Source organism: Dermacentor albipictus, chromosome 10 (assembly GCF_038994185.2).
Source record: "Dermacentor albipictus isolate Rhodes 1998 colony chromosome 10, USDA_Dalb.pri_finalv2, whole genome shotgun sequence".
Lineage (NCBI taxonomy): Eukaryota > Metazoa > Arthropoda > Arachnida > Ixodida > Ixodidae > Dermacentor > Dermacentor albipictus.
In genome coordinates this window covers 49946719-50165339 of record NC_091830.1, presented here as the reverse complement: position 1 = coordinate 50165339, position 218621 = coordinate 49946719, and the positions used below count along the sequence as shown (strand labels likewise).

At 47.7% G+C, this 218621-nt stretch overlaps 3 protein-coding genes, 2 long non-coding RNA genes and 13 other non-coding genes across 19 annotated transcripts; 15 read left to right on the top strand and 3 right to left on the bottom strand.

Moving 5' to 3' along the window:
- Positions 1 to 6684: 6684 nt before the first annotated feature.
- On the bottom strand, positions 6685 to 183753 carry LOC139050995 (uncharacterized). 2 transcript variants are annotated; one of them, XR_011509183.1, is made up of 5 exons: positions 183669 to 183753; positions 147215 to 147390; positions 145818 to 145958; positions 81047 to 81165; positions 6685 to 6952 (listed from the first exon to the last, which is right to left on the bottom strand). It is a non-coding gene; the product is annotated as an uncharacterized lncRNA (long non-coding RNA). The 2 variants fall into 2 exon arrangements; XR_011509184.1 differs by lacking the exons at positions 145818 to 145958; positions 147215 to 147390; positions 183669 to 183753 and adding an exon at positions 83997 to 84167.
- TRNAL-CAG (transfer RNA leucine (anticodon CAG)) lies at positions 104635 to 104718 on the top strand. Its single transcript has one exon. It is a non-coding gene; the product is annotated as a tRNA-Leu (tRNA).
- TRNAL-CAG (transfer RNA leucine (anticodon CAG)) lies at positions 104858 to 104941 on the top strand. Its single transcript has one exon. It is a non-coding gene; the product is annotated as a tRNA-Leu (tRNA).
- Positions 105081 to 105164, top strand: TRNAL-CAG (transfer RNA leucine (anticodon CAG)). The gene has a single exon. It is a non-coding gene; the product is annotated as a tRNA-Leu (tRNA).
- TRNAL-CAG (transfer RNA leucine (anticodon CAG)) lies at positions 105304 to 105387 on the top strand. The gene has a single exon. It is a non-coding gene; the product is annotated as a tRNA-Leu (tRNA).
- TRNAL-CAG (transfer RNA leucine (anticodon CAG)) lies at positions 105527 to 105610 on the top strand. Its single transcript has one exon. It is a non-coding gene; the product is annotated as a tRNA-Leu (tRNA).
- TRNAL-CAG (transfer RNA leucine (anticodon CAG)) lies at positions 105750 to 105833 on the top strand. Its single transcript has one exon. It is a non-coding gene; the product is annotated as a tRNA-Leu (tRNA).
- Positions 110814 to 110897, top strand: TRNAL-CAG (transfer RNA leucine (anticodon CAG)). Its single transcript has one exon. It is a non-coding gene; the product is annotated as a tRNA-Leu (tRNA).
- TRNAL-CAG (transfer RNA leucine (anticodon CAG)) lies at positions 111037 to 111120 on the top strand. Its single transcript has one exon. It is a non-coding gene; the product is annotated as a tRNA-Leu (tRNA).
- Positions 111260 to 111343, top strand: TRNAL-CAG (transfer RNA leucine (anticodon CAG)). Its single transcript has one exon. It is a non-coding gene; the product is annotated as a tRNA-Leu (tRNA).
- TRNAL-CAG (transfer RNA leucine (anticodon CAG)) lies at positions 111483 to 111566 on the top strand. Its single transcript has one exon. It is a non-coding gene; the product is annotated as a tRNA-Leu (tRNA).
- On the top strand, positions 111706 to 111789 carry TRNAL-CAG (transfer RNA leucine (anticodon CAG)). The gene has a single exon. It is a non-coding gene; the product is annotated as a tRNA-Leu (tRNA).
- LOC139050986 (uncharacterized) lies at positions 148308 to 150686 on the top strand. Its single transcript, XM_070527922.1, has 2 exons — positions 148308 to 148736; positions 149227 to 150686. Exons 1-2 carry the CDS (start codon positions 148398 to 148400, stop codon positions 150673 to 150675), a joined length of 1788 nt encoding a protein of 595 aa, XP_070384023.1. The 5' UTR covers positions 148308 to 148397; the 3' UTR covers positions 150676 to 150686.
- Positions 150884 to 152954, bottom strand: LOC139050988 (uncharacterized). Its single transcript, XM_070527923.1, has 3 exons — positions 152617 to 152954; positions 152253 to 152546; positions 150884 to 152089 (listed from the first exon to the last, which is right to left on the bottom strand). Exons 1-3 carry the CDS (start codon positions 152843 to 152845, stop codon positions 151572 to 151574), a joined length of 1041 nt encoding a protein of 346 aa, XP_070384024.1. The 5' UTR covers positions 152846 to 152954; the 3' UTR covers positions 150884 to 151571.
- LOC139050985 (bestrophin-4-like) lies at positions 170350 to 196928 on the top strand. Its single transcript, XM_070527921.1, has 10 exons — positions 170350 to 170747; positions 174729 to 175315; positions 176062 to 176196; positions 179834 to 180000; positions 183721 to 183875; positions 185517 to 185735; positions 187380 to 187460; positions 188699 to 188850; positions 190164 to 190400; positions 192169 to 196928. Exons 2-10 carry the CDS (start codon positions 175137 to 175139, stop codon positions 192659 to 192661), a joined length of 1818 nt encoding a protein of 605 aa, XP_070384022.1. The 5' UTR covers positions 170350 to 170747; positions 174729 to 175136; the 3' UTR covers positions 192662 to 196928.
- Positions 196929 to 200286: 3358 nt separating this feature from the next.
- Positions 200287 to 200358, top strand: TRNAP-AGG (transfer RNA proline (anticodon AGG)). Its single transcript has one exon. It is a non-coding gene; the product is annotated as a tRNA-Pro (tRNA).
- Positions 200359 to 200523: 165 nt separating this feature from the next.
- TRNAP-CGG (transfer RNA proline (anticodon CGG)) lies at positions 200524 to 200595 on the top strand. The gene has a single exon. It is a non-coding gene; the product is annotated as a tRNA-Pro (tRNA).
- Positions 200596 to 201697: 1102 nt separating this feature from the next.
- LOC139050993 (uncharacterized) lies at positions 201698 to 203208 on the bottom strand. The gene is made up of 2 exons (XR_011509180.1): positions 203069 to 203208; positions 201698 to 203004 (listed from the first exon to the last, which is right to left on the bottom strand). It is a non-coding gene; the product is annotated as an uncharacterized lncRNA (long non-coding RNA).
- Between the last annotated feature and the right edge of the window lie 15413 nt (positions 203209 to 218621).

Sequence of the window (218621 nt, the reverse complement as noted above, 5' to 3'; positions counted from 1 at the left end):
AACTTCGGACTAATTATGGCCAGCAAATGGTATGCCACTGGCTGCCCAGTTTACTTAATGATCTTACCAGATGCAATATCGATGTGTTGACTTGTTCCGCAAAAAATCTGCGTGATATGTTCCTGCAATCTTGACTGTGTACTGTTGTACTTAGTGATTTTTTGCCCTTAGTGCTTTTGCTCTTCTCCCTTTTCTTTCCTTTTTTTTCTTCTCTTTTTTTTCCCTTACCGTTTCCCACCTGCCCTGCTGCTGCCATTGTAAGCGGAACCTGGGGCCAGTCAAGCTGCTTCTCCGCAGCTTTTCTCCCCCTGTTTTTCCGCCACAACCATGTACCTCCTTGCTTGTGGAAACAAATAAAAAAAATATGAATAAATGCTAAGTCACTTGCCATGTAGCCGCCATGCACACATGCTATTTCTCTTTTCATTTGATGTATGTCTAACTCACCGCGTAATAACTCTCGCAGCTCCGAAGTGTGCGGTGCTGGGAGGGCTAGATAACCAGCACTAATTGCCTTCACGTCGCTCCCTCGCACGCTCCCACACGCAACAGATCACGTGAAACTGTGCGGGCTAGTCGTGCGGGCTAGTCACTCTCCTTGCTCTTCGACTTGGCACTATGACGACTGCGACGGCGGGCGCCGCCATGTTTGGTCACGTGGTGACGCGTCCATTGCTTGTGTCCGCCGGCCTTTGCTGCCTGTTTAAAAATTGGAGGACGCTTAAGCTTCGCCTTCAAGAGTGGAACGCGACAGCGTTCCCGTCGACCCGCCAAGGGATGTGAGACAATGGGCTTCGGCGCAACGACTACGCGCCCCGCATCGGACGCGGTGAGCGTCGAGCAACGCAGCGTTCGGCGCGGCAACGAAATGTGCGCCTGAGCAAGCGACGCACGCCTGAGCCTTAGAAGAGCTCGTTTCTAAGGCAACACCGCATTCACTAGAGGCGCGTTTGTACCGCTTCGAAGCATGGAAATCGTGGCTCAGTGGTAGCGCCTCCGTCTCACACTCCGGAGACCCTGGTTCGATTCCCACCCAGCCCATCTTGCAAGTTGTTTTTCATTCATAAAGGGCCTGCTGGGATTTATCGCTCACGGCCAACGCCACCGACGCCGACGACACCGGCTTTTCTGCGACACGAGCTCCTTAACGCTGTCGCGTTAAAACGGCGGCGCACGATGCCGGTGCGGCGCAAGAAGCCCTTATTTCGGCGTTCGCAGCCGACAATGGCTGCATGAACGGTACGAAACCTTGGCCAAGGCTTCAGAAGACATGTAAATGACACGAATCAGTCTTTCCGAGCTCATTACGCCTTGTCCACGTGCCACGAGCACTGCCGTGCTGTGCACGTAGCATAGGGCAGGGCTAGAAATCGTTTTCAAGGACACCGTAGCACGTCCTTTGGAGCCGCCGTATCAATTAGTTTCACACACATTCGCTCATAGCTCCTTTATTTATTGGCAATGGCTTATTAGCCGCAAGTGGTCATTTCATTCCTTACGGAACGGTGCGAAGTCATTGCATTATTTATCTTGTGCGTGGTCACTCGCGAATACGGCGATTGCGCTAAATTTGTTTATGCCGCGCACCCACCTTCACGCACCTTTTTTTTCGTAATAGCTTACACAACAGACGCCATATCTTTCGTTTGTCCTTTACATTGCGACTGAGGACAAAAGGTTCAGCTTCAAACATTCTTACATATCTTATGTAAAACCCTCACCGGTCGCCATACTCGCTACTAAGTGCACTCGTATCTAATAAGTGATTGTTTGTCTTGGCGAGTTTCCGTGAATGGGGCTGGATGTTAGCGAAGACCAGCAGCATGTTTACAAGCGTGAGCGCATAGTCTATTTGCGCTGTTACCCGAAATACCACTTCCGAGAACTTCGTATTCGATAAAAATTATGGTTGCATCCCTCTTTTATAGGAATCGGTAGAACACGTAAATGAGGCGTGTATTCATAGAAGCTGTTCATTGCGCGTGCCGGAGAACTGCGCAAACCCGCAATAAACGACAGGCGTTCGCAAACCGCACACTCGAAACAGAGCGGAATGTATCGCTTCCTGAACTCGCGGGCGGCTGCAGCGAAAGGGCGCGCGACTTGCGGGTCGGCGGCCATGTTGTAGGTCTGCTTAGGACCGATTTACGTTTGAGCCACCCATCGCCGCAAGCCGCACCGCACGCCTGCGGTCGCGCGAAAAATTGCACGTGTCCAGCACTTGTGCACAAATTACCATTTACACTGTGTGCACAGTGTATACCTTACACATTGTAAACCGAAACTTGTGCACAAGTGTTTGATACGTGCAATCTTTTGCGCGACCGCACGCGTGCGGTGCGGCTTGCGGCGATGGGCGGCTCGAGCGTAAATCGGCATTTAGCGCGGGGTCCTGCTGCCGAGCCGCATCGGCGAACGTACGGTCGACCACAAACGTTTACGGACCACGAGATCTCGGAAAACGTTCAATTTTCGAGCAGCTTGTAACAGTATCCAGCAAAACAGAAAATCACAATGTCGTTCCCATATACTGGTAGAAGCTGTAAATGCGAATGACAAGGCTGCGCTGTGAGGCTGCGCAGATATTCGGGTTTTGTGTTTCGTAAAATTTTGTGGTTGACTGTACGAGCATTTTGGTCCGGCTCCGTAGTGTCTTGGGCAGCCTGTTGGGCTGCGACGCGCTCAGCGGCAATGCGAGTTGCAGAGTTCGCTGTGGGCGCCGCGAACCCGTTCTGATTCATGCTGGTGTGTCTCTCGCCGGAGTAAAGCGAGATTCGCACGTCGGTGTCGTTACCTTAGTGCGCCGCTTAGCCCAGCGGCTTTCTGAGTTGGTGCCGTCGCAAGCGAAGCAGTCGGCGGCGTGCAATCACTGCCGATGCATGTTGAATCTGCACTCCGTAGGCGACGAATCGTCACAGCCTAACCCGACGCGAAAGACAGACCATGTGCGGAAACTGCGTCGTCACCTCAGCAGAAGGCCTACGCCGCCTACGCCAGACTACACCGCGCTAGAGTCTCTGCTATCGGTGCTCGTAGGCATCGCAATTTTACAACGATTCGCGCAGAGCGTATCCGTTCCCGAGAACGATTCTCTCCCGGGAGCAGGCCATGACTCAACGGCGGGTACAGACTTGATCCGTGCTAAACCCCAAAAGGTTGGCTGACATTTCTAAGCAGAAAGAGTTTGAACCTAACTGCAGGCACTGCGAAGCACAGACCGCAGACCAAGGTCACATAATTAGGGCGTGCCGATCCAACCCTCCACCAAGAACAATTCTTCGGCAATAATAATAATAATATTTGGGGTTTTACGTGCCAAAACCACTTTCTGATTATGAGGCACGCCTTAGTGGAGGACTCCGGAAATTTTGACCACCTGGGGTTCTTTAACGTGCACCTAAATCTAAGCACACGGGTGTTTTCGCATATCGCCCCCATCGAAATGCGGCCGCCGTGGCCGGGATTCGATCCCGCGACCTCGTGCTCAGCAGCCCAACACCATAGCCACTGAGCAACCACCGCGGGTCTTCGGCAAGCTCCCACGCTCCGGGCCTGTGAGTGTACGATCAAGACTGATGACCCATAATGCCAAGTCATGCTGGCAGAGTGGGCTAACTGCGTCGCGGTCACATGGCCTCCGCGCTAGCCCCTCTGCCAGGGCCTCAAATAACTAGTACGCCTGCAATGCATTACTTCACCGCTCCTAGATGGCGGCGCCATTCCTGTCAAGAGAGGTACATTTTACGTATTCACGTCAACGTCACATTCGTTACGGAAAGCTTTCGTTTTATAAAATAATCGCAGTGTTATTCCACTATTTGAATTCGACGGCGGTTCGACATTTTGAACCTCAAATGAACAGACGAAAAAAAAAACCTGCGAGGACGGCAGCTACAGTAAGGCGGAGTTATCAGGACGCCATTAACGAGCGGTACACCTTTTATTCGATTCGCTTCTATCATCGTGAACACAAATCACTGCTATCTGAGCAGCCGGTGTAGGCTCGTGGCTTGATTTACGTCGGCGCAGGCCCAGTGTTGAAGGTCCCGCAATAGAAACCTACGCCGGACTAGAGAAGAGAACCCCTCTGCCCCTCTATAGCCTGACTGTGGCTGCACACGGCTCGATCGCATGCACTACCCGCGCATCGTAAGTTGTACATCTGCTGCAGCTGTCAGGATGAAGAGAGAGCATGCAAGGGCGAACCCAGAAGCCTTGTCGCTTCATGGCCGCTGTCTACCAGCGCTATAGTTCGTAAATTTTTAAGCCCGAAATGCTTTTGGCTCTCTTTGTCGGCGACCTTCGAGTGACCTTGAGGCAAAATCCAAAGTCGTTATTCGGGCATTCAAACGAGAACATCTGGGCAAGTTGTGAGAGCAAAACGAGATCATCCGGGCAACCAATCAAAACTTAATACCCGGTTTCTGGCCTCCAACCCTCTTAGCAGCACCGCAGTACGTACGCCATTTACTGCCCAAACAACTTACAGAAATTATTGCTCCCGAGTTCTTCCTAATGTTTGTTCACAATATCGCTCAAGCTGTAGCTTCCAGTACGCTGAAGTTTTATTTGTCATCTCCAATAACGAGGTTCAAAAGGCAGATACAGGGCGCCATGCACTTCATTGTCATCTTTTGGCGCTGAGCGCTCTTTTAAACGTTTCTCTCGCAGCTGTAGCGCGGAAAGCGAAAGCGCGTAGACAGCTCCGTGGATTAGGTGTGGAGGTGTTAGCAGGGGAAGCACTTGCGTAGTGGTTGCTGGTTTATACGTCCCAAATGGCGTCCTGCGCGAGCCCGAAGGACATTTACCAACGCATCCAGTGCCAAGTGCTACTGTTCATGTCTTTGCGAGGATGTGTATGCTCGCTCAAACATGAAGCCTTTCATTTCTTGCTTATCAGTGGACCTTGACGCCGCGTATACGTTGGTTATCCTTTTTTCAGAGACCTCTTCCTCGCCGGCTAACCACTGTTACAAAGCTATCACTTGGTGCGTCTTGCGCCGAGCGGTAACTTTTGATACATCCACCATATATGATTCTGTGTGCAATGCGATACCATGCAGCGTCTGGGCATGCAGCGTCTGGGCTCTTTTAAACGGCAACGGTCCGTGCGTTCCGCGGCTCGGGTTTTGCATCGCCTCGAGAGATGGCGCCATGCTGCGTGGCGCCTCCTTCAGGCGCTTGTACCAGCCGCATTGGCTTAGCGGTTATGGTGTTGCGCTCCTAAGAACGATGTTGCGGGATGAAATCCCGGCCGTGGCGACCGCATTTCGATGGGGGCGAAATGCGTCACAGCAAAAATGCAAAATGCAAAAATACCCTTGTCCTCTGCACTGGGGACACGTTAAAGATTCCATGGTGATGAAAATTAATCTGCATTCCCCCACTACGGCTCCCTCATAAAACTAACACGCCCTGCGGTGCTGTACGCTGTAGATGCGCGGAAAAGCGTGAGGGGGTCAGTCGGGAAGGCTTATCACTTGAGTGGCGCATTCTTGCTGCTCGGTCAGTGTTGTGCGCAAAAGGCAGGAGGGAGAGGTTGGGGGAGGGGAGGCAGGTGAGTGCGCGGCTGTTGCGCGGCCGCGCACGCTTATCCTGGAACTATTCTGCAGCTTACACAGATATCACGCGAGCCAAGATTTCTGGTGACTTCGCGTGCCCTGCGTTCTCGCGCGCCTAGTATTGATGGTCGCACAATTGCAAGCTTCGGAGGCGTGTTTTGACTAGAGGCAACACGACGCGTGCGGTCGCCGGTGCTGCCGCTTTTAATCGTGCCAAAATTCGGACAGCGACTGTCCGCAGTCATCAAGTGAGACCAGGGTCGGTATTTTGTAGCGATGCCTTTTCCGATTCTATGCTTTTTCAGGCTTTTCGCGCTTGGCCACTGGTCAGAGCGACGGTCTGCCCACGTTATCAACGGGATCAGGCGGCCGAGTGTGGTGGATGATAAGAATAGCATAGAATAAGGCATAAGGCATCGCTACAAAATAGCGGCCCTGTTCGTGCTTGCCTGTGTACGCGTGACATCATGCTTGTTAATCCACTTAGTAAGCGAATGCTTATGCAATTTCTACGGTCGACAAAACCACAAAACTTGCTTCGTATTGCTGTCTAATAATTTTCTATCGCAATCAATGCTTCGCCTTTCGGTTGAAATGGCGACCTTTTCATGGGTGCTCCTATATATATATAGTACGAAATCTGGAGATATTATATTCGCCGCTAATGCCAGATATTCACTTCAGTTCACTTCAGCTGGTCGGCCTCATCTAGCATTTTTCTTCGAAATCGATAACTTTGACATTGAATTTTCAGGCTTCGTACTTACTGTCTACATGAACGTGCGGCGGGCACCACTGAATTATCGCGAACAGCCTTGCCGGTATTCGCAAGACCACTTAATTGAATCTTAATTGATTCCGGGGTCATTGGTGGGACTAGAAAGGACGCCGTAGCGTGGCTACATATTGCTTTTGAACGCCTGGCGTGCTCTTTAACGGGCACTTAAGTAGAAGTGCACGAACCTCTTTGCATTTCGCCTCTATCAGAATGTCGGGAATCGCACCCACGGCCTCCTGCTCGGCAGCAGTACAACGCAGCTGCAGAGCCAGTTGTCTGCAGCTGCAACCGCGAGTTGTCTTTAGTCCAACGTAACGGTTTTATTGCATTCAATGGTGGCCACGCGTAAGCGCGGGACCCAACCCGTCGACCATCTGCGACGTCGTCAGGCGTTGACGGGGCACCCCGACTCGGTGAACATGCGGTCCTGCCGCCGGCAGCGGAACAGCTTGTTCCAATGCACGGATGCACGGAGTTCCTCGTGGCGGCATTCGCCAGGGCCGGGCCCTCGGGCTCACCGCAGTGTAGTTGTGCCCAGAGAACAAAGAAAAGCGCCTCGTTGGTGTACCCGACATGCAGTGGTGTCCCACTGCGTGTCTTCCCTAGCTTGTTCCTGCACGCGAAGAAAGGGAATCTCGGACTGCTTAGCCAGACAGACAGACAGACAGACAGACAGACAGACAGACAGACAGACAGACAGACAGACAGACAGACAGACAGACAGACGGACAGACAGACGGACGGACGGACGGACAAACGGACAGACGGACGGACGGACGGACGGACGGACGGACGGACGGACAGACAGACAGACAGACAGACAGACAGACAGACAGACAGACAGACAGACAGACAGACGGACGGACGGACGGACGGACGGACGGACGGACGGACGGACGGACGGACGGACGGACGGACGGACGGACGGACGGACGGACGGACGGACGGACGGACGGACGGACGGACGGACGGACGGACGGACGGACGGACGGACGGACGGACGGACGGACGGACGGACGGACGGACGGACGGACAGACAGACAGACAGACAGACAGACAGACAGACAGACAGACAGACAGACAGACAGACAGACAGACAGACAGACAGACAGACAGACAGACAGACAGACAGACAGACAGACAGACAGACAGACAGACAGACAGACAGACAGACAGACAGACAGACAGACAGACAGACAGACAGACAGACAGACAGACAGACAGACAGACAGACAGACAGACAGACAGACAGACAGACAGACAGACAGACAGACAGACAGACAGACAGACAGACAGACAGACAGACAGACAGACAGACAGACAGACAGACAGACAGACAGACAGACAGACAGACAGACAGACAGACAGACAGACAGACAGACAGACAGACAGACAGACAGACAGACAGACAGACAGACAGACAGACAGACAGACAGACAGACAGACAGACAGACAGACAGACAGACAGACAGACAGACAGACAGACAGACAGACAGACAGACAGACAGACAGACAGACAGACAGACAGACAGACAGACAGACAGACAGACAGACAGACAGACAGACAGACAGACAGACAGACAGACAGACAGACAGACAGACAGACAGACAGACAGACAGACAGACAGACAGACAGACAGACAGACAGACAGACAGACAGACAGACAGACAGACAGACAGACAGACAGACAGACAGACAGACAGACAGACAGACAGACAGACAGACAGACAGACAGACAGACAGACAGACAGACAGACAGACAGACAGACAGACAGACAGACAGACAGACAGACAGACAGACAGACAGACAGACAGACAGACAGACAGACAGACAGACAGACAGACAGACAGACAGACAGACAGACAGACAGACAGACAGACAGACAGACAGACAGACAGACAGACAGACAGACAGACAGACAGACAGACAGACAGACAGACAGACAGACAGACAGACAGACAGACAGACAGACAGACAGACAGACAGACAGACAGACAGACAGACAGACAGACAGACAGACGGACGTCCGTCCGTCCGCCGTGCGCTGTACAGAAACTGAAAATAACAGATACACTATTGCCAACTCGTCCACGACACGACTTTTCAGTTGGCAAAAAAAGAAATCAGTCAGCCATCCACAGGCAGGAAACAACACTCGCCGGCTGAACAGCTGAAGGCGGTGTGGGCTGGTTTTTCTCGGAGAGTTTCTCTCGCAGCTGTAGCGCGGAAAGCGAAAGCGCGTAGAGTAGAGTAGCTCCGTGGATTAGGTGTGGAGGTGTTAGCAGGGGAAGCACTTGCGTAGTGGTTGCTGGTTTATACGTCCCAAATGGCGTTCTGCGCGAGCCCGATGGACATTTACCAACGTATCCAGTGCCAAGTGCTATTGCTCATGTCTTTGCGAGGATGTGTATGCTCGCTCAAACATGAAGTGTTTCATTTCTTGCTTATCAGTGGACCTTGACGCCGCGTATACGTTGGTTATCTTTTTTTCAGAGACCTCTTCCTCGCCGGCTAACCACTGCTACAAAGCTATCACTTGGTGCGTCTTGCGCCGAGCGGTAACTTTTGATACATCCACCATATATGATTCTGTGTGCAATGCGATACCATGCAGCGTCTCGGCATGGAGCGTGTTATGAATGCCAAAGAAAGTTTCGAGCCGACCGATACCCAAAATGCGTGAAATATGCATTTTTTGTTGCTAAGGAATAAAAGTAGCAGGGGGGTTATCAAGCTCTGTTTAGACTTTCCTTTATGACATAGTAAAGCTCTAAAGTTTCAACACACGTGTTCGCCCTAGGTGGTTTGCGATGGCCTCCTAACGGCGCCAAAAAGGATGGGGTGGCAGCTGCAATGGATGTACCGACCGAGTAGATATCTTTCCCAGGAAAAGTGGTTCCTTATATCACTCGCCTGCTTAGAGTCCGTATTTGTACTCATAGCAGCGAGGTACTCTTGTGATTGTCAAATACAGGAAATGCAAATCACAAATAGAAGCAGTGGTAGCTTTGTTTGTTCGTACTTTGTCACTGGAAAATACCCACTATGGTGAATAGGCCAATGTGCGGATGGTATTAGAAGACGATTAGTGATTACGAGAAAACAACTGAGATAATTGGGAAATAATCAGAGTAGAAAATAACTAATAATGCTAAATATAACTAAACATTTTTTCGAACCAACTATAAACCCGTTAACGGCTGCGCAAGCATCCTTGTGACATTGCCCAAGAGAGGACGCTGCGAGAGAGAGAACTTCTTAGCCGAAGGCTTCTAGATCTTTATCGTTTAAACGACTTACCAACAAGCAGCGGCGCTTAACCTTTGCGCGAGACTGGCCAAGAAGGAGGTGGTTTTAAATGTTTATGAGGGACTATAACCCTAAGCAAATCAATATTTGGAATATTACTGTATTGGTCCAAATAACTGCTATTGAGACGTTTAAAAATGAGGGCGACAGTAAAACATATTTCATTAATGAATTCTGAGGAATTTTGAGACAGCGCCTGACCTATAATTTGATAATGGTCAATGTGCGAGACGCCGGAGTGGCAAATAATCTCTAAATTGTCTTTTCAGCATTTTCTATTTCAAGGAAATGTCTCTAGATGCATTCAAATTCGATTAGCATTCTTAAGATAAGTACTTCTGTATTTTCTCGCTAATTACGTCTCTACCCGTTTTTACAGCAACAAGGGTAGTCCATGGTCTGATGGTTAGAGCAGCGGTCGGGTTTCTGGGCTGAATTAACCGGATTCGAAACCAACCGTTGGCTCAACGTGGGTCAGTGTGTGTGTGAAACTGCGTATGTGTCGCTGTTCAATGACCATGATTGGACTCGATACCGCGTTCTGAGTAAAAAAAAAAAAAACTTGCACCGTGGCCACATTCGTTACTGGCACAAAAAGCGATTCGCGTACTGCTACAGTACGTGAAGTGTACTGGTTTGAGAGACCGCTTATAGTGTCCCTGCGCGTTTTGACACGTGAACTCAGTGCTCCAATCTCTTCCTCCTTTCCTCGTTCTACTGCCATATTCCCTTACTCCCAGTATAAGGTAGCAAAGCGGACGCTGATCTGGGTGATCTCTCTGCCCTTTCTTTCCTTCCTCTAGCTCTCCCTCTCTCTCAATGAGTCTCTTTCACGTCAACTTGTGCCTCTGAGAGTGGGTCACTGGGTGCATGCCACCCTTCAATGAAAAAATCAAAATATTTCCAGTGCTGAGCAGAATCGAGCCGACGTCACGTACACTCATACAATCGTATGTTCCCAGACGCGCCACGCACGGAGTTCACATTTACCCCGTTAGATGGCGTAGCGTCTCCAGTCAAAGCGTCAGACAGGAATCCAATTGCATGCACACCTCACACACACATGACGCGCTTCAGCGTTAGCTACGGTGTGTCGCTGCATTGCTTGAATGCTATTGATTAATGTTGACATTCATTGTGAGATAGGTGTAGCCGCAAATTTTAATATTGTAAAACTGAAGCCGAGCGAACGCTTTTATTCGGCACCTTGTAGATAGAGCCACCTGAAAACGAGACCCACAATAATGATAATTATAGAACATAAAACGGATGACGACCAGAAAGAGCGCTAACGCTAATTTTTCGCCTGATGGAAGCTGTAAGTCTGGCCACAATACGAAAGGTATTTCAATAACACGGCTAGGGCTTCAGGAGCAAGCTATGAACAATCAGTAGCACTGTGACGCTCATAAACCATCGGTGGAATGGAGCGATGCGATAATTGACAAGCGATATATGCTTTCAACCACGACACAATGGCCGAGGTATCGCCGAATTCTTTTTGTTTCACAATGAAGCTTTTGCAGTACGTAATTCCACAACTGCTTATTAATTTGCCACCTATGCCAACCAAGTGAACTGGAAGGAGAATATAAAAATATTTTGCACCAGCACGACCTCTCAGAATAAGCACTTCAAAAATTGCTAAGCTGAGAGCTTCTAAAATTTCCGTAATCATTTGCCACAACATTCTTTAACTGATGCTGGCGTCTTGTTGCAAATCAATGAAGTCGGCGTAAGTTTGTACGAAGACCGGCAGAAACGAAACAAACAACCTGCTGCAGCAGCGTTTTAGAAGCACAAGAAACGGAGGGCTCGTTAGCCCAAGCATGTACAGAAGTGGCAAGTTTCGGTCAGCCTGCCAGAGAAACAACAACAAACGGAAAGCCTGTTAGGCCAAGTGTGAGGAGGCAGCGAATTCGACCAGCCTGCCAGAAAAAGCACATGAAACGGAAGGCTCATAAGGCCAAGTATGTAGCGAACTGGCTAGTTCGGCCAGCCTGCCAGAAAAGGCACGAGAAACAGAGGGCCTGTTAGGCCAAGTGTGTACAGAGCTGACAAATTAGGCCAGCCTGCCAGAAAACGCAGAAGAAATGGAGGGGCGCGTTAGGTCAGATGTGTACAAAGGTAGGAAGTTCAGCCAGCCGGCCATGAAAAGCAAAAGAAACAGTGGGCCCGTTAGGCCAAGTGTGTTCAGAGGTTGCAAGCCCAGCTAGCCCACCCGAAAAAGCACCACAGAGGGCCCATTGAGCCAAGTGGGTATAGATTTGGCAAATTCGGTCAGCCTGCCTTAAACCCACAGGAAACGGAGGGCCCGTTAAGCCATGTGTGTATGAAGCCCGCCGGGTCGGCCAGCCTGCCAGAAAAAGAAGGCCATAGGGCCAAGTATGTACAGAGGTGGCAAGTTCGGCGAGGCTGCCAGAAAACAAGATACGGAGGGCCCGTTAGTCCAAGTGTGTCTGGAGTATGCAAGTTCGGTAAGCCTGCCAGGAAAAGTTCAATAAACGGGGCCCGTTAGGCCAAGTCTGTATGGAGGTGACAAGTTCTGCCAGCCTGCCAGAAGAAGCACAAGAAACGGAGGGCCAGTTAGGCCAAGCTTGTACTGAGGTGTCAAGTTCGGACAGCCTGCTAGAAAAAGCACAGAAATGGAGGGCCCGTAAGCGATGTGTGCACGGAGGCGGGTAGTTAAAAAGGCAGAACAAACGAAGGACCCGTTAAAGGAAGTGTGTATGGAAGTGATAACTTCGGCCAGCCTGCGAGAAAAAGCAGAAAAAATGAAGGGCCCGTTAGACCAAGTGTGTGCAGAGGTGGCAAGGCAGTCCAGCCTACTAGAAAAAGTACAGAAATGCAGAGCCCGTAAGGAGACATGTGCACGGAGGTGGCAAGTTGAAAAGCAGAAGAAACTGAGGGCCCGTTAAACGAAGTGTGTACGGAAGTGGTAAGTTCGGCCAGCCTGCCTGAAAACGTACAAGAAGGGAAGGTCCATTAGGCCATCGTGTGCGGAGTCGGCAAGTTCGGCCAGCCGGCCAGAAAAAGCACAAGAACTTAGGCGACGTGTGATGCGGTCTCAATTCGGCTAGCCTACCAGAAAAAAGCAGAAAGAACAGAGGGCCCATTAGGCGAAGTGTCTATAGAGATAGTAAGTTGGGCCAGCTTGTCAGAAAAACACGAAAAAACGGAGGGTTCCTTAGGCCATGGGTGTATTGAGGTGGCAAGTTCTGCCAGCCTGCCGAAAAAAGCACATGACACGGACGGCCCGTTAGTCGAAGTGTGTACGTAGGTGTCAAGTACGTCCAGCCATCAGAAAAAGAAGAAGAAACGGAGGGGCAGTTAGGCCAAGTGTGTCCGGAGGCAGCAAGTTCGGCCTGCCTGGCAGAAAATGCACAAGAATTGGAGCGCCTGTTAGGCCAAATGTGTATGAACTTGGAAAGTTCGGCCAGCCTGCCAGAAAAAGCATAAGAGACCGAGGGCCCGTTAGGCCAAGTGTGTTTTGAGGCGGCAAGTTAAAGAAAGCAGAGGAAACCGAGGGCCCAATAAACGAAGTGTGTACGGAAGTGATAAGTTCGGCCAGCCTGCGAGAAAAAGCAGAAAAGACGCAGGGCCCGTTAGGCCATTGTGTCCAGAGGTGACGAGTTCGGTCAGCCTGCCAGAAAAAGCACAAGAACCGGAGGGCCCGCTGGCCTGTGTGTATGGAGGTGGCAAGTTCTGCCAGCCTGCCAGAAAAAGCACGGGAGACGGAGGGCCAGTTAGGCGAAGTGTGTACGTCCAGCCATCAGGAAAAGCACAAGACACGAAGGCTCGTTCTGCCAAGTATGTCTGGAGGCAGCAAGTTCGGCCAGCCTGGCAGATAAACCAAACGAAATGGACTGCCCGTTAGGCCAAGTGTTTGTGGAGGTCACAAGTTCAGCCAGCCTGCCACAAAAAGCACAAGAAACACACGGCCCGTGAGGCTAAGTGTATATGGAGGTGGAAAATTCGGCCACCCTGCCAGGAATGGCAGAAGAAATGGAGGACTCGTTATGCCAAATGTGTATGGACTTGGAAATTTGCAGAGTCTGTCAGAAAAAGCACAAAAACCGAGGGCCCCTTGTGCCAGGTGTGTACGTAGGCGGCAAGTTCCACGAGCCCCCAAGAAAAAGTGCCAAGAAATACAAGGCCCGTTAGTCCAAGTGTGAGTGGAATGGAAAAGTTTGGCAAGCCTGCCAGAAAAAGCACAATAAACGGAGGGCCCGCTAGGCCAAGTGTGCACGGAGCTGACAAGTTGGGCGAGCCTGCCAGAAAAAGCACAAGGAGGGCCACTAAGGCCAAGTTTGTATTCATGTCTCAAGTTCGGCCAGCCTGCTAGAAGCAGCACAGAAATGGAGAGCCCGTTAGGCAATATGTGCACGCAGGCCGCAAGTTTGGTCAGCCTGTCAAAAAAGAAGAAATGGAGGGCCGGTTAAACGAAACGTGTACGGAAGTGGTAAGTTCGGCCAGCCTGCGAGAGAAAGCAGAATAAACGGAAGGCCCTTTAGGCCAAGTGTGTACAGAGGTGGCAAGATAGGCCAGCCTGCCAGCAGAAGCACAAGAAACGGAAGGCCCGTTAGGCTAAGCTAGACAAAACACAAAACGGAGCGCCCATTAGGTGAAGTGTGTGTAGGTGTCAAGTACGCCCATCCTTCAGAAAAAGCACAAGAAATTGAGGGCCCGTTAGACCAAATGTTTATGGAGGTCACAAGTTCGGCCAACCTGCCAGGAAAAGTACAAGAAACCGAGGGCCAATTAGGCCGCGTATGTACGCAACTGGCAAGTTCGACAAGTCCCCAAGAAAACGCGCAAGAAATACAAGGCCCGTCAGTCCATTTGTGCCTGGAATAGAAAACTTCGGCAAGCCTGCCACAAAAAGTACAAGAACCGGAGGGCCCATTAGGCCAAGCGTGTACAGAGGTGGCAAGTTCAGCGAGCTTTCCAGAAGCACAAGAAAAGGAGGGCCGGTGAGGTCAAGCTTGTACTGAGGTCCCAAGTTTGGTCAGCCTGCTAGAAAAAGCACAGAAATGGAGGTCCCTTTAGACGATGTTGCAAGGATGTGGCAAGTTCAGCTAGCCTGTGAAAAAAAAACAGAAGAAATGGTAGGCCTGTTGAACGACTTGTGTACTGTAGTGGTAAGTTCAGCCAGCCTGCGAGAAAAAGCAGAAAGAATGGACGGCCCGTTAGGCCAAGTGCATAAAGATGCGGCACGACAGGCCAACCTACTAGCAAAAGCACAAGAAACGCAGGGCCCGTTAGGCCAAGCCAGAAAAAGCACAAGGAACGGAAGGCCCAAAAGGACAAGCATGTAAGCAAGTGGCAAGTTCGTGCAGCCTCCCAGAAAAAGCACAACAAATGGGGGCCTTCTAGGCCAAGTGCGTGCGGAGTCGGGAAGTTCGGCCCGCCTGCCAAGAAAACACAAGAACCGGAGCGACTGTTAGGCCAAGTGTGTACAGACATTAACTAATTTTATGAAGCACGATCCGCACCGTTTTTGGCGCCATTTGTCGCATAATAACGAAGGTCCAAGTGTCATTGTCGCTAATGACGAACTTGTGTCGGACAACTCGCGTATGGCCGTATGTTCTAATGATTTTTTTCAATCTGTCTTTACTGACCCTTCTGCAGATGGTCTTTCTCCCCTCTCTCTAGAATCCCCGTACACATCACCAATGCCTAATGTTCAAGTTTCGCATGAAGGCATTGTAGCTCTTCTGCTTAAAATTAACGATAAGAAATCTGTAGGTCCAGACGGCATACCAAATGCCTTTCTGCGCAGATATGCGGAATGGGTAGCTCACTATCTAGAGATCATTTTTAGTTCTTCGCTAAAACAAAAACGGGTCCCAGATGACTGGCTGGTCGCAAAAGTGGTTCCGGTTCAGTCTGGTGAAAGGCAACATATTGGAAACTATCGGCCAATTTCACTCACGTGTGTATGCTGCAAGCTACTTGAACACATAGTTTCAAAGTCAATCTACACCTACCTTGAAGACAAGAAAGCTTTCTTTCCCAACCAGCACGGGTTTAGACAGCACCTTTACACTGTCGCACAGTTGATAGAAACGATCAACGATTTTTCAGCTTCCTTGAGCAATAAAAAGCAGGTCGACGCTATATTTTTAGATTACTCGAAAGCTTTCGATCTGGTTGTACATAATGAATTAAAAAACTGATGGAAATGAATATAAATTATGATGTTGTTATGTGGATCCGCTCATATCTTACAGATCGGACACAATACGTTGAAATGAATGGTAACAAATCTAAACAATTAAAAATAACCTCAGGCGTTCCACAGGGATCCGTTTTAGGACCACTTCTTTTTCTAGTTTACATAAATGATATTGCTCATAACATAAGTAACGACATAACCATCCGGTTATTTGCAGACGATTGTTTATTATATCGTGAAATCAATAACCAAAGCGATCAGGCGTCACTTAGTCAAGCCCTTAAAGCTGTAGAAGTCTGGGCCGCAGGAAGTAAAATGAAAATTAACGAATCTAAATCAGTCATGCTCATAATTACAAACAAAACAAAGCATGTTATTGAGTGTAATTATGAGATGAACTCAACAATTCTTACCGAAGCTGAAACGATAAAATACCTAGGTTTAACAATTTCGAAAGACTTAAGTTGGAAATCACACATAGACAGAATTTGTGAAGCTGCAGAAAAAAGTTATGGCTCCTTCGCCGAAAATTAAAGCTAGCAACGACACCCGTCAAACTACTTGCATATTTAACTTACATTAGACCAACGTTAGAGTATGCCAGTGTCAGTTGGGATCCGTTTCAATCCGGAATTATAAACCGCATTGAGAAGATACAGAGAAAATCTGCAAGGTTCATTCTTTCCCGGTATTATCGTACTGACTCTATTCCCGAAATGCTTCGGTTGCTTGATTTGCCTCCACTGGCTCAACGACGGAAGTTAGCTAGACCTAAATTTATTTTTTGTTGTCGAAAGGCCACTTCAATATTGAAACCACGTCCTATCTTGCTCCCAGGCAAGCTAGAAACATCAGATCAAGCAATCATTGCATGTTCTCAATTCCAAAAGCATATCTGGACATGTACGCTTATTCATTTTTTCCGCGAACGATTAAGGAATGGAACAGTTTGCCGGCGTCTGTTTTGCAGTCGAGTAGCATTGAAATCTTTGAGGAACACGTTAAAAACCTTTTATGAAATTTATTCTTAGTGGTGCCGTGCAAACACTGTCACACTATTATAGAAATACATACAATAGTCTTTCTTTCATGCTGCTTCCAATATCGCTGTCACAATGTTAGAAACATGTATTTCTTAGCCAAACTATCGTTTTTGTATTTCATTATTTGTTTCGCATTGTATTTTCAACATTCATTGCTTCATGTCCAATTTACGTTTGTAAAGTGTTTACATTTTTTACGCTATGTGCCTACCAGCTGTACCCACCCTGTTACGGCCAAGACGTCCAACAGTATTTGAAAATAAAAAAATAAAATGAATAAAAAGGTGTGTACAGAGGTGCCAATTTCAGCGAGCCTGCCAGAACAGCCACAATGAAGGGCTCATTAGGCCAAGTGTGTGCGGAGTCGGCAGTTAGGCCAGCTTGCCAGAAAAAACAAAGAAAGCGGAGGGCCCATCAGACCATGTGTGTATGGAGGTGTCATGTTCGGCCAGCTTGGCAGAAGAAGCAGAAGAAATTGAGGGCCCGTTAGGCCAAGTGTGTATGGAAGTGGCAAGTTCGACTAGCCTGCAAGAGAAAACACGAGGAATGGAAGGTCCATTAGGCCAAGCGTGTATGGAGGTGGCAAATTCGGACAGCCGCCATGGAAAAACGACAGAACCGCAGGGCGCGTTAGGCCAAGTGTGTAAACAAGTGGCAAGTTCAACCAGCTTGCCAGTAAAAGCCCCAGAAGCGGAGGCCCCGGTAAACCAAGTCTGTATGGAGGCGAAGAGTTCGGTCAGCCTGCCAGAACAAGTACAAGAAATGGAGGGCCCGTTAGGCCGAGTGTGTACAGAGGTGGTAAGTTAGACTAGCCTTCCTTAAAAAAGCACATGAAACGGAGGGCCCGTTAGGCCAAGTGTGTACGGAGCTGGCAAGTTAGACTAGCCTGCCAGAAAAACCACAAGAAACGGAGGGCCCATTAGGCGCAGTGTGTACGTAAGTGTCAAGTACGTCCAACCTTCAGAAAAAGCACGAGAAACGGACGGCCCTTTAGGCTAATTGTATGTGGAGTTGGCAGGTTCGGCCAACCTGCCAGAATAAGCACAAGGAGGGCTGGTTAGGCCAAGTTTGTAAAGAGGTCTCAAGTTCTGCTAGCCTCCTAGAAGAAGCACAGAAATGGAGGGCTCGTTAGGCGATGTGTGCACGGAGGTGGCAAGTTCGGCCACCCTGTCAAAAAAGCAGAAGAAATGGACGGCGCGTTAAACAAAGTTTGTACGGAAGAGGTAAGTTCGGCCAGCTTGCGAGAAAAAGCAGACAGAACAGAGGTCCCATTTGGCCAAGCGTGTACAGACGTGGCAAGATAGGCCAGCCTGCCAGAAAAAGCACAATAAACGGAGGGTCCGCTAGGACAAGCCAGATAAAGCACAAGAAAGAGAGGAGCCATAAAGCCAAGTATGTATGGAAGTGGCAAGTTCGTGCAGCCTCCCACAATAAGCACGATAAATGGAGGGCCCGTTAGGCCAGCTGTGTACAGAGGTGGCAAGCTAGTCCAGCCTGCCAGAAGAAGCACAGGGAATGGAGGGCCCGTTAGGCCAAGTGTGTGCGAAGGTTGCAAATTAGGAGAGCCGGCCAGGAAAAGCAACAGAACCGCAGGGCCCGTTAGGCGATGTGTGTAAAGAGGTGGCTAGTTTGACTAACCTCCCAGAAAAAAGACCAGAAACGGAGGCCCCGTTAGGTCAAGTGTGTATGGAGATGGGAAGTTTGACCAGCCTGCCAGAAAAATCGCAAGAAACAGAGTGCCCGTTAATGCAACTCTGTATGAAGGCGGCAAGTTTGGTCAGCCTGCCAAACAAAGTATAAGAAATGGAGGGGCCCGTTAGGCCGAGTGTGTACAGAGGCGGTAAGTTAGGCCAGCCTGCCTGAAAAAGGCACATGAAACGGAGGGCCCGTTAGGCCAAGTGTGCACGGAGCTGGCAAGTTCGGCCAGCTTGTCAAAAGTGCAGAACAAACGGAGGGCCCGTTAAACGAAGTGTGCACGGAAGTGGTAAGTTCGGCCAGCCTACGAGAAAAAGCAGAAAAATGGAGGGCCAGCTAGGCGAAGTCTGTACAGTGGTAGCAAGTTAGGTCATCCTGCCAGAAAAAGCACAAGAAACGGAGGGTTCCTTGGAGAAATGTGTACGGAGGTGGAAAATTCGACCAGCCAGCCAGAAAAAGCACAAGAAAGCGAGAGCGCGTTAGGCCAAGTGCGTATGGAGGCGGGAAGGTCGGCCAGCCTGCCATGACAAGCACAAGTGGAGAGACCATTCGGCCAAGTGTGCACGCAGGCGGCAAGTTCGGGAAGCCTGCTAGAAGAGGTCGCTTATGGCTGTTCGGATAGGTAAGAACAGATGAAAAAAGGCCCAAGCCGAAGATTTAAACAATTAGACTAAAAATTTAAATTATGTATTTACGCTACAACAGTCATTGTCCCCGACATTGCAAGCGAGGAATTTTTGTCGGACAAGCGAAACTAATACAAAGAATCTACAGCGAGAACAACTACGATATCCACCACCTAAATTACCTTAAAGTAATGCAAGCAGAAAGAAACCATCCACAAGTTGCTCTCGACGCAAACTAGATGGATGTGGGCGAAAGCGGCAGTGGTTTCCGCTGCAGTGGCGAAACAGATGTGAACATCTAGTACATGAGCGGAGAAGATTTCCCGGCCGCTCTGGCTTTTCCGCCCGCTTGTCGTTTCGTAAGTGTGAACGTAGTGCAGTTTACATAACTCTGACAATAGCTTTGGTGGCACAGCTTTTTGAATTTCAAACGTCAAAACTGAAATATGTAGTGTGCTTTCGGCGATTTTTGAGAGAATTTTCAGACTTTAAGTCACAATGCTGACGTCGTCAGAAAGCAACTTCATTCGTTTACATTACATAAGCTACCCTATAATAGATACCGCAATTGTCCAAGCAGAACGCTTCCGCGTGTTTACATAAATTCGAATTCTCATAACCTACCCTCCACGGTGGCTTATCAGCTATGGTGTTGCACTGCTAAGCACGAGGTCGTGGGATCAAACCCTGGCCGCGGCGGCCACATCTCAATGGGGGCGAAATGCAAAAGCGCCCGTGTCCCGCGAATTGGGGACACATCAAATATCCCTTGGTGGTCACAATTATTCCGGAGTACCCCCACTACGGCGTGCCTCATAATCAAATTGTCGTTTTGGCACGTAAAACCCCCGAATTCACACATTCACAATTCTCAAATCTACAGATGGGCCTGAGGCAGAGATGTCTTCAAAAAAAAAATATGGCTGTTCGATATAAAAACAGCAACGCGTATGTGAGTATCAAAGCTCCGCGCTTGAAAAGCAAGCTTCTGGCTTTACTGTCTCCCTTGCACTGCAAATTACATTTCGCGCTGTTTCTCGCCTCTCGCAGGTTATCCTTACAGTCGGCCGATGGCGCCACCAATCAACTCGCGTGTAGGGTGCCTCGATGCCGTCGATGCCAGCACCGCCGTTCAAACGGCGGCGGTGGCACTACTTTCTTTTATTTTCAGCATATAGTGTCCTTATTTCTGCGCTGAAAATATAACGTGCCCTAAATTTTGGGAAATGTTTCAATCACGAAGTGTGCTCAAATTAAGGGCGCGCGAAAATAAAGTGTTTCGTACTTTATCTATTAGAAAAGCAACAACGCGTCCGACGGAACAGCATTCTTATTTGTGTGCTGGCTGCCATTTGGAAGTGCAGGAAGAAACGGTTACACAATGTGACAAGAATGCAGACTTGCTCCTTCAATACAGTAAGAATAAAACCACAATAAAAAGATTAAACATTTCCGAGTACACATGTCACAAACAGTAGTGAAACAATGATGTGGTTATATTTCCGGTCAAAAAGAAAAAAGGCAAAGGAAGGCTGAGAACACTAAAGCATCAGTTTCCAAAGGAAAACCTAGGCATGCTATTACAAGTACTAGAGCGGTTAACTTATTTTACAGTTTATGTGTTCTCATTTATCATCTTAGGCCATCCGATTCTTGACCACTACCCTTGTCAGGATTGGGGGCTCAATCCCATCGTCCGTGGTCCTTTGCCAAGATTGGAGTACGGCATGAATTCGAAGGTAGCTGGCCCATGCCGTCGTCCAACTTATTTACGCTGAGATCGTTGATGAAGCGAAGAACTGTTTCTCATCGAGAACGAGGAAAAGGGGTTTATTTACAGAAATTAAATCAGTCTAACATGACTGCTTGAGAAAAAGAGTATCAGTCCAACATGACTGCATGAGAGAAGTGACTCAGTCTAACGTGACTGCTCAAGAGAAGTCCTCAGCATTCGCACAACCACAGTTTTTATACACTCGATCCGCCGGTCATACGACGCGGCGACTGTTCGTTTACTCATCACCAACTCGCCGCTGCTCTGCAGATCAGTTTACGTACACAAAGGCAACCGCGCTCTGATGCCCGACGACGGCGTTGGCGGGGTGCCGTTCCGGGAACTATCGGTGCCGATCGAGAGTCGCTCGTTGTTCCGTGCCCCGCCGAAGCGTGAGACGCACCAAAATACGTCGTCCCCACGGCAGCTTGTCCATGGGTGTCAAATCAGTTCCGCGTTGGGGAACTCCGGAATCATTGTTCACACACGTCGAACTAGTTCCGTCACAATGTCGATGGGGCGGGTGGAAGGCGGCGGATTCCAGCGCAAAGGCCGCTTCTTTGAACGCCTCCCAGCTGCAGCGACGGAGAGGGAGAGGTGCGCGTCGTGTCGCCCTGTCGTAACTGTGTGGCAATCTTGTTTCGCAGCTCGCCATTCTTGACACCCTATAGAGTAACTATGAGGTATATTGCCAAGTAAGGCTCCACATCACGTCATTGCACTATAGATAAAATGATTTCGGGAGTGGTTGAGTTGACCACGTTATGCTGACGAGTATTGCGGCTAATAAAAAAAAAATTCGTGCTAATTTCTTGACTAGTTCTCGCTAGTACCAGAAAAGGTAGTTTAAAGAAAAAGTATATCTAATAGAACTGCAAATGTTTTTTTTTTCTTGTTTTCTTTCTTTTGGGGGAGGGGCGGGGGGAGGAGAATACTGCCGTTCTACGTACGGTAGGTTTCACAGAAGGCTGTTAAAATTATTGCATGTAGATGTTATAACTCACTGGACACTGGCACGCCAAGTTTCGAAGAGAGCAACAAGCAGTTACTCGAGGTATTCGGCGCCACTTACACTGTGTTCTATGTGTTCTACACTCGGAAACAGCGCTCCAACGAGCCAGGAGAGCATTAGTGCAAAACACGTTTTTTTTTCTTTCAGCACCCATGTGAAGCGAAATACGAGGGAATAAAAGCTTGAAAGCCACATGAGCGCATGTTGCGTGGAAAGTTGGCCGTTACACGGACGCGTACTTGCTGGGCCTGCGAAGCTAATTGTAAAGAATGGGTTCATAAGCTTCAGGGATGAAGTAATGATTCAGAATGTACATAATACTGCCGCACTGCATATGAAACGTTTCACACAACGCGATGAAGAAAAACGAAAAAAAACTCCTAATAAAACACGGCATGCGGGGAGGGTTTATTCAGCTGTTCGTCCCCGACGCGCTGTCAGTGTGCTTCTAGCGGTTGCCACGTGCGTTCCACCTGCATTCTCATGTGTTGATCAAGTTGCCGCAGCAGTGCCATGTCATCGTCAGGGTTGACGTTCCTTCTATATGTGGTCATTGGCTGAGTAGATTCCGCTTGTCTTTTTTAACTGTTGACACGCCCGAGGTATAGTTTACTTACTTATTTATTTATTTATTTATTTATTCATTTATTTATTTTACAATACTCCAGACTCTCTTGAGTCCAAGCAGGAGAGAGCAGATACAATGCAAAAAAAGAAAAAAAGCATTGAATAGACATTCACTACAGATATATGCAAAAACGATGCATCATTCATACATAGCTCTCGATTTTTCGAGAGACACTTCAACATTGTGGCTGTCAACAAGGTCCCTGGGTAACAGATTCCAGGCATGCTATGGTGCTGGGAAAAAAATGAAGATTTTAATGTATCAATATTTGTGCGATACTGCTCGATACTGTTTGCCATTATTGAAACGAGTGTTGGCGCGAGACACAGCGGTTATGTAGGGAGAAAAATCAATTGGTAAAAAATCATCACACATGACATACAAGAGCCTCAACTTTGATTCGGCCCGCCTAGACTGCAGGGACTCGAGACCAAGAAAACTAATCATTTCTGTAACACTGTCAGTTCTCCTGTACCTATTCCAAATAAATCTTGTAGCCATCCTCTGTGTTTTCTCTAGCTTGGTAATATTTTGTTTCGTTTACGGGTACCACAAGGTTGATGCATACTCTAAACTATGCCTAACAAGGGTTTTATAAGCCGTCAGCTTAAATTGGAGCGGCGCGTTGCAAAGCTTGCGTCTGATGGCTCGTAGGGCTCGGAGTGCGATACTACATAGGTTACCTACGTAGTCGTTCCAACTTAGCGTTCGCGTGATTGTTGCTCCCAAGTACTTGATTCCTGGTACTTCCCTTATTGGTGTGTTTTCTATATAATATGGGTGCGTCATGGAAGTAGTCTTGTTACATATACGCAGTACGGCACCTTTATTTATATTTGGAACCATCACCCAGTCTTTACACCAATTAGTAACACTAGTTAAATTGTCATTAAGTAAAGTTTGGTTGGCCGGTGATCGAGCCAATATGTACAAGACACAGCCATCTGCGAAGAGTTTGATTTTTATATGCTGGTCGACAACGTTTGAAATATCATTAAGATAAATAAGAAATGGGATAGGTCCCAGAACGGAGCCCTGGGGCACGCCCGATGTGACTGGGAGAAGTTCTGAAATGCCGTTATCAACTTGGACATACTGAAAACGACTGTCAAGATAAGCCTTAGTGAAACTAAAAAGTTGGCTATTGATTGCAATGTTATTAAGTTTTTGAAGAAGTTTACTGTGCGGTACTTTATCGAACGCCTTGGCGAAATAAGACTGCCGTCAGAGAAGCGACGTTAGAGTACCTATGTGACTGGAGTTTACGTTTCATTGTTTTTCTGCAGATAATGTCTTTCCTGTAAGTTACCGACACTTTCCCGTTTTGGTTATGTGTTTATAGCCCCTAGCCTCTCTCGTGGGCCGACATAGAGCAGTCAAAACATGTGACGAGACTGATGACGATGATCAATTACTCTATTTCTTCTGAGTCATGCTAATGGTGGCTATTATGATGATGATAACTGATGACATTAAAGTAGGTTGAGGATTCAGCCTCTAATTGACGTACATCAAACCTTGTCGCTCCAGCACCACCCCAATAAATGATACGTTTCACATACTCCATTCTCACCCCCAACTCGCACTCTCCCCGCCCCCCGAGAAGACGTTGTCTTTCACCACTTTCAACTAGCGGTTCAGTCGCCTTCCAGCTTTTCATGTGACATTATTTTGCTAGCTTTCTGCAGTGTATACAGTGACTTGACTTTAACAGCGAGTGTGCTTCGTTTACTTATATTATTTGGTTTTAAGGTTGCGTGTGTTTGACTTATTCATACGAGTTTTCTAAATTTCAGGAAGTTTTGTGTGTTCTGGTAATTCTTCTGCCTGCATTAGACGTATTCCAAAGTGAAAAAAGTGTAGCCGGCGCCGCCAAAGGAGTGTGCATTTTGCAAACGTTATGTATTTCAATATAAGTGGGGGTTGCGGAAATAGACAAGATCTAAAAACACGGTCCGCAAGCCTCTCTCTGCCTCTGGTTCTCGTCTTTTTTTTTTCCAGTGATGGATTCCCAGATGGCATCACTTGAATAACATATAGACCCCTGAATGCAAAGTGCACTGGGGTCTTGACGAAGGAAACTAGACAAAGAGGCTAAATTTTCGTCATCGGCAAACCTGAAAGCCTTTGCAGCATGCCATCTCCATCAGATCACACTGGCTACCTCACAAATGCCTACACATAAAGTGCATCGACTCTGCTTTCAACGGTATCTCTAGCTGGAGCGTCACTAAAATACAGCCCGAATGTGGTGCACTCCCTCTTACAGTGGACCATACTGCGCACGAACTGCTCTGTGCCAGATTTTTACCGCTAAATTACTGTAAAAGACATTCAACTTTATCCTGCTTCCTCCGCAGAACTGTTAACTTGAAGCCTTCCAGAAGAGGAAAAGAAATGCATTTCAAGAGTACGGACCTCAGTTCTGAGTGCCATCTTTCAAAAATTTCATTTTAGTCAATCATTCAGTGCTTGTAGAAAAGTCCCAACACTAGTCCGAAACTTTTTTTTTCACGCTACACGGATGAAAATTTCATTGCCTACTTTGTGCAGTGCTCTCAGAACGCCTGCCGTAACTTTTCTAAGACCGCATTTTTTTGCTGCTGCCTTGAGAACCCTGAACGGGCTGTCGCTGGGCGATAACTGTATCCCTAATGGTCGCAAGGCAAGCAGAATCTTAATTCTTTATACCCTGTTGCACTGCCACTGACAGCTGCGAAATACCCAAGTGAAAACGAACCGCACAACGCGTAGCGGACATTCGTCAGCCTGTGACATCCGCGACAGGCAAGTGAGAGGTGCGGCCGCTGATAACAGGTATAGATAACGCGTTGTAATACTGTCTTCGAGAAATGTGTCACCCCAGATTCACGCAAGATATCGTCAAAGCGCAGAGATGCAATCGGTGCGTGGGAGAAGAAAAAAAATGTGAGAAAAGGAACAGGTGTGTGTGAGTGCCTCACTCGATGTCCTCTATTGTAGCCGCGTAGCCGTGGTGCTCTCCACCAACGATGACGTCAGACACGAGATTGAGCGACATTACTTTCGAGTGTCGACACACAGTTTGAGTGTCTTCAGGCGATAACTGCTACTTAAGGTATTTCTTGTTCTTTTTTTCCCGCTTGATCGCTAGTTTCTCGCAAAGTGTGGCCACAACGTTTGAGCGAGAGCTTCCGCTTGCTTTAGAAGCCGACAGCGTCATTCACCGCAGCCACGTGTCGGTCCTTGGCCATTTGAGTAAAGCACTTTGATTCCGCCAATAAGGTTACGCAGATATTTCATTGAATCACAGGCTTTCCACATAAAAAGCCGCGCGCTCTGGAGGGAGGTACTTGAATTTATTTGATTTTATTTTTCAGGGGTTTCACGTGGAAAATCCGCGATATGATTACGAGGCAAGCCGTAGTGGGGGACTACGGATTAATTTTGACAATATGATGTTCGTTAACTTAAGCCCAATGGATGATACGAGGGCGTTTTCGCATTTCCACCCCCCCCCCCCCCCCATAAAGGTATACGCCGCGGCCGCGGCCAGGATTTGATCCTCGGGTTTGAATTTATTGCGGCATGCGTATGCATGTACTAATGAAAAAAAATAGAGCAGCACTCTTATCCAGTGGCAAGTTATAGGTCCAAGACAACACGCAGAACTTGAAAGCAGTATTTCAAGACGGCGCAGTCGGCCTTCATGAAGTCAGAAATACCATCGGGCTAATTTAGCACTACCCCGAGACGCTTTGCGAAAATTCTGCACAGTACAGCTGTTATTTTAGAGGGCCCCGGTATAGCCCTGCAAATGGACAGCAGCTACGAGCTTTACAACAAAGCAAAAGCGGTTTCTGCAGTAATAACAATAATCAAGCCTCATTATCGTTTTACAACCAGTGCTTTGTCGCAATCGAGGACCTTAACCAACAATGCCGACTGGTAGATTCGATTGTCAATGTGCGAAAATACTAATATGCTTCGATATCTCAGCAAGCGTGGAAGAAAAATGAGGTAGTACCTCTTTGTGACGCAGAACACGCGAAGCAGTCTGAAGCAAAAGTGACAGGACAGAGGAGAGCGCTCTTCTCTGTTCTTTCGCTTTTCTTTCACACTGTTTCTTGTCTTTTCCACCATAACGAGGAGAGCCAGAGCTGATGATCAGCACTCAGCCTCTTATAATTGTGCAAGAGCATGGAGGTTTATCATGTCCCGTAGGTCAAAGGCGGGGAGAGCGAGTGGGAGCGAGGGAATAGGATCACGAGAAGGAAATCTCCAGACGAAAAACTATGGTTAGGACCGCGTACAGCAAACTTACTTTTACATTTCGGAAATGGTTTTCTTTTCCCTAGTCTACCTTCTCTCCCTGTTCCTTTCTTCCACCCCACAGCTCTCAATCCCACCTCTACTGCTGACCGCCGTTTAGGCGTCAGCAGACGTAGTTTGACAGTTACACGGCGGCAAGCAGTAATTTTCTGTACTTCCCTGCTATTCATTTGTTATACAGACAAGCAATTACTACTCTACTATTGCTAGCCCCCCCTCCCCCCCTCCCCAGCACCACCACTACCACCACTACTACTACCCGCCGTGATAGCTCAGTGGCTATGGTGTTGGGCTGCTGAGCACAAAGTTGCGGGATCGAATCCCGGCTACGGCGGCCGCATTTCGATGGGGGCGAAATGCGGCCGCCGTGGCCGGGATTCGATGGGGGCGAGAGAAGAAGACGAAGTGCCTTTCAGGCAGAACGCCGAGTCTTCCAGCTCTACTTATTTTGTGGATTTTTTGGACTTTGCCAGTGAACTGCTATTTCCTCCTTACCTGCGATGGAGATGGAGTCTCACGCGCGTCCGCCGGAGTCGGCAGTGCCCGCGGCGGCTGCCTCCAGGAAGCGCAACGGCACCGAGAGCGACACTGACAGCGACGACACCATGCAATACTATGTCAGCGGTGAAGATTCTAGTGACGAAGCCTTCGAGCTGGTGCGGAGCCGTAAAGCAAAACGAAGGTTTCTCAGCGCATCCTCGAATTCGAGTGAGTCCACTGTGAGATCTTCGCGGAATACCGAGGAGCTCACCATCCTGTTCACGCCAGTTCTCGCTACAGACAACCTGAGACGCCTCAACAGGCAAGCCGTGTCTTCACATCTAGAGGCACTGGTTCCGAATGAAATCAAAGATATCAGAGTGAATACCCGTAAGAACGTCCTAGCGATTGACGTAGAGCACGCGGCTGGGTTGGATTCCTTGCGCAATGTCACGGAACTTGACGGGATGAAAGTCCGCCCTCATATTCCGCTGGGCAAGCAAATCAGTAGTGGCGTAATTTACGATGTTGATGAGACCATCGTCGACTCCGATCTGTCAATATTAATCAAGCCAGCTACGGAAAACACCATCATCACAAACGCGTTTCGTCTAGGCACGTCGCGGTGTGTCAAAATCATATTTAAAGGCGAATCCCTACCTTCGCATGTAAAAGTGGGTCATTTCCGGCACGCAGTTCGCCCCTTCGTACCAAAACCACTGCAGTGCTGGAAGTGCATGAAGTTTGGGCATGTGAGTAGTGTGTGCAAGAACACTACCGTCTGTTCTCGCTGCACTGGGCCCCACACCACCAACACGTGCGAAGCCAGTGTGCTGAAGTGCACAAACTGCAGCGGCCCTCACGATGCCTCCTCGAAGGAATGCCCTTTTATTCGCAAGGAAATGGCAATATTGAAGAAAATGGTTAGAGACCACTCGTCTCACCGAGAAGCAGCTATATCTATTAGGCGGCAACGATCGCGTCGCCGACGTCGATCACGAACCTCCAAAGCCTCTGCAGAGCGCCAGCCACGTGCACTGCCACCCACTCTTCCACCCAGGCCCAACGCAGTCGGATCAAAGGACAAAGATGCAACCACCAGCCCTGCTGCTGACGCGTGGCCTGCACTCCCGAGGCTACATGCTGCTACTGAGCGAAATCAAACTTCTACGGCAAGGGACACTTCGACTGTTCCTGATAAACTGACGGACCAAGATCAACAAATTGTTGGCATGATCAGCTCTCTGGTGAGTGCCATTCGTGTTCTTCTGGACAAGATACAGACACCAACAGCTCGAAGTGCGCTGCAAGTGCTGGATGCCATCAATCCGGTGCTAGCGAGCCTTCAGAAGTCCAGTGCTTGAGAACTTCTACAGCAGAACCATGGCTCATCGACAGCAACAGCGATCGTTCCGGGATGATGTCAGAAGTGCCTCCATATTCCAATGGAATGCTAGAGGCCTAAGGTCACGTATTTCGGATTTTCGACAGTTCGTGTTTGACTACCACTTTCCTATACTGGTGATCTGTGAACCGAACTTATCAGCTTCCATAAGACTATCAGGGTATGAACCTTTTGTTTCAACAACGTGTGTTCGTAGTAGTAAGGTTGTGGTTTACATTCGCAAGGACCTAACGTATTTTTCGCAACCCGTAGCGCCACACGACGGTAACCAATACGTCTGTGTTAGTGTGAAAAAGAAGAGACTGTCTTTTACTATTATTGGCGTCTACCTATCCCCAACAAGTCAGTTTGACAGCAAAAGACTAGAAGATATTATGGCTACTACTCCCGGTCCTTGGATAATAACTGGGGACTTCAACGCTCACCACCATATATGGGGAAGCTCCAGGATAAATTCGAGGGGCAGGTCACTAATATCCTTTGCATCAGGCCACAACCTGTGTCTTCTAAATGACGGAAGTCCGACATTTCTGCGAGGAACAACGTATAGTAGCTGCCTTGACTTGACTTTGGTGTCACGTTGCCTGACTTCGAGCGTGCAGTGGTTCACTGATATTGAAACCCATGGAAGTGATCACATTCCGACCTATGTGAGAATCAATGGTCTAGACGCCGCATTACCGGATGTATCTCGCCAAATCGATTGGTCAATCTTTCAAGATCGAGTAGAAGACATCTGCAAGAAACATATCGCACGCAGATTAGAAGATATAATTGCAGACGCAATGCAAGATTGCACGCGTTGCTTCACACATTCGAAAAAGCGTACAGAGAATGACATTGAATTGGAAAGGCTTCGTACAATACGCCGCCATGCTGAAAGGAGGTACAGGCGCACAAAGTCAATTCTTGACCTGAGAGAAGCTCGGCGAATGCAAAAGAAGATAAGACGCCGAATGGATACGCTAGCGGATCAAAGATGGAAATGCTTTTGCGAGTCACTAGACCCCCGCAAGCCATTGTCCCGTGTGTGGCGTACCTTACGGGGTCTTTGCTCAAGACCCCAGCAACGACACCCTTTTAACGCCCTTGCTCTCTATCAAAACCGCCGTGAGATAGACGTCGCAGAGGAATTTTGCGCGCAAATCACCGGCGGCACAGTTTTAGTCCCTGCGATGGCTTTAAGCGACATCCCCGGTCCACGAGATACCAGTATGGAGGCTCCCTTCTCAATGGAAGAGTTAGAAGCTGCTATGGCGCTCTGTAGGTGTTCGTCTTCACCAGGGCCCGATGGCATAACATATACTGCTTTGCGCCACCTAGGCCGAGAAGCACGAAGAGAACTCCTCAGCCTTTTTAATAGTTCATGGCAAGATGGTGTCGTCCCACAGGAGTGGAAACGCAGCCGCCTGGTACCGCTACTAAAAGCAGGAAAGTCGCCGCTCGAACTGGCATCGTATCGGCCTATAGCACTTGCTAGCTGCGTCGGGAAACTCATGGAACGCATGATCCTCATGCGTCTCGAATGGTACCTAGAACATCACAAGATTTACCCTGATTCTATGGCGGGATTTCGACGAGGCCGTTCATCGATTGACAGTGTCATCGATTTAGTGTCATCTGTAGAACAGCAAAAATCCTGGAAACGATTATCAGTAGCGCTTTTTCTGGACGTGAAAGGCGCTTACGACAACGTTTCCCATCAACCCATTCTAGACGCACTTTTGACAATTGAACTAGGAGGGCGAGTATATCGATGGATCAGAAACTACTTGACACAAAGGTCCTTGTTCGTACGTACGGAAGATGGTCCGACTACCGACCACTACATATGCCGAGGAGTTCCCCAAGGTGGGGTTCTAAGCCCTATTCTTTTCAACCTCGCGCTTCTTGGGCTGGCCGAATCCCTACCGGAAACAGTGAGTGTCTCAATCTACGCCGACGACATCTGCATCTGGTCATCAGCGGTCACTCGTCTGCAGGTTCGCGCAAGGCTGCAGAAAGCAGCAACACAGGCATCTCACTATCTTCACACACAAGGCCTTACCATCTCAACAGAAAAATGTGCGTTAGTCGCTTTTACACGAAAACCAATGTCTCGTTATCCAGTATGCATTAATGGCCAGCCTATCTCCTACAAGAGAAATCATCGGTTTTTGGGTGTCATTGTGGACCGGGACCTCTCTTGGAGCCCTCACGTTGCCCATTTGAAGAAGAAGCTCACATCTATTGTTCATGTCTTCAAGTTTATCGCCGGGAAAACATGGGGATCGTCAGTGGGCTCCATGCTACAGTTATATCGAGCACTTTTTATCGGATTGCTACGTTACAGTTCTCCCGTGCTTGCTAAAACATGCAAGTCAAATCTTCGAGAACTACAGAGCGTGCAAGCCCAGGCACTACGTGTTTGCCTAGGACTTCCGCGGAGCGCCTCAACAGCAGGAACCATTATATTGGCTCGAGACCATCCGATCACGACTTACATTAGCATCGACACGCTTAGGGCCCATGTTCGTCACGTTTCACGCATACAATCAAGCTCTCTTGCCTGCCTGCCAGAACGACGACCGCAGACGTCCTTCTCCAACGAGGTCAGCATCCATCGTGCCTGTCTACCATCGGGCTTCACACCCTCAGCACGTTCAACCTCAGCTTTGTGGTGTTTAGAACAACCTCAAGTGCGTCTCACGGTACCAGGAATAAGAAAGAAGACCGACCTGCCTACCTTGGCTCTGAAGCAAGCAGCTCTGGATTGTTTGAACACTTTCTATTTTGACCGAGTCCACATATATACGGATGGCTCTTCCACTCAGACCAGCTCCACCGGCGCAGTGGTTATACCATTACGATCAATTAGCATCCAATACAAGATTTCTCACATGACAACATCGACCGGATCGGAGCTTGTTGCCCTCCGAGGTGCCGTTGATTACATTAACAACCAACCCGCTAATCGGTGGGCAATATTCTGCGATTCGAAGGCGGCCTTACAATGTCTTCTGTCATCTCTTCGTCGCGGGTCATGTGAACAACTAGTGTCGGAGATACGAGAAATGCACCATTGTATGATAGCGAAAGGACACGACGTCGTGTTTCAGTGGCTGCCCGGCCATTGCGGTATCTCCGGCAACGACCTCGCTGACGAAGCTGCTAGGAAAGCCCACGAAGGAGCAACCCTTGTTTCTGTACCTTTATCGCGGACCGACGCAGCCCAACACCTAAGCAAGGTAGCACACCGTATGACATTAGAGAAGTGGCATACACCTGAATTCACCCAAGAACGATTGCATTCCCTCGACCCCTCTATGCAACTGCGGCTGTTACCAGGACTTCAGCGAAATGAAGCAACAATGCTGTGCCGCTTACGCTTGGGCGTCGCATTCACCAATGCGTATACGTTTTTGATTGGAATGACTGATAGCGCCGACTGTAATGCCTGCGGTGCCGAGGAAACTATAGAACATCTACTGTGCTACTGCCCATCTTTTCAAAACGAAAGACATGACCTCTGCACAGCTCTCAATAAGCTAGACAGCACACCGTTCACCTTGAAGAAGATCTTGGGACCATGGCCTCGCATATCGCAGCTACGAAAGGCCACAAAAGCTCTGCTGCGATATTTGAAGGCTACTGGACTGAGTCAGCGTCTGTGACCCGGACTGAGTGACCGAACGATATCCCCAGTGGACTTTCTCTTCTTCTTTTAATCTTTCAGTCCCCTTTTCCCTTTCCCCAGTGTAGGGTAGCCAACCGGGCTCAGTCCTGGTTAACCTCCCTACCTTTCCTTTATCATTTGCTCTCTCTCTCTCTCTCTCTCTCTCGATGGGGGCGACATGCGAAAACACCCGTGTACTTAGATTTAGGTGCACGTTAAAGAACCCCAGGTGGTCGAAATTTCCGGAGTCCTCCACTAAGGTGGGCCTCATAGTCAGAAAGTGGTTTTGGCGCGTAAAACCTCATAATTAAATTATTATTACTACTACTACTACTAACCAACTAACAACGACAAAAATGACAGCGTTCTCAAGTGATGAATGACAGCCCTTGAATTGAAAATTACGCAATCACTTTATTCTACCAGTATGGGTCTGAGACTTGGAGGGCAACGACGAAACTACGTAGAGGAAGCTACGAACCATACAAGGTGCTATGGAGCAAAAAATGATAGGTGTAACGTTATCAAACGCGACGATTATACTGCACAAATTATAGAGCGAACAGGCGTAGCTTATGTCCTTGCAGAGGTTAAAAGGAAGTGGGCGGGGCAGGTTATGTAAAGCATACAGGAGATAAGCGGTCGGTTAAGAGACTAAAGGGATAAGTGCCACGGTAAAGAAAAACACAGTCCAAGATTACCGAGCATTGGGTGGCGGGATGGACATGGGGAAATCTGCAAGCACATGACTAAGCCGAATCACGAAAGTCAGGGGTAACTGCAGGGACCGCCGGTAATAGCAGTATTCGTCCTGCAGCTCTCGTAAGATACGCTGATGGTGTTCAAAAATACTGCTTGAATACCGTGAACGAACTACGCACCATGACGGGTCACTGCGCAATGTTTTTTCCAGATTTATTCATGGTTTTTACATGCCGAACCCACGATCTGGTTACGATCGACGCCGAAGTGGGATGCACTCGGTATTAATTTGCACCCCCTAGGGTTCTTTAAAACGTGCACCCTAATCTAAATACAAGAGCGCTTTTTCGCATTCCACCCCCATCAAAATGCGGCCGCCTCGGCCGGCGTTCGAACCAGTGACCTCGTGGTCAACAGCAGAACGCCAGCCTTTGAGCGACCGCGACAGATGTCGCTGAGAAAGGAGCAGTCACAGTTGTCATATAGCATTCTTCCGCGAGCTTCAGAGTACTGGACCAGTTGGACAATCGTCCACTTTCAGAACAAAAAGCTTTAGGCCAATGCTCCGAAAGAACATCCGCGTTGAAGGCCTTACTCGCGCTATTAAGGTTCTTGCGGTCTACGGGGCTTCACGACAGACTTTAAGAATGCCGCCCCCTACCGCTCTGTAGTGTACGCGCTTTGTTCGTGCTTGTCTCCCTTTCTTTCTATCTCCCCCTTCCACTCTGTTTCTCTTTTTATCCCCCTTAACCCTTCCCCCTGCGCAGGGTAGCCAACCGGAACTACCTCTGGTTAAACCTCCCTGCCTTTCTCTGCATTATTTTCTCTCTCTCTTTAATTTCGCGCTTGAAAATATGTCTCGTGGAACGGCGGGAAAGTGGGAAACCCCTTTTTTCAATATGCCTGCCTTTGCGAGGAGACGCTGGAACACATTCTGCGCGACTGTCCTGAATATAATGTTCAGAGACAGTCCATGGCGTCCGTTCTAGCGCACCTGGACAATAGACCATTGTCAGTTGCAACCATTTTCACATATCGCCGACAGAAGACATCGCAGCTGAAGGCGACGAAGGGACTACTTCGGTTTATGAAGGATACGGGCTTGGACAACCGGCTGTGACAGTGATGTCCCGTACCGCGCAAGAGTGACAGACTCTAACTGACGATGTGTTCGCTGCGTTATGTGCTCTCTCTCTTTCTCCCCTCCCATCTTTCATCCCCCCCCATCCCGCCCCCATGTGTAGGGTAGCAAACCGGTTAGGCTAAACTGGTTAACCTCCCTGCCTTCCTTCTCCACTTTTTCCTTCCTTCCTTTTTTCAATGAACGCTATTTGTCCGACTATGAAACCTCTTCTATATCTATACACCCGCGTGAGGCGACTGTTCCTGTAGCGACGTGGCGAATTCGCATGATGATGATGATGATGATGATGATGATGATGATGATGATGGGGTCAGGTTTATCCGCGCCGCGAAGACCGCATTCCACCGTGAGACAGCCAAGCAGCATATACCATGCACTCATCCGCCATCTCGACGCGGGCACGCGTTCTAACAAACAGGACGTGCGCGTGTGTGCCATCGTGCACTCCTCGGTCATCTTGCACTGCGTCCTTTCGGAGAGCAACAAGAATACGTGATTGCCATCACCCCTACCCTCCTCAGCGTCGTTGCAGACCCACATCGCACGCATGCAGTGACTGAAGCGGTTTGGCTCTTCCCTTCACTGAAGCACACACTGCCGTGTCCCGGTCCGACTTGTGTACACAGTAAATGCAGGCGCTACTGTAAACAGGCCCGACGCTTGCTATAGGGAGGTCACTATTGTGAGTATATACAGTTACTTCGCGATCTAGCTTTCAGGAACTTTGTGTAATTTCAGTATCTTGGCTGGCCGCCTGCGGTAATAATATATCCAGCACCAGAATTGGCTGGAATCAACCCGCCGTGGTTGCTTAGAAGCTATGGTGTTGGGCTGCTAAGCATGAGGTCGCGGGATCGAATCCTGGCCGCATTTCGATGGAGGCGAATTAAGAAAACACCCGTGTACTTAGATTTAGGCACACGTTAAAGAACCACCAGGTTGTCGAAATTTCCGCAGTCCCCCACTACGGCCTGCGTCATAGTCAGATAGTGATTTTGACACGTAAAACCCCACAATTGGCTGGAATTAGCTCTTGTGAACAATTCTAGCGTATAGGCTCTTTGAGAATACGGACCCCGGTAAGTTAATAACCGCTATGTCCGCCAGCGTAAACGCTGTGAGACTGCTGCTGCTTAATAAACTACAGCTGATTTGCTGCGTTTAAAATCATCACTTGATCGAGTTATTCATTGCCGTGCAAAGAATGCAACTTCATTCGGTACTGAACTGAAGCACTTGCAAAGGAGGACTTGGTTACATCGTGATTTTGGCTCTTTAGGCAGATCCATAGTTTAGACAGTTAGGCAGATCCATAAAAACATTCCATCATTTCCCTGATTTCTGAACTTGCAGCGCCCATCCATAGTTCAGTGCGTGCGGCGTTTTGCGCTGCTGGGCTAGAGGTCCCGGGTTCGATTCCGGCCGCGGCGGCCGCATACCGATAGCGGCGGAATCCAAAAAACGCCGGCGCACTGTGCATTGCGGGCAAGTTAACCCTAGATGGGTTGAAGAACGTTAAAGAACTCCAGCGTGCCTCAGTAAAAGTTCGTGGTTTTTCGGGCCCCTGAAGCCTTCCAATTCCATATTACGTTCACGTCTACAGACAATAGCGCTTGTGGCTGCCAGTAATTTTTTTGTGTGAGAAGCTCCGTGGCGCGGACGAGCCTATAGCTAACGATGCGATGTGCCCGGTTTACTGTGCGCGGAGTTACAATGCGTGGATTTACTATTTCGGCCTCTCCAATGCAGCTGTCAACGCGTCACCGTGCGGGAAGCGACCGGCGGCGGCATGCGGGAGAAGGAAAAAACGTGCATGAGTGTACGCGTTTTCGTTTCTTTTCTTTTTTATTTTGAGCGATCGCTTAGTCTGTACGCCCGGCCTGCGTGCAGGGGAGGACGAGACGTGATGTCAACGCACTGGCCCCGGCCGAACAGCTCTTGGAGGGTGCTGCGCTGCGACCGGCGTCAACTGGATCCAAGCGGTTCTTGCTGCCAGGGCGTCGAGCTCGGCTCGGCTCGGCTCGGCTCGCCTTGCAGAGGTGAGGTGCATGTGTGGTGTACAGCGCGACGCTGGAAGGTCAGTAGGTACGTTGCTATGCCGGCTTACCTGGTAACAGCGCGAAACGACGAGAACGAAAACGCGTGGGCGCCGAGTAGCGACATGTTTCATTTGAAAGGGCATTTATGAAAGGAAAAAACTTCAGTAAAACACGTTGTGGGGCTAGTTGGTGCATATCTTTCAATAGAATAAGCGCCAAAAAAATGACAGCACACAAGAAGAAAACCAGACAGGACAAGGCGCTTGTCATCAACCTGTCATCAACTTGTCATCAACCTGTCATCAACTTGTCATCAACCCGAATGTATATAGCGCAGTGGTGGCGTTTACCCGGAAGCCAATGTCTGCATGCGCAATATCGATCAACGGACAAGTGATATCGTCCAGGAGAAATCGCACGTTCTCGGGTATATTTGTGATTGACAGAGATTTGTCCTGGACTCTTCACGTGAACCACGTGAAAAAGCGATCGGTTGCTATATGTAATCTGTTCAGGTTCCTTGCAGGAAAGAACTGGGGGGCTGTCCACACAATCCATGTTGCAGCTGTACAGGATGTTGTTTGTTATGTTCCTCCGGTACAGCCTGCCTGTCGTACCCAACACCTGCAAAACCAATTTGCGTACACTTCAGGGCATTTAAGCCCGAGCTCTGAAGATATGCCCTTGGATTGCACTGCAGTGCGTCAGCAGCTCATACTATTGCCTTTGCTCAAGATTGTTCAAGCACGACACATATCGACGTCGATACAATGCGTGCACATGCCAGGCACGTTACCCGGACCTCTTGCCACCACCTCGCCGCACTCACCGTGGAAAGACCGCGTACGTCATTTAGCACAACTGTCAGTGCATATCGTGCCTCGCTTACATCGGGGTACACACCTGCGGCCAGGTCGGTGTCTCCGCCATGGTGTTTGCGCCGTCCTGAAGTGCACCTCAGAATTCCAGCGCTTCAAGAACGGTGAGATCTACCGCCGCTTGCACTAAAACAATTGAGCTTATCATGTTATACGAGAAATGCAGTAGCCACGTACACGTCTGTACTGACAAATCGACCAGTTCTGGGGGTGCTGTGTTTATACCGACAAGAGGAGTAACACCGCGATTCAAAACGTCACATGCCACGAAGTGCACGGCTGTAGAACTCACGACTTTTCGCAGTGCGCTTCAATTTATTGACACAGAGAGTCCTGGTCATGGGCCGTGTTTTCCGACTCGAGACCGGCTTTACAAAGCGTGCAGTCAATTCTCAGACGTGAAACTCACGAACAGCTATCATACGAAATCGTCATACTACATCACAACGTCAAACAAAAAGGCCAAGAAATTATTTTCCAGTAGCTACCTGGCCATTGCGGTATCAATGGAAATGATCAAGCAGACAACGCTGCCAGAGAGTCACATCAAGAACAACACAGCGTTCTCATTCCTCTTTCCAGGTCAGACGCTGCAAGGCAGCTTCGTCACCTGGCATGCAAGCTCTCTTAAACAAAGTGGAACACCCCAGTTATAAAACGAACCAGGTTGTACGAACTGAACCCTTCGCTCCAACTCCGACCTCTGCTCGTGCTTCACCGACGTGAGGCATCGCTTCTATAGGCTGTGGTTGGGAGTGGCTTTCACGAAGGCATACACTACTTTGATTGGAATGACCGACACTGCTGCATGCGACGTCTGCGGGGTGGAAAAGAACAGCGAACATTTATTGTACCATTGTCATCGATTTCAGTTGGAAAGACAAACATCAGCTATCTCATTGCGACGACTGGACGACGGGCCGTTATCGGTGCAGGTTCTATTTGAAGACCGTCTCCATCGCTCGTCGGCCCACAAAGTTATGAAGGCCTTTTGTCTTTCTTGAGGGCGGCTGCCTATGTGAACGCCTTTGACTCGCTCAGGCCCTGCGCATGCGGGCGCGAGCTCACCGCAGATTTCCTCCCCCTTCCCTAGACAGCCATCCAGACGCATTTCTGGTTAACATCCCTGCGTCCTTTCTTTATTTCCTCCTCCTCCCGTACGGGTCAGGGACGAATCCAGGACCAGGTCTACTCTGGGCCATCCAAGACCAGGACGAAGTTTACCTCAACTTTGAGACTTTCATTCCGAGAATATCCCCTATGATTTTCCTTTGTTACAGCTTCGTGCTACTTTAGAGTGGCTGACGGTTCGGCCTTTCGTGACCCTTCTGGGAATGCTGGGATATATATATACCGGGTGAAGAAGCGCACACAGTTAAAAATCCGTATAGTGCGACACCAAATGGCCAACGCAACAGCCATAGCGCACAGCTAGGTCACCTGGTCAGACAAACGAACTACCTCGATAACTCAATTCTTTATAAGCTATACTAAGCGATGACGTGATGACGCACGTGGAGACCCTCTTATGAATCAATCGCGATTTCAACTATTTCGCGGATTCTTTCGTCCCCGTGTCGCCTTAGGATGTCGCACCTGTCGAGAACCGCAGTAACCGCAGTGGCTATTTGGTTAGAAAGAAAGGTAGGGCCATTGGCCCGAGACCGAAATAGGCTACAAGCACGAACCTATGTTAGCTACTTTTAGGAAAGTACGAAGGGCGCGATGCGCCTGCTCGCGTCTGAGGAGCACAAATCACTGGGGGTACAAACATTCTTCAAATGTCGTACACCGCAGGCCAAGGAGGGGACAGCACCTTCACTAGCGACATCCGCGGCGCAGTGCGAGCGGGACCCTCCAATATCAGGTGCTGAAGTGTCTCGCAGAAACCGCAAGACGTGTACGATGGACTGGTCAGACGTCCTTGCTGGTATAAACGTTCGCACATATTTACACAGCCATCCCTTAGCTCGAGTAATGAATGAATGTTTGATGCTTGATGGCGCAAAGGCCAGGTATGGCCAAAGAGCTTGAGTAGTTGCGCTCTAGCGCGACGAGGCAAGCCTGGACCGCGAACACGGGGCGACAACCTCCCGTTTGCCACGCGTTGGCCTGGATGCTCCTTGAGCAGGTGTCGACGAATCAGCAGACGAGAGCCATGAAGCTTGCGCTAAATTTCGGGACACACACAGTTATGAGCGCAAGTTGAAGCCCGCCGATCAGCCTCTTCGTTTCCGGCTAGCCCTATACGTGGGAAGGTGTCTACTGAGCAACGAGAGATACCCCGTGTGATGGAATTTTGTTGGCAGAGTCGGTAATGCTGCGCAGAGCTGGACAGTCATCCTGTCTGCGTTGTAATCTGCTAAGGGCACCGTGGGAGTCCGTAAGGATGGCAGTCGTCCATGTGGTCAACTCATCTTGCACGTATTTCAGTGCAACATTAATCGCCGCTAGCTCCGCAGTTGTCGGCGAGGCTGGATGGGGTATATGAAGTATACGTCGTGCCTGCGTCGAAGGGCAGAAAGCTGCAGAAGCGCCTTGACCATCGCGCTGTGTACAGTTACATCTGTACTTGGAGGTAACCTGGAAATCTTTCGAACCTGTGCGACTGAACCAATTTCAATACTACCGAAACACGCATATCAGACTTTTTGTGTATATCAGGTATTGCGAGAGAAATGGGGAATACGCGTCGGCTTCTCTCCGACTGAAGTTCCCGGCGTCCTCCACTCGGGGCCCACGGTGTATGCGAATTTAGGCTCCGCGGATATCATTTGGTCACGCGACATTGACGTCGATAAAGATGCGTGAGATTATCCGGTACGAAGCGGCAATGCCAGGATAACGACCCCACCCCCCACCCCCTCCTTGTCCCCCAGAGCGATAGCTCACACCTTTATTCATTAACCAGTGTGTAGCACGTGCAGTCACAGTCCTCTTATCAACTATGCCATCTCTAGCAAAAAACCAATAAGCATAGGACATCTCGGATGACATTCTAGGATATAGGTGAGAGTTGCCTTTTACTGTCCCTCTGAACAAACGCTCAACACAGGATCGATTCGCGCTCAGAAAAGACTGCGATATATTCAACCGTGCTCGTTGAAGTTTGCGACGTAAGGCTATAGATTTAGATCCAAGTCACGCAGCTAATATCAACCCGTTGAAATAAACCTTACAGCGAATCATAAAACGAGTGCGCGGGCAAGAAACAAGAGACCCTCTTTACTTGTCTATGCGTCGGCGTATTATAGTTAAACTTTTCTTTCTACAGCGCCACACTGCACGGCAAAAGAATGTCTGAAACGACTGCACAAAACGAAAGCCTCGCGTGAAGATCTGCGCTGGATACGCTATAGTTTTGTTACTGTACAACTTTGGGGCAACAAGGGGATAACTAACGCGCAACTAGCCGCACCGTAGCTTTCAATTATACGTTGAGAGGAAGAAAAACACATTTGCTTAATACCCGTACTGAAGCGTATACCCTGCCTGGTTCAACCAAAAATGAGTACTATACGCAATGATCGTCTGCTCGCTTGACTTTAGAGCTTCTTGCGTCATTCGCACATAATGACGCTACAGGCTTCATCATTTTGTGACATATTAAGCTGTCTTGCATTCGTGCCATAGTGAAGAAAGGTACTGAAAAAACACGCTCGAGGAGCTCTTCTTTTTTTCTTCGACGCACGGGACAGCAGCGTGCATCACTTCGTACCTTCCGCGCATGGTGGGTGACACGACTCGCACAAAATCTAGTGTCAAAGGCAGAACATCAGGGCCGTAGTGCTTTGTAGTAAGCACAAGATGAACTTGGAAATATTAACGTCTTTCGTATTTATCTACGGCACGATTTATTGGTGCGATAGGGAAGGGCAGTTTTCGGTAATTTCGCCTTCGCTGTTCATCGCCATGCTTTAGTGGCAATTGCATGTGGAGCGTGGGATAAATTAGCATTAAAACTTTCTTGCTCCTTCGTCAGCAGCATTCAATCGAGAGCGAATCTACGCACCTTTTTATTTACCCTTCTAGGATTCACTGCCTGCCTGCTTGCCTTCCGGTATATCAGGCGCCGTGCTGTAAATTCAAGTGTGAATGTCTGCCAACACAACACGGCGCCCTTAGTCATTCTTCCCAAAAGAGGAACCACCTGTGGGGAGGGGGGGGGGGGTAAAGCCTCTTGTGCGGCTTTTCGCCATGCGTCATCACAAATGACATCCGAGTAACCCATGTCATTCGCGGAGGACGACATTCAGGCATAACGTAGCGTTTCAGCGCATCACGTTTCTTTGTTCCTGTTGCAACACACTTGCTCTCGCCTTAAGTGTTCGCTGATCACTGGCGAGAGACCAATCGACCAGCACATGCGTCGCGCTTCTTCGTGCATTCCTGTCCAACGCATGACCCAAGCACGCCGTGAAATAAAAAACAAACAAACAGAGAGATAAAGAAACGGTAAGAGAGTCGCGTGACAACATGGTGCCGACAATGTCCACAGATGTACAGTGATTCGAAATAGAAGAGCGGCTATGCGCGCCGGAAACGCGTCGTACAATGGTGGGAAGGAGACGCGCGGTGCTCGTCTCATTGTTTGGGGCCAGCTGCGCGCAGTCACGTGACCCGCGCTAGACGAACGCGTGTTCCCGACGACACACTGCCTGCAGCCACCCGGCACTGCAACACGCACGCCACGAAAATGGTGTCGCGGCGTCGTGCGACCGCGCGGGCGCTCTTGTTTCCACCCAAACATGGGCATACGCCGCTGCGGCGCCGACACCTGCGGCGCCCTTCGAACGAACACTGACTGCGCAGCTGGGCGAAGCCCGCGAGAACTCCAGCAGCGTGAGACGGACGCGCGGGAAGGGTATCCATGGCAGATGCGACATCTGACGTGGCGTGTGATCATGAATGTGTGGGCGCGTTTGTGCGTGCGTGCGTGTGTCTAATACCGTACCGTACTGCGAATTTGATGAGTCACGAAGGCCCTTCTAGCTGTGTCTTACCAGTAGTCGCCTACGGGGCAGAAACCTGGAGGCTTACGAAAAGGGTTCTACTTCAATTGAGGACGACGGAACGAGCTATGGAAAGAAGAATGATAGGTGTAACGTTAAGGAATAAGAAAAGAGCAGATTGGGTGAGGGAACAAACGCAAGTTAATGACATGTTAGTTGAAATCAAGAAAAAGAAATGGGCATGGGCAAGACATGTAATGAGGAGGGAAGATAACCGATGGTCATTAAGGGTTACGGACTGGATCCCAAGGGAAGGGAAGCGTATATAGCAGGGGGCGGCAGAAAGTTAGGTGGGCGGATGAGATTAAGAAGTTTGCAGGGAAGGCATGGCCGCAATTAGTACATGACCGGGGTTGTTGGAGAAGTATGGGAGAGGCCTTTGCCCTGCAGTGGCAGAACCAGGCTGATGATGATGATGATGATGCTGATGATGAAGGCCCTTCTGACGCGACGCTGTATATACTAGGCCTATTTGTGCGACGGCTACAAAAACGGATGGTAAATGGACGCTTGCCTGCTGAGCCCACAGATGTTACAATCCTTCGCTTGCGGACTGCCAGAACAGCCCGAATGCAGATTGAAATGGTGCGTGGCTGGTGGCCGGTTGTGCAAATACTAATGTTTACGGTGTCTAAGGTGCTTACACTACGCCTACCTGAAGCGCCGCTTCTGTGATCGGCTGTGGCGAAGAGTTGCCTTGACGAAGGCGTGCGCAACGCTAATTATGCAATGACCGACAGTTCCTCGCGCGTGTCTGCGGCTTAGTATACTAACGACAACCACTTGTTCTTCCACTGCCGTCGATTAAAAAAAAAAAACAGACAGTCACTCTCCAACACATTTGCGAGAATTTCGACGATTGTCATCTCTCCGTCCAGACAATACTGGAACACCGCCCATCGCTCCTCAACCGCTCGTCGCCGCACATGGTTTAAGCGCTGATGCGTGATAGCAATCGCCCGACCCTCGCGTAAAACCCCCTCGGGCGTCTTTGATCTACTGCAAAGACATAAAATAAATAAATAAATAAATAAATAAATAAATAAATAAGTAAATAAATAAAATTATCGTCAGCTGCGTGCTTGCCATTGTAGGTTTAGATGTAAGGAACTCGGGCTATAGTTTCGTCAGCGGTCCTTTTCCTTTTGTTGTAAGCCCGTAATAAAGGCAATTTTAGAATTTTCGAGCACCGAGTAATCCACGAACATATGAAGGAGAGCACACTCCTTGAGGAACGGTTGCAGCACGTGAAACAGGATGCGGCGACGATCCTCTTCCGCCAGACGACGGACGAAAGGAAACAAGAGGGATGTCCGATATGCCGCAGGCGCCATAACAGTTTGCGGAAGCCCTACGAAAAAAGTCACACGACGACATCCGACGCGGATGTCTACGTCATCGTATCGTCTAGCGGTTGCGTGACGTTGTGCGTCTCACGTGACGGAAGCTCGCGAGAGTAAACGACCGGCTTTACTCTGCCGTGTCAATACTACAGCGCGCCGTCTCCACAGCTCCTCACTGCGCGGTACTACTCGCGCGCTCGTGGTGAAACCGTTGTGAAACCGATGCGGTCGTCACCATTGTTGTCACGGGTCGATTTGAGTTCAATGCAGATCGAGGGCCCGTACCCAAACGGCACTCCCAGTTATACCAAGGGACAGTGATAAACTTCTCAATATTGTAGAATTTCGCCATCTTGTCAGTTCTGATTGGTTGGCAGGTCAGCTATAGGCCCTCCCTGGTTGGCTTAAGACGCCAAGAAGGTGGAATTTGTCAACGGTGAGGAATTAGAGAGCATATAATATCTAGCCCCCTTGAAGACTGCGCGGCGCTCTTTGGCCATATGTGGCCCATTTCGCCAATAAAATCCGTAAATCATCATCATAGAAGACAGCTCAGAGACGCGACTGATTTTCATGTCGGGTCTCATTACCTGATGGAATGCTACGGACGAATGAACAAAGCAATGTATTAGACAAAAATAATGCCGGCAGCAGCTTGGTATAAAGACCACGTCCCCGCACACCGGCCTTTATCGTCGGCTTTGCCATCTTTCTCTGTAAAACACATAACAGGCCTCCAAGACAAGCAATAACTCATTAATTCCCCTGCCCCTGTGCAGTGCGACTGAGGTGTCCTCTATTGAGAGAGTCATTGCATTGCATTTACCCCCACTTCGACTTCCGAACCTTCCAGAATCTCTATCATTAAAAGCAACATTATCGTTCCCATCGATGGCTTTCACCGGGCAAATCGTTACGGAACTGCTCTCTAACAGCTTCGCCGTAAAAGTGCCGCGTGATTACGCGCACGAGCGCCGCGATACTAGCGGCTCCAAACGGAAATTGAAGGAACTAACTCAACTCATTCATTGTGTCCGAGATCCACCATGCGGGGTGATCTCGGAGGCCATGGCTCATTTGCCTGACTTGGGCGCCACCTGGCACTGGCAAGCTGTCGGCTTCCGCTGATCACGACCTGCGTGTCCCGACTGACGATCCCAGCCAACGCAATGACTACGCAATCGCCGACGCAGACAATAAGTGTAGTTAGTTCCTTCAAATCCCTTTTGGGGCCGCTGGCGTCGCGGCTTGTGGTCACGTGTAATCAGCCGGCGCTCTTCGTATTCCGTGCGCTGCAAGTAAAGCGACGGAAGAGGAACTACGCAGGATATAGCCTACACAAAATCAATTAAGTAGGACGTTTTCCGGACACAGTAACAATTTCCCCGTGGGAAGTCACTCGACCCCTTAGATAAGAAATTAAAACCTTGCTTAATAACTATTATTCTCTAATTAGCTAGATGAAAAATAAAAAAATTACTGCGGTGGCGGAAGATATGGCTTAAGAGCGAAGACTATTGATTCCATAACCACATATCGCCACTTCCATTTAACGGTTTCGCTGACGATACTAGGAGCACCTTGTATATAAAATAATATCCGTTTTAAAGAAACCTGATGGCGAGAATAAGTTTATAACTTCCGCGGGTTCCCGCATACATTCGGCGTTATATTCCGTATGAATGTGTTACGTAATAGCTTCCGAGATAACTTGTGCAAAGGACTGAAGGCAATATGCATTATAGGGTTGCACGTGCGTATACATTTGCGCAAGTGTCTTAAGCACATACCGAATCCCATTCTTACACCTGCATATTTCCTACTGTCTTTACTGGACCTTATTCTTTGCAACCACCGACGGTCATTTCTTTCCCGTGGCGCTCATTCTATTACTTGAACAGACATCGCTTATATTTACTATATTTCTTAATATCGTCGCGGCTAGCTGCACGTTTCTGCTCGAAACGATGCTACTGATTTTTCTAAATCTTAAAGCCCACAATATATAAATATATATATATATATATATATATATATATATATATATTACTGAGGGATCGACTTGGTCTATCTTGGATATAGATATGGTATATATAGCTAGTAGTATTCACTAGGGGTGTGCGAATATTGAAATTTTCGAATACGAATCGAATACGAATAAGGCGAAAAACTGTCTTCGAATATCGAATCGAATATCGAATATATGTGTAGTATTAAAAAATTGCAAAACGAGGTAACAATAGCTTTATTACCCTTTTAAAAATAATATTGCATTTTACGAGGCTGCTTCAGGGTAAAGAGGCACTCATTCTAGGTAATGCACTCAGGTAATGTCAGGTAATGCTCTGTCAGGTAAACGCTTGTTACAGATTATCGCGAAGGAAAATTGACTGCTCGACATGTTCAGAAAGTAAAGGCTCTCTATGCATTGTGACAACATTGGTCCAGGTAACATTTTCTAGGTGCATATTTTATTGCGCATACTTACAAAGCCCGAAAGTACATCATGTATTGTTATGAAAGAGCCCTGGAATAAAGCTTGGTAAGAAAAAAATCGAAACTGATCATGTCTCACGGGCCTGATGCAGATAGACTGGAATAGAGCGTACACATTCATGGTAAGGTTCGTTACAGCACTTAAGATCACAGTGCTGTAACGCTGTGTCGCCGTTTTGTACCCTCTTTTGTCCTTGTTTTGTGTTGCGCTGTAATGAACCCTACTATGAATCCCAACCAACTGGCCCAACTTGCCATCTTGATGCAGAGCATACAGATAATGAGCTGATCATGTGAAGCTCTCAGTGAATAAACATGTTCTAAGGAGAATGTGGAGCAAGCATACAATTCGTTAATTGCTAAATTATTCACAGTCTGTCCGAATATTCGCCGTTTCGACCATTATTCGGCCGTCCTCGAATATTCAGGAATTTACGAATATGCATTTCTCGAATCGAATACGTTTCGAATAAGGAAAATATTCGATTCGTATTCGAAACTTCGAATATTCGCACACCCCTAGTATTCACATTAATGGCTAGTGCGCTTTATTGTAGTTCACAGCTTCCACTGTGCTGTCATAAGCGGATCTGGATAACGCGCAGTTTTTCACCGTGCCGCCCGTAGAAATATGGCGACCTTGGTGCCGTCAGTGAAGCCACCGCGATAGTGTCTTATGCAAGTTTAGGCTCAATGAGCCAAGCAATTTCCTCGTAATCAAAACGTCTTCGCCTTCAGTCCTGGCGACGGACCATGGCTGATCTCTCTTTCAATGAAGGCCTTTCCGCTATAATTAAATTAAATTAAGTTAAATTAAATTAAATTATGGGGTTTTACGTGCCAACACGACTTTCTGATTATGAGGCACACCGTAGTGGAGGACTCCGGAAATTTTGACCACCTGGGGTTCTTTAACGTGCACCTAAATCCAAGTACACGGGCGTTTTCGCATTTCGCCCCCATCAAAATGCGGCCGCTGTGGCCGGGATTCGATCCCGTGACCTCGTGCTCAGCAGCCTAACACCATAGCCACTGAGCAACCACGGCGGGTTTTCCGCTATAATTATAAGGCCCCAGATGTGTAGCCGCCAGAGCTAGGAGTTCCTAAAGAGACCGCCTCCCAAGTATTGAGGTCGCCCAGTCCTTATCTGAGCTTCGGTGATCTCACAAGAGCGGGAGCATTCAGCATGACATGGACGATGCCCAAATCCGGACTGGGCGCGGTTACCTTTTAAGCCGGAATTTGCTGAATATGGGTAAATTTTGAAAAAGTTCAAGTGTGAGCGCTGGTAACTCCGAAACTTCGCACCAAGAAACAGGCATCACAACTCTGTAATCAGTACCTGTTAGAACGCCTGAAGTGAACAACTATGGTTTGTTAGTTCACAGCTTACGTGAAGTCGTTACATTGTTTATGAAAGTTTTGCAACATGCCATCTTCACTTATTTATATGTTTCTTAGTGATGATCAATATGTTAATTTTGTTCACGTTTGATGTCGCAATATATACAGTCTACAAAATCGTGATGTAATTTTTTATTCCCGGGTTAAAGAGTTGTAAAGTCCACGCTTAAGTTTTTTTTTTAATTTTCCTATTTTCAGTGATTTCTCCAAGGCAAGTTGTAGTCTGAATCAAAGAAATACAATCTTACAATCGGCATACGTAAATTTGATTGCTGTTCTTGCTTTTAACAAGGAACTCCACAGGTGCTAATGGTCGACATGTTTTGTATACTAAATAACATAGTTAACGACATTCATAATTGATGGTCTAATGGTGTAAGTTCTAATTGAAAATTGCGCTTCACTTTAGAAAACCACTCATATAAATGTTTCTAGCGCGCTACAATTATGTTAATTAATACTTTCCCAGTGTCAAAGTTGTGCGAAATACCAAAAAAGAAAGAATGCGAAGTGAGGATAGCATCAATGATATCCTAAAAAGATACATCACATGGCGGAATATGACTGCTGACGGAACGCCATTGGTACCATCTTTGATTGTAGCATGTTGCTACGATAGTTTGGCCAATACGTTAGCTGGGACATGTTGAAACAATCATGGGATTTTACGTGCCAAAAACCACGATTCGATGATGAAGCACGCCGTGGTGAGGGTTTCCGGATTAATTTTGACCACTTTAACGCAGTGGCGTAGCCAGAAATTTTGTTCGGGCGGGGCTACGCCACTGGCCCCATTTATATATATATATATATATATATATATATATATATATATATATATATATATATATATATATATATATATATATATATATATATATATGGGGCCAGTGGTGTAGCCATAAATTTTGTTCGAGGAAGCTTTGGCTCGGGTGCTCCTATTTAAATACATGTAGAAGGGGAATCCGTTTTCCCCTGCAACCACTTCACCAAATTTGAGGAGGTTTGTTGCATTTAAAAGAAAAAGTTTAATTCTAGTGACTACTGGTTTCGAATTTTTCATTTAGGTGGTCAATTATTTATTAAAAATTGGCCAAATCGAAAATTTTCAGAAAACGAAACTATCAAGTTTAAAACTCCGTGACTGAACAATGAAAAATGATATCACAATTCTGTGAATTGCATCTAATAGTACATCTACAGCGGACAAAATGGATATGTTACACATGAATCTCAAAAAAATTTAGTATTGTGGAAATACGGCTTGTGCAGAACCCTTGTACACAACGTAACCAATTCACGTAAGATACAAATTGACATAGCAAACTTGTCCGCTTTGACCGTTATAATAGATGCCGTTTACAGAACCACAATGTCTGTTCTTCATGCATAGCTATTAGTTTGTAAACGTCGTGCTTCTATTTTTTCAAACTTTCGAATTTTTCAAAATATCTTAAACAAAATTCAGGGCCTAAATCGAAGTTGTGTTTCCAACAGAACTAGGATTTAACTTTCTCTCTCAAATGCAACGAATTTCAACAAAAGTGATTAGCACGATTATCTAAGAAAAGTGTTTCTGCGTTTTACAAGTATTTGAATAGGCCGCGTCGGATTGGGCCCGAGCTAAAGCTTCCTCTTAAACAATTTGTCAAGGGGTCAAATCCATGAATAATAACTGCATTGTCATTGCCAAAGATGCTGCAAACGAATTCTTGAACGCTACGCACAGTCAAAACAATAAAATATGTATTTTTTCATAAAAGAATATGCTCGTATGCGCCAAAAATTTTGCCCATAATAACTGATATCAATGCTTCCACATTTTTGTCTATTTAAGCAAAGAAAATATCACACGAACTTTAGAACTGTATCAGTTCGAAACCAGGAAAGCAGTACATGCCACTGATATGAAAAATCACAAGGCAATGAACTGAACAAGTTGAGGACAAATATGTTAACGAAACTTTGTCATTTAAGAACCGTGCTTACATTCTTGTATATATGCAATGGCCAGTGAAAAATCTCAATGATGCTGTAATTTGTTTTAATGTATTACGCAGGAGCAGCTGTCACCTGTCGTGCATCGTGAGTAATTGCACCGAAATCATAGTCGCAACAGAGGGCACGTATAAAAAGCAGGAATTCTGCAAGATATACGAGGGCAAGTCAAATGAATGTGAGCCAACAACGGGGTACTTTATTTAAATGTAGTCTTCATGAGAATTTAGACATTTGTCCCATTGACTAACGAGTCGCGTGATTCCCGTCTTATTAAACTCCTTGGGTTGCTGCTTCAAAAAGACTGTATCTGGTTCCCTTGAGCTCTTTTTTCGGTTGCCCCAAAATGTAGAAGTCGCAAGGTGACAGGTCTGAGCTGTATGGCGGATGCTGCAGCGTTTCCCACTTGAACTTTGCCAGCTTTGTATTAACCACATAAGCGACGTGGGGACAGGCATTGTCGTGGAACAAGATGACCCCATTCGTCAATTTTCCACGTTGTTCGTTCTTGATTGCGACAGACTGCCGTTCTGGCATTTCACAATATCGGAAACAATTGATAGCCTCTCAAGATTTAGCAAATTCTATCAGTAATGGACCCTGACGACCGAAAAAAAAGTCAACAACACCTTTCCAGCGGAAATGATGGCCTTTGCGTTTTAGAATGTTTAGAATGTTTCCACTGTAAGCTTTGCTGTCGTGTTTCAGGCTCGTAGTAGTGGCACCAAGGTTTGTCCCCGATCACAAATGCAAACAAGAAGTCGTCATCCTCATTGTGATACCCGATCAGATAAGTCAAGGCAGCGCGAAACTTCTCCGTCTTCTCGCGATGGATCAAAATCATGGGGATCCATTGCGCACCAAAGCGCCGATAACCGAGAAGCTCATGAATTATGGCGTGAACCGAACCGTGACTGATGTTCAGACGGTCTGCCAGTTCATCAATGCTTATCCTCCGTTCTTGTTTCAGCAGCTCATGAACCTTTGAAATTGTGTGGCGGGTGATTGCATGATGGTTTTAACCCGGTCTTGGAATGTCTTTGCAACGTCCTTTAAACCGTTTGCTCCAACGCTTCACAGTGGTCAATGAAATGCCGTGTTCAACGTAAACGGCAGCCATACGGCGATTAATTTCTGCTTTGGAAACACCTTTAGCTGTCAAAAACTTCGCGACACCGAGCTGTTCAACTTTTGAAGTGTCCGTTATGTGACGCAACCATATTCAACCCAGTGTATGAGAGCAATAAAGAACAGTTATCTTCATACCTGCGTGTCACTTTTGTAAATGAGACATGCCGTTCTCCTACGCGCATGCCTCACAGATAATGAACCGAACCATTCTTGCGCGGTTAGGGTAGGCGCACTTTCATTTGACTCGCCCTCGTACATTAGAAATGCAGATACAATGGGATATACAAATGCGAAAATACGGCTTGATAAAGGACAAAAAAGTGCCACTGGAAACAAAGTTCACTGCATGTATACACAAAACCTCGCAACAAGATATTTAAGTACGTATAAGTCTCCAATGAGTCTATGTATGTAAGAAAAAGTAACTGTATGTAATGCGTCAAACAAGGCAAATAAACATGTTGCACAATCATAGATTCACAGAATCCTAGATTCCGCCCCCATTCCATCCACTCCCCCCGATGTATTGCGCGCGACGGAAGGTGGCGCGCTTGCTCCCCGCTTTTCTCCTTTGCGCACACAAGACTGAGCCACCATCGTCGGCTCACCCATTCTACCTCCCCTCCTACGCTTTCACTCGCACATACTGCATGCAGCGCGTGGTCACGATTTTATCACCCTTGGACTTTATACGAAACATGAGGGCGATGGCGACGGCAGGAATGCGCCTGGAGTATCCATATAATTGCTTTCGCAATAATATAATAAACGTATCCGGAAACTGAAGCGTCCCGTCGCCCATTACTTTCCGCAAAAGAAGTATCAAAATCGAACTTTCACCATGCGACAATTCGCTGAGCCGCAACAATGAATTTTTTTTTTCTGTGGGGTGGAGGCACCGAAATGAAAAAAAGAACGCATAGGAAACTATGTTGGGCAGAATCGAATGCCTACATCGGGCACCTAATGGGGCTACGGAATTATTACCGAAGAAAACATGAGACGATTGGCCCACTGAGAACCATACGCATACTGCTCAGTATCCTACACCGGCGAAACAAGACTTTCCGGAAAGGTTCCGCTCAAGGAACGCGGTGCAATCCTTCGAGTCCCCACAGTGATGGCGGCGAGCGACCATTGTTTTTTTTTCTCGTCTGCTAGCCAGAAAGCTTCCAAAACTCTGTCAGGTGAAAATCCACTCGGCCAGAGCAAACCGAACGCCCACCGAAGTGCACCGCGCGGTGGTCGGGGCCATACGAGAAAAACATATGCGCTCTGGCTCGCTGTGGCAGCCCACGGGTAGGGTAGCGAGAACAAAATAAAATTGAAGGGGCTCAATGTGTCCTCGGCGAATAAAAGTCAAAGTAGAAAAAATAAATAAGAACGTAGTTACTTTGGCTGGCTTTAGTGTCTTGACATGGATGTTCTGGCGTAGGTTAAAAAAAATGTTATTTTTTATGTGACATTACGGCACAAATGAACCACCCCAACGCATCGTCTCATTGGACCTCGCTGCGTGCTTTGTCAACTCGTATGCTAGTGTGTTGATTTGGCTTGTCTCGTTGTATGTTCCGATGTAAGACTTTAGAAAAGTCAATGGACCTTTGGCGTCAAATGTTTAAAACAACATTCAACCCACAAAGTTCCGCAATTGAAAATTTAAAGCACAACTTTGGAAATGTCAATGCACGTTTCACATCAAGAGCTTATTAGATTTATACCCATAAAGTTTCGCAATTGATATCCATGCGCTCCATAGATTCCGTGGCCTCAGTGAGATGCCGCGGCGAGCCCGCTCACAGTCAAAGCGCCCTTGAAACTTTGTGCTCGGATGGGACTGCTTGGCGTTATGTTACTGCCGGTGTATAGGCGTTGCCACGAAATCCAGCCCGAGTTCGCAATATTTACGGTTAAATGTCTTTTCGAGCGTCAAAAAGACATTCTAATGTCGGATACAACTTTAGAAAAGGGGGAGGCCCCGCCCAGATGACCGAAGCGGCGAAGTCACCGGCCGTCCGGCGCATGACGTCGGTCCAGAGTGCACGCCCATTGGTGGATGTCGTGTGCATCCGCCTCGGAGAAGTAAACGCCCCCTTTTTTCTAAAGTTGTATCCGACTATAGACAAAATCCAGAGTGATTTCCGGCGCCGGGGGTCGCTTTGGTCGGCGGTGCATGGACAGCACGAAAAATTTTCGGGGGGGGGGGCTGAAGCCCCATAAGCCCCCCCCCCCCTGGCTACGCCCCTGCTTTAACGAGCACCCAACGCTCGGTACGCTGCAGTTTTTGCATTTCACCCCCACCGATATTAAGAAGTTTGCAGGGACAACATGGCCACGATTAGCACATGACCGGGGTAGTTGGAGAAGTACGGAAGAAGCCTTTGCCCTGCAGTGGGCATAGCCAGGCGGATGATGATAATGATGATGATGATGATGATGATGATGATGATATGCGGCCGCCGCGGCCAGGATTCGAATTCGCGTCCTTGGGCTCAGTAGCGCAACGCCACAACCACTTCGCCACCACGGCGGGTGAGCCGAGACATGCTGTGGTCTCACGTGAGTGCCACTTCGATCGATATTACATCTCCGGCTCTCTCTTATGACCTCCTGGTGTTAACAGCGCCAAACGTAGACGCGACACGAGACGAGAAGATGAAACCACACGCGCTGACTTTCAACAACGTTTATTTGAAAGAAACGCGGCTTCTTATACCATTGCTCACACGCGTCGCAGTCACGTGATTGCACATTATGTGAAACACGCACTTTTTTGCACTCAAGATGGTGGTCTTGAGTGCAAAAACCACGCTAACAAAGTAAAACGCATAATGTGCCGCTCGTCGCTCTACGCAAAATCATTTATTCCTCGCACAATAATAGAATGGAATAACCTACCATCACGCATAGGCACTGAAGTCAACTTACCATCTTTCCAAACTTTGTTGCAAGAAAACGGTTAGTGGTAGCAGATTAGATATTACTTATGCTTATATGCACATATTAACATATTATGTAAAATGTTCTTGTGTTTTCATGACTAAGTGCATATACCCCTTGTTCATATCTATTTATTTTATGTTCCTTGTGTGTATGTTTACTTGATGTAGTTTTATATCTTGTGTATATTTCATGTTCGTGCCCCCCCCCCTATGTAATACCCTCGTGTGAGGGCCCTTAGGGGTAATATAAATAAAAATAAATAAATAAGCTCCAGTTCTTTTTTTGTTGGTAACAAGGACGGCGTGCTAACGCATTGGTCGCGAAGTCTGGCAATCTCGGCTGCCTCAATTATCTCCCGAACCAGCTGGTCATAGTGTGTTTTTTTTTTCACCACTTCACAGCGTCTCAATTCTGGAGCACAAGCTTTACAGAGGCAATCCCTGACGTGGATACCTAGAATCCCGTTAGCCTGCCCGACGCTAAGTTACGTCGCCCTCGAAAGATGTTCGCCTTTGTTGCGCGGTCCTCAATGCACTGCCGGGCTACGGCAGGGCTTCCTCGTAACGACCTTTGGGGCGGTTCCCAGCCCCAAAGTGTGAGAGCTCGGCACACACAGGCGCGTTGCACTGACGTATACCCACGATTCTTCCGAGCCTGGAGTCAGCGGCGGCTCTATTACGAAACGGAGCTCTTTTCTTTTTTCGCTTACGAAACAGTCCACAATATTGCGATCGACGAGAGTCTCACCCAAACGCTGTCGTCATTCGTTCAAAAAGACGGCCGTAAAAGATAAGCAACGGAAACCACCTGCGCCGTACACTTTGTGACGCAGAAAAACGCCATTCTTTGTAAACGACATTCACGTCACATTTGTGTTGCGCAACCCACCATGCATGTCTTCGCGCTGAGCGCTTATAACTTCGATATCCAGAAACTCGAACGTTTAAAGACATTTTGCTGCTAAGAAACGCTGTTGCGCCTGTCCGGTAATCATGCGTCTTATTTCGAAAGCGTAACAACATTTCCGTTACTATGCACACTTCCTTCGAAGATTGTAAGACATCGATTGAATTATGCGTGGAAAGCTCAGGTGCACCAGGCGTTTTTTCCAGAGTTAAATTTTTCAACAATACCTTGATTTGGGCGAGTTAGTTCATCTTGAAAGTTTTCATAAAAAAGCGCTAAAGACGATGACGAAGTCGAAGGAACTCATACGACAAGATTGTCAAGAACTTTTTCGTTTTTTTAGAACGCTAGTGGTAGCTAGATAGCACAGTTCTAATCTTTAATCTTCATTGCTCGAATAGGCGGACATTTCTTGCAGTATAAATGAAAATGCGTAATTTATTAATAGCGAAATATTGTTTAATCAGCGCTTCAACTGAATACTTTAGGATACATACTGCAATTTGCAATTTGAAGGCCGAGAGTTATCAATTAAGGCACATTCACTTTGAGCGAATGTTGAAATTGGCACCAGCTTCGATATAATTTATGCGCCGTAAACGTGCGGTAATATGCACGCACGCTGTTGTTCAGCTCAGTTTTTATACAAAACGCTCCTTACGTATTGCAGGACAAAAGCGACCGGAACAATAATGTGTTTTGACGCACACTTTTGGAGCGCATACCTCAAAACATGCGTCGTCCTCATAAGCGAACTCATGGCTACAATTTGTAACTTGCAATGTGTCATAAAATGAGTAGATGAGAAGATTATATGTGAAGTTTCCGCAATTATTCCATTATGACTCTCGATTCCCCGTGCAAATATTGCTAGCTTATACGAGTAATCCAACTCAGGAAATTTAATTTTGGCTTCTAGCGTGAAGTGAAACACGGACACAGAAAGGAGCAGACAGGACAAGCTAGAAGCCCTTCTGTGTCCGTGCTTCACTTCGCGCTAGAAGCCAAAATCATGTTACCGTACCAACTCGCCCAACTGTCTATCCTTATGCATTACATTTCCGGAAATTTAGTTGAGCTATATCCATGAGATCTTTTTTTAATCCGTTCAATCTAAAGAACAGGCAACCTACTCCATCCCTCAAGTCTCTTGCAGCCTTGTGGAAGCTGCAGGACTCCTTAGCCAAAAGAAAGGTCAAATTCCCCACGAGATGTGTTCATCCGCGCGGCGTCGTCTGCTTAGTGGCTGCCGAATTCTCGATGTGCGAGGTGCAAGTGCAAAGGTCCTAGAATGTCACGCATCGCTGTAACGTATCATGTACCACAAAGCAAAACCGAAACTCGCTCATACTGACATTAACCAGACAGTTACGCCTGGAACTATATTCCTCTGCGCAAGGATATGTCCTTTGTACTCCGGAACGGCGGCGCCAGAGTCTAGGGGAACTGCAGTCAGTCTGGCGGTTCACTATGCAACGGAATAATGAGCAGTACACGGACTAGCCTAAACTTCATGCTTCTGGCTCCGACTGGCTTTGTGATATTGCAAATTTATAATCTTTAACAAAACGTTAGAATGTTACAACAGCAAACATGCACGCTTGGAAATTTGTGTCATTTAGAAAGCTAAAACGTAATACTTAAGGTCACAAGAACATCTGAGTCCACAAGCACGATTATTAGACAAAGACATGTAATAGCCATCATACTCCGATGATAGCTGAACGATGGCAGCGCCAGAGCTCCATCGGGTAATTTTCGTACGAAACTGTGCTCTGGAGTCTGGCATTATGGGGACGTATGCTGAGGCAAGATGCACGAAGGTTTGCTAATATCCAGCGATGTTCTGCGTTAACGGAGTTTAGCAGAGCGCTTTTGCCAACGACAACGTCAGCCATCGACGTCGCACCATCACCCACCGTCTTCTCTCACCCTTACCACCACCTCAACAGCCACTAAAACCGGAAAGTGAGGGCGGCAGCCAATAAATGTTTCTCTCTTTCTCTTTTCTCAAAGTGCGGCCCTGATATTGGAAGTAATGTAATGTAAACCAAGCGCTGCTCAAATAGAACCTTCCAGCACAGCTTTAATATTCAACCGTCACCGTTTCCCTCAGCTGCGCCTGCCCAGATTGTGGCAGATGTTTTCGATAACGAAGAACGATTCGCTAAAATTCTCTACATTTGGAAACAGCTTTCTTTAAAGCTAGTTGCCTACGACCGGGAATGTCGTGTCAGTGCGAAAGGTTCTGATATCACATGTGCACTGTCATGTGTACCAGTTTATTCAAATACTATAATTGCAACTCGACGTCTTCTATTCTACTCTAAATATTTCCTGTGTAGAAACTGAGGCAGACAGTACACTTCTGCTCTCCCACCTTTTTTACTCTGGACTAAATATATGTACGTAATTATTAATAAAAATAAAAATATAATGAATAATTTGACGTGCTGTCTTATCCTCTCTCGCGCTATAGTTTGCGAAAACTTCGTGGTAAGCTGTACATATTCAGCTACTTCATCACAATAACATTACCACCTCCTTTTTTTTATTTCGATGAAGGCTTGCTATAAGGCATAATGTTTTACATCTGTACTGTTCCACCTGTGTTTCGTGTGAATACAAGAAGTGTTTTGCGATCCCTGTTTTCATGCGCCTACCATCATAGCTGCATATGGCACCGCGGCTATTTTGGTTGGCCTCCCCGCGTTTCCTATCCATGTTTTTTTTTCTCTCTCTCTCTCTTTCTATGGCACCGTGGCAAAATCGGGCTTCGGGAAGAATGCGGGTATTCGCGACAGTTCCAGCTGTAAGACCTGAACACTGGATATATCTGAAATGCCTAGGTAACTTCCAAGCACGAGTTGCTGCCTGACGAAGTCAGCAGTCTGTTTTTGTTTTGAGGCTGCACAAATCCATATTATGCAGAGAAGTTTGACAAGGTTAATTAGCAGCGTCAGCTATTGTTAAGAGCAGTTCCAGCGAAAACCCGTGCTGTCCTGTTCCGTTCTGATTTGTTCAAATTCGCCACTTGCATGGGCCATGTGTGTACGTGGCGGCGGCAGCTCAGTCGGCGTCAAACCGTTCACGATCGTGGAACAGGACCCTACCAGTAGTTTTGAAACAAACGCCGCAGGCAGATGAGATGACGCAATAAGGTCAGACTTTGTAGGAACCCGAGAGAAAGAGTTAAAAAATAAGGCAGGGATGTTAACTAACCAAGAATCTGCTTAGCTACTTTACGCTGGGGGAAGGGAAAAAGTAAATAGAAAAACGGAGAGAGAGAGAGAGAGTGATGCAGGAGGGAGGGAGGGAGGGAGGAAGGGAGAGTGGGAGGCGTGCACGGACAGCACTACAGAGTCACAGGCACTCGCACAAACCAGACGCTCCTAGACAGCACGAAAGTGCCTTCACTGCCTGCTGAGCCGATGAGTGGTGCAGACGGTATTCTAGTACTTTCTGTTCACTCAGAAGGCAATCATCTAATTTCCTGAATACATCGTACATCGATTGTCATTGTGCTTCAAATTGAGGACAGTGACACAATAGGTGGCCAATGTTCTACACGCAGCCGCAGACATCACACGCAGGACTGTCACCGACCCAGAAAAGACACTTCGCATCGGCGCAGTCTGGCCGGAGGTCCCAGTTGCAGCGAAGGGTTTAATCTCTGCAATGTGATGCACCTTGTATGTTCGATATTCCATTCACCTGACGAGAGTGTGCCTGGTAGAATGCAAAGCAGTCTCGCAGCATCTGTCCCTGAGAGAGGAATGGAGACGCAGCAGTCTTCTTCGTTTGAAGGAACCAAGTGAAGCATGTCGACACGATAGTAAACGCTCTGATGACTGCGCGGTAAAATGGTAAGCCATTAATTCATTACGAAATTTGTAATGAACTTAGGTACAGCGGGCGGGCTCAGGGGTCGATGGTGGACATTCTTCTCGAAGAGAGCGAAACAGAAAAGGAGAAGGAGGAAGGAAAGGTAACCTAGCTCAAGCTCTGTTGTCTATACTATGCTCTTCGGGAAAATAACAAGGTAAAAGAGAAAGAAGAAATAAAAAAGAGGGAGTCAGCGTGCGCACACTCGCCTATAGAAACGTTCACTGGCACAGTTGTATGCGGGTTCTAGAGCCTAGTCGCCTTGAAGCTCATCAGCGCATTAGTGGCCTTGCGCGTTCACGAGTACTACGTTCAAGGTCCCAGGAACTTTTTGTGTCGAGAGTGGTTTCTCGTCGAAGCGGCTGACACTAGCATACAGAGAATATTGCTGGCTGTCGAAGGATGGACAGTGGGGCACAGAAGGTGCTCCCTCATCACACATTCTCAAGAAATGCACGCGGCACTGTTTTTAATGAGACACTAGTAAGCCCCTGTAAAAATGGCTGCAAATTGCGTGCGACGCAGTAACGCTGTTTCGCGACGGAAGAGTGCTGATGGCCAGCGAAATCGCCATGGTAATAAGGGTTCGATGTATACAAGCTGGAGTTGATGAAAGCCGGCAAATTTCACATTTTTCGAAGTGACTTCATGGAAGTTATCTTAGATTTGAAGGATCTCCCAGAAAAATTCAATGTCAGCCGAGATTGCATTCGGAGATCCTCAGGGGCCTTTGAGTGGTTTCTGCCAAGGCTCCAAGGTCAGCCAAGACTGCATTTGCAAATCCTTGAGGGCCTTTTGGGGTTGGATCTCCGCTGTGTATGCTGTTCTTGATTATGTAGTCGGAATATATACGTTAAAGTGTTTTCTTTTTTTGTTTTCATTTCTCAGCCGCAAGAGACAGGCACAAATTCTCTTTCTATCCACATGGCCCGCGCCCATGTCGACGGTGATTCCTTATTTCACCCGTGCAAAGGTCACAAACTGCACCCCAACCTTCTGAGAGCACTGGCAGTAAACGAATCACTGGAAGCTGAGGCTTTCGGCCTCGAAGCCAGCACAACCGTTGTGCGCGCCTTTTTTCATTTTATTTTGTCTCCGAGGCCAATGAGTAACTGTGGCAGGTACCGCCTGCTGCGAGTATCACATTTCCTCGACCACCTACGGCAGCCGTCAGGAGCGCGAGAGCTCCTCTAGAACCGGTATCTCTGTGCCCTTGACGAGGAGCCGGACGGTGGATACGGCGGATGTACAGGCCGGCTCAAATGTTCACGGGATGAGGGCTCCACAGAAGATTCGAGTGTCAGCCCCATGTTAGCTTTGCGGTCGTGAAAACAGTACAACCCAATATTGGTCGCCTGCAACACAGCGCTTGCCGAACATTTGAAACAAAAGCTGCGAACCCAGGCTCAGGAAATATTGTAGTTTTCGGTCAAGTCGATCCCGCATCCCGCAATAATTTTACTCTGCTCGTACGCACGCTCTCTGGAAAGAGCAGCAGCCGTGACCATCAACCACAGTTTACGCGATAAGTGAACAGGCTACGTGTCTACGCTTCGCTGACAGAAAGGCTGCATCGTCACACGATTGATGTGTGCCGACGTTAGCTCTACATACATATTCGGGGCCAAGTTATGCATTCCAAATTATGAAAGCAGCCCCGTACCGTGAGGCGTGTAGTGCAGACGTTTCTTTTTTTTTTCCTACGGGCTATATTTCTTACTGCGTCAAGCCAATCGTAACATTCGTTTTGCGAATTACCGCCCAAAGTCGCACAGTGGACTACAGAATGGGGCGAAACGCCGAATTCCGTTTTTCCGTTAAACGCCGTTTTTTTAGCGTGCACTCGAATCGGAACATTTGTGTGTTTTTGATTCTGCTCCCATCCATTATAGCAGGAAGCTGGGATAGTCGGCAATTTATCATAGAATATCTTCAACGCTTTTAAGTATGAAAAGGAACGGAACACGTAACGAGGAACGCTGGACAGGAAGAACCAGCATTCCTTCGGCAGCGTAATAGCGATGTTTGATATGGCGTTATGGAATTTTTACTCGTTTCATGGCATCTCGTGGCTTAATTCTTTGTTCAATGTATAATCTTCTATTTTCTTTGATAACTGCCGTAACTGTTCCCTTCTATTTCTCTAGGTAGGACTAGATGTCTTCTTCACATTTCGTCCGATTCCTGGCCAATTATTTCCGATCGTTATCATGCGTTATTTTCCTAGGGCAACCAAATGAGCATTCCTGCTTTGCTGCTCCCCCATTTTCCTTTTCTCGTGTTTCAGTTGTCCAGGCCACGGTCTACCTAATTGCCCATGGTTGAGTATTCTTCACGAAGGGGCATAAGTTGCAAATAATCTAGAGAGATGCACTGGGACTATTACCCAGCACTTCTATCAAAGCGCAAGACAAGCGAATAACTGGTCACAAAAGCGGCAGCTGCGTTTTCACAAAACCGGTCGAGGCTTCAGAGGCGCCAGCTCTGCTCCCAGCAGAGGGATGGCGATGCGGCTGCAGCACGTGGCATTCATCTTCACTGAAGTTTTAACAATAGATCTCGAGGATTATTCGGGGAAGGGGGTAAAAACATGGTACACTCTAAGAAAAAATTAAGCCTGTTTGAAGCTTACACATCTTCTCCCGAAACAGTCTATAATCTGCATAATCTATCAATCTATAAGCGGGCCTTTTCTTAATGTACCTCAGCGCGTTCGCTACTTCCAGGTCACGAACGGCGTGCGCGTTATCAACCTAACATTCTAGGCAGAAAAGCAGCAAGCGCAGAGTTTTCAAAAAAAAAAGGAAACGCAAGCAAGACAGATGACGATTATTGTTTCGGGTCGAGATCCGCCTCATGCAAAGGTTGTGAACGATTGTTCGAGCATATAGGGCTAAGTATGGCTCACATTTAAATAATGAAATGAAACTATGAAATCTCCACGTGCGAAGCTCCGAAGTGAGCCAAGGGTGCGAGGTCGGCCCGTGACGTCGCCGGACCTTGCCAACCATTGACAACGCGATGAGTAAACCAATGATAGTATATGGCACCATGCGCACTTGCACCCTTCTATTCGATGCATATACTTGTTTTCGTTCATCGTTCCGGCCTAATCCCGAAAAAGGCTCAAAAGCGATGTCCGCGAGCATGGACAAGGTGTCTGACGAGGATATCGCGAGAAGCCCTTGCAATTAGAGCTGCGCCGATGTCGTTGTCGCCGCGCAAGAGTGCTTCCGGCGCAAACAAGACGTTCGCTGATTTACGCTCGAGCCGCCCATCGCCGCAAGCCGCACCGCACGCGTGCGGTCGCGCGAAAGATTGCACGTATCAAACACTTGTGCACAAATTTCGGTTTACGACGTGTAAGGTATACACTTTGCACGCAGTGTAAATGGTAATTTGCGCACAAGTGCTGGATACGTGCAATTTTTCGCGCGACCGCAAGCGTGCGGTGCGGCTTGCGGCGATGGGCGGCTCGAGCGTAAATCGGCCCTTAAAGGGACACTAAAGTGAAAAATGATTTCTTCTGCATCAGTAAATTACCTTTCTACAACACCAAAAACACCACTCTTACAACGGTAAGACGTTTGGTAAGCCAGAAAAAGCGCAAGAACGAAATACGGGTGGCGACGCCTACTTCAGTTCCCGCACCTGGAGGCTGTGACGTCTTGGATTTTGATGGCATCTTCTAGGGCCTACTAATTATATATAGCGGTACAGATTGACGACATTGTGTTCTAAAGGAACCAGACATTAAACATGGCAAGTTTCCGGAACCTTTACTCCGCCAACGCGGCCCAAATGCGAAAACATACTTTGGAATTCCTGACGTCACGCTGACGCACCGGCGCTGGGGTTTCGGCGCGAAATTCAAATACTGATACTTGGACCTTCATTTTCTCATCTAATAGTCAAACTACCTTTTTGAAATGACTGCCAGCACAGTTCTGAAACAATGCTTCATTAATCTAAACTGATTTATTGTTTCCCTTTAGTGTCCCTTTAAGGAGACGCCGGCGGCCGCATGCGGCCGGAGTTAAGAGACCGCGAACGTTCTCTCGCGTATAAACCACCACGCGTGCGGCGGCGGTCACCAGATTAGCAGCTGCTCCGCGCGCAGCCAAGCCAGCCAGCCGGGCAGGCAAGCTATGTTTGGAATCGCGGCAGCTTCGACGGTGCGGCGGCACGCCCGCTCAGAGCGCGGCGCATCTCTACGACTGCGTTCTTCCTTATCGTGCGGCCGTATCGAGCGTGTCGCCAAGGCTGAACGCTCCCTGAGGTCGCTTCCTCCTTTCTTTCTTTCACTTGCGATAGTCAGGGCAACATATATCAAGGACCCTGGAAGCAGTGAAACCTCAGGCCGATATGTTGTATAGCGAGGCCTTTCGCTAGATTTTAAGCCGGCCTTTTATCACCCACCACTCGCCGTAATATGGTAACAGCCGGCTGATAACGTGGGCGGAGCTTCGCTCTTACCATTGACAATGCGCGAAAAGGTGTGCATCGGAAAAGACATCGCTACGCTATCTAGCGGTCCACTGTGCTTCCACACTGCCAGGGCGCTTACATAAACCCAACAAAAACACAACAAAAACAACAAAAGGAACGAGCCGACTCGCCGGGCTGAGCTTTGCCTATCGTGCTCATGAGGCCTGTCCGCCGGGCTCAGTGAGCGTCGAGTGCAGGCTTGAGTGAGGCCGATGGCACGCGATAGGTTGATCGAGCCTGATAAACCTGAAGCGCGTATGTTAATACGAACGGGTCGGTTCGGCGGTTCGCAGACGGCGGCGATTGAGCGGGCGCCTTGCGTTAGCTGTCGCCCCCGGCGCAGGCTTCCACAAACATCTCAAACCGTCAGGTGTAAGCGCAGCTGAGCGGGGCTGCCGAAACTGGACTTCCGATATGACCAGCTTTTGTCGGGTTCGTGTAAACGTAGCCAGTTATAGGAGGGAAAATACGACTTTAAATTCGCTACATGGACGACGCCACCCTGCATGCGCTGTTGTACAAACGATTTCTCAGTGTTGTGTGCAGTGACGTCGAACAGAACTTTGAAGCACCGAACTTATTTGCATAATCGTTTTCATGCATTTTCGCGCATTCGATTAGAGTATTGTGCAGCGTACTTTGTTCGATGCAGTTGAGAGAACGACCATATTAAGAGCACAAGATGGCGGCATCAATACACTTCCATAATATAGCCTATATGAATCTATACTGAAGTTAATGAGATTATTTTCTATATAAGGTCGCAAAGTTCACAGGAACGCTTGGCGCTTCAGGCGAGATCCGTTAAACTTACTCGTTCGCCGCACGTAAAGATGGCCGCGATAATGTAGTATCAGCTACACCGCCCCAGTATTCGTCTCGCGAATCTACATCCATCTTTAACGCCACAAATACACTTCGTCGTTTTCCTTACTAATCCAACCTCCTCTCCCACTTCTTGGGACATGCTTTCCAATTTATTAGGGGGCACTCTTCCAGGAGTCGGGACAACATTAATGCCCAACCTACTGGCAACGTTCTTTAATTCCCGTAGCGAACGATGATAAGCATGAGGTACTGTTGTATATATTGCCATCTAGTGAAAGTGGGGAGACATAGTTCCCCGTGACTGCGCGTGGTCGGCGATCTGGCAGCGCGTGCTTCTTCTGGATATAGAACACGTCTGAGAGACCATTAAACGTGTGCGTATGTGACTCCTCGTCTGGCCGTCTCGTTCTTCCTTCCTGGCTACAACATGGTGTCAGAACAGGTCATACCAGTGGACATCGGCTCGTAGTCCTCCTCCGTTCGAAGGACGATGTCAGCAACGAAACGCTTGTGAGCTGACCCCTATACGCCCATCTCGGTGTAAAAGCAACGTGACCCCTTAACGCTCAAGGCCATGGCGTCATTCATAATTCAACCGCCGGACGCTTTCAGCTTGTCGTCGCCGAACGAGTGGCCGAAGTGGAAACAAAGATTTGGACGTTTCCGAACCTCTTCAGGGTTGTGCGTTAAGCCAGAGAAGCATCAAGTAGACGCGCTCCGAGCCGAGCCGAGGAAATCTACGCCACTTTCGCTCTCGCTGACGAGAACTTGAAGAAATTTGACGCAGTCGTAGAACAGTTCGACAAATACCTTATCCCTCGACGCAACGTAATCTTTGAACGAGCTAGATTCGACACCAGAGTGCAACAAGACGGTGAGTCGGCCGAAGATTTCGTTACTGCGCCTCACACACTTTCGAAAGACTGCGAGTTCGGCGCTCTTCGAGAAGAGTTCGTGCGCGACCGCCTCTTAGTTGGAATAAAAGATAAGCAGCCATCCGACATGCTACAGCTCGACGCAGACCTCACTCTTCAAAAGGCTCTTAAAAAACAGCGCCACGCTTTGAAGAATGCCGCCTCCTTCTCGCGCGCTCTGGCCGAGGGTGACGCCGCGTCGCTAGTTGCCTGATAGCATCACGTGGGCCATCGCGCCGGGTTCGTTTGTTTACAGTCGCGCTTCAGAGACATTTTTGCTTGAGAAGTGTCTACGGAGTGGCGAGGAGCGCACGTTGGTGCCGTTGCCATTGTGTGTTGTTTCGCACGCTACGATCGAGAGGAGAGGAGAAACGAGGAGAAGTGAAGGCGGAGGAGAAGAGTGTCGCTACTTTACGAAGTGTTAGGCGTTTTAGGTTCCCTTCCCCCTTTAAGGTTCACTGGATCACGTGACCTCCAACATTGGGTACGCGGGAAGACGGCACGCGTATCCTTGGCTCGCCCTCGGACTCTTTTCCTCGCACTCACAGCTTACCCGCCATACTAAACCACGATGACGATGCGCGGGCCATGAGGTGATCTTAGCGCTCCCGGGTCCGTATTCGCAAAACGTTCTTGCGAAGGCGATCAGCTCGTGCGAAGGAGATCAACCAATGCAAACAGCGCTTACGAATAAACACCTTTGTGAATTTGGCCCCTGGACTTTATACGGAACATCACGTCGACGGCGAAAATCCGCCTGGAGTTTCTGCATAACTGCTATCACAATAAAGCTCAGACACGTGAGAAACCCCTGCAGTGGCTACGCGACGACCAATAGGTGGGACTGCTGACGTGGCGGCGTGTTTTGATGGCGATCACTGTACCACTACGTCACGGCATGAAAGAAAAATGGATTGCACGTGTTTTACGTGAATGTCGTGAAGTGGCATAATGTTTTGACAGTGCGACTTCCTGTAAGTGAGGTCTGGCACCCTTCTTCCTTGCAATTTTAATAAGGTTTCGTGTCAATCTTGACAGTTCGTTGTTGTAAAAACTTGTTTTCCATGTAGAGCAAAGCGTAAACGGTGCTGATTTTATTCTGCGAATGTAGCTTCAAGCCACGAGGCTGTGTTGTAGCACAACTTACACTGCGACGTCACTTCAACTTTACTGCAACAGCATCATTATTAATATACTTGGACATCAAATTAGCAATAAATAAAAACTGTAAGTTTGCGCTCTATCTACGTAAAAAAAATACCTTTAGAGAGACCATACTGAGAATCTGAACAACCGTATCTCACAAAAATAGTTTCAAGTTTATTTAACAAAATGAATACGATTGTGTGCACACACTGTGTGGCCAAAGGCTAATTGTGGGGCCATTTACTACAATGTAATTGACAGTATACTAATTTACTAACGTATGATTGTACGCATACTAAAATAGCAACGAAAGTAAGCGAAAATTTACCTGATAATTGGTACGCAGTTAATTAGTAAACGAAAACTCCCTCTCAACTCAATCTACGGAATCTGCTTATCAAAGTTCGGGGGAAACTGTCTACGCAGGTTGGTAGCACTGCTACTATTCCACACGTGATACTGGCTAATGAGATCCGTGGTGACACATTTCGCCACGCTCACAACAGTGGGACACGTGTAATGAGCCTAACGTGTCAATATATTATAGTTTTCTTCTCCTATTACGCGCAGTGATTGCCTGCCCATATGCCTTCTTCGTTACTTCTTGTGACTTCCCAGTATCTTGATACTGGGCAGTTACAGCTGGCGTCAATGTTCCTACCTTAGCTGTAAAGAGGCACCTGAAACTATTCTAACAAACAAACACAAAAACAAACAAACAAATAAACAAACAAACGAGAAACAGTATAAAATTAAGTAAACAACTAAGCAGAATGATAAGTTGGCCTGGCTGGTTGGTTCATGCTTGAAATGTGGTTCTGGCGCTGCAAAACTAAGCGGGAAGAAGGAAGAACAGAAAGAGCGCCAATGAATGACGCTCTTTCTGTTTCTTCTTACCGCTTAATGTTGCTGCGCCAGAACCGCATTTGAAATAACTAAGCAATCGCGTCAAGTTCCGGACGTCGTGATGCGCGCCTGCAGAACCGCGTCTTCCAGGAAAGTTGCCAGGCTGGCTGGCGCGGGTCACCTCGTGAGACTGCGTGGTGCCCCGAGAAATGCGCAACGCGGCCGCCGACATCTTTGTGGTGATTTCGTAAGTCCGAATTTGCCAGAACCAAATATAACAGTGCTCCGTCTCTGGGACCTCGTCCCATACAGTTAATAACCTGGCTGCGAATCGCACCCTGAAACCAAAAAACTGGAACAGAAAAAGAAAAGGCAGAAGCCAACGAAAGCTTCACTTAGAAAAACAAGAAGAAAAAGGCTCCACAAGAGCTGGCGCAATTCATCATCATCACCTTACTAATTTTATGCCCACTGCAGGACGAAGGCCTCTCCCAGCTATCTCCGGTTACCTCTGTCTGGCACTAGCTGATTCCAACTTGCGCCGGCAAATTTTCTAATTTCATCACGCCCCCCCCCCCACCCCCCCACCTCCCTAGTTTTATGCCGTCCACGGCTGGGCTTCCATTCCCTTGGCCCCCATTCTGAAACTCGAATGGTCCACCGGTTATGTATCTGCCCTACGCATTACATGGCCAGCCCAGGTCCGCTTTTTTCTCGTAATGGCAACTAGAATATCGGCTATCACCATTTGCTCTCTAATCCACATCGCCCTCTTCCCGTCTCCTAAGGGCCCCTCACCAGGCCATATAGCAAATTTTGGCTATACGCCCGAAGCTGTTACGTGCCCTCTAGGGAGCGTACTACAGGAAGAATTTTTCATGTTGGTTCATTAATATAGCCGAGATAGAAATATTTGAGTGCCACAGTGATGTGTTCCCAGGTTCACAGAAATATCTGTGTCATTTCCTTCATGGGTGCTCCACCCTGCCCTCGCCGATCTACCGCAGCTCTTGTAGAATTGTGCCGGATTGAACTGATCAAGGCATTACTACCTGTCAAAAGTGGGACTACATCCGAGCCGCCCACCTGACTGCCATCTGTGGATCTATGATCCGCACGATGGATCTTTCTTAGGTTTCATTTTATCAGACGTAATTAACTATGCGCGTATACATAACTTGCACGCATCTAACGCTTCGTACCACATGACAAACATTCGCATTAAAAAAAGAGTATACAGTGAACTCTCACTTGAGTCAACTTCAAGAGACCGAAGGAAATAGTTCACTTAACTGAAAGTTCACAAAACTGAATATTCACTAGACCAACATAAGACATGGCATACAGAGTCAAAAGTGCAATTCATGGAGCAAAAGACATGGCATCCATAGTGTTAGAAATGTGTGAAATGCAATTTGCATATATCAACAAGTACAAGGTTCATGACAGTTAGAATGCAGCCTTTCTCACTTAGAAAAAAAAAAATCTGTAATCTCTTTCTGCACTTGTACTTTTTAAGCACAGGAAGTAACAAAGCTGTCCAAAGAGTCAATGTTTTTGTACACTTCTTCTGGCACAGCTCGCTGTTGAGACACAAAGTCTCTCAACTTTCCAATGTACCCTGCAACCTCAGCTAGAGTTATAGGGCTTGAAACTGGCTCGGCAGTTGCCTCTTCTTCGTCGCACGCTTCTTCTTCTTCGGGACGAACCCTTGAAACAATCTCCAGATCCGTCAGTCCAGCACAGGTAACCAGTGCACAGTCACACTGTGCTTAGTCTTCAAACGAAGTATTGCTATCGACCTCCAGCTGATGACAGATCTCTATCCTATCTCTATCCACATAGATCTCTATCCACATCGCGGAGTCTATCCTCTGAGCGAGTTCGTTAAACTGAAATATTGACTGTTCCAAAAATTCGTTTAAGTGAAACATTTTCGCATAGAATCTATAAGAAAACGGCCGGGGATTTTTAAAAAAGTTCGTTATTCTGAAATATTCGATAAACTGACGTTCGTACAACTGAGAGTTTACTGTAGTACATCCCGTGCTAGAGCAGAACAGCATTGCTGGAGCGGCATTTCGCGTTTAAACGACAAACGAGGGCGCAAAGGCGAAGAGGTGCCGCGACAGAGAGCGCGGCAGGACGTCGCGAGTGTGACGTCACCCGCTGCGCTGTCAGGGTAGGGAAAGGGGAGCGCGAGCCCACGTCGCACCGGGGGAGCCACGCAGTCTGTCGCACGCTCCTAAAACAAAAAAACTAAGTTAGAAAAGGTGCGGCCGTGGAAATAGAGAGACAACGGCGGGGGAGACGGCCTTGATCGTCGCGCGGCTTGGGACTCGGCCGGCGTGAAACGGCACAGCAGGCCGGCTGCCAACACATGCGCTCGTAGCAGAACCGCGCGGCGAGGTTCCCGCGCTTTCGGCTTCGTGGAAATCCGAGGGCGGCGTCACGGTAGCGTACTACAGTGCGGCCACCGAGCGAGCGGGTCACGCGACGGCTGCAGTGGCGGGGACGAGCGTTGGCGGCTTCTATTCCGGTCTCGCGCAACGTTCGTCGCTGCCGCGTATGCTCCAGCGCGACAACGCGCGTTCGCAATCTTGTAGGAAGCCAGTTTCTCATTTTAACGCGAGAGGGCCCCGTGTCGACGAAAATCAGGCGTCGGCGTCCTGCGTCCCCCTTCCAGGGTTGACCGTCGTTTCGGCAAAAACACTTCCGAACCACGCATACCCAACCACGCAGGCCATCCATGTAGCGCAACGAAGTTCCTGGACTAATTGAATTTCCGAAAGTAAAATACGTCAGAAAAATCGTAAAGTCGGACTTACACACAACCTACAGACGTGATAGCGTCGGAGTGTAATATGCATATACGAGAAGACATAGTTCTGTTACACGGAAACTGTAACACAAACCCAATTTCCAGCGCTTCTGAAATTCATAAAGCGGTAATGGCCTCCGAGATTTGCACCCGCCGGCGAGCGCAAGTCTCCAAGGCCATAAAGAGGCGCGCCCGGTTCCAATTGCAACACCTCCACATGGCGCTCGCCTCCACCGCATCGCGGCCCGCGCAAGGGCAACGCGCAAGTGGCCGCGTTTCTACCAGGAAGCTCACCTTCGTGCACAGCGTTCGTCGCCAGCGTTTCCCGGTAAACCTTACGGTGGCATAAGCTGCAGTTGTAGGGAAGCGTGAGAAGCAGTCTCGGATTTTTGAGTGCTATCACTTCCCACTCTTAAAGGCGAAGCTTAGGCGTCCTCCAAATTTCTTCGTCGCGAGAGCATCACCGCTGCAAGCGCAAAGAAAATTGAGTAAGTACACCAAATTTGGAACTTTCTTTGGGCCCGTTTTGAACTGACCGTTTTGGACTGCTACAACTACGCAAACAAGGGCCTGCGAATCGCTCTTTTGTCGCTAAGCTGCAAGCGGTGTTCCCGAAGAAAACATTATCCGGTAGTGCTTTTGAAGCTGCACAATCGTTTCATGCTTGCCGCAAAGCAGGCTAGTACGACGGGGCTATGGGGTTTTACTTTCTTCCGAAGAAAGCGCATATCTGCGCGAGGTCGAACGTCACAGAGTAGAAAACGCAAGAAAGACACTCGAAGCAGAAAAGGGAGTCGAGTGTCTTTGTTGCGCTAAGTTTTCTAATATTACATTGCCAACTAGCCCATCTATCCATCCTATTACAGAGCAGGAGCCTTGTGTAGGATGTAGCTCGGAAATTGCACTGCATCAATTCGACGCACCCGAGCAATTGCACCATGTGCCTGCTGCCACAAGGAAGCTATACATGCAGTATAGTAAGGAGTAGAAGTGGGGCATTGGTTAATATACATGTAGTACACAGTCAGGTGACTAGATATGGCGGGAAGAATGCCCTCTCCAAATGTTGACGAAAATTTGTTGAGCGAGTACCTGGGAATAGCGCAATGAAATTCGGGGGGAATGTTGAGCGTATCAGTGGTGACGTGAGGAAAAGTTAGAAGTGTATGGGGTAACGACATATCAGCGTTGCGCGAAAGTGTGGCGTTTGTCACAGTCAATTTCGCTTCGGAGATCTCAACAATGCTTCGTTTCAGTAACTACATCGGGCCTGTCAAAGTGAGACATCGTAGTAATACAAATGTATCCTTGGGTAGCAACGTTTGCTTGCCACTGTACCAACGACGGCACCAACGTACGCAAATCGGAGTGGCAAGGTGTTTGCAATGAGTCGTTTATTGTGACAAAATAGGTCGTGCATTTGAGCTTCCCTAAAACGTGCAAAAAGTGTGCACAGGAAAATTATCGCGAAAAGTAAGGAACTGACACAGGTTTCATGAGCTTGCATGCGCTCATGAAATTACATATAAGTGGGTTTTTTGTCATACTGGAATATTTGGAGAGCAAGCCAGAAGCGAAACGGGCACACAGGCACATAAAAAGAATATACTATCCACCGTTTTACTATTCGAAGGAAAATATTTTTGTTAATAGGGCTTTCGAAATCTTGGGGCGGGTTTGACTCTTCCGGTGGCGTGTTAATTTGACGCTACCAGCCTGGGTTATAGCCACAGGAATGTTTACGATGCCATTTTCAGTTTGCTGCACTAGGCAAGTATTGCAGGCTAACCTCCTTTACTTTTTCGCATTCTCATTTGTCTTTACTCTAACATCTACTTATCATTCACTTCATTTATGCATCCCTTCAGATTTCGTTTCTAAACTTGCAGTCATTCGTTTTAGTTTTGTTACTTGAATGTCTATATATATATATATATATATATATATATATATATATATATATATATATATATATATATATATATATAACCCTCGTATCGCCTGATTCACGAACGATCTCCCAGAGTGTGGATACCTCAACGGTTGTTCACTCCCTTTATTTGGAGCTCAATACACAAACTATGCGCTTGTTCGTTTGCGGTGTGGTTCAATGATGAGGCCAGATAATCCGTCTTGTATGCCGTAGGTCCTGTACTGGAATTTCTTTTTTTTTTTTGAAGCTGTCATGTCGCAACGCAGTGTAGAACCCTTGCTTTCACCAATTTCATCTCGTTGTCGCCTATGCCCGGGAATGAGGAATTCCTATGAGGAATTCGGGAAGGAATTGGGGCGTAGTCTCTTATGAAGAATTCGGGAAGTGTCCATAGGAGGCACTCCTATGGACACTTCCCGAATTCCTCATAATATTCAGGCCGAACGCTCTACTTCGTGTGCGTTTTGTGCGGTGGATGAGGAGGTATTCCACCTGTTGCTGAACTGCCCCCTTTATGCCCAGTAAAGTTGGCAACTAGGCTACGAGCCTAATGACCGCGAGATCGGGCAATAGGTGGCAGCACCATCGTCGCGTTAGTGTAGATAAGCGGTCGGCAGTGCACGTTGGAATTTACCCGGTGGCGCTACGCTGCGAGTGGTTTGAGCTGATTGTTTGGTAAAGAAGCACGCTGACTTTAGTGAACTCCAGTGCCACATTTTTGCACGAAAGGCGCTGAACGTGAAAGGAGCGCAAAAGACAGTTTCTGTTCCTGTACATCCATGGTGTTCTTGTTCTTTTTCGTACTCCGCTTGTCTTCACCCTATAGTGTTGGTGTAGAGCTGGTTATTAAAATGCCTGTTTTAATGTATAATAAAGTAAAAGCTGATAGTCATTGTGACTTACTTAACCGTTTTCCCGCATGCATAACTACCTTTTACTTCTTTTTCAAAAATTGCAGAACCAAGCAATCAAGAAAATGAAGAGGGAGAACGAAGACAGAAGCACAGAAGAATACTGCCAAGAATCGCGGAATGACATGCTCGCGGCACTGGACTTGGAGGACCAGCGAAAGCTGGTGAACCAAGCCTGGGAAGCAGCAAAGGCCAATGGGTACCTGGACTGAGGAGGTCACCCGCCCTAACCCCTGGTGTCATTGACCGCTGGAGGGTCTACATCCCCAAGGAAAGAGGAAGGACCCGCAACGAAGACACACCGATGCTGTTCGACCACCAGTGCCCCGAATGCCGCACACCGTGTCGCCTCACGGCCAAACACCTTTTCTGGTAATGTCGGGCTCACGAAACGGCACGCTACAAATACCTAGACAGAGTGACGATCCCGAACTATGAGGTCTGGCATATGACTAACGGACGAACTTGATAAGCGTACCATGCACAACTCTCTTCTGTCCTTCGCTGACGGTTCTGGTTCGCTGTTCAGACTGCGAGGCCAGCGCAGCCGCAGCTGACTGACAATCATCTACTTCAGCACAATGCGTTGGCGGGCTAGTTGGTGCGAATCCATGAATATTTTGTTTAGCGCAAAACAACAGACACTAGAAAGACGACAGGACAAGGCGCTACCAGAACAGCAGGTTCAAGAGATGACACAGTGCGCTAAAAATATATTCATGGATTCGCACCAACTAGCCCGCCAACGCATTGCGCTGAACTACCTTTCTTCTACTGTGGGCCTTGATATTTGTGTGTCTGTGTCATCTTTTGAACCTGCTGTTCTGGTAGCGCCTTGTCCTGTCGTCTTTCTAGTGTTTGTTGTTTTGCGCTAAACAAAATATTCATGCATCATCTACTTATCCCTCCCTTTCCAACCATTCCCGCGCCTGAATTGCCCGAGCCCCCTAACAGAGGCCCCAAGCGCCAGCCTTTCTAATGAAGATGGCATTCATTCGTTTTATATTGTTATTACTCTTCTTTGCTGAAGCAAAAGTTTTTTTTTCTTTAAGTGAAGCAGAGCAGCCAGAAGCATGCGTTTATAACCCCTGATCAGGTGCCAGCTAGCCCCTTCCTACGGCGAAGAGGTTGCACAAGGGAATGAAAAAAGTTGAACGCGAAACTGTGAACGGATCCTTGCTGGGAAAGCGCTGAAAAAAAAACAAGAAAACAGGAGTAATTATGGGGTTTTACGTGCCAAAACCACTTTCTGATTATGAGGCACGCCGTAGTGGAGGACTCCGGAAATTTCGACCACCTGGGGTTCTATAACGTGCACCTAAATCTAAGTACACGGGTGTTTTAGCATTTCGCAAGAAAACAGGAGTGCCGAATGCGGAGAAACCGAGTGCCGCCGACCTGTGTCTCGAAGACTCTGTGGCTCTGAAAGCTGAGTCGTCATTCTGCAAGGTCACAGGAGTCGGCCAAGTTTTTTCCTGGCGTGAGAGCAGGAAATCGTTCCGAAATGCAGCGATAATTACTGCCGACGTTATTACTGCGCAAAGTAAACAGGGGCAAAGAAGGAAAGCACACAACGCATGCGCAGTGCTTTCATATCCCAGTCGTTCATAATTCCCGTCGTTGCTACGGAAAGTTTTACACCGTCACTTTGAAGCGTGTTAGGCCCTTGTCATTGAAAGAATGACGCGGCAATAGTGAGATTGTTCCTCACCGCTGAAGTACGTCAGTCGTTTGTTGTCGCTTGCTTAAATGAGCAAGTCGTATAAAGTGGGAAACATGGGCGCGTTGAAACCGGCTATCCCGTCCGAAAGTTTAATGCTGAGGAGAACTTTAGGATCGAGTTCGTATCGACTGCATTCCATGCATGGATTACTGTGGAGCGAACAAATGGAATAATTAATGACAGTTTTTTTTCTAACAACTCCCCCTCATTTTTCTTAAGTATAGGAACATTCCCTGCAATCTAATTATCTCCCCTACAAGTAAATGTAAAACACATCTGCGCGCGAACCAATCGATGTGTAGTCCGCCTCGTCCGACTAGTGTTACCAATAATAACATTCGATCGCTGACCTATTTCAACAGGCTGCAACAGCTTGGGCAGCCATTTTTTTTTTTCTGACCCGCGGGATCCGGGCGAACCGTTCTCCGACACTCCGGCTGTTTGGTTCTACTAGATACTCGCTCAAGTGCTCCAGATACTCGAGTTTTCTCGAATTTGGTAATGAACAGTGACCACGTACAACGCAGATGACTGCAGCGGCAGTCATACATATCTGTCTGAAGTGGCCTTTACGCGCATTTCTTTCACGCGTAAGACAAGTGTGTCTCGCGCCAAACTATACCGTATATCCCAACTGCTCCTCCATGTACAAGGCTCTAGCCTAGTACCGTTCCTTGTGCCTTCCAGCTCCGTAGCGTGCGCGCCAGGTGTCCCAGCCATGCACAATGCATGGTCAAACAGCGCCGCGGTATTCGGGAATGACGAGAATCGCGACGACCTCCACTCTGCTCGATTGAAGATGGCCTCGGGTTTCGATGGCGCGTTCGCTCTGCCGACCCTCTGCGGCGGGCGTCTGATTAAATAATCACGCGCTGCGGCTGCCTCGAGAACGTGCAGAGCAGCAGCCGCGCCGGCAACCGTTCGAGCCCGAATCGCTGATTGAACGACGCCGAGAATGGGACACGCGGCCCGTAAATGAGATGCAACTCTGCCTCTATTATAACCAATGTTGCCCTGCGGCTAAGGCCGTCCACCTTGAGTGGAGGGAAGGTGGGGGGGGGAGGGCAAATTACATTCGCATATACTCGTGCAATATACGCGTGCACGCGCGGCCATCACCATCACTCCGTCCAACTAATTGCGTGCCGTGCAGGGAATGCTGCAGGGCTCATGTCTGCCAATGGATGGTTTGAGCTGAGCGTTTACGGTCCGCTCCGCTCCGACCAGCGTATCCTCGCAATGATTCGACAGTTTCGGCTGAGCGTCGCTCACGCTCCGCTCCGCTCACACTTACTGATAAGGCGCGTCTCCCAGAGAGACGCGAGCGATGTGCAGCGTGCACTCAGTTTGGCTGCAATGCGATAAAGAAAAGTTAAGCGGACGCACCGATCCGCTCCGCTCAATCGGCTTTGTATAGCTGAGCGAGAGCCACGGAGCGTTCCACATTCCGCTATACCGCCACGAGTGTGGTGAGCGCGCACACCCATTGGCGTAGCTAGGTCGTCTGGCACCCGGGGCCCATAGGTCTTCTGTTGCCCGCCGCCCCCCCCCCCCCGCGGGTGTAGCCGGCGGAAAAGGTGTCTTCAGGCGTATATGACCCCCCCCCCCCCCCCCACTGGCCTCTTGCACCCGAGGTCCACGGCTCCCCGGCCCCCCCTGTTGCTACGCCACTGCGCACACCGCAGCTTTCCCGCCGAGCGGCTTTATGAAAATTGCTGTAGGATGCGGTGGTCCTATAGCTAAGCGGACTCCGTAACGCCCAGCTAAAACATTTAGCTAAAGCTAAATTTGCACGCGGCCGCTCAGCGGGCGCGCAACGCTGGCAGCTGAAGGGTGACTTGACGCTGGCTTCGCTCCGCTGCAGAGTGGATTGGGCGATCCTTGAGGGTGCATCCACCTTTCTTCTCCGTCGTTCTTGCAGCACGATTGGGCGCGTGTCACTCGTGCCTCCGGAACACATAACTCTGACGCATTAGAAAAAAGCGAAATTGACGCAAGCTCCGTGGATTGCTCAGCACGTGAAATGTGAAAGTACTACGAGAGCCGACGGAGTGCTCCACAGAAACAAAGAACGCTCGCACATTGTGAGGTATACAAATCCCTAATCTACTCAGCTACTACTAAGCTGGTACTAAGCTACTACTAATCTGCCAAGCTGCTACTTAAGGTTACGCTTCAAGCTCTTGAATTCAGTCGGCGCCGTACGGCGTCCTTCGTCTGGTTCTCTTGTCCGATTGCCTGACGTTATCCCTAGCTTTCTAAGCACTGCATGGAGACGTCGTCAGATGGAGCATAATAACTACGAACGCGGTGAGGGATTGCTAGCGGTGCATGGTAATTGATCGCACGCTTCTTGGTCCGGAGGGAGCACGTCGCGCAACGCGAGGCCACTTCCTCGGCGTTCTTACGACCATTTGTATCAATTCTGGATGCACTGCTGCACGTGGCTCAGGTGCCGGATGCCTAGGCCAATGTTTTGGCGCACGGAGTAGCCAGTGCATTATTCCTCGTGGTAGGCGGGGTAAACAAATGCGGGAGCGCTGGCGCAGCTGATGAAGATCGGTTGCTGTGCAGTGTTTACGTCGCTCACAGTATTGCTTTGGTACGAGCAGGTAAAGAAAATGAGACATCGATCGTTCCATATGATATACAGCCTCAGAAAAAATTATGCAGATTCCAAGCACGGTTGGAATGTATGTTGTGCCGATCCATTTGCATATGGCTGGCTATCCAGTGTCATTCAGGCTTCCGCAACGTGCACCAGTGTTTTGTATAAGGCGAGCGATTGTTCTTGTGTCGTGAACGTCACAAACAGAAACCACAAAGATGCTTGATAAGGAGCAACCTGCGAATCACTTCCCGCAACATCAATTCCGACGGCATGTGGTATCCGCAGATATTTGCGATATTATTGAAGAGGCTTGAAATCAAGCGAAACAGGAGCTATACCTACCTACCACAAAGTGTGTGGTATTAGGCAAAAAATGCTTGGCAAGGAAATACCGGTTTGTTTAGTACTTATCGGCTACTAAATGTTCGTCACTGTCTTTTTCTTAGTTAGATAAATGTAAACATAGTTGCTGACATGTTAGCATTTGCATAATAACGGCAGCTTCCTCGTAGTTACTAATTAGAAAATGTAGTAACCGTTAATGACGGGATCTGTTACAGACTGCGAAGCACATTAACCGGCACAAACGCAGATGCTTATATGCTGCAGTCTACCTAGTGGCCTTGTTCGGTTTTTAAGCGCCACTTCTTTGTCACATAATTAGGTTGATTAGGTTCTAGTGTGAGCGTATACAAGTAAAAGAAAGAATGAAATGAAAAAAGAAACGTGAGCCACACCGTAAATACACCCCAAATAAACGATACGTTATGGTCGTATGTATCATATTATAAGCCGGAGGTGACCACCACTACAAGGACTACCACCCTGCGTCAGCTACAAACAAACCCGTACCGTTCACCCGCCCGCCTCCACCTTATATTTCCAGACGTCTACACTAACCCCAACTGCCGGTGCAGTGGCATTCACCCGGCTACGCTTCCGCATACGCTGTGGGAGTGCCCAGCACAGTACGCACAGACTAACACCACGACTCTCTCGTCGAGGTTGCATGAGGCTCTGCGGAGCTCCGCCCTCGACGACCAAACCTGGGCGACCCAGCACGCCCGCGAGGCGGCGGCGAGCCAAGCCCTCGACGTCCCTTCGTGGGAGGCGTAGGCCCGGCCATCATAAAGTGCTGGTTGTACTATAAAAGTTTATTCCTCCTCCTCCTGTTCGCTCCACATTGCTGAGTGCTTGTAGCCTCTGCTTTACGGGGTTATGAGCAACTGTACCTTTTGCTTGCTTACGGAAGTATGAATACTCACGGGGGTACGAACCATTGATGATGATAGTCTTTTGTTCACGGAGACGAAAATGCACGGAACCCTAGCCATATACAGCTTCGCTGTAAAATAGTGGCTGCTTGAATTTGTTGGTGCAGTATTGTTTAGACAAGGAAAGAAAAGAATCATCAAATCATCAATCAACAAATCATTTTTAGTAGGCACTTTTCAGGAAGGAAGCAACAAGGCGACAGGGCAGAGCGCTTTCTTGCTTCTTTCGCTCCGACGAATTGTGCACCAAAAATAAAATTTTCTTCCCTGTCTACACAATAATTATCTAAGTAAGCTTTGTTATCCCACTGAATGGTTCGCGGATCACTGAAATGCAGCGGGTGCGCTAGCAAGAGTCTGAAGAGAGCCTCCTCAAGGCGTTAATGATTTTTCAGTGATGCGTGCATGAATTTGCTGTGTGACGTTTTTGGAGATGTACGGGCACAGGTATTCGCGGAGCAATCAACTGTTTGTCCGACTGGATCGAACCACAGCGGACCACGCACACCACACCACAACGAGTCATTAAGGAAGTGCTTCTTGAAGTTGTTCTTCGCGCAGCTGTCGAAGATGGTTGCTGACGCGCAGCTTCGCGGCGCCAAGCTCAGAACTTTCTTATCTGATCCAGTCGTTGCTGCCATTCTGCATCCCTATCAGCAGTATTACGGTATAACGTTGTCGACTATTTTTGGCCCACAGGTGACTCTGCCCAACTCTTCAGGATCCGTTATGGCATCATTTTCAGCAACGAGTTGAACGCCACCGTGATAATCGAGGAGCCGCCCTAAGCTAAGCAGAAGCTTCAACCACGACTGTGCCAGCTGGTATATCGCACCCAGGTAAACGGGAATCGCGTCACTAGAGCCAATTCCTGCCTTAGTTCGTGGTACTGCAAACTTCCGAGAAGAAAAAAGAAATCAAGCATGCTGCCATGGCAACGGTTTTCTTGATGCGCGAGGGGGAAGCGCCCTCGCGCTTGTCGTCTGCTACGCGCTCGACGAGCACACGACTTTCTCTGGAGGTGCGCCAACGGAAACCAACACCGCTTGCATTTATTTTGCTGAGATCGTTTTCATCTTTCAGCTCTTTCTTTCAACACCCTTCAGCTTCTAATTTGCTCGTCGAACCCACAACATGTGTACAATGCATCTGAGTGAAAGCTTTTTCTCTTCAAGATGCGCGAACGAGCGCGCCATGGCGCGCGGCTATTTGGTTTCGACAAAAAAAAATAAGTGGGCAGAAAGAATGGGAGTTGATGCACTGCTTTCATTAGCAACCTATAGAATTCATACACAACACAATACTGCAGAGCTGAGTACTTCTTTATTCAGTACAAATGGACGCATTCTGTACTACGATCGCGCTTACATAAAACAGCTTCCTATAATTTCTCATAGACAGAAAATTGTTACATATGTCCCATGCTTGCTGCGCACAACGCAACTCTACCGAAGTAATTTTTGGAGCAATGGTTGTTTGTGAATAATGAACAGATTATCAAGAGCATCAGATCAACATCTTTCGCACATCACTAAAAACAACTTCCTTTTTTTGTTTCGTACAACGGGCATACTTGCTAATCGTAAAACCATGTATTACATAGTAACTTTTCTGCATAGCTTTCCTCGTGCTAATGCGCCAATAAATATTTAGCAAGTTATATCGAAAATGTCTATGGTTTTGACATATTTCGTTCGAGCTCTCCTCCCTCCCTCCCCCTCCCTCCCTCCCTCCCCCTCCCTCCCTCCCTCCCTCCCTTCCTCCTGCCACTTTTCCTATATGAATGAAAGGAGTGTCAAACAACATTATTACTTGCACAACTTTATCGAAGTAAGCTCAAGAAGATCCTATATATAGCATCCCAAGATCCGTGTATGGTAGCTATGCAAAAATTTTGAAAGAGGAGGATAGAAGTGTGGGAGCAATGTTTGTCTTTAAAAAGACAATACGCTGCACTATGTTTATGCAAATATCGAAATGTGACAAAATATTTTGTAAGGACAGGCTAATCAGGAGACCGCCCTAAGAAATACCGAAATTGCTAAAAAGAATGAAATATCAATAAAGTAATGTTTCATAATTTTCAAGCTTCTGAATTATTCTTTTTGCAGCGGAATTGTTCTCCCGCTGTTTTTTTTTTTTTTGAGATTCATACTAATGTCATTTGTGCACAGCATAAGCCATGCATAGCAGAACTTCTAAAGCAGGACCATGCGAGACTTCATAGAACCAAAGAATTCTTACAGTAGAATACTGTTTAGCTTATGTTTCAGTACTGTGGTCCCACCGCACAAGGGCCACCCACGCCAACGTGCTCCGGAAAACATTTCTCCAAATCCTTCCCTTCTTGCAATAATGGAATATCATCTGACTCCCCAAGAGTTGATATAACTGTGGGATCACATGATGCATCAACTTCTCCAGTGCTTTCCCCGTGATAATCTTTCGGCAGCTCTTTAACCTCGTTGACTTGAGATACCTGTGTGTGTCATTCTTCAGTCGTTTGATGACGCCTGCGGTCACTGGCATGTACGTATATTTTCCGTTTTGGGACTCGCTGAGGCGGTGTAAAACGCGTAAAAACAGATGCGTCATTAGCGCATCTTGTTGGGCTAACTGGCCAATTTTCGCACTTTTTCACGTTGTGTGAAAGAACACCACACACAGGAACACAGAACAAGCGCAGCGTCCTGTCTATTCTTGAGTGTCATATTCCATTGTAAAGCGAATTGCATTAGCGACAAATGCGTGCCACGTGACATCGCTTCACAGTTATGGAAACAAGACATGAGAAGCCCGTTCATTATCAAATTTCTAGCACACATGACAAAAAACACTCTTCATATGCTGCTCAGGTACCTCTTAGAACTTTACACTTAGATGCAGGCTTCTGTGCTCATCATCAAAGCCAGCGTTGGTATAGAGAGAACTTCATGCTATGTCACCTGTTACCAGAAGTAGCACGAGACGTTCAGTGTTGGCATATCGAATGTTTTCACTCATTGTTAACACGTTAGATCACCACACATATGCAATCTATGACGCTTAGGACATGTGATGTCGTTGGATTACTTTGTCGCGTAAATAACAGCCTAATATTCTTAATTAAAAAAAAGGAGAGACACGCCTCTGTTTTATGCCGCCAGAAAAATATACCTTACAGAATGACCAGATCCATGAAAAACGGTCAGCAACACTGGTGTACTTACACGGTCTTTCCTGGCCGAATGCTTCCAGAGATGCCAACGCACCTACCCACTGCCGTCCGCAGCAAGGTCGGATGGTCCAGGCAACGGGGAAGCACGGAGAACTGGCCTTTGGCAGGCGTCTATAAAAAGACAGAACATAAAGCGTCAGGTATTCATATTTGCTCGCATGACATGCAATAGTTCGGGGCAGCAGCAGTAACATGCATACAAACAAGTGGTGTAAACATCTTTTGCAGTAAGTATGCAGATTACCGGAGTTGAATGCAGGCCGAGTTCTTATGTGAACTGCTGACAAAGTATTCAAAATGTTCATCGTGTCTCGAAATAAAGGCTGGTTACGGCTTCTTCCTGCACTGAACCTCTATATTCGCTACTTTTTCTTTGTCAATAATTACACGGAACTCAAATCTTGCGACTCCTTTAGTTTATTCCGCTGTACCCACACATAAAAGAGAAGAGAGAGAGAAAAAAAAAAGAAAACGTACTCCATGCACGTGCACTGAATGCCTTGGAGTAGTGAAAACCAAGCAATACTAGCAAAATAGTACTTTCGATCAATGGAGGCCATTTCTGATTATATTTGGTTGTAGGATTTCAACTAGAAATATGCCTCTAAAATTCAGTAAGCAAAGTACCAATATTTCATGGCTGCTATATACTAATGTAACGTGTTAAGCATTGCTGGTCTCTCAATAGCTGGCGGAGAGTACTAGGGATCAGTTTTGAGCTAGTTTTCTTGATCGATCAGTTTTTTATTCATATATACTGTTAATAATAATAATATTTGGGGTTTTACGTGCCAAAACCACTTTCTGATTATGAGGCACGCCGTAGTGGAGGACTCCGGAAATTTTGACCACCTGGGGTTCTTTAACGTGCACCTAAATCTAAGCACACGGGTGTTTTCGCATTTCGCCCCCATCGAAATGCGGCCGCCGTGGCCGGGATTCGATCCCGCGACCTCGTGCTCAGCAGCCCAACACCATAGCCACTGAGCAACCACGGCGGGTTATACTGTTAAGGATTACGTAATTGAGCGTTTTATTTACACTGGCTTCATTTTTCCGCAAGATGCCCATAAGAGGAAACCCCTGTCCCACGGCAAGATTTAATGTCATTCAAATCGAATGGCATTCGATGCATCGAATGCCATTCGGTCTTTTGCGGTGCTACACAGTAAAGTATAATGGCATTCGCAAATGATAGCAACGACGATCTCGAACAAAATTTGTGAAATTCAAAAAAAAATTGTGCTTATTAAACGTGTTCAAAAACTCTTGGGAGTACTTTTAAAACGGACGAAAACATTTTTACGCCAATTATTCACAACTAAAAGCACTTCGATCAACACATCCAATATGGCCGACCACCGCAATGTCATCGCGGCAAAAATAATCATTCCTCTTTATAAGTCCAAAGAATATCTTCTGGCATTGCTGAAGTTCGCATTATTTTTTTGCGTTGCGTGTCGCTGTTGTCTATCTGGGGTAAAGGGTACACACTCGGTTCGAAATCGAATGCGAATGAGTTCCCCTAGCTCATTCGATGGCAAATGGCATTGCATTCGAATTACATGAAATTTTCCCGTGTAAATACCGATTAGTGCGATAATATGCGAATGCCATTCGATTCGAATGACATTAAATCTTCCCGTGCGACAGCGGTATAACTTCCAATTGTTTAAAGGTGCTGGGCAACTGAGCATTGCAATTTTCACTGCGGAAGAATTTCTGCTACAAAGCGACAACCAAACTTACGGAGCACACGGCAGCGCGCGGCAAGGACTGGCTTCGCCGTATCGCATGCTGTAGCGCCAAGGGCGGCGCGACGTTTTACGAACCTGAATTCGCTCATCGTCAGCGAAAACTGCCCGGCTTTTCAGTGCAGCCTGTAAGCGGTAACATCGTGCACCGCAGATGAGCACGCGATAAAGAGAAACTGACAAGCTCGCCGTTTCTTGGCGCAGGCGGAACAAGTTTCGCTGCGTAACGTCACATGGTATCGAGCGCATCATCAGACGACGTAGAAAAGACAGCGCTCGCCGTGCTCATTGCACTTGTGTCGTACCCTGTCAATTGGTTTCTGTACGAAAATAATCAACGACAGAAGCACCTATTCGCAAGCACTAATAATTTTTCCTTCATCAATCAGGGGCTGCCCTTACACTGCAACAGACGACGCAGTCGGCCACAACAGTCTTGTTTTGGCCGGGTCAGTGTAGTTCCTTTTTGGGAAGACGGTCCGAGCAGACGTGGCAGTACATACATCAGCCGTTGTACGTACATACATCTCCCATGTCAGCCCCACGAGGGCACACCACTTAGCGCAATTTCGTCATATCTAACATCTGATAAATGAGCAAAATACCGCGCGGTCATGATTTAGGAACATCTGAAAGTCAAACTAAAGTTGAGGGTAGGAAGGAGCGAAGAAAAAATTGTGTCCTTCTAGGCACAGGTTGAAAAGTGAAGCGCGCCTCGTTGTCGTACAGGTAACTCAAACTTCCTGTTGCCATTCAAAACGTAAATGGTGACCCCTACGTAATTTTCTTTTTGCTTCTGTAGTGTTCATTAACATTTAATGGTGGTAATGTCACAACAGATACTTGGTCACCGCAATGTTCTCCAGCGTAACCGTGCCAAAAGCATCCAAACACCTTTGGAAAATATAAATTTTACTTTTTCTTCTCGTGGAAAAAAGGAAGAGCAAGCGCTAACATATGCCGAAGCGAAATTTCCGTCTGCGCGTTAGCTAGCATCAATCGGCTCATGAGCAACTGTCAACAAGTAGATTCAGTTTCTTACAACACCGCAGAAAAATGCGCCCGGCCAAATCAAAAAGATATCACAATATAGCAACCGCGGAAGTTTTTTTTTCGTTTTGTCTTGTAGCTGTTTTGATAAGGATTGCGCTTGTTTCTTCATAACGACTGCAGAAAAAGTGCGCTTACCTCTCGTCCACTAGGAAACGCAAGAATTTCGCCTTGTGTTGCTCCCGATTTGCCACCCCACACAGCCACGCGGCACGCCTTGTGTCCTTTTTTTTTTGTTTTTTCGACATTGCCGGAACATTCGCGGGCACAGAAAGAAAAATTTTCACTGCAGAGCAGACGAAAAAAACGTTCACGTGCTTAGAAAGCGGCAGGAGCAGACGAACACAATGCCGGCCGAAGCGATAAGAGCGAAAGCGCCCCCTCTGGGGCAACGAATGAAGCGCGTAAATAAAGATATAGGACGGCAGAAAAGGAAAATAGCGGAAAACGCATTTCATTTCTACAGATAATTGTATCACCTTTCTTTATTACTATGTAGGTTGAGAAGATAAAGCCACACTAGCAAAAGTTACTGAATTTTCCTTTGGCTACCAGTGTCTTGGCGACGCTTTATTGCCAGCACTGAATCTAGTCAAGCCCATGCTTGACTTGATTTAAATGGCGCCTGTCGTGAACGCGCCAAAAGAAACGCCGTGAGCGTCTTGGGCGCTTTCGCACCAGGCGTCATTTATATCAAGTGAAGCATGAGCCTTAAGATGCATTTCTGAATAAGTGGGTAAGGCGGGCTTATCGTTGCTCGACAACTAAAAATCTCTCCGGGCCAGTGGCATGCACTAGGGAACTTTCTTCTTGTAGTGCGGAGGGACTAATGACAGGCGCATCAAGCTGCACGTCTCTTCTATTGCGTCATTATTCTTGCATAAGGGAAGAAAAAGAAAATTCCACTATACGCTAACGGTTGCTACAGCGAACGACTTTGAACCAGCTGATACATGGAACATCAGCATTGCAATTATAGTACTGTATTCTCTAGTTGACGAGAGCGTCAGAAGATGGCGCCACAAGCGCCACATGGGCACTTCCGTGTTTCCAGTATTTCGGTAAACCGGAAACTGCGTTGTTCATAGACAGAGAGAGAGGCTCAAGCTCTCGGTTAGGCCTCAGCATTGTGTGCACAGTGTCACCATAATAATTGCTACTGGCGGTCCAGGATCTGGACACGCCCGGCACCTAATTAACCTTCTCTACAGAAACATGCCTGCGCTTGATTGTTCCCAATTTTGCGACAGCAAACTCAGGGTAAGCAGCGCTAGCATGCGTCTGACGATTTGCCTGTGGCCGTAAGGAACCCCAGACGCGTTCTAAGTTGGGAAACGTGGCAGTGGAGGAAGCCGACGGAGCAAGAGGGCTCTGTAAAAACAAGCAAGCTACGAGTGAGGCACGCATGTGAACAGCGGAAGTTTTCTCCACGCAGCAGACTGGGTCTTCGACGCACGATACCCCCGCACGCATACGTTTGACCGGACTAGGCAAGTGAAATGAGCGCTTAGCTGCTAAAACAAGGTCGAAAATTTCAACACTGTGTTGCGATCGATGATTTCCTCTATCCGTCGGCGCCTGTGTGCTCTCAAAGAGAAGCACTATTTTTTTTTCACGCCCGTGACAACCGATTCCATTCAGAACGCGTATAACGACGAGAACTCCGACCGTATATATACTCTCACAGAGTTAAACTGGATGAGTTGTTCAGTTTTCTAGTAGACTTGCCATTATGGCGATATGTGTACGGTAAACGGTACCGGCGAAATTCGTTACCGAGCATGTTTCACTTGGTCTAAAGTGCGTTCGTGGACTTGAAACCAAGTTCGTAGTAGAATATCTGCAGGAAATAAACGACAAGAAGTGTGAGACAATAGCGGAACTTCTATAAACTCGGGATAAAAAGCTATAAACGTTTGGGAAGTTAGGGCTCCACTTCAATAAAACTTGTAATATTACCAAGTAACGAAAACAACTTTTCTTGGGATAAGCTCCGACTAGACAGCTGAAACTAATCTCGATAAAACGCAAACGAAAAGCTATTAGCCCTAGGATTACACAATACACTGGACTAAATTATAGAGGCATCACACTATGCACGCCTAACACACACGAAGACAGGACGGATAATACTAAACAAGCTGGCAACACAACACCAGACGCAAATTGAAGAAAAGAGAGATATTCCACCGGACATCAGGAACACCTTCATAATCTCCCCACCCCAGAGAACGTGCACCAAGCCATAACGCAGAGACGGAAAGCAAGAGCTCAAATACTCAACAAAGTGCTCAAAGACGCTAAACATGTGGTTTATGTTGATGCTGCAAAGTATCTGTCACAACCAACCATGACATTGGCAGTTGTTACGGCTACAAAAATGGATATTGCAACAACTAGCTCCATACGTACCAAACATCCAGAAGAAGGGGAAGAGGCTGCAATAGCTTTAACATACTCATCAAGCGCTGCATCATGCATCGTCACCGACTCCAAAGCAGCCGTAATTAATGACACCAAGGGACTTATGTCACCTCAAGCATACCGAATTCTCATTGGAACACATTATACCCTCAGAAGAACTGTTCGACTCTTCTGGACTCCAGGCCTTGCTGGGGTGATTGGGAACAACGCTGAGCACGACGCTGCCCGAGCAAGCATAAACTGGGAGAGTCACTTGCATGGCCCATCTCTCTCTCTGGACAACAAATCCCCGAAGAGACCCAAACAGAACTATGGCCCCCAGAACCAGATCAAGAAATAACAGCTTCCCAATACGAACGGATGAATACTTGCGGAGAAATACTCGAATACTACCGAAATGCTCGCTATAACTACCATCCTCCTGACAAATCATTAAACAAAACAACAAGCAACTAAATGGATGCCCCTACAAACAAGCTCCTTCCCTGCGCCACTACTCATGGACGGAATACACCCAAAAGCATACTCTGCACACTGTAAGACATGCAATACAACACGTGGAGACCTCCATCACACTATATATGGGCATGTACATCAGCTTCAAACAATATCAGACACAGCATAAACCACAATGCTAAAATAAAAACCCCTGAGCAGTGGGAGGCTACACTGCTCAGCGAATGCCCAGAAGACCAGCTCTGGGATACCAGGCTTGCGGAGGATTCCGCTACGGTTCAAGGTCGGGCCTGCGTCTGACGGAAAAAAGAGCTTTGCGGGGCTAGCTTCCCAGCCTCCCCGTTCCCTTTCGAACCATGCAGGAACTTTTCAATAGAGATGCGTTATCTCTCTCGCTCGATAAAAGAAAAGATTTGGTCAGCGGTAAGTAAACTACCGCTAGCCATTAATATTATCAATATATGATTATTCATCCATAATTGTTTTGAATGCGTGCGTCTCCAACCCCTACATGAAAACAATTTCGTGCTTTTTGAAGATTCTATGTATACTGCGCTAACTCATCCGTGCACGCATTGACCAGGACTTCCTTTCTTTTCACTTCATCTTTCCATTCACATTTTTCCTTCACCCAGCGCAGTGTAGGACGCTCTTTATTATTTACCGCAATCTACACAAGCGTGGAGAGCTAGGCTAGTCGGTGAATAGGGTGTTCCAGCTAACATTAGCCAAGCTGTTTAAGAAAAAAAAGTTATTAAGGAAGCACGGTGCAAGATACGATTTTAAGACCTACGGTGTTCAATTGTCGTAACGCTATCGACCGAACACAGTAGGTGTTCGGGCGATACCGTCTCGATACCAACACCATGTTTTCCTTTAAATCCTTTTTTTTTTTGTTCGGCAGCTCGGCTAGTGTTAGCTGGGACACAGGGTATATTCACGGTCTTGAAGCGCAAAGACGCACACAGAAAACTGAGGCACAATATGTGCTTACTAGAACTTTTTTTAACGCTATCTAGTTAACATCAGTGCTTTGCCTTTCTTCTCTTTGTCTAATCTCCAACATGTCCAGGAAACGCTGTGGACGTGTACCGCACGAAGTCCGCACTTCGTCAAACGAATGACGAAGTGTGGCGCTTCCGCAGCTTGTTCAGGAATTCATTCGAACCTTTAACACAGCCCAAGCGAACATTGACATAACACAAAAGGTACAAAAGATTAGACGTTCTAAATAAACTAGACCACCTCTCTATCTTAGTTCAGGAATTGTGATAGAATTAAATGCACTTGACATCTGGCCACTCCTGAGTCACCTTTAGTGAGTGTATCTTGAAAATTTCTTTAGAATTTTCTTCCGTTATTATTTAAACGGTCTTGCTCAACAAAACGACAAGCTGACGATACACTGACCTATCCCGGTTCGAACAGGCGCTCAAGGTCCCTCCCGATATTTACAAATGTTTGCTTTCTTTTTAGGCCATTTAACAAACAACATGTAATCTATCTACAAATACTAGCAACATCGGTCATCTAGGTAAGAAAAGCTTTCTGATACAGAAGGACACAGTGGGCAACACTGAAGAATCCCACCGCATTTGTGAAAGGTTTTTTTCCAGGCCAAGATGTTTATTAGGCACAACCTGCGATAATTAGGGAGTCTCCTCTTCTGGTTTATTTTTTATGTACTTTCTCATTCGAAGCAAGTTGCGAGTCGCCGTCAACACCTCGGCTTTCTCTACGCCTGGTGTCATCAACTAACGCTGTTACTCCCCGGGTAATGATCGAGCGGGTGAAGGTGGCGCCGTGTTGGAAGAATACCAGGCGTGTATAGCAGGCGTCTGCGTTCAAGCTTCCACCCTGACGCCCCGGGGGAGGGCTAGCCGCGACGATTCTTTCCAGCTGTGCAGTTGCCGCACAGTCGTTTTAACGTGTTTCACCGGCCGTTTTCTTTGTTTCGTTATTTTCGTATCGTGGGCGCCGCGCTTTTATTGACGTCGCCTAGCCGCCGCCACGAGGAAAGGACGTTTGTAAACTGGCAGCCACGACTGCGTCGCTGCACGCAGGTTACCGAGTTTATTCGTACAAAATGGCACAGTCCTAAAATACGTGAGTGTTTAAACTTCACGGAAGGGGTGAGAAAAAGACCTAATACCGTGTTATCAATGAACCAGCCGTTCATATCCGGATAAGGGCATAAATATTTGAAACTGAGGCTGCTCATCTTACTGTTTACTATATTAAGGTTTTCAATTTTATCTCATTTTAGTTTTTAACACTTTATCATTTTATTCCCTCTCATATTGCTGTATTATTTCTTATTACCAAGGATTTCCTGTCAGTAGGCCCTATTGTTTGGTTAACTCTTCATGCTTAAAAGCTAATAAAACATAAAATTTTTGTGTCGCCAACGTTAAACACGATTGGCTACATATTTACACGCCACTTGCGGTTTGTCGTTAGCCTGGGATCCTCAACAGCGCTGAAAAGACAAGAGCAGACACGGGAACGACCACACACGGCGCTGTGCTTTCGTTTCTACGTCTGTTCCTGCCATTTTAGCGCTATTCAGGTTCTCAGTATAACTAGCCCAAATCAATCCCTTGGTCATTGTTAGCATTTTAGTTTCTCACTGTCAGCCAGAAGTCACATCTTGTATTTTAAGATACTGTGAGCATTATTTCACCCCTTCATCTTCTCCATCTGTATATATTCATCATCATGGCCAGCGTCATCGTCTTTTAGCGCGCGACCTGAGAAATAAACCATTGAGGCTGAACAGCTGTCTCGCAATATTTATACATGATATTCAGCGTTATTGACTACAATACTGGCAGAAATGAAATTCTTGACCATGACGGCGTTGGGAAAGTGCAAGAAGTGAAAGTATTTTGAGTTCACTGTGTATTATTGTTGTTGTTGTTGTTGTTGTTTTGTTTCTTCTTTTTTTCCCTTTCTATGGAACCAGACCCTTCCTTACCTCAGGAGTAGGAACAGGAGCTGCTCACTCATAGGTAATTAATCCCCGGGGTGTAATAGCTTGATACAAATAAAATAAATTGCAGCCTGTCCATTTACCGAGTGGCGAAAGAATGGTCCTTGCGCGAAACTGGAAGTTGCAAGCTTGTTTTAGATGACGATAGAATTGTGGTGCGTGATAAACAAAAGCGCGGAACGGAATTACCGGTGCCAAAGTTTAGGCACTGTCGGGAGACATCTTAAGGATAGCACGAATGGGTAAGTGTTACTTATTGAGGAGCAACGAAAATGTGAAGGAATAAGATTGGAAGCATTAACATAATTACAGACATAACGAATCGAACCCATTTAGTAACAGTCACTTCAACAGACTCGCAATTTACAATGCTAACGATCACAAACTCAAGAAATCACATATACAGAGCCAATTCTCGCTCGATGGCTTATTTTGATCCAATATAACGTCGTTTCTGCGAGGCTATACTCATGTATAATTTTAGCCAAAGCTAGAATGCTGCGCGCATTCGGCTACTGATGTGAAAGGAAATCAGCGGACACTAGCGATACCTCTAGCTCTGAAGTAACCTGCTGCGACAGCAACAAGCTCCCACCACGGACGCCGCCATCTTCTCGAGCGGTGGTGTCCAAATACGCGCCCCAGTGAGGCCTCTTTGCGGTTAACCGTAACATATCTCCATGGTATTAAAAAAAAACAGCCAAAGAAGACGCACAAAGGAAACATACAAGAAGAATGGAAAGAGGCTCTTTCCTCCCTTCTTGTATGTTTCCTGCGTGCATCTTTTTTGGCTGGTTTTTTCTCAATACAATGCACCAACTAGTCCAACAACGTGTTTTACGAGATCTCGAAGGCCACTCTTTCGCTAATCGTATGCGCCGAAAACGATTGCGGAGCCGGAAATATGTGATGGATGGTTTGTAAACAACCTATTTTTCTCTCTTCTTTTCGTTACGTGTCGCTCAACGTCTTCATCCAATACAGCAATGCAATGATCGGTAAGCCTTCAGAATGCATGAGCGTAGACATCTCTGCGCGGCTATCGACACCCTCACCAACTGACGAACTCTTCTGCGCAATAGCTGAGTAGTTAGCGCATACGGTAATCATCCCCAGATTGCCTCGAGGGCAAACGTTCGATTCCCAGCGTCACTATTGGTAGATATATAGTCTTTTTTTTTAAACAAATGCAGACAGGTCTGCCTCAGATAGCGTGCTCTATAGCCTGCTACTCTGCACAGAAGGAAGTTAAAGAAAGGAAGGTTCGGCGACGGAGAGGGTAGATTATACGGATGCTTAGATGCACATCATCTTGCAGCGCTGTTGTAATGGTCCGGGCCCAAACTGAATGCTGCAGAAATGTTCCCGAACATCCCTCAACAAAGGTTGTTGCACATCTCGTCCAGTCGATGCCAGCAAATCTTCTGTTTGCCATGTGGAGTGGGTGAAGCGTATATGAGGATGTGGCCTAACGATACCGTATAGCAGGAACGACGGGACGAAAGGACACAGCAAAGGCCATTTTTTGTGTGTGTCCAGCTCTCGCTTGGTGTCCCAGTAGAAGAGCCGCGTTATTCGAGGGTACATACGGCATTCGTGGGTGGCGTCGAGACATTCTACGCATCTGCATGCCACGCCACCGGCGCCCAACTTACGTCACGCCGAGGAGACGAGGAAACGTGCTAATGAAGGCCTCCAAGGTGCGCCAGTGCGGGCGTGGGCGGTGGGCCGACAGTAATTTGTGCCAGCCAGGTCGGCGGCCGCCCATTACTGAGCGCTCTATGCGCCATTTTCGCAAAATCCTAGAGTGCCCTAGAACAAACACTCTAACATCCTCAAGCGTAGGCAAAGCATTGAAACATCTTTTCCGTGCTGTCCAAACCAATAGGCTTGCTGCTCCCATAGATACTAGAGCTAGAGCTCCCTCTTGTTGTAATTTTTGGAAGGAACTCTATTATAGTTAGAACCTCTTAGTCATCCCACCCAACCTCGAACACGTTCGCCGATGCTCTAGCGTGAATAGTAGTGCCTGAAGTTATCCGCGTAACTTGCAACTGTATACGTGATGTGCAGGCAAAGTGACCGCGCAGTTAGGCTAACGTGCGTATGCGAGCTCCATGGAAACGCAATGCCCGGTCTTGCTTTGGCGTCCTCTTCCAATGTTGTCAAGACTTCATGCCGTCGCTGCCGAATGCAAGGCCTTTGTATCCCCTTGCGTCGAGCTCTCTCACCTTCCTATTATGTGCAGCTGAGCACTCTTCCTGCGTGGAGTAACGCGTGCTTCCGGCCTACATTTTTTCGGCTGCAGCAGCAACGGTTATGGAGATAGCGTGTGTGAAACTGAAGCGTCCTCTATGCAAATACCAGTTGCCATAAAAGCGGCAGCTGAAGATCCGGCAAAACATTAAGTATGTCAACAAAATAATCATACAATGGAGTTCAAAAATATTTCCTCTGTAAAATGAAAAAAAGAAAGTACCTTTGAACTAACACTTATTTTCGAATATATAAACTTAACAGCTCATGAGAGTGGCTTGTTGGGCTAGTTGGTACATGGTTATACTAGGAGAACGCCAGCAAACTTGAAAGTAGAAAAAATTGAAAAGCAGACAGTGCTTTCCAGCCACCTTCCTGTCGCTTTGTCTATGTCTGCCTCTCGATTTTTCATATTCTCAAGTTTGCTGGCATTCTCCTAATGCAAGCTTGACGGCAAGTCAACATTTCCACGAAGAAGGACAGAGAATGCTGCACCTACAGATGCATGCCGCGGCCTTCATCAGGTCGCAAATCTCGCCCCTCTGTCGGTGCGAGTCACGTGACTCGCATGCAGCCGAGAGTCGCGGGCAACTGCACGGATTTGCCAGCGAGTCAAAGCGACGATTGACGATTAAGACACTCTGGCGCTCGAATCCGTTGGCTTTTTCCGTGACGCGCGCGCGTTTCTTTATTTTTCTAAAGCCTAATTCATCTTAATTCAAGCAATTGACTCGTCCTCGCGAGCGATTCTTATTGCTGCCGTCAGCCTGATGGGAACGATCCATAGGGCACCTCGGAAAGATAGCCGCAACAGAGCCGCGTCGTCGGCTTAAAACGCACCTCGGTGAAGCAGTGATCGAGGTCTGCAAGGCTTACATAAAATAGATAGATAGATAGATAGATAGATAGATAGATAGATAGATAGATAGATAGATAGATAGATAGATAGATAGATAGATAGATAGATAGATAGATAGATAGATAGATAGATAGATAGATAGATAGATAGATAGATAGATAGATAGATAGATAGATAGATAGATAGATAGATAGATAGATAGATAGATAGATAGATAGATAGATAGATAGATAGATAGATAGATAGATAGATAGATAGATAGATAGATAGATAGATAGATAGATAGATAGATAGATAGATAGATAGATAGATAGATAGATAGATAGATAGATAGATAGATAGATAGATAGATAGATAGATAGATAGATAGATAGATAGATAGATAGATAGATAGATAGATAGATAGATAGATAGATAGATAGATAGATAGATAGATAGATAGATAGATAGATAGATAGATAGATAGATAGATAGATAGATAGATAGATAGATAGATAGATAGATAGATAGATAGATAGATAGATAGATAGATAGATAGATAGATAGATAGATAGATTACGTCCTGTCGTATCTCCAAGGTTGCTAACCGAAATTACAGCGAATAGTATGTTTTTTTTTTCTCCTTAAAGGAACACCTAATCAAAAATAAAGCAAGTGTAGCGATAACGTGGCCCTAATTTCATCGAAAGAAGTTGCAAACATAATTGCATTAGAGACATTTATGCGTTAAAACTATATCCTTTAGACTTTCATGCCGTATCTCAGCGATGATTTGTGACAGAACACCTACCGGGTGTTCCATTAACGAGCGCAGTATTTTCCGTTTACTGTGCATTTGCGACGGCGAATCCGCGGCGAAGTTTCACGCGGGCAAAGCGAGCGAATTCTCCGTGATGTACAAGAAGGCTAAATTTCGACTCGTTCTTCCTTCCTTTACAGGGTGATCATTTTTTAAGTTTTATGGAATTTTTAAAAATGCCTTGTTGCACATAACATGATTATAGTCCTTGAGCTGTATCATTCTGAGAGGCGGACATTACTTACACGAGAAATCGAAACCTACATTCAAATAATTAACAAGATATTCACTGATTATCTTATGAATTAGCTAATTTACGGTACGTACATGTTGCAATTTACTAATTGTGGCCGGTGAGTTTGCAAGGCGTATCCGCTTGTAATGAACTTCCAGAATGACGCCAGTTAAGAGAAATGCGCCATTAAACTTGACCTAAAGATGCATATTGTTCTACGTACTTTTTTAACGAAATGCTATGTTATGCATTGAACCAGAAAACAACTGGGACGCTCATTAATCTTGTTCCACATTTCGGGAAATAACGTATCTCGAAACTGGTGTCATACTTGAAATTAATTTCGAGTAGATAGGTCTTGCAAACTCACCGTTTACAGCTAGTAAATTTTAATGTGTCGTAATGTAATTAAATGAGAATTATAAAGTTTTTGTTAATTATTATAATATCTGTTTCGATTTATCGTAGTATAAATGGCCGCCTCTACGAATAGTCCAGATCAATGACAGGAAGTATGCTATCTGCCACAGGCGATTTTTTTTTCTTAAGTTCTGCAAAAGCTTAAATATGATCGCCCTGTACATGTAAGCAGCCATTCAATACACGAAACGCTGCATCAATGTGAAGCAGAAGAACTTATTTGCAGCGAATTGTATTAAATTTCATTTAGTGCACCTTAATGGATCGAGGGAATTACATAAGGTGAGCGTACGAAGTACGAACTAAAGCAGCAACAAAGAAGACTAGCGTGCATATAAAACGCAAAAAAATACAAAACGAAAAAAGTAAGACAATGTGGTACGACCACAACTCGCGGTTCCATATTTCGTTTTTCAAGCGGCGTAGCTTGAAACCTTTTTCGGTGGCAGGGTAAAAGGGGGAGAGCGATTATGCATTGGACAGGGGACAGGGAGGGTGAGGAGGGAGGGGGTAGGGGGCTAGGCAGGCCCCACAACACAGAAATTTCTGGGGGGGGGGAGAGGGGGGCGCGGTGGCGCGTTCTCGGTGTGACGCCTCCTGGCTGCGCCACTGAAATATTCTGACAATAATATACAGCATTAACTGAGGTTGTAGTATGTCGTATATGTACGTTCAAGTTACAGGAAACAGCAAACACAGAATACCTGCAAAAAATCAATAAATAAGGAAATACAGGCAGACACAACGCCAGATGACATCGACCAAAAGCGAAGCATTCTTCATGTCACTAACTCGTGAACCATGCGTGTGTACATACGAAGTGCGGCTTTCTAGGCCTAAATATCAGTATTAAAGAGCAGCACTTCATGCGAAGAACTGATTTTATTTGCAGTGAAATACAGACGCGCTGCATATCATATAAACATTTTTACGTGCACTGCATCATGCATATGTTATTTCGTAAAATTTTCAGGGGTGATCCATAGTGTCATGGCGTACTTGTGGTGTTTCTTCTATAGTTTCGGTTTTCTTCTATAGTGCAAATGCGGCTCGAAGCGCGCCAAGCGTCTAAACGCACTCGGTTGTCCGCGAGAAAAGGTTTCCTATGCCGTTTGTCGAATCATGGTGTCCACGGCGTTGAGCGTTAGAGGACAGATGCGTACGAAAAAGTGCGTCGATCTCAGCGAGAAAGCTTTAGTTCAACATAGAAACAAACACTCTGCGGCCTGCCCCTGAGAATCTGCAGCAGCCTTCTTTGACCTACACGTGCCGCCATTTGCTTGCACATGACACTGACCATGACATTGAGTGTCTAATGAGTATATGAATATATGTATCGGTGTCCCTCCAGCTTGTGGCCATCACTGCATTGTCTAACTTAGGCGCACGTCACTCATGTGCTGCAAAGTATTAGGGACCCTTCAATAATTTTTTGCTTGATGTTCGCACTCCTTAGGCCTAACCTTGAAGCTCCTTCCCCACTGAGTAATGTATACTCTCAAGGCAACGGCACGCTCTACACATAACGCGCCCTCTCGAAGGCATCCATCCATCCATCCATCCATCCATCCATCCATCCATCCATCCATCCATCCATCCATCCATCCATCCATCCATCCATCCGTCCGTCCGTCCGTCCGTCCGTCCGCGGTGGCTGCATTTATTAGGCTGTGAATGGAATGCAAAACTAAAGAAGTAGGAAAGAAAACGCTCGGGTACCGTGTATTGGGTGCACGCTAAAGAACCACAGATGACCAAAATCTAGAGATCCCGCTACGATGTCTCGTAATCAGGTCTTGGTTTTGGTGCGTAAAACAAGAATAAAAGAAAACATGCACTCAAAGCTGTTCCCAAATCATTTAGTAGTCGTGTGCGGCGCCTACATGGAAATTAGAGGAGAAAAAAATGCGCGCATTTATGACCCGAAAAAAATTGGATGATGCAAGGCTAATGCAAATACGCGTTGTTTAAACAGCTAAGTGGCGTACAGGCCTCACTCGGTTGTTTACTAGACACTGCCCAAAAAAGACTGCAGGGAGTGTTACCGTTATATAAAACAAAAAAAGATGATATTTCTGCTCGCCTTAAGCATTTCATCGACTCCGTTGAGGTAGGACATAGAAAGTAAAGATGTCCAACGTGACAGAAGAACGGCGGTTATCGACCCTGCACCCGCACGTTCTGAGTGTACCCTGTCGTTATGGCGCTCCAACAATGTCGCAGATAGCCGTACAAAATATGCTTGTCTAAGGAAACATAAAGCCCACTGAGATATAGAGAACGTGGAGATATGGAGGTAGCGAAGTTAACTGGGGAAGGTGTTCGGTTGGCTGCCCTAGACCTGCAGACCAGCGTCATGCTTTGCTTTGCATACGATAAGCTTATCGTTTTCCTCCGGGTATTCCTCTCCTGAATCCTTACGAGGTTGGACTGCTTTCCGTGCGTCCGTACATGTGCGCGTGCGTGTTACTATGGACACGGTGGCGTTATCTTTAAAACTTCTGTTTAAGCGAGTTGGTGCATACTTGATTCGAAAATTATAACCGCGTTAACACATGCAACCGCAAAGGAACAAGGACGAGACAAAATCGCGTTATCTTTGCAGGCAGCGACCACGCAATGCATGTAATAAGGCGCAGTATTCTCCAAAGGCAAGGAAAGCTTCAAACAAGGAAACTCTCCTCCAAACGCGGAGAGTCAGAAAACGTCGCGTAACTGTGAGACGGGATGGAGAATGAAGCACGGTATACTTTCACGCCGCGCTTGCAGAAATCAGTGGCACACATCTTTCGTATATAATTACACCACTTTCCTTGTACGTTTAACTAGCCCGGGCGGACGTTCCAGCATGGAGTCAATGGGGCACTAATGCCACGTTGCTAGCGCGTAACTCTTGTAGGCAGGGAGGAGGAATAAACATTTATTGATGAGGCAAAAAAAAAAATGGTGGAAGGGAGCGGTGCAGGGTGGGTCCCTATTCCAAGACTCCAGTGGCCATCGCGACCCGCCCAGCTTGGTCCAAGAGGCCTTTCTGGGCCTCAAGGTCAGCAAGAGCGAGGATGGCCTCCCAGGGCTCCCTTAGCAAGGTGAGTACCAAAGGTGAATTAATGGCATGAGGTCTTTTGGCGCACTCCCATGTTACGTGAGGCAATGAAGGCCATGACCCGCACCACGGGCAAGAGTTAGTGTACAAGGTTGGGTTTATTTTATGGTATCTACCCAAATGTGGGTAGGTATCCGTCTGTATTCTTCTATATTTCTGCGCCTCCTCTACATTGAGTAGTTTGTGGGGTGGGGCGTACTGTTGCCGGGTTCTTCGCTGGTGCTCCAGTATATCGCGGACCAGTAGGCGATCGTCTTTTTCATCGTTGTGCGTATCTCCAGCTCGGTTAGTAAAGCCTCGAGCTAGAGTGTGTGCCTGTTCGTTTCCCGAGATACCCTCGTGACCAGGACACCATAATATTGCATGATCTTCTTTCAATGTGTCGCCTATGATCTTAAGGGCGACTTGTGGTATGTTGCCTTGTAGGTACATTCTGCATGCCACTTGTGAATCGGACATTATTAAAGCTGAGCTGCTTTGCTTTTCCTTGTATGCGATAGCGAGAGCAATCGCCGCTGCTTCCGCTGTAGCAGTGCACCTAGTACGTATCGAGGCTGATGTGTGAAGCGTTCCCTGGCGTGTGGGTTGAACTGCCACTATTACATGTCCTTTGCTAAATCTAGCTGCATCAGTATACATTACATCTTGATTACTGCCGAAGGTTTTCTGAAGATGTTTAGCTCTCGCTTGTCTTCTCGCTGTGTGATAAGTTTTGTTCATGTTGCGTGGGATTGGGGAGACCACTATGCGCTCGCGTATTGGATCCGGCATTGCGGTCGTTTGTTCCCTGGAGTACTGCGGTCGCAATGGGTAACCTAAACGCGACAGAACGTTTTTACCTGTGCTTGTGAGGCATAGTCGTTCTCTTTGTGTCATGAGAACGGCTGCTCTTAACTCTTCAAATGTGTTGTATATGCCTAGAGCTTGCACCCTCTCGTTTGCCGCATTCTTAGGAAGCCCAAGCGCTGCCTTATACGCGCCACGTATTAGTAGGTCGATTTCTTTGATTTCCGACGGGGTTAGCTCTTGATATGGTAGTCCGTATGTTATTTTGCTAAGAATAAAAGCCTGGACTAGTGTTATGGTTTCGTTTTCGTGGAGCCCTTTACCTTTCTTTGTAATTCTGCTAATTAGTCTAGCGATGCTCCTCGTGCTTGATTTTAGAGTCGCAATGGTGTGAGTGGCTCTTTTGTTGCTTTGTAACCATAGTCCTAGTATTCTGATCATATTTCTTTCTGGTAACCTCTGGTCACCCATAGTTAGGTGGATGTTCGGTTTGTTTCTGTAGTTACGCCCGTGGATCCGGATAAACTCAGATTTTCCGGAGCGCATTGCATACCGTTTTGTTCTGCGAAGTCCTTCACCGAGTCGATAGCCTCCTGGATAGTTTGTTCTTTTTGCCCTAACGAGCCTTTGCAGGCCCATAACGTGATGTCGTCTGCGTAAAACGCGAAGTTGAGGTCGTTAATTTTCTCTAGTTGTCGTGCCAAGCGGTTCATTGCGACATTAAATAGAAGTGGTGAGAGGATGGCACCCTGTGGTGTGCCTCTGTTAGGCATGGGGAGTTTGGAAGATCGAATATTTTCCATACCTATTGTGGCTTTACGTTCAGTAAGGAAAGAGCGGATGTAATTGTGGATCCTAATTCCACAGCCCATTCTTTCGAGCTCTTCAAGTATGAGGGTATGGGAGATCGTATCAAAAGCGCTTTTTAAGTCAAGCGCTGCTATGATGTTCTCTCCCCCTGTACGTACATTTTGCAGCACGTCATCTCGTAGCCTTACGAATATGTCTTGTGTAGAAAGATGTTGTCTGAAGCCGTACATGTTGTGCGAGAGAAGTTCGTGCCCTTCAATATAGCTGGTAAGCCTGATATGAAGGACCTTTTCGAAAAGTTTGCCTAAGCAGGAGGTTAGCGATACTGGCCTGAGATTCTGCAATGTTCTAGCTTTCCCCGGTTTAGGTATTAATATGATGGTCGCTTCTTTCCATTGATTAGGAAGCTCTCCCGTTTCCCAGATTTTCTCATTGAAGTACCGGGTTAGGCGTTCCAGTTGCTGATCACTCATATTTCTTAACATAGCATTCGTGATGCCGTCCTCGCCTGGGGCTGAGTTACGTTTTAATGCAAGAGCGGCGGCATATACTTCTTGTTTCGTTATGGGTGCATCAAGCTTGGGATTATCCATGCCTTTGTACTCTCTCTTATCGATGTTATCTCCTCCTGTCCCGATGTATCTGTCTGCCAGGGTTTGGATCAAGGATGCGTCATCCCCCTTAAACTCTCCTACCAATGTGCGTAATGCTCTAGTAGTGACTGTTTTTGTATTGTATGGATCAAGCATGCTCCGTAAAATTGCCCATGTTTTGGATGTTGAGAGCGTTCCCCGTAACGAGTCACTGAACTTAAGATGCACCGGACTTGAGCAAGGAAGCCTTGACGCTTCGCGCATCGTAATTGCTGGTCAGCACTGCCTTTAACAGAATGCGCCGCAGAGATCGAAGTCAGAGAACACCAGCGCGTCGGTTTGGTCGCCAACCGAGGTTGCCGTTCTTGAAATCGATAACTTTTGCAAATGGAATACGTCAGCCTGCTCCTTCTGCAGTTCCGCCATCAAAGTGCAAATGGAAAGCAAAAAAAAAAAAAGAAACCTGTTGCCATGTAGAATGAAACACACTTAAGGAATGTTGTTCTGAAGAGGAGCCAAGAGAGAAATGAAGTGCGCTATATTATATGGCGTCCTTTTGGCGTTCCTGACCCTTGCACCGTTAAACACCACACATCTTCATGAACACTGGCTGTGCTAGTATGACAGGTGTGTCTAAAAGGCGGGGAAGGCAGGTATGTTACCATGATGTACATGGTAACATACCTTAGCACAGTATGAAGATTGCCTTCACATCGGCAATCTTCATACTGTGCTTCGCAGCATGGTGGTTTTCGCAGAATTCCCAGTGTGCTCACAAAATGCGTTTTTTTCTTCACGAAACCGATTTTAATGGGTCGAAAAGCTCCGCGTTCAACGCTTTCACTGAATCTGTTCAGTTGGTGGACATTTGCAAGAGTATCAGTAAATAAATTTACCAGAACCTTGCGTGAACGTAGCTTCTCGGGTCTCGGTCGTGGTCCCCAAGAGAGACACCGAGAACACAACATCGAAAGATTAGTCTTCTTCTAGCAAAACTAAGCTAGCGCACAAGAGCTCGGACCGTACCGCTCGCCACGGCCAGTCGTTCTCCCCTTCCCTTTAAAGAGGGACAAATAAAGTTTTTCGTCATCATCATCATCTCAGTAGCCTGTTGCAATCAATTTTAGGGTGCGATTTCAAACGAAGCAAGTGAATCATAAGACAGATGAGGTACCGAAAGGCCTAGGCATCGGAGCGGCTGGGCTCTTCACGCCAATCTGAACACACTGCTTCCTTATCTTATGGGCCTTGGAAAAGCAATACAACGACGAGCTTTAAAGCAGGTGAATGAGCTGGAGCGTAGCATTTGATGTGCGTAAAGGTCACGTAATTGTCATCGCCGTGTAACGTTGGACAAAGTGCGTGTACAAGAATTTAGCTTTCCTCTCAGGAGCGCTAAGAAATTTGAAAATTTGCAGGGGTAATGCGGAGGACCAAGTGCCTTTGCGGGCTAGGAAAGTCAGATTGCTTGTGTTTTTCTGTATCTTGCAGCATGTGTGACCTCACATTCAAGAGGCGAACGCCAGATCCCAGCTATCACATCGTGCGTGGTTGTGCAAGATTAATCGTAAACTAACAGCCCACTACATCTCTGCTGGTAAACTCTCAGTTTATTCCTCACACACATGGACCCTATAGACAAATGTAAAAGGTTTCGGTAGATGATGTAACGCAGTGCTAGTTTACGTTACTTACAAATTAATAAAAGATACTAGCGACAATTTTAGCGACCTTGGAGCAAGATTTAGCGGAAATTTGGCGACATCTTTGTTTCATATTAGCGACAGAGTTTAAAAATCATGCCAACACTAGTACTAAGTATTGTAATTTTGAACAAACCTACTGACAAAGACGTGGGAAGAAGAGAAGAAAGGAGGAAAGAAAGAAGACATCTCACACAGACTGAACTGAACTGAAGCCCAGACCACCGAACTTTTACCTCCACAGGTCTGGTGTGACTATATCGCCTTTGTGTCCTTTATGCAATGAGAGTGGATCTCTGCAACACTTCTTTTTGACATGCCGCCGTTTCGTTATCCAAAGGAAAAGATCTTTAGAGGAACCCCTCCAAAAGCGTGGCTTGAATTTTACTCTTCCCGTAATTCTTTCCTTTGGGTTACAGCCACAGGAACGTTTGTGAAGCCCCCTGCACCTTTCTGTGTGAGACAAAAGGAATCGCAGGCGAGAATTCTTCTTAATACATATTATGCTCACAAATTCATTTTTTTATATTTTACTTAGATGATTGATTATTCATATCCGCAACAGTAGACACTTTAAATCCCATCTACAAAATACTTATTTCATTTAACCCTGATTTATTTTTAAAAAAGCAATTGATAACAGTTCCTTCACCACCCGACTCATGGCCGATCCTCCAGAGTGGGTTGCGCCATTTCACTATGGAACAAGAACAAGGACTAAGGTAAGCAACCTTCGAAAGAACAACAACGCGGCAGTGTAGGAGCAGATAAAGAAAGCATCAAAACACAGCGCACGCTTTGACAGGCGGCGCTTTCTGTAGAGAAGCGCAAGGACATCGGCCCCGCGGGCGCGTTCTAGATTTAGCGCTCTCTTACTCGATCGATGGAAGCGTCGTAAAGCGACCGACAAATGGCCATACGACAGCGCACCGGCGCAACCTTGAAGGAACTGGAATGTGCGGTCACGACGTGAGGTCACCGGAGCATGGAACCCGGCCCAGGGGTGTCACAAGGCGGGGAAGTGTTCGGGGGGCTGTGAATTTCGGTTGCGCCGTGCACTTTCAGCCCGCTGCGCTGGAGGCGTCCTCGCGATGAAACGGCAACAGTGACAAGCCTGATATATAGCGTTCGCTGTGGCAGGATAGCTTCCGTTCATCATTATGTTTTTTCGCTGTGCATATTGCGAAAAATAACCTTGATTGATTGATTGATTGATTGATTGATTGATTGATTGATTGATTGATTGATTGATTGATTGATTGATTGATTGATTGATTGATTGATTGATTGATTGATGTTAGATTTCCTACACTGCATTCCTATGTTACATTTAGACGCTGCTATATGTTTATATGTGTTGCTTGTATTGACCCTCTAGTTACCCACACTCTATGTTACCTCCTTTTAGCGCTCACGCAATTTCTATGGCTACATGTTTATTATGTACTATACATAATGCGTGTATTTATTCAGCATTATATAATGCACTTGTTTTGTAGATTTTTGTGCGCTGCCTCTCTGCTACTAAAGGGGGGTCCGCGCGACTCCGCGGAGCTGTCATCTATGAAAGCATTTTTTTTTCTGTTGGGTCTCTCGCGTCATGTAAAGCTACTTTATGCAAATAAAGTTCGAATTTAAGAGTTAACTGTGTGGCGACAGCTGGTGTTCGTTGTGACGGGACAGGTGGTGTAATAATCACAGAGCGACGTACGTCACTAAAATAACGGTGAACTGACCTCCGCTATATACGTAGAACAATCACACACTCGTCTTAATGAAACAGAGACACTTCTTTGAGTGCAAGTAACTTAATAGAATAACAATACTGTACTTCATGCAGCTTCTTGCCATTGCAGCTGTTGATGTTTCCTAATCGGTTTGGCATCTGCTTTTGGTTAGGTGCTTAGCTACTCCTTCCTAGGCTATCGTGTGAGAGAGGGTGACGCTGTGTATTGAGCACGACCGCGGGGGAAAAAGAAATGTTTTTTATCCAATGGTCTTGCTATGAGGTTTTCTTTGTATGTGCTGCTCGTTTACCCGTCGTTGGTTGAGACCACCTGGTGCTTGCAACAGAGTAAGGAGATCCTGTAAAGACAACATTTTCTTACTCATTCTAACGAATAACATGAAAAGAAATAAAAGGTAAGCACTGGCTCAGTATAGTATATGGCGTTTCACTGCTGAGTACGAGCTCCCGCGTTCAATTCCTGGCTGCGGAAGCCGCATTTTCTGGCGCTGCCGGACTGCGAAACAAGCTCGTGTATACCATGCTTTGGTTTAGGTCAACGGACCCCGAATTGTCAAAGCTATTCCGGAGTCCACCACTCAGGCTACGTACCTTCGTAAGCCGTGCACTTCCGGGATGTTAAACATTTTTTTAAAATATTCAACGTGATGGCGATATCTTCGTATCGCTCACACCGTGTGCTGCAGTATGAGCGAGACCGCGAGTATGCACACTACTGCTCTTCGACTTAGTGCTCAATTGAAACGACCAGCAATGTGATACAATAAGATCAGGCTAACAGCACGGGCAGACGACAGTGAATCGTCTAATAGCAGCAAGTTTTGATAATTCAATACGGTTCGGCATTTTTTTGTTTTCATGTCGCATGGGAAAGCATAGTCTTAGACGCATATTGAAAAACGATGAACAAAAGTCATACGAGAGAGGGAAAACTAACCTAAAAAAATTTTATAGAAGGGCTCAAAACACATCATAGACAACCTTTACGGTTTTCATGAACGTAAGCTGCACCCAGCCTACTGCATCCACAGATAAACGCAACCTACAAGACATTAAACACAAGTTAGCATCACAGCCGTAAATTTATTGCCACACCCAATACAATAACGCGCTAAAACTGATCGATGCACTTTGAAATGACCAATCAGAGCGCGCCACACAGACGAAACCACGCACCGTATACTCGGCTATCAGTTATTGTGAACAAGGCTCCCCCGCAGGGGAACCGAAATGTCATTAAATTTTAGCTCTCATTTTGGTCGGTGCACCACCCCGCGTTATATTAATACGAACATCGCCACCGAGACGGGATGACGTCACACATTGGATCACACATTGGATCACACATTTACAATCACGTATAACATGCGACCGATGTTCTTGACATATTGTTAAGGTGACCCGTTCAGTTCACCGACGACACCGCAGGAAACCTAAAACGTGCTTCGTGGAACGTAATAGAATAAGAACGAGGTTTCCGCAATTATGTGCAAAACTAATAATTAAACAACAAATGTGCAAGCTTAAATACTTTTAAGTACAAGCTTTTAAGTACCGTTCACTCTGTGCCACTTTCCTTTCCTGTCGTGTCCCGTCAGGATGGCCGAGCGGTCCAAGGCGCTGCGTTCAGGTCGCAGTCCGGTCTTCCGGGCGTGGGTTCGAATCCCACTTCTGACAAGGGTTCCTTTTTTGCAGTGCCAACCGACGCAAAACAAAGAAATGTAGGTAGCGCTCCATCTCTCATTTTTCGCTTTTCTGAATACGCAAAGCTAAAGTATCGTTCGCTCTGTACCACTTTCCTTTCCTGTCGTGTCCCGTCAGGATGGCCGAGCGGTCCAAGGCGCTGCGTTCAGGTCGCAGTCCGGTATTCCGGGCGTGGGTTCGAATCCCACTTCTGACAAGGGTTCCTTTTTTGCAGTGCCAACAGACGTAAAACAAAGAAATGTAGGTAGCGCTGCATCTCTCATTTTTCGCTTTTCTGAATACGCAAAGCTAAAGTACCGTTCGCTCTGTACCACTTTCCTTTCCTGTCGTGTCCCGTCAGGATGGCCGAGCGGTCCAAGGCGCTGCGTTCAGGTCGCAGTCCGGTCTTCCGGGCGTGGGTTCGAATCCCACTTCTGACAAGGGTTGCTTTTTTGCAGTGCCAACCCACGTAAAACAAAGAAATGTAGGTAGCGCTGCATCTCTCATTTTTCGCTTTTCTGAATACGCAAAGCTAAAGTATCGTTCACTCTGTACCACTTTCCTTTCCTGCCGTGCCCCGTCAGGATGGCCGAGCGGTCCAAGGCGCTGCGTTCAGGTCGCAGTCCGGTCTTCCGGGCGTGGGTTCGAATCCCACTTCTGACAAGGGTTCCTTTTTTGCAGTGCCAACAGACGTAAAACAAAGAAATGTAGGTAGCGCTGCATCTCTCATTTTTCGCTTTTCTGAATACGCAAAGCTAAAGTACCGTTCGCTCTGTACCACTTTCCTTTCATGTCGTGTCCCGTCAGGATGGCCGAGCGGTCCAAGGCGCTGCGTTCAGGTCGCAGTCCGGTCTTCCGGGCGGGGGTTCGAATCCCACTTCTGACAAGGGTTCATTTTTTGCAGTGCCAACCGACGTAAAAAGAAGAAATGTAGGTAGCGCTGCATCTCTCATTTTTCGCTTTTCCGAATACGCAAAGCTAAAGTACCGTTCACTCTGTGCCACTTTCCTTTCCTGTCGTGTCCCGTCAGGATGGCCGAGCGGTCCAAGGCGCTGCGTTCAGGTCGCAGTCCGGTATTCCGGGCGTGGGTTCGAATCCCACTTCTGACAAGGGTTCCTTTTTTGCAGTGCCAACAGACGTAAAACAAAGAAATGTAGGTAGCGCTCCATCTCTCATTTTTCGCTTTTCTGAATACGCAAAGCTAAAGTATCGTTCGCTCTGTACCACTTTCCTTTCCTGTCGTGTCCCGTCAGGATGGCCGAGTTGACTTCCGGCCACCGTAGTGTACGGACGTGGCTGATATGAGCTCCGTCGGAGCGGATGTAGCGGCCCACCATAGCCGCGGTACCAGGAACGAAATGTCGCAGGACTATGCAATCATTTTGCCCCCACTGCCAACTGGGTACGTTGTTCAAAATACCGTTTTTCTACATGCTGATGTAAAAGGTAGACCATATCGCGCAGAAGATTTTCGTGAGCCACTGTTTCAACGTGTTCCGCCCACCGAGGTTCTTGCGCTCGGCGCATATCAAATGAATCATGTGTGGGCGGTTACCTGCAAGACTGCTGAAGGCGCCAAGAAATTTTTGGCCGAACCGGAATTGATGGTCAAGGGTCGGAGATGCATCGTAATTGATCCAAGTCACCGCGACGTCCGTCTGAAGCTTCACTGGCTGCTCTACCATGTACGCGAAGAAGACGTGCGAAACGCCCTGAGCCCCTACGGAACCGTCTTGGAAATAGGACTGGATAAATGGCGCCTTGACGGCTACAGCCAACAGAGCACCATGACACGTACAGTTGTGGTGCGACTGAAGGCTGACGTTACGTTGGATGATATACCACATCAGCTGCGCGTCGGAGGTGAGCTAGCCCTTGTCGTAGCGCCCGGAAGAGCGCCGAGGTGCTTGCGCTGCCAACAGATTGGCCACATAAGAAAGGACTGCCGCGTTCCGCGGTGCAATGTCTGCAAACGCTTTGGACACGCCGTAGAAAACTGCTCGAGGACGTATGCGGCAGCTGCCATGGCCACGTTGAGCACGGAGAAATCCGAGCTCACCATGGACGAAACGGAAGCCGAAGAATGTCTGCATTCTGCAACAACATCAGGAGTGCAAGGCACCAGCACCAAAGGAAGTAAGCAATCGGAAAACACTACTGCGGAAAATTTGACAGCCACTGTACCGGCAGAAATTACAGCAGACGCAAAAGCCAAGATACAGGGCTCCGAATTCATCGAAAGTGGTGCCAACAACACAAGTGCAAATAAAGAGACAGCGGGAGTTCACCACAAGAGTGACGAAGTGGCCGCCATGGATTACCGTGAAGCAGAAGACAGCAGTGCGCTGGGAAAGAGACCACGAGACGACGCCGGTGCAGAGACAAAGGACGCCAACAGCAGTGAACCGCCGACGAAAGCGTTCACCAGTCGCCGGCTGCGGCCCACCCCAAAGCCAAACGTTACGGAGGGGGAGAAGAGGGCGGCTAAGCCGCCCACTTGACAGCACGGCTAACGCACCGGGGTTGTACCCCAATATCGGGGCACAGACTGTTTGGTGAGCGCATCCTTTTTTTAAAGATAAAGATGGCTGTTAGACTTGAGAGAGCAGTTCGTTTCGCCACTCTAAATGTGCGCGGGCTTTCGTCTAGAAGACGCCAATACCAATTAAGTAGGCTATTTGCGGAACATGATTTAGACGTGATCGCCGTGCAAGAAACAAAAGTACACAGGGAGGACGAAACTGATCGAATGGTTGCGCCTTTCAGCGCAACGTATAATGTTTGTGTGTCACATGCTGATGGCTTATCGGGAGGGTGTGCAATTTTTATAAAAAGATCGATGGGTGCAGTTGAGACAAGTATAAGAAGCAGTGAGAGCGGGCGCTTCGTGGTTTGTGATTTGTCGTTAATGAATTTTGAATGGCGCGTGATTTGCTTGTACGCCCCAAATCGTGACAACGAAAGGAAAGCATTCTTTGAAGAGATTGGTGGTTTCCTTGATTGTAGTAAATATGTGATATTAATTGGTGACTTCAACTGTGTGTGCGCGATTGAGGACCGCTCTAAACGTGTAAATTTGCGCGATCAAAGCGCACTGTTATTGACGGAATTGATTGCAGAGAATGGACTAGAAGATGTGGCCCTCTGCATGTCTAATGGCGGGGTTGAGTTCACACATTTTCAGGGACAAAGTCACGCGCGTTTGGATAGAGCCTACATCCCACTTGACCTTGTGATGTGTTGTGACGAATATGTTGTTATACCAGTGTCTTTCAGCGACCACTGTTTGGTAAAATTCACGCTTGGGACAAAGGAAAAAGTGCCTAAGTTCAACTGGCACCTTTGGAAATTAAATAATAGCATCATGAAAGATAAAAAATTTTCTAGAAAAGTAAGTGAAGCGTTAACGGTGCTGTATGAAGATGGAAAAGACGACTGGGAAACGAGGTGGGAAGTTTTTAAACAAGATGTTAAATTGAGTGCTATAGAACGTACGACTATCCTAAATTTTGAGAAGAAACAAGATGAAAAGAAATTGCAGTCGCAACTGCAAGCACTATTAAAGGAAGAGAGTGTGAAACCGGGCTCGTTCACTGAAGAAATCAAAAATACCAAAAACAAGCTGGAACTTTTAGATAAAGAAAAATACAGAGGTGCTATTATTAGGTCAAGAACAGAAAAGCTTTGGATGGGCGAAACGCCGACAAAGCGGGCACTAAGTGATGAAAAGCAATATGCACGAAGAAAAGAAGTTAAGGAAATAATGTACAATGGCAGACTGACGAAAGAAAAAAGTCAGATAATGAACGCGTTTGTTGACCACTATCGCGATTTGCTTGGAAAACGTATTCCGATGGCGAGTGGATTTAGTGAAGATTTCCTTTCTTTAGTGCCCAAGCTTGACGACGAAACTAAAAGAAGTTTGGAGGCCCTTATCAGTATACAGGAGATTAAAAAAGCTATCGATGACTTAAGCACTGGAAAGACACCTGGCCCAGATGGAATCGGAGCAGAATTCTATAAAATGTTTAAAGAAGAGCTTGCCGGCGCGCTGTTCGAAGTTATCGAAGAGGGGTATAAAAAGAAGCTACCACGGTCATTCACTGAAGCGCACACTGTTTTAATCCCCAAATCAGACGATGACATCAAACTTCAGTCTGTGACGTCATATCGCCCCATTAGTCTCTTGAATACGGATTACAAAATTTTCATGAAGGTGTTGGCCAAAAGAATGCAGAATGTAATTCAAAACATTGTAGGACCGCACCAGACATGTGGCATAAAAGGTCGTAGTATTACGACAAATATACATGTAGTAAGAAGCGTCTTAGAGATTTGCGATGACTTTGGAGACCGAATAGCAATGATGCAAATAGACTTACAAAAAGCTTTTGACCGTGTCTCCCATGAAGTGTTGTTCAACGTGTTAGAACATGTGCAAGTTGGAACTGTGTTTCTTGATGGATTAAAGATGGCATACTCGCAGTGTGTAACACGCCTGGTAGTTAATAGGGCGCTGAGTGAAGAAATTGACATACTCAGTTCTATCAGACAAGGATGCCCGGCCTCAGCCTTACTTTTTGCCATATACTTAGAACCCTTTTGCTTATCAATTATCCAAAACTCAAACGTGCACGGATTTAGATTACAGAGTACTGAAGTAAAGATTCTTGCATATGCTGACGATGTGGCCGTACTCTGTCAAGATAGGCATAGCATACGTGAAGTTGTTCATACAGCCAAACAATTTTGTTCCATGACAGGTAGCATGATTAATTGGGATAAAACAACTGCGTTTTGGTATGGAAATTGGGATACGAAGCCTGATGTATACGTAAATGTAAAATGGGAAACCCGCCCACTGAAGTACCTAGGGGTGCCACTCGAGGTTTATCGTGACAACAACGAGTACTGGAAGGACGAAGCAGAAACAATCAGGCAAAAAACAAATGCCTGGGGTGGGCGGGAGCTCTCTATTTTTGCACGGGCTTGTGTATGCAACCTGTTTTTAATAGCCAAAATATGGTATGTGTTCCAAGTCCTTTGTATGTCGCGGGTGAATGTGCAGAAATTTCGCAGGATTTTCGCCGTGTTTGTGTGGAGATCGACCTGGGAACGAACAAGTCGCTCAAATTTATTCTTACCGGTCCGAAACGGTGGATTGGGTTTGTGTCATTTATTTATTAGGCAAGTTGTGTGTCGTTTTATTTTTCTCCGCGACCAAAGAAATGGCTTTTTACAAACTGTAATCAATTTAAGGCTGTGTTCACACGTTCCAGAATTTGTTGTGTCATCGAATAACAATATGTACCATTATGTGACTGGATTCTTGCGTGAAGTAGTGCAGTCTTTTCAATTTCTGAAAGTGCGCTTTTCACTAGAGTATTTGTCCTCTGTAAAACGGAAAACACTTTACAAAGACCTTGTCGACTGTTTGTTGCCAACACCGCGGTACAGAACTTTATTCAATGTCGGACCCGGACAAGACGTGCTAAGAAGGGTGAAAAAGATGAACGTAAAACCGGGAACAAAAACTTTCTTCTTTAAACTTCATTCTGGGACGCTCCCAGTAAAGCAATGGTTAGCTGATAAGGGACTCTACGTTCCATGGACGACAAACTGTCTACTTTGTAAGACGCCCGAAACGATAGAACACGTATTTCTTTACTGCTGGGACGCCGTATTCCATTGGGACATTCTGCAGCGCACATTGAAAAAGGACCTACCCATCACGAGTTATGGCATTCGTTTTCTGAGTGTGGACAATGAAGACGGCGTCCCGTACGACATGTTCATGCTGATAGCACTTCACAGCATCTGGCAGACTAGAATAGCGGTTCGCAATGCCGACCTTCACGCACGTCCTGTCAGGGAAAATTTCATTGTAAACGTGGATTATATACGCGAACTGTATAAAGCGCAACCAGAGCCTCCTGACTGGCTACCTCTCTTGGACGAATTGTGCAACTTGAAGAAATTTTAATGTGAGCACATCGGACCAAGACTCGGTCCAAGTGTTTCCTTTTATCATTCATGTTTTTCTGTTTCCACCACCTGTAAAACAAAACAGGCAATAAAGAAAAAAAAAAGTCAGGATGGCCGAGCGGTCCAAGGCGCTGCGTTCAGGTCGCAGTCCGGTCTTCCGGGCGTGGGTTCGAATCCCACTTCTGACAAGTGTTCCTTTTTTGCAGTGCCAACAGACGTAAAACAAAGAAATGTAGGTAGCGCTGCATCTCTCATTTTTCGCTTTTCTGAATACGCAAAGCTAAAGTACCGTTCGCTCTGTACCACTTTCCTTTCATGTCGTGTCCCGTCAGGATGGCCGAGCGGTCCAAGGCGCTGCGTTCAGGTCGCAGTCCGGTCTTCCGGGCGTGGGTTCGAATCCCACTTCTGACAAGGGTTCCTTTTTTGCAGTGACAACAGACGTAAAACAAAGAAATGTAGGTAGCGCTGCATCTCTCATTTTTCGCTTTTCTGAATACGCAAAGCTAAAGTACCGTTCGCTCTGTACCACTTTCCTTTCATGTCGTGTCCCGTCAGGATGGCCGAGCGGTCCAAGGCGCTGCGTTCAGGTCGCAGTCCGGTCTTCCGGGCGTGGGTTCGAATCCCACTTCTGACAAGGGTTGCTTTTTTGCAGTGCCAACCGACGTAAAACAAAGAAATGTAGGTAGCGCTGCATCTCTCATTTTTCGCTTTTCTGAATACGCAAAGCTAAAGTATCGTTCGCTCTGTACCAATTTCCTGTCCTGTCGTGTCCCGTCAGGATGGCCGAGCGGTCCAAGGCGCTGCGTTCAGGTCGCAGTCCGGTCTTCCGGGCGTGGGTTCGAATCCCACTTCTGACAAGGGTTGCTTTTTTGCAGTGCCAACCGACGTAAAACAAAGAAATGTAGGTAGCGCTGCATCTCTCATTTTTCGCTTTTCTGAATACGCAAAGCTAAAGTACCGTTCGCTCTGTACCACTTTCCTTTCATGTCGTGTCCCGTCAGGATGGCCGAGCGGTCCAAGGCGCTGCGTTCAGGTCGCAGTCCGGTCTTCCGGGCGTGGGTTCGAATCCCACTTCTGACAAGGGTTGCTTTTTTGCAGTGCCAACCGACGTAAAACAAAGAAATGTAGGTAGCGCTGCATCTCTCATTTTTCGCTTTTCTGAATACGCAAAGCTAAAGTACCGTTCGCTCTGTACCACTTTCCTTTCCTGTCGTGTCCCGTCAGGATGGGATTCTGCTTCCAGCCACCGAGCGTGACGGACGCATGATGACGGGCTCCGTTGGAGCGGCTTCAGCGGCCTTTTCTGGCCGCGGTAACAGGGCTATGGAAATGGAAAACGACTACCAGGTTGTACTGCCAAGTCTCCCAACCGGGCGTTTAGTTTTAAATACTGTTTTTTTGCACGCGGATATCAGGGCCCGCCCCTACCGGGTGGAAGATTTTCGAGACGCGTTGGCTAGGCAATCGCTTCTCTCGGATGTTATCGCCCTGGGGGCGTATCGGATGAGCCATGTCTGGGCCATCACGCTGAAGGATGCGGATGCCGTTAAGAAGATTGCAGGCGTCGGTGAGCTGCGCGTCAAAGAACGCCGCTGCATGGTTATTGACCCGGCAAACCACGACGTACGTCCCAAGCTCCATTGGCTGCTTCACACCGTGCCGGACGAGGACGTGCGTGTCGCGCTCGCACCGTACGGAAAGGTCTCCGAGGTGGTCCGAGAGCGCTGGCGTGTGCACGGCGTGTCAGAGAAAGGCTCAACGAGCAGGATGGTCACGCTGAAATTGAAAGCTGGCGTTAAACTGGACGACTTGCCGCACCAGCTTAACGTTGGGGGTGAGTTGGCACTCGTCGTTGTGCCTGGAAGGCCTCCGTTATGTCTTCGCTGCCGAGGTACGGGACACATTCGACGGGAGTGTAAGGTGCCGCGATGCGGAGCTTGTCGACGTTTCGGTCACGAAGACGGTGAGTGCCCCCGTACTTATGCAAGCATCGCCGGCCCTGGAACCAGTGAAGATGCCTCGGAGCATTTGATGGATGAGGCGGACGCAGAAGAGGCAGCGAGGACAACTGCGATAACGGAGACGAAAGATGGGCCTTCGTTTACGCCTCTGGTTAAGCAGAAGACAACGACAATGTTGACGTCTTCAGCAGTGGTGGCATCTCAGCGAGCGCAGCGTGACCCCGAAAGCGACAGCGGTCACAGTGCGGTGGCCGATACGAAAGCTTCGCTGAAAACCCCGGACCGCGTGGAGCCTCGCATTGCCGACGCCATGGACGCCGACGATGAAGCGGCTGCCCTAACCGCTGGAAAACGGTCCCGCGAAGAGAGCGCCGGTGAGAACTTGCAGCCCGGTGGTAGTAGCAGTGGGGAGCCGCCTCCCAAAACGACAGGAAGTCGACGTTCGTCGTTGAAGCCGCGGCCAAACCTTTTGGCCGAGTCACGGCAGGCAGGTAAACTGCCTCCGTAATTTTTTTCCCGTGTTCTGTGGGATGTCAGCGTCGGTTGTGTATCGACCGACACGGTGTTTTTGGCTGACTTTTCGAGTTTGCGCGCATGCAAAGTGGAGGATGCGACGAGGAGGTGCCTCAGACCACTTCGAGACAAGCACCAGTCAACCCTTTGGGTGGCCAGACAGACCCCCCGTACATCATTGCGGAACACCAGTCGGGAAAATCACATGGTTGACAGAGGTAGGCACCATGCGGAGCGCGCCCCTTTTTATTACGTAAACGTATGGTAGTTGAGCTAAGAACCCCATTGCGAGTAGCAACTTTGAATGTTGGAGGGCTGGGAGCACGAAGGCGGCAATGTCAGCTTAATCGCCTGCTTATTGATAATGACCTTGACCTAATAGCTGTGCAAGAATCAAAGATAGAGTCACAAGAACATGCTGACCGCATGGTGCCCCCTTTCCGCGCCAACTTTGAAGTGTGTGTGTGTCACTCCGTTGGGACATCGGGTGGATGCCTTATCTTCATTCGCAACACATTAGGTATCAGTGTGGAGTCTGTATTTGCATGTGAAAGTGGCCGCCTCTTGGTTGTTGATTTTTCCTTTTCAAACCTACACTGGCGCGTTGTATGTGTTTATGCCCCCAATGTTGAAAGTGAACGTAAATGTTTTTTTGATTCCATTGAGCCGTACTTGAATTGTGACAAGGTGTTGCTTGTATTGGGCGACTTCAACTGTGTATGTGCTGCTACTGACCGAGTGAAGTGTAGACCAGTGAGGGACAAGAGGCCGGAACTGTTGACTCAATTTGTGCACGATTATTTATTGGAGGACGTTGGAAGTGTGTTTTCGGCTGGAACACGGCCTGATTACACACACTTTCAACGCGACAGTCACGCAAGATTAGATAGACTGTACGTTTCTGCTGATCTCGTGCCACTATGCACAGCCTATGATGTAAAACCTGTGTCGTTTAGTGATCATTGCCTTGTAAGCGCGACTTTTGGAACGAAGGGAAGGAAATCACGCTTTAATTGGTACCTTTGGAAACTAAATGAGAAAATTTTAGACGATGAAGGATTTGTCAAGGAAATTAAAAGTGATCTTGATGGGGTACTAGCTGAGCAAGTGGACTGCTTTGCCGTTGAATGGGAAAGTTTCAAAGAACGAGTGAAGCTTAAAGCTATAGGAAAAAGTAGCGCAATTCGGTATAAACAGAAAGGAAAAGAAAGGGAACTTCGCGAACAACTTGAGTGCTTGGTTAGGATGGAAACAAATAAGCCAGGAAATTTTAGTAAAGAAATAAAAGACGTGAAGTGTCAGATCGAAACAATTGACACTGACAGGTATAGAGCAGCAATAATACGCTCAAGGAGCGATAACTTGTGGGCAGGCGAAACGCCTACAAAGCGGGCGCTATCAGATGAAAAGCGGTACGCTTGCCAGAAGGAAATCAGGCAAGTAAGATACGAGGGGCACATTACAAGCGACCCTAGTGAGATTCAGCGCGCTATTACGGAATACTTTGCTGAACTTTTCGGCAATAGGCGCGAGCATGCGCAAGGGTTTGAAGGGGATTTCCTCCGACTAATGCCAACACTCGACAATGATGTAAAAGAGCGTCTTGAATTGCCTATTACTTTGGAAGAGATCGAGAAAGCAATAGATGATCTTCCGTCTGGAAAAGCGCCGGGGCCAGATGGGCTGAACGCTGCCTTCTATAAAACCTTTAAACATGATGTTTCTCAGTTCCTGTTACAAGTGATAACAGAAGCCTATGAACGCAAAAAAGTTCCACTGTCCTTTGGTATTTCACACATTGTACTTATTCCCAAGTCTGATGATGCGGAGAAACGAATGTTAGTGGGTTCCTACAGACCTATCAGCCTCACTAATGTCGACTACAAGGTGTACATGAAAGTACTAGCCAAACGACTTCAGAGTGTAATCGACAAATTAGTAGGGCCGCACCAAACCTGTGGAATCAGAGGACGTAGCATTGCTACAAATATACATGTGGCCAGAACCGTATTGGAATGTGTTGACGCGCTTGGAAGCCGGGTAGCTATGATATAGCTGGACTTGGCTAAAGCGTTCGACCGCGTTTCACATGACATTCTTTTCTCCATTCTAGAGCACGCTAACCTGGGTAGTGTAATAGCAGAAGGAGTAAAAATGGCGCACGCAAATTGTATGACACGCATTATAGTTAATGGTGACCTTACTGAGCGCCTCACAGTGCGTTCTTCGGTGAGGCAAGGTTGCCCGCTCTCTCCCCTGCTTTTTGCAGCGTATCTAGAGCCTTTATGTCTGGCCATTATCAACAGTGACTATGTCACGGGTTTCAAGCTGCAATCTGCTGAGGTGAAACTTCTTGCGTATGCGGACGACATAGCGGTATTTTGCACGAACAGAGAAAGCATTTATGAAGTTCCTGGGTTTCGCGTCGTCGTCGGCGTTGTCGTCGGCCTCGTAACCAGCTCCGCCCCCCTTTCATCCCCCCAGCGCTAGCAGCGACCGACTGATACCGCTGGATGCCGCTGACGCCGCTAGAGAGTCAAGATAACGTGACTGCATAGAACACCGTCGCCGCCATGCAGAAAGAGGAGGAAAGGGTCCCCCCCCCCCCTGTTCTTGTGTGGCGGATAGGGTGCTCTTCAGTTGCCGACGCGCCGGTTATTTCACGTAGGCCCCGGCACGTCGACGAATACGTGACCACCTTCCCACGGCTAGACCTGGTTCTTAGCGCTGCGGAAGCGAGGGTATCATATTGTTTGTGTCGGCATCGGCGGCGTTGTCCCTGAAACCAACTCCGCTGCTGGGGTTGACTCACTATCGGCGTCAGCGGCATCAGTCAGTCGCTGCTATCTCTTCCCTCCTCCCTTTATCGTGTTGTCCGCTTGCTGCGCGCGCTTCTGCCCCCATCGTTTGCCACTGGGTGTACACGCCGCCCCCTCCCCCCTCTTCCTGCGAGTCTCCGGTTGTCCAAGCGCGGGCTCGAACTTAATTCCTTTCTTCGCTCCTCCTCCAATGCAACCCCTGTGCGGTGGCAATCAGAGAGCCAGATCGGTGGCGGCGGATCTGTATATGTGCACCGCCCGAGCCGAAATTGCCGCTGCCGTTCGCCCTGTGTGGTGGCAATCAGAGAGCCAGATCGGTGGCGGCGGATCTGTATATGTGCACCGCCCGAGGCGAAATTGCCGCTGCCGTTCGCCACTGCGAAATTATCTGCCAGTTCTTTCTGAGCCATGAGCGAGACGACCGATGGAAGTCCTCCGTCTGCTGCTGCTGCTGCTGCTGCTGCTGCTGCTGCTGCTAAACGAGCTGCCAGAGCAGAGGCCCTGATAGCGCATACATGTGTTGCTCGATTTCTTTGCCTCAATCTATCGAAAAGGTGAAACAGCTTATTTGCTGCGCTCAAATTTCGCATTAGGAAGTAACGTAATCGTCGGTAATTTTTTAACCAGCAATCCGTAATTTTCATTTCTCACTGACATTTCACGGGCTCCACGCCGGTGATCAGCTATTTTTGTAGGAGTGTGTACGGCTGCAGCTGTGAAATCTCATGCCGTGGTGCTGCGACGGCGGCCGCGTGGAGGCCGTGACTAACAACAGTCAGCCACGACCACGCTAGAACGCAGCGGCAGCGCAGCTGCTGCGTTCTGGTGATGCCGCGGAAGCCAACGCTGTGCTTACGTAGGGTCTGAGAACTGGCCGTCTTTGAAGTATCACTTTCGGATTGGTACACAACCGTAAAGAATTCTGCCTTGAGGTAAAATTAGGGATCACTGCAAAATGAAAGTTATCTTGTGTATCCATTATTGCAATAGAAAACTGCTCCTCGCGGAATTTTTCCGTTAGTGATCTGTAATTTTTGTTTATCGCAACGCGTTCTGGCGGCTCCACGTTGGAGGTAAGGTGTAATTTGCATGGCTGGTGCGGTGAAAATAATGGCGGAAGAAGTAAGTATAACACCAGTAGATATCGTCCGTTTATGCATTACACAAGGTCTGTGTATATCTCACAATTAGTCAATGCGTGACTGTGCGCTTCCGTAGGTCTATGTGGTTACTTGTTGGAGAGTGAGGACACAACTTTGAAAACTTGGCGTGCATGGGAATTGTGTCGTGATTCTGACTCAATGTTTCTATCGTCTCTTGTTCAAATAAACTTTTTTCTAAACATAAGCAGGATCATGGGCATAACATCAATGCTCGAAGTGGCCCCAACATCAAACTGCCAAAGGCGCACGCTTCGAATGTACCCCAGCGTGGGAGATACATGCTGCGACAGACCTTTAAAGCAGATTCCGACCCCAATGCTTAAGTCACCGAATTCAAACAATTATTTACTCCTGTCACAGCATATGTAATCCTGAAAAGGAGGCATATAACAGAAGGAAGAAGAGAGGGGGGAGAAGAAGGAAAGACAGGGAGCTTAACCAGACTGAGTCCAGTTTACTACCCTACACATGGGGAGGGGAATGGGGAGTGAAAGAGAGAGAGAAAGCAAGAGTCGATACCGCACTTTCACATGTACTAAGTTAGATGTAGGATGTGTATAGTCGGGCACTTAAGTCTGTTGCCTTCAGGTAGTGTAAAAGCGCTCGAACTGCTTTCTGCGCTAATGAACTGTGAGGGCAGGCTCCCAAGATCTTTGCTTCCTTAAAATGGCCTGTCATCCAGTCTATCCAAGGCACACTGGAGACTCTGACGTTGATTATGAAAGCGAGAACACCGGCACAGAAGATGACTGATGGTCTCTTCACACTTGCACTTAGCGCACATTGGTGAGTCCGCCATTCCAATACGACAGCTGTAGGAGTTGGTGAATGCTACTCCTACCCACAGCCGACATAGCAGTGCTGCATCACGTCGTGAAAGGCTTGCTGCATCGAATGGCTCATGATTTTTCACTGACGAGTGGCGCAGTCGGCCGCCGAAGCGCACAGAGGTGGTTGTCATAAGCTACGTCGGAGCGGCGCAACAGGGTCCCGGTTCTAGGTTGTCTGCCAACGAGGATCCGAATTACCAGGTGCTACTGCCTCAGTTAGCAACAGGGTGGCTTCTTACAAATACCTTACTTTGACATGCCGATGTTTCTGCAAGGCCATATTGGGCGGAAAATTTGTCGTAGACATGCTGTCAAGTACGAAGGAGTTCCCTGACGTTGTCTCCATAGGGGCGTATCAGCTGAGTCACGTATGGGCCAAGACGTGGCGACGGAGAGAAATAATTGCTACGCGTCACCCAGCAACAATTCTACTGGGCGTCGAACACGCCCGCGCACGATGCTCACACCAATAATGTGGCTTGCTAAACCACAAACTAGAGCGAGGGAGCGCGTCTCTGTTAATAGCAATCAAACACTAAATCACGATATTTACATCTATATATGTAATCGCCCTCTTGTGTACATATTATGCGCACGGACCTGTTAGTATAACACCGCATGAAAATCCACAGTTTCCTTTAAGAAACGCGATGCCTCACTCGTTTCCTCAACATCAACGTTATTCGGGAAACTCGGCGATCTCGGGGACGCTTGAAACACCATCAAAACTGTCGTCTGAAGAAGGACACATATAATAGCAGAAATGCGCTCGTTATTCGGCTTCTCGCGTCCGGCCTTCGAGCACGGGGACGGCGGCAGCCGGGGGGCGCCTCAGCCTGTCTTGCGTAACGTCTCGTGCAGACAGCAGGCCGCGTGCGAAGCCATGCACGCGAGAGCCGGGCGCCCACCGATCGCTGGCGGGAGCGCACTCCTCCCGTGCCGTCGTTCGAGTGCTCGAAAACGGGCGCAGTGCAGGCGGCACTAAATACTTAAACACAAAGACAGACTGTAGTGTATACAGACGCAGTGGCGGATCTTACGGTGTGATCATGCGGCCGTCGTCGCAAGGAGGATGAGGAGGAGGAGACAAAGGAGAGGAACGACAAGGAGGTTAGCCCGTGTAAGTACCGGCTGGCTACCCTGTGCTGGGGAAAGGGGTAAAGGGAATAAAAGGAGAAAGAAGAAGAAGAAGAAGAAGAAGAATGCAAAGCTGTCGCCATTGCATTGCCGAGAGGTTGCCGCGGTCGTGCTGTCATTACGCCATCATCATTTCCATCGTTCATCATCTCCACTTACTCTAGAGGCAATGGCGGCGCCTCACGTCGACGGGCCCAGCGCTGCCTTCACCTCTACGTACGAAGTAGGAAGCATTCGTGCAATACATGTATGCAGTGGCGCCCTAGTACGAAGCTCGGGGCGCTGCCACTCCAAATTTGGAGCGCGAGGCGACGGAGACAGCGTAACGTCACTCAACATTAGCCACTGACGTATGCATTGAAAAAGCGAAACAGACCACTCTTGGGAATTTCACTCGTGCAAGTCATCGCTTCGAGACGCTGGGCGCGTAAGCTGCGTCGCATAGCAACAACTCGCTCATAAAAGATGCCGCAAAAACCATCCTCGATGGTTATCTAAGGCAATGCGAAGCATTTCTCCCCACCACGCGGGTTATGGAAGCTCGAACGAACTCGCATCCTCCCTAGTAAACGCTCACTCGAGGACCACCAAGTGCGCGGGCTGAGACACCCTGGCGACGGAAGATCAGAACCGGAGGCGGCTGCAGACGCTACAGGTCTCTCGCTCCAAATTCGTCGATAACAAAGCGCCTTTGTTAAGCATGAGGTCTCGGGATTGAATCCCTGCCGCGGCGGCCGCCTTTCGCCGGAGGCGCATTGCGAAAACCCCCGTGGACTTAGATTTAGGTGCACGTTAAAGAAACCCAGGTGGTCCAAATTTCCGGAGTTCCCAATTACGGTGTGCCTCGTTGTTTTCGAACGTAAAACCCCGTAACCTTTTTTTTAATGCTCTTTCAAAGTACGCGTGTGTGTCACGCAATTGGCGATCCTCCAATCCTCACCGCTTGTTCTCGGAGACCTGTTCCGCTTGGTGTGCCGCTGTTCCTCGAACGCGTTTCGGTTATCTTGTTGCTCGCGCTCCACAGCCGCACGTATGTCGCCGGCCCGTCGCTTCGACTCCTGCCTCGCCTCTAAGTTACGCATCGCATAACTGTATAGGCTCTGCAAAGCCTTTGCCCTCCTGCGCTCCTCTTCAGCTTGGTACTTTCGAGGGCCCATTGTATATATGCACGTAGAGGCCCACGCGTAGCACAGCGCAGCTAGCGCAACCGAGCCACGTGGGCGAGTGGAGCAAGGAGAGGAGGCGCCAAGACGGTAGCGGTGTCCGAGAGGACGCATGGGCGACAATCTCTGTGCCCTTGGACGGGCTCGTGTTTGACCTTGGCTCCGACTAGGCAAGGAAATGCTTCACCTTTAAAAGTGAGAGCGGGCATCTTCTGGGTGACGATGAATATAGGTTACCTGAGCGTTCGTTGCCCAAATTCGCTGCGCGTTCCTACGAGGCCCGGCACGTCCTGTCTCGTGATTAAACACTTTTAATGCTGAATAGCAGTTCCTCTTTCTCTGCAAAGTGCATCTTGGTGGCTTAGTGAAGGGTTCGTTACATAAGTCTGCATGTGTATATATGTAGTCATGTAAGTACGTAAAACATTGACATGTGTATCGGTGCGTTAGTGTGTGTGTGCGTGTGCGTGCATGCGTGTGTGTGTGTGTGTGTGTGTGTGTGTGTGTGTGTGTGTGTGTGTGTGTGTGTGTGTGTGTGTGTGTGTGTGTGTGTGTGTGTGTGTGTGTGTGTGTGTGTGTGTGTGTGTGTGTGTGTGTGTGTGTGTGTGTGTGTTTGTGTGTGTGTGTGTTCTACAAGACCAGCTGCGGTGCATCGGCACTACGGGTGGTCCAACTAAACAAGCTATCGCTTGCCAAAGGTTGGTTCTACCAGGATTTTTTAACCAGCAATCCGTAATTTTCGTTTCTCACGTGACCTATCACGGCCTCCACGTCAGTGATCAGCTACTTTTGTAGGAGTTTGTACAGCTGCAGCCCTGAAATGCCATGCCATGGTGCTGCAACGGCGCCTGCCTGAGAATAAGAACAGTCAGCCACGACCGCGCTAGAACGCAGCGGCAACGCAGCTGCTGCGTTCGGGTGATGCCGCGGCTGCCAACGCTGTACTTAGTTAGGGTCTGAGAACAGGCCGTCTCTGAGGTATCACTTTTCGGTTTGGCATACCACTGTAAAGTATTCTGCCTTTAGGCGAAATTATGACTGACTTTAAAATAAAAGTTTTGTTGCGCGTCCAATATTCCACTAGAGAACAGCTTCTCGCGCTATTTTCTCAGTTAGCAATCTGCAACTTTTGTTTATCGCGACGCGTTCTCGCGGCTCTACGTTGGAGGTCGGGAGTAGTTTGTATGGCTGCCGCGGTGGAAAAATAGTGGCATTGGCAATCTTGAGACAGCTTGAAATCGTCGGTTTATGCAATACGTAACGATTCTGTGTATGTCACGATTAGTTCATGCGTGACTGTGCGCTTCCCTATATAAGGGTCTATGGGGTTATACCATAGAGAAAGGAATACTATTGTTATCGCAGATTTCTTTGTGATTAGCGACCTAAAATTTTCACCAAACGATTCTTGAAGTTCTCCAGACTCTGTGGACACCTCGCTTTCAGGTGGGCCTTTCAATTTTCCTGGGAACCGCACCTCTTCTCCACCCGCCACGTCGCCGCCACGCTAAGCCTAGCTGGCCGGTCGTTAAGCCTCTGACTGCACCGACTGGGTCTCGGCGGCGTGTCGCGCCTCGGCGCGCGGCGTTTACATCTCCTACAAGAGTGATCCCGCACCTCTGTCTTCGCTATGGAGATCCAGGTCGCCGGCCAGGATATTTCGCCAGATGAAGTGACCGCCCACTCTGGCTGGCTCACTGCACGATCCCGCCGCTCAAAACGCGGCACGGACAACTTGACTCCGGCCGATGAATCATCTCAAGCCCCAAGTAGCCGGCCCCGCTCTCGGGCGAGGCAGCCCGTTATTAGGGCCGATTTACGCTCGAGCCGTCCATCGCCGCAAGCCGCACCGCACGCTTGCGGTCGCGTAAAAAATTGCACGTATCCAGCACTTGTGCACAAATTACCATTTACACTAAGTGCACAGTGCATACCTTACACATTGTAAACCGAAATTAGTGCACAAGTGCTTGATACGTGCAATCCTTCGCGCGACCGCACGCGTGCGGTGCGGCTTGCGGCGATGGGCGGCTCGAGCGTAAATCGGCCCCTCAAGTTTTGAAGGCGGGCCGCATGCCGCCGCTTCCGACGGAGGATATCAAGATTGTCATCCGCCCCAAGGGCGCCCTTCATATAGCCAACATCGGCAGTCCCGTGGTAACCACCGCCATTCTCCAAGCAGCCAACCTCACGGACGAAGAACGCTCAGAAGACACTGTCTGCCCGAATACGCAACAAAACATCGTTGTCGTCAGCACACCTCGCCCGGACCATGCAGACCGGTACGCTCGCATCCGCTCTATCCATGTGAACGGCGTCAACCTCGAGGTCAACGCATACGAAACCGCAGCTGAGCACACGACGAAGGGGGTCATCCGTGGGATCCCACTCACGGAGACTCCCCAGCAGATCCACAACAAAATTGTCACTGCCCGAAACCCGACAGCCTTGGCAGCCAAGCGCATCGCTTCTCCTGCAACAGTGATCATCGCTTTTGACGGACTGGATGTGCCTTATCAGGTCCGCTACGGTTCCACATTACTCCCATGCTCGCTATATCGGAAGCAAATTGATATTTGTTACCAGTGTGGCCGCCTCGGACACCGTATGGACATTTGTCCCTACCCAAATAACAAGATATGCCGGGGCTGCGGTGTCCGCAACCCCCCCGCCGACCATAACTGTAACCCTAAGTGCTCCCTCTGTGGTGGTCCCCATCTCACCGCGGACAAAAGCTGTGCCACTCGATATAAAACCCCGTACGTCATCCGCAAGCCTATCGGAGAACGACGAACAACCAGCCAAGCCACCTATAAACAAGCCGGCCCCTCCACCCTCAGCACCAGAACCAGGCCACGCTCCCGCACACCGTCAAGGGGGAGCCGTTCCCGCTCCAGAACTTCATCTCGATCCAAGCAACAACGCTCAAGATCCCGGTCTGCATCGGCTTCACGCATCACATCTACCAACAACAGCAAGGTGAGCTTCGCAGACGCTCTCATGGGCACCTCGCGAGAGGGTCGTAAGATCGCCAACACACAAGTCACCTACCCTCCTCTTTCACCAGAAAACCCAGAAATAGCTCAGCTTAAGCGCGAGAACGCCATCCTACGCGATCTCCTAACTAAACTCTCGCACGAGGTTAGAGACCTCAAACAGTCCCAAACACCAGCCCCTACACCTATCGCACAGAACGTCCCTGCCCCTAGTCAGGAGGCCCCCTCGACTCCCGCCCCAAGAAGAGAGCCCTGCAAGATGGAGCCATGGGCCAGGTCCGCTCTGAAGTTAAAGACATGCTCATCTCACTTCAAACAACTATTAGCACTTTCCAACATGCACTGGACTCCATCCAGCAAGCCTTCATTGGTATTGTCCAACGCGTGACCAACCTGGAAACTCATATTCTCACGCCTCCAAGCCATGCCGCCCCCGTCTGCGACCCTTCCGGGTCGCCGATGGCGACATCCACCATCTCCCATCATGGCTCACACTAATCAAGACGCCCTCATTTGGCAGTGGAACTGCCGAGGCTTTCACCATAAACAACCGGTACTCAATCAATACCTACGCCAACATACCCACCGCCCGGATGCTATCCTACTTCAAGAAACCAACAACGCCCCGACCACGCTCCCCGGTTATCAAACCTTCCATACCACCCACCCTCTTCACCGGGTCTCCACCCTTGTACGGCGCCGTATTCCTGTTATTGAACATGATCTCAATAGTCCTCACATCGAACATCTATTCCTCGAATTAATTCCCAGTCGTAAACGGAAAGAATGCATCTTCCTTCTGAACATTTACAATAGCCCCAAGGATAAAGCAAGGTGTCGCTTCCTCACCCTCTTTAAGAAGGCTCTTCACGTAGCTGGAACGCACCCCCTACTCATCGGCGGTGATTTCAACCTCGCCCATACAGGCTGGGGCTACGTTCGCACGGAAGCTTCAGCTCGCAACCTCTGGCAAGATTACCACGACTTAGGCCTTACGCTCATCACGGATCCCTCCTTTCCTACACGCCTCGGTACTTCCACTACCCGGGACTCCACCCCCGACCTCCCATATCACATATCATCGCCCATCTTCTGGAGGCTAAAGTCTCTATCCTAGCTCGATGGAAGGGGCAGCGCCTAAACCGTCGCCTCAGAACTAAGATCTCCAAACTGAACACAGCCATCGAGGAGCATTGTCAAACCCTCAGCCGGCAACAATGGACTGAGCGGTGTAACACGGTGGATGGACAACTTCATCGCCCTTCCTCGTGGAAACTCCTCAAACATCTGCTTGATAATACCACCACCCGCACCACCCAACAGGATCGGCTGCAGAAGCTCCTTTATACGGAGACCCTTAAGCAAGGTCCACAGCGGGTGCTTGACTACCTCTGCACCAGATATATCTCCAGGGGACAAGTCAGTCCACACAGCAATTACATCGGTGCCCCAACCCTACACTAGACGCCGATTTCAGCGTATCTAAAATACATGCCGCTCTACGCAAGCTTAACGGTCGTTCTGCTCCAGGCCCAGACGGGGTCACCAACAAAAGCCTTCGCAATCTCGATGACGAGTCCGTGTCCCATCTGACTGACTACATCAACGATTGCTGGCGCAGTGGTGCCCTTCCAGTCGCCTGGAAGACTGCCAACGTTATCCTAATCCCAAAGCCTGGCAAACCATCTAGCCTCAATAACTTAAGGCCCATCTCCCTCACTTCATGCGTAGGCAAGGTGATGGAACACGCCTTCTTAGCACGCATCAACAGTCACCTCGAGGACAACACTCTCTATCCCCACACCATCATTGGATTTCGCCCTCATCTTTCTACTCAAGACGCGATGTTGCAGCTCAAACATCAAGTGCTAAACGATCGTTCCCGTAACATGAAAGCCATCCTCGGACTCAACCTCACTCAAGCCTTTGATAACATTTCCCATGCAGCTATCCTTGACCAGGTCTCCAACCTCCACCTGGGAGAGCGAGCCTACAATTACATCCGTGACTTTCTCTCCAATCGCACGGCTACCCTCTCGGCCGGGGATTTACGATCAGACCAGCTTCCCCTTGGCAGCAAAGGCACCCCGCAAGGTTCAGTTATCTCTCCCATGCTCTTTAACTTAGTCAAGCCTTGGGCTCCAAGCAACTACAGCAAGTCGACAATATCAACCATACCATGCATCTACGCCGACGACATCACCATCTGGTCGTACCGTGGCAGTGATGGTCAAGTGGAATCAGCCCTCCAAACAGCGATTGACACGGTTGAAGCCTATCTCCAAGGGACCGGACTGCGCTGTTCGCCGTCTAAATCGGAGCTTCTGCTATACAAGCCCGTTCAGCGGGGTCGCCCTCCCAAACACCAATCTGATCACCGACCCTGTGACGCCATCACCCTACGCCTTGAAGATTGCAGTCCTATCCCACACGTCCCTAGTATCCGGGTTCTCGGTCTCACCATCTCTACCAACGGCTCCAACGCCTCGGCTCTCAACAAGATCTGTGCCCAATCGCAAAACACCCTACGACTTCTTCAACGTATATCTAACCGACGAGGAGGACTCAAAGAAGAAAGCCTTCTCAGACTCGTCCAATCCTTTGTCATATGCCACATTACGTACGTTGCTGCGTACCTTAACTAGTACCGGGCTGAGCAAAACAAGCTCGACACCCTCATACGAGGGGTCTACAAGCAAGCACTTGGGCTCCCGCATTGCACCAGCACTGAACTCTTCAACCAACTGGGAGTTCACAACAACCTTTCCGAACTCATTGAAGCCCAACAAAGCTCTCAGCTTGAACGGCTCATCCTTACTGAAACGGGGCGCTTTATTCTGTCCACGCTTGGCTTCACCTACCATCAGCAACAGGGCCCCAAACAACCGATCCCGACCGACATCCGTAGCTGGATCTACATAGACCCTATCCCTAGAAATATGCACCCTGAATATAACAGGGCCCGGCGCCAAGCTCGGGCCGGAGCTATCATAAAAGCCCTTGCCCATGTACCTGGCTTCACATTTGTTGATGCAGCCATTACTCCCATGGCACACGATTTGTGGCCGTCGCCACACGTACCAGCTTTCGGAGGAGCCCTACACCACGCCTGCAGCGTCACTACCCCCACTTCCGAGACGGCTGAAGAAGTGGCCATCGCCCTGGCCACTTTAGATCCCACCTGTCACACCATAGTGTGTGACTCTCGCTCAGCCATTACTAACTTCAGCAAAGGCCGTATTTCTCCCCAAGCTCTTCGCATCCTCTGCCAGGCACCACACTCTAAAGACAGCATAATTTACCTAACATAAATCCCGGCCCATGCGTGCCCTGTCCACCTACACCTCCCCAATCTCAACGAGGTCACCCACTCCATTGCGCGAGGTCTAGTCAACCGCGCCGGAGTCACTGGAGATGAGTTGGGCACCAGGGACAGTCTGAGAACTTATAACGATCTCGTTGAAGCCTGTTACCTCAGTCGCCGAATCTTCCCCCCGCCTCACCCAAAGTTCAGCCGCGCGCAGGCTACCACCCTGCGTCTACTACAAACAAACACGTACCCTTCACCCGCCCGTCTCCACCTTATATTTCCGGACGTCTACACTACCCCCAACTGCCGGTGCTGTGGAATTCACCCGGCTACTCTTCCGCATATGCTATGGGAGTGCCCAGCATAGTACACCCAGACTAACACCACGACTCTCTCGTCGAGGTTGCATGAGGCTCTGCGGAGCTCCGCCCTCGACGACCAAACCTGGGCGACCCAGCAACGCCCGCGAGGCGGCGGCGAGGCAAGCCCTCGACGTCCCTTCGTGGGAGGCTTAGGCCCGGCCATCATAAAGTGCTGGTTCTACAATAAATGTTCATTCCTCCTCCTCCTCCTAAACGATCAGTTCCTCCGATCACAGCGCATGTAATCCTGAAAAGGAGACATATAGGAGAAAAAAGTAAAACGCCCAAAAGAGCGTTGTTACGACCATTAAAGGATAAACTTTTACTATGCGACTTTCTATCAAACTAGTTTTAAAGAAACTTTCAAGGCGATTCAACGTCCAATTGAAGTCGATGAAAGAGACTTCCTCGGCGAATTAAGAGCGAGAATGCAGTATATTCACCCTATAATTTTTATATAAGAGCCGCCACCCGAGTGACGCCGTTTGATCGACGTCAAGTAGATGTTGAACCGCATTTCAAATTGTCGTCATCACCTACCACCATCACCTTTCCCACCTCAATTATCATCATCGCAATCATCATCATTATTTTGATCATCATCATCAGCCTGGTTACTCCCACTGCAGAGCAAAGGCCTCTCCCATACTTCTCCAACAACCCCGGTCATGTACTAATTGTGGCCATGCCGTGCCTGCAAACTTCTTAATCTCATCCGCCCACCTAACTTTCTGCCGCCCCCTGCTACGCTTCCCTAGCTTCCCTTGGGATTCAGTCCGTAACCCTTAATGACCATCGGTTATCTTCCCTCCTCATTACATGTCCTGCCCATGTCCATTTCTTTTTCTTGATTTCAACTAAGATGTCATTAACTCGCGTTTGTTCCCTCAGCCAATCTGCTCTTTTCTTATCCCTTAACGTTACACCTATCATTCTTCTTTCCATAGCTCGTTGCGTCATCCTCAATTTGAGTAGAACCCTTTTCGTAGGTGAGTACTGGTAAGACACAGCTATTATATACTTTTCTCTTGAGGGATAATGGCAACCTGCTGTTCATGATCTGAGAATGCCTGCCAAATGCACCCCAGCCCATTCTTATTCTTCTGATTATTTCCGTCTCATGATCAGGATCCGCCGTCACTACCTGCCCTAAGTAGATGTATTCCCTTACGACTTCCAGTGCCTCGCTGCCTATTGCAAATTGCTGTTCTCTTCCGAGACTGTTAAGCATTACTTTAGTTTTCTGCAGATTAATTTTTAGACCCACTCTTCTCCTTTGCCTCTCCAGGTCAGTGAGCATGCATTGCAATTGGTCCCCTGAGTTACTAAGCAAGGCAATATCATCAGCGAATCGCAAGTTGCTAAGGTATTCTCCATTAACTTTTATCCCCAATTCTTCCCAATCCAGGTATCTGAATACCTCCTGTAAACACGCTGTGAATAGCATTGGAGAGATCGTATCTCCCTGCCTGACGCCTTTCTTTTTATTGGGATTTTGTTGCTTGCTTTATGGAGGACTACGGTGGCTGTGGAGCCGCTATAGATATCTTTCAGTATTTTTACATACGGCTCGTCTACACCCTGATTCCGTAATGCTTCCATGACTGCTGAGGTTTCGACAGAATCAAACGCTTTCTCGTAGTCAATGAAAGCTATATATAAGGGTTGGTTATATTCCGCACATTACTCTATCACCTGATTGACAGTGTGAATATGATCTATTTTTGAGTAGCCTTTACGGAAGCCTGCCTGGTCCTTTGCTTGACAGAAGTCTAAGGTGCTCCTGATTCTATTTGCGATTACCTTAGTAAATAGTTTGTACGCAACGGACAGTATGTTGATCGGTCTATAATTTTTCAAGTCTTTGGCGTCCCCTTTCTTATGGATTAGGATTATGTTAGCGTTCTTCCAAGATTCCGGTACGCTCGAGGTCATGAGGCACTGCGTATACAGGGTGGCCAGTTTCTCTAGAACAATCTGTCCACCATCTTTCAACAAATCTGCTGTTACCTGAACCTCCCCAGCTACCTTCCCCCTTTGCATATCTCCCAAGGCTTTCTTTACTTCTTCCGGCGTTACTTTTGGGATTTCGAATTCGTCTAGACTATTTTCTATTCCATTATCGTCGTGGGTGCCACTGGTACTGTATAAATCTCTATAGAACTCCTCAGTCACTTGAACTATCTCATCCATATCAGTAATGATATTGCCGGCTTTGTCTCTTAACGCATGCATCTGATTCTTGCCACTTCCTAGTTTCTTCTTCACTGTTTTTAGGCTTCCTCCGTTCCTGAGAGCATGTTCAATTCTATCCATATTATACTTCCTTATGTCAGCTGTCTTACGCTTGTTGATTAACTTCGAAAGTTCTGCCAGTTCTATTCTAGCTGTAGGGTTAGATGCTTTTATACATTGCCGTTTCTTGATCAGATCTTTCGTCTCCTGCGATAGTTTGCTGGTATCCTGCCTAACGGAGTTACCACCGACTTCCATTGCACACTCCTTAATGATGCCCACAAGATTGTCGTTTATTGCTTCAACACTAAGGGCCAAACAATGAAACCTTCCTTTCCTCAGTAAGGAATCCTTCATTGCGGTGAGGCCACCTTATGTCACTTTGAAAGCTTCCTAACTGAGGCGCCCTCGGTGAAGGCTTCCTTGGTACTTCCTCAGCATAAGCAGCCAAACAATGAAATCTTCCTTTACCTCACTAAGGAAGCCTTCATTGCGGTGAGGCTACCTTATGTCACTCTGAAAGCTTCCTTACTGAGGGGCCCTCGGTGAAGGCTTCCTTGGTGCTCCCTCAGCGTAAGGTAGCTCCAAAGCTACCTTCATGCGTCCTTACGCCGCTCCTGGCCCTGAACGAGCGCTTCACCTCACTGCTTAACCACGTGGCATTCGCTTGCGCATGCGCACTGTCGCCCACCTGCGGAGAAGCGCGAGCACGGTACGTCTTGCCAGGCATGTTCGTTTCAGTCACGCGTGCGGCATGAAAGCATTGCTAGGCGTTGCTAGGCGTCGCAAGACGCCGGCGTGCCAGCGTTGCTGGAGCACATCAAGTTTTGCACTGTAATGCTCAACTTTTTTTAACTTTAATAAACAAAACTAGAAGAAAGCGTCCACGTTTCTCTATATTAGCTATTCAATTTAAATATTGTGCGACGATACAACATTTTTAATAGAATAATGGTGTTCGCGGAAAGATTTGAAGAAAAAATCTCGAACCCAGGCACGCGGCAACCGCTCCTTAGGTGAGGACGGGTGAAGGGAGCTTTCAGAGTACGCTTGCTTCCTCCATCGGTCCTTCGCTGTAAGGAGGCCTCACGTAAGGTTAGGAAGCGCTCGAAGGAAAGGAACGTTTTATTGTTTGGGCCAAGCTACCTTCATGGTTCCTTACGCCGCTCCTGGCCCTGAACGAGCGCTTCGCCTCACTGCTTAACCACGTGACGTTTGCTTGCGCATGCGCGCTGTCGCCCACGTTCGGAGAAGTGCGAGCACGGTACGTTTCGCCAGGCACGTTCGTTTCACTCACGCATGCGGCATGGAAGCGTTGCTAGGCGTTGCTAGGCGTTGCACGACGCCGGCGTGCCAGCGTTGCTGGAGCACATCAAGTTTTGCACCGTAATGCGCTACTTCTTTAGGTTTAGTAAACAAAATTAGAAAAAAGCGTCCACGCTTCTCTATATTAGCTCATCAACTTGTGCGATTGTGCGACGATACCACCTTTTTTATTGAATAGTGGTGTTCGGGTGTTCGCCTAAAGCTTTTAAGAGATAATCTCGAACCCAGGCGTGGCGGCAACCGCTCCTTACGTGAGGACGGGTGAAGGGAGCTTTCAGAGTATGCTTGCTTCCTCCATCGGTCCTTCGCTGTAAGGAGGCCTCACGTAAGGTTAGGAAGCGCTCGAAGGAAAGGACCGTTTTATTGTTTGGGCCTAAGGTCCTCTTCCTGAGTTAAAGCCGAATACCTGTTCTGTAGCTTGATCTGGAATTCCTCTATTTTACCTCTTACCGCTAACTCATTAATCGGCTTCTTATGTACCAGTTTCTTCCGTTCCCTCCTCAGGTCTAGGCTAATTCGAGTTCTTATATTATAGTCGACACCTATACCGGTAACCCACGGTACACAAACACTGCGGCCCATACCTAGTGGCCCTAGTAGTACTTATATTTAGACTGCGCTATCTTCGTGATAGCCTTACAAAAGAGGATAGAAATAGGTTATTCTAAATAGCCTAGAAGGAAATATACCCGATAAGGGAAAGTGATGGTAACTCGCCAAAGATGACATTGTGTTTAAAGAAAACGAAAGCAGACTTGTGCCGACCTTACATATCTACAACCCAATTCCAAGCGAAGCTGTTGTAAAGGGGGTTTTTCGGCTCGTAGAGCAGCAGCGACAAACTCAGCACCAGCAGGTAGGGCGCAGCCAGCGAACGAACTGGGTACGTGCCACGCGATGGCAACGGGGCTGCCGATCTTCTGCGCAGTCAATGATCGCATGATGTGTGGAGAGAAAGTCCCAACCTAATATGACGTCGTGTGAACATGATGGCAACACTATGAATTCTATGATGTAGAGGACCTCCTGAATTACGACACGAGCAGTGCAGGCACCGGATGGCTCGACGTGCTGCGCGTTGGCAGTTCGAAGAGACAGTCCAGAAAGCGGCGTCGTCACTTTTCCGATCTTGCGGCAAATACGGGCATCTATCGCTGAAAGTGCAGCGCCGGTGTCGACAAGTGCTAACGTCAATGTTCCTTCTATTGCGACTTCAATAACATTCTTCGGAGAAGTGTGAGGCATTATACAGTTCGCTGGCACCGCAGTTCTCGCCTCCTGAACTGCGATATTAGAGAGTTTTAGTATAGCGTAAAGCAGCAAACGCAAAGAGTTAGCGTTAGCGTTAGCGTTGCGTGCACCACACTGCGCATGCGCTATACGTAAACGCTGCTGGAGCTCTTACGTACGTACGCTATTTTCAGGATTTAGCGTTGAACGCTAACGCACGCAAGGGGAGCCTTACGTACGGCAAGATGGCGGCGCCGGTCGAAGTGAGAGCAGCCCGCTTCGGATCTATCGAGCCGTCTGCCTGCACTGCTAGGCTCTATCCTTCCCCACTAATGCTCGTGTTCGCCTTAGATTTGTGTGATGATGCTTCGGCAGCGGTGCACAGGTGACAAATGGGCGTTGTTTACGATATACGTTCTCGATTAGCGGCGCAGTAGGCTTAACGAGAGGGTTTGCTCATAGAGTTAGTAGAACAACTCTATGGGTTTGCTAAAAGTGTTTGCTGTATCCGCCTCGAGATGGTGCCAAGTGTATTTCGCTCGTTCGCTTGGTGTAAAGCCGCATGTGGAACCGATGCATGTCATGTTTTCCGCGGCAAAACACAGTAGTGTGGTCGGTGCTGTGGTCACAATGCGTGTGCGTTTTACCAACGACGACGATATGAACCTCGTGAAGGAGGTTTTCGCCTTGAACCCATTCGGATGGACGTCAAGGTGGGCGTCCGTTGCAAAAAAATGGAAAGAAGTGGGAAATCCGCTTTCTGGAAGAGAAATTGCCGGCGAAACGTCTCCTCCGGTATAGCTTCGACGTTGAGTGGATCTTGAGGACACGTAGAACCTGCGCGGTCGCTCTCATTCCCGAAGCATGAGGGTGTCTATGTCATCCCAACTTTAAAAGGACACGTAATATGGGTCCCACAGAATACTCGATCGCAGCATGCCAAGATTAATCGGTATGTTTCGCGACTCTCGACAAAACAACGCTCAAACCAAACACCTACATGCGTAATTAACGCAGCGACTGTGGCTTTCGATAAGCTTGACTTAGGGACACACTTGCGGATTCGGCATTGGATAAGCTCGACATTTCGTGTGGATTTGGCTTTCCAGTACTTTGTGTCTTTACATCTAGATGGCGCTGTATTTGTTTGCGTTAACGTTAACGCTTTTCTCCGTTCCGCTATTCTAAAACACTACCTTGTGCCGCGCAGTGCAGTCTTTCTTTGCGTTAGCGTTGCGTGGCACGCTAACGCTAACGCAAGGGTTTTACGCTATACTAAAACTCTCTATTTAGTTTTCCTGGCGCAAAGGGCTCCGCCGCCGGTGCATGGGGGAAAGCGAGCGGCGGCGAGGAGAAGGTGAACCGCGAGCGGCGGAGAATGCGGTGTCGACGGCAGAAGGAGATTCAAAGGCGTCCGAATAGTTGCGGCGTTGTTGGAAACGTGTCGCATATGGACGCACATTATTCGGGACGTTCGGTGTAAGCAGGCGACAGTGACGTGCCACGTGTCCAGCACGGCCATAATAAAAACAAATCGGACGGTTGTCTTCCGTGCGCCAGTGGTCTTGAGGTCGTGCATAGTTCACCAGTGGACGGTCTGGAGGGGATACGGGTGGGCGCAAAGGTGGGCGTAGGGGGCCGTAGGTCTGTGGCGCAGGCCTCATCGCGACTTCGGCGTACGTCAGGGGAGCGGCCGTCGGAGCCTGTTGAAGAGAAGGCGAAATGTGGTCGGCTACCTGCTCCTTGATGATAGATTGGAGAGCGGGCGCCAACGGAGTACTCGGCTGGCCGTGTGCAAGTGGAAGCAAGGAAAGCTGACGAGCCACCTCTTCACGGACGAACTCCTTGATCTGTAGCAGCAGCGAAGTGTTGTCCGGGGCAGCAGCCAAGCTCGACATTGAAGTGGCCTGAGGTGTAGGTTGGCGGGTGGCTACGCGTTGTTTGCGCAGTTCATCAAAGCTTTGACACAGACTGACGAGTTCAGAGACTGTCGAGGGATTTTTCGCCAACAGCATCTGGAAGGCGTCGTCTTCAATGCCTTTTAAGATATGGCGGATCTTCTCGGCATCAGGCATTGCGACGTCAACGCGATTGCAGAGGTCGACAACATCTTCTATATAGCTCGTCAATGTCTCCCCGCACTGTTGCGCACGGCCACGCAAACGTTGCTCGGCGCGAAGCTTGCGAACTGCGGGGCGCCCGAATACCTCTGTCAAGTTAGTCTTGAAGGCCGTCCACGTCGTCAGATCACGTTCGTGGTTGCGGTGCCACACGCTGGCGACACCACTCAAGTAAAACGACACGTAATTAAGTTTTTTGGTGTCGTCCCAGTGGTTGTGGATGCTCACCCGGTCGTAGTCAGCGAGCCAGTCTTCGACGTCATGGTCTTCTGTACCACTGAAGATGGGTGGGTCGCGTTGCCGCATCGGGCCGGGGCAGACCACGGTAGTCACCGGGGCAGCGGGTTGTGGTTGTGGTGGTCCTTCTTCCGGCATTATGAAGACGGGCTGCAGTGTCCGATTACGAAGTTCCAGAATTCTGGTTGTACCCAGCACCTCCACCAATTGTAAAGGGGGTTTATTCGGCTCGTAGAGCAGCAGCGACAAACTCAGCACCAGCAGGTAGGGCGCAGCCAGCGAACGAACTGGGTACGTGCCACGCGATGGCAACGGGGCTTTTCAGCCTGCCGATCTTCTTCGTCACACTGTTTATGTCGAGCAGTTTCGTCAAAAATTTCAGTCGTCTGAAATTCAGCCACATAACGTTAAAGGCAATCCGCATACGACTCACCTGTTTCGAACCTTAACCGGCAATAACGCTTGCTAGCACTTTTCTTGCGGATTTTTTTTTTGACAGAGACTGTATTTGAACCACACGCATTTGACTTCAGAAAGAGATTTGCTGGAGTATCCTTCCCATTTTCGCTACATTTTATCTCGGTGGCCTTTATAGTTCTTCCTGGGCAACTGGACCCAAATTATGTGTCGCTAGTAAAACACATTCACAACGGTGCGGATCGTTTGGTCGCGTAGCCTGCTGCTCAGGCCGTAATTAGACCACATGCTTTGAACTTCGCTTACGCGTCACCCTTGAGATACCCCCCATTCTACCTCGATATACGCAAGGTTCATATACATTGTTTACAGACGCCGTAGCGGATCTTCCGGTGTGGTCATACGGTGGTCGTCACCAAGCTGTCGCGATTGCATTGTCGACAGGTTACCGCGGTCGTGCTGTCATTACGCCATCATCACTTCCATCGTTCATCATCTTTACTATCTCTAAAGGCAATGGCGGCGCGTCACCTCGACGGGCCTAGCGCTGCCTTCACCTCTACGTTCGAAGTAGGAAGCCTTCGTGCAAGCATTGTATGCAGTGGCGCCATAGTACGAAGCTGGCGGCGCTGCCACTACAAATTTGGAGCGCGACGAGACGGAGACAGCGTAACGTCACTCAACATTATCCACTGACGTATGCTCGCAAGGACAGAACAGACCACTCTTGGGAATTTCACTCGTGCAAGCCAGCGCTTCGGGACGCTGGGCGCGTTAGCCGCGTCGCATAGCAACAACTTGCATATAAACGATGCCGCAAAAACTATGCTTGATGGTTACTAAATCAATGCAAAGCATTTCTCCCCACCATGTGGGCTATAAAGCTTGAACGAACTTGCGTCCTCACGAGTAAACGCTCACTCGAGGACCACCATATGCGCGGGCTGAGACACCCTGGCGACGGAAGATCAGAACCGGAGACGGTCGCGGACGCTACAGGCCACTCCAAATTCGTCTTCAACAAAGCGCTTTTCTTAAAGCTTGATGTCACGGGATGGAATCCTGGCCGCGGCAGCCGCCTTTCGTTGGAAGGGGGGCGGAGGGGGGGGGGGCGCACTTCGAAAACACCCGTGGACTTAGGGTTAGGTGCACGTTAAAGAAATCCAGGTGGTCCAAATTTCCGGAGTCCCCAATTACGGTGTGCCTCGTTGTTCTCGGACGTAAAACCCCGTAATTCCTTTTGCAGCGTAACGCTACACTACGCGGGTTGGAGCCGAGCTTCGCGTGCTTCTGCGCCTGCCATACTGCGCATGCGCGAGAGCCGCGTGACGTCACGAGAGGCGCAGCTGCGTCGCCCTCGCTGCCGCCGACTGCGGCGCATTCAAGAGGTGTGACGTCGCAGACTCCGCAGACGCGCCGGGGCCGTGTGCGCCCGCTGCTGCGTTTAAGGCCCAAATATAATCTGACGTAGCGTGAACGCGCGCACACGTTACGTCACGTCGGCGAGAACAACAGCGCCTATAGTTCGACCCATGGTTCAACCCACTGGCGCCGCCAACGTAACCAGACGCGGCCAACCAGGCCCACGCGCTCCGACGCCCACGGCGTCTAACGACGCTCGCCTGCGCGCCGATAACGTCGGACAACGCATCTTTACGATGGCGGCGCCGCGCGGCACTGCGCATGCGCGAGGAGGGCGCACCGTGCGTATAAATGCGCGAGAGAGACGCTTGATGCAGCGTGCTCGACATGGAGGTTAAAGGGACACTAAAGGTTACCAGAAAGTCAAGTTAAAGTGGTAGAGCAATGTTCTAGAACGTCTAAGGCGTCAATATAATCGCGAACAGAGCTTTAGTAACCGAGAAATTGAGGTAAATGCATGACACGATTTGAGACCCCCCAGCGCCATTCCGGTACTAAACCGATGACGAAAGGTCTCCCCGTAATTTACGTTACTAATACTCAACTACTCGTATTAAAAATATCATTTCATTCGATTATAAGACGGAAGAAAATGCTGTCTACGTCTACTCGATTCTAACAAAAACTAAGATTTTGACGTTACCCTTCAGTAGTATGGGTGGTCGAAAGGTTTCGTTTTCGCTCGACTCTGCGCGCACGACTCTGCGCCGCGCACGCTTTGGAGTTTCAGTACTTTCGTTATCGCGTCGTGCTGTGAGGGTTCTGCTGGCTCGCGAAACTTTCATTTGGAACAAGCAGCGAGAATGCCACGTCCATGTGATGTCGTGGGAACCCCTCGTTACTTTCCCGCTCCGGAGAGCCGGTGTGGAGGCCGCCGTCGTAGTACGCAACGACGCCGGCAGTGCGAGCCCTCAGCAGCAGGTCGCGCTCGTCGGTGCTCAAATCGCTGAAGTTGAGCCCACCTTCGCGAGCCAATCTGTCGGTGTCAGGGTCCATTGCAACGAGCGTCGAAGTTTGCGTCATAGAATGAAGTACCAGCTTATGGGCGTCTTGCGCTGGAGCTTGAGGTATAGTAGCGGCGCCTGGTGGCTGTGCGGGAAACGACATCTGGGTCGGCTGTGGCGAAGCACGTTTCTAGGCCGAGTTTTGCGTCGACTCGCACTTTTTTATGCCCTGTTGCGAGTGCGGAAAGGCTCGTCACTTCTCACAGACCACGCCGACCACGCTGCGAGCTCGCCGCAGCCTATAGTTTAACGAAAACGGACTTTCCGTGTGCCGTGGGACGTAATGTGGGACGTAATTAGTTTCTCCTTCCGCTAGCCATCATACCCCCGCCATAGAATAAAGAACAACTTTAGAGAAGGGAAACTGTACCTTTGGCAGTGGTTCGAAAATAAGCAGCGGCAGCGCATAGAACTAACTTTCGGGGACGCCAGATGACGTTGCTCAATCCGGAAGCGGAAGTGCAAACTTTTTTTTTTTTAGCGCAAAATTCAATATGGCCGTTTTTTGCCGGTCGCGTACGCTGGTACGTGCCGTGCTTGCCCTGCAGGCTATGCGGCATGCCTCAATGCCTTCGCTGCCGCTTAGCTGGTGCGTTCTAATTGCCAAGAGCCTCTACTGACGCCCATACAAACAAGCCACAAGTGAGTGAACAGAACGCGCGACTTTATTGGCAGAAGACAAGCAGTGTACATCCTCGTGCAATAGCAGAAATAAAACTTGCATGTCGAGATACGCTGGAATCATTGACGCGAGCTCGTAAACGGCTCACCGTCGTCGTCGCACGTGGTGGTCAGGTTAACGAGCAAGAACCAGCAGCGGAAACATATTGGACAGAGTGTGCCACTTATTTGCAACGACAGTCGCCGTTAAAAATGCCCAAATTGCATTGCGAAGCAATCGGGAGACGCAGGCATCTGCTGCCGCAGCCTACACAGCGACATGGGCTACCCCAGATTTTAGCCGTTCACTCCTTTCCAACCTGCACGTTTCTTTTCTTTCGGGGGCCGCTAATGTGTGGCTCACACTTGGTGTCTCACATTGTCTCGCTATGGACAAGTCGCTTTCGTGGGCATCGCCTCCATCAGCTACTTTTGCGGGCCTTTCCACCCATGTAGCTATCAACTTCATACGCATCGGACTATGTAAGCACGTATGCTGGTCTCCGTTCATGCCTAATCGCGGCCGAGAAAGGCCAGAGGCACAATATGCCCATTGCTGCAGCAGGAAAGCGCGAACGGGGAGCACGAATCACGGTGCATGAAAATTGGGAGTCTATGTCGCTGTGCAGGCTGCAGGAGCGAATGCTTACTTCGAGAGACTGCTTCCCAGTGCAACCGACCAGGCCGCAATATTCTAAAAACATAACACTGCGACCATAACCAAGTGACATAACAGCAAAATTAAACAGCAATCAGTCACCGCATGAGGTTCAGACAATACGTTATACATTGGCGACGAACTATATGGCAACAGTGAGCATTCACATACACGGGTCTCTTAGGGTACATTGAGCTGCCTACCTACAGGCGTAGTGCCCGACTTCGTCGCACGTGGTGGTCTACTAACGAGCAACAACCAGCAGCAGAAACAGATTGGACAGAGTGTCCCACCTGTTTGCGGCGACAGTCGCTGTTAAAGATGAGCAACTTGCAGTGCAAAGCAGTCGGGTGACGCAGGCATCTGCTGCCGCAGCCTACACAGCGACATGTGGCTCACACTTGGTGTCCCACATTGTCTCAATATGGACAAGTCGCTTTCGTGGGCATCACCTTCATCGGCCACTTTTGCGGGCCTTTCCACCCAACTTCATACACGTCCGACCATGTAAGCACTTATGCTGGTCTCCGTTCATGCCTAATCGCGGCCGAGAAAGGCCAGAGGCACAATTTGCCCATGGCTGCAGCAGGAAAGGGTGAACGGGGAGCACGAATCACGGTGTGCGTAAATTGGGAGTCTATGTCGCTGTGCAGACTGCAGGATCAAATTCTTACTTCGAGAGGCTGCTTCCCAGTGCAACCGACCAGGCAGCAATATTCGAAAAACATAAAACTGCGACCGTAACCAAGTGACATAACAGCAAAATTAAACGGCAATCAGTCACCGCTTGAGGTTGACAATACATTATACATTGGCTACGAACCATCTTACAGGCATAATGCTTGCCTTTGTCACATGTGGTGGTCTGGTAACGAGCGACAACCTGCGGTACAAACAGATTGGACAGAGCCTTGCACCTGTTTGAACCAACAGTTGCCGTTGAAGATGAGCAACTTCCATTGCGAAGCAATCAGGTGACGCAGGCATCTGCTGCCGCAACCAACACAGCGACATGGACCACCCGGCATTTTAGCGTTAACTCCTTTCCAACCTGCACATTTATTTTCTTTCGGGGGCCGCTATGTGTGGCTCACACTTTGTGTCCCACTTTGTCGCAATGTGGACAAGTCGCTTTTGTGGGCATCACCTTCGGCAGCCATTCTTGCGGGCCTTTCCACCCATACGGCTATCAACTTCATACACTTCGAACCATGTAAGCACATATGCTGGTCTCCGTTTTGAGCAAATCATGGCCGAGGTAGGCCACAAGCACAATTTGCCCATGGCTGCAGCAGGCCAGAACGAACGGGGCGCACCAGTTACGGTGTGTGTATACTGGGAGTCTATGTCGCTTTGCGGACTGCAGGAGCAAATGCTTACCTCGAGGGACTGCTTACCAATGCAACTGACCAGGCCCCCACATCTGTAACACAGTTACCACAACCAAGTGTGGCAGCAAAACCAGATTCTGCAATCAATCACTTCACTGTAGCTTGCACAAAGACCCAGGCTATCAAGGAAGAGGAGCAATCATCAACGAGACTAGGAATATGGAAAATGAGAAAGCTTGCATTCAAGAGAGAAGCCACTCTGCTCTGCAAGCATTGAAGGCTAAAAACACCAAGAAAAGTAAAATGGTGCATAGCACATGTGCATAGGTTAATGCAAGACGCATGCCGATGCTGCATCAGCTATTTCAGGAGAGTAATTGCGCATGACAACATACACTAGAAGATACTGCTACAGATATGTTAGGCTGCTAGACAGTGACTGGTATTAAGTATCAGCGAAATATCCAAATATAAAGGTTGACCTTTATATTTGGATGAGGATGAATAACCTCTAACAAAAATGGGCAATGAGAAAGCTTGCATTTATAGAAGAAAAATTACACTTCGCACAAACGGAATTAACATGGCTTGGAAGCTGATTAAGGACGAACTGATGAAACTCAATCTTTTGGCCAGCGTCGTCCGTGCTTGGTCAGATGTTGCAGGTGCATCTGAAGACGAAGAATTTCTAGAAAGTCCTTTTTGAGTTACTTGGATGACTCAGCCAAATGTCCGTGCTGGTGGAATGGTGGCTGAAGCTCTTTGCAGTCTTAACACAGTCCTTTGCAGACTTGATATCTCATCCATATTCTTGTGCATGTGCTTCTTTGTTCTTGGTGTAAAAGCCTTGCAAATTCGGCTCCAGCCCCTTCCTGTTAGTGCAGATAGGAGCTCCTGTGATGACCAAGATGTGCTTGGCATAGACTCTGTTGGGGCAAAACGGTGACACGTGAGATATAGCACAGATTAGCCAAATTTATGTGGGTTTTATATGTTCGAACCAATTATACTGAACCATATATATGAACAAACATTCATATCTGCTGCAAACGGCAAGCCAATACAGCATAGATCAAACATATTTATTTCTGAACCATATGTTGTTTACCTTGTAGTAGTAGCCAATGTCCACACAATGACCTTGTCGTAGCAGGCAGCAGCTTCTGTTTAGTGCGTGGAGTGTGTTGCTTTATACTGGTGCCGTCCTCATTACTGCATGTCTGGAACAGAAATTTTGACTGAATCAGAAATTGAAAAAGCAAAGTTTTGCAATATGAAATGCAAAAAGGTGTGACATATATGTTGTAATGATTTGCGACTGCAGAACACATGCAAATGTACACTGTCTATTCTAGGGTGCTTAAGCAGCATGTTAAATAAATATTGCTATTGCCCATAAAATTGATGTCTGCCTAACTACAATGCATGTCAACAGCGCAAGTACTATTAAGATCACAAATGAGAACATTTGTGGGTTCATTTATGCTCTAGAAGTGATCACACTGCTAGTTACTCAAGCAAATGCATGAAAGTCATGAAGCTATTAGAACTGATGCATTATTTTTCTCCACGAACGTGATGCACCGCTTCACTACTGCAAAAATAAATGCCCTACGGTAAACCAATCTGAACAGCAAGAACATTTGGAACCAACAAGTACGAAATATGGGTATCATGCTTGCAACTGTTTAATACATTAAATTCTGTACTTTCACTTCATTTTACCAAAGGATTATTCGGTTTTGTGGACGAAAGACGTTGCCGGCCGACTCGAAAAAAAGTTTAATCTGTATATTGATAAGGCTACTCAGTCACCTACAACCACGGCTACAATAACATGAAAAATGAGACGCGCGTTCCGATATCGCTCTTTCTTTCCTGGTTGTGTGTGTAAACCAAATGACAGCCTCGCAAGTAAAGGTTTATTTAGGAAACAGCAACTGAGATCCTCACTGCCCATATGTAATGCAGGATCTAGTTCGTTAACTTGTGCCCGCCTGGAAGGTAATGAGACAGATATTATATAACGATTGAAGCAGCGGTGTTAAACGACTCACCGTTATTGCCGTTGTCAGCCGCAGCAAAATCCAGCTCCCGTTTCGATGCAGACCTGTTCCGAATGGCTCACGACCGAAACCCAACTGCCGGGCTTACATGTCCGCTTGCAAACACGTAACTTCACCCCAAGTTACATAGAAGCGCAAGAAACTAGTTTTAGAAACAAAGAAGCAACCAGTCTTGAGTGTACGAACGAATGAATCCGTGCCGCCGTGCACTCGGAAATACCGGTAAAAATTTTAAATCCAGGCCAGAGGTCACGTGAAAGATCGATGATGCTGAACGCTATTTGCGTTCATAATGGCGAAGAAACAATAAACTTACTAACAAAGAGTACAATATCTAATTAGCAATGATAATTTTGCCCTGTTTTTATGTAAAAGAAAATGCTTCGGTAATTGTAAGAGAAAGTTTGTAAGATAAAATTGCGCTTATTACGACGCCTCTACCGGGAAATGTTGGAACTAACGAACGAATCCCGAGGTGATGCTACTAGGTCGGCTTTGTTAGCAGCGGCGCGCGGTCGATTTTTTCGCCCTCTGTGGCCATTAGTTGAACTTGAGAGTGTACGGGGCCTGCCCCCGCTTTCGCTCTGCTGTCGGCTCTGTCTTGGCTCTGTTTCTGGCCGCGCGTTTGCGTTTTGCGCAGAAAAGCCGTAGCGCCGTCTGCGGACGCCGTTCTACTCACCGATGGCGCAACGTCACTATGAGACCATGATGTCAGTTCTCCTCGATCGGAGGGCGGGCGATTTGAACTGCGCTAGAGGTACGCGGACGCTTCAGAACGCATTTTCTCTTAAAATAAGTCTCTCCTTGCCACGAAACAAGCGTTTCGAGGTTTCTGTGATGGTATTTCAACAGTCCACGTTGACTTAATAGTAACCTTTAGTGTCCCTTTAAGGAGAGTCGAGCCGCTGCCAGTCGGCGCAAAAGACTGGAAAATTAACGAAACATAACCGTACCTTTACGCTACGTATATGCTGGTATAGCTGAGCTAAGCAACTGCTAATTTTTATGCGAAGCATACTAGCCGCACAACCATGCTCTTCCTTGCTGCGCCGAGCGCGGCCGCGTAGCTACCATTGAGGGTATGAGCCATTGTTCATTGCTGTGCGTCTCATATGTGGGTCTATTCTCTTTTAAGTTTGCTACGTTTGTTATTAAGTTGCTTCTATTTTTATGCGTTGCATAATGCAATCACTCAGTTCAGCCCTTGGGCGCGGCCGGGCAGCCACCATTGACCTTTGCACCTGTGTTCATAAAGAGCGTGCCTCCTTCAGTGTTTCTATGTTTAGCTCTGCATACGGGCTGCTGCAGAATATATATATATATATTTATATATATATATATATATATATATATATATATATATATATATAGCCGGGTCTCAGCTCGTGCGCTCGCCGGAAGGTGACCATCTGTCACGGTCATGCGCTCGCCGGCGCGTCACCGTGACGTCACGCGCCGGCGCAGCGCCCCTAGCGGGAGGAGCGGGAGTCAGGTGGTGGCTGCGGCCGCGCGCGAGTTCGGGCCCAGCTTTTCCTCCGGCTGTCGTGACGTCACGTCACGTGGTTAAATGGTGGCTGCCCGGCCGCGCCCAAGGGCTGAACTGAGTGATTGCAAGATGCTGCGCATAACAACTAAAATAAAGGCTAGTATGCTTCGCATCCAGGGCTTAGTTAAGCCACACCTTAGCTTAGACCTTAGCTAAGCCACAGCCATTTTTTTATGCTTTTCTAAGTACGCGTCTGCGTCCCGCAAGTGCCGATCCTCCAATACGGGCCCCTTGGTCTCGGCGGCCTGTTCCGCTTGGTGTGCCGCTGTTCCTCGAACGCGTTTCGGTTATCTTGTTTCTCGCGCTCCCCAGTCGCTCGTAAGTCGCCGGCCCGTCGCTTCGACTCCTGCCTCGCCTCTAAGTTACGCATCGCATAACTGTATAGGCTCTGCAAAGCCTTTGCCCTCCTGCGCTCCTCTTCCGCTTGGTACTTTCGAGGGCCCATTGTATCTGCACATAGAGGCCCACGCGTAGCATAGCGCAGCTAGCGCAACCGAGCCACGTGGGCGAGTGGTGCAAGGAGAGGAGGCGCCAAGACAGTAGCGGTGTCCCAGAGGACGCATGGGCGACAAGCTCTGTGCCCTTGGACGGGTCGTGTTTGCCCTTGGCTCCGTCTAGGCAAAGAAATGCTTCGCCTTTAAAAGTGAGCGCGGGCATCTTCTGGCTGACGATGAAAATAGGTTACCTGAGCGTTCGTTGCCCAAATTCGCTGCGCGTTCCTACGAGGCCAGGCACGTCCTGTCTTGTGATTAAACACTTTTAATGCTGAATAGCAGTTCCTCTTTCTCTGCAAAGTGCATCTTGGTGGCTTAGTGAAGGGTTCGTTACATAAGTCTGCATGTGTATAGATGTACTCATGTACGAACGTAAAACTTAGACATGTGTATCGACGCGTTAGTGTGTGTGTGTGTGTGTGTGTGTGTGTGTGCGTGCGTGCGTGCGTGCGTGTGTGTGTGTGTGTGTGTGTGTGTGTGTGTGTGTGTGTGTGTGTGTGTGTTCTACAAAATCATCTGCAGTGTTGGTGGTGTTGGTGGTGGTGGTGCGTGAGTGCGTATATGTGTGTGTGTGTGTGTTTGTGTGTGTGTGTGCGTGTGTGTGTGCGTGCGTGCGTGTGTGTGTGCGTGTGTGTGTGCGTGTTTGTGTGTGTGTGTGTGTTCTACAAAATCATCTGCGGTGTATCGGCACAAAGGGTGGTCCAACTAAACAAGCTATCGCTTGCCAAAGGTTGGTTCTACAGGGATTTTTTAACCAGCAATCCGTAATTTTCGTTTCTCACCTGACCTTTCACGAGCTCCACGTCGGTGATAAGCTATTTTTGTGGGAGTTTGTACAGCTGCAGCCCTGAAATGCCATGCCATGGTGCTGCAACGGCGCCTGCCTGAGAGTAAGAACAGTCAGCTATGACCGCGCTAGAACGCAGCGGCAACGCAGCTGCTGCGTTCGGCTGATGCCGCGGCAGCCAACGCTGTACTTGCGTAGAGTCTTAGAACTGGCCGTCTTTGAAGTATCACTTGTCGGGTTGGCATACAACTGCGAAGAATTCCGCCTTTATGCGAAATTATGGATGACTTTAAAATAAAAGTTATTTTGAGCATCCAATATTCCAATAGAAAATAGCCTCTCGCACCATTTTTTCAGTTAGCATTCTGTAATTTAGCTTATCTCGACGAAGTTCTTGCGGCTCCACGTCGGGGGTCAGGTGTAGGTTGTATGACAGCCGCGATAGAGAAATAGTGGGATGAGCAATATGTATGCAAGCTGAGACTGTAGGTTAATGCATTACATAACCGTTTATGCGTGACTGCGCGCTTCCGCAGGTATATGTGTTGGTTATATGTAGCGAGTGAGGACTCGGACACAACTTTGAAAACTTGACGTGCATACGTCAAGTTTTCATTTGCATACATTGCATTTGCATTCATTTGCATTTGCATACGTCAACTTTGTATGTGTTATCGCCCTGGTGGAATTGTGCCGTGATTTTGACTCAGTGTTTCTATCGTCTCTTGTTGAAATAAATTTTTTTCCTAAACATACGCAGGATCATGGGCATAACACCAATGCTCGAAGTGCCCCCAACATCAAACTGCCAAACGCGCACGATTCGAGTGTAACCCAGTGTTGGAGGTACACGCTGCGACAGACCTTTAAAGTAGACTCCGCCCCAAATAATTAAGTCAACGAATTTAAACGATTAGTTATACCCCGATCACAACACAACACATGTAATCCTGAAAAGGAATCATATAGCAGAAGGAAGTAAAAGGCCCACAAGAGCGGTGTTATGACCATTAAAGGATTAACCTTTGCTATGCGAATTTCTTATCAAACTAGTTTTTTTTTTTTTTTACTTTCAAGGCGATTAGACGTCTAGTTCAAGTCGATGAAAGAAAGTGTCTTCCTCGGCGAGTGTACGGCGAGTGAGAATGCAGCGTATATACCGTATAATTTTTATGCAAGAGCCGCCACAGGAACGGCACCGTTTGATCGACGTCAAGTATAGGTTGAATTCCATGTAAGATTTTCGTCATCACCTATCAGCAACATCGTTAGGACCCAAATTATCATCATCAAAATCATCACCACTATAGTCGTCACGTACCCGGTAACCCAAGGGACGCAGCGAAGAACTCGCTCCCCAACTCCGGGCCGTCCAGCAGGTCCACGACGCCGCCAGGAAACTCAACCTCCCGGTTCCGTCGTGGGAGACGCCCACTCCATGAGAGCCCAAAGCTCTCGTGGCCTGCAGGACCTGAATAAAGTTGATTTCCTCCCTTCCTTCCAAGAGACGCAAATAGTCTGGCCCACACCTAGTGGCCCTAATAGCACTTATGTTTAGACTGCGCTATCTTCGTGATGGCCGTACAAAAGAGGCTAGAAACAGATTACTAGAAACAGCTCAAAAAAGAGACACCCGATAAGGGAAGGTGGTGGCCAATCGCCAAAGATGGCATCATGTTCAAAACGACAGCAGTCTTGTGCCGACCTTGCATATCTACAACCCAATTCCAAGCGAAGCTGTTTATGTCGAGCAGCTTCGTCAAAAATTTCAGTCGTCTGAAATTAAGCCACATGACGTTAAACGTCACCCGCGTGCGACTCACCCGTTTCCAACCTTGCCCGCCAATAACGCTTTCTAGCACTTTCTTAAGGAATTTTTTTACAAACACAGTATTTTATCCACAGGCATTTGACTTCAGAAAAACATTTGCTGGAGTATCCTTCCCCTTTTCGTTAAATTTTATCTCGGTGGCGTTGATAGTTCTTCCTGGGCAACGGGACCCAAATCGTACGTCATTCGTAACGCACATTCTCAACGGTGCGGATTGTTTGGTTACGTAGTCTGCTGCTCAGACCAACATTAGAACACATGCTTTGAATTTCGCTTACAGGTCACCATTTATCTACCCTTCATTCCACCGGAACATAAGAAAGGTTGCCTGTTCACTTCACCGACATCGGGGAAACCAACTACGAACCTCGTACTATGCATAAAACTATGGGAGGGTTCGGTAATTATTTACAACGCACCTAATTAAGCTACAAACGCAACTTTTCGCCGCACATTACGCTTAAGATACCCGACCCCCCCCCCCCCTTCCCACTGAATGTTAACTCGGAGTGATCTATCGTTCTCTTAGGACTCTGCGAAACATTGCGGTAAATGCAGCATCACACTAGAATATTTGAATAAATAACGATCTGCAAAAACTCTAATTGGTGCACATGCATTTAACCTTGCGTACTAATTTCCCCTAGTGATCTCCCCACTTCTGCCAAGATTTATCTCGTTGGCCTTGGTGCTCTAACAAAGCAGTGACGCAAATTTTGCGCTCCGGAACGCTTACACACGCAATATATAAAAAAATCCACAATTAACCTACATACCAGTTTTCCCTACGCATAACCCATAACGTGCCCCTTATTTTAACAAATATAAATTTCGTATAAATTGGAGTTCCCATGGGACAATGGAAAAAAAATGTAAAATGGGCACACCTCGACGGGCCAATCGCTGCCGTCGGCTCTACGTAGGAAGCAGGGAGCCTTCCCGCAAGCAATCTTGCATGCAGTTGCTGCCCAGTAGGAAGCTGCATGGGGCTGTCAATCCATATGTTGAGCGCAAGATGATGTAACCGGCGCATTGTTTCTCCACACTAACCACTGACGTATTCCTGCAAAGGCAGAAAAAGAACCCTTAGGAATTTCACTCGTGCGAGCCCGCGCTTCGAGAGGCTCGGTACATTATCTGCGTAGCATAACAACTTCATCATAAGGTGGCGGCAGAAACGATCTTCGATGGCTAAGTCAATAGAGAGGTTTAGAGTGTCCGGTAATCGGGTAAACGCAGGCTGAGGAGTTGGCGTGGCGCCATGAACGGAAGCGGCCTGCATGGTGCAGCCACCTGCTGGCGCAAAGCTCAAATAGACAAAAACAGCTAAATTGCAGTAACCAAGTGTTATTTACTTTGCTGCGGGTATAAATTTTTGGCAGCAACACAATTACGCCAGTGCAGAAAATTTACACCAGCAGCGAAGTAGAATAGATAGACTTGGCTACAACGGTATTAGCTGCTTTTGTCCGTTTGAGCTTTGCGCCGCCAGGTGGATGCACCATGCAGGACGTTCCCGTTTATGGCTCCGCCCCAACGCCCCAACTGCGTTTATCCGAATGCCGGACACACTATAAACCTCTCCAATGCGACGCATTTCTCCCTACCCCGTAGGTTTAAGCCCGAACAAATTTTGCGTCCTTCTGGGTAAACGCTCACTGGAAGACCCCAACAAGGGCGGGCCGCGGCAACCTGGCGACGGACGATCAGAACCAGGCATGGTCGCGGACACTACACTCCGCCCCAAATTCGTCTTCAACAAAGTGCTTTTCTAAGTACGCGTCTGCGTACCGCAGCTGCGATCCTCCAATCGGCGCCGCTTGGTATCGGCGTCCTTTTCAGCTTGGTGCGCCGCTGTTGCCCTGACACGATTCGCTTATCTTGTTGCTGCCGATCTATAACATGGCTTGCACGTGACGTCACATCCGCTCGCGCCGCAGCGTCAACGCCATGCTGGAGCACCGCGCGCGCGGCATTCCTTCTTTTCGCTTGTGGTTCCTGTGGTGACCGGTCGTGTGCACTGTTCAGCTGCTGTCTCACTGTGTCGGATGTCAACACTTCCCGCGAGAAATGCCCCCCGTTTACAGTAAACCTGCGTTTAACGAGGCATATTACGCCGGACTGATCGGTTCGGCGCGTGAGCGATACCAAGAAAAAGTAAAACTGTGCGACGATGTGGACCCCTACACTTTGCGGCCGGGTGCTGATACGACGATGGACGTCAACGCTTTCCCCGAGGTCTCGCACGGAGATATTGTCAACTACCTGGTTTTCTCTTCAAATTTCACGACTCTGGAGGAAATGAAGGCTTACAAATCGCTTGAATCCCACAACTATTTCACAAGCGGTTGGGTGAAAACTCTGTCGGCGAAGCGGCTGCAAGGCGAAAAAGTGCTCCTACTAGGAGAGGTAAGTTGACGGCTATTTAATCCTGCATTTTGTGTACAACACTCGGAGGCATTCTCTGGCTAATCAATGGTGAACTGACACTGACCCTTTACAGTCGCGCAGAAGCAGAGTTTCGCGTGCTGATGTGTAAATATCATCAAAGAATGCAGCTTTTAGCGCGAGTGTTTTATGGCTAGGAATTGCAATATGTGTTTGCCACGCTTTTTTTTATATGTCTGCATTCGTGTATGCTTCGATATCAATAATTTTTCCTTTATTGGCTTTGCAGGGAAGAACGCAGTGTGTGTGTGCTTGCCATGCATTTTTTGGACGCCTACATTGTTTGCATGGTGTATGTTTTCATTACAGTGTTGAATTTTTTCTTTATTGGCTTTGCTGATAAGAATGCAGTGTTTGTGTGCTTGCCATGCAGTTTTGGCTATCTCTGCATTGTGTGCATGATGTATGTTTTGATGTCAACAGTTTAATCTTCTTTTGATTGGCCTTGCAGGTGAACCACTCGCAACGACTGGGCGAACGTCCACTGAAAGTGTGGATTCTTTGCAAAGACGGTGGTGCCGTGCTGACTGCGCACTGCACCTGTATGGCTGGTGTGGGAGAAGCCTGCTCCCATGTCGGTGCCTGTTTGTTTGCTGTCGACACAGGTGTAAGGATGAGGAACTCTGTTAGCTGCACTCAAAAAGACAACATTTGGCTCCCTACCTATGTGGAAAAGGCTCAATTCAAAAGATTGAAAGAAATCAATTTTGCATCTGCCAAAGGGAAAAAACGACAGCTTGATGATAGGATTGAGGGTACTCCTACAAACAAGAAAGCGACAGCACCCAGAATTGATGTGCCACCAGTTTCACTAGCAGAGATGGAAGACCTGCACAGTATATGCAAGAGAACTGGTGTTGTTCCAGCATTTTTTTCCATGCTGTCTCACCATTCTGCTGCCTTCAAGGAACCAGTGCCCAAACAGCAAGTACACCTTCGAGATTTGTACACAGATGATGCTTTGCCAGATGGACTAGACACTCTCATTGACAAGGCCAACAAATTTATGAGCACATTTCACGTCACTGATGAAGCAGTGAAGTTCATTGAAGCAAAAACAAAAAACCAGAGCAATTCACCAGACTGGCACCTTTACCGAGCGGGTAGAGTGACAGCCTCTGTTATGAAAACAGTCTGCCGAACAGCCATAGATAATCCTAGCCTATCATTACTGAAATCAATATGTTACCCAGAAAAATATATGCTAAAGACTCCTGCCATGGCATGGGGTTTAGAACATGAACGAGATGCGCTGAAGACATATGAAGATCATCAGAAGAAGAAGCACAAAGATTTCAAGTGCTTCAGGTCTGGACTTCACTTAAGTGAATCATATCCATTTGCCGGAGCAATACCAGACGCTCTGATTTCATGCTCGTGCTGTGGGAGAGGTGTAGCCGAAGTGAAATGCCCCTATTTGCTGCGTGATGCCTCCTCATTCACCGAGGCTAGGTCGTGTTTGATGGACATCAATGGAGTTCTGCAGCTTCCTAAGCAGCATGAGTATTTTTACCAAGTGCAAGCCCAGATGACAATATGTAAGGTTAGCTATTGTGATTTCATTGTTTGGGCTCCAGACCTTTTTCATGTGCACAGAATTAGAAGAGACAAAGAGTTCTGCGACCTGATGTTTGCAAATGCAAAGGAATTTTTCATCAGAGCAATTCTTCCCGAGCTCTTCAGCAAGTTCTTCACGCGAAAGCAGGGAGCCCCACAAAAGGAACTGCCACCAGCAGAAGTTTACTGCTTCTGTCAAGGACCAGAGACGGGGAAAATGATTGCATGCGACAACCCGTCATGCACATTTAAATGGTTTCATTTCTCATGTGTGGGGATCACACGGGCACCAAAGGCAAAGAAGTGGCATTGTCCACTATGCAAGCAAAATAAAGAAAACTAGTTCACTTGAAATTCATGCTGTATTGTTTTGGACAAGTTCCTTGAATGAACAGTAATCAATTCAATTCTGGTTTAGGTACCAACCAATTCAATGAGTAAATAAACAAACGTACAACCTACAAGTCAAGCATATTTTATTTACCGGGGCATTTTGCTCTCTGCTCCACACAGAGCAAAGCACATGCAAGATTGTAGCACTGCAGAGTAATTTTTCTCATTCATCAGAAATGTTCTACCTTAGGCATACAGGTTGATAGAAGTGAGATTGTTCCAGTGAAAAAACTCCATGAAAATAAAAGACATAGTAATGAATAGCATGGTACGAGCAAAGATTTATGAAAGCCTCGCACACTAATAAGGCTGTGAGGTATGCAAGGCCACTTCACCACTGGCTTCCTTCAGCTCGGCAACAATTGATGGGCAAAGATTGGATAAAGCGCAGAATACAGTGACAATTTTGTCCAGTGGCGGAGCGTGATCACCTTCTCGGCGGGTAACGTACTCAATGGGGAGAGTGCATTTCAATATGGTAAACTTATTTCTTATGAGGCCAATAACTCGCTCCACATGAATGCGAACGTTGGCAAGTTTTCTGGTACTCTGGACTTCTTCTGCCGACAGTTGTTTTTTGCCTTTAGTGTAGGCTGGAACATGCAAACGTGCACAATAGAACCCAACACTCTCGGAGATATTCAATCCTCGGTCAGCAAGCACAACATCATCAGGGCGCAAGTTATCTAAAATTCCACAATGTTCCGTGATATGCTTATCACTGCAGCGGCCCCCCCAACCCTCTGAAATGAAGGTGACGACGCCCTGAGGAGCGATGCCGATCAGAAATTTTGCAGTGTTGCTCTGCTTGTATTGCGACCATGTCTCGCTTCTTGCCTCGTATGACTATGGCCGTTCTATTTTTATTTCAAAACAGTCAATGACTGTGGCCACATTACCTCCAAAAGAATCGAAGAAAGACTGGGGCATTGTCTGCTGCAGTGTGACCCGGTCTGGCCATGAAATGTATGGCTTCAGCCGACAGTCTGCAACATACAACCACTTACGAAAAATGCGTGACACTGTTGCCTCTGAAACTTTAAATCTAAAGCCAAGATCAGCGTTCTGCAAATTCAACTTCAGCTTCATTAGAAAGAGGACAAACTCCTGAAACTTTGACAGGCTATTGTTCACACCATGTTGGACATAGCACTCCACAAGTTTAAATAAGCCATTTAAAATGTCGAAGTTTGCCATTCCTGTGTAATACAGGACCTTGGCCTTGTTCTTCCTGAATGCTGCTTCAGTCCACTCCAGCTGGTCAATGTGGGCACGCAGGGCATAGAGATGATCATTTAGTTCATTGCACTGTTGCTCCAATGCTGCAATGTCTGCCATGGTCATCTCCGCCTGTACAGCAACTCCTGAAATGAACAATGCAAACTTGGGGATCAAAGCAGACCGGTACACCAGCATGTAAACATTTCATAGTGGAGATGTAAACAAACCAAACAAAGATCCAGAGTAAACGAGATCTGCTTTTCCTACCTTTCAAAGAAACAAAAACAAAGTAATGGAGATAGTGACCTGACTCATTTTCTGCAGCCTGGCCTTCACAATCAGCTCGCGGCAGTGATGGGCTGTCGTCTGCGTGTGCGTCGCCGTCGTCGTCGTCGCCGCCGCACAGGTTTTCGGGTGGCGTTGCGGCGAGTCCAGAAGTTCCAGCTGCGGTCTCCGCGTCGTCCTCGGTAGTCGCCAGCTTGAACCGTCGCCTCGCAGCACGCTCGTAGCGCGCACTGCCTTCATGCTTTGCTCTGTAGCCTAGCAGAAGTGTTGGTGCCCAGTCCGGGCTTGCTTCTTCCCAGAGCTTCGCTGGTCTCCCTACAAATGCAAGCAAATGTGAGTCTAGCACACTGGCTACGCCTTACATGTAATAAAAGTGCAGGCTTACCTGTTACGAAGTGAGCGCCGCACACTCGGATGTTTGGTAGATCGCCTTTGAGATCGGCACGCTTGATACGCGCAAGCCACAGGCTGCGTCGCTTCGAGCTAAGCGTTTTCGTTCGTTCACCTTGCCGTTCTACAACTTTCGGAAGGCGAAAAAGGTTTGTGTTTGAAGACTCCTTTCTCGAGCTGCTTTTGCTGCGGTTAGCACACCCTACAACTGCGCAAATAGCCATGGCAAAGCGTTTCCATTCGCATACGACTCGCAGCGTTGACAGCGCACGTTCGGCGTGGTGCTCCAGTATGCCGGAAAACAAACTTGGCGTCTGCGGAAGTGACGTCAGTGCAAGCCATGTATACTCGCGGACAACTTTCTGTGGCAATGAAGGGAAACCTACGGAGGCAAACCGGTGCACAAGCGAGAGCGCTTCTGAAAAGTGTCCCGCGTTTTCATCCACGGTAGTTTAAGCTGGGGAAGAGAAAACATGAACGCGTTATTAGCAACAGTTGAATAAGATAAAGCCCACCACTGAACGTAAAAGTTTACTTATTTTATGGCTTTTCCCTTCCCCGTCTGTGCAAACGCGAAACCGTCGCACGTGAAGCTGCGCCGATTCATCGTCCGTTCCGAGCAACCAAAAGCACTGTCAAACTCTGGCGGGCTACCTGGCGCCGTAACACACGTGCAGCAGCCACGCACTCCTAGCTTTTCCTTCACTGCCACAGAATGTTGGCCGCGCGCGATAACGGCAGCTAGAGAGCGGCACCAAGAAACTTCCGGTGACGGACCTTACCAGTCTGCTGCGCCGGAATACAAAGCGTGTTTTTAAGTTTCTCCGCTTTGCAAAAAGTCTATATTTAAGTTTTAAGATAAAAGACATGCGCATTGAGCATTAAAATTAGTAAATAAGCTTTCTCGTATAATTTACGGCAACCTTGACTTCTAAAATTGTCGTTATGTACAGAGGAAAGGTGTTGAAAATGTGCGGGCTTGAATTTTAACGCGCTCCTGCTACTCCATATAGTCGGCAATGCTTTTCTTGCTCGCTAGATTTAGCGGACTGCATCCAGGGCCTGTTTGTAAACAGCGAAAGGGTTTATAGTCGGGCCTCCTCCCTCGCCAAGTCGGCCCGCATCGCATAACTTAGCCCCTGCAGACGGTTGAGGTGTTCTCTGCTGAGAGACAGTTACTGCGCTGCACTTTACCCCAACCTTTCCTTCCCATCATCAAGAATCTCCTTCTCTTAGCCCCTGCAGACAGCCTTTGCCCTCCTGCGCTCCTCTTCCGCTTGATACTTTCGAGGGCCCATTGTATCTGCACGTAGAGGCCCACGCGTAGCATAGCGCAGTTAGCGCAACCGAGCTACGTGGGCGAGTGTAGCAAGGAGAGGAGGCGCCGAGCCAGTAGCGGTGTCCGAGAGGGCGCATGGGCGACAAACTCTGTGCCCTTGGACGGTCTCGTGTTTGGCCTTGGCTCCGACTAGGCAAATCAATGCTTCCAGCTTAAAAGTGAGATCCTGCACCTTCTAGCTTGGGACGAAAATAAGTTACGCTGAACGTTCGTTGCCCAAATTTGCTGCGCATTTCTACATGGTCAGGCACGTCATCTCTTGTGATTCAACACGCTTTAATGCTGAATAACAGTTCAGCTTTCTCTACAAAGTCCATCTGGGTCGCCGAGGGAAGGATTCGTCATGGAAGTCTGCATAGGTATGTAGGTACTCATGTAAATACGTAATACATAACCATGTGTGTATCGCGCGCTTTAGTAAATAATATATATATATATATATATATATATATATATATATATATATATATATATATATATATATATATATATATATATATATATATATATATATATATATATATATATATATATATATATATATATATATATATATATATATATATATATATACACCTTGTACAATGTACTGTACGGCGCATCAGTACAACGGGTGGTAAAACTAAACAAGCTACAGGTTACCAAAGGTATCAACTCAAGGTTGATTCTGCCAGGATTTTTTATCGAGGAATCCCTAATCTTTTCTCACTTCACGCTTCACGGGCTCCACGTCGGTGATCAGCTATATTTGTAGGAGTTATTACGGCTGCAGCGGTGAAATCTGATGCCGTGGTGCTGCAACGCCTGCTGCCAGGGGCCGTCACTAAAAACAGCAAGCCACGACCGCGCTCGAACGCAGCGGCAACGCAGCCGCTGCGTTCGGGTGATGCCGCGGCAGCCAACACAGACCCCTGTACTTCCGCGGAGTCTGAGAACTGGCTGTCTTTGATGTGTCAGCTGTCGGACCGGCCGTACATGTCTAAGGAACTCTGCCTTGAGACCATATTATGGATGATTGTAACATAAAAGATACTTTGTGTATCCACTATTTCAACAAGAAACAGCTTCTCAAGCCGTTTTTTTTCAGGTAGTAGTCCGTAATTTTTGTTTACCGCGACGCAATCTGGCGGCTCCACGTTGGCGGTCAGGTGTAGTTTGTACGGCTGCCGCGGCGGAAAGACACTGGAATGAGCAATATTCATATCGAAGATACCGTTGCTTTTCTGTATATCTCACAAGTTTATGTGTGACTGATACTACATTGAAGACCTGCCGCGTATGCGGTGCTTAGCACTTTGCATGTGTTATCGCCCTCCAATGCTCGAAGTGCCCCCAATATCAAACGCACCTGCTTCGAATGTAGCCCAGTATGGAAGGTACACGGTGCGACACACCTTTAAAGTAGACTCCTACTCAAAAATGGCTGTGGCTTAGCTAAGGTTAAGCCCAGGATGCGAAGCATACTAGCCTTTATTTTAGTTGTTATGCGTTGCATATTGCAATCACTCAGTTCAGCCCTTGGGCGCGGCCGGGCAGCCACCATTTAACCACGTGACGTGACGTCACGACAGCCGGAGGAAAAGCTGGGCCCCAACTCGCGCGGCCGCAGCCACCACCTGACTCCCGCTCCTCCCGCTAGGGGCGCTGCGCCGGCGCGTGACGTCACGGTCACGCGCCGGCGAGCGCAGCTGTTATGACGTCATATGGTAGCTACGCGGCCGCGCGCGGCGCAGCAAGGAAGAGCGTGGTTGTGCGGCTAGTATGCTTCGCATAATAACTAAGTCCACAATTTTTCTTTAAACGATTATTTACTCTGACCCCGAGGCTTGCAATCCTGAAAAGGAGGCATATAGCAGAAGAAAGTAAAACGCCCAGAATAATAATACATGGGGTTTTACGTGCCAAAACCACTTTCTGATTATGAGGCACGCCGTAGTGGGGGACTCCGGAAATTTTGACCACCTGGGGTTCTTTAACGTGCACCTAAATCTAAGTACACGGGTGTTTTCGCATTTCACCCCCATCGAAATGCGGCCGCCGTGGCCGGGATTCGATCCCGCGACCTCGTGCTCAGCAGCCTAACACCATAGCCACTGAGCAACCACGGCGGGTGAAACGCCCAGAAGAGCTCAGGCTAGACAAAACCCAGTTGTTCCTGCTCGAAGCTAGCCACGCACAGTTAGGACGCCTGAGTAGCAGCGCTCATACAGTGCGCGACGAAAGGAACAACAACGTCAACATCGTGCTCAGACTCGGCAGGACCAAGTTCAAGGCTATACCGCACACTGGCCGATCTGATCAGGCGATGCCACAGCTTCGCCAGCCAACCATCTTCACAGCGTGGATTGGAGCACACTTCCTTTAGCAAATCCATCGACGGTCAGCCTTTTGCCCATCTGATCTCGAACTTTCATGCTTAAAACCTCTATCACAATGTTTTACCGGTACCTAAGATTGCAATGAGTCCGGTTTTATCAATCCCTCCTCTGTTATTTTTTTTTCACCAGTAATCTTACTTATATCTTACTCTTACCACAACTGCTGACCAATTTAATCTTTTCGCCTTCTTTGAATTCCAACGCCTCAGAAAGGTGCACGTTCCCTACGGGTATCACTGGTTGAATGAATTCGCATTCCATTACGATTTGCCGAGTCATTCCGCGGCTTTCGTTGCAGCATACGTGTGCCTCATGCTGCAGTGCGGCACGTATTTGTACCGGTTTGGTTTTGTCGTGGCCTCCGCGATCAGCTCCGTTCCGTTGCAACGGCGCGCCGCCGGAGCTGATCGCGGAGGCCACGGTTTTGTGCTCAGGCAGTTGGCTCGGGTCTCAAATAGCTTTGCATTGCCACAGAGCTTTTCCCTCCCGATTTCTTTCTGGCCATTCTGTAAATCGCCATTTTCTTTCTCCTTTTTTCCCCGTCGTTTGCATCCAATTTACCGTTCCCGTTTCTCACACTATCTTTTTTATGGCTCCTGGTTGTCTATTTACACTTTCAACTACCTTGTACTTAGTTGCTAGCCTTTTTGAACTACTTTTTTCTTCTCCTTCTTATGTGACATTTATTGTAACGACTGCAACTCTCCGTGTCATAACTACAACTATGTGTGATGTGCTCCTCGTTGCACACGGCACCGCACGAATAGTTGACGTAACGCGCGGTATTGTACGCAGCATACCTCAGCACTCACCGTCCCGTCATGTAGCTGTCTTCGGCACGACAGAAGAAGGAAACAATTATGTAATGGAGCCTGGATTGAGAGAGAAAAAGAGGGAAAGAGAGCATGTGTGCGTGTGTATGCATCGTGTACTGGTGAGTGAGTGAGTGAGTGAGTGAGTGAGTGAGTGAGTGAGTGAGTGAGTGAGTGAGTGAGTGAGTGAGTGAGTGAGTGAGTGAATGAGTGAGTGAGTGAGTGAGTGAGTGAGTGAGTGAAAGAGTGAGTGAGTGAAAGAGTGAGTGAAAGAGTGAGTGAGTGAGTGAGTGAGTGGAGTGAGTGAGTGGAGTGAGTGAGTGAGTGAGTGAGTGAGTGAGTGAGTGAGTGAGTGAGTGAGTGAGTGAGTGAGTGAGTGAGTGAGTGAGTGAGTGAGTGAGTGAGTGAGTGAGTGAGTGATCATGGACAATAATCGCACGCGGTTTCTGCAAGAACTTCTTTCCCTCGTTGGTAAGTCACACGTAGCTTCCTCGCGTTTGATGAAAGAGACACAGAAAGAAAAGTTTCGACTCGAGGGAGACCACGTCCGCGCCGCGCAGTTTTCGACGACCACACCCTGCTTGCGACATTGCACCATTCCCAATGACGTCACGGGCGCGGCGCGCTCACTGCAGCGCTTCAAGCCCCAAGAGCGGTTTAGTCGATCGTTTCAGTGAAACCATGCGGGGCTTCGGGGTGGGCCGCTGGTGTGTTAGCGGCGGCAGGTAGATGAAGAATCGACGCCAGTGCGGTCCGCATGGAGACTGCAAGGATCGTTGGGTTTCCTACCGAAGGAACTCTGGCTCTAGTGTGTATGCGAACTGCATGCAAGCGTGGTGGTTCAGCCCAAGGTTTACTCGTTCAGCCAGCATGGGAATGGTGGTTATTAGCACATGGAGTTACCCAAACGTGTCCTTCTGACTTCAGAAGGCCTTGTGACTTTGCAATTCTTTTTATTAGGTATACCTCACAGTATTCTGTAAAGAGGGACGGCGCATCGATATTTACAAGTCTAGAGTGCACGAAAACAGGTAAACAAAAACAGAGAAACGGGCGTTATACAAAGACTAAATGCAATTGCAATAACATTCGCTAGTTATTATAAAACTTGCCATTGTGCAGACAAAGAAAACGGTTTTTATGCAAAGGTACGCGTAATACGTTACGCAACAAACATGGCAATATCAATCACTAAACATCTTAGAAATGGTTAATATTGCGTTTCTGGACACAACGTGATAGCGAACGTAAGTAATGCTGACTGGGAGATCATTCCAGTGACTGATTGCACGTGGCAGCGCAGCCATGCCGAAATACTGGCTTGGGCCAAAAAAAAAAAAAACGCACAGCTCTTTTGTTTACGCTGGCGGCTTGACGTACGATGGTGCTGTTCTAGTGGACACGTACGTATTTCCATGTGTACTATAAGCTATTCTTTGGAGTAAACGGACGAGAGCTGCCTTTTGTCGTGATGCCAGTGATGAAAGTCCGAATGAGGACTTCATGTTAGTCACACTAGAGCGAGGATGATAATCCGCGACAATGAAACATGCTGCGCGGTTTTGCACTGATTATAGTGAACTGATGAGATAGGCTTGACGGGTGGTGACCAGACGGGTGATGTGACGAAAAGTCGAGTTGCGGACTCACGATCGTGTTCGTTAAGGTAGCTTGCGCGTTACGAAAGGCGCCCCGTGAAAGTTTAGTTTGGGGTAACCTAGTGAAAGTGATCGTATTTGACAAAATATTGCGTTATTAGTTCAATCCATTCGCAGTGATTACGCATGCCCGCTGAGTCTTGCTGCTTTCTCCGCTTAGAAATATAGACATTCCTTTGAACTTTAGACCAATTAGGGCAGATGAAACTTAGTTAATAAAGCCTAAAGAACAGTTGAAGCCAATAGCCCGAAGGTATATTTATTTATTCTTTATTTGGTTACTATCAGGGACGTTGGGGCGTTACAGATAGGAGTGGTAAATATTTATACAAATCAATAAAAATGAGAGTTTTAACATAGATGATGAAGCGCAAATTTGAAAGCTTCAGGTTCAGGAATGGAGACGATGTAGGCGGGCAGGTGGTTCCAGTATTAGCTGATCCTGGGGAGGAAAGAATAAAAATACTGGAAACTTGGAATGCCTACTTTGAATCGATGATCAGTGCGGGATGATAGGTAATTTGGAGCAGTGAAGGGACTTTGTTTGGGTGATTCGTTTGCGTAATATATTTTGCGGAAAGTGGAGAGCCGAGAAACATAACGCCGCATGGAAAGATCTGGAAAGTCTAGGGTTCTTTTCATAAGTGTGACACTAGATGCACGAGACTAGTTAGTCAAAATAAAACAAGAACGATTCTGAACACATTCTGGAGTATTAATCAATGACTTTATATCAGGGTCCCATACGGAAGACGTATATTCCATCTTAGTTCAAACGACCGTTTTATGCAACAGTAATTTTAAAGCAACCGCAGCAGGCGAAAAATTACGGCGAAAGAAATCAAGCATGCGATTAGCATTGTTAGATGTGTGTTCGATAGGCGTTTTCCATGAAATGTCGCTGCTGATGTGTATGCCAAGCTATCTGTACATAGAGACAGAGAATAAGGGAGAGCCATTATGGATGCGTGTTAGCTTTGGAAGGAACTCGTGTTACTTTCATTACCTTGCATACATTAATTTCAATGAGCGAAGTGTCACACCATGCAGAAATGCTATTGATGACATTCTGAAGAGCATTAGTATCAGATGGGTTATAAATTTCTCTGTATATTACACAGCCGTCATCTAACAGCCTGACAGATGATGTTAAGAGATCAGGAAGATCATTACTATAGATTAGGAAAAGGAGAGGTCCTAGTACAGATCCTTGAGGAACACCAAATGTTACTGATGAAAGATTAGAGTTATGGTCATTGGCTGTCACGTACTGAGTAAAATTACGCAAAAAACATTCAATCCATTTTAATACGGCATCATTTATGTTTAGTTTACCAAGTTTAAAATGCAGATGAGGATGAGACACGGTATCGGATGCTTTAGCGAAATCAATGAATATACAATCAACGACGGAAGAACGATCCAAAACTGCAAGAAGGTCATTAGAAAAAGCAATTAACTGCGTTTCCCAAGAATGATTTCTTCGAAAACCATGCTGATTCCGTGTAAAAAATTAATTGAATTCAAGATGGCGAGAGCAGAACGTTGCGGCGTATAACCGGTCGTTCGGCGCGCTGTTTGTCTGTTTCATGGGCGATTCGTTTCCTCTTCATCTCGTTCCGATGTGGATTCCAGGCCTCCGCCTGCTTATCAGAATTGTCACCGTCCATACTGCCGCCTCAACTGTGGTTGAGGCGCACGCAAGCTCTCCTTTTCAATCCTCCGACGTGTTATCATGCATGCGACGCAGCTGGCGAAGCGAGCGGAGGCGAGCGCAACGACGAGGAACGCGGTGTGACGTCATACCAAACAGCGGCAAGAGTGCAGATTCGACAGAAATCATCTAACTGCAGACGAATGTCAATCCTGAATGTATATTCTAAGGGTTCGAGAAAGTTATATGAAAGCCCGTTTCATGTTTTATTGACCGACATAATCTCTTATCCCTAGCGCAATACGGCTTCTGGAATAACAAATCGCCTGAGCTAGCACTACTTACCTACAAAAAATATATCTTCGAAAATCTAGAAAACCGGAAGCTGGTCTGCCACATTTTTCGACTTTACAGAAGCATTCGAATGTATAAATCACTAGATTGCGTTAAAGTACTCGACCGTTATGGCATTCCAGGTGTAGCTTCCTCACGGCTCTCATCATACCTGAAACATAGAAGACAGTTCGTTGAGATCGCTAGTTACAGCTCCACTGAAAACAGGTCCTTAGTTGTGTGCTACAAGGTAGCATTCTGGGCCCTTTAATTCCTTTTATTCGTTACGTAAATGTAATAGTGAACCTAGATGAATCAGAAATGCATTGTTTACGCCGATGAGACTATTTCTTACTGGTCATTCAAGCTTAGGACATTCCAGTCATGCCAATATAACACTGCCACTAATCAAAAACTGTCATATATTACGAATTTAATATTTATTGCTAATAAAATTAAAGCATCATTCTCCCATCCAAAGAAAAAATTCCAGTTGCTGCCAATGTTAGTTAATAACAAAGAAATCGCAATTGTTGAGTCTTTCAAGACATTAGGCCTTTACTTTTCACGACCTATCACATCAGGTGTTCATATTGAATATTAAGCGAATAAATTATCGCGCCCCGTGCGTGTTCAACGACAGTACTTGGTAATGTTGCCTACATCAATCAATTTTCTGTTATGTAATTAGCTTATTTCTATCAGTTTAAGTTATGGTTCGTTTGTATGAGCAACTACCACGGTAGAATATATCAATAAGTTGCTACTGTTAAAAAAGCGATTTCTTCGACTAATTTCCAAAATTCCTTAGCATTCATTGTTTCCACTATTCAAAGTTCCATTGTTTCAAAAGTTTCGTATACTTAATGTGAAATCTCTACACGATAGACTCTCCGACCCCTACAAGTCTGGATCAAGTAAAAAATTACTCTGTCGTTGTGTCACTGTAATCTGTCGCTGACATACAAAGCCTTGGTATGTTAGCCCTTGCCGCGCAGAGTTACGGCACACAAATGTTTCAGTTTAGGTTACCCACACTTCTAAATGAACTATTTGAAAAATATGCAATAAATTCCGAATTCATTTCCTGCAATCTTCTTCGTAAATTATAACAATAAACATATCCATCTTTTTCTTGTGCTAGTGGTTCCACCTCGGAGAAACTTGTACATTCATCTTCAGAGCTGCAGTTTTATTTGACTTATGGTTTTTGTTTCATTGTCATCTTCTCACCGTAGATTTCAAATTTTAGCAGCTATACCACGTGTTACCGCTGCTTATGTCTGCGTTTTTCTTTTTCTTCTTGTTTGCTCATCCGAAAGCATGCTGTTGTACCAGTAGCTAATATTCAAGCGTATACTGCTATATTAAGTCTATTGGACTTGAAATGCGTGACAGCAATGCCGGTTGCTGACGCATATGGCTTAGACCGGTTGGTCCTATGTTTCGGGGTTTGCACTGGGCTGGTCGCACACGAGCGCCGTTGTGTTTCAGTCTCAACGACAAGCGAACAGATAGCGAGATCTTCCCATTCACGCTGGCAATTGACTCCGCTGCTCTTCGTCGAATAAAGACAGACACAGCCAAAACAGTTCACACGCACACGCGCACTGCAGCTGGTGATTAATGCGCGTTGCATGTTTGCGCAGCCAAGAGAACTTTCCGCGTACTGCACAGCCTGCACCGAGAGTCTACACAGTGGTTCTTCGACGACCTCGTACGAACTGACATCACGTAAATTTCGCGTTGAACGAGCTAAAAACACCTCCAAATCGTTCCGCAGCACGCGACGGCACCACACTCAAGCAGCGCCGCGCCGGATCGCTCAAACCAGAGAGGAGGAAAGCCTCACCTCGGGCCCTTTCCCTCCTCGCCCTATGAAAAGGCCTATAAAATACCGCCCACGTTTGTACGCGCCTCCCAGTAGTCTTAACAGTGTTTATTATTATTACTTTCTAGCGCCGACTGTTCATATTCACAGCTGGCAGAGCTATATCTCTGAAATATAAGCCTAGGCTACCTGTCTCGTTGTCTGGCTCTCAGTAGTCCTTCGATACCTCATACGATGCATTATGGGGCCTTCAAGGGTGTAATAGATGCGGGCGAGTCACACACGTGTCAGAGATGCCCCGAATGCGGTTCCAACGCTGGGGTTGCCGAAAGTAGTCGCCCGCAGATCTTACCACGAACACGCCGGCCGCGATTCAGGCTGCCACGAGCTACTGTAAACAGAACGAGCAAATAGAACCTCCACGAGGAAAACGCCGGCTCTTCCACGTGTCACCGTGCGAGGTTGCCACAAAAGGTTGCGTTATGGTTAGATTACTTTACCTTTGGAGTGGAAGGACGGAGCCCTGTTCATATCGAAGTTTGTTGATTATCTGAGTCACGTAATGAATTATTGATTGACTGTGCATACGAACACGATGCACAAGCGTTTGCGCATTCCTCCGTGCTTAAAATCCGGTCGTCGCGATGGGGAATCGATCCCTCGACCTGGTGCACACGGGATTGGTGTATAATTTCCCATTTAGCTATTCAAGAATGAGAATAAACCCTTAGATGAACACTTTATCAGATGAAATGGGTTTAATGTTTCCCTTCAGCGGTACTTTAGAAGAGGCGAGAACACAACTCGTCGTGCTTCAAGGAGGTCCCCTTCACGTATTTACTGCTTTGAGCCGGGGCGGACGTCGTAAACCGTCATATAATGACCTGCTCTCGCCCAGCAAAGCGCCACATTGATGACGACACTATTTATACGGTTCTACCCGCGCCAGCATTAGGTCACTCGGCCCGGCTCGCGAACTAACGCAGGCATCGAACGTTCTTATAACCTGTAAATATTGGGACCGCGAGGACAGAGACACTTCTCAAGTTCTATCCCCAGTTGTCACGGGGCGCCGACCGCAAGCGGAATGCCGGAGGCGCCTGCGTCTCCGGTATTCCGTAAATGGCAACTAGTTTACATACGCTGTCGCGCTCCCAGTCAGCGCCAGCTATCACAACCTGAGAGCGCGCTTAAATTTACAAAGTACGCTTAATAAATTTGGTAAATCCCCAGTTTCCACGGGGCCGCCACTGAAAGAGGAATACCGAAGGCGTATGCGCCTCCGGTATTCCGTAAACCGTAACAAGGGGCGCTATAACGTAAAACTATTCCGAACTTTTCTATTCCAGTTGTGCTATCAGCCCTCCGCGATTGGTCAAACATTTTTTGGGGCCACCTCCACTTCACCTGTCTGTCACGCGACGTCACGAAAACCGCGATACCTTCCCATCTGATACGATGTGTACACACTGATCATGGATGACTTGACCGAAAAAAGGAAAGTGTTATTTCTGATTCGAAGCCTTTTCGCCATTAGCCCCCGGGTATTGGTCAAAAGTTTTCGAGCTGCATCCACTTCACCTGCCAGTCACACGACGGCATAAAACCGCGACAACTGACCGTGTCAAAGTGACGTGTACACAATAAAGATGCATTAATATGCCGAAAAAAACTGAATTTTCTTCTGAAAAATTCTGAAAGAAGCTGGCTGCCGGCGATCGCTCAGGCGCTGGCTACTCGCACCTGCCGGAGAGCATGGGTTGATTTGTGTATAATAAAACTTCTTGCGTGACCGTGTAACGTTTTCGTGCACTTTCGGCACGTTTACCACTTCATACTGCTATCTCTTCTCTGCTGAGGATCCGTTTTAGCGTCATTCTTAAGCTTCCGTTGCATGCCGCCGCGATTTTCCACCAGTCACCGCAAGCTGAGCAAGGGAAAGCGGACGAATCGCAGACGCCGGCACCACCCTCTTCATCCGGTTATCGATTTTCAGTGCACTGGCTCTGCCCCATCGAATACCTCTCCACTTGAGCCGTCTCCTCGCCTCTTGTCAGCACATTAGATAAGACAAGCCGCTCAGTGTAGCCAATGTTATTCGTTTTTCAAGCAAACAAAAGTGACCTCCTATAAATGAGGAGAGCGCTTGATTGGTCTGTTCAGACAACCCTGCGGGTGACCGCCCGGTGCTTGCGTCGGTGGTTACGCAAATTTGACGCCAGGAGATTGGAATAAAAACATATTGGAATAGTTTTACGTTATAGGGCCCAAGTTTACACACTGTCGCGCTCCCAGTCCGCACTAGCTAGCAAAACCTGAGAGCGCGCTTAAATTGAACAAGCCCACTTGGTTAATTCCATGTTCTATCCATATTTATCAAAGGGCCCCGACTGCAAGCCAGTTAGCGCCAGCTATCACAACCTGAGAGCGCGGTTAAATTTACCGAGTACACTTCGTAAATTTGGTAGATCCTAAGTTTTACCCCAGTTTTCACGGGGCCGCCACTGTAAGCGGAATACCGTGTGTCTCCGGAATTCCGCAAACAGCGACATGTTTGCACACTGTCCCGCTCCGAGTCGGCGCCAGCTGGCACAACCTGAGAGCACGCTTAAATTTACCAAGTGTATAGGACTGTGCTTTGATTTCTGACCGTATGAAGTGATTTCTTTTCATTTTACTACATATCTTTATATTCTGATTTCCGCTATGAGAAAATGAGTAGCCGTCACCATTATAAGGTGACTACGTCTCCTTTATTTTCATTTCAATAAAAAAAAGTGCTCGTGTGTGGTGGCTCATACTTGTCCCATAGTATTGTAGCTCAAGCTATTCAGCACACGATACGCTATTTTGAAAACTTCAGTTTTGGAAGTTAGTATCGAGAAAATGGAATGGTGTTTTCGCGTTCCAACACAAGCCTTAAAGGGACACTAAAGTAAAAAATGATTTCTTCTGCATCAGTAAGTTACCGTTCTACAACACCTAAAACACCACTCTTACAACGATAAGAGGTTTGGTAAGCCAGTAAAAGCGCAAGAACGAAATACGGGTGGCGACGCCTACTTAAGTTCCCGCACCTGGGGGTGGTGACGTCTTGGATTTTGATGGCATCTTCTAGGGCCTACTAATTATATATAGCGGTACAGATTGACTACATAGTGCTCTAAAGGAACCAAATATTAAGCATGGCAAGTTTCGGGAACCTCCATTCAGCCAACGCGGCCAAAATGCGAAAACATATACTTTGGTATCCCTGACGTCACGCTGACGTAACGGCGCGAAATTCAAATACTGATACTTGGACCATAATTTTCTCATCTAATAATCAAACTATTTTTTTAATGACTGCCTGCAGGGTTCTCAAACAAAGCTTCATTAGTTTAAACTGATTTATTGTTTCGCTTTAGTGTGCCTTTAAGCAATCCACTTCACGGATATATACGTGCCACTTTAATCAGGCAACAAGGTGCGGCTGAATATATACGAGGCCTGCGCCTCTGCGGGCGGACTTGAAGGGACTGGGCCAGCCACTGCGCATGCGCGTACACTTCGCCGCGGCGTTTGCGTTTAGTCGGCGTTGTCCTTCTACTGGGAAATGCGGCGCGTCGTTCCTCGTACAGCCTTCGCTGCCGCACCATGTAGTCTACTCCGATGTCCTCTGTCGGCGAGTATACGTGAATACCTGATCACTCCCAATGCATACTGCATTCGCAACCTTTGCCCGGGCGCGGCGGAGGGCAAGCAATTTCCTTTACAGCCACCGCCCGCAAAAACGTCAAGCGCGGGCGACGCCAAAGTCATTCTGTAGAAATCGCTCGCCATGTACCTTGCGTTGGCAGGAACCACGGTCCCAGGTCTGAGTTCCCAACTCAGATTTTTGTGCAAAGCAATTATTAGCTAGTGATTTTTTTTATTAGACGGCACCTCCAGCGCCCTTGTCTGACGGAACGAGAGCATCTTATCCATCTCGTAAACTTGCTGCTGACTGAAAGAGAAAACTTTTTAATTGACAGTGACAGTAGTCCGGGTCATCCGTTGCAGAGAGTTTCCTGCTAAACTTACCAGAGGAAACTCCGGCACTCCGACCGTTCGGCTATAGCAACGGAATGATGATGGTCAGTCTGGACTTCGTGCATGTCGTTTCCGACGTTTTAGCGGATTTATTTGCTGCGCTTTAACCGCCTTTACTGGCCTCAAGTCCGAATCAATCCCATTTTTCGAAACCTAGCTGACAGCAATAGGACTCTGCGGCCACGGATAATAATTGCTCATTGTTGCACTTGTTACGCAACGTTCTGTTGAAAATGATCAATTTGCAAAGTCACAAATGCATTTGAAGCCTGAACGACAGAGTTTAGGCAAATCATTGTACTAATCATCATGCCCATGCTGACTCAAGGGCCATGCTTGCAACTATCATAAATACTGGCGTCACAGTTCCTTCTAGTAGTTTTTTAACTCGATCTACAGTTAGTTGTAGCCATGAATGACGGCAATAATGGACGCCTATTCCCACGGCATCTCATGCTGCACAACCAACCAAACTTGTTCCAGAGGCGCTGTCTTTCACTGTCTTCTAGTGTTGAAAGGAAGCTTTAGCTCGAGGCCAACTCCGGTGCCGCGTATTCTAATACATACAGAAAGCAGAAATGATTTTATGAGACAACCCCTGGACCAATTTGAATGAAAGGTGTTGAATTTGAAAGAAAAAGTTAAAATTCTTGTGATTATAGGAAACAGAATTATTGACTTAGGGGCAGGAATGCTTTACAATCTAGGCCAAAAAACGGTAAGTTAATAGAAGGTAGAAGCACTAAGTTTACACATTTGTAACTCTGTACCAATAACAGACATAGCAGTCTTGTGAACTGCACCTGTTAGAGCGTTTAAACCATACGAATTTGATATAATAATTTGCAGCTTACGCCAGCATGTCACAATGCTTACAATGGTATTGCAAAAGTCCTACTCCCATATCAATGGCATTCTACATTCTTCTTTTGTATTTTACATTGCGTCCGCCTTACATGTAGTATAACGAGCAATTTACAAAATTGTGATATTTTTTATTGCCGATCACAGAGCTGAAAACTTGGGTAGCTTCGTTTTCTGAAATTTTGCCATTTTCAAGAATATTTATAAGAACATTACCGGCGTAAATAAAAAAAAAATCTCCTTCTACCAGTCACTAGATTTCAACTGTTTCGTTTCAATGCAACAAGCCTCATCAGAATCGATGTCGTGGTTGCCGAGAAAAACTATTTCTTTGATTCCCATGCATTTAGATAGCATCCCCCCGAGCCACCATCTAGCTTGTCTTATGCACTTATCGCCATTCTAATCTATAAAGTGTGCCATTGTTTGCTCGCGCTTTGTAAGGGAAATGAATCCGTATATTTAGCAACAGCCTCAATTCAACGCACCTCGAAGGAACAGCTACAGGCGTGTGCTGACCTTTTGGCCTTTCCTCGACTGAAGTACTTCTTTCTCTCTTTCTCTTTCGTCAAACACCAGCATCAATGCAAACATTGGTGAATCAAGGCGCGAATGTAGGAAGTTTTCGTAGATGTTAAGAGATTTCCCGAGAAAAGCACAACGACCTCAGTCTCCAAGTACAAAATTACGAGCCAACAAAGCCGGGATGATGTCACGTGCAGGTGGACACGGACCCTCCATTGTCAGGCATTGCAAATTCCGAAAGGGTTGTCCGCTGTGTGCGAAACATGGCAGCAGCGCTCATCACTATAAGCCAGGCTGAAGTTGAAAGCGCGAGCGGGCGAGAGTGTGCACTTAAAAGCAATTTAAGCTGGTACAGTCAACCACAAAAGTTTACGGACCACGGGATCTCGGAAAACGTTCCATTTCTGAGCGACCTCTAACAGTAGTCGGTAAAACCGAACATCACAATGTTGTTCACATGTACAAGTAGAGGCTGTACTAGTACTAGTACTAGTACTAGTACTAGTAGAGGCTGTACTAGTAGAGTAAACGCCAATACTAGGCTGTATTGGGAGGCTGCGCGGATATTCAGTGCTTTCTCAGATCTCGTGTTTCGTAAAATTTTGTGGTTCACTGTACATACACATGCCAGAACAATGAAGCAGCTGGAGAGAGAGAGAGAGAAATAGAAGATAGGAAAGGCAGGGAGGTTAATCGGATGCACGCCTGGTTTGCTACCCTGCACTGGGGGAAGGGGTATAGGGATGAAGAGAAAGAGAGAGAGAGAGGGGGGGGGGGAGATAGAGAGAGGACAGTTTCGCGCACATTTGAAGGTTCGCACCGAGTCTACACACGGTTGCCAAGACCTGTCGACTTGAGGAATTTCAACAATGCCTCCGTGGCTTTCTGTGCCATCGACGCGTACGGCCATGGTCCAAAGACCTTCATTTCCGAAAACGGTTTAAGAGTCCAGTTGGTTCAATGCCATCCGGAGAGCTTCACGCTTGACGTCGTACTGGAGACAGAAACACAGGATGTGTCCAATCGTTTGTATGGTTCCACAAGAGTCGCACATGGGCGCATTCCCCCTTCCAATGCGGAACGAGTGGGCTTTCGTAAATGCCACCCCGAGCCAGAGGCGGCACAATACTGTCGCCTCAGAGCGGGAAACTTTTGATGGCGCTTGTAGCTTTAAGGAGATATCACGGAAACTTAGGGGAGTACTTTGCCAGCGTATACTTTTTGGTCGTGAGGAATCCGAGAAGAGTAGTGTAACGTTGCGTCGCCGTTACGAAAAAGGTCCGTCCCCGCGATAAAATTGATACCCAGTCGAGGGAGGCAGAGTTTGATAAGACCCGAGTTAATGAGAACAGGCGGTCGGGCGGCAGCCACGCAATCGGCAGAGCACAGGGAAGGCTTGGAAGAGGCCTGTGACCTCCAGTGGACTTGATGACACTTTGACGGTGGCAGTGCAGCTTATGAAATATTTGAGTCCGCAACGTCAGGCGATGCCGGTCGTCCGATGCTCTGCTTCTCGCCGGCGATCCGTGTTACGTCATCTCGCTCCCCTGACTTCCACGTTATTAATCCCCATGTCGCGACGTGGAGCTCACACAGTACCGCGAACACCTGGCGTCCGGATTCCTGGCTACTAGTTCGTGACTGCACCCCCCCCCTCCCCGCTTCTAGCCAAATACGGCTCTAAACGAGAGACATAAAAACGAAACAGCAGGTGACACACCGCAGGGAATGTCCGTAGTCACTCTCTCCTAAAGTCATGCAGCATTACGGAAGCTGCAGCTATGATCGGAATGCGTAGGGATAGTGCAGATTGCTTCATCAGATCGATGCTTAATGCAGATCGAGCTCAATGCGAAACAAAACGCCCAGCGGCCACATGCTCGCTTGAGGACCGTGATCGGCCAGCCGGTCCGGACCAGTTTTACAAGCCCATTGTCAATTGAGCTTTTTTCCAGCCGAAATCGACTGGACCTGAACCATTCTCCACAGGGCGCGAAGCGTAGGTATACGAGGCGTTGCGCGGATCAATTCCGATTAGCGCCGACCTCAACCCTCCTTCACTTTTCCCTGACCCCCTCCCCCCTCTCTCTCTCTCGCGGAGTCGCAGCCACGTGCCCACACGCGGACACTGAAAGGCCGTTGGCTGGCCTCGGCCTTGAGAGGCGCCTAGCGCCATCTGTCGACGGCGCGGCGACCTGCGGCCGGCGGGAGACATGGCAACAGCCCCGCGCATAAAAACCACCCGGCCGCGGCAGCTGGCTCGCAAACGCGCCTCCGCCGCTGTTCGGAGCTGACGTAAGCGAGGATCCGCGCCGGCGCGTTCGTTCTGCCTCGTGTTGCAGGGAGAAGATACGTGAGCAAATCCGCTGCTAACTACTACTTCGCTCGTTCGTTAACGCCGGTAACTAGTAACCTCTGCACTGAGCCTTCTCGGGGAAAGTCGCGCGCGGGCTAGCCCTTTCCGTTCAGCTTTTTCGAGGGAGAGAAGGCAAGAAGCCGGGGTCCATTGACTGGACCCGCCTTTCTCGGAAAGCCCGTCGCCCGGCCCCACCGTCGGTTCGGTGTTTTCCGATTTTCGAATCGGAAAAAACCGCACCTCACCGGGCAAATGTTGCCCTCAGCACAGGCGAGCTGCCTACAACGTTGGAACAACTTCGCACGGTGAGTCTCTCCTTTGCCTCTTCGCATCGCGATTTTTTATTTATTTTTTTCCCATGCAAAGCGCGAGTGGAGGCTGGCCTCGGGCTACGTACACGCAGTTTTTGTGCTTTAATGCAGATATCATCACTACGCCACATTCAAAGACGGCCACGTTTTGAATTAACTCAGAGAGATCGCAGATCATGCATCACGCAGCGAATATTACATCGGCACGCGGGCATCTTGGCGTCGGGTGCTCCTACATTCTTACGTAAGAAGCGCGAAGCCGCGTCCGGTTTGAAACGGTAAACGGTCCGCTATACGGTCAGTTCTCGGGCGAAGTTTGTTCACGGGGAGGTCCACGAAATAATGGCTGGGCTTTCAGAAACGACAGCGACTCCTGCGGCGAGTTCTTCGAAGATTAATTAACCGAGCACCATTGCTTGCCCGGCGCCGCAGCGCCGGCTACTGTAGTGCCGGAATGGCAAGCCTCCGTGCTTTGCATATGAATCGTCGTGGGCGCCTGAATGCACCGCAGCGCATTGCGACACTGTTGGCTCGCACTGCGCTGAACTGTGCAGCCATTTGCGGAGTTTGCGACATCGCCGAACCGGCGCGTTTGATTTTTCTTAAGTGTAGCTTGCTTTAGAAGTATACGTTACACATACAAAGCCGCACTCGCTGACGTTGTACCCAACCGCAGCGTCCTGATACGTTGATTTCGGCGTGACATCAGCTAGAACTCTCCGGCGATCGATGCAGCCCGCGCTACCGCGCAGACGTTCGCGCTGACATTTTAGCAGCTGCCGGGGCACGCCCGAAATGTCAGCTGAAACCGGGGCTTAAAACATGTCTGCGGGCGTTCGCCGGACTACGCGAAGGATCGTTTCCCGTCATGGCTACCTCCTACAGGGCGGCCGCCTCCTACAGTGTGGCTGCCTCTGCGTCACACTGCAGTAACCCAGTTTTAGGCCTAAGCCGTCTGTTCGGCGCCGGCCCATGCAGGGGTACTGCAAGCCGTATACATGCGCGCAGTGAAAACGGGATCGTCAGATTTCTCTCGCTTATATTCGACCGCCGCCCTCGCAGTCTCGCCCGTCCGGTCGCAACCAGTTCCGCAGCGTCGAAGCGCTGCGCGCGACGCCGGTCGCAGTGACAGTTTCGGTTTCGCGTGGTTGATGCTGCGGGAAAAAAAGGGGAACGGAAAGTATGAAAATGGCGATAGAGGCGCGTGTGCGAGGTGGCAGTACAGAAACGTGACGCGGCCGCGACACGCTTTTTGTTGTGCTATATGCGTTCGCTATAGGCAGACGGAGTGCACTTTGCTTGCGTTGTTACGACTGGGTGAAATCTACATCTCTATACCCTGCGCTGGCAGTGCATTATTCTCTTTTTTTTTCTCCTCGGTTAGTCTGCCGAGCATCGCAGGCGCGCCGTAGCAAAATGTCGCCGTAGGCCTTTGTGACATCACTGCGAGCTACGCTTTTCCTTGTGTCCCGGAGCGCTGTGGCGAAGCCGACATTTTTGTTTTATTATTTTGTTTTCTGTTTCAACCCACGTTGCAGCGGCGCATAATCAGCGTTCGTGGCATGGTAAGCATAAATTGCGCCGCTGTATTGCGTTCGTGTGACGTTTCCCGAGTAATTGCACCTTCGTCCAATTGAGCCTGCGTCAACGCGTACGATCTCGGTAGACAATGTTTACAGGTGTCATAGCCAATCGGCGGCCGAGTGCAGCGACGAACATGTTTGCACGGAGGACGGCATTCCGATTGGCTGGTTCCCTCACGATGGCCAATCGCGGTAACCGTGCGGTATATTATGGACTTGGTCTTCGCAGAGGACTCCTGTGATTGGTTAGCGCGCCCATAATAGCAACGAGAGCTCATAAACAGAGAAATCGTCCGTATTGGCAAGGACTTCACCGATTTTGATTAGGTTTGCTGCATTTAAAATTAAGTTGTTGTATTTACCAACTGGAGGAAGCTATTCTTCTTTTATTTAGGCGAAGTTTTTAACGAAAGAATTATGTGCGCGCGTGCTTCTTGAATAATAGTTCCAGCTTGTACACTCGTGCTCGTCTATTTTTGTTCTTGTTTTGTTTTCTTATTATTCTTGCCACTTTCTCCTTATTTGCTTTAACACGTTCACGGGAATCGCACCCACTTATGACAACGAAGCGCGTGGCTTTCAGTACACGTTTGTCACCACGCCCGTAACAAATATTACCGCACATGCGATAGTTACAGGGTCCGCGGCACTTTTTATTATTATTTTACATTATTTTTAGACTACTTCTGCTCCATCTTGCGCGTCCACCGACGTACATCTTGCAGAGGCTTGCGACGCTAGGTCGGCCAGCGCACGATATGAAATTCCTGCCAAAAGTGATATCGCACACGACAACTCAACTGCGCCTGCCTGCCTCGGGCGGAGTGCATGTCATCAGCTCGGCTGTTGTCGTTTCATTCCAAGTCTCGATAACCACATGTACCCCGCGGCTGCGAATCACCACTGCACGGTACTACACACAGCGAACTCTTAAGCGTTGCAGCGTGCCTCACTCTGCACCTTGAACGGCTGCGTTGACCCTGACGACACAAATACAATACGCAATGCGTTTACCGCGAAGCAGTCAAGCGTGGCGTGCGAAGGTTGCCTGTTGCACAAGCAACGCATGTACGTCGTTTTATACTCGACCGAGCACGAACATGATCAAGGCGGGGGCGAAAGAGTAAATGTTCGGTGTCTTAGTTGCCACGAAAGCACGACGTGTACATAGCATAAAGACAAGTGGAAAAGTTTATTTGACACAAATAAATTTCTGTACGCTGCAGATACTTTTTGCAGTAGCTGCGCTGGCGCTCAGGAATGTTTTGGTGTTTTTTTGAGCGACTTTTGTAAAAAATGATCTCTATATATGGCCTCAATTCTGAATGAAAAAAAAAACTATATATATACCAACCAGAGGCCCAGCGGGTAACAGGATCAATCAGCTGCCATTTCTTACACTTCAGTTTAATGGTGATAAGGCCGTAAATTTTATCTTTAAAAACTTGTATTTCGAAGCATGGTCAAGATAGGATCACATGCTGCCCATACCAAAGAAAATAACTTTTTTATAGACGGCAACCAATGAGGGAGAATAACAAAACTTGCATGTCCGCTGATTCTGCACTTCGTCACAGCAGCTGAGGTTAAAACATTAAAAACTTCATTTGAGTGAATAGCCCTGCAAGGAATGATGCAAATGTATTTTCACTCCTTGAGACATTTAAATTCATGACCACCATACTTTCTCCTGAGAAGTGCCCTTGGTGTATACCAGTGACTTAATCAGACAACTCTTTTTGTTTTGTTTTCCTGTGGCAGTCACCATCCATGTCTGTCCGTACCAGTATAAGATGCAGGATGTATAATTTGGCTTTCTTTCAAAGAGGAGCAACTGAAACACACACTTTGCCACTTTATCGTAACGAGATGAAAATATCATGACGTGCAGACTACAGCCATGAATAAACTGCTTAGGTTTATTCATGGCTGTAACGAGTTATAAGATTTTCTGCCTCAGCTTCATATCTCACTGCAATCGGCTGTCGCTGCCTCTATAGTTCGACATCCACTAACACCAGGACTCTCAGTGGAATTGTTCTTGAACTACAGTATGTGCTGCCCTTGAATATAATTTCAGAGGTCTTAACGTATGACTGAAAAGATGGGAGATTATCTACGCCTTATGCAACTTTCACTTCTGCTACGCTTCTTCCTGCATGTAACAGCTATTGTTGCTACACCAGTGCTCATTGTGCAGTATGACTGCAGCAACAAAATGCGATGCTCTGTACATGTAGCTGTAGAACAGCACATTTCCATATAGTACTGCTCATGTTTATCTGCCCAACAGTCTGTCACTATTTCACCAATGTAGTGACAGCATAGCTAATCAAATCCTCTGCTACTAGCCACGCTTATTTGTTGTTGCCTTTCTTTATCTCTGTTGCAGAGTGAGCTAGGTCCTTGCAGGACCTAGTTGATAAGAGCAGCTAGGCCATTTAGAAGCGGCGCATCGTCTCCTCATCCAGCCTTCACAAACAGAAGCGGCAGACCCCCAGCTGCCGTGCGACACTAGAGGCACCAAGGTTGCCCGTCTCCTGTTTGTGCTGCAGCGAGTGCCGACTGGCTCGGAACAAGAGCCGTCGGCCACCAGTGCTGCCTCCTGTTGGGATTCCTGGCTTCTTCTGACTCACCAGGAAGACAACGGATCTCGCAGAAACAATTTTGAGGAAGTGCATCCAAGGCACTGATTCCTCTAGAGCTCGACTTGCTGAACCTGAACTGTCGCTGGGTGCATCGGCATCGAACTCTCAGAAGACTCACTGAAGACTCTCGGGAATAGCTCCAAGCCTCCACCATGACGATCACGTACTCGCTGAATGTCTCCGAGGCTCGGCTGTGTGGCTTTGCCAAGCTGCTGCTGCGATGGCGCGGCAGCATCTACAAGCTCCTCTACCGGGAGATGATCATATTCTGCACATTGTACTTCGGACTGAGCGCCCTCTACCGGCACATACTCAACGAACACCAAAAAGTGTGAGCGTACTGATCTGCTAGCCAAACAAGTTTCTAGCTTCTATAGTTCCTTGCCGCTGAGCCTTTCATATGAGGAGTTTGTAAAGTTTATGAAAGCGGAATGAAAAATTCCATCTTGAATACAAATCAAATACTTTTGTTTCAAATCTAAGTGATTCAAAGTACTTATTCTCAAAGTAATCAACATTAACTTTCATCAAATATGCACTTATGACCAAATATGTTACATTTGCTACTACTATTGAAGTTTGCCTGCAGTGCAAAAAGGTTCATGCATAAGGTCTGCTAGCTGCTTCAGTTGAATGTAACAAGCCAATCATGAACAAGAGCCAATCCAAGAGAGTTAGTATATCCCTTGAAGCAGCGCAAAGCTACAAAGGAAACCCAACTGGTTCTTTAGAAAGAAAGCCTCATGGCCAGAACTTCAGTCGTTTTCTTTCTTTTTCTCCAAATGTTTTTTTTTTTCTAAGAAACCTGTATCGGATTGCTTTGTAGCATTTCTTACTAATCTTAGAACTGATGCAGACTGCTGGGAGGTTAGATCACCCTAATGGGCAACCCTCCGCCCTCTAAGTGCCTTGTTCGGTTAGTATAGTTTTGGTTGGCAGTGGTCACTTGGATAAAAGACGGCACAGTTCATACATACATACACCTCCTACATACATACACCTCCTGTTCTGGAGGTGGATGGACTACCATATTGTCACGCACTACAAGTTTTGGCCCCTTTCTGTTTTCTCACACAGTGTCTTCGAAAGCCTGGCCAAGTACTGTGAAAAGTTCACGGACCTGATCCCGCTGTCCTTCGTGCTTGGCTTCTACGTGTCCATTGTCGTCGGTCGCTGGTGGCAGCAGTATATGAATGTGCCCTGGCCCGACAAGTGAGTCTCACACTTGCCAGAACAGGCTCGTAAATGAGCCAAAGCGTGTTGAAGCATAGCCCTGGCATGCCCGTGAACCATTCCCATATGGACAATAGCATCTCCACTACGAACCATGGCATGCGCTCATGTGAAGCTTCTGGATGTATAGCGTCTACATGAAGTGAAACATAAACCAATCAAAGTAAGCTAGAATGTATCCTTGCGTATCTCCATTTGCTAAAGCACATGACACTACCTTCACTGAAGCTCAGAGATAGAGCTTTGAGGCCAGCATGCACTATAATGACTTGGCAGACACCAATGATTCTGGTGGCTTAACATATAGTCCTGTGTAAGGTGTGTTTTCACATTTTTTTATTCTTGTTAATTTCTCAGTTTATGCTGATGGCACATGCTGTTGACCGTGCACAGCAATTTGTGTAGCTCTACGCTGTACAATACTGAAATTTGTGGTCTGGTTAGGCCTTATTCCTTATCATGCCTTTCACACTCAAAAGCAGTGACGCCATGCAACCACTTTCTCAAAGGTGGCTGCTCCGACTGTTTAAGCTTGTCAGAATTCCTGCTGCGTACTAACCCCATGGTATTAACAGTTCCACGAACCGAGTAGCCACTTGTACTGCTTTTTGAGAATTAGCCTGTTCGAACCTTCTTGGATGTGCTTGCGAGTACAGTTAACTCATATGCAAGATGGCACGCACAGTTTTACCATACATGTGTGCTGCTTAAATGTGTTGTTCACTAGTCATCGCGATCAGTTTGCAAGTGTTCGCCATCAAGCATTAAATTGCCCTATCTGCCCACTGATCCTAACTATCATTAGAGGGTTTGAAAGTGTGCAAAGCAGCATTTCACTCTGTAGACTACAAAACTGTACCAAGTTCTATAAATAGCCCCACTATATCTTGACTCCCCTAATCTGCATAACTCCCGACTTGGAACTAGTGAAAGAAAACAGTGCTAACCGTTTTGATTGGAAGAATGTGCAGAATCTCAGAGATTAGGCTCACAAAGAAGTGAATGATGCATATTTGCTTGAAATAGATATTTCCTCTGCAATGTCATATACCGACCACAGCCCAAAACACTGCACGTAATTAGTGATGCAGAGTGTATGAGAGGGTATGTGACATTGTACTCTTACACATGATGAATACTGTTATAATGTGTGCCCATTCAATGACTACTGACATAACACTTATAACAATTAACAGCTTCATAACAAGTATACATATATAAATTCATCATATATTTCAGCCACCTTGCTAGTCGGACAGCTGGTTCCACACAATAAAACATTCCAATGGCAAAGCTCACTTGTCTGAAACAATGGGACGGCAAAATTATTAAAGAACGAAATTAGATGGACGCAAATTACATAAAACACAGAGAGGCAGCTTGATTGCTTGGTTATTTTCTGCACCATGTTTCATATACAGAAACTATCAGTGTACAACACACACAACGCAGAAGTCATTCACAAGCAGTTGCGCATCATCTGAATGTCTGAGCACAGTTAGCTGTTAGTAGTTATATAGTAGTGCAATCATAACCTCTCTTTACACTCCTCTTCCGTGTACCGCCAACATTTTTAGTGGGCCCACGAAATATTGATACTAATGCTCATCAACTACCTTTTACTGACAGTACGTTCAAACAACGATGTGCGTGCCAAACTTAATATGAGGTAGAGGAACAACTCTTTTAATCATGGGAACCCTGCCAACACAGAGCGGGTCGTGCAGACAGACCAGTGGCGTGATGAGCAGCTGTCTCTCCGCCCGCATGCCTCGCAAAGCAAAGGGTAGAGTCAATGATTCTAGGCAACGACTATGTACCTGCTTGCACCAACCAAGACAGGTCACAGAGGAACCAAGTGCTCTGTTCCAAGAAATCAGGCAACCGAGGAGATGTGCTATAAATGCCAGGAGGCAGTGAGTGCAGCATCTAAATCTGTCTCCCTGTCACTGGGCCATTTCTGATCTGAAGGGGCACGTGTGTATATCAGCGGCTGTTAGCATGCAATATTAATTGCAGGCCTCTTGTGCTGCCATTTTGTAATATTGACACAGAGCTCAAGTTCAAGAGTGAATTGAACGACCAATAATCAACGGAAAAGTAATGAGTTAGCACATAAAGATGCTCTTTGAAGTATACAGTAAAGGGATGTCTGCAGCTTTATTTTAACGCTAACACCTGATGTCAAGTTGAAAGTACTAAAATAAGTCCACAGTTACCCTTATCCTTTTTATTACAAGAGGACATTAAGTGCTCCGAGTAAGATTATGGTGCTCACAAAACAAATCATGACACATTTTGAAACAAGTATTCACAATCTCATCATAGAGTGCTCTGTTATTTTATGTCATGGTTGTAGGTCATCATTTCAGCATGCCTAATGGTCCTCATCAGCATCGTGTTGTCATGCAGGAGATAAAATAAAAAGTTTTATGAAAAGAAGGCATCTCTGCTGTTGGAACACTGGGTAGCTTCACCTCTTTAAGTAAATTGACACACCCTCCAACAATGATACAGGGGTGACGGAGCTGTAAAAGCACTGAGGCCTGCATTACATCATAACACAGTTGTTGCAATGCATGCTGCATTGAATGAGACATTAATAAATCACCATCAAAGCAAAATAAGTAAGGCATTGTCAGCAACCAGTAATGAAGCTCAGTATAGAAAAAAGGGAAGCAAAACCTGCGACTCCCCACAGCAGATTGTTGATGTGCAACTGCAGATGTGTTTTGGGAGTGATGCAGAAAGCAGTGCGAATGACAATGTGCATAGTATATGTGGTAGCTATCATTGCCACTGCTTCACAGAGGGCAAAGGTGCTTGTTTTTAGAACAGCCAGTAATTGACAACTCTTTTGTTTGTTGGTGGGCTGCCTCTACATAGTTGGCACGTTGCAAAGCAATGCTGCAACTGGCACAAATTGCTTGTATCTGTACTCACACCATTATCTCCTCGCTGTCGCTACCGCAGTAGCCACAACGTCAGTTGAGAACATAGTTTTCGATGCAAAAGCATCAAATGACTCATTGAGCGAAAAAGACGGCATCTGTCGTCTGTAGCTGCGAAACGGCACCTAAACTCGCATTGCCATTGGCTGCGACACCATGTCACGAACACACCTTGACGGAGCACAGCAGGCGAAAGCAGATGCCTGCTGCCACAGTACCATGACAGGTGTTGCATGAGGTAGAGTGCATCACCGCAATGCCACGTCATCCGTGCTCTCACTCTCTAAAGCTGGCGTGCAGTCCCCATCTCTCCCTCTCACCTCCGCTGGGCATATCTGCTGTGCATGCCTGCCGGCCTTGGTGACCGCTGCTGCTTCCTTTGTCTCTCGTCGTGCAAAACACCGGTGGCCTGTGGTGTTGGCACCGCGGGCTGCTGCTTGCCAACTCAGGCAGTCCTTACCGCTACGGTACATTACTCACTGCACAAAACTCGAAGGACCGCTCAGTGCCATTCAGCCAGACATAAATGCTTTCACACTCACAAGAAGTGCTTAACTGTCCTCTCTCATTTTCTTTTTTTCAACTTCATTGCTGCTTTCACTAGAATGATATGGTGCCATGTATACTGGAGCTCACGTCGGGTGTTCCATCTCATTGTATCACAGGGCGGTGATGGCCATAGCAGCTTACGTGAATGGCACTGACGAGCGTGGCCGCGTAATTCGGCGCACGATGGCCCGCTACCTGTCTCTCCTGTCAGCGCTCACTTTCCAAGGCATCAGCACAGCTGTCAAGAAACGCTTCCCGACACTCGACCATATGGAGGAAGCTGGTGAGTCAGCGACTGTAGTCTACCTTGTGTAGAAATGTGGAGTAAGGAGGAAACTGTTTTGAAGACAAGGTCTTTTTTTTTTTTACTTCACATGGGTTTGACGTGCATGAGATCTCGGTATCTATCCTGCCTCTTGGTCAGGAAACAGTCCTTCAGTGCCTCCAGAGCATCGTAGTGAGTCACAAGAGGTATCAAGTTGTAGATCTCAACGAGACAAGTGAGAATTAGTTGTAGAGCGTGTAAAGTTAATGGTGCAGTCATAATTAGGGATAAAATATAGCTGCAAATTAACCACATTGCACCATAGACTATACAGTCTTCGTGATCGGCCTGCCTTACCTCTTGGTACAAAAAAATGAAAGGCGTGTCGACCAAAGTTAACGTGAAGGAAGAAAACACCGACACATTTGCGCACAAGAAAAACAAATACAGTGAAAGCTCGTTAATTCGAACTTCAATAATTCGAATTTATGGATAATTCGAACTGTACAATTTGGTCCGGCCAAGCTCCATAGAAGTCTATGTAATCCGTTAATTCGAACGCGAGAAGGTTCCCTCACGGATAATTTGAACTACGCTTGCCTGGCACACGGCCAGAGAAGCGCGCCTACTGCCTACACACAAGGCTGTATTGCCTCCGAAACGGAGAGAACGGCGAGAGAAGGCAAAATCGGACAAAAATCTAACCGACGCGGGGTCAGCCAGAAGGCAGCGGCGGCTGCCGCCTCTCCATTCTACGTAACCTCCGAGACTTCTTGCCCGTTGCGAATCTCGGAGGCTTTGCAAATCTTGTACAGCTGCTAATGTTGTGCGGAGATGACACGGCAAGCTCCAAAACACAGCGAATCAAGTAAGCGCAGCTGCACTTGCAATCAAGAACCAACGAATCAGGGCCTTCGCCACCTTCACATGTTCAGCGTCTTTGTCTCGGCAGTCTTCATCGGTTGTGCACCTCTGTTTTCAGCTTAGGAGGTATCGGCCGTCGGGATTCATTGGGATGGTGTTAAGCTTCGGCTAACGTTCGTTTCGGTGGACATCGGTGGCGTGGCACAGTCGGACCCAGAGCTTCGACTTGAAGATGGCATGTGCACGCGGCACACGCCATCACTTTCTGACACGCCAAATTTCTGTCATACCCTACTGCTTCCAAATAGCAGTCTACTGTTGCCCTCCTTCACTTTCGTTAGTTCGAACTTTCGTTAATTCGAACTGAAGCGGCTTCCCCTTGCGGTTCGAATTAACGAGCTTTTACTGTAAAAGCTCGACGTGAAAAAAAACACACTGAGGGCCCAGAAAAAAATGTCAGGCCTGACAATGGAATGAGGAAATTAATGCAAACAATGCAAAAATATCATGCAATTATGATGCACTGAATTATCTTTAATGCCCTTATAGTACAAATATATACATGTACCATGTAATTTCACCTTGTCTGCTTTCACGTCGATCTTGGTTGACGCTCTTTTGTTATGTTTTGTTTTTGTTTTCAGAGCATATCAAAAGAAAACTAATGCAACGTAAGGGCTCATCACATCCTTGATCATATAATCCATTTAGAAAAGTTGTAGTAGTGTTCACTTTCCTAAAGAACTCATGCGAGGAAGCAAGGAACACGCAGGATTGTTTTAGTGCCAGCACAGATGTAGCTAATGTGTTTTAACAAATTTTTTCCATTTAATTGTGATCTCACAATCACTGCCACTATCTTTTGCACAAGTCACTGTTTTATTTCGTGCACTGTAAATTGACTGCTTTTATCGCTGCGAGCTAGCTTCATTAGGCATGTTATTCCAATACCAGACAGACCATGCTGCATGCAAAATGATTGAAAAATACAAGAGATAATGAGCTCGTGTTTGTGATGTCACGCAGCAACGCTGTTGCCATGCCCCGCGAAGCACTATGTATGCGTGCTGTGCTTGCACAAGCCGTGAAATTTATGGGAAGCATTGTGTTGTGCCAGCCAACCGTAAAACACATTGCATCGCTTTCAGAATGCCATACATGTCACATGGGAACCAGACTTCTTTGTAAACACAAGTCAGCCTTTATTTCGAATGATTTACTTACAGATACTTAAGCCGATTTATTCGTGCTAGTTTGAGATGGCAGCATTAACAAGACCATTTCGAGATCGGTAGTCATTTAAGTCTATTTAATCATAACATAGTATTGCTACACACAGTTAAAAAGATCTACACTACTAGTAGTTCCATCCACTGTTATATGTTTTACCTTGCACATGCTAGCAGAACCAGAAGTAGAAATGTCTACATCCATTTTCTTGGCTTATCTTAATCCTTTGACCTAAAAGGAGGCATTCATGTGTGATTTACCAACTCCACGACATATAAAACGCAGAAAATGCTTTCATCAAGCAAGTTCTCAAACAACTTGAATCAAACAGTATTTTAGAAAGCCCATCAAGTTCTGGTGACCGATGGTTGATTTGGGCATCTGACAAATGGTAATGACTGTCGCAACATTTTAGAAAATTGAAGCACGATGTTGCAGCTACGTACTTCTATCTTTGCACTACAGACAGATATTGCATTTCTGTGAAACATCACCTAACTGACAGTTTAAAACATGCATCTGTAGATGCATCACATTTATCTTAAGAGTGTACAAGCTTGTTTGCTGAATAGTGTTTTCAGAAAACTCCCTTAAATGAGGTAGCAAATGCTTGTCATTTTCCATGGATCATGTTTAGTTTCTATAATATTCCAACAGCAATAAAATGGTCATCAATGTAGTAGAGAAGACCAAAAAGAAAACAACTTTATTTGCGTAACTATTATACCAAGACACTACAGGTGTATGTGATTGTGGTTGGTCTGCTCTATCATGCCACACACATGGGTAGCACGTGCACAACAAACTTCATTTCACATGTACTGGAAAAGTGGAGTTGGGCCTGGAGTTAAAACTTTGTATTAATCTAATCCCATTACTGGATTACGAAGACTTTAGCTGAGGATAGGCAGGTGATTACATTTTGCCACACAGGTGCCCACAGGTGATGATGATGATGTGTGGTGTTTTATGGCGCAAGGGCCAGGTTTGACCAAAGAGCGCCATGACAGGTGGTAATGTTGACGATGTATTGTGGATGACATGCACAATGAACTCATCATGGTAGATGTGATATGGCTGTAAAAGGGCCTAAAAAACTTACGCTGTAAGTGGAGTAGAATATATAGGTGGTCAAATAATGACGGTGACTAGGATGTGATGCGGGCTATGGCAATGGGCTTTCGTTAAAAGATGATGCAATAAAACCATAACACTGACACCAGAGTTTCAAGAGAGCCCTTGAAGGCAGGGCTGGTAGTGATGTGCTTAAAAGTGTACAGGTGTACACAGGTGTACTCTCACAATATATGCATATGATCACACATGACCAATGCCGCATGCCTTCCACGACTGATGAAAGCTAGAGCTCCTCTGTAAAGCTCCTCTCTGTAATGCCCTTAGGCCTTGAGAGTATGTAAATAAATAAACACTACTACTAAAGCAAACTGTTTTTAATAGAAAAGCCTTAGGTCACGCAGCACTAAAAAAAAAATAAATGTCCATGAGAATAATGGCTGCCTTTACAGGACACTGTTAAAAATACCTCGCTCTGTTGTAGCTGGCAAAATTCTATAAGGTGTTTACCAACTCACCTGAGTGGCGTGACCAAAAGCGATTGCATTCCCCTCCCTGTCCCCGTGCCAGGCCTGATGACCAAGGAGGAGCGGCGCGTGTACGACTCGATCCCGGTGGCCCACGGCAAGTGGTGGGTGCCGGCACAGTGGTTCGTCGCGCTGGCTGTCCGTGCCCGCAAGGAAGGACGCATCAAGGATGACATCCTGCTGAAGCACCTGCTCCAGGTGTGGCCACAGCCTTAAACAAAGAAACACTGGCCGTGAATGATCGAGCGAGAGAAACTTTTGCCATGCCAAATCCCTAACGCCGGCCTTTCGGGGTACTGCTCTGCCCCCCCTGAACCTCCCCCACCCCAGCTGTGGCACGGGGTGCCCCTCGTCCTCTCCCCCCCCACCCAGGGCCGGCGTTGGTTTCACGTGTCCTACCTGCCTCTTTGTCCACCACAGCTTGCCATCATGCTTCCCCCCGATGATCATCTGACTGAAGATGTTGCTCTGTGGAGGCTGAGAAAGCGAGAGGGAGAGAGAGAGAGAGAGCAGTGTAAGCAACAACTGCTCAGCTGGTTCTCAGGGATCTCTCTTGAGCGGTGGTGTCCCTGGAAATGGACCTCTGTGGTTCTTGGCCGGCTCCTTCTCGAAGGGCACCATGCCGACGGGAAGATTGTGGCTGGTGATGGGTTTGCGGCACTGCTGGGCTTTCTGGCAGGAACTCTGCTGGCTGTGATTGTTGATGTAGAGGCTGTACGAGACGATGAGATAGACAGAAAGGAAATTTATTTAGGAGAAGGCAGAGAAAGGGGTCTTGTCACGTAATACTGCTCTAGCCTGCTACTCTGCAAAGATGGAAGGCAAAGGGAGAAAAGGAGTGGTAATGAGGACAGGCAGGAGGGCATAGCCGCTACAATGTCTCAGACTTGTCCACAGCCTTGACTCTAAGCCTGTGTTGTTTCACAGGAATTTAAACAAGAGCATGGATGGCTTGCTTAGGTGATATAATGTCTCGTCAAGGGCTTACCAGGACAGACTCACAATGGCCTGCTGACAATTTGTGCTACAATGTAAGCCAATGCCTGGCACTTACTACACATTTACCTTGCACTGGCATAAAGAAACACATTAATATTAATGGGGCAGATAAAAGTATTATGGATATCACGGTTGTGGGCAGCATAGAGACTTTACTGCTGCACCTAATAGCACAATGGATGGGTCTACTACAATGCCTAAGCAGACCAATTGATACATGTAACAGTATAATTCTGTACATCGATAGAACAATCAGCCTCTCAATTGGAATAGTAATCTCACATTTGCTTTCCATAATTACAGGCCCTTGTTTAAAGTTAAGGACAAAACACTCAAAGGTGCTCCAGCACCATTCTGTAGCTACTCCTTTGAACTCTAAATTTGTTTTCCCGAATGAAAAATGGCAATACACATAGCACCACTTTGATGTCAATCTTGACACCTCAATCAATCCAAGGATACAGAAATGGTTCACACATAAAAAGAACATCCGTTATGTGGTTGGCATGCTCACCAGAAATTTATATGTTCGATTTGCATATATACCTGCAGCCATCACCTCTAAATTTTTTGCTACGCATTGGGAATAGTGCCGAGTGTTTCATACTTTAAAGCCTGAATTTTAGCAGTGCTGCAACACTGCAGATAGCATGCATTGAATGATAAGCAAAGCAGCCAGCAGAAGTTCTTTCCAGGGAGCTTTCGCAGCTGCCCAGACCACACTGTCCCGGCCACGCCGCTCTCGGTGGCGGGCGGTCTCTTTTCCCTCTGAAGTGACCGTCCACCTTCCCAGTTGCGTGCCAGTCACTGACCGCCCTATTCTCTCTTCCGTCCCCATAGGAGATGCACGAGTTCCGAGGCTGCTGCGGCATGCTGTACAGTTATGACTGGATCAGCATTCCCCTGGTCTACACTCAAGTGGTGACGCTGGCCATCTACACCTACTTCCTGGCCACTGTCATGGGCCGGCAGTACCTCAGTTCTTCGAGTGATGAGATTGACCTGTACATCCCGGTCTTCACCATCCTGCAGTTTTTCTTCTACATGGGCTGGTTAAAGGTGAGAACATTCGCACGTCATGCCTTAAGTTTCACCGACTGAAATGCACTACCGAGTTACACACAGGCAAGGAAAAGGTCCTTTCCTTTCATTCTTGTTGCCAGTAGTGCACCTCAATAAACATCTACTACAACCAACTGGTGCGCCAACCTTGGCTCTTTGTGCCTTATGTAAATGTTTGGCTATCAGCTAGATTTTAACCATCTTCAGTTTTAACAGGTTTACATGGCCAGTTCATGGTCAATACTGGAACCATTAAGTGCTGATACGTAACGAGTGCGAGGGCAATGTATTGTACAACATAGCCCAACATGCTCTTCATCCTTGCCTATCAGATATGCAGTCCTTCCGCTGTATGGCATAGCAGCTTTGGCATTGTGCTGCTAAGCTCCAAGACACAAAATCGAATTCCGGCCGTGGCAGCCACATTTAGATGGGGGCATAAGTGCCTTTGTATCGTGCACTGGGCACACGTTAAAGAACCCCAGGTGGTCAAAATTAATTCGGAGTTCCCCGCTACGGTGTGCCTCATTATGATATCGTCGTTTTGACAAGTGAAAACCCAAAATTTAATTTAGACGTTTGGTGCTGCCACAGTCTGGCATGTCTAATCATGTTCTTTCCTTCAGAACATTAATATGCTCAAACCTGCATGTTTTGATGCTGATACCAGTAGGTGGCAACACTCTTGATCGATTACATACAACAAAGAAGACAAGGTCAAAGTACCACGTCACATGATGGTCACTGAACTTCAGTTTTTTTACAGCATTGCAGCTGTGTACAGTCTATTTGCACAGTACATATAATCCTAAATCTGTTTTTTTGGCTGGCGCCAGTTAATACTGTGGCACTCTTTGGCTATATTGTTGGAGTTGTATCCGCGAGTCACATAGTATCAGTTTGACCAAATACTGCATGCACAGACGTGTTGATATGTCAGATATACAAAATGGGACTGGATCCATTTGAAAGTGAGCCTACGGCATGTATGAACAGTCTTATTGTACCAGGGCCATCCTCATTTCTAAAAGTGCCACAACACACACAGTTTATAATCCCAAATCAATTTTTTTGACAACTAGGACCATCTGTAGACGAGAAATGTCAGTCGATGCAAAATGCAGACCAGCTGACAAACTGTGATCAATCGGCCACCTGACAAGTGTTAGTCGATTAACCACCGCTTCGGTCATTTTGAATGTCAACAATTAAAGATTGACCCCCAAATTCCAGTGCAGTCTGTACAAGTGGATTTCAGCTTGTATGTAACTGTAAACCAGTGAACTTCTCAGATAGAATAACGGACTACTAACTGATGTACCACCAATCCAACATACCTGCAAAATTTTCATCTGGGTCTGATATGTTGCATACTTATGCCATGCTTTACTTTTCCTAAAATTTAAAGCTTCAGAGTGAGCTACCAACTAGCCTAAATTAATGAAAAGCAAAGTGCAGTACATAGGTCAAGTAGGACTGGAATAGAATGAAACGTATATAATATCACCAACCCGGTGCGCTACCACATCATAGACATATCACCACAATTTTGTGTGCTTAAAGCCTATGTCTCACCGTACCTATTTTTCTTCATTCTGTAGCATATCAACAGCTTTATTGAGCAACTGATATGTGTCGCAGGTGGCAGAACAACTCATAAACCCGTTTGGTGAAGACGACGATGATTTCGAACTGAACTGGTGCCTTGACAGAAACCTGCAGGTAAGTGGGCTCCTTCTCCTTCATATGGCTGTTGCAAGGCTTTCCGTTACTCCGTGGCAAAACACATTGGGATGTTCCGCTTAACTTTGTGCCGCACTGTGAAGGGGAGGCTTGGGAGGGAAATTTTGACAGGAACACCGACACCTTTCTTTGCACTCTGCGGAACGATGCGTCACAACTGCTGCTAGTTTCAGGATTACTACTAAGTGGACATGCCTTCAATGCTGGCCATCTTCCAATTCCACAATTTCTATGCATATACTAAACTAGTTATTTAAAGAAATTTATGAGCATGTCTTAGTTACTGCTTAGTTATCAGTGATTATCGCTTGTTTACTGATGTCCACCACTGGTGGTAATACATTTCCAAAAGAAGAGACGTTAACATCTACAACGCACTGTCTCGAAAAATATTAGCTCCTAGGACCTATTTGAAGCACAGGGCACATAAGTACAACTTTCTTCTGCTTTATGAAGAAAGTGTGGCCAACATAATTCTTGACACAGATATCTATAGATATCTTAATACACTAATGAAGATTTACCAGTTATCTATCAATGAGTATGATTATCCTGCAGGATTTCATTCCAAACGGAAGACACTTTGGCAGCTCAAATGCTAATGAGGCATTCCTTATCACAGTGAATGCTAACTGACCTCATTGACAGGTGATGCAACAGGTATACTGTCAAGGAAGCGAGTGAATTAGCTCAGAGCACAGTACCTTATGTGCGATCTTATGCAACACCTGGTGCTTAGCATATAAGGCTAAGGCTCACACCTAAGGCTGACTGCCATTTGCATATGCTATGACAATAAGCCTTAATGTTCACATGTATACATTCCTTTTTTGGTAACAGTTCTTTCAACATCTAACCACTGTTACAAGGGGAGCAAGACATGCCTCAGAGCAAGAGTGTGCAAGAAATTTCGCAAATGTTGTTGCCGTTTACAAGCGAGCACCAGGGATTTTGTTCGAATATACGATGAGTCGTATAAAAAGTCAGTGCACTTGACCCATACATCAGATTTCGATGACCAATCAATGACAGTGCTCACCACTATCGTTGCGCTTTGAGTGTTGCTTCTTCTGCAGGGCAGAAGTTAAAAAATTGTCATTTTTTACCAGCGCTATTGGCAGTTTTTGTCCTTTACTCTTTACTGCCACTATAACGTGACAATATTGTATACCTCTTCTCGTTCTTCTTATGTTGGTGTTTTCATTGGGGGCTTGCAGGTATCATTTCAAATCGTTGATGACATGCACCAGCGACACCCCCGGTTGGTGCGTGACATCTACTGGGATGAGGCAGAACCGCAGCTTCCTTACACCAAGTCCTCGGTGAACCTCCGCACTCAACCACACCTGGGTTCAGCCATGACCCTCGAGTGAGTATTGCCACATCCCTAGCATAGCTTTGCTCTGTTCTCATTTAAAGCTTTTCTCTGGCTTTAGTGGCTTTTTAGGTCATATACAAAATGCTTCAGGAGCAACATAGCAGTTAGCTTGCTTATAGACTGTGGAATTGATGTTTTTGATGAAGTGCACTTGAATACTACAGACACTGATTCTGGGACTTCACTGCACCTATAAGGAAATTCATAAGTGCGCTAGTATACTACTTCAGCAGTGATACGCTGATAGAGAGAAATACAAGGACAAATAACTATTATGTGCTCATGGCACATCAAGCAATGCTTGACTGTTCTGTTACTCATACGCCAAAGAAGTACCTATCTCTTCATGCTACATGCTTTTATCATTTCCCTCGCACTTCTGGTACACATATGTGGAACAAAAATTGGAGGACGCTTAAGCTTCGCCTTCAAGAGTGGAACGCGATAGCGTTCCCGTCGACCCACCAATGGGTGTAAGACAATGGGCTACAGGGCAGCCATCACTTACAAGGCGCCCCGAATCAGACGCGGTGAGCGTCGAGCCATATGGTCGAGCAACGCGGCGTTCGGCGCAGCAACGAAACGTGCGCCTGAGCAAGCGGAGCGAACCAAAGAACTCGGTATCTCGGAGGGGGAAATTATGCACGCCAGCCAAACGCCGTGATCGGCACGGGCAGAGAGATAGAGAGATAGTGATCTAAAGAAAGGAAGGACGCTTGATTCTACAGAGGGAGCAAGGCGAAGCGTTGTCAGGGGAGAGAGTCCGAGCCGCGACAGCTCCAACGCGCGCGTGGCGCGCCATCTGTCGGGGCAGCGCCGTACATGGAGAGGAGGGGGTCTTCTGTGTTTGCCGCAAGATGGCTCTCCGTGTGCGGAAAGCGCAGAAGAAATGCAGCGAAACGCACTTCACTACTCGTGTAATTGCGACTTCTGTAAGTTACATGTTCATAATTACCGATATACACCACAGTATAACTTTCCACGGCTCGTTTCGAAGGCAACACCGCATTCACTAGAGGCGCGTTTGTACCTTTTGGAAGCATCGAAATCATGGCTGAGTGGTAGCGTCTCCGTCTCACACTCCGGAGACCCTGGTTCGATTCCCACCCAGCCCATCTTGGAAGTTTCTTTTTATTTATGGAGTGCCTGCCGTGATTTATCGCTCACGGTCAACGCCGCAAAACGCCGACACCCGACACCGACGCCGACGACACCGGCTTTTCTGCGACACGAGCTCCTTAACGCTATCGCGTTAAAAGTGCAGACATGACACAACATTTGGAATTCCCTTTTTCCCACTGCAGTGTCGACCCTGAGGAGTCGGAGTTTGTTCCCATGGAGACCATTTTGGAGGAGGACCATGATGAGCACAAGTACTCGAGCCCGCCAACATCGCCGCCAAATGCGGCAGATGTGCAACCCGTGCCTGGGCCATTCAGTTCCCATTTCAACCATATGCCGCTGCACCTTCAGCCTCAGCCACCAGAGGGTGCACCACTGTCCACCATTTCGAATCACCTGCTTGACAGCCCACTCATCACGTGAGTAGTGACCACTCCTTGCTGACCATGGAGCAAGATTTGTTTAGGAAAGGAATCTTCCTGCCTACGTCAGCGTGGGCGATCGGAATTGTAAAGGCTTGCATGACAAGGAGAAGTGCAATTTCCTGCAGCAAGCAGCAAACATGCAGCGCTGAGGCGACATTGGTTGGCAGGCAGCAGTGTAACTTACCAGTGTGCTTTGAGCGTGCAATGCACCGCCAAATGTCATCTGCTCACTTAAACACGTGTGCTTCTGCATAGCAGCTACAGAGCTTATTATCTTGCTCAGTGTCCTCGAGTAGTCAAGCCATGGCCTCCAAGATTACATCAGCATGTGCCAGTGATACCTTAGGGGCTACAGCATAGCTCAGAAGGCTGCTAGGTGCTTGTGATAGTTTGCCATGTCGGGTACACTAGCCTGGAGAGTATGGCGTGTACCTTAATCATGACATGATTTAGTAGGGGCAGAGAGAGTTGTTTCTCCTAAAGATATCTTGCTTCTTGGTGCAACCTTGCAGTCTGGCACCTCTCTGTTGCAGCATCAAAGAAGTATATACAGGTTTTACGTGATGAAGAAACTGCCAATGAAAGCACTAGGAGCAAATTTTTTCTGCTGTAATGCATTTTTTTAATGCTCCCAGTACAAGCCTATGAGACCAATAATGAGAAAATAATAAAGAAACTTGGAAGTAGTTCAAAGACTGCATGATGAGCAATGCTGTGAAAGATGGTAGGCATAGCATTAAGAGATGGCAACGTGGCAGCTAATAGGCACAAGTAGGTAATATTCTGGCTACGAGTAAGAAAAGGATGTGGAGCTGGACAAGTGCTGTAATGCATAAAAGAGATAGCCAGTGGTCTATTGGAATAAGAGAATATGCGCTTCCGGGAAAGGGAAAAACAATTGATGGTAGCAGGGTATTAGATGGTATGATGAGATTGAAAAATTTCCTGGCATATGATGGAGTCATCTCACACAGGATATCACTAACTGGAGATTGTTTGGTGGGGAGGCCTTCATCCTCCAGTAAGAATGCATGAAGTGGGCCAATGATGAAGCTTTCAGCTGTTCCTGGAGCTATGAAACATAAGCACAAGAAACTAAATGGCAGGAAAACACAATGCAATGTCTGATATTTTTGCTGGGCTGCAGATTTCCAAAGACTGTTGGGAAGTATTGAGCATGAGCAAGTTGTCAATAATAAACAGTATGTGCAATGTGCCATAAGATGTGCCCTGGTTGTTTTATACTTTGTGTCCCAATGGCAAGCGAGTCATGCTGAGAGAGCCATGCTGCTTAGTAGTGGAAGGCACCGGTTGATGCCACCACAGGAATTTTCGGCTGTGGGAGCAGGCTAAATTTCACTCGTACATAGTGCGTCGTGTTTGGGTTGTAGGAGAAAAGCTTTAAGTGTGCCCTTGATTTGATCACAATAAAAAACGTGGCACAGCAGTTTTTCAGCATTGGTAAGACATGACCGAATAAAAGTTCATCTGTACAAAAGCCTCCATAGCTAGTGCTGATCAGTATGCTTCAGTGCCTTCACTCAGCATCATAGCTTATGGGTTTTTGTGGCCAATAGTTCCCAGCTGTTACCAAGATGTGAAAGGAACAGTGTCGGTATTTCTTGGGCTGCCCATATCTCATAATGTGTCGTATCTTCATAAACATCAGAATGCTGATATATTAGGCGCTCTCAGTTTTCCTTTTATTGCTCTGTGGTGCAACTTTTACTTTTTGACCTGTTCTACCTCGGTGGCTTTGCAGGACTCGCAACACCTCTGACAACACCACACAGACAGGACTGCGGATTCTAAACACGGGCAGTCGTCTTCTCAACTTCATCATCGGCAGCAGCAATGACAACTTGCCGCAATCACCTAAGGTCAAAGAGCATCCGCTCGTGCCGCACTTTGTGTCACGCCCGCAACTGAGCCGGCGCAACGCGCGGACTGTGTCCCTCTGCGAGGGCCTCGACCACCGCAGCCACGAGTTCACGGTCGAGGAACGCCGGTCGCTGCTGCGTGGAGAAGACAGGCCTACCATCAAGGAGTCGGTGCCAAAGTCGGTCATTGTTGACTTGGCAACACCTACCATGACCTTTGAGGAAGCCAAACAGACTGAGGAGTCGCAGCACGAGAAGAAAATGGAAGAAGAGCCAGAGCCATCGCCGTACGAGCCAAACAGTTCAACCGAAAGCCTGCTGGCCGAAAACAGTCAGTGCAGTGCCGACAGCTACACTCAGCTGTTGCCACCATAACGTGCCGGCCGTGGTCGGCTTGTCGTGCTGGCAGGTTTGTGAGCATGTGGTCAGCTTTGAGGGCAGCGCAAAGATGCAGGTGCCAAATGGGCAGCACCCAAAAAGAGTTGAGCGGAGCAACTTCTGCACCGACGCGCTAGCCCGATTCACAAAACTGGCAACCACCATGACACAAACCTGCACATGGCCCTGCCATGTCAAACATTTTGCACCTGCCAGACATTTGATGCTGAAAAATTCCAAGACACTGCAGCATAACCTGCATGACCTACTGCTGCACAGACACTACATTCTCATCTGCCTCTATCATGCTGTGAGAGCAGTTGTGGCCATGAATCGTTCTCAAAGCATCCCAATGGCCTTGCAATGCAGAGAGAGGTCACACTGGTGATGTTGAAAGCTGGGCACTGAATTGTTGGAATGTGAAAATGTCATTCACTTTAAAAAGTGCAGCGAGAGAACAGCACCTTCAGCCACATGTTCTCTGTGTTACACAGTTACATGCAAGCAAGCTGTCGAGGAGACAGAGCAAACATAAAGGCAAATGCTTTTTGATGCACTCCTACAGCCCTTTTCAAAGGGACTAGGCGAAACAAAGTAAGCAAGCAAAACCTCTACTGTGTGCAAATTTCTCACTGCACGTATGATGGAGGCTTTCAGCATGGCAAGCTAAGTGAGACCCCTGCCCAGGAATGCTCACCTTATGCACAATGAATTGCTGATAACAAAAAAAAGAGAAGAAGCTTGCACATGAAGACAGACATGGTGTTTAGTATCTACAAGTCTAGAAATGAAGAGGCACAGTACATGTGTTCTGGGACAACTCATATGAAAGCATTCTCAGCTTTAATCTGCAAGTGCTTATGAGTACTAACTCATGTGTAAGTGTTCTCAGTGGGCGACGGAAAAGCAAGTAATGCGTGTGAAAACTGTTACGCCAGTCCTTCGTGAAGGGTCACATTTCCAGTAAGGTACCAGGGCCGCACTTAACGACTCAACCCACCGAAACAGCACTCAGCCCGAGACAAGTCGATCTCGACAAACCTGCTCAGTGAATGACTATGTGTTAATTTATCGTCGACTTCAAGGAGCAGATCTAATACGACAGGTCTGTCGGTGATATTTTCGAGCGTGTGAAAGCGTGCAGTTGTTTGTGATTATTTAAACTGTGTGGAGACTGCAGTGGACGTGTTGTGATGTGCACTAGCTTGTGACTCAGTTCTCAGAAACAGATGTTTTTTTTCATTCAGTGGAAAATTTTATTATCACTGAACATATTGAGAAACATTTTAGTTGCGGCTGAACTTGTGACACGTTTCCTCCTGAATTGATGCGTCGGCCTTCTGTGTATGTTCACGTGGTCCTCCTTACATGGGTGTTCCAGTGAACTGTGGCTTGGTTTCACAAACCAACTGTGGACATCACAAACATTGTTTTCATGCTATTTTTCCACAAAGATGTATGATTCAACCATTGTGCCACCTCTGCGACCAATGAAATCACCGGTGAAATTGACCGAAGCTGCTTCATGTCAATAGGCACGAAGAGGCAAGTGACCATCCATGTTTTGTAAAACTTGACTGTCAAGTTATGCTTGTAAGGAGTGTGGTGTGAGGTCGGCGCGACAGCCTGCACGAGTGAGCTGTGAGACTAGTTGTTTGCGCGCAGATGTGAGGATGATTCAGTCATCAGATTATTGCGAGTGGGTGAGTCAGCTTGACCAGTGACATACCTGCACTGATTTGAAGCGTCCAGTAATCAATGGCTTTGCAAGTCGATAGCACATCTCTGTCATCTTTGGCATCCTCAAGGCAAGGTAACTGTCAAAGGAGCCACTGTCAATGCTGCAACGCAGCAGATCATCATATAAAATCTGGGATGGTGGCATTCCCATTGGTGCGAGTGGTGAAGCTGTCTGCGCCCATTGGCAGCTTTGAGGTCAGACAGCTCTGAAGCACATCCTCCAACATTTCCCGCAAGTAAACGGCAATGTACTGCTGCAGCATTGAACCTGTCCATAACTTGCAAGCTTCCAGATGCTGAAGACTTCTCATCATTGAACTTTCATGACACACACTTAGTAGTTGCTTGTAATGTCGAAGGGTGTTAATTTATTTTGGAGCGAGCACTGGCACTCTTTCCCCCATTTACAGGGTCTTGGGTGTTGTCTTCTGTCTTGTTTCCTTTCCTATACCACTGCAGAAGATGTTAGAGAAGGAAAATAAAGCCATTTTGGTAGGCAGTTTTAATGCTGCGTAATGTCTCTAGACACGCGAGGCCACTCATGTGCAGGTGAGAGATTGACATAGCTCTGGTAAGTTATTTATATGTGAGACATGGTGCGACAAAGTCATTCTGTGTGACTAGGTTTTTTCCCAAACTGCTAGCGCTGCGCATGCTATGATTTGGCAGAAAGACTAGGTAGCAGCAAATGGGCAGTTTGCTGTGGACAACACGGGCGATGCCTGTAATGCATCTCTCTATACGTGTAGATGTTCACGCGAGTTGAACAGACCATGGACATCAGTTTCACAAGTGGTACTTTGTTCCCTGCAAACGAAGTGAAGGGAAAGGGCACCTTCTTTGTTGTCTGACCAATGATGATATGCAGTTTTCAAGAGAGTATCCATGCAACATCATATGTGCTGAGCTTCTTATTTATTTACCTGTTGTATGTCAAATTCCGGCACTGTTGTTCTTTCGATGTTTCTGTAGCTGCAAGTTTAACCAAACGAAACCACATGTTTACGAGCGTTGCCAATTTCCGACGACATGCCCAAGACTGTGCGCGAATTAAACAGTCGTTCACTGACGTTGCAGGCTGCCAACATTGCCTAGGTTTTGGGAAGATTTAAATTTTATGCTAGGCTGTAATTGGTCGAGTGGGCCAACAAAACGTAGCAGGTAAAACTTTTTCAGTTTGTATGGGAATGATTGCTGCTATTCCTCCACATTTTCAGGGCAACTACACAGTAAAGCCAAGCAGCTGTAGTGATTTCTAGCAAGATATGTTTTTAAAAAAACAGTTTCTATAGTATGTAAACAACTGGCCAAAAATTTGCCATCCTCAAAAATTTTTTTTTTTCATCCTCACAGAATCAAGGGCTGTCACAACACCATCCTTTGCATCATCCACTGTGCTTAGGGCAATCCTGGGACATCAAGTAGGGTTGTAGCAGGGGATTGCCAGAGTTCTTTTATCATGAAATGTTACAAAGGTCACAGAGGATATGTAAAGGTTTTGAACGATACAAAATAATGCAGCTGTACACAAATGATATGAAAATATCCGCAGCGCACATGAACACGGACACCGAAATTGGACAGGATTAGCATGGTGTAAGGATTAGGCTTACAGGTACAAATTTATTTTCCTGCATATAGGTGTAACTACACAATACATTAGTACGGCCACATAGGAGAAACCAACAGAATGACATTATGCAGTTGTAATCCAAAAAAAGCACACAAGACATCATGAATACTACGGGGAATACATTTGTGTTCACGCTGCTTGTTGACACAAATTATGAAAAAAAAAACTCATTTGTGCCATTTCATGCTAAAAGAACAACACGCCACTAGCTATCCGATCCTGCACTATGGCACAACCAGAACTAACATTTGCCCCAGCAGAGCCATGTGGTTTACTTTCACAGAAGCCTCGTGACTGTGCTCAAGTAGATATCCCCAGTAGTTCGAGTGTTGTCCCTTCTGTTCATTTCAAAAGCTGCTCGTTGCATTTGTAATGGTAAACATTTCCCCTGAAGAAGCTGCAGCTCCAGACGGGGTGCGTCGTGTGGTGGCTTCCGCGACTCTCTCAACATTTCCGTTCTTTTTTTTTTATGTTCCTGTTTAAATGCAATCTTTTCATTGTTCACTACGGATCTTTTACATCCGGCTTGCCGATTAGCGAAATGACGAAGATGCAGATATGGGGCTTTCTGTGAAAGCGTACAATATACTAAGACCGCCTGAGCAGTTCTCGCTTTTGCCCGTTGATTTTATGCGACTGCATCTGTAATTGTGGTTCCTAGCCCATGCCCACGTGCATGTCGCAAAGACACTTCTCCGAGCCTTTGTGTACACTTTCAGCACGCCACGGCATTGCTGAGCGATATCTGAGGTTCTTTAGTTGCGCTGCGTTCAGCAACTTTGACAGTTACTCTTTGCAGGAAAAGTTGCCGACTGTAGAAGCTCGCAACAAGTGAAACCTGCATTGCTAAATTGTTGCCGTGGTGAAATAAATTTCTTGAAAGCCTCGCTATCTCTGGTTGTCGTGACTGCTTCACTGCCGTGTCGTCTGCTGCACCTGACATACACTACAGTGGCCCTGTTACCCTCATGAAAGAAAAGGACATCTTTACAAACTTCCTGGAAACTGTTCACAACGTTAACCACCTGTCAACCAGCATTGGTAATCTTTTTGCCGGACAAAGTCTTTTTGCTGGACAATGTCGCCAGGCTGCATCCCAATACAATCCCTCTGAGCGAAAAGTGAATAAGCGACAATGATTGCTTGCTCAGGATGTTGTCTCTTTTTATGTTTTAGTTGTTCCTAGACAACTTCCTTGTTGTTTTGTAAGCGATCATGTTCGGCAGCGGCAAGTCAATGGTCAGAATATGAAAAGGGAAAATAACTCAACTTTCTCAAACAATATTAAATCTCAAGATTTTACTTCGCTAAAAAAAAGGCAACATTATTGAATCCAGATGGCTAGCTAATAAGGTCTTGTGACATCTTTAGAAGTAGCGACAAACAGATGCATGTATATCCCCCTTTGGATAAAATGCGGCTGGGGTACTGAACCTACTAGCAAATCTCCTCACGGATTTTACCAGGACAGTTTACTGGCTAATTTACATTACTAAAAAGAAGTTGAGAGGATTCTGTAAAGGCAGAGTTCTAGTTGACTAAGAACTCTAAATATAGCAACTTTCTCACAAAGTCATCAAGACTGGTGTCAACATGTGAAATATTTCTCTACCCTTCCAAGCAGCACCCGCAGCAGTGTTTAAAACTAAGCTAGTTCAGATCCTTCGACTTTTCCACAAATCACTGATGGATCTTCTTGGCCATGTCAACCTTGTTTATGTGAAAAAAAATGCAAATAAAACAATACATCATGTACGAACCGTAACAAATAAAAGCACATGTTTTTATGTCATGTGGAAGCGACGGGCATGTGCCGAACGGCATGAGATGAAGAAACGTCAACAACGAAAAGAGATTGTTTATTAGAAAAGTTTAAAGACATAGTTCAAACTAATAAACAAATAACTGTTTAAAGAAATAAGCAGAACCCAGCAGTGGTAATTATAGTACTGACAGCACAGCTGGCAACTGTCGTATGGGAGGACAAGCTGCAGGCAAATTTAACCTTGCAAAAGCCACTAGCAATTGCTCTACCTAAGCGCCACTTCCGAAGGTTGGCGGAGTCTGGTGCCCGTTTTGATATGTAAGCTGTTCAACTGACTCAGACTGATGCTTTGAAATTGTTATTTCTGAAAATTACTCACTGCTTTTATCCCTGTCCATATGCTACCCGGTAAATGAAATGCAAATGCAAGCCTACATGACAGGAGCCAAGCCATTTCTTGGCATGTATTTGAATACTGCCTGCAACGTGTTAACTATGCCTGGTTCCATCTCCTGCACCATGCCTTGTTCCATGTTAAAGCAGCGCCTTCTTTTTTTTTTTTTTGCCCTAACCTGAAGCATAGGGCCGATCGCCTTACCCCTCCTACAGTGCTGATGTGGCCCTCTCCCATTTCTTTATGTACCTCACGGTAAAAAACAACATTGCTCTGATGTGTAAATAGGCGTAGTTAGTATATTGGAGGCAATTTTAAGACTGGGTTGGAGTACGTTACGAGGGGGGGCACGACAGAGGAGCTGGCTCGCTTGAGACCTGTGCAGCAGTTTGTTTTGCAACAGGACTAGATTTACAGATCAGAGCTCCAAAGAAAGAAATGAAAAGACAAGGAGTGAAAGAACAATTTCATCCATGCAGCACTGACTGGCACCATTCTTGTACTCAAACTGTCCCTCACCCCCCAGAGTTCTCCACACTTAGGGTTTTAAAACGACGTGTGCACAAGGATTTTTCGTTAGAACAAATTCTTTGCAAACATGGGCGTGTGTGGAGGTTTGCACGAAGAGTACGTTGTGGGGAGGTGGTGAGGGTGTAGGGAGGGAGGTCAACATCTTACCTCTCATTATAGTTCCACACCAGACCCCCTTACGAAATTTTGCAGGTATCTCAAACGGAGCTGCTCAAGTCTACTTCAGCATAAATTAGAAAGTAGGCAAGTGGAGCTTCTTATGCAATGCCTCATGCAAGTGACACGTTCCTAATGAGCTGTCCTTCACTATCATTAATGGGAGACCACAGAATATGAGGCAAGATTTATGGGTTATGAGTTTAGCAGATATTAATGATTTCCCACAGGCCCATATGCTTGCAAGTCTGTTGACATTTGAAATTTCGCAAATCAATGACTGCCCAGCAAATCACCCTCGCATACCACGCACTATAACAATAACACACTTGTTTCTTACAAGTCACTCGTCCCATGGCGCACTGGCATAAAACTAATGTAAAAACAGAACCTGATATGTTATCTGACATGTTCATCTGACTCCAAAAGGAAACCGTCCTAGTCCTACACCTTTTCAGTTGTGCAGACGGGACAAGGTTACTAACAGATGTAAAACTTATTAAATATCGGAAAGCACGAGTTCCGAAAACAAGTTATGGATGTCAGAAGGGTTCAAACAGCCAAACTTTCAGTTTCTTTTCCCGTCTAACAGATGGACAAAAAATAATAATAAGCAAAATTTGTGGGTTAGAATTCTGGCACTGTAGCCGCATGGAGAAAAATGCTAGCCATTACATAGTATTATATATGTATTAGCCATCAGTAATGCCTACGGTGGCAACTCCATGCTACCAATTTCGACACCAGCTCTTTCTGAAATGACCAATTTTGAAAGCATCTACCAATTGTGACAGAAGAGTGCTCATTAATCTAAGCGTTCGAGTTCAACAATAAATATACATACAGTCATTGTCATTCGCAAGAGATGTTCACAGCAGTTTTCTAACATTTTCTACGACATTTCGCCGTATCGAACAGTGATTCAGGAACGGTGGACATCGTGCTTGCTCAGCAAGAATGCACGGCTGCAGTGGTGTTAGCATGGCACATCAATACTGTCGTATTGTTCACATCAATCTCCTTCCGTCAAAGCCAACGGATAACAATGGGTTCGGCATTCATGCAAGTTCTGACTGATCGTGAACAACGTACGTTTTCGGGTCTCAAAAACGCGCTCTTCACTCGGCATTGTCTTTCTCCGCGACTCATTTAATGAAGCAATCATGGGCCTTGGAGCATTCGTTGCAGATAGCTCGTTCGGTGTTTGACCGGTTACGCCACTCGCCTAGACACGCCAAGAAACTAAACCCGTACACTTCCCGGCACAAACTTCACAGGTGATACTGCAAACTTACAAGACTCTGCTTGCGTTTCATCCAACGGAATGACCCACTTCGTTTCGAGGATTGACCTGCCTGGCACAAGACGGCTAGCAATGCGCTAAGCTCAAGCTCGTGCACATCGGCTCGTTGGTCTAGGGGTATGATTCTCGCTTAGGGTGCGAGAGGTCCCGGGTTCAAATCCCGGACGAGCCCGTTACCTTTTAGTTTTATTTTGAAATTCCACAGAAAGTGCTGCGAGAGTATCAGTAACTCACTATGTGAAATCAAACTTTTTTGTGCCTTATCGAACCGACGTTTACAAACAGCAGGCAACCGGTTTGCATGGAAAACCTGCTTGAGAGACGCTGCAACCACGGCGGCTCGTTGGTCTAGGGGTATGATTCTCGCTTCGGGTGCGAGAGGTCCCGGGTTCAAATCCCGGACGAGCCCAATAATTTTTCTTTTATTTTTAAGATTGGCGGCTGTGTGAATAACACAGAGTTTCATTGGTGAAAGACATTCCAAGATTTGAGGGAGAGAAATCTCTTTATTTGCACCCGTCAGGGAGTATGGGTGATCGGGGTGAGGCGCAGCTCCCCTTTTCACCGACCTCCGCCCCCTAGACGTCGGCCGGTATTAGTTGGCTTGTTGATGACTGTTGTTGATTAGATGACTTGTTTTTGGGCTTGTTCTTCCTGGCTACGGAGGGGGGATTCCCATGACTCTTTATTTCCATGTAGACCGTTTAGCGCTGGACAAGCCCAGAGCATGTGATTTAGGGTCGCTATGCCTTCACAGTTTTTGCATTTGGAAGAGTGCACCTCAGCTCGCCTTTGTCGCCCACTACTACTGCAGCGTAGTGCCCTTCTGGGTTCTCTGCTACATCTGTGCACACTACCCTTTGTTTTTGGAGGAGGGAGCTTAGTCTTTGGACTCTGCTTCTCCTGCGTTCCTCGTTGTGTATGGGGTGCATATGTTTCTTGGGAGGGGAGGTATTCTTAACCTGTTGGTCATTTCTTTGAGGGTGGTGGTTATCCCCTCTCGCGATTCTAGGCTCTGATAACCTATAGCCCAAGTAACCACGGATATCCGGGCGACGTCCGACGGACGTCCTTTCTGGATATTCGGGATGTCCGTGGGATATCCATGAATGTCCGACGTACGTCCGAGGGACGTCCCTGGGAAATCCAAAGGTAATCGCTTTGGCATCCGTAGTACGTCCGACGCGGACATCCAGCATGGACATTCAGGGGACGTTCAGGATATATATATATATGTATATATAAATATATATATTCATATATATATATTTATTCATATATATATATATATGTGTGTGTGTGTGTGTGTGTGTGTGTGTGTGTGTGTGTGTGTGTGTGTGTGTGTGTGTGTGTGTGTGTGTCTTCCAGGGGATATTCCAGATATACACATGCCTTGAAGCGACAATAGTGGCCGGGACACATTCAAGCACCGGACCATTATATATATTACATTGGTCTAATGCTTGAATGCATTCTTGTTTTAAATAAACGAGAAATGAACTTACACCAACTTCCAAATACAATTAAACGTTTATTGTCACCTTATACATATACATAAAAAGACCAATAAGCAGATATATGCGTACTGTTCAAAGAACAAATAAATACACGGATAAAGAAGAAAACTTGCAATTTCAATAGCACAACAAGGTAGAGAACAGCAGAACAAAAATACTTATTGCCCACCCTGCTTTGACATTTGAGTTTGCAGCATGGAATAAAAAGAAAGAGCAAAAACACATCAATTAGCATTATTAAGCAGCGAAAGCAACAGAAATGACATGAAGGAATTAATCTTGACTACATCACTTCACTAGCACTCTGCGACACGGGCACAAAAAATGGCATTAACTGGCTAATGCCTTAAACTTTAATGTCATTCGCGGGGTGCCACACGGACATGCTTAATGGTATTGCAGCTTAAATGTTATTCGCGACGTAGTGCGTTCTCGTAAGTCAACTTGCCGTCAAATGCGTACTCTCGTTCCCAATGTCTCCACATTCTGACGTGGCTAAACGAACTATTACTGAAGAACAATCAATATATTCTTCACTTTCTTTAAACAATAGCTCTTTCTCATGGCGTAGTGCGTTCTTACAATTATTAAAACTCACTTGGCCATCGAATGCGTACTCTCGTTTACAATGTCCCCGCCGTGGCCGTAGTGACCATATTCTCACGATATTAAACAAACTCGTAGATAAAAACAACTAATATATTCTTCACTTTTTTAAAAGGAGCTTTTTATTTTCGTAGAGATCAGCAGGCGATCTTGCCGCTACTGACGGCTACAGCTCTGATCATGAGCGCATTAGCCAGGAGAAGCTGTTTGCCAGGAGAATCAAAGGGCGCCGATGAAGAGTCCGCGGTAGCTAAAGCAAACGTAGACTCCGGGGTCCTGCTTACCAGAAAACCCGCATTGACTTGTGCGTACACCTCTCCTAAGGGATCCTGTTCCGTTCTCACAGCGAAGTGAACCATCCGAAGCGTCACGTAGAGTATATCCATCAGGGAAGCAAGGCACATTGTCCTTAGTGCGCGTAGTGTCACAACCACCGTCCTGAACTTCCGATGTCGCCTCGGTGCAGCGACCAGCATCACAAGGCGTGCAAATGTTTGCAGGGACAGCCCGAACGCACATGTTAATGCATGCGTGCGGGGTATGCGCGCCACTGCACAGTTCTAGAGTTACGAATTCTCGAGCTGTTGACTGCTGGCTGCCGGTGCGAGATCCGAAGTCCTCGAATATCGTCTTTGTTTCCAGCGACGCTCTTTTTCGCGCGTGCGGCTTCTCCCGCAGTCTAGGCATCCTGGCACCTGTGAAGAAAACACATTTCAATACCCAAACGAATTAAACAAGAAATCGATGTAGCTGTCATACCTTGGTAGCTGAGTAGGAGACTTCGGCAGGCACGGAAGGTGACAAACGCTGCTCCGCTGCCCTTAAAACGATCGCAGAATGAAAAATGGCGTGGCGACGATGGCTAGAGCTTGGATTGGATTGGATGACTGCAGCGTTCTGCTTTGCCAAGGTTGTAACACTTCCACGTGCATCTACGCAAACATAAATAGGTTTTTAAAATATTCTATTATTACACAGTGAAATATTTACTTATTCTGGGAATATTTGGTATCTGATTTCCGAGTTTTTAGTTTCTGCTAAAGCTGTCGGCGCCAGAAAAACATAGCCTTTGAGATTACTGTCAATGCATGGCGGCTCTGACGCATTATAGCTTTCGTAATCGCTTTCAACGCACGCAGCCACCAAAAGCGTAGCCTTTGAGATTTGTTTTTGTTACCTATAATGATATTACTGTATGCACAATTGAACACTGCAGACAACTTCCTGTTTTAAGAAACCAGCCAAAAACAGGCGCACACAGGAAACATACGAGAAGACAGGAAAGAGGCTGGAAGAGTCCTGTCTTGTGTATGTTTCCTGTGTCCGTCTTTTTTTTTGCTGTTTTTTTTTCTTAATACAATGCACCAACTAGCCCAACAACGTGTTTTACTTCCTGTTTCAATGATAAACCTGAACCTACATGTTCGGAGGTCAGGACCAAAACTCTATGATCAGGAACTTTTCATAATGAGGGATAACTTGAGTGCTTGGCTCTAGGTCGAATAAGTGGCTTCAAATGGGCGCTTATATATTCTGCTAGTCATCCACAAGCATTTTTTTTTAAAGCAAACTACAAATTGTTTGTATGACCCACCGATAGAAAAAAAAATCGTATTTTAATACTGCGATGTTAAAGTGGGCAGAATTGATATCAAGTTGGAAATATATTTATATTTCTTTGAAAAAAGAATGAACTGTGTCCGATAGAGAACAAAAATAAACAAATATAATATGAACAAACTAAAATTTCCGGCAATATATTTATGCTAGTTTATATATAACTCACTAGTGTATATCCTGGGCATGCCTATTTATGGACAGCCAGCGGACGTTCAAAATGGGATGTCCCATGGACATCCCGGTGGGATGTCCTTCGGACATCCAAACAGGATATGGACTTCTCCTGTACGTCCCACGGACGTCCGTGTTGGATATCCGGATGGATGGACGTTGGGACTTATGGTGGACGTCCCACGGATATCCGTGGTTACTTGGGAGTTTCCTAAGGATGGATCTGCCCGTTTTGCTGCCAGGTAATCTGAAATATTGTGTCTTGAATGTCGCCTCACACATTTCCTCTAGGGTGTTTGACACTCCTAGGTTGAGGATCGTCATGGTTGATGTGCACGGTAGTAAACCTAGGGCTATTTTGACATCTTTCCTGATGAGGATGTCTACCTTGTCTCTCTCTCTGCTTTAACTGCTTTAAGTACGGGATAGCGTAGGTGATTTGGCTAATGATGAAAGAGTGGTCAAGCCTAAGTAGGTTCACCTCCTTCATCCCCGCATGTTTGTTTGCTATCCTCTACAGAAGCCTGCAAGTTTGGTTGGTCGTGGCTTCCAGTCTATTGATCGTTTCGATGTTTCTCCCATTTCCTTGTACCCCCATACCCCGTATCCTGATCTTGTCCACACTTGGGACCGGGGCGTTGTTGACCAGGAGCTGGATATTGACCTGCTGCTTGCTCATGATTAGCATCTCCGATTTTTCCGGCGAGCATTTTGGCCCTATGGGTCTCAGATAGCTTTCCGTTTCCCAGATTGTCCGTCAGCAAATCTAGTCCTCGTCCCCAAACCAGGGAAAGAACTCAAACTAGAGAACCTTAGGCCAATATCGTTAAAGGGGCACTAAAGGTTACTATGCAGTCAAGGTAAAGTGATAAAGCAATGCTCTAGAACTATAAGGCGTCAATATAATCGCGAACAGAGCTTTAGTAAGCGAGAAATTGAGGTAAACGCATGACACGATTTGAGACCCCCCCCCCCCCGCGACATTCCGGTACTAGCCCGATGACGAAGGCACTCCCCATCATAATTTATGTCACTAATACTCAACTACTCGTATTAAAAAGATTATTTCATTAGGTTATAAGACGGAAGAAAATGCTACTTGTCCATTTCTATTGAATTCTAAGAAAAAAATGGCTGTGGCTTAGGTAAGGTTAAGCCCAGGATGCGAAGCATACTAGCCTTTATTTTAGTTGTTGAACCACTGTTTAGCCTGGTGAACTGCTGTTGCTTGGCTATATTTGGTTCGGCTAGACGAAGAAACAACTCATGCATTACTTCTTCGCCTTCAAGAGTGGAACGCGACAGCGTTCCCGTCGACCCGCCAAGGGGTGTAAGACAATGGGCTACAGGGCAGCGACTACGCGCCCCGCATTGGACGCGGTGAGCGTCGAGCAAAGCAGCGTTCGGCGCGGCAACGAAATGTGCGCCTGAGCAAGAGACGCACGCCTTAGAAACAGCGCGTTTCTAAGGCAACACCGCATTCACTAGAGGCGCTTTTGTACCGCTTTGAAGCGTTGTACTCGTGGCTCAGTGGTAGCGTCTCCGTCCCACACTCCGGAGACCCTGGTTCGATTCCCACCCAGCCCGTCTTGCAAGAGTTGAGCCAAAGCCACTTCTCCTCTGTCGTGACGTCACGGTGTCACGTGATTTCATGGTCACCGCCGCGCCTGAGGAGCTGGGTTGAGCCCTCGTAACATGCTTCGCATAAAATAACATTTTGACGTTACCCTTGAGTAGTATGGGTGGTGGAAAGGTTTCGTTTTCGCTCGACTCTGCGCGCTCGACTCTGCGCCGCGCGCGCTTTGGAGTTTCAGTTGTTTCGTTATCACGTCGTGCTGCGCTGGTTCTGCTGGCTCGCGAAACTTGCATTTGGAACAAGCAGCGAGAATGCCACGTCCATGCGGTGTCGTGGAATGCGCGAACGGTCTGCGGAACTTGGCCAAGGGCAGTTGCAGCGGCGAATCCAACGTTACTTATCAGTGTGTGCCAACGAGTGAACCTCTCCGTTCGAAGTGGTTAAGTACCGTACCTCTGCCACAGCGCGTTGGCAAAGAGCCGAAAAATCGCATAGTGTGCTCGCTGCACTTTCGTCCAGAGGATTACGAGTTCAACGCCGACTTACTGAAGTCGTGTGGAGTGTCTTTCAAAGCAATGATTTCCCGTAGCGCTGTTCCGTTGGTCTTGCCTGCATTCTCCGATGCGCAAGAACAACTGCAGGTCGAAGACGGGGTGGTGAGTGCGGCATTTCGCGAGCCAATGTGTCGTTGTCAGGGTCGTCCATTGCAACGAGCGTCAAAGTTGGCGTCATAAAATAAAGAACAAGCTTATCGTCGCGCGCTTTCCCTTTCGCCAGCCACCATAGTTCCGCTTTCGCGCTGCTGTCGGCTCTGTCTTGGCTGTTTCTGGCCGCGGGTTTGCGTTTTGCGCAGAAAAGCCGTAGCGCCGTCTGCGGGCGCCGTTTTACTCACCGACGGCACAACGTCACTATGAGACCAAGATGTCACAACTCCTCGATCGGAGGGCGGGCGATTTGAACTGCGCTAGAGGTACGTGGAAGCTTCAGAACGCATTTTCTCTTAAAATAAGCCTCTTGTTCGCACGAAACAAGCGTTTGTAGCGTGGTTGGAATGCGGATGATTTTAAAAATGATAGTAATAGTAGTAGTAGGAGGAGGAGCAGCAGCAGTAGCGATACTAGTCGTAGTAGTCACTGTGGCAATAGTAGTAGAGGTAGTAGTAGTAGTAGTAGCAGTAGTAGTACTATTACTGCTATTACTACTGCTACTACTAGTAGTAGTAGTAATGTTGTAACTAGAACAATAAGGACAAAATGAGGTAGCAAATGAAGGTCCGCGGGCATCCTGTCTCACTTCTCAGTAGGTACCTGAATTGTCCCGCAGCCGTGACAAAGGTGCACGCAAAATGTGAAGGTAGTCGACAGGTCCAATCACCGTACCCACTTGTTTAAAGAGAATGGCAAACGTCCGGAACATGTCCTGATATCACATACCACGAGAAAAGGCTATGATTGATAGCGATAAAATCCTGCATGCTGTTCGTGGTTTATGTAGTTATTAAATTGGCACAACAAGTCGCTAATAACGGTTTGTCGCGTCAAGTTGTGGTGAAACCTTCGTACTAGAACCACATGCTGACCACGTAAGCGGAGATTACAGTATGCAAGTCCGCTGTTACGTGCGCCATACCTGTTATATAATATCGCAGCTTGCATATATAAGCGTTCGCGCTTTATTCTGTGTGACATAAGACCTAAAAGAATTCACGCAGACACTCCTCTGGGAGTTGTCTAAGTATGCGTAAGCATTGTGCCACTTGCTCATCTACATGCTGCCCAGTGTCATTATCGATGTTTCGAAATTGTATCCGACAAGGATAAACAACAGCGCTACGGCGATACGAACTGCTGCGGAAGGCGGCGCAAGGTGAATTGATGACGCAAGAAAACAATTGAAGGTGGTGGCACGAGGTACGCTGATGACGTTTGTATCATTATAAGCCGTTATCGCTCTTTAGCGCGTTACCTTCCACGTCGAGTCGTCATGAACCGTGATCAACTGTACTCCGGTATCTGCTGCGTATCACATGGCTGCGCGGGCCCTTTCTTTAAAGCGGTCTGCGATGGGGACAGAGTGCGGCGAGTGCTGATAGCTTCGTGTGCGCTGTGTTCTCGCCGCTCAGTTCGCGTTGAAGCGAGGGGCAGCACGAAGGTCAATGCGCTCGCTGCGTCGGGCCCTATCTAGAAAGCGCTTGTCTTACATGACAGACGGACGAGTCTCCTCGTTCGGCAGGAACAGAAAAGCTTAAGTATTATTGGAATCTCAGTGCTGACACCCGTTATTGCAATCGCACCGCTGGCACGAGTTGTTGCAAATGGGTCGCAAGCCCCAAGGGTAGCGTTGGCCTGGCGGCCTGGGGCACAACTGGAAGCATCCGAAGGTCCGAGCAAAGCATGAGTCGACTGCTAACAGAACAACTTGTTTATTATAGCATCGCAAAAGAGCGGCCGGTCAGGTCGACCGAAGTGGAGAGACGGGAGAGCATGTTACTCAACAGAAGAAATCGGAGCCTCTCCCTTGGCGTCCGGGGGCAGCTGCTTTTATACTCTCGGAGTCGAGGGCAAGAAGGAAGGTCGTGGGATGAGGCCACGTGACGGCGGGGCACGGACAAGCTGAGAGACATGTTGCGACGAGTGTAGTGACTCATCCGCCGGGCCGGCGCCGATCAGACCTCCTCGCTTCACACTTGGGGAGCTCCTCTCCCCGGCTGCCGCGCTTTGACAAGCGTGGGCACCAACATGCACACACACGCACACACGAATACACGTGGCATCGAAACATGCCTGGACGCGCTTGGTGGGGAGGCGTCGCGGCAGCGCCGAACGGGCCAAAATGTCCGCCGCTTTGAATGAAGCCCCGGCGTCCGTCGCATCCGCGCCGGCTATACCGCGCGTCGTAGGCGAAACTTTTAAGAAAGTTCACGCTAACAAATCGAAATGTAATCACATGACCATCAGCTTGATAAACTAAATACTAATTTCTTAAAGCTGGCACATCACTTGTCTGCTGTCGCACTGACTGCTGTCTCGCTCATGCCAAACAAGCCACTGGAAATAGGGAAAGTGCCACCCATATCCCGGTCATCATGCGCAAGCAAGCTGTAAAAGCATATCATCCGCAAAAGACTAACTCCATATATGGAAGAAAACGGGTACATGTTCCACATCATGTATGAATTCCGCCCCTACTTATCGACCGAAGACATCTTGCTAGAACTGAAGGAGGCGAGCACAGCAAGGGCACAATCCTGGAAATGGACGTGAAAGGAGCCGTTGACATCTCTCACGAGGCAGTGTTGAAGAACCTCAAGGACACGCACTGAGGCGTAAGAAGACACCGCTACGTACAAAAATTCCTGACCGGAAGAACAGCGACAGCTGTTCTTCCGGTCATTGTGGCCATGTTGTGGCCATCTCATCCGCCCACCTAACTTTCTGCCGCCCCCGGCTACACTTCCCTTCTCTTGGAATCCAGTCCAATGTAAATATACCTGGTGGCGAAGCTTCCATAGGAGCCCATACGTTCAAAACATGGCGGTCCATCGGCGGTTCATGGGGCTTAGCGCCATCTGTATGTGGTGGGAACACTTCAGGCAGAAGAAAAAATAATGTGACGCCATGTGCGTTAAAAGCAGAAGTGATGTCATTTTGTTTTCGAAGGCGCGAAATTTGTTTTGTTGGCCTGCTTTTGGAGCTATATATTCAAATGCTCCGCCATTCGACTTGAGGGCCTTTCGAGATTTCAGCGCGCTAGCGATGCAGGAAAAGCCAGCCGTACGGTTGTCGAAATCGCACGTACCCCTGCACAGAACATACTTCCTTTGGAGGCCGACGAAAGCTGTAGGTGTAGAGTGCTGATCCTATCGTCGGACGCCAAGCCCGTCGGCGAGCGCGGTCGCACGAAAACAACTACACAATTATCTGGCGGTCGTAACTCACTACTTTTGACGGAACAGATGAAGAAGCGGTGCAGCTACCCGCGTCACCAAATTCAGACAAACTTCGACAAGCAAGAAAGCACAAACTGTGAGGGGGGCGTATTTCAACAGGTGAACTTTACGAGTGCGCCTTTCTCTCCATTTCAAGACGTGTACGTATTGCATTGCGAGTGGATGGATGGATGGATGGATGATTGAGGCTCAACCCTTTGAATCGGGCGGCGGCGGCGCGCGCCACCTAGCCTTAGTGGCGCACCAAGTGACAGTGGCGTCAACGATGGGCACTGAAAATAAATGCATTTATTACTGATAATAAAATGGAATAAACTTGCATTTTCTTAACTCGTCTCGAATGTATAAAATTGACCAGGAATTTTATTTTCGTTGCATGAATCTGTGTCTTGCTTGAATTAAAGAAACGCTTTTTTCTTTCCCAATGTTTGTTCCCTCCTAACATAGTCGCTCTTCGATCGCTGCTCCCTTAAGCCCTCTTGCTGATGTCGGTGACAATCTGTACTGAACCGCTTTTCGCCCGAAGCATCGCGACCTATTTGGATCGACCTTGTCCAGTCCGTAACCCTTGATGACCATCGGTTATCTTCCCTCCTCATTTCATGTCCTGCCCATGCCCATTTCTTTTTCTTTATTTCAACAAAGTTGACATTAACTCGCGTTTGTTCCCTCACCCAATCTGCTGGTTTAAAGCGAAAGCTTCACTGGCCGCGAACCTGCGATTTCGCCGTGGCGGTGCTCCGAGGAGGCACATGACGTCACACCGCGTTCCCCGTCATTGCACTCGCCTCTGCTCTATTCGCCAGCTGCGTCGCATGCCTGATAACATGTCGGAGGATTGAAAAGGAGAGCTCGTGTGCGTCGCAACCACAGTTGAGGCGGCAGTATGGACGGCTACAATTCTGATAAGCAGGAGGAGGCCTGAAATCGACATCGGAACGAGATGAAGAGAAAACGAATCGGCCAGGAAACAGACAAACAGCGCGCCGAACGACTGGCTAAACACCGCAACAAAGCTAGACAACCAGACTAACCTCGGCTTGCAATCAAGATTAACCAAGGCTAACCATGCTATGCCTTAGCTTTGGCTACGTATATCCTGGCATAGCCGAGCTAAGCCACTGCCAATTTTTCTTATCCCTTAACGTTACACCCATCATTCTTCTTTCCATAGCTCGATGCGTCGTCCTCAATTTAAGTAGAACACGTTTCGTAAGCCTCCAGGTTTCTGCCCTGTAGGTGAGTATTCGTAAGACACAGCTGCTATAGACTGTTTCACATTTGGGCCACGTTGGCTGAGTAAAGGTTCCCGAAGCTTGCCATGTTTGATATTTGGTTCGTTTAGAACACAATGTAGTCAATCTGTACCGCTACATACTTATGTAGGCCCAAGAAGATGTCGTCAAAATCCATGACGTCACAGTGACTAGGTGCGGGAACTTCAAGGAGGCGTCTCCACCCGTCTTTCGCTCTAGCGCTTTTTCTGGCTTCGCACGCGTCTTAACGTGGTAAGAGTGGTGCTTTTGGCGTCGTAGAAAGGTAATTTACTGATGCAGAAGAAATCATTTTTCTCTTTGGTGTCCCTTTAAGAATAAAAAATGGTGTCACAAATACCACTAAAGCAGATCTGCATTAATCAGGTACCTAGCTGGTGCTGCACGGTGAGAGGGTACACTAATGTGCTACAGGGTTCAGTTCAGTTCAGTTCAGTTCAGTTCAGTTCGTTTATTCAGACATACATTGCCTGGGTTGAAAGGACTAAAAGGCAGATGAGCTCTGCCTGACTAAGGTCCCTCCACCCATACATTTGCTCAGAAGCAGTGAGAATAAAAAAAAAAGAGAAAAACAATGGCTTTGTACATTAAAGCGCCACAAAAAGATTTTCATTAACAGAGGTAATATCGTGATTAGGCATTTTAAATTGAGTAACGGAATCACACAATAATGCAACAGCAACAATCCATAAGAAGCACAAACGCGTACATAAATGGCAACATATTAAAAAGTACAAAGTTTGTGCAAAACTTTGTACGTACGGGTTGGACGTTAGCAGCCCTAAACTGACCACTCATGCGAAAAAAAAGCTAATTGCACGTTTTGCAAGAAATTCCTGGACAACGGTCCAACATGCGCCAGGCTAGCTCGCATTCAACCATGATTTTACTGAAACTAAGGCTGCTTAAAAAGGCGTGTAACACATTAACTAAGGTTCTCAAAATACACGTTCGCTACGTGAAGATTGATATGTCTTAAGAAAGCAAGGAGTAAGTTAAAGAAGAAAGCCAAGCACCAAGTAGCCATATGCATCCCAGCGGAGAAAAAAGGTGCTGTCAAAGAGTAACTTGCCACCCACACACAGCGCGTTCGAAAGCGTCTACAGCCACGACATGTATGATCACAAATGTTATTCCCACAAATATTGTCCCATACCCGTTACTAAACGTTTCGAGGCTGTCGTCTACTAACAGGGGCGTCCCCGCTCAAGATCACTGGCGCGACCCGGGTACTTCGTGATGCTGGCGAAGTGATTCAGACTGGCGAAAACGTCCAACCTCAGCGTTGAGCAGCGCGTCCGGAAGTTGTCGAGTTCCAGGTCGTAGATGACTGCGCATACTTTCGGAGTGGGAACGCCTTTGGTCAACGACTCATGGAGTAACTTTTTCCCTTTGAACGCGTAGATCGGCGCTGGGGAGGACTCGTTGCCGGGCTGATTGCGCCTGCGAAACAACAAACAATTGTCGTCACTTCTTGCTTTGCAAGGCGGGTCCGTATCGCTTCCGCAGACGTCCGGCATAGATGCCGTGGCACGTCGGCCGGTGTCGGGGGAGGTGGCGTTGGAAAGCCCCCTGATGACGAGTTTTGACTGGGAAGTCCAGCCTTCGGCCAGTAATGGGGCGACGCTGTGACCGGTGCAGACTCTGTTTATAAGCACACCGCTGCCCTTCAGTGACGTAATAAAAGGCTCGATCGAGCCAAACCAGCTGGAGCAGACGTCGGCGTTCGGATCTGATGGCACCGCACGCCTTGGCAGGAAAAGCCATTCAACGCGGTCAGCCAGAAGCTTCGTCAGGACACTGCTCATTGTCGCGCGCTCCGGGAGCATAATGGCTATCGTACCGTCGCCAACGCCAGATATGCGATACGCGCTCCGAATGGCGTCGACCAATAGGGACAGGGTGGTCTTGTCCTCTGGTCGCCCGCATCCGGTCTCTGGCTCGGCCCAGTGGATGACAACGCCGGTCGCTAAGCTCATTCGCAACATAATCGTAAGGCTGGAGACGAAGCGCGCCTTGGCATTGGAGTCGCGGCCCAGCCTGGAGAAATAGGCGCTCTCCTCCGTATACCCGCCCACGGCCACCATTATCCCGGTGTCCCGAAAACTAAGGCGACTCAGCAGGGACCTCCAGTGGTAGAGACCGGTTTCGGTCTGGTCGAAAGATTCGACGCGGCTCTTCACGACACCTGAAGCGTTAATAGCCAGCGACCAGTAGACAATGGAGGTACAGTAGTCGAGCGGCATGTCGACGAGCGTCATGTAGTTGGCGCCTACCAGACGGGAAACGTTGAAGACACAGAAGATATCGTGCTGAGGTCGCCGGAAGCCCTTTTTGGAGAAGGTGGTGCTCACGTTGGCGCTGACGTTGGCGCTAACGTGAACCGGTCTGAAGCAACTCGCCGGAACTCCTGAGAAAGGGTCCGGCGTTTTCAGAAAAGACGAAGTCGTCCTGAAACGCGACACTGTTGGCATGCCGTTCGTCGACGCCGTTCCGTGTTGGACGCTGCCGCCAGCCAAAAGATAGGTCACGATGAGCAGTCCCAACGGAAGGCTGAGGGTCGCAACGGCTACGCTGCAGATCGTCCATATTTGTACGAAGGTTGGCCGTCTCCGCTGGCTGGTGTCTGAATCCTGCGAGGAGTGCGCCGGCTCGCCTGGCCTCCGTCGTCCGCGTCCGTGTGGCACAGCGTCTGGTGGAAGCTTTGGTGACGCGGCAGCTTTGGGCGATTGTCTAGGCGTGAAAACGATGACGCCCGGAGCCCCTATGTACGTCGGAACTCCCGGGAACCCGTCGTAGCGTCGTGGACTCGGTGACGCGGCTGTTGAAGCGGCCAGGACCCTGATTCTGGGGGGGCTTCCGGATAGCTCAGGACTGTCCGGCCCACTTCGTTGTCGCGTCGACCCCGTACGTGACTGCGGCTTCGTGGGTGTTTCACCTTTGGGACTTTTGTCAGAAGCGTACCGTGGGCTCTTCAGCGGGCTCTGTGGGCCACTGTCTCGACTCTGTGGACCACTAACGTAAGGTCTGGCAGGAGAGGCGGCAGCTGGTCGCGTCGAACGTCCGGCGTTGCGAGGCGACCTCGATCCCCGTGTGGGCCTCTCGTTGCCGGACGTAGCCTTCGCCCGACCGAACGGCGCATGCGATGTGGCCTTGGCAGTTTTGTCCCGTGGCTCAGAGCTTGGTCGTGAGTGCTGTTGGCGAGGTTGGGGACTTGTCATTACTGTTGGCGGTCGTAATCAAGAGCTCTGTGCTCCAGACGGTACACCTGCAGGCGTCTTTTCACGTCCTGGTTTGGTCTTTAGCTCCGTGTCCACGGGAACCGTCACCCTGGTCGAAATAAAATCGTGCAAAACAAGGTTTCTGAAGCCGAGAGGCCGGTGCGGTGGTCGGCGCCAGCTAGATTGCGAGGATCTTCTTCTTCTTCTTATGGCACGTGCACGCAGTGGTGGATCGGCCAAGAATATGCCTAGAATACTGAATAGAATTCAAACTTGACGCAAGTAGCTAGCTCTTAAGCCGATGTCAGAGGACGTTATCATGGGCCCTTGGCAAGACGTGCGCGCTAGTTTTCAGGCAATCCAGGCCTTACGTGACTTTTTAATATGGACGGGTCTGGACTGTAGGATTTCAGTAGATCAATTTCTTTGTTACATGGCTTTCATCCTCCTCCTGTGGTTCTCGTCACCCATAATGATCTGATTTCTTTCCCTCTTTCTTTTCCTCTTTCCCTTCTACCACCGTAGAGTAGCTGTCTGGAGGAATGTACCTCAAGTATTTTTTGTCTGCATTTCGTATAATCAAATCTGTTCTCCCTCTCTCGCGGCATCAGAGTTGTTGGTTGGTCGGCCGTTCCCCAGTGAAATACCGCTACGGATTCTTGGGGATCGGCCATGAATCGGGTTATACGAAGGTTCGAGAAAATAAAAAAAATCCTAGAGAAAAACAACTCCATACGATATTTTTTATGTAGTCATTTTATTTTTATTTTATTTATACAAGTACCTGCATTACCACAAGTGCATTAATGCAGGGGCAAGTGATATGAGTAACTGATATTGCTAAGGTGAACTTGTACGTATGTTAACCCAGATATGAAGCTGATTACTAAATGTCGCAACAAAAATATGAGAATACGAAATGGAGAGAATTTAACGTGCAATTTTTCTTGTCTCCCACAGGAAATCGCAGAAAGTACGACGAACGTTCCTGTGGCTAAAACCGAATTCGTTAGCCCCAAAATAAAGGACGACCGGAAGATTCAGTTCCAGCCAAGTCTCCGGAGGGGATCTTGCAGAGATATCTTGCGTTGAACAGTCACACCACGACGTACTAAAAAAATATTATAGAGATTCACTTTAATTGAAGGAATGACATAAAGACATAGTGTTTTGCTGTGGAATATAGAAGGAGGAGAGTGAAGATTTGGCAAAGTTATTTTCTTAATCGTGTCGCGGTGACGAACGCAGATGTACAGGCATAGGTGTAGTCGAATGTTGGCCGAGAGAACTCGTCAGGCGAGGGTTGACACACGGACAAAATAAAACGAACGGTCGCCTAAGGCCGAAGGAAAACAAACATATTGTAGTTTCGGGATTCCACGGCTTCCTTCTTCACAATGTACAGGAGCGCGAAAAGGATCCCACAATTTATGCGTTGCGTGGCCCAGAGTGCGCGCGTATATGTAGGGACAATTACCCCTGTTAAGAATGGCCAGCTGCAGTGCAAGATTGCCACCCACTTACGACTATGACGGCAACATCCCGGCGCTGTTAAGAATGGCCAGCTGCAGTGCAAGATTGCCACCCACTCACGACTATGACGGCAACATCCCGGGAGCGTCGCCGCCAACATAGCCACAGCGTGACTAAATCGACTTTGTGACGGAATGAGTTCGCCGGGCCAACTATTGTTCCCAAACTCCCCAACGCGCTACCCGGAACGGCTCCGAGTTCTACGGGGCCCCTCTGACGTCGGTTCCGGACCTTCGAACATGTGTGCTTTTGTGCGTGTAGACCGTCCTGCGGAGAGGCGGCTAGTTTGCGATCCCCAAACGAACGTTCACGCCGCCTTGTATCCCGGGAGGACCGAGTGTTTAAAAACTGCTGTTGTACGGATGCTCGACACTTCTCTTAAGCAGTCATGTTGGACTGACACTCTCTCTCAAGCAGTCATGTTAGACTGATGTACTTTCTCAAACAGTCATGTTAGACTGATATAAATACTGTAAATAAACCCATCTTCCTCGTTCTCGATGAGAAGCAGTCCTTCCCTACATCAACGTCCTCAGCGTGGTTAAGTTGGACGAGGGCATGGGCCAGCTACCTTCTAATTCATGCCCGACTCAAATCTTGACAACGGATCACGAGCGATGGGATTGAGCCCCCAATCATGACAGCCCGCGTCCGGCTAATATCATGTGTGTTGTCGATCGAACGTACAAAAACTCTTAAAAGCCAACGTTTGTCTGTCATGGTTCCACCGGCTGAACCCCAGCCAATGAATCGGTTAGTATAAACACGTGCCTTTAGTGACGTTCTTTCCTTTTTTTACGCTTCCAGTTTTGCCTGCGTGCGCATCGCAATCATTGCACGCTATCTTGTAGAAAACAACTACAGAGCTTGGGATTTGCAAAGGGTCTTAAATAGTACAAGCGATTGTCCTAGCTTTTTGCAGGCGTTCGCGTCGTCATGCTGTAAAGGCGAAGTGCAATGACGTCGCGAGCGAGCGACCTGTGCTGTGGGTGCGAGGGATATCGGGGAGGATGAGGCGCGATGGATGGTGGTTCGATCTTGCGCGCGCAAGGGGGGATGGCGGGGGAGGAAGCGCCCCCGTCTTCCATCGCGTGTTAGGCAGCAGGGGGCGTTCTACTCCGGCCGCCCCTTGAGTAACTCTATACGCTACTAAACGTAGCATACATAGAGTTTCTCACTACATTACCTAGAGGGAAATCTGGCGCTGCTGCGCTGTGGTATGTAGGGTGCCTCGATGCGCGCGCCTCCGCTTAGGGTGAGGACATCTGCGTCGTCTGCTACGGCGGCCGCCATTCTCGCTCCCACTGCATGCTCGTTCTCGCGGAGAACGGACTCCTCCGCTTTCCGGCTCCCTATCTCACGCTCGGCAGCGACTGGGGCTAACCCCCTTTCTCCCGCGCTGTTATGCGGAGGGCGTTAAAAGGCTGAATGGGCATTTTTCTTCGTGAACGGAGGCGCGGTAAACAGGATTGCATGGGAAACCTCACTGATGTCCCAATGCAAGTGAGTGAATTTGATCGGTAAGAAAATTCAGCCGACGCGGTCAATGCAACAACGTCTTGGTTCTGCACGCTTTGAAGAAACAGCATCAGCAACGGTAATAAAATATAAAGTCCCCTTTTCGTCTGGTAACAGCCAGATGAATACAAAAGCTGTTACCCAAGCAAACATGAAATCATTTATTCAGTGCTTATGAAAACACACAAAGTTAGAGATTTGTGTTTAATGGGAACGTGAACACTGAACATTATTGCACTTTTTAAAAGTCGACATTTATGTTAAATAGACCGTAATTGATAAAATAGTTGTGATCACTATATATATAGATGCAGACTTCAGACTTTGAAGGAAAAGGCTCGCAGAACTGCAGATTCCAGCTTGCTTACGCAAGGCTGACCCCTGCACAAGTCTTGCTTCCGTGGCCACTAGGATGAGTGCTCGGAATTTGTCGGAGATGAATTCGGAGCCTCACTCTGGCATATGCAGCAGTCAGCATTTTGCTTATTCGTTCTTTGTGAGCCATGCATGTGTTCACTGAGGGTTTGTCTATGCCTTCGAGATAGGCTATCAGAGAACGAAGTGGCGACTTCATGGTGAAAAATTTGCCTGTGCACCATGAGTTGACAGCGGTGAAATGTTCCTCGTAGTTTTTTAAAGTTTTCATGACATCAGCGCTTGGATATACGAGGTTTTGCCCATCCCTGACGTATTCCTTGAGTGCAGTCAGGGAAGCATACTGATCGTCAGGCTTGCCAAGGAGAGCAGCCTTGCACTGCGGACAAGTTATAGATTTCAAAATTCCTTTCAAAATAAAACCGCCAAGGTAAAACAAGATGCGGCACTCGGTTGACGTGAGCTCTTCAATGAACAGAATTTCCGTGTCGTTGATTTCATCGACTTCGCTTTCTGCACATTCCTTCTTGCTATGTGCAAGCAGATCGACAAGGTATTCGCGGTCGTCAAGTTCGTAGCTTGTTGATCTCGGAGTGTGAAGAAAGTGGCTGACGCTGACGAGTCGGAGTGCACACTTCAAGTCATACGCAGTGGGCACTGGCTTCATGAGCCGCACCACAGAAAAAAGGTTTTCTAGGCAGTCTTGCAACAGCCTGCTCGTGAGGAGGAATTCATACCCTTCACTGCCAAGAAGCACTTCTTGAAGGCGAAGGACAGCCGTTGTCGCAATTAGGACCCCTGCTTGCGATGGCTTCCACTGAGATCCAGTGCCCATTTTCAGTTCTCTGATGGTGTCTGTTGCCGTGCGTAGTGTGTCCAAGGCGGCATGATATTTAGTAATGTTCCTGCGGCTTAGCGCCATGGTGGGATGACGCGATGACATGAGGGCATACCACCTAGAAACGAGGTCCATAAACCACGCTGTTGTTTCGGCCTCTGGCTCAATCACTCCTTCTTTTATTAGGAACCGAATAGCTGGTGGGGCTTCACGGAAGAGCTGGACAGCGACTCCTAC

Bases quoted from the DNA above. Each gene is read 5' to 3' on its own strand.
- LOC139050985 (XM_070527921.1), top strand. From the start codon at position 175,137: ATGACGATCACGTACTCGCTGAATGTCTCCGAGGCTCGGCTGTGTGGC. The intron at 175,316-176,061 runs GTGAGCGTACTG...TTTCTCACACAG, and splicing joins CTCAACGAACACCAAAAAGT to TGTCTTCGAAAGCCTGGCCA. The intron at 188,851-190,163 runs GTGAGTATTGCC...TTCCCACTGCAG, and splicing joins GGTTCAGCCATGACCCTCGA to TGTCGACCCTGAGGAGTCGG.
- LOC139050986 (XM_070527922.1), top strand. From the start codon at position 148,398: ATGCCCCCCGTTTACAGTAAACCTGCGTTTAACGAGGCATATTACGCC. The intron at 148,737-149,226 runs GTAAGTTGACGG...TTGGCCTTGCAG, and splicing joins AAGTGCTCCTACTAGGAGAG to GTGAACCACTCGCAACGACT.
- LOC139050988 (XM_070527923.1), bottom strand. From the start codon at position 152,845: ATGGCTATTTGCGCAGTTGTAGGGTGTGCTAACCGCAGCAAAAGCAGC. The intron at 152,547-152,616 runs GTAAGCCTGCAC...TTGCATTTGTAG, and splicing joins CGGCGCTCACTTCGTAACAG to GGAGACCAGCGAAGCTCTGG. The intron at 152,090-152,252 runs GTCACTATCTCC...TGTTCATTTCAG, and splicing joins GGCTGCAGAAAATGAGTCAG to GAGTTGCTGTACAGGCGGAG.